Raw genomic sequence first — 215206 nt, forward strand, 5'->3', positions numbered from 1 at the left:
AAATATGTGAAGGCCTGGATTTCCTGTCCAAGACCGTTACTGAGATGGAACATGTAAACATGTCGACACAGACACACACACACACACACACACTGAAACCCACATTTCACATGCGGTATGACATTCTTCCGTTATGCAAATTGGGTTTGTGTGGTTGTAGCCAGGTCTATGTCGTGATATCTCCCCACATCCCGCTTCCCTCTTTTCCTGAGAGCCGGTTGAGCTCTGACATCCACGCACGTCCACACATTCTGTCTGACATCGGGCCCTGTGGTAAGATGCTCCTTGACCGGCCTTGATCCACACAGGAGGGAGTAAGTGGAGGGGAAGTAAGATAGACAGGAGCAAAGACAGCCCGTCAGAGTTAAAGGCAAACAGACATTAGGCTTTCCAGAGCTGCAGTTGCTCTCTCTGACTCTCCTCTGCTCCACACTATAAAATTTACATGACGCATCAGAAAGGCCACAAGAGCCTCTTTGATTGTGGAACTATGCCTGAAAAATACATCAGTTGCCATCTTTTCTTTCGGGAAAGCTGGGAGACAGAATGAAAGTACACTTGGCGCGTTCACATACCCTCTGATTCGCAAACAACGTGGTGCACACAGAGGAGAAAGACAGAGACATACTCATAGACACAACACAGAGACACATTGACTTGCATGCAGGCTTCACCCTGTGTGTCTGTGAAACAGTGGGATGTAGCTCCTCAGTGTCATCTCCAATCGCTGTGATCTAAATGTATAAGAATTGATGGTGCCTTCCACCAAATGCTGTTATGGGGGACCTGGTTTGTTTATTTAATGAAGCCAGTGTCACAGTGGATCTGCGTCCTTGCCTTTGGAAATGGTGGCAGGTGTTGGTGGCAGATTTCCCTCAAACAGGGCCACTGAATTAACAAATCGAATTAACATAACACTGGCGTCAGATCTGGGGGCCTCTTTCTCTGGCACGGCTGTCCCTGTAGTTCGCCTGTACGGACGCTCCCCTCTTGTGTCCAGATGTCCCCACAGTGCCAGCTTCCTCTGCCCAGAAACCACTGAACTGGGCCCAGGCTGGAACCGAAACAAAATCACGGGGCAAGGACAGAGCAGTTCCTCACAACTTGAATGAAACTTTTTCCTGTGTAATATCATCACGGCAACACATCTCATCATTACACTATTAAGGTTTACAATGTAGTTACTGTCTGTGTTTGTTAATGACACATAGATGATGAGTGCTAGTCTTTATGGTTATAATGCTGTGTGCTGAGATTATAAGACACTGGAGCTACTGGTGAATTGTAGCTGGATAAAACTAAGGTCAGTGGAATTTAAGTAAATTTGGACACACACGCATCGATAAGACTAGACTGCGATGGGCAGTAGTGGTCTGTAGATATCTGTCCTCCTTGATTATCTTAAGTAGGACTCATTTGCAATGATTTCTGGGTAGATTAAGACTTTTTTTTCCAAAATAAAAAACAACTGCATCAAACTGCATCAAACTGCTCAGCACCGTTCAATCCAGCAGAAAATATTTGCCCTCTGGAAAAATTGAACAGTGTAATTTCTAGGATAAAAGTAACAGAAGCATGTAAAAAGAGAGAAAACTTCAGTACGAGGCGCACTTGAGCGTCTGTTTGAATTCACAACTTTGGACATGTGTTCCACAGCTTTAAAACAGTGATTGCAGTGGATAGTCACAGTATTCATGTGCAGGGCTAAACAGTGCATTGACAAGTAACGCCCAGCAGTCCAGACAAAGCGTCCAGATGTGACGAGTTGGGATGAAAACAGGTTAGTTTCCTCACAGGAATGAAAAACCGCCCTCCCTTCTATATTTCCAACAGGTTACAACACTCTCTGAAAACGGTTTCCCATCTTATTACTCTCTACTACAATTGTTAGCAAACCACAAATGATGAGGATTCCTTTTTTGTTGTCGTTTTGTGCCACTGGTCAGCAGGTGTGAAGTAAGTCAGTCTTTATTTTAATAAAACTGCATAACTGCATTAGACCAGAGTGAAACATTTCCATGAAACAGGACCTCGTTGACATTTAAACAACTAATATGCCGCCCAGTTTCCCTATAAATTCAATCATATCGATCGATTCTGCAGCCTCACAATATATGTCCATAACTAATGTTCATAAAAATAGAATGACAGAGGAACGGACATTCCCATTCAAATCAGCATGGCAGGATGGTCAGAGATGCGGCACTTTATATTTGTACCTTTATTATTGCAAAGAACTGTGAGGGCTGTAGTGCACCAACTCATTTTATTTCTATGATCAATGCACGGTGCTGAGCACCATTTTGTTTTGAACCAGTGAAATGACCACAGCAAACAGGTCAATGTCCACTCTGCTCTATTCTATTTCTATGTTGCCAACACAGAACATTGTGTATCCTATAAGCAGCGAGTACTATAAGAGTGAGGGGATCGAAGTGATGGAGTCTGTATCCCATCACACAACTGTGAATAATGTTTGTCTTTTTCATCAGCGCGACCACAAATATTGAAGTTTCTGTGTGCATATACTGCTTGGAAACCTCAATTCATCAAAGGTTGAATATGTAGAATCTTTAATAAAAGCTATATTTAAAAAAGAATAATACACCCATGGGGCATTTTGAGGGGTACAGTATTGCTTTGTGACAGGTTTGACAGTGACTTTCTGTCTTGTTCTGTTTACATTGTACCAGCCAATAGCGGCCGGCATTGCGGATTGCCAGGGTTGTATGTTGTTCGGTGCATCTACTGTAGGCTGGCGCTGGGTGAAATGGAGTTTGCCAATCCTGCAGCAGCTTATTTGCAGCTGAGTGATCGGCAGAAACGATAGTCAATATAGGCCAAGCATTCACTCGATGGACTGAGATAAAGGAGTTCAACAGCATTAAAACGCATGCCAAAATGGCTACGTTTCTCCTTGAATGGTAAGCTAACTTTCATGTTTATGGTAACAGTCAAACTCCTCTGCAATACTTGTTTTTATGGTGTGATTTTCTGGAGGGGATGGGTTCAAACAGGCTCAAACAGACTCCGGTCTCCTGTAGGCTACTGAACCAGGGTCTGACAAATCTGGCAACCTGACTGCCGGGATTATTTTTTGTTGTTGCGACTCTGTTCTTGAGACACTAGATGGCAGTGTTCTGCTCATTCTCCATATTCAACCTTTAACGTTCATTTGGAGTTGTGTTTCTGACCAACTGATGCATTAAAGTCCACTATTCACTCAACTTTTAGCTTTGTTTTGGTCCCTACCAACTCCTGAGAAAACTCCCCAGCTCTTAGCCGCTAAATGCTCACCAGCTATTTGATAACAGGTATTGTGCAGTTGATTCATTGGCTCTTTTTTAATGAGGATAGCTTCCTGCTGAAAATGGGGATGATAGGAGCAATGAGAGTCAAACCATTGGTCAGCTGAAATGTTAAGTATAGTCTAGTCTCTTAGGGAAGGGGAACTGCAGAATCAGGTGATAACACATGGATAATGCGTAGTTCAAGCCTACATCAGTAATAGTGGAAAAATGTACATAATTATTAAGACTAAAGGCAACAGCTTGTACATTAACTGATATTTTCTATACTGTTTGGTAGTTAAATCTGTAGTAATCTATCATATTTTATGAGCCATTTGTATTTTCACTGCATAAAATGGTAATCCTTTGACATAACTGAGCTTAACAGGAGTGTGCAGCTCAGTGAATATGAATCCTACTACTTGCAGACGTAATGTAGCTACGGAAAAGCAGAAGTGTCTAAACTGACTGTAAACTGACTCATAGTCAGTTATGGCCTTCCCATCCATCGACCTGATGTTGTGGATGTGCTGGCAGCACAAACAGAGACAGCCCAGAGACTGTCTCCTAGTGTTAAAAACAGTTAGCAGCATTTAACCGTATTAAACAGAATATTAATGGATTTGGAATGAGTCTACCGAGCACCATTAAAACCTCAAAGTGAGTTGATATGCAGATATAGATTCCATTACCTCCATTTACCTTGCCTTTTATTCACTCGTTGACAGTGGTAAACAAAAAGCAAAGGGCTTAAAATGAACGATTCTCTCCTCATATAGAACATTTACCATTACAGGTAAAACTGATTGTGACGTTACATTTTCTAATCACCTAATCTCGCGGCAGACTGAATCTGCGAACAACACTTCAATGACTCTACCTGTCCTGAGGAAAACATTGAGAGTGAAGGCACACGTCCAACTGACTCAGTGTCACATCGCAAAATGAAGCTGGACACAGGAGCGTAAGTCAGCTATGGTATAAATGACATGAGTTCTGATAGAATGCAGCTTTTTTTTATTCACAATCTTTGGTTTCAATCTTCTGCATAACATGCCTTTGCAGAACGTGGATAAACAGCGACGGCTTGGAGAGTTATGGTAATGGGTGTGTACAGTGACAGCGGATGGCTCAGTCAATCACAAATACCTCTCATCTCCTAATCACAAGCCAGAAGCAGGCCAGGGATGCCTGCTAGATACACTCCGGCACAAAACTGACAAATATAATGATCAACAGCCACTGACAATCCGCAACAAACACTAGCACACAAGCAAGCACACACATCGTATCCACAGACGTGACAGAAGATCCAAACTCTGAAATACATCGTCACCGCCGACATGCCCGCATCTTATTTTAGAAGTAAGCAAATAGGGAAAATTGACAGCATTTAATGACAAAAGAAATCCCAAATCAGGTGCAGAATGAAAGTTTGCTGATCGCCTTTAACAAAGGAATACCAAATCTGTCAGAGTATTCTCTAATTCCCCGCTATTGGGAGTTTGGGGGGAAAACACAGCAGCAGCCACAGTGCCTCCCTCAGCTCTGTCCATTTCCATAAATGCTGCTGGCTGTCTCACCTACACCAGAAACACTGCTAGGCTAAATGCCCTGGCATATAATTTCCCTCTTTCTCCCTCTCACCTATTCCGAACCAAATGTTCATTACCATGCAGCCTGCCTCGGAGAAAGAGAAGGAGAAAACGACTCAGAGTACAGAGCTGAGATCATTGACAGCTTGATGTGACGAAGGTCAATTGAAATAACAGGTTTTTGTGTGTTTATATTTAAAATGGGCCACTTGTGTCAGGCTGTTCTTGGCTCTCTGCGGAAGGGGAAGCTGGGGAGCACTGTGGCTATAGGGCTGTGTTGAAAGTGTGAGGCCGACACACACACACACACACACACACACACACACGCACACACACTGTAATGAGCAGGTTATGCTAAGGCACAGGCTGCTAAAATCTGTAATTATAATCAACCTCTCTCTCCACCTCTCCCTCTCTCCCTCATCTCCATTTCCCTTCCCTCTCTCTTTCTTTTTTTCTGTCTACATCAGTGTGCAGGCATCAGGGAATCCTTCACTAAGCACCAGAGGTAATGAGTTTATTGATTAACATGCAGAGATGAAGCGGCTCTCTCAAATTAGTGTTGTTTTACATTATTAGATGGACTCAGGGCACTTCAGAGCGCTACAAGACCATTACCTCATCGCAGTCCCAAAACTCACATATGCACCAACTCTATTACTTAACATTAAGTAGAAAAACATTTTCCAAACCGTGTGCAAGGTGTTTTTCCCGAGATGCTTTTTAACGGCTGACTAGTCGCTACTAAATAAATTGTTCTGTGGTCATTTTTGATGAATGCCGCTCTCTGTTTTTAATGTGTTTGTTTTTGTATGCAGGTAGGGTGTGTGCTCTGTCAGATGACTGGCAGCTCTGCATCTGGTAAACCATCTGGATGAGGAAGATCACATGTGACCCACATAACTGGTGTGTGACCCCACTCTGTGACACGTCTCAGAGTCCTACAGTAACTGCACCCAAAGATGTAAGAAGTGGTAGATAATGGTTGGGATTTATCTGGATGGAAAGATGGAAAGATGGATGGATGGATGGATGGCGATGTAAAGGTGTCAACCCTGACTGAAGTAATTAGGTATTAAATAAATTCCTAAGAGAAATGTGTATAGGCACATAGGTTCTCAAAACTATGTTTTCCTGACACTAGGGGTTTAGTTTTATTCCTTTATATTAATTTATGCATATAGGTATTAGCAAATGTGTTTTTTGTTTTGCATTACTATATGAAGGTAATTTATAACAGGCGTTATAAATTACCTTCATATAGCAAAGTTCAACCTGTAAAGAATCTCGGCAAGAAGTAATGAACCTTTACAACGGATTGCAACAACTTCAACAGCTTTATTTTTTTTACCTTCAAATGCTTTAAGTGTGTTTAATATAGGGGGTGAAATGAGACTTTAATTTTCACTTTACAGACGTCTGTCAACTTATTATGCATCTCAAAAAGCTCCAGGCTCATGAGAATGACAGGCATCCTTGTGACCAAGAGGTCACCTGTTCAATCCCTGGACCAGAAGTATAAATTTGGGACGGGAAAGTCAGAACCAGAATGAGCATGTGAATATTCTCCTTTTCTCATCGTTATCCCCCACAGAAATTTAAGTCAAAAACAACTGGACTTGGTTGTTTGTATTTCACCTCTTATCCAAGAGGCTTCATCAGTTCATTTATGCAACTGACCAGGCTGGGACTGGTCCAAATGTCTGGTGTGGAGACTAAATCAAATCCAAAGAGGTGCAAACCTTTACCGAACTCAGCGGACCGAAACAAGATGAGAAGAGAAGATGTCAAGGACAATAGTTTGTCTTTCTTAGACTGTGACGTCCATATAGAGAATGACAGAAGCACCACATTGGGCTATACACAAAACCCACTCACACAGATCAATATCTACTGTTTGACTCCCACCACCCTGAACACAAACTTGGAGTTATCAGAACCCTGCAACACAGAGCTGATAACGTACCCACCAGCTCACAGGCCCAAGGGGAAGAACACAAGCACCTGAGAAGCGCCCTCAAAACTTGTGGTTACCCCAGCTGGACTTTTGTGAAAATGGTAGCTGCTTCCAGAAAATAAACCAAAGTGGTTGAGAAAGAAAAAGAAAACAAGAGAAACAACATAGTCATCCCGTATGTGGCTGGGGTATCAGAGAAACTCAGGAGGATCTTGAACAAACACTACACCCCTGTGTATTTCAAACACAGTAACACACTCAGACAGAGACTAGTACATCCCAAGGACAGAACACCACACACCCAAAAAAGCAATCTGGTTCATGCTGTCCAATGCAACGAGGAATGCAAAAATCTCTACATTGGAGAAACAAAACGACCACTGCATAAACGCATGGCCCAACACGGGAGAGCTAACTCTTCAGGCCTGGACTCTGCTGTCCACTTACACCTCAAGGAGAAAGCCCACTCCTTTGATGACACCAATGTCTACATCCTGGACAGAGAGGACAGATGGTTTGAAAGAGGAGCAAAAGAAGCATCTATGCAAAAGTAGAAAAACCATTGCTTAACAGAGGAGGAGGTCTGAGACACCACTTATTTCAATTTACAATGCTGCCAATTCATCCCTTCCCAGGAGATTCAACAATCTAACCTCAAAGAACAACTGTTCACAAATGGCCTCCTGTGACTCCAATGACTGTCGTCGTAACCCAGTAGAGCACTAACAAAGGCGAAACCAACTTCCCACCAATGACTGTCACTCCAACGGCGGTCATTGGCACTTGGAGCACATAGGGTTCCAGTGACATCATCAGCCTTGTGTACGCCCTCACTAGAGGTTAAATACCTGGATCTCCACACAAGACATTTGGGCCAGTCCCAGCCTGGTCAAATGCGTAAATGAACTGATGAAGCCTCTTGGATGAGAGGCGAAATGTCTTCCTAGACAAACAACCAAGTCCAGTTGCTTTTGACTTACATTTCAAATAGGAGGATAACCAGAATGAGGTTTATATAGAAATGTGCCTTGGTGTTTGGAGCATACAATAAACATATTAAGAGGACATAAATTAAAGCAAAGTAGTGCAACATCAAGAACATACATAAAAATGGAAAAATTATGATAAAAATATGAAAAAGATAGTAGAAAATATACTAGAAACTGCGCTTGTATGAACAGGGCCTTCCAGCAATAGAGAGCACTGCTCTCAGTAAACCTGAATAAGTGAAGCACTGTGACTCTTTTCAACTGGAATTGATGACGGGTAATCCAACCAAATGGATCTAGTAATGTCTCTTCCTTCACAGTGGAAGCCATACACAGTCACACTGCTGTATGACCCCCACCCCTCTTGAAAACCGCCCCCAACCGCATCGACAACACAAACACATAAACACAAATCCATTTAAACAGCCTGTCATGTACTCTCAGTGCATCACACACTCATCCTTCAGGAAGGTTACCTACACTCACCACTCAGCCAGAGGGGAGTCCCTCAACTCAGGCTTCCCCCTTTGCCACCTGGATCCTTCCTCTGAAGGTTCCTGGTGTGCAGCATGTCAGAGGCGCTATGAAGATACCAGCGAAAATGGCAGAGCAAAGGAGTGGCGTCAATCTCTCACCGCCGGTGCCTCTCTCGCGCCACTTTGATGTGATGGCTGCTCTTTGCTTTGTGATGTGGAGGAGCTGTCAGATTAGTGGGCCTGTCACGGCTCTGTCTGCTTGTCTGTTGGGCTTGACACAGCCTGTGATGGAGCTCAGCCTAAACAAAAGGGCTATCACCTTCCCTGTGCTCGACCGCACTGCTCTTTCATATACGGGAGGAAGGGAGGAGAAGGCTGCCATCCTCCATGCGGAGAGAGGAGGAGGAGGAGAGCATGTCACCCTTCAGCCACCATCAAAAAAGATGTAAGCGGGAAGAAAAACGCAAGTGATTACTAAACCTATGTGTATGTATTTGTATATCCACTGTATCAACATCTATGTGCATATATACAGCACACCCATACACATAAAGAGTATGTACAGAATCACAAGAAGTAAGACAGAGTATGTGAAATTGTACAGTAACCCCCATGCATCCTTCTACAGGAAGTCCCTGCTGTATGGACTTCCTTTTAAACACAGCTGTTACTTGAAATGAGGCATAGAAAAAGTGATCCATTCTCCGGACACCTGGCATCCACAGTCTACAGGTGCAGTGTGTGTGTGTGTATGTGTGTGTGTGTGTGTGTTTGTGTGTGTGTGTGTGTGTGTGTGTGTGTGTGTGTGTGTGTGTGTGTGTGTGTGTGTGTGTGTGAATGTTTCAATGAGGTGAAATAATACACTAACGAGGAGAGAGTGATCACTGCTGACACAGCCAGGCTCACACAGTAATATGAACTTCCTGTTTCAAGTAATTTTTATTTCCTGTTTGACTTGTACTGTAATTAAGAGGCCGGGGTCTCAGCTGCAGTTACTGCACCCTGCATTACTGTGCGCCTCAGTGGACAAGTTCAGGGAAAAAAAATGCCCAGTCCAGATTCAACACATCACCAGCTATAGATCAAAACAAATGATTAGAGAGATTGCCTCCAGCAACAGATAAATATGTGTCATCTAGGTACTTGTGAAGCAGACTCGTTAGAAATGGTTCTATATTCAGTGTTGGCAATGCAAAGTAATTAATTTGTACCCTTGGTGTTGACATGGACACGGACACATTTTCCAATATGAGTAACAACATGACAAGCTCAGAGAAATGCATCATATATTTGGTTTCAGCACTCTGATGCATAGCTAACAGTGTGTAAACTTGTCACTTCCTTAGTTTTCCCAGTTTAACAAATCAAATCTGTGTCTTCAAACTGAGACCAGTGTGAAGGGCCCTTCCTTCTAGGATGCACAACATCACATGGTCTGCCACTGCATGAGAGGCAGGTGGGGTTTATGAAGATCAATAAAGCCAGACACTGAAGAGGTCTACTTCACCTGACAAATTATGAAGGGATTTAGCTGTTTCTTCTCTTGTCCTCCACTGGACTGTTATTTAAATAATGGTTTCAAGAGAAGGAAGAAATTGTTACCCAACACTGTCTCAGCAGCTGATGACAGGCAGAGCAGAGTGAGAAAGAGAGACAGACAGAGTAAGGAAGAGAGAGAGTGCATATTGAGTAGGTTAATAGTAAAAAAAAAAAAAAAGAATTCCAATGACAGAGGAGGAGATAATGAGCTGTTTTGATGTGACACGAAAGACAGAGGGATCTGACAAAGGTAGTCAGCTTGTGCTGCACGGCTGAACTACAGGTCAACTCGCTCTCCCTTACACACACACACACACACACACACACACACACACACACACACACACACACACACACACACACACACACACACACACACACACACACATTAATGCACAAACACAGCCACTACAAACTAGTTGCACACACTTAATATAAAGCATGTGCAGAGACGCACACACAATACAGGACTCTGGCCCTGTCTGTCACATGTTTCTGTCTCTAGTTTCTAGCTTGACCCATTGATCTGTAAAAACACAATCATTGATACCAGTTTCTGTGCATCTCTGCAGACTGCTGAGTGTGTATATGCTAAGAACATACATACATACATTATACAGTACATGTGTGGGTGTTTGTGTGTGTAAGCCTGTGCATCTACATTTGCAACATTTCCATTTAGGCGTCCATCTTGGCAGAGATAATAAGGAGCGGTGTGCGAGTGTCTCCCAAGAGGAGTGAGTGACAGTCTGAGGAAGCGTGGCGATACACTTATTCACACTGATGGAGAGATCAGAGTGAAACATGGCAGACGTTGTCATTGCAGCCTTTCACCAGAGAAAGGAACGTTTCCTAACATTGATGTTACAGTCCTGTCTGGCAGACAGCAACGCTGTGAAGACAAACAATCGCTCAGGACAGCTTGAAAGTGGTGGGAAGAGAGGAGGAGGACAGATGGGCAGGAGAGAGGAGCAGGAGAGAGATGCTCTTCCTTCTCTACCAGTGTATTACAGCTCTTTCTTTCACCTCCTCGTTTTTATATTTCATCCGTCTATCTTCATGGCACTCTGTTGCAACCCAGTCTATATGTGTACGGGTGTTATCATCCCCTGGCACTAGTCCATGCAAACTCACTTTTCACAACAAATCAATAGTGATGGGCGAAAATGGACAAACAAATGTTTTTGAATGACTCTTTTTAGTGTCCAGAATGTACTGGATCTGCTTGTCAAACATACAGAATGTTATTGAATACCTGACTTTTCCCACTCATTCTGTCCGCAAACTCACTGTTATTCTACGGTGGTGCAGTCGGTAAATGGTAATGGTAAATTGACTTGTACTTATATAGCGCCTTTCTAGTCATCTGACTACTCAAGGCGCTTCACAGTGTCTGTCACATTCACCCATTCACACAGACATTCACACTGATGGCAGTGGACATCTACATACCATCTAATCTGATCTAACCATGCACACCACATTTACACACCCATGCGCAGCACGGGGAGCAATTCGGGGTTCAGTGTCTTGCCCAAGGATACTTCGACATGTGGACCAGGGGGAGATGGGGATATACCACCAATCTCTCACACAGAGGACGACCCACTCTGCCACCAAGCCACAGCCGCCCCCCAGTCGGTCTAATCATAGGAAGTGGGACAACGAATGAATCTGCCGTTATAAGTCATGTTAAGTTATGGGGTAATGGCAGGGCATGAACGAGCAAGGATTCAAGACAAGAATGAGCAGGTTAAAATGAATGATACTGAACAAACCACTCTATCAAACTAGGACATCTGCTAATTGCCTCTCAAAAACAACGGCAGATTGTTGGTCTGTAACATCGAACTGAGCTCACAGAGCCTACGTACGTACAAGTAGAATGCTTAATCAAAGCATTAAAATTTATATTTAAATTTAATTCATGTAAACTTGTATACGTGACTGACAATCCATAGAAAATAAGTTTTATGGGGCAGGTAGCACTAACTATAATGGAGTGTCAAGGGAAAACTGATGCCATATTTTGTAAAAAATATCAAAACGTGTCTGAACTAGATATCAGACGGACGTGAACTCCCCTAGCAGACATCAATAGGCCATAATTAATTAACTAGTCAATGCGTTTTTATAGTGCATCTTCACAGGCCAGCAGTGGGGAGGGGCAGCAATAGAAAACTATTGAGAGCTGGCAATAATAGTAACTTGAAAATTCAGAGAATCCGACCTACTTGTTAAGACAAATGGGGAAAATAAAAAGTAGATTTGCCTAAGGCCTTCAAAACACTAAGTCCTCCCCAGGGTATTTTCATCATTAAACAAGTAGGCTGACCAACAGGCCAATCTCCTCTCACCGCTTCTCTCTCCCTTCTGTTTCTCCCTCCATCTCTGCTTTGGCCATGTGATTAGCGTTGACATTCTTCACCAAGGATACCGTGCTGGGTCCATGACTGGGTTTAGACAGGATCTAATAGGGGTCTAATGGGGTCAGGCTCCCAATCGACAGTCTATTCATGAGAATCAATAAATGCACCATGCATGGGATCTTGAGGACGGTGAGGTGGGCATATACACAGATACCTGTTAGGTAAAAAAAAAAAAAAAAAGTAAAGTAAGAAGGAAGACAGAGGGAGGAAGGAAGGAAGGAGGGCAGGGGATTTAGGCTTTAGGGGATGCAGGTCCTTGGCATGGTAACAAAGGCACCGGCGCTCTAGCTGTGTAAGCATTGTGAGCATTATTGTCTCATGATAATGAACTGTTTGATCTTTGGGATTTAAAGTCTCTTTGGTAGGCTACTTGAGATGTTTTGTCTGTGCAACATTCTGCAACCGACAAATTGTATTCCTCTCAGTAAGCAAATAATTGCTACAATACCAGTATAACACGCACATATCTGTGCAGAGAGTGTGTGTGTGTGTGTGTGTTTGTGTGTGTGTGTATGTGTGAGTGTGTGAGAGCATGCATGCCTTAATTCCAGGCTGCTGTGGGACAGTGAAATAAATCAGGCCCAGCTGATGTGTGTTTACCTTCCCTAAGCCCCAAGAGACTTAGGGTAATTGAGCATGAGCAGATCAGCAACAGAAAACCCATTGAACACGGAGATAGACACATGCCTCCAAAATGCTCCACTGCCCTGGCTAGCAATGAGACACACACACACACACTCACACCTACACACACCCTTGTTGTTCATTGACGGATGCAGTGAACCTTGGAGGTAACGGTACAAGTGTTTTTAGATTTGTTCATGTGGATGTGTTGTGGTGATATTCCCCCCCATGGGACGACAGGTAATTTGACACCAGTAAGTGTATGAAGGCAAGTGAGGCCATATTCTTGTTGTGAAGTGTGGTGTTAAATACACAAGCAACACTGCATACCTGCCAACGCTCACGACTATCGTGGGTTCAACCGACTTTTAACCCTTTCTCCCACTGTTCCCCAGATGGGTCATTTCTCCCTCTAATCTCCTGGTTTCATAGTGATATACAAATCAAATGGGTGTTTGTCATGTGTTTCTGCGTGGGATATGTGTTTCCAGATTAAATTGACAGTATAATCATTTTCACAGATTACCATGCACATTATGCATCATTTCATGGAACCTGCAGCATGTATTGTCAAACCAGCCTGCCTGACTGCATTCACTCAGCCTCTGTCCTCCGCTCCAACACTGGATGAAACTAAACAGTTACAATGCAACACTCACTTGTGTTTTATTATAGGCGATATCAGCAGCACCGAGATCCAAATCTCTCTCTCTCTTTTTTTTACAGCCTAATGTTAGCAGGTATGACAGAGCATTAATTACATACACCTATAGCAACAGTTCAACATTTTGGGAAATAGTGTAATTTATTACAACAGTTAGAAGAGAAGAACGATACCATATTTGTCTTAGCTTAGATTATACTTAGCTAAAACGGGTAGCCAGTTAGCCTAGCAGAAAGACTGGAAACGGGGGAAAGAGCAACGCGTTAAATCACCTTTGTTTAATCCATACGAAAAATGTAGAAACAGCACATTGTGGTTTTACGAGGGGGTGAATGTCTGAATATTTATTTGGGCGGGCACACACTGCCTGGCATTCTCATGGTGAAGACTCCTGGAAGTCACTGCACCAAGTCCATAAGTAATCTGGCGCATAACTCACTTAAAAACCACAACTTGTAGTTTTTACACTTTTGCTTTTATACAAAGTACACAAACAAGATATAAAGTGTCAATTAGCAAGCTTTAAAGGTGCTGCTAGGTGGATTTTGTAACTGCTTGGACAGAACCAGGCTAGCTGCTATGCTAGAAGAATGCTTTATGCTAAGCTAAGCTAACTGGCTGCTGTCCGTAGCTCCAAAATTAATGGACATATATGAGTTTGGTATCTAAATCTTGCCATGAAAGTGTAGAACTATTCCTTCAACCACACACTGTGGCGTCATTAATAATGTAAGACAGCAGTGTTTTAAAAAGCTACATACATATATCACACATTTTGCAAAGCAGAGTAACGCAGAATCTCTCGATATTCATTCGTTAATCTGAATAAATACATTGGTTTATGTGCGTCTGAGATTTCTGTGTCTGTGTGTTTCTGTCAGTGTGTGCATGATGATGGCATCCCTGTAGTCGCAGCTCCACTGCTCTTGTAATGTACCCATGTAATGGTGTAATGAAAATTCATGATGAGAGCATGTTAACTGCATTAGCCAGTCTCCCGAGTTCCAGCACATGAATAAAACGAACAAGGGGAGGAAAAAAAAACAGGGAAACTCATTTTGATGCCTAATTATTTTTGGACTTGACAGCCTGGCAGTGGCCTGGCCTGTGTATGTATATGTGTGAGGGTGTGTGTGTGTGAGTGTGTGTAGGTCGTCAGTGTTGCTGAGTAGATGCACAGCGGTAAGCAGGGCCCTTCATTATGGGCCATAATGAGTACATCCACCCCAGATATAACAGCCTGGGAACCTTTGTTGCATTGTTTTGTTCCAACACATTGGGCAACAAATCAACACATTTTACATGGCTCAAGTACCTGCAGGTTTCTTTCTCAAAATATGTAACAGGGACGGATCTTGCCATGGTGTATGTTTTTCCTTTCATTATGTTTGCATACACGTTTTGACGTGCAGAAATCATTATCATCATTTGTATAACGCTGTAAAACCATTATATTGCTGTAAGGAATGCATGTTTTATAATAATTGCGCTATTATAAACATGTATGGATTCCAGCTGGCTGCAGTTAAAGATACATCGTTTTGATTGCACAAATTACAATATGTAATAAACAAAACAAATTCCAATTTGCTGAGCTAGTTGTGTGCTATTTTACAACTTCTAAACATTTTCTGGTTTCACTGTTTGCATTTTTATTGCTGCCACAGGTTTTCTTCCTCTAACATCATCACTTAAATGGGAGACTGTTGACTTTAAGGGTTGAGCTTCATTCAACCGTATCAGGTGTTTCTTTGTGGTTACTGACACAGAGCTCTGTAATCCTTACACAGTCGTTGTTAGTTTAGTGAAGTCAGATGTTGTCCTCAACTTGTTTCACTCATACCAAAAATAGATTCTCCTGGAGACTGTGGTTTGTTTGATTTCGAGAACGATGTCTCAGGGAGAGAACCAAAAAGGCAAACTGCTTTATATGATCGCTCTGCGAGGAATGGGAGACCGTGACTGAGAGTGATTTTTTTTTTTTTGTCTCTTCTCTTTTTTCGCTCTCTAAACTCTTAGAAAAGCAAATGCCCTTCATATGGCTAATAGTCAGCTGACCAAAGGTTTCCTACCTTAGATAATCAGAAGCACCTGTCTGGCACAAATGACTGTGTGTCTGTGTAATCAACCCCAGGGGACTGACTGAATCCTTCCTGCCCATGATGGAGACGCGCTCCAGTGCAACGGATGCAGCACAGTATTCCCGAAATCACAATCTCCCAGGATTAGACGTGGAATGAAAGAGAAACGGGGCATCCGGATGGCCTTTATTGGTTTATGATTGCCCATATCCTAACCACATTAACCTCCGGATTGCTTTAACAGACATTATTAGATGCTTCCATTGGAACAAAAAGCAAAGAGGAGAATTTAGAGGCTAAACGGCAATCATGCCCACTGGCCCATGTAAGGAATTTAAGGCCAAGGACACAAAGAGGCAGACACAGAGAGAGAGAGAGAGAGAGAAAGAAAGAGAGAGAGAGAAATGAAAAGGAGGGGAGAAAGAGGAGGTGGGGGGAGGGGGAGGGGAAGAGGGTGTTCGATCGTCGATTAAATTGCAATTGTGCAATTTCATTCCTGTTCCAGCACAATGAGGAATGAGATTAAGCTCAATTTGGACCTGTTCAACAGATCTCCTCACCTCTGTCTGAGGTGCACTGTGCAATACACACACACACACACACTAGCAAGGACACATGCACGCACATGCATACACACACCTACACACCCCTGGAGCCCCTCACCATGTCAGCACCCCTCCAGGGAAATCAGGCGTCTGGAGACAGGTCAGCCCTGGCCCATGTATATATTCATGGGCTTAATCTGGCATCATTTCTCTCTGCTGCCGGAAAAAGAAATGTATTTAATTTACACAATCCCCATTTGGCCTGCTCACCAAGGAGAAATACGTAGGGAAAGTAGACCCATAGTCGGAGCTTCACCCCTTCAGCATAAACTATTTTGCAAGACTGTGTGCATATACAAGTTTGCTCATGCATGTCTATATACTGTATGTCAGCATGCACCGCAGTATTCTGCCTGTGTATTGCAAAGAAAAGAAAAAAAACATCTTATCATATTCCAGGCCTGTACAGTACACCCAAACAGTGGCAGCTGTGTTAGTCAGTTTGAATGGGAGGATGGGAGTTGTACCCAGCAGATGCTGTGTGTGTATTAAACAGATTAATTATTAAAACATGCTTGACAGATGAAAAGTGGGTCCTCAGGCTATAAAGGAAAATGTTTATTCTTCTGCCATAGACTGTAGTACACTTAGCTTGTGCTCTCAACTTATCCAGTGCCTCAATGAAGAGAGTAAACACTTTCTGTGCTCTGCGGTTGGAATCACATACATAATAATTTGAAATGGCCGCCTGGGATAAACCTTCAAATATGAATATGTGTTTAGTGATTGGGGTGAAATATGATTAGCATGCAGTACCAGCATGTGTGTGTGTGTGTGTGTGTGTGTGTGTGTGTGTGTGTGTGTGTGTGTGTGTGTGTGTGTGTGTGTGTGTGTGTGTGTGTGTGTGTGTGTGTGTGTGTGTGTGTGTGTGTGTGTGTGTGTGTGTGTGTGTGTGTGTGTGTGTGTGAATGTGGAGTTAGGTAGCCTGAGGACAGACCCAATCACCTTTTTTTCCAACTGTGCACCTAATCAAGTAATGTAACCCCTGTTCTCTCCGCCTCTTAACTTTCTTTCTCTCCATCATTTCCCCTCGAACATGTGGAATCTTTCTTACCGCTCCCACTGTAAATATGTGACTCTAATACACTGCAACAGGAATGAGGAGTGGCTGTTACGATTATGAATTATGTTCAGTAAAGTCAGTTCAGATCATGAGCTAAGTTAGAGGTAAAATGGTTGATACATCAAAATAACTGCGATTTCCAAACATGTTGTCAAGTCTAAACTTAAGCCTGTCAGTCATTTTTAGGTACCTGTTATTGTGATCTGTTGGATTAGTTGAATATTTTTAATGCTTGTTATTATCACCTACATCTTGTTCACTTTTCTCTAATAAATGAATGGAGATGCCTGGAAATGTCTCTCCATCTTCATGCTATGTGTTGCTACAATATAGTGGTGCGACACAAAGCTACTATCTCTATCTGTTTATAAATTTTTGGATTGAAAGTGGGTGTGGCCAAGGACTGGAAACATCGAAATCAGCAAATGCAATCTCAGATTTGCGAATGTGTACGCCAATTCTCTATATGTGCAAAGTATTTTCCGTGTGTAAAATAATCTCTTCTCAAAAATCTGTCTGTAACTTCCAAGTTTTCTTCACCCTATTTGTTCATTAACGAGCCTAACCTGACTTTATGCATTATAGTTCAGGATGGGGCTCAAGAACCGGTTCCACTTAAAAACCGGTAACACATTGGAATTGAAATCGGGGTTGTGTGCTTCTGAATTCAATTCCTTTTATCAATGCAAAACAATGACGTCAACCTCATGCATCTACACTGCTTAAAACTTGCAAAAAGTCAAGTCATTACAGAGAGGAAGACAGGAAGACACAGTCCAAAGCGCCAGACAGACAAGCTTAACAGATTTTATCTTTGACTAAGAAAACCTAAAAAAAAATAAGAAAATAGCTAAAACAGTTGCGTTGACAGTGAAAACCTGTGTTTGCAATCTTTTTTATCCACACAATTGATCAGGAATCAATAAGAGAATCGATAAAGAATCAAATCAATAAGCAAAATCTTGTCAATTTCCATCCGTAATTACAAGAGCACATTTGTCAGGACTGAGAACTGAGGCATGGACAGAGACGGACTGACGCAGGGGCAGTCGTGTGTGTGTGTGTGTGTGTGTGTGTGTGTGTGTGTGTGTGTGTGTGTGTGTGTGTGTGTGTGTGTGTGTGTGTGTGTGTGTGTGTGTGTGTGTGTATGTGTGTGTGTGTGTGTGTGTGTGTGTGTGTGTGTGTGTGTGTGTGTGTGTGTGTGCGTGTGTGTTTGAGAGAGATCGAGGGGAAGAAAAGGGCGGAAGGTGACATAAATAGAGAAACAAAATTTCCGTCCCTTCTTATGTTCCAGCAGCATTGTCGCAGTATTTCCTCTGAAACTCAAACTATAAAAATGTATATGTGACCCTTATCTGTTTTTTTTATTGCTGGAGGTTTGCTAGCATTAGCGTTTAGCCTGTTTCTATGAAACTACAGTATACAGTATATTCAGGGGGCAGCCAGCACCAGACTAATCCTCGCTGACTGCATGCAGTGATAGAATAGCATTTTTATTTTTTTAAGGGTAAAACTTACACCAGTATATGCCACAGCAAATGAATACTTTAGATATGGTTGAATTTAGGACCTGGGACATTCAGTGAATTGCTCACTAAATGTCTTCTATGTTCCGAAATCTTCTCCCATCTGCACTGGATTTTTATCTTCAAGTTAACATTGAAAATAATTCAATATTGGTTTAAACAGAATAATTCATTAATAAGCTCTCTCTATATATGTAATTTTTTTATTATAATATATGATTTTGTACTCTGGAGTTTGTTCGACAAAGCCTAGGCAGTGATTATGTTCCATCTTATTTTAGACAACGAGAATGCAAAGCATTGAAAGAGAGCCCCAGGAGAAGGCAAGATGATGGGGGGATGTTTGTAGCCAGACACATCTGTCTATGGTACAAGGAAGAGGGAGAGAAAGAGAGATGCCACCTGCTCATGCCATTTCTCCAGTTCTTGGCTACATGTAAATAGGTGACAAATTATTCAGTCCAGGATCTGAGCATCCAAGCCCCTTCTGAAGGTGGAGGCCAAGAAAAACGGACCAGTTACCCTCCCAGCATCCCTTAAAGATAGCTCCACCCTCGCTTGCACTCACATATATGCACATAAACACTCACACACAAAATGAAATAATTTATCCCATCCCCCATACTACACACACACACACACACACAGACACGGGTTGCTGGGCCCCCTGTTGCCTCATCTGTCAGCCCCGACAACCAACACAAACACACACACACACACACATCAGGCACACTGACACACACACACACCAGACCCCAGGGGAGAGGGTCTCTGATGCAGATCATCAGTATTAGTGGGCGGCTGAGGGATTAGCATCCCCCTGCAGTGACCTACAGGTGTAGCCCTGGGTTAGAGCAGACACTTGTCTCCCAGAGCATCGCTGGGCCCTGACCCCCCGGCCTTCACCAAACACACCTCACAGGAAAAACAGCACAGACAGGCAGATGGGGGGATGTGTTGCAGGGTAAGGGGTAAGGAGCTATAGGGAATGTGGGGAGATAAAGACTGGCAGGTAAATACAGAAAGCAGACTGATAAAAATGGCGGCGTCATCCTGATGTGAGGAGAGTTATGAGGTAAAATGTGAAATAGCTTCATTAATATTAGTATGGATGGATGGATGGATGAAAAATAATGGTTAATAAATAACCGTTATTTGCTGTGCTTTAATCGACATATATTCTATATGCGATTGAATGATGCAGTTATAAATGCTAGCAATCCATTTGTCTTCAGCTGTAAATCTAAATTAAATGTTAATGTAATGTAAGTAATTGGATTTTGGTTGAGATTATCTCCAGCCCTTCAGATTATCTTTAGAAATAAGTGCTCAAACACTCCGATATGTGAAAAGAGGTTTTCACAACCTGGCAACCCAAACATGAGCCCTAAATATTGGGTTATGATCATGTCCTGATATAAAGATGGACAATTTGTCTCCACTTCTGCAAAAACAAACCCAGATAAGGGCGTGACCAGTGTCTCGCAGAAGGGATTGGACGGAGAGGACACGTTTGGCCCATGTCCCATCCTCTAACCTGCAGGGGGCGGGATTTATGATCTATACTGCAGCCAGCCACTAGGTGGCGATCGAGATGTTTTGGCTTCACTTTCAGGGAGCTGTCAAGCCGTCCATCTTGATATACAGTCTACTGCTGTGATCCATTAAGCATTAGCACATGATGTACGTATACCATAAATAAAGATTTTGGTTTAAAATTATTTAAAAAGTGTTGGCATAATATAACTTTATTAACTACTTGAGTAGTGCAAAAAAAAGCCCTTTGAGAAATAACAAGTTAGATTGTGTCTTAATGGACGACATTTTAATATAATGATATCCTCCGGATTGAGCCTTAACAGCGTAACTGATCTGAGTACACTTCATAAAAACAGGTGAGGGATTGAAAAAAAACAAATAGACAGATTTCTTTTACAGATTAATGAGGATTTTTCATCATTGTGTTGGCTAAAATGTTTGCTTATCTTTCTTTCTTTCATCTTTGTATGTGCCGGCTTTGTCGTGTTCCTATAAGTTTTCACATTCTTGATTGAATGCAGGAGAAAAGTATGGCTTGATAAGGAGACAAAGTCAAAACAATGTGAAGATCAGGGTAGACAAGCAAAGGGCCTTTGGTGGTTGACGCTCATGTTTTGTTCGTTGTAATATCATCTGAACCTGGCTCGTGTTGTTGCCTCCCGTTGGACTCGCCTCGTTCTGTTGACATTTTGCTGTTATTTGTACACTGCAAAGCGGTCCATTTTCCCCGCATCAAAAGTGCTTTTACTTGTGTGTGTCAGGATGTCTTTGGTGCTTACCTTCAGCTCCTGTCAGAGAGCGAGAGCAGGGCCTGTGCTCAGGAGCAGAGGGGGGAAGGCTGCTTTGTGCCCTAAGCGTTTTTAGTGAAGGCGAGAACTGGCTCAAAGGCTGTCAACGCACATGGAAATACACATCAATACACACATACACACACACACACACACACCAACAAGCAGTGTTTTCGCTCTCAGCTGCACTCCCAGTAAGAACCAAGTGTTTGAAATAAACTCGGATTCATAAAGCGCACATACACACACACAAGCACGCACACTATGCTCATTACACAGGTTTCTTGCCTGCGTTTGTCTTTCTCAAAGGCTATAGAAACATGAGGGTGGTGAACGCAGCCCTGATCAAAGAATATAGAGTTAGGACTTAGGACCTGAAAAAGGAAAACAAACCACAGTGTGAAACAATGTGTGTGCAGCGGTAGCAGCGCAACAAACGACACCGCCGTGCTCTTTATGAAACCGCAATTACGAAAAGATGTTCACACGTCTTCCTGTGTCGCGCGGCAAATCCACCAGATGGAAACTGCAATCTGGTGCTCCGAATGGTCTTTTTAGTTTTAGCCGTTACTGCAGAGAGGACAACAGGGTCAAACTTGCACTGTGAACTCTGTAGACATTGGGAATTCATTTCATTAGCGGGCTTTCTGAAAGACTTTACCCTTGTGCTACTCATAACAATTACTTATTTGCTTTTTGTGTTGCAAGAAATTTCCATTTTATATGTTTAAGAGCTTAAGGGATATATGTGGATCGTGTTGTTTTTCCAAATCCTGCACACTATGCTCACTTTATTAACAACACTGTGGTCCTCAGACCTTCCTCAGGTAAAATATATACAAACTATATGGAAACATAGTCGGAGTTTTGGAATTGATGCTTCTGTCTTTCTGGTGTAAAAACGTTCTAGACATTGTTTGCTGACATCAGTTTGTACTTGCTTATCATGTCCAGTGCTGATGTCTTCTCTTTGTGTCTTCAGTCATAACCTGTGTAAGTTGTGTCTCACATCAGGGGGCTTGAAGGTGGTCCTTTCGAGGACTTGATGGTCCAGCTGTTCAGGCACTTCCTCCCCAAAATAATGTTCAATTTGGAAGGTCCTAGTCAGAAAGGACTGAGGGAAGCGGCACTCCCGCAGCTCTCCGCCTTGCTCCTTGATACAGAAAAAGTTTGTGTAATATTATACAGAGCCTAGCCAGTCAACCAGAGAATTCACACCGAGCAAGTCAGCGGGCAATCATGCAGGTGGTGTGAAACCAAAAGAATAACATCTAAGGGTGAAGAAGAAGGGTTATTTAGGCCAATGAAATGTCTTACTGGAGACTACAAGATTCAGAAACTACTGTCGGTAAGGACTGATGCCGAAAATCGTCAGACAAATTGAAGTGACGCCAGAGACTTGGTTGTTTATGACCGAATCACCAGCCAGCTACATGACCACGGTGTGACCAGGTTCTCAGAGTAGCAGGGGTTGAGGTTCTGAAACTTTTAAAAGAACAATATACACAGGTTTGCTCGGGTAAATACTTCCAGCTGCTCTCAGCTAGCCTCTCCAGAATCAACTCCAGGATTTCAAATTCATTTTGAGATTTCAGCCATGAAGCGAGTACCTGCGGACTAACATCATACGAGCACAACATTATGTATGCAAGCTGGGAAAGTGATTTATCCTCTTCATTCCAAGTAACATGTGCCCTGTCTGTGGAATTTGGGATCTCAAACATTTCTTCCCAGCGAATGACAGCAGTGTACCCCTGGTGTGTTGGAGCCTGCCAACCACTAAGCAGTCCTGGCATTCTGCAGACAGGCCAGACTTGTGGTTGTTGTTTTGCTCGCTCCTCCTCAGTCTTTGGCTGCAGGCTATATGCAGAACACAGACAGCTAGCCTGTTCCCACACCAGAGCTCAACGCTGAAGGTGCTCAACCCCATACTCCACTCTGGGTAACTTAGAGGGAAAGAGCTGGTGGGCAATGTGAGGGAAAGAAACTAAACGGAGGAGTTGAGGAAGAGGAGAGGGACTAACAGAAAGACAAAGATGTATGTGCTTATTCGGAAACATTAAGTTGAATACAAAAGGAATCTGTCATCTTACAGAATAAAGGTCTGTAGAATCAGGCTGCTTCCTACAGTTCATGTTCTCTTCTTCTGCATTTTTCTTTTTCCTCTGCTTCATTCCGTGCTTTGGTTCCTCCCGTCCAAAAAATGGCTGACCACAAACTCACATTGTCTCATGTCATTCTCCACAAAAGGAACGTTCAAGACTATGTTTGGGTTCCTCGGTGAGCCACGGGCAATTGTGACTTAAGCTAACCATCCCTTGTCATATTCATTCAATTATAAATGACAGACACAGACAATGTCTGCAAAGAAGTATTTTTCAGTCGCGGCCCGCTAACGTACAGTCCAAACATGGCATTTAAGACGAATAATAAAACATCAAACCGAGAATTACAGCCATGTCATTCAACCCACGTCCATTAGGCATCAAAGCATAATCACAAAGAAGATGATGTTACTTTTCTCCACATATTACAAGCACAAAATAACCCTTAATATCTTGCTAATATCTTTTTATCATTTATCAGAACTCCAGCTGGTATATTATGTCTCCCCGTGTCACAATCATACACCTTTCTGATAACTAAGTGTAATATAACCCCTGTTCGTCATGATCAGTCGATGTTTTTATGTCCCACTGTGGCCTCTCTCCCTCCTGGCTTGACTGTTCGGTCACTAAGCTCAGACAGTCTGAGGCCTCTCCAGCCCAGGCCTGTTCAAATATGCAGTTTTAATTGAGTGATAATGAAGAGAGCATGTCTGAGATGAGGTTAACAGGAGTGTATTAATTTGAATAGGGCCCTCTGGATTATCCCTTTCTCCTCAGCCTCTCTGAGCTCTGAAATCAGGCCCCTGTGCCGTCCACATGGGGAACCAGGAGTGCACTGCATTTCTTAATGGACCACAGCGCAACATAAGGGTCATTAGCATGAGATTCAGACCATTTTTTATGTGCGTATGTGTCATGGATCCGGCACAGGTTTATCCACCTTGACACAAACTTCAACAGACAAAAGTGCCAGAGGTGACCAATAAGGAGGAGAGCTAATAACCAGAGGGCAAAGATAAAAATCTATATCTCTCAATCACAATGTGGAATTTTATCTTTCTTCCTATATCTCTCCCCGTCTGTCCCTCTCCCTTTCTCTCTCTATCCACCATTGTTGTTATCAAATGATACAGTTGCTCAAGCGCAGCGTTTGAATCCTAAGGACCTCTGGGAGCGGATTTGTCTCCACCAAGCCCCTTCTAACGGGGATTAAGAGGATTAAAAACCATAAAATGACCCCAGCTCCATGTCCCCAGAGCCAGGCCCAGCTTGCTTCAGCCTGGCCCAGCCAGGAATGGAGCGCAGGCCGCAGGCCTTCTTTACCAACGGCCCCTTAAAGCTCCCTGTTAGCATGACAAAGGAGAGAGCAGTCCCCTGATTTGCCAAGGAGGCAGTACAATGGAGTGGCTGCTTTCTCCCCTGCTCATTTTCATGGAGACAAACAGCATTACACTTGGCAGTGACATTGTTCTAAACTCCAACATGGAGCCCCTCTTTCTCTGCAGAGCTCAAGGTGTCATATTAATTATTTAAATCTGATGTGGATTTTCAGCAAGGGATCCCTCCAAGGCCTTACCCGCAGCCAGAAGGTCTGGGATCTGCATTCGTTTGGTTAATTAGACCTGAAACCACGCTTTGATCCCAACCAAAATCGGAAAAAAGGGAAACTTCCAGAATGAATTATTTTAGCCCTAACCTATTTTTTCATTATAGATCTTTCTTTCCCATTTTTATCCCCTTTATACTGTTGTGAACACAAATGTGTGTTTGTCGCCCCTTGAGTGTAACACTGAATTAGAGTGTACAATGACATAGTTTAGGGTTAAGGATTTTGCAGTTAACCAGCTTCATAAGGTCAATGATGAAGGTAATTGAAGGCCACTTTAATCCACTCAGGAGGCCTGACAGAACCATTTACTCATGTAGTCTCACCGAGAACGTACAGTTGGACTCTGATGAAAGGAAAAAAAATAGGGAGATAGAGAGAACAAGACAGCAGAGGCCAGGGTGGTCTCTCTCTCACAATCTAATTTAGACATGCAAGACTTGGAGATGGAAAGATGTTAATGTTATAAAGCTTGAAGCCAAACATATTGATTCAAACATTTTCACCACAATAATAAAATAACAACAAAGCTTTGATCAGCATGGGGTACACCGCAGCTTCAGATAATGTTGATTTCAAAAGGCTGGTGGAAATCTGGGGTCAAGAAAAGTCCTGCAGGCAGCTTCATTCAAGCCCGACTAACGATGGAGCCCAGCAGCAGCAGAGCTGGCAGATGTAAAAATATATCATGGGGGTGTATTGTGGCATTTCACTTGCTGGCAGGGTTTAAGTTCTATCAAATATATTTAACAATGTGATTGCGAGGATGGGTCACACGGGAGTGGGTGTGAGAGACAGGACAGTCACTAAGACATGCATTAAGCTTCCCGTTGTCACCGACTGAGATATATCTTCAGACAGCCCTCTCCACTGGATTCCATGTCATTCCTCTTTGAACGGCCAAATTGACGAGTTTATGCATAATTGAGGCTTGTATTACGAAAAGAAGAATGAGGAGAGCGTCTCTTCTGACTGTGAAAGGATGATTGGGGGATGAAGGAAGCTTGAAGGGGGAGGTAAAGTGAGGCAGCTTCTCCCCTGGTCCAGAGAACGAGATGGGGGAGAAGATGGGGGATGTCAGAGAGAGATGTTTGATGCACGGAGGTGGAGAGTGAAGGCTCACCTAACGGGTGCTGGATCTCGTCAAATCAGTCCAACGACACAATGAGCCCCCTCGCCGTCTCCTCTGAGGCCGGGCTGCGATGAGCTCCGGGGACTGTAAGTGAATTAAGCCTTCTGGTCTACGTGGAAAATTAATTACTCGCTCAGTAGCGCTCACAGCTCAGAGAGACACTCCAGAGTGCTACGTAACTCTGGTGAGGGATGGGAAAAGACATTTGGAGTTGTGGGAAGAGGATGGCAAAGGAGAACATGTGGCTGTGACTTTAATTAGGAAAGACTGAAATTCCTCTGCTATTGCATTGTGACCGTTAAATACCACGTTATCAAGCATAAGATGAAAAAAAAAAAGATAACCACCGAACATAGTTCAACATGTTACATGAGTCTGCTAGTTTTCTCTGGCTGCATTTTGCCACTAAAAGTTAAATTATCCCCAGTTTTTAGTTTGGCCGCACTCCGCCGCAGAATCAAACAGCTGCAGCTCGGAGCAGGCATGGCGTGTTTTTGGTGTTATTGCTGCAAGAGTGATTAGAGCGATTCATCCACATCGATCGACAAAACGTTATTTTGTAATTATTTTAATAATTTAGCTGCTTATGTCGATTTTCAAGAAATTATCAGGAGATTTATCCCTTATCAAAATAATCATTAGTAGCAGCCCTGGTCACGATGTCTGATGAGGTTGCATCTTGATGTCTTAAAGAGTCAGTTTACTCGAATAATATATATATATATATATATCGGGGGTTTTAAAAAGTTCAACAGTAACATATCTTCCTCCAAAGACCATGTTGTGAACAGTTTTTATAACTTTTTGCTAAAACAAATAGTCACTATTATAAAGTTTATAGACATCCGGAGTAACAGAGAAATTGTTTCTAAGAATTTTCAATTTACCTTCACTGTATTAGGTTGGAGGCAATTAAAACAAAAATGATCTGCATGGCTCGATACTACAGGTAAGAGGGAAAATAGCTGTTTTGTAATTTTGCTGATTCAAACATTTTCATTCCTGCCAGGATCAGGAAAGTCCCCTAATGTTAAAGGTACAAACTATATAACTAAATCGTCCACAGTTCGATGGGCCATTACTGTCATAGCTCTCTCCCCTATGTTTCCTGTGTATGTTTACACTACTGACTGCCGTGATCAGACAATCTTTTCCTCAGCGTGGACACTGCATGAATCTATCAAATACATGCAAGTGCACATTCCTGGTAAATTGCAAAACAAACACAATACTTCTACTATTTAGCTCGCTCTTGCTGTGATGAAAGATGCAATAGTTTCAACAGTGACGACTTGCCAGAGATTTAAAAGGCATCTGATAAGCATCTGATAAGCCTTTAAACGCATTAATCTATTACTCCGACTGGACTTCTTGGAAAAACATACTACCACCACCACAGGGCTGTAGCTGCAGAATGCGTCCCCCTCTAAACGGGATAAAACAACAAATTGCCATAACCTATTTTCATTTTTGTTCCTGATGATATTCAGGATTAGGGTGATTATGTGTAGTCTAATGCCTAACATAATTCGATTTCTATGTAAAATATCTTGTTAGATAATACATAGGGGCCGCCCATCACATGCAATAACATTCGCCTGCAGTAACAAATCCATAAAATTCCATTTGAAAGTCCAAACTCGGTCTCTGTGGGCCTCTTCTTGCCATCATTCTATCCTCTCCTGTACGTGGCCAATTTAACTTGCTCCTCTTTGCTCTGTTTCTCAGATGTAGATCAAACCCACACAACAAATATGTCTCACTCTAATCTCCCATTTATTTACAAGGGATACCCCCTAACCCAAGCATGTGCACACACACGCACACGTGCACACCACCACACACACTGACACGAACGCAGCCTTAATGACAGTGAGTGAAATAATCATCCGCCTCGCCTGTAGCACTGTGGGCTTGAAGTTGACCCCCTGCCCTCAAACACACACACAAATACTCGTCCACACGTACACACAAACAGCGGGGCCCTCTCCTCAGGCCCATATGACCAGCCCTCGATGAATACAAAGGATTGTGGGGATTAGCCAGACATTTGGTCGGGTATTGTTCTGGCTTACTAAATGAGGTTTGGCCGGTGGCAGCCGGCACGGGGGCCGGGTCCTGCGTGAAACTGAGGCAGAGGTAGCGGCCGCCCCTCGGAGGAAGAGTGATAATTACCTCTTCCTGAGAGAGATGACAGCTTTGGCCTCTGCGTCCCTGAATCTTGGACATTAGCAACTGAATAGAAAGCTTTCATACTGTATATCATTTTAATCTTTCATGTTCAGATCCAGCAGATGGCTTATTACTGGCCTGGGTGAGGAGGCAGCTAGGGAGACAAATGGCCCATGTCTCTTTTAAGGAGGGATGCTGGGGAAATGGCATTCATATAGGGCAAGAGCAGCGGATAATTGTATATCTGGCTGTTTGGAGGTGCAGCTCTGCTCACACACTGCCAGCCTATAAATCATAAAACTATTAATCTTAGACAAATCCCGCTCGGGAGGCTTGACGGAGGGCAGTGAGTTTGGAAAAATGAGATCCGTCCAAAATATGAAGGATTCTTGTATGACATGCATGTTAAGTCTTCATGCATGCTCATGCAGCTGAATACATTTTTAATTTGTTTACATTTGCATTTAACCTTCCTCCATATAAAAAAAACTAAATCTGATAAATCTGATATATCCCACAATGCACTGATTGAAGGATTATTTATACTGTAGTCATCTTATTATTCACTTCATATATAAAGAATCCACTTTTGAGTTACTTTCATCACTTTTTATTTAGTCTTTCATGTATTCAGATCAGACAATTGACTTATTCATGTTTCTTGAGTTATTCATTATCTTAGAATGAATATTAACTGTATACACTGCAGGACACAACTTCTGATCTGATCACCAGAACAAGTCAGTGGTATAAAGCCTCATATACTGCACAGAGGAAATGCACAGAATCCATAAAGTAATCAAAGTCTTGAACTTCCCAATTTTCAATTATTTGGGAAGGTGTGCGTCCAAAAGATGTTGAACAGCTGATTCCTATTATATCGCATATACTTTGCATTTAGAGAACATACATCACCTCTCTTCCTCTTCCTCAATCCCTCACTCTCTGTCTCTCTCTCTCCCTCTCTCCCTCTCTCTCTCTCTCTCTCTCTCTCTCTCTCTCTCTCCCTCTCTCTCTCCCTCTCTCTCTCTCTCTCTCTCCCTCTCTCTCTCTCTCTCACTCTCTCTCTCTCTCTCTCTCTCTCTCTCTCTCTCTCTCTCTCTCTCTCTCTCTCTCTCTCTCTTCCGCCTGCTGTCTCCCCATTGACATCACCCATCCAAAGAGAAACAATACGGTTTCATCTCCTGCGCTGACAATGATGCATGAGCCCGAAGGAAAACACTTTTCAGGTGTTGTCATTATAAAGCCATTTTTTTTCCATAGGCCCCATGTGAAAGAAATACAAAGACAGGGTCCAAAGTGTAATACTCTAATATCTCTGAAGCTTTTCATTGGCATCTGTGGAGCCTCGGCTGCTGGATTGTCTCCTTTTCAATTACCTGATCTTTTCAACTCGGTGGGAAATGAAAAATGTGCAGCGCAGTTGGAGCTCTGGAGCAAAAAAAGCCTTCACGCCACTCGCTCTCATTCTCTCCCTCTCCAATCACCTCTCTCACACGTGTTAGACGTGTTTCAGTGAGCGCTAGCACCCTCGCTAGAGAGTTAGTACAGTATGTTCAAAATTAACCCCAACTTCTGACTACAAACAGTTAAAAACCACCACAATGCCACATTAATTTACCGTTGATACTAACCACTGATCACAGTTACCGCTATGAGCATCCAAATGTTATGATGAATGGTTTCATTCATTCACTGAGACTTTTCCTGGTTTGAACATCGACTGGGGCACCTCCAGTTCTGACTTCACTCTTGAGTCCAGCTGCATTGCAAAAGACATTGTGCAGTACTATATTTATCAAGACAAGATGTTAGAATGATTTTCAGTGACACAGAGCTGAGAAGGAGGAGGAGAAGCTGGTTATTAATAAAACTATTTGCCAAATGAGTCATGTTCGAGAGACGGTTTGACGAGGGCCAAAACAACATCTGCTTTGAGCTCATCCTGATATCCTGATTAGATCAGTTACATCATGTGAAGTCATACTCAACACAGCGATAAAAAAAAAAAAATCCTGGTTCAACATGCCATTATTTTATCAAAATGATTAAATTAAATTTGCTACAAATGATTCACTTAGCCTATAGTTACCACATTCAGCAACAATTACACATCTCCACCTGCAGCTCCGCCTTCTGCCTTAATATTTTACAGGTGTACGGGAAGTAAGGGATGCATAAAAGCTATATCATGCAGGTTATACCAGACATATGAAGCACAGTGGTTTACCAACATCACAGCTTGGTAAATGCTTGACAAATATTTGGTCTCAGATGAAGAAAAAAAAAAATCCATATAGGTATGTGGTCGTCTTGTAAAAGTTGCACTCTCCTTTTTTCTTTTTTTGAAAGATGTACAGCACAAACATCTTTTGTGAAACATGTGCAGCGCCATAAAGAAAAAGAGCATGGTTTACACCTTTGCATTCCACCACAAAAGCAGCTGCATGCTGATTAGGGGCAAATAAAGGGAGCTACGCCTTTTGATTTTTAACTCAAAAACAAAACTGCAAGAAAGAAAAGCTCGCTCTCTTGTCTTGTCAGTGCTCCCGTCAGAAGCAGAAAAAGATTTGAGATTTCAAAGTCACATGCAACCGCAACTGCATTGTCTTTTAACTGCGGTTGGAGTTCAAAACCTTGCAGCTCCTTTCGATCGCGGCAAAGTGATTTCACTACACAGGGTGTGCACAGGCAGATGTGAGGGGAGAGCAGCCTGGCCTACTCTCCGTGGATCTGCCAGAGTGGAATGAAAAAAAAAAGAAATACAGCTTGCTCGCAATAAATAGCAACATCTGATAAATATGGTACAATCATTATTTTGTTTGTGAATTTCTAATGACTATCCCAATAGCCGTGTTGTATCTAACACAAATAAACAAAAAACAGTGAGTTCGACTTTCAACAAAACAGGCCTGAAATAAACACATCAGTCAATTTTGCATATCGATAACACTTTTTGCTTTTGTTGTTTGTCTACTGCTGCTCCTGCCTTCACGTGGCATCGTTCATGTTGATCCAATACAAAACAAGGTATTTTATTTTTACGATGGACTCTCCCTTGTGACTTATTACTACTTGACTTTAAGCGATGTTTCACCCCTAGACAATAAAGACGGACATGCAGCTTTCACACAATGAACTAATAAATTTAGCTTGTATCCCAGAAAAATGCTCCTATTGGAGTGATTTGGCCCACAAATCAGTGAGCATGTGAGCCAGTTATTCAGATCACAGTGTGTGAAGGTTACCTCCTACTGTGGAGCTTTAAGGAGATCTGAGGGACAAGAAAGCATGGAGCCGGCTGGCTGCGTGGCCAGCGAGCAGGCCGAGCTACAGGCTGAGTTTTCAGTCTCCTGTGAGCGAGTCATTAGAGAGATGCAGCAGCAGGAGCTGTAGGGTGTCTCTGGTCTACGGGGGGAATCCAGCAATGTCTCTGAAACAGAGCAGGGCCATGGAAGTACAGCAGATGGAAACAGAACGAGACAGAGAGGAAGAGAGAGAGAGCTAGGCACGGCATGCCTCATTAGCACTATCCCAGAAGTGAGGGGAAGGGGCAGGGCGGGCTTCCCACTGGCCTCTCTGTGACTGGTGATGTCATCAAACTGTTCCCATTTGTGACTGGGACCGTAGGTGGATTGAAGGGGAACAGCTGGAGCGGGGTTTGAGCCAGTGACCCTCTAATCATGAAGCGGCAGGCCTACCACCTAAAGGTCATAGTGGACTGCTCGATCACACTCAAACAGGAAGAACACAGATAGCATGCTAGCATGAATCATGTGTGCAGGTCCAATCATACTTTCAAAATATACGGCGCTCTGCAACACACTGCCTCGCACAAACCCCTAATCACACACACATACGCACACACACCTTGCTCTGATCTGTCATCACCATCACACATCAGAATCAATGGAGCTACAGGCTCAGGACAAAATCAAAGGCTGAGGTTGGAGCATTGGTATGACCCCCTGTCACTGTGGAAACTATGTAACTACATAAAGAAAGGACAATATCTAAAAGACGAAAAACGTATATATGAAAAAGACTGTGTAAAAGCAAAGCGAGGGTGTGTGTGTGGGCATGTGTGTGAGCGAGTGTGAGAGTGTATGTAATACAAGTCTGTACAGGCTTTTGAGAGTGATCATGAGACAGAGAGGGGCCACGTGTTACCAAAAACATCGAGCAGGTGTTCTAATTGCCCTCTCAGATCAGTTGACAACTGTTGCTCTAAAAGCACCGGGGCACGTGAAATAAATGCTATGTGTCCTTTTAGGTATTCCAGCCGTCATGGCTGCTAGTCTCTCACAGCCTCTGCAGCTGACACTCGCCACTGATAGAAGACTGTGAGTAACATTATAACAGCCATCTAAAAAACACAACCCCTTCCCACAGGTGTGGAGCGATCAGGGTCAAGAGCGGCTACATGTTTGAAGGCTGCTGCTCTCCGGTGAGCAGCCAACTCCTCCATTATTCACATCGCTCGCATCTAACCGTGGCCTCGCTTCATGCACTGACAGCACTAATCACAGCCGCCGTAATTGCATTTGATTGAGACGTGCCAACTGTCCCGTTTGATACGAGCCCATACTGAGACCTCTCACTCAGCTCCCCGGAGGTCAAGGGGTCGACTGACGCAGACAGACACACACAAACCGTCCCCGGAGCACAGGCAGGTGACGGAGAGATGATGTCAGATGAGAAAATGGACATAGACATTCAGTCAAGACGAGAAGGAGAGTTTCAGAGAGGGATTGAGAGAGGATGGGTCAACAAGGTCGAAGAGGGTGATAGTGATTGATTGGATACATCACCAGGAAGCTATTTTAGGTTTTAATCAACCCTCCAAACACCACACACATGCACAAGATATATGCACACACTCAAGCAAGGCATGCACGGCATAGCAGAGGACCAAGAATTTCTTTAAGCTATGTTTGTATCAGAGAGTGTTAGTGCAGACAATGCCAAACTGCAAAACAAAAACCTTCTACAAACAAAAATATTGTGTAAGGGAAAGACTTCCAAGTTTCAAACCAAACATCTGCAAATAGGTTTCTCGCAACTAGCCCTGAAACGGACACTAACACATAGCTAACACCCTATCTGACCTTAAAGTCGCATTAATTGATTTTTATTTGGCCACTTGGGGGAAGCAGAAAGAAGTTACAATAATTTGTAAACTTTTTATTCCTTTTTACTTTAAAGATTATTTTATTTGGCCTTTCCATGCCTTTATTTTGATAGGACAGCTGGAGGTTGACAGGAAATGGGAGCGAGAGAGGTGGCGACATGTAGAAAAGGTCAGCGTCGAACCCAGGGCCCCTGTGTCAAAGAGCTTTAGTGCCTTCTCTAACCACTGAGTGGCCCAAACTTATAATTTTTTGAGTGGACATGGTGAACATGTTAGCAAACAGATGGTTACTAACATTCTGGAGTCATGTTTCTGGCCTTCTTGCAAATTTAAGTCCAACTTTGACTCCCTATACCTCGGTTTTGGTCTCTACCAACTCCTGACACAAATATCTGGCTCTTCAGCTGCTAAAATGCTCCCCTAGTTCATCGTTCAGTGCTGCGTAGGTAGCATAGAGCTGCTTTATACAGAAACAATGCTTGAGAGATCTGTGAGAGTAAACCAAAACTGTAAAGACAAAGTCTCTAAAACAGAAACAAGCAGCTGAATAATGCAAAAACAGAACTGCAGTAGTAAAAATGTCCCTTTCATATTACACATAGTTATTTGATTCATTCTTAATGTGAGAATATTGTAATACATATACAGGACAAGGTTGTAACACACACTAGAAAAGAGGTGGTTCTGGAAAATCTGGAAAACTATGTAGTTTTACTTCATAATGATGTAACAAACGATCACAACCATGTAGTACACTTTTCCGATGTGTTTCCTGTCAGCTCCAGCTAAAAACAATATCAAATGTCTAACAATGTATTAACCAGAAGTTTATTAGTGACCATTTTGCAATGCATTCGACACTCTAATCCCAGTAGCACCAGAAGAAGGAATATCAAAGCACATTCACGGTTACAAGAGGTCATTGTGTTAGCCTTTAGTCAAATGGCTTCCTGCATTACGTGATGAGGCCAACTGTCCCGTTTGATAAATGAATTTAAGCTTTTGAGCTTTGACTGTCAGCCAATTAAGATTCAGATAATGTGTTTGTTTTATGGTTATGAGATGTAAATATAATCAGGAGCATCTGTGTTGTCTATAAATCAACACAGTTAATATACAGAAGGCTTTTGTTGTAGCTCTTTCACACACACATGCATACACACACTTCACCCAGTATTGCATTGTTTCAGGAGGCAGGTTGGACACATCTTACTGTATATCTTTATCAAAAGTGAGCTGCATTATCATAATTGTCAGCTTTTACTGTATCTTGTCTCTTTAACATCATTTTGGTTGTATTTTTAGATCTGCAGCCTGCTTGAGATTCAGAGCCGCTAATTAAATAGACAGAGGCGCTCACCATGCCAAATAAACTGATGTCTTTTCCCAGGAACTCTACGAAAGACTGTCAGATGAACCTAAATACACTCACACAAACACACATACACACACACACACACTTCAAAACAAATGATCCTGCCAGCGAGAGATTCAGGATCCATCCTGATTACTGCCATTGTCGCGGGCTGACCAGCGAAGTTGTGAGGAAGCTTAAAGGGATGATTACTGAAACGATAAAAAAAAGTTTGCCTGTCTGATAAAGACAGAGAGGGGAAGTGAGGGGTAAGGAATGTGTTTGTAATTGAGTGTGTTGCTGTGTGTGTGTGTGTGTGTGTGTGTGTGTGTGTGTGTGTGTGTGTGTGTGTGTGTGTGTGTGTGTGTGTGTGTGTGTGTGTGTGTGTGTGTGTGTGTGTGTATGTGTGTGAGAAAGAGTCAGCGAGATAATGACCTGCATGATTGATAATCGATGGCCTCCCTCTCCTTTTGTCTCGTGTTTCTGTTCCAGGGTTGTGTTTTAATGTCGCCCCTTTGCTCGCTGACCTCATTAAAGGATCTGGTTACCCTCAAACAGCTTTTTAATTTAGCCTAATGATTTTTTGCATAATAGATCAGATACTTGGTAAGCCCCAGGGAGCAACCCTCCTCTTCAAGGTGCCTTTATAGTGAGTGGAGCAGAGGTTTAGGAGGTTGTTATTGTGCTATACGTGTTTTTGTTTAATTCTGCATTTTTTTCTCTAGCTGGTTTTGCTTCTTTTTAAATATATGTGGTATTTGATTGTGTCTGTGAAAACCCAAACCCCTCCCTAACTCTTATTTCCCTTCAACCACACTGAACTATTCTATAAGAAATAGATAATTTAATGGCATTAACCTGTCATCATCTGCATCCACATTTGTTATTAAATGACATTCTTTTTCTTGCATTACATACATTTAACTTTCTTCCAAAGCATCTTACAATATGTGCATTCACTCTCAAAAGGATCTACAGTTAGATATCACCATGAATTGAAAGTTTTTTTTATAAGAAGTGAAATTTGGGATGGAAGCAATAGCGCGGGTCAGAAAACACCCCGATTTTTTTGTTATTCTGATATACTTACCACTGCAGGTTAAAATCAGCACTTTTGCATCATGCACAGCTCAGGCATTGTTGTTGGGAAGAAGGGAGTCTGGTGATTTTCTATTTCTGACATTTAGTCAAAGAATTCCATGAAAACACCAAAACCAACGAGGAAATGATCATCCACACAACTGTTGCCTGTGTAGCCAAAGCTTGATACATCTCATTCCTTTGCGACATAGAGCTCTACTGTTGTCAAAAAATTAGAAATAAAAACACCTCCGTGAGCAACAAAGCTGCATTTGGTGACATCTTCTTTCTTTATGATGAAAATGGGCACTGTAATTTGAGTTGATTACATATAATGTCTTGGTGGCGGAAATATCAACTCCTTGCTTCTGCTTAGTAAGCAAGGAGTCCCTGCAGTGACGAAAGTACCTGGTGTTTTAGAAAATTACAACTACATACACCTTTTTATAAAAGGTGTACACCTACAGTAGAAACAAATGGGCCTGAGTGCCACAGAAGTCAGAAATGAAAGTTTGACTAAACACGCCACTAGTTTTGGTCTTTTCATGGGATTTGTTAACAATAAAACTATAGAGCATCATTAACCACATCCTCAAAATAAATGTTAAAAAAGTCATAAGCCCTAACTTTAAACAACAGTTAGTTTAAGGACTAGTAAGCAGGCGTGGTAAACAATAGTTAGAGTGAGCACTGTCTGTTTGCATAAGTGGTGATGTAGCTCAAGAGCAGAAACCTCTGTCATAAACAACCATCTCATCAGAGATAAAATTATGCAGAGCACTCAATCTAAGGTTCATATGCATTTCTCAGTGAAATGTCTTGGGAGCTTAAAGTATGCAGAGCTCATAGCTTCCTTGAATACACAGTGAATGAACTGTCACACACAAAACCCAAGTGATGAATGGAACTCAAAATCAATTTTCTACAAATGTCTTGGGAGGGATCCATCCCCTCCATATATAGCAGAGTGAACTGTAATCTGTGCAGCTTCCTGCAGTACACCAACACAAACATATTCCCTTCCCACACCCGCGCATAGCCAAATCCACAGCCTCTCGCGCGCACACACACACGCGCACACACACACACACACACACACACACACACACACACACACACACACACACACACGCACAAACATAACCAGAGTGTGAGGGGAAGAGACAAGCTTTGTCCCTGATCAGCAGTCACCCAGGCCCCTTCGTCTCGACATGATCACTGCCTGTCATTAGTCAGTTACTCTGTAAATTATTTAACCATGCACATGTTTGGAACCGTCTAAACACACCAGACACAACGCTACGCAAAGTGCTTTCATGCGCCGAGCGACGCACTGACACACTCGCAGAAAATCGGACTCTTGGAATGAATGAATAAGTAAGGCGGGAAATAAATAAATAAGCGAAACAAACAAAAAACAAGCTTGGATGGGGTGGGGGAGTCGGAGCAGGGGGATGACGGCGTAATTTAGTGCTCGACTTCAATCCCAGTCAAATTAAAAGGGAATCTTAATGCATGTGTCTCTCCCAGCATTGATGTGTTCTCTCTCTGTGATATGGCGTTGAGATGGTAGATGCAATATGCCTGACAATCTATTCCCAGACTGGCCTCGCTGCCACTCAAACTAAGCACAGCGCTACTGTAGCTATTAGACAGGCTCTTTTGGGAAACTGATGGCTTTTCAGTGGAAAGAAAACTATCAGGGCCCTTTTGTGTATATTTTTGTGAGTGTGTATTTGTGCATATGGGCTTGTGTGTGCATGCATTCCTAATCATATATGTAGCCATGTTTCTGTGGGTGCATTAGTACGTTAGCATGGTTAACCGTGTGTGTATGCATGTATGCATGTTCAGTATGAGTGTCAGAACTCAAGGGCCTTGTAATAAGCACTGAGTGAGTGCTTGACAAGGCCATTCCCCACCGCTGTGCATTATGAGGCCTCGGCAGCCGGAACTTAAGACAACATTGCGCACAAAGTGGGTAAACAGTGTTTGACATGTTTTCAATATGGTTACATTAGAACAAGCTGCGTTTGATTGAAAAGCTAATATTCAAGCCATGCAAATCATCAATCATGGGAAAAGGCCTATTAATTATTCAATAAAACAGTCTAATTCAAGAATCAATGTAGGGAAGCGGAGAGAGGGATAAGGGGGCTCCCAGCAGAGAGGGAGAGAGAGAGAGAGTGGGTAATATAAAGGAATAGGGAATTACCCCTCTCTCTCTGAGCTGGGGCCCATCTCGTCCCAAACTGTCAAAAACAACTGCCGCTCCCGCGTTTCATCTCGCCAAGTTTAAAGACGACTTTGGAAACACTTCATTTTCCTCACGAAACTCGTTAGGTCTTTGTTCCTCATTAGTTCCTCTTCTTTTCGCCGTCTCTGTCTCTGTTACTCCTGCTCTGTTGTCCCCCCCTTTCCTATATCAGTCCTTTCTTTTTTCTTCGAAGTCATCGTTATGGCTCTTACGACCGCCTGGCTTGGGCGTTTTGAAGTTTGGTATTGTGCCGTCTGATCTCCGGCAATTACAACTGGGCCAAATCTCTTCCTTGGGAATTCATTATTTACGTTCAATTAAACAAATTCATCAGTGGTCTCCTCAGTAGAATTCGGGGTGTATAAGTGGTTGGCTGTAACGAAGCTGGGGCGCAGACCAGCTCAATCAGCTCTAATACAAAGACTTGTAGTGTATCCTCCAGCCAGGCCCCTCGGCCCTCAGCACCTCAAAGGTGTTTTCACAGGGTTCATTAGTCACTGGGGACTTCTAAAGACCAACAGTGCACCCACTTCAAAGCTCATTAGTATCTATTATTAATGAATTAATATCCAATATCGTTGATAGACCTAGGCTATCGTTAAAAGTTCTGCACTGAGCGTTAACTTCATTCGAACCCTCATTTGGGTGGCAGCGTCTGAACTTCCACAAGTGACTTTTTGCAGATAATTTGAACTATACCAGGCCTTAGCAGCTCCCTCGGTTGCTGCGCTGTGAACTCTCTATCCTCTCATGCTCAGAAAACTCATGAGGTCTCTATGAAGCGTTTAAAGCCCAGCAACCACACAGCCACAGCTGGCCTATCTGATAACAACTGTGCGGTTCAGGAACATAGAAAAAGTCAATAGAAAGTGGTTGTGGGGGTTTCAGGGAAATGCTGGTTGGAACAATAAGTTGAAGAGGACTTCTGTGTGACCACAGTCCAACAAGATGTAAACCAATTTACACACAAGCTGGAAGTCAGTAAGTTTACACATCTCCCGCATTGATTGAACTGTTTTAATGATACTGAATAATAAATATTCCATTCCTATTCCTTTAATTCTGTTGATTACTTAAATTATGGTCGAAAAATTAAAGGATAAGGCTGACGACATTTTATATTTCTCTTGTTGGAGAAAAAATCCTATTTCATCCTATCCTATTTCCTTCTATTTGAGTAACATTTGCTGAAAAGTACAGCACAAAGCTGTTTAGGAAGCCACGGAGATTATGATGACGATCCCAGCTGACAGCGGGCGTGAGGCAGAGTACACGCTGGACAGGATTCCAGTCTATCACAGGGCATGGCCTGAATCATCACAACTAAAGGCTTAACCCAACCCCTACTATAACCTCCTTGCCTGGGTCCAACCCAGAGAGTTTACTGATTTGTCTGGCATCACAACATGGATGAAAATCAAATCAACCTACCATCTGGAAAACAGTGTAGGCAATATCCAACTGAAGATGGAAAGAGAGTGTAGCAAGTTGACAATTCTGTCTGATATCGAGCAAATAACCTCCTCAAGCTAAAGCTTATTCTAACCATAACAGATGCAACAAACAAAAAGGTAACAATGCGGGAAACCACAGAATGCTCAAAGTGAAAAGTGAGTTTTGTGAATTACTACTGTAAAAGCTATCAGTAAATGAAGGTAGTTATTTAACCAGCAGGGTCACAGACGAAGAGAAGAGTAGGAGGACAATCTGAGTAAACAAGGATGACACACACACACACACACACACACACACACACACACACACACAAACACACACACACATACCACGTACAAGGAGGATCATGAAACCACACACCAAGGGCCCTCTCTGTGCATGTTAAACAATACTATGACTGTCAACAATCAGGCATAAATTAGCAGCCGTGGCCTCTACTGTATTTATTCTGGTAATTACCTCCCAGGAGGGCACACATACACACACACTGGCAGACACCACAGTGTGGCACGACGCACTCGCAGTGCACCAGCCCGTCGCCTCAGAGTGTGTGAGGGAGGGGTCTGTAGACATCCCATCAATACTCTGTGTGTGTGTGTGTGTGTGTGTGTGTGTGTGTGTGTGTGTGTGTGTGTGTGTGTGTGTGTGTGTGTGTGTGTGTGTGTGTGTGTGTGTGTGTGTGTGTGTGTGTGTGTGTGTGTGTGCGTGTGCACAGAAACATATGCGTGCAAGAAGAAGACTTTTTCGTCCCTTTGATTGTGCGCGAGAGCTTTAAACCATATAAATCAGTGAGCTGATAAAAGCTCATCATTCTCTTCCATTAGGGGACAGCAACCTCTGAGACAGATAGTGACTGATTGATAGACAGTTCTGAAAACATTACAGATTGGGATATCAGAGTTCAATAAAAAACTGACAAGGAAGAGTGAAAACAGCGAGACAGACAGAGAGGGGTGGAGAGAGACAGGAAGGAGAAGGATAAGAGACACGAGAGCAAGAGAGGGAGACAGAGAGAGACAGGGACACAGGCAGTGACAGCCACATGAAATCTCATCTCCATTTTTGACAATGGGGGAACCATCTGAAGAGCAGAGAACAGAGGGAGGAATTTAACTGCTTTCATCTTGTCATAATTATCTCCAAGAAGCCACATGAAAGGGAAAATCTGTGTTTTTTGTTTATAAATTAGAGAACAAGGACATTTTCTGTGTCAACTTTGATGGCATTTTTCCTCTGTGCATGGTTGAACAGTCCTGGGCTAATGATCCCTTCTCTTCTTAAAGCGAAGAAAAAAAGCACTGATGAAAATTGCAATAAAAACGACACTAAACACAATTTAGCAAATGAACGGAGAGCTGAAGTGTCATAATTCAGAGAGTATCGTTAATCAAAATTGCCACAGTTGTTGTGCACTCATACGTCTGTGAATACGTATTTCCCCATTTCTTTGCCTCACTCCCCACCGGCGTCCACTGAAACTCACAGAAAGCAAACATAAGACAGAAAATACGGCGAGGCTGACCTGACTGTTAGTGGGTGAAGCAGGTTTTTTCTCTGAGGCTCAAACATCATTAAAAAGAGCCGAGGTCATTTCTATGATCCATGCAGTTGCGCTTTCATGGGCAGATCAACAAATGGAGGCTGAAACCGACGGCAACAGCGATCAATAGTTTCCTTCAAGACACACAGGAGCACTCTGGGTATCCATCAATCTCCACCCTCAGACAGGAAGTTAACCACAAACTGGAAATAATAACTCCATGGGTTAGTTGGCGCCTTGTTGCCACTACGCTCTTCCTGGTGACACTGTATAATATATTGTATCTGTCCTTAATGCTTATTTACTCTACTGTAGGGGCACTGCTTACACATACGACAAACAGTACATTAAAGGGTCAGTTCACCCAATTTATTTTGTGCTTTTTAATTTGTAACAACCAGGACCTTGTTTCAGGGAAGAGACATTGTGTTTGATGTTATTTAGCAATGCTTTAAGCTCCACAAACAAAATAAACGAATTAACTATCTTTGTAAGTTCTAGCGAAATGTTAAGGTTGAATTTTTTATCTTGGTGTTATTGGTTGTTGAGGTTGTGTGGCTTTTCCAAACTAATGAGACATGCCATCCATCCTATCCTGATGTACACTGTTTCTGGTGTCACGTGTTTTCTCCATGCTGGGGACCCAAGGGATCCAACAGGGGAGGCGGGTTTGAGCCTGGAGCACTGCAGCTAGTCCCTTTTTGGGAGTTAGACGGATGTCAGGCACTGCCAATATGGCGACGGTCGAGGCTAACCACACTGAGCTTCACAATGGCTCAGAAAACTATGTTTTATACAATCTGTGTATGTGTAGTCTGCTAGTGCTGGGATAAAGCCTGACATCTGGCATGTCAGTCACATGCCCCACAAGATCCACTATCTATGTTTCAAGGGCACAATTGCTTATTTTTGATTTGGGTGAACTGGTCCTTTAAAGTCATGCACATCTACCAACACAAACATTCAACCCTACAACCCTACATTGCAATGTTGTGCTATACAACTGTTCTCTTAGAAATAATATGTAATGGGGGCTAGAGCAGGCGTCCCATATACAGGGGCTAAAAGTCCTCACTGCAGCGGCCTGGGTTAGACCTGTGGCTCTTTGCTTCATGTCATCCCCTCTCACTCTCTGTCCCTCTCTATCATGTAAATCAAACACAAACAGTCCTGCTTTTTGACTGCTTTTCAATGCTAACGCTGTGAAGTGTATGTGTTTTTTTCTCATACAGCTGACGCGTTGTGAGAGCTGTAATCAATACAGTCAAATGGAGCCGAAGAGAGTTTGAAGCTGAGCCAAAACATGCACAAGGCGGACCGAATCTAATTAATGTTCATTAAAAGTTAAAGCAGGGAAAACAGCCAGGTTAATTTCTGCTACTGTGATCTTAAAGCCCGATGACTCACATAAAACCACGCGGGCCTCTATTTTGAGGCAGTTGTGGTTCTGCTACGTGCAGTGCTGTGCTCATGTTTAAAGAGAGCAAGGACAAGGACAGACCAAACTGGGCCATATGTCCATTCACTCTGCACATTAGGCAGCAGAATCTGTGGTCATCCATCACTGCCTTGTTATAGAGGAGAGAAACCAGTGTTGGGAAACATATTGCAGGAACATATTGTAGGAATACCCTCACATAGACTGAGGCCAAATGTATATTTTTACAGATATATGTTACAGACTCATATAACCTCCAGTCTCCCCTATTGTGAGATTGTGAAATATCTGCACCCTGTCCCTCTGTCCTGGCTAACTGTCTCTGGCCATCTGTGGCCCCTCTCACCTTTGACCTTTAGCAGAGGTCAACACAGGTCAGGCGTCTCAGGTTTGGCTATTGTTTCAGATAAGACAGCGTCTGTCTCATTATGAAGAACTCAGACACGTGCACAGCTTTATCCTCAACTCCACACCATGTTGAGAAATCCACACTGAATAAACTTCTATAAAATGGCTCCACAAAAAACTAGACAACTGCTAAAATCCTGTTCTATACTGACCAAAGTAAACATAAAGTGAGGAAGAAAGGAATACACAGTGCAAGGGGAACTATCCAGAGACATCATGCAATATGTTAATCACTCTACAAGAGGGAGGGCGAGGGGCCACGGAATCTGTGGATGTTATACAATCATGCAGAAACCAAAACAACTCAGCAAAACACCACAGAGAAGTTGTCTGTGGAAATTAGACAAACAAGCAGCCGTAAACTAGCGAGGGGAAAGGCTCAAGGTTTTCCTCTTCACTTGGCAGCCATACACGTTTTGTTTCTCCATCACCTCTTTGCTGCTTTTCTTTTTTAGCCTTAATTGTAGTTTACAGGGAAAGGGTAATCACTTGTGAAACAGGGCGTGTTATTTTCTTGCCCAGAGTGTGAATCCTAAGCAGGCCAATCGCCAGCTCTATCGCTCCATCTCTCCGCTGGCTGAATCCTAATGGCTGGATGGAGAAAAGGAGCGCATGGAGCAGGGAGAGAGAGAGAGGCTGACAGCGGGGCTTGACATGGGCATTAAATCATGCCCCGAGGAATCCTCCATCCACAGGCTCCTGACAGCCGCGCTGTCATCACGGCCAGGCCACTTCCTATGCCTCTTGACAACACTGGAGCTGAATTAGTCAGAGCATCAGATGTAAATTGGCGCTGTTCAAGGATGATAATGAGCACCAAGATACATGTCGGTGTCACTGACGGGACGCCATCATGATTGGCTGTCCCTCACACCGCGCTCCATTAGGTCTAATGGTATTCAGGCCAGGTATGGGCAGAAGGCGGCAGCAGGGGGGGAGCGGGGATGGACAGGGAGAAAGTTTTTTTTTGTTGTGATCAGTTTGTTCCATTTGTGCGTGTTGTGTTTCTGTAGGACCCTGTGGCCAAAGAGTAGACATTTTCCCAGAGTCCAAAAAGCCCCCACACACAGCTGTCCAGTTACTGACATGCTGTCTGTCTCCCTGTCTCACACACACCACTCTTGTATTATCTGTCAAACTTACTCAAAGGTGGTGTACCTTTTACTCTAAATTCTACCTCATCCAGTATTGTATTTATATATATACTGTATATATATATATATATATATATATATATATATATATATATATATATATATATATATATATATATATATATATAACATGGAGCCACATGCAATAAACCTCCTGTCCAAGAATGGCACCGGTCTTATTCCAGTCTGAACTCATATGAGAAATCCACACATACACCAAGTCACTTCCAAAATTTTCCAGCCCATTCAGTAAAAGTCTTGGCTTGCTAGTTTCCCCTCTCTCTCAGTGCAGTATGTATGCATGCAGTGTGTACAGCTTGCTAACATAATGCAGTAATAGTTGCCAGCGTGCCATTTTCCCTGCCCATGCTGAGGATGAGCCAGCCAGAGCCTGCCCCAGATGCATACATTTCCCATAATGAGGCAGGTGGCCTCGACAGACGGCTCGGTCGTGTGGGTGACACCGTGTACACCGCAGCTCTGGGCATCTGAATGACAGACAGTGCCAGTCCCTTCCCTCCTCTGCTCGCTCTCTTTTCTCTCTCGCTACATCTCTTTCTTGCTCTTCCCCCTTTCTCTTTCACTTTCCCCTGTTCAGTTTCTCATCCTGAGCGTGTGTGTGTGTGTGTGTGTGTGTGTGTTAATGTGTGTGTTTCAGCTGCTTTGTTTCACTATGGGGCTCGGGTAAATTCCTCCGCTCCACGGCAATTTCACATGAAGATAGCTGAAGGTCATTAATTGAACTGCCGCTGCTGTAACAGGGGTAAAACTCACTGTAATTAAGAGTGGATAAATAATTGATTATGTATATTTTCTTGTAATTGGCTCCTCGTTACCCTTCTACATGGCTGAATGCTAATTGATGCTGGGAGTTAATTATCATTTCACTATGAAGTTAGCAGTATATCCAGAGAGATGTTGAAGATGAAGTGCCAAGGTCCTATCATGGCCGTATTTATAGACCCAAGGTCAAGCCAAAAGAATATCTGAAAAAAAGGAGGAGTGGTCAGAATGGGGAGTGATACAAAATGCCCCGCCAGCCACCTAATTGAGAGTATTTAGCAAACTAGCACAGGAAGTGATAAATGGCAAGGATTAAGCCAGAGGCCCTAAGCAAGAGGATCCATTAACAAGGATTCCCCAAGGCCTAACTAAAGACTGAAGATTAAGACTCAAATCTGAATTTAGGTCTAGCAACAGAAGCCGCTAGCTGATTACATTTTTTTTTTTCAAATCACATGTTCATCTTAAGATAAAATGATTTGCTGCAAAACACAACAAGTTATATTGAACAATAGTCAGTTTAAAGAATGTGGTAAGAATTTGGTGCCTGTTCAGTCAGTCATATAAAAGTAGAATTAGAGTACTGATCCTCTGAGAAATTAAATCTGAAGTTTCTTTTTGTGTTTTACAATAACAGCAGTAATCATACAGATTTTTTACATTTTTCAAAAGAGGATGAAATCTTTTTGGACATACTGTATTCGCAAAAACAGCATCTATTATTGTGTTTCCACTGTATGCTACGGCTCCACTCCACTCCTTTTTTACCAGTACTTTCTCTTTTTGTGTTCCACTGTGTACCCCCTTAGTGTAGGTGGGATTCACAGCCGATCGCCATAGCGACACTGCGTGAAAGGGCCATGACATCATCCTCAACGTGAAAAACCAAAAGGAGGAACGTCTATGCTTCTTCAATTGTACAGCGATGTTTTGCGGGCTGTCATTTTTTTTTTTTTTAATTGGGTCAAGTGACAAAAAAAAAAATGAAAATCACTATTTGCTTATCCGTATAGTTTTGTGCAGGTTTCTCTCTGACCAAACATTGGTCTGCAGTGTTTTAACTCCACCTTCTAGTATTGAGCTCGCTTGGAAGAGTGGAAACAGTGTTTAAGATTCATCTGCTGGGTGGCCTTTGCTGTTGACATTTGAGGGTCATTGTTGGCAGGAGACTTGCTGTTAATGTCCTGGATGTGCTACTGACTGAAGCACATCATAACCCTGAAAAGCCTACAAATATCATTATTATTATTAATATCATAGACATACCTTTTCCCTTTGTCAACAAACACAGATAGCATTTTTAAAATTTTAGCAGTTACCTTAGCTTGATAATGTTATCAACGATTCCCAATCATGTCGTTTCAACACCTGTTCCTGCACAATCTGTTGCACTCATGCCACGGTCTAGCTAGCATTAGCTGTCTGTCTTTCATGGATCTGGTTTTGATGACACCGAATGACCAGACTGTCAGAATTCACAGCAAGGGGGATAGTCTTGTAACCACATCACCCCGCTCGTTACTCTGTGATTCAAATCCTGACAGTCATGACTAATGCACAGAGTCAGAGCTCAACGTAGGCAGTGCTGATATTACGCAATAGCTGGTCAACTGATTGAAGTGATATCACAAACAAATCAAATTACCAGTACAAAAATGCCAGAGTCCCTGTGAGAACACTAATGTAGAGATGCTGTCACTGAAGACAATGAATAAAACTAACATTTCTTCTTTTTGGTAAGTACAATTCTGACCAAATAAACACACAAGTCAAAACAAACAGTAAGAATTTTACTGATTTTCTAATAAAAATGTCAGTTTGACTTTAAATATAGCTGAGTGTTTCTATGGAAGTGTGAGAGACAGAGAGTAAGAGAGAGGGTAGGAAAAGAGCAGAATTTCCAGTCTTGTGATAAGTTTCTTGCTCAGTCAGAACAGAGACAGTCGCCGTCTTGTGTCAGGCTTCCTTAATGGAGTCTTAACGTGTCCAGCAGCGAACAAAGACCCCAGACTGCTCTTCGCACTGTCACTTCAATGTCTGTCTGTCTGTCCGTCTGTCTGTCTCATTGACTGAGGTGTCCGCTGACTTGCCTGAATTAATTTTCTACAACAGGGCCAGGCCTAGGGCAGCTGTGTCAGCATTTCATGAGCATGGTGAGGACTGCGGATTTTTAGCACGTCTGGTCTATAGGCCTGCATGTACTCTGACAGTCCTGTCAGAGAACTAGAAGGCAGAGATGCTCCTCAGCTCTGCTTACAAAAGCCTGTGTGATCAGCTGCCTCTCTGGAATAGCTTTCAGAGGCGAGGAAATGCTCACTTTTGCAATGTCAAACATTGCTGGAATATTACAGAGATCCAGAAATAGATTCATGAGGCAGCCAGAACATAACTGAGACTATCTGGGAATTTGTGGACCATTTAAATTGTCATTTAAAGTCTGCATTTATTTTGGCTCATTCTTCTATTATTGCTGTACAGTAAACTTCTCTCTCTTTTCCTGGAAATACTAGTTTGCAGCACCAGACAGCTGCATTGTACTGTACTGCACTGTACTGTAGCAAGCACCATATTTTTCTTTTTTTTTGTTTTTGGATGCGTTGTTTTTGTCTTTGAACGCTCCTTCCCTAGTGTCCTCCCGCTGCTTTCTGCATGTTTAATGTATCAGTCATTCAGGTGGGGAGTGACTGGTATGGCATTGTCTTTTAGAAGCGAATAACTCTCTGTTTTCCAACTGCTGCGCCAGGTGTAACTGAAATTGACACGTCTTTCAATACATGCAGGAAATATGTTATTGGAAGAGACATCTTTTATTCTCCAGAACTTTACATCACACACGATCTTGGCCGAGCGCTCTGATCTGGATCCCTCAGTGGATAAAGGGGAGGGGAGGGCTGCACATGTACATGTGCAATTGTGTGTATTAAATAAATAAGTGCAGAGACAAATCGATTAGCAAAGAAGTGTAGAAGTTTTCTGGGGGAAACTAGACAAGAAAAAAGAAAAAATTTAGATAGAACTACCACAATATAAACACAATATTAAATGTAGGAATATGATTGTACGCTCCTCTGCTGTACGCATCAAATATACTGAGTTCAAAGTTCAAACTGTAGGAGGGAGTAAGCTTTGTATAATTCAATTTTAGCTTTCAATTTTGAGAAAGATTTGCAGGAATAAAGCAGAAAAAGAAAAACATTAAACATGAACAGAATGTAAGGAATGGTGGATTAAGGACAAAGGCCATAAAAGGTAAAAAGGCAGCAAGAGAAAGTATCGAGCAATCATTAATGATGCATAAAAATTTTCTACACCCCTGTATGTTGTACATAATATATGGTAAATGGTCATATTCATCATCATCTTCTGAGTGAATGTTATGAAAGGAGAATAACCAGAAACCACACATCCATGTGCAGCAGCCCTGTGGCCACATTCTGGTCCCGTTCTTTGGATATTGAAAGTGTTAGCACCCTGGGCTCTGGACCCAGCCTGGCTAACACCTGGACCAGGGCCTGAGCTGCTGTAGGGTAGATAGGTGAACAAGGCAGGAAATGAGAGGATGCTGATCCTGGAAGGGTGACACTAACCTTGGATCCACACACAGGGTTTCAGCCCAGCATGTTTGAACATAATGTCATTCAGTAGACACTGGCTTTTATTACGAGCATGTCTCTGTTGGAATGTGTCAAAGCTCTTCTGGATGTTTTCTGGCCCTGATCATCTTGCTTAGATGTGTTCTTTCTGGCCTGCTGAGTGTGAATTTATCTTGGACTGGCTTAATACATTTGAACGCAGGCCGGGGTGTTTGAACCTGAGTGCTGTTTGGCTCTGTCCAAGGCCTCAGCTCACCATCACACACACACAAACACACACACATTTCTCTCTCTCTCTCTCTCTCTCTCTCTCTCTCTCTCTCTCTCTCTCTCTCTCTCTCTCCTGGACTTTCTCTCGCTCCCTTGCGACCCTTCATCCCTTTGTTGGAGTATGCATAACTGTTGAGGGAGTGCCAAACTGGGCTGAGCCTGAGATGCTGATACAGTAGAAACCTGCGCTATCCCTTTAATGAGTGTACACACACACACACACACACACACACACACACACACACACACACACACACACACACACACACACACACACACACACACACACACACACACACACACACACTTTCCACTGCTTGGCTATTAGGCACCAAGAACGGGGGGAAAACTATTTGAAAGTGAATTTTAGATTTCCGGTCGTGGAGCTTTGCCTAGGAGTGGCAGCCGAGCAGAGGTGCAAGCAGTGCTTACACACACACTCTCTCTTGCAGACACACACCTCATACACCTCACTGTTTCAGCTCCAGTTGCTCTCGCACACAGCATGGATGATCAAAAGAGGCCAACGGCTGCCGACCATTATGCCAATGACACTTTGAGTAAGAGTCCAGAGAGCGCAGCGACATGACAGCCATTAGGGATTGAAAGTGGGACTTTAAAGGAGGGCTGAAGGACAACTGTCAGCGCAGAATCAAAGGCAGAAAGTGAAATCTTCATAATGTATTGCACTGGAAAATTCCTGCTCTAGCTGTCTCTCTCAACCATACGCTCAAAAGTATCCCATACACAGCTATGCCATTCAACTCCCCCCAAAAAAACATGAAACAGCCAGGAACAAAGGGTTGATGAGGAGAGTTCAGAGACTGGCACTCTGTAAATGAAAGCGAACAGCAGTGTGGGCCATTGTGCGGGTGGTAGATAGATAGATCATTAAGGACTGGACTAGGTTACAGTCAGAGCAGAGGACTACTAGCTAGCAACTACAGCGCTGTACCTCTGTTTCCCCCCAGCTTAGATCCAGCTGACAAATGTGAGTGAACCAGTATGGCAGCACAATTAGAGCTAATGGATCACACTCTCCGACAGTTACAAAGAGGACTCAAACTTTTTTTAAAAGCCCCAGCAGACCCTTTTGTCACTACAGGTCCAAAATATAGCTTCATGTGTTTACAATTGCTACAATACTTGAAAATCAATAAACTGGGACCAGACAAACTCCCTGTCTTCCAACTTTGATTTGTCCACTCATCGTTAAAATTGACAAAACAGAGGGCGGCTTTGTGTGTTGCTTTAGTGTTTTTTATTGCTAAAATCAAGGCTTGCTGCTGGCACTGACCAAACACTCTGCTACTCTCGCAGCTTGGCAGAAAACTGCCTCTAATGTGTCTCTCTGTCGCATAATCAAGGATTTCACACTCTAAATCTTTGATCTGAGAGAACCCTCTCTGATGGGAGAACCCTCCAACCGCTACCACACACACACTGTACACACACCCCTCTCGGATCTCTGATCTCTCTCCAATTAATGATGTCAAATGAGTGTGTTTACAGGCTCATTAGATTACTGCTGCAGAAGTAGAGCACCGCCCTGCATCGCCAACACACACACATGCATGTATGCACACCCAGACCAAGACTCTCTGTCTTGACACGGCCCTTGGAGGGAAGCCTGATGGCAAAGCACCAAAGTACTACTGCCACCACAGTCATAGCTGTGGCTCTCTGTGGTAACTGAGCCATGATGGCACAGGTCCACACACACACGCACACACACACACACACACACACACACACACACACACACACACACACACACACACACATACACACACACACACACACACACACACACACACACACACACACACACACACACACACACACACACACACACACACACACACTCACACAAACACTAGATGTCCAACCCAGCTGGACCAGTTTGGAGGCTGTTCAGGGCCGGTTAGGCCGCAGCCAAGCAAATCCCCTGAAGAGCTCCAAGAGCTCAGAGACACAGGCTGAGACCAAGGCCTGGGGACAGACTGACAGGTGTGACAAGAGGCACATACATGGATGGATAGATAATAGCGGAAGTAGAAAATATCAGGAAAAAGCAGCCAAGCTCATCAATTCCATCCAGCATTTCTTCATGTTTCATTCAACAACCATTTTTTCTTTTACAACAGCTTGTTACCATGCAAATCAGCATGTAGCCTTTAAAAAGACCTCATGTGCCGAGCTGTGGACATCACGCAGGCTGGGTTCAGTGCATCTTCCCTGCCCCAACTGGGTTGGAGGTCATCCTCAACCCCCAACTGAGAGTGCCACGGGCCCACGCACTCACCTTAGCGCTCGCCAAGGGGCTCACTCAGGCCTTCGCTTTTCAACCAGCGGTAATTATGACACTAATGAGAAGAGCGTGAATCAGAGGGTTACACGCGGACAGGAAGACGGCTTTGACACACTGCTTCAATTACAGAACAGTCTGTCTTTGTAGAGCCAAAAGACGAAAGGGTTTGAGAGGAGTTAAGAGGATGAGAGAGCAAGGGGAGGAGGAGGGGGCAGATACGGCCTCTGTAATTCATATTTAATATCTGCATCTGTGTTTCACAGCACCTAACAGACCACTGGTGACGTAATCACCTCCTTAATTGGGTAGTAGTAATTGTTAATGCATGAATCATGTGCAGCAACATTTCCCATTAGAAAAAAAAAGCACAAGTGCACCAAATGCACAAACTAGATGAGAATAACAATCAAAATTATGTTGTTAAACACTGGATATGAGCATTATTTATGGATGCAGTTGACATGTTCCACTAAGCACTGTGAGTCTGCTAGTTTTCTTCTTGATGAATTCAGCATTTCCTGACAGTTTGTGTGACACTGTGACCTCAGCTGGAGTGACATAACCTGTGGCGAGAGAGAGTGCTGGCTCAGCAAACCGCTCTAAACAGTCACTCAAAACATCACAACACTCACACGCCCTGAGGAAAACACACAGGCATACATTCACAGACCAGGAAGTGACACTGACAGTGACAAATACCCTTTTTTCAGGTATCACACTCAGCCGGTCTGCACACACACACACACACACACACACACACACACACACACACACACACACACACTCGAACACACACACCAGGAGGAAGTACACAAATGAGAAAAGTGGCACATACACAACAGCCGGGCTGGCACATTACTATTCTATTGAGGTTTAGCAGCACTACCTTTTCCTCCCACTGGGAATTCAATAAGCTGGAAAATCACTGCATTTTTCACACACACACACACACACACACACACACACACACACACACACACACACGCATCTTTCCATCTTCCAAACCTCTTCCCAAATTGTCCCCATGCTGGTAAGAAAGAAATTACTGGTGGCAAGAGTCCTTTCAGGCGTGCTCATATTAGAGCCATTACAGCTGAGGCTTTTTTTTTTCTCTTCTTTCTTTATTTTTTTGGGGCCTGTATGTTTTAGCCGGGGTATCTTTTCTATCCTCTGGTCCTCTCTTATCTCGTTACACACTCTTCAGGCTTTGTGGTTAAATTATGTATTAAGGTCAATGTCAAAACACGGAAGATGTGTAATCTGCAGGGAGTTTCCTTTTATTCATTATTACAGTGAAGGCTGAGCACAACTGTCAGCCAGCTACGGTTGTGCTCAGCATGGAAGCTTATGTGCTCAGCGGGGCCCCACCAAGCCTCTCTCCCTCACTCTCCTCTCCCCTTCTCCACCTATCCCTTGGCTCTCCCCCCTCCACAACCCCCCCTTCATCCTTCTCCCCCTCCTCCTCCCGGACGGACCCCTGATAGATTTACTCAGCTAACCCGACTCACTTTGGGATCTCCCTCTTCTACAGCGCCAATCTGAGAGCTGTCAAGTGCACCTATATGCCGATGTCATAAATCTGAAAGAGAAAAATGTGCACGCTGAAGACCGAGGGGAGAGAGGAAGTTAATCAGGGGAAGAGGAGGGTGTCATGTAGTCCGCTTGTAGTTTAGGGAATTTGTCTAATCTGGAATCATGTCAGGATACAGCGAGGCTATGCAATGCACTTCCTCACCCCCTCCCATGTGTATCCACACTTGTACATGAGCGAACCGGAGGAAGAAAAACCATGACACAGAATGAAAGAGAGAGCAGCAGAGAGAGAGGTTGCCAATGTCTTATGTTCTTTGTTTTAATACAAGGTAAACTGACATTATGTGTTGACAGGACAAACTATCATCTCCTTGGATTCTGCTGGCCTCCACAGGGATTTGGATCTGGGGTTTTCGCGCCATCCTTTCTCCTGTCTCCAAACAGCTCAACACTTGACCCCTTGTTTTCTCAATTGCTGTCAGTCAACGTCAAAGTCCCTTTTCTGTGTCAGATATGTACTGACAGCTGTAACACAGCCAGCTTTGAGGTGCGCCGGACACCTTTAACCTCACCAGGCTTGCAGATATCTTCCTTTAATGGCTCACAGGGGCAGGAAACAGTTTGATAAATCTGGTCCAGCTTTGTTCCAGCCAGTGTAATTATCTTCCGATTAGATTAATTCAGTTAGGCCTCAGTCGCATTTACAATACTAACAGCATTCCTCGGAGGCGTCCACTCTGTCATGTTAAGCATTACACAATTATGTCCGTAAGTGATAATAACTGCTGTTATTATCAACCATGCGACATGCAAAGACCCATAAATAAACATACGCAACAAAGGCAGTCATATAAGAATGAAATAAACAAGCACATATATGCGTAATGGGGAGAGGAGAGGAGAGGAGAGGAGAGGAGAGGAGAGGAGAGGAGAGGAGCTTAATTTTGAATAAGGGGAAAGAACAACAGAAAGGGCACAACTAGACAAACACAGCAGACAACCAAGGCTATCGCAAATTTTTACCTCTGAAAGACTGAATGATAGAGAGAGGTCAAGGTATTCAACGGCATCCAGACAGTGAAACAAGGAGGCCAGGGTTGGCTTTCTTTTGAAAATCTCTCTCTCTCTCTCTCTCTCTCTCTCTCTCCTGGTGGTTGCATCTTCTCTCTCTCAACCTCACGTGTTGTGCTTAGGAAAATGCCTCCTGACTGGTGGGCCTAATTACTGGCTCTTCGCTGACCCGCGCCGGGCCGAGGCCTCGTCAAAACACTGATTCAACATGAGCCCCGCACCGGCCAGCACCTCACACTAATGAATACTAATGAATGGCTTGCTGGCGTGCTGGCCCACTGCAGGGACACATGTTAACACACCCACTTGTAGAGTGGTAGGAGAGGCGTAGAGGCCCTTATGCAGAAAACAGGCTACTCAGCCTATGCACAAGGCTATGTAGAAATATGCAACTATCCCTGAAGGGATGCAGAGGAAGCATAGAAGCCCTCAAGGTTAAACAAAAGTAACACTGAGCGGATGGAGTGCGCTGAACCCTGTGAGGACTGTTTTGATTGTCATGACCTGTGTAAGGCTTAATGTATATCGGGGCATGCTGTGGCAGTTGATATAGGTTAACCTGCTGCAGAGACTGCGAGCAGCGGCTATGATGGAGCATGTCAGCTCAATTGTGGTGTCAACGATCTGAGCAACGTAAACCTCCAGCTGTACTGTAGGAAAGCTATACTTCAATATGACTGTGAAGGTTATTGGATTTCAGCCGGCGACAAAGTGGTGAATAAAAAGGTTGGCCACCTATGACCTCAAGTCTAATATCATCATAAAACATCACAACATCTTGTCTGGGGAAAAGTGTGCTTTTTTTTTACAGTGCTGGCATGTTGAATAATAATTTGAGCAATTGATAAATGTGGATAAAAATGTAAATAAATATTAATAGTGTTATATTAAAAACAGTGTAAGTATTTAACAGACTATTTGTACGGTATATCCTGTATATTCCTGATGTGGAATCACTACAGTGTGATCGTGCTGAGCAACGATGGAAAGCAACAATTGACATTTACTCAAGTACTGTACTTAAGCACAGCTTTAAAGCACTTGTCATGCTACTTAGTACTTTGACTCTGCTACATTTTATAATGAGATATTGTGCGATTTTACCTGAGAGAGTTAGTTCAAAGTTACACTGCATATTCAGGTGTTTCATATACAACATATGATGTTATGAAATGATGCAATGTTATACATTAAAATACCCAGCAGCATATAAAGTAGTAAAAATTAGCTCCAGCCTCGGCCGGCTGCAACATTAAAAAATCTGCATTATGAGCACCTCTACTTTTGATACGTTAAGTACATTTTTATTGATAATCATTCTGTACTTTTACCAAAGTACATTTTTGAAAGCAGCTTATAACACAGTATTTTCAAATGATGGTGTTGCTACTTTTACTCAAGTAAAGAATCTGAGTTCCTCAACCACTGGTCCTGAGATACATGTATCATTACACAAAACTACCGCTCATACCAACAGTTAATGTATATATGTCCCACAATGACATAGCGACTTAGTCACTAAGTACAGGTTCCTCTTGAAGTGCTTTAATAAGAAATGTGTTTGCAGAGTGTTAAATATTTAGAACATTTACATCAATTAACATCACAAAGAACGACTCATATAAGCCCAACATTTTGTCCACACTCTGTTGTGTAAAAAAAGGCAGTAAAGTAAGTCTTCCCCTTCATTACTACCCTTGTATTAACTCATTGTCAAAGCAGTGATATTTGTATCTGGCACATTTATTTGATTAAATTACACCAAAGCACCTACACTAACAGAGTGTGAGTGCATGTGTGCTCTTCATGTTCGTGAGTGTGTGGGTGCAGGAGCGTGCACACTCTGCTTTTCCCCCTTGTGAGGAAATGTAAAACTTCTTGGTGTGTTATTTTTCTCCCCACCGTTTGTTCTTTTGATCTGTGTGTACATTATCTCCAGCTCTTTGAATTTCAATTTCACTGTCATGTAAGCTCTTTTCATCACAGCCGACGGTTGCAGCTCTAATAATATTCAACTTTTAGGTCACAGTGGAATGTTAATTAGATTGCTATTTTAATTAATATGTCCCTGCAGGTTTCCATATCAAATCAGTTTTAACACTGTATGGTGCACTTTGAGCCAATAAATTACAATGAAACCCCAAAATAAAACTACTTCAAAAAAGGAGGATTTTAAGGTGCGCAGGAGCGGCGCTCGTTTGAACTTTACATAAATTGCTCATTGTTGCTTAATAAACTGCATCATTTCAACAACATTTGGGGGTACGTTTGAAACACTTTCAATAAGCCATAAAGGATTTTTCTGTTTCCAACTAATAAATCCATACATGAACCTGCTCACTAGATAAAAGCCTCAGCTTAGATGGTTATTTTCAAGGGCAGTGTTAAATGTGCTTTAAACACAAGGAGATAAGTGTAGCAGTATGTGTGATACTACAGACTCTGTGTGTGTGCTGCTAGTGGCATTTAAGGCCTTAAAAGCGCTTCACTTTCCATCAGAGTGTCATTTGTCTGTCAGCATTTCTGTGTGTGTGTGTGCACGTGCATTTACGTGTGTGTGTGTGCGTGCGTGTGTGTGTGTGTGTGTGTGTGTGTGTGTGTGTGTGTGTGTGTGTGTGTGTGTGTCACCCTGGATCCTCGAATGGTTGTTTTGTCCTGGAGCTGAGGGTGTCCCATTCATCATGTTGAGAGGGAACCGAGAGGCCTGGGATATGAGCACCGCTGTATTCCTCTCATAATCAAAGGTCATACTGGGGCTCAGTGTTCAAATTGCTTTACTTCACTGCAAAGCACACACGTGCACACACACACACACACACACACACACACACACACACACACACACACACAAATTAGTTGTCATGCCAAAATTCTGCCATGCCAAATACTTTGCTCTGAAACAGGTATCAATCCAAACCTGCTTTAGTTTAGTCTTTAAACAGGTTGTGTATGTACCATAACAATGTGCTGTTACACCTGCACACAAACAAATAGCAAATACAGCATCTTTCAGTGACCTTTGACTATATTATGTATCTTTAATCCTCCATTTTCATGCATTTTCGTTTAACTTTCTATTCTGAAAAATTATGATTTAAGTTTTTGTTGAAGGTTCACTTAGTTATGCTCTTACTAAATCTCAATTGCTGTAAAAAATCTTTCTGGACCACATTCACAACCCACTACTTTCTGCATAACCTCCTCAAGAACAGCAGAGCCAGGCTTTTGCACACTAACAAAAATTGATATTCATGGATAGGGAGGGGGGGAGAAACTATTTGGATGTTTATTATACTTTAAAATGAAGTGATCCGCACTTCGCCGCCTGCGAGGTAATTAATGTGGGGAAATCTTGAATTAAAGATGTAAATCCTGACACTTTGGCAGGGGGGCCGGTAAGGGACAGTGGTCTCCAAGGTCTAGATTATTCTTAGCGTATACCAATTAACACCATGTATCTTCTTTTATGTTCACTTCAATTAAGAGCCTTTACAATTTTTAAGTTCTTTTCTTCTCAGTAGTTAGAGAATGTCAGAGAGACTGATCAAAGGCATTAGCTGCCGTCCGCGCACCATAGGTAATGCTGCTTTGCATACAGAAATTTACATATTGCTAAGAAGGTTTTCATTTCATTTTGCATGAATTACAGAGCCAGTGATGCAGCAGCAGCAGATCGAGAAGTGGAGGTGTGAGCGCGCACATGTGCACAAACACAGCAGACAAAGCACTCAGCACTGAATTATCAAACTTTTTTAAATCTTTGAGGATTTGGATTTCAACACGACGGTATCAATATCAAGACGAAACAGGCCCACACCAGTTGAATGAATGAATCGGATTTTTTTTTCTGTTCAGCTGTTGAGATTGTAAAATAGAAACTGTGTGTAATGCGAGGCTTCTGTTATAAGCTGCCGCTCACTATTAAGAGTGTTAATACTGTTAAAGAGTGTGCACGCCAATGTTAGCACCCAATAACTCCAGCTCCTGAAGTAATCACACCCTGATTTATGTGGGTGATTTTAGTAAAACTGTCTCACAAATCTTTGCTTGTTTTCTAGATCACCGTCTTTTAATAGGCCTGCAAATCAGACCGGGCCTAATAGCGTTTTCCTCTCCTCCACTGCTTTACTCATTTGTTTTTCTGCTCCTTCTCTCCTCCTTTAGTTTTTTGCCTCAGGACCTGCTGTCTCCATTTGAGGGTCAAATGAGAAATCACATAACACACCCAGCAGTTTGGGTATTTTTTCATTTGCCTCAAATAATACAGAAGGATTTATTTTATGCACTTGTGTGATTTTATTTAAACAGATTTGAATAAATGCGCGTGTATGTGTATTTGTCCACCTCTACACTGCGAGTGTTGAAACCCTCAACAGATGCAGGAAAACAAACAAACAACCTGTTCAGTTGTGATAATCACTGCTACTTAATTCCATTACACTGTCAGCTACCAATAAATCAATGAGCAAATGAACTGACTGGCTATGAGGAATAGTCGTCCAGTTTGTGTCTGTATTATTCTATTGATGTTCCACCAACGGTCGTCCCGGAGATATTGAATGCTCTTTAAGCAAAGTGCTGACATCATAATAAAAGGCCACCGTGAACTGGCCGGCTGTGCGGTTTGGGAGCTTCAGGCTAAAGAGACGGATGGCCTCTGAAGGAGAAGAAGAAGAAAGGCAATCTTCAAAGTCAATACTGCAACCAAGTGCTCTATGTGGTCGCATTTACTGCACATAATGAAACTACAAATAGCCTCTCACACAAGGCACAAACGGTGGATACACTAATATAAAAGAAAGGCATGGAAATGGAGCTATAGTCTGAATAATTATATGATAACTAGGATGATAAATAATGTGTTCAGTGGTTTCTTTTGACACTAATAGCACCCTTGACTTGTTTTGAAATCTGTCAGTTTAATTGAAGTCTTTCCTAATCCACCAAAAAAAATCTAGATTTGTGAAATATATATTAAAATTGACGTTGCATAGAGTTTATTTTTAAATCCGCTCAAATGCACTTTCACCTCAGTGAGTGTGCATCTGTACCTGACTTCTGTGATGACAGTATATTTAATCCATTGTTCATGACTTCATAAAAAAAATGAAGGGTTGGCGAATTCAAACATCAAAACATTAAGTTGGGTGCTGTGTCTGTGTAGCTGTGTGTTTTCATAACCCAAGTGTCTCAAAGCATTATGAACAAAAATCTTTTGCTCAGCCTTGCATTTCCAGGGCAAATAAGAGCAGCATGAAGAGGCTGCACTGGTGCTGATACAAAGCACACGCAGCACAGACAGCCATCTAGTGTCGGAAAGGAGCAGACACACGAATCCGGTGCAGGAGAAAAGCACTTCATAATAGCCTGTGCACTGTTTATATCTTCATTTGGTTTTAAGGACCACAAATGAGGGATTTTAGTCAGGAGCAGATAAACAGAAAAACATCACATAAAGTAACAAAGCCTGTATTAAGCACCGGGTTATTTGTTGTGTGTCATCATTACACCTTTAAATTGGAAGAAAAAACTCTCATGCGCTTTTGTACTCTGGAACCAGGCACAGAAGGTACGCTAATGGTCAGAACTTGTCTTTTCAGCCCACACAGAACACAGCGCACCCTGGTTTAGCCTAATAGCTAGCCTGCTGCGAGAGCTTAACCTCTCGCATGGATACTACTGAAATAACAAGGCATCGGCTCCTGGAGACTATGTCCACCTCTTTCACGAGACACCTTTCTTTGCCATTACCTTGTGCTCCTGTTTGCATCGCAACTGCAAGGGAAAAAAAATGTGTTTTTGTTAATGTATGCAACCCAAGTAAACAAAGATTATAAACAAATGTGTGCTATATTGTGCATATTGGGAGCATGAATATGTATTTGCTGAGCGTTCAAACAAAGACACAAAGGGAGGCCCAACCTGTTGTTGGCTCAGCCCCTTTTTTTCCCTGCTGTGAAAACCCTACTCCCTTAATAATCACACATCATTATGACAATAGATGTTAGGCAAAACACATAAGCCACGTGCAAATCACACAAGGAGACATCAGCACAAGCCGACAAACACACATAAATACTGTACACCGTGCATATCATCACAGCTTCATAGATTCCTTCCCCGGGCGTGTGAAGATGTAATTCTACCCTGTTTAATATCTAAAAAATATCTGACAGATTTTTACAGTTCATCCCCTCGTTCGCCCAGCTGCTGTAAAGGTCTCAGCCCCTGTAGTCGAGCACTGCTCCCATAGACTTATCATTTAATTGCTTTTCATTGATCCTGTCCGATCAGGTGCTTAATGTTCATCCTTTTCTGGCTGTCTCCCGAGCACTTCTGCCAGTCCTAATCTGAGAAGTGTGCCTCCTTTTTTCGCTGCTTATAAATCACCCAGACACAAAAAGAGCGAGACAGCAGAGGATTGTTTTCATACTGTGTGAAAAAGGTTCCATCGGAAGAAGAAGAAAAAAAACCAATACACAGGGGAACATTTGCTTGTTTCTTTATGTGCTCACATGTGTACTTGCATGAAACAAGATATCTCCTGGCCCGTTGTCAGTTCCCATGCACACCAGATGAGGACAATTGCATTTAAATATTTTGAATGCATCGTGGACAGGTTGCACCAGTGAGAGGCTTCATTACCTAAAGACTGGAGGACAGTCTGTGTGAGTTGGACAAAACAAAAAGTACAATAATGAGCCTGTTTATTTTGGAAGACAGACAATAAGGCTCATCCTGTAGGGTGAAACAGATCAAGGATTTGGGACAGAAACCTTTAAGCTCCTCCTGAAGATTAAATGATGTCAGCATCAGAAGTGAAGGCCAATGTGTGTTGGCAGGCGCTGAGGTGGACTTCTGAGGGATATTACAGTTTGTGTGACTATCAATGGACAGCTCATAACTCTGAATACATTTTTTTTTTACCCTGAACCTGGACTACAGCCATGAGCCAATACACGGACGGACACACACACACACACACACACACACACACACACACACACACACACACACACACACACACACACACACACACACACACACACACACACGCACACACACAAAATTCATTCGTCTCCAAGGAGCTGTATCACAGCGTCAGTTTAATATGCAGGCCAGTTCTTGGTGGTATCAGATCAATGGAGAGTTTCAAATCAGACACAGCCGCTGAGACAGACAGAGGAGACCATCTTTGGCGCACATTAAGAGAACACTTTCCTTCCCCTCAAGATCACAGTTATTCATTTTTTTCGAGCCATTGAGTAAGACTTAACTGTCTTGTGATGCTCATTAAAAATATCAACGTAGAGCTTCGTTGCTTTTTTTTTTTGCTCCAAATTGTGAGTTTGGGTTACTTTGAAAGTAATGGGCTAATTGCAGTGACTTAATGCATTGTTTTACATATTCTTATCTGAGAAGATGTAAAATAGTCTTTTACAAAACAAAATGTCCTCTTAGTACTTCGCATTGTTCTAGGAGTAACTTTACAAAATAGTGAGCAACTCCAGTAATTTTGCTCACATTTCGTTTGTATTATTTTCTTCTTGGTCTATAAATTGTTTTGCTGTGGATGTAAGGCGACAGAACATGACTCTGTCAATCAAAGATTTCACAACTATTCAATCATTTCAATGGATTTTATAAAAGACAATCTCAGTCATGGAACAGTTGTCCCACAGTCCGGCTGAAAAACAACTCATCCACATTCTGTACCTTGTAGTCTACCAATGCCGATTCCAAGAAGCTCTATGATCTATTTATCTAACTCCATGTATACTCTAACAGTTTCATATATACGGTATGAAGAGATGATCATCAGCGCTGTTGCCAACTCCCTTCGAGCCTTCCCCTGCCTTTTCCCGTGCATTATTCAGTCTTTTCCTGAAGTAACAGCCGCCCTCTATATGCAGGCACGCCGACCACTAACACGCCAGACTAATGTGATGTAAAAATGAATGATGAAATTCAAGGAGGCCAAATGAAAGAGAAACCGATGTGTGTTTGTGTGTGTGTATGTGTGTGTGTGTCTATATATGAGCAAATTCTGGCCCTGTGTGTGTGTGTGTGTGTGTGTGTGTGTGTGTGTGTGTGTGTGTGTGTGTGTGTGTGTGTGTGTGTGTGTGTGTGTGTGTGTATGTGTGTGTGTGTGTGTGTGTTCAAAGGTGAGGCCTTGGGTGATGGAGAATAGGATTCCCTTACCTCCTATAAGTACAGAGGAGGATAAAAGCCAGCTGTAATGACCTTGGTATAATGAAGGCCTTGCTGATTTCCATGATTTTCTTGCTTTCATGCCACGAATCCGCTGTTCCATAGGAGGGGCAAAAGTGAAAAGAGGTAGATTTGTCTGGCCAAACATCAGCAGCCAACAACATTTGACCAGAATCGAACACAAACTCTTGTTCCCATGTTCAAGTCATTATGTAAACGATTATTATCTGGAGGGAAATTAATAGATGAAACACATTTTTCTTAATGGGCTGGTCCTTTTTTTTTAGGTGACCAATTTATGTGCAATTTCCTCAGTTCATGAAGTTATTTAGAAAGTGATGTAATGCTTGTTTCTTTTTATCTTGAAAGCAAAGGCAGCATTTTGTCTAGGGCTGCTCAGTGCAGCTAATATGGCACAACAAAATGAAAGGCTTCAAAAGAGCTTTTCCACTTGGAGCTGATGTAGTGCTGTGGCCGACCTCCAAATATGATTAGACTGCAGTAAACACAACAATAGCAAACAATAAACAACTGGTAATTGGTGTGATCCTCTGTTCCAACAAAATCCTTCTTGATTTGCTATGAATTATGAGCGTTAATGTTTCTGCGCGACATGCCCCTCCGAGGATATCAAAAAGCTCCCGCTCCGTCTTGATGGGCCTGTCTCATTAAAGGAGAAATGGAGGCCAATGTGGGAAAGTGATGTACGGTACACTCATCAGAATAACTGGCATGAACTCACCTCTAATTCTTACCGTCTCAGCGCCTGATATAAGATGATTATAGTCTAATGAATATTGCTTGTGTGTGTGTGTGTGTGTGTGTGTGTGTGTGTGTGTGTGTGTGTGTGTGTGTGTGTGTGTCTGTGTGTGCGTGCGTGTGTGTGTGTGTGTGTGTGTGTGTGTGTGGAGAAAGAGTGAGAGATTGGGAAAGGTGTAGCCCTGAAGCATCCCAGGTGAAGTGTGCCCTCTACAGGCAGATGTTATACAAACTTGTATATCTACTGTACGTGTACCAATACGGGTGAGAGGAAAATGTGCAGATTTTGCAAAGTCGGAGTAAAGATTTCAAACACCACGTCACATACAAAAGGTATGAGTTTGTCATTTATGTGTGTACTTAAATGCAGCTGCTCCCAAACAGGTTTTCCTGCTCATAAGCTCTCCAACTCCATACAAGCCACCTCTTTCATTAATATGTGATGAGAGAGAAAATCTCCAAAGACCCCAATAGGCAGAGGCATTGTTTCTCTTTTAAAGTCATCTCAGATGGAAGGAGCAAACTTCAGAGCGTTAGTGAAGTGTCTAATGAAAGAAGTCTCCTCCTCTGCGGCTCCATTTCGCACGTCGTATTAGGAATCTAAATGTTGACTGAAGACAGTTTGATTCTCCGTCTGTGATTTTCTTAAGGAATGAAAACAGTGTAGCGTGTTTACAGTGTAGCCATGAAAGAGCTATGAGAAGGCTCATCACTACACGATGCCATTTTGGGAGGCGGAAAAAGTGAGGTTCACACCACAGTTCATTTGAAAGCCATATCAAACAGGGAATGTTTAAGACCAAGCATCAAAGCAATTTCTGGTCCAAAATATCACTAGACCAGCTACATTCTTGTAAAATTGTTACTTTATGCTAGCGGTTATTTCAACAATGGCTGGCTATTATTGGAAACCAAAGAGTAAGAGAGATATCTACTTATCTATCCTGCTTCTCAACTTTGCCGTAGCGGTGTGTGTACTGAGTTTAAGAAGGGTTGGGGCAAAAAACCTAATGTGACATTATGGACCATTGTGGTAACTCAGGTGTATAACATGCAAATAAAGTTCTTAATAATCCTTTTGTTAGGGCTAGGGAAGTTGTTGTATATACAATAGTTTTACATGGTGGAATGTGTATACCTATTTAATGTAGAAAATATTCAACATTTACTTTTGGGGCATTTCAAACTTCTGTATGATGCATTTTACAAATTGTGAAGAATGTACATTAAATAAAAGCTGGGTTCCTTTGTAGTTTCTTTTTGTCTAATTAGCTTCTATTTCCATTTTTCAGAGAGAAAATGTACTGGAAATAAGCAAAATGTTATCTTTAAGAGCCGGACAATACGAAATAGTAATTAAAACAATCACTTTTACCCAAATTTGCACCACTTTTGTTGATAACATTTAATGGGGAAGTCTGTTAGTGGTCTAGGTCAATATAATTTCCAGGAAAAATTGTTTCAGGATGTTTAAAGTAAAGTGCGATATGCTATTCAAACCTCAAATTTGCTCTGTTAGTTAATTTAACAGCATGAAAAAAAATATAAAAATATATAATTCAAAAGAATAAACAGCTAGGTTTAAATTTGTTTTCTGGTCCTTATACTGGATGTCATGCAGTGCTGTGTCTTATAGTGGGTTGTTTTCTTCATTCAAATGAGCTACAGACATTTTTTTTCTGCACAGATGAGAGAAGGAGACGGCTGGGAAAGATGAAAACATGCATGCGGCCCTAAATGCTCACTGGTAACTGTAAGCTGTTTCAAAAGAGGTGAGGCACTGTCTACACCAATATCACTTTAACATACGTTCACAGTTTCCTCTGATATACGGTCCAATACATATGATCTAAAAAACAACAGTAAATGTGATTTGATGAGGTAGGTTTCTCTGTTTTCTGCAACACAATGCTGAACTTGTATTGGGAAGGACATTTGATTTCAATTCAAACTTTATTTCAAACTCACTAGAGGGTCCACAGCATAACAAAGGATAAGACAAACTTTTGGGGTTGGCGAGGAGAACAGTTTGAATATTTAACAAACAGTTAAAATGATGCGGTTTAAAGGGGCATTAATATAACAGTAAACAACAATTTGCTATGTAAAGATATAAGGGATATAATAGCATCTTTCCCCTTGTGTGTGCTGTAATTTGAGTTTCTCGGTTTGTTTTGATAGCCGGTCCGGCTGTGTGTGCATGTGAGTGCCTTGTGCATCAGTATCAGCCGTCGAGAGCCATCCCAAAACATCGGTAATTGACAAGCTGGGGAATGGTTGGTGAGAACCGTGCGTGGAAGCAACCATTTTGAGTACAGCACCTTTAAATACATCTCAGACTACTACTACTACTACTACTACTACCCATTTTGTATGTAGTTCCTTTCTCTGTCTTTGTATTTCAATTAAAGAGGAATAATGTCTCCCAATGTATCAAAAAGAGTCAATTTTTTCTTAATAAAATTTATTCTGAGCCTTTTCCCAACCACCACGAATTGCATAGTGTCACATGCAAATATATATTCAGTACAAATAAATGAGTCCCATAATCATGCAATGAAAACTAAAACTGAATTTTACATTGATGGTACCTTTTATTCCAGAGTAGATGTCAAAACCTAAAACGTGTGCTTTTAATCTTTATTTTGTATGTATTTTAAATGTCTTTCAAACCTTCCATTTTTAACAAAATCATAACATTTTATAAAAAATATTTGGAAGAGATGGAATTCTTTTGTTTATATGACTGTCCATTGTCTCATCTCTTGCTCACACAAAATGGTTGAAAACGGCTGAATTCAGTTCAGAATAAAGTGGCAATAAAGTGAGCTCAAACGTACGTCACTGTCTGATCTTTATGTCCGATTTAAACGGGAGAAGGTGAGTAGAAAAGGACCTACTGCAGGAAAACCAAAATCGCAGACAGGCTATTTGTAGCATTAAGGTTATCAGTGCCAGAATCCCCAGGATCACTCGAAGATATAAAGGCTTGGATTGGAATCAAAGGATCTGCAGCCTTTGCAATGGCAACCATCTGGGATTCAAGTGCATTTTGCTTGAATGTAAGAGTGTCATGAGTAATGAGGTAAAAGTATTTACCTGTTAAAACTATTACAATTGAATCCATCCATCTACTGTATGTATGAATCCATTTTGTTACTACAGTTGGATAAGATGTGTAAATTAGGTGTCTTCTTGGATTATGTTGTTCAATTGATGCAATTTAATTGAAATTTTAAACCTTAAAATATTTTTTTTTTTTTAAAAAGAAAGAGGACAAAGTTGTATCCAACTTACATGACATGAAACAAACTTAAACCTTAAAATAATCATGGCCTGTTGCCTATTCTATTATGTGCATACACTAAAATACAGTCCAAATAACCCTCTACAGAGCATAGCTACAACACAACACTTTCAACTTTATTCACTCTCCTTATTAGAGCAGATTGCTTATCGCCTACTTCACAGAGCGCCCATATAGCATAGCTGACAGCAGTAAGGGAGAGCTGCACATATGAACTCCTCACTAACACTTTCCTACACTAACCAGCTGTCCCCCTGTGGTTTCAGCTTCGGCCAAACCTTTGAAATGTCCTTCAAGGCGTGAAAAAACAACATGCACACTGCTTTGGGTAAAATCCTATTTGTACACTGTAATTACACTTTGAAAAGTTGCAAAGTTTAAAGTTTCAAGACCTTCACTTTTTCTCTTCTCATTTCTGATATTGATCAGGCTCTAAAACACATGTAAGGCGCGCTGTTCTAAAGAACAAAGAGGTTTCTCATTACGCGCTCTGCCTCAGACAACTTTGAATGTTTCAGATTTGATTTACTGGCGTTATCAAGGGAAGCAATCAGGAGAATTTAGTCAATAATTTTCGCAGCTTCGCAACCACGATTTGCTCTAAACAAAACGGCCAAAGGCACTCTGAATGTGGTTATTAACGAGAGGTTTCGGATGATAGGTGTCTCTAATGTGATTCATGCTGTAAATGCAGAGATGTATAACATGAAAATAAAGTCCATGTCAGGTCACAAGTCAGCATTCAGTTGTGTGATCATTAATTCATGTTTTCATTTTTTTGCATCTCAGTAATAATGCTCATGTAAATCTAAATGGAAACATTTGCAACAAATAATTACAAAATAAATCAAACATACAAAAAAAACTTGACTGGAGAAGAAAAAGTCAAATGTTTTGTTTGCCGTTATATTTTTTTATTGCCAAAAGGGACAGAATAATCTAGAGATCATGTGTTATGTTAAGTATAATTACCCAGCAACACTGCATTCACAGAGACATAGAGTAATCAAGTTGTTGTTTTTGGTTGCAATGCTTGTGTAAGTGAAAATAATTCCGAGTGAAATTGTTTTTGTACCATTAATTCGTGACCCTGTGATCATGAGATCTGTTACATGTTAGCCACTCAAGCGTAACCAGACTCTGTTTCTTCATCTCTTCAATGTGCATTCGATGAATATGATTGCTGGTTGGATTTTTGCATGAGATACAGAATTGGGAAAAGTCCCATCCTGCTGAAAACAAATATGCTGTCCATTATTTAAACTGACCTCTCCGTGTGTTGCTTGCTTTCTACGCTGGGGATGCACGACACGATGTCTGGGACATCTCGTCCCTACAGTAATCGATAAGGATGTCCAGCTCCAGAGTACACACCAGGTGCTCGACCCGACTGCTTCAAGGAGTGAGGGGAGAAAAGAGAGTGGAATCAGGCACAGATGTATTGTTATTCATGCAAATAGAGTAACAATCAAGTTCATAAGAGGCTAAATTGAACAAATAGGACTAGTTTTCTAAAAATGAGTACTGCAATTATAACCAGTTCAAATCTAACGTGTCAATTTCTAGAAAAAAAACATAAACGGGCAAAAAGAATGTGAATGGTAATTATTATAAATGTGATAAACACTGTATGAATAGCCTGTTATTGTTAAACAAGTATGTCTCAGCGTGTAAAAATCACAGAACGCCATTTTTATTACTGCCTCATGGACCGTGTTTTATGCTAAATGCAGAATTAAGTAAATGAAGTGTGCTATAGTTGACTACAACTTTGAGGTTTTACTACTTCTTAAAATATGGAACTTTTTGCTGCACTAAATTCATTCAAAAGCAATAACGTTACTTACTTAATTTGTAGCTTAAGTTTTACTTATAATATATGTTAACTTGTAAAATTGTGTGTTAAACTTCTCTACAACATTAAAAGTTGTAGTAGTAGTGGCCTAACTTAATAGTAGTAGGCCTCTACTCATAGATTAATGGTAGTAGTAGCTTAATTTCATTCTTAATTTCATTGTATATACTTTAAAAACATTTTACGGATAATTCTTACCTACTTTTACTTGAGGAAGATTTCGGATGCAGGACTTGAAATGGAGTAAAGTAACAGTTAGTTTAGCAAAGACACACCACTGAGTGCTGGGGCTTATAATGAGGGAAAAACTGCAGCAGTAGAAATAATGATGGGGTGGGAAAATATATTTCTACAGAACAACAAGCAATGAAGTAGTATAGACTTTGGCTTTTTAACCTGTTTTTAACAGGTGGGTGGCAGTTGAAGGCGGATGAAAGTACCCTTTTTAAGGAGAAACGATTGGGGTGAACCAGGGTGAACTCTCACCCTGTTTTAAGATCCCGCGTTGAAAGCGGGTTTGTTTTTTTGTTTTAGATTCAATTTACATGTCCCAGAGTTTTACATAATACCAAAAATACATATATAAATGTAGAAATAATATTAACATAAATTAAAATATTCAAGGACAGCTAAACATAAAAAGGGAATAAAGAATAACAAAAACAAGAACGTATGCGGTCTGCTAAACAAAGGGAGTAAATTTGAAATGCCTAAATAATCTAATAAGTCTTGAAAATGTATTATTTTTGCGTTTTAAGTTTTCCATAATGGTCCGTTGAAAGCGGAAAAACGGCTGGGTGAACTCTCACCCTTCTTTTAAGATCTCGCGATAGATCTTTGTGGTTACCAGGGGAACGAGAGCCTGAGTAGTAGCGCTTGTGCTCTGCGTTTGCTCAGCGAAATGAAAACCGGATATACTGCGTTTATTTTTGTATTTCACAGGTAAACAGACACGCGTGCAACAGCTTGGCTTATGAAGGAGGTCATGTAGAGCCATAAAAACGCGTTTGGACCTTAACCGTGCATTCTCTCCAAGGTTGGTACCGCTAACGTTAGCTTGCTAAAGCTACCGTAGCTTGTTGTTGCCTTGCTGCTGCTGCTTCTTCTATCAACTTTACTAACTCTGTCGACCCTGGCTTCTCTTGCCTGAGTAGTGTGGCAGCTTTAAGTGACGTTAGCTAAATAAATACTGACTTTAAGCCGCTGTGGTTCCTTCTAACTAAGTCAAACTATAGCTATAACAGTATCGGGGTCAGTAGGGGTCCACGTTCACTTTTGCCTGTGGGCTTTAGCATAAAAACCATAGAAGGCATTGATTGTTCGCGCTAAAATTCAATAACGTTAGTGAGCGAGCAAGGGCGGTTGACACCAAGCTATTGTAAGCTTTATATTGTGTCACTCACTGCATTTATACTAATGTGGACAGCTCCTCAGTTATACAGTGTTGCCGTGACGTTATTTATTAAAGGTGCTGGAAATATAGAACCAGTATGGCAAGCGGTTTTAACATACAATAGCTAAACTGGATATCTGAAATTCAATTCGTCCTGATCAAAAAGAACATTTCAGATATCCACAACACCATTGTTATTAGTACAAATGACGTCACTTTTGCTATTCATGTGTATTGGGCTTTCAATTCTAGATATCCACCATTACATTTTCGATATCTAGAAGAATTACGTTGTTGATATCTGAAATGTTATTTTTGACTACGGAGATTTGAATTACAGATATCTGCAACACTTATCCAGTCTTTCTATTACATTTTAAGACTGTTTGCCATGGGACCAGAGTGAAGTACTGTGATGTTAACGTTACTCCTATTTCTACACAGATTTGTCAGAGCCAAAAAGTAACATCCTGCAAAATGCCTTCACCGCAAGTCCTCCAGCCAGTTCTTAAGATGAAGGTGGATGAGCTATTTCTCAACTGGTTGAGTGATACAGCAACCCAGTCACTACTCAAAGATTATCTTGACCTTATCAAAAGTGGACAACACATCGATTTGAGTAGTCAGGACACCCAGGACAAAAGGTCGTTGACCTTCAATGAGAACAACAATGTGGCATCCCAAAGGAACTTGGCAGAGAAGAAGCCCACTCCTCTAGGTACTCCTTCCAGCCCACCGTCTGCCAGTACACTACCCTCTGGCAGTAGCAGTAATACCAGACTGACTGGACCCAATGGCAGAGTACTAAGGAGGTCTGTCAGCACAAAAAAGGCAAGTAATAGATTAAATAAGTAAATGAAAAGATTAGAACATTTAAACTGTTGTCATTAGATGTCTGTTAGGAGGCATCCCATAATCATAATCGTATCCAAAATGTTTCTGAAACAGTTTTACAGGTTTAAACAAGAATAAGAAGTTCTTAAATGACCATGCCATGGGGCTTTCATGTAAGGTTGCTTTCATTATGTCAAAAACAAGGTGTGTCCTGTAGTTTGTGTCACCTGAGGTTCGTGTGACGAAGGGTGTGTTGCAAAATCTTAGTCTCTGTAAGCTCTGTCTGTTTGGCATCAGGTATCAGCAGCAGTGTTTCCCACAGGTTTACACGCCCAAAAAAATTAAAAGAATCATGGTTTTCATGTGTTTCAAATGCACTGTAGCACGTTGCCTGAATGTACTTTTTTTAGCGTGCCAGTCGTGGATAATCAGACAATTTAAGGATTAGGTTCTTATTGAAAGGTCAATCCCCGCGTGGATAAATTAATCAGTGTTAAAAAGCGTTAAAAATCACCAGACAGAAGTATCACAATTATACAGCAATAATCAGAGCCACAATGCAAACTCAGTTAAATCAGTGTATCACACAATGAGCTACACTCGGCATCAGAAAATGTATTTTAAATAATTGTCCAAAAGGTCCAAATAATATTCTTTAACAGAAACAGTCCAAAGTTAAATCAAAAATCACTTTATGGTTCAAGCACAACAAAATAAAGAAATATTTCCAGTTTGTTTAATTCTGTTTTAGTTGTCTTTTGTAAGAGTGAACCCTCTTCTCAAACTAAATAATAAAGGACTGGAGTGGAGCATCTTCCCAAACCCTGTCGTGTAAATAAGTATCAGGTATTAACTGTAAAGTCTAAGGTACAGGAAAATAGAAATACAAGTAAAGAAATAGTAAAGAAAAATGTTGGTATTGTCGGAGACATTTCCAATACTGGTATCGGTATCTAAACAGTTTTAATAGACCGTAGTACACACATGTACAACTGGAACATTCCAATACAATAGCCTGTCATTGCATGAGGTTCATGTTTATTAAGCTAAGTTAATAACCACCATAAAAACAAGTGTGTTAACTTGCTTGTTAACTTTACTTAAACCAAATAAATGAGGCCTTGTTACACTTGCAGAAAGAAGCTGTCTGAGTGTTTAGAGGTTGAGTTTCTTGAAAATGCTTCACTGTTAACCGTAAAATTTATACCTGTATTATACATGCACAAGGCTAAACAAAAACCTTGCCAGTAGGCCCTTCTCTTATAAGATATTTTAAGATGTTGCAGTGTAAATGCACAAGTTCTGGTCTAAATAACAACATGCCCACAGTGTTGGTAGAGAAATAGTCCCTGGTCGGTTCGTTGGTGGAGAGAATGCTGCAAAAGCCACAGGTTGAGGATCAGATGATTTTCTTCCTAGTTGTCATCGGTGCAGCCTTTGGTCTAAAATCTGATGTTAAATCTTTTATTTATATATATATATATATATATATATATATATTTGGTTCAATACTATCAAATTTAAAACTAACAGATAGTATTCTTTAAAACATGGGGTATTGAAAAGGTATTGATACTTTTGACAACCTTAGTAAATGCCGGCACACCGTCATGGCTTACAGGGATATTAGAATAAAATGACACCAACATTAATGTGATTAGTAACACCTGTGCTTTTCCTGTTCTGACACATCAAAAAGTCTGCTGTGAACAGGACCTTAAACGTAACCACTGTTTCAGATTATGCCTTCATGGGTTTGCTAACAAGTCCACCTGCAGTACAGCCAAAAGTTGCACCTCATCAGACATAGCATAAAATCCAGTTGTAAATGGACTTGGTTATGGAGTTTACGGTTGATATTTTATCCATGGGATTATAGCATCTTTGGTAGCAACCGCTGTAGAGTTCAAATCCTACACATTTAATCCGTCCTAACTGTTGACGGATTTCTAGTTTCTCAAACATGACCCTAATGTATTCTCTGAGGTCTTGACTTCCCAGGCTGGCCACGAGAGGCTGCTGAGTAGCCTACAGGATCAAAGGCATTGAAGGGCTGTCCACTCTTCACTATCATAGTGGAGCCTCCATGTCTGTAGGCATATGTAGTGATTATTAGTCAAATACTTTCCAAATGTTCAGGCCTCGCCCACGAATTAGTGTGGTATGAGAGGTGGGAGTGTCTGAACCTAGCCTATCCCTGGCACTCTGGTTACTCCTTTAAGCCTGTGTGGTGCAGATCTTAATATCACTCCAGAGGTGAAAAGGATTTGCTTTGGGCTGCTACAATTATAGAAGAAATCAAGCCTCAAAAAGATGTCCAAAGGCTCAAAAAGTTTTGTATGTCTGTCAAGATTAGAAGTTGGCAGTGTGGTGAAAGCTAGACAACTGGAGGTGCGTGCTCTTAGAGACTCCGCCTTCTACATGCTGTTGACATGCTAAAGAGAGGAATGAGGAGGAGTTCAAGTGGTCACTGGTGAGACATCTGTTCTCTCTCTGACTGGAACACTAAGGCTGGATAGCTAAACCTAATGTTAGACTCAGCGAGGCAATTGTGTCTTGAAGATCATGTGTTTTTTTTGGTGTGTTTTTTTTATGTGTAATGCATATAAGTACAGCCTGCATGGGTTTACAAGTCACCACAATGCATTCAATTCAACTTCAACCTTAAAAAATGGAAGTAAAGCCTGATTTAAAAAAGTCCATCATGCATAATTTGTCATTCTTTTCAGACAACTGTAGCAAACTATAATGCATCAAAATTAAACATGCCCTGTGTGGTCTTTTGTACACCTCAGGTCTAGGTGAAGATACAAACATAGTCCTAACGAGGCCCTTTTGTGTCCCAATGAGAAATTATTAATTGTAAGAACAGTGACGACAAGAAGCATTGCAGCAGCGATCTGAGTGAGCAGCTGGATCCTTACAAAGAACAATCTCTCTTACTGTCTTGTCGGTTTAACATGAGCCCTTATAATTGAAGGTGTGACAGATCTGAACTTTTGGATTTTCACATTCACGTCTTTTTCCTCCCAGTGACCTTTGAGCCTTAATGCCACCCTCTAACCCCAGATTAATAAAAAACAACTGCTGGACATTTTGTATACTCTGCTGTGATGTGTCATGGCATGTGGCCACACTGTGTCACTCAATATTAAAGGGATTGTGAGGTTGTATAAAGTAATACTTCTATTTTAAGACAACAAAATGAATTCCTGCATACAGATGCATTCTTCAAAGGATTACTCAAAAATTCAATTTATGTCACACCGATGAAGCCTGGAACAGCTGGTCTGACTTTGACATCAGACACTGATATAGATAGCCTTGGTTCCCTTGTGGTGGTATTATATACCCAGAACTCTGCCAGTGAGATGAGGTGTGGCAGCACATTCATCCTCTCTGTAATTTACTCTGAAACAACGTCTATTAGATGCTGCTCGTTGTCGTAATATGTGGTCATAGATTATTTACACCATGTACAGTAAATATCTGCTTCCTTCGAAGGCTCAGCTTGCAGTTCTGCTGTGTAGCTCGACACCTAAAATGTCCTCTGTGTGATGACAAGTGCAATATGCATACACATAGACCCTCAGTAGTTTTAATAATACAGAATAATATAAATATACTTACTTTGAGGGGCTCTGTTCTCATCGTCTGCATTAAGGATCATAGGCTATTTCGCAAGATGTATTTTTATAACAAGCTTGGTTTGGCTCAGCAACATTGACGCTATTTGAAGCAGAGGTCTAGGGTCACGTTATCAGTTGCCTGACCTGTCAGAGAGAACCAGGTGTCAAACTGTTTCCCGTAAGTCCTTTTATTTTGGAGTCCCAAGTGTTCGATTGCAAACTTTGGGTTTCAGCCTCATGTGATATAGTAAATACTATATGGTCTCTCAAGCTGTTGTCTCTAACACTTAACCGCTATATGAGGCATGGCGATAATTCAATATGATAATTTATCGTATTTCAATGCAATCGTATTATTACGAAATCATACATAGAGATATCATGATACTAAATTACATTGTCTAAACTGATAATAATAATAAGCGCATACTAATTCAAATTTTTCAGAAAATCTGATGCTATATTGTGATCTATATCGTTATCATATGAACTGACCTAAATCGGGACCGAAGATTTTGGCCACATCACCCAGCCCTACCGCCATGAACTATAAACTTTAAATGCTCATACAGTAGTTCCTTTAATAGTGTTGTGTAAGTGAGGGGGGGCCCACTGTCACTCCTTATCTGTGGCTTCTTTCTGTAGTGTTCTGACCCTTTGCTCCACTTCTGGAGCCATTCAGACTACATAGATTCTCCAACAAACCTGCATGATAGCTGTCCAACCCTGCTTTTACATTATTACTCTTATGCAAGCCAGCTGATCTGCTCACATCATGTTCTACTTGTTGGCCTTCCCTGAGCCCACCATGTTGTTAGTCAATCAGGCCTATTTTTGGCCCACATTCACATGTATCCCAAATCCCTGTCTCAGACATCCGATTGTGATGGATTGAGCTGGAGCTTTCTGGATTTCACCGCAGCATAGGTTCTGTGAACCAGTGAGATGGTGTGAGTCACCTCTGTGTGGATGTCCTGTGGAACCTGTCACTGGTTCAATCATGCTAGAAACGTAGATACTGAAGCCACACTGTGTATGCTTGTATTGACTTGTGTTGTCTGGGAAAGCCCTCCGGGGAGTTTTGATCGGTTTTCCCCACCCTTCTATAATATTTCCCTCGGCTGTGGTTGTCTGTCTTTCCTGCATGTTGTCTCTTGAATAACAGTTTTAGAACAACTGCGAACAACCACAACAACTTGTGAATAGTCATCTGACTGCTGGGAGTTCTAACATCTAGACCTGCCAATGACAGACAGTGCGTTTCATAATCTCATCTGTTATGTAATGAAGAGAACATGACTGGACACATGTTTCTGTACAAATCAGATTTAACAGTTTACGGATTAGACATATTGTGAGGTCAATCTGGGTTCTCGTGTTTTTTCTGTTTGTCACAGTGACCCATTAGAGTGTGTGGACGTAGTACTATAGCAGACTGTCCGACTAATAGTTGCCTCAGAGGGTGATGTTGTTGTTTTGACAACCTTTGGTTAGAGATGATGCCTGCTATAACTATTCCATTCTGTGTTTTTTAAAAGGCACATGCTTCATTGCACCCTCAGAACCTGTGTGTTTGTGTTTTTTTTTTTGTCTGTGTTGGTTCCCCAGTCCACATTGCTGTTCACACCTTGTGTTTGCTCATATGTAAAGTAAGACATCATTATCCCTGCTGTGTTTTGAAACCGCTGTTTGTAAAACACACTTTCTGTTTGCTCAAACACAACAATAGTATTCCGTGTGAGTTTACAGTTTTGTGTTATCTACCAGGTTGTTTTTTGGCCTTGGTGCTTTCCTTTCCATATTTGGTTTGAATTGATGAGCATGAACAAAAGACAGCCAGTGTGCTTATCAAGCATGTGCAGGGCCCTGTTAGGACGATAACAGGAACTGGGTTTGAGTAGAAACCAGTGGAAAACTGTGGACTTGGTGATCCTGTCATTTAAAAATAATGTGGGTGTGCTTTCACTTTCAGTGGGAAATAACATTAACAAATATAGGTTTATTTATGTTTTCTACTGTTGGGTACCATTTCTCTTTAATTAACATTTACATCAGCAGGCTTATACAGGTATGTCGGTGTTGCGTTTTCCCTGTGTACAGTCAGTGCAGTGAAGGCAACCCCGCAGCTGTTAGATCAGCATATTTGTAGAGAATTGATGTAATTGCCATCACTCCATGACAGCAGCAACCGGAAGTGGATGTTTGTTTGAGGACTAAAGATACACCCTTGTTTTCCAGATCTAGTTTCTTGGATTGCCCAAACTGTGCTTACTGGTGCTTTTAATAGGCGCAGACTGGTTCGGTCATCATTCTTTGAATTTGACATGTTTCTCCCCCCTCTATTGCCCATCAACTATAATAAGACGTGGAATGGCTGGCAGCCCAAGCTTGCAGGGGGAAGGAAAACAAAGACCACCATTAGATAAAATGCAGCATAGTTGAATACATAGGTCTCTTATAGTTGTGTATTTATCATCCAGTTATTTGACCTACGCTCTTGTCACCTCTTATGAAGTAGTTATACCATGGTTGTGTTCTTTATTTGCCAATGCCTCATTAAGTTTATTTTGTCTGCCTGTTCTTCTTGTGATTTATACTTTCAGGCAGATTTAGTGACAGGTGTAGGCAGATTTAGTACTAGCATGTGGCTTTCGTTATGTTTCATCACTTCTGGGGCTTTATTTTGAATTTCCCCATTAGTGTCTGTGTATACTGTCCAAAGGAAGGAGGGGGATCCAGTTTGCAAGCCTCAGAGCACATGCAATATTTCTCTGAAGTATGTGGTCGTGTGGGAGATTTTCAAAAGGGAAGTCGGTGAACATGAGCCGTGTGCTGTTGCGTTATTAAGGTGCATCCTTCAATTGGCTTCCGATGCTGCTGCAAGCTGCAACAACAGGTCTGTCTCTTTACATAACCTTCCATGAGCACTGAGGAATGCAAACTGGAAAGGGCAGATCCATTGCACACACCCCTCCCATCCCACACATACACTAAGTGACTCCTACACACAAACACCCCGCCACTTCTTATCTCCCCACCAGCTTTGAGGCAAGGGCTTCCTGACCCTGTGCCGTGTTGGTGTGTGCGTATGTGCATGTTATGTAGAGACTGGGACAGAGCGGCAGGCAGAGCTGTGATTGTGCGACCAGATCTGGAATGGGAGAGTCACAGTAGCAGCTGCTCCCTTGCATTAAGAGGCTCTCACTCTGACAGAGGACAATCACAGGGACACAGACACAGAAGACTTGCACCACTGCCACTGCCTTTTGCTCACAGTGCTCACTGGTACTGAGTGATTTGTACAGTCAAGGGGATAACGCTGGATTGAGTGTTGTGTTTGTGTATATGTCTTCCCCGTCCTGTCTGGAGCGAGGATGAGGATGAGGGAGCTATCTCTGCGTCAGGATCCTGACCTTAGGAAGGAGTTGGCTCTGCTGGCACGCGGCTGTGACTTTGTTCTGCCCTCTCGGTTCAAGAAGAGGCTCAGAGCCTTCCAGCAAGGACAGGCAGGTGTTTGTATGAGTGTACCCTCTACCAAGCAGGCTTTTCTGGCCTGTCAGACAAGTCTATTAATGGGGAATGGTATTTGTGGGCTTGTCTTGGTATTCAGCTTGCATTAGTACAAATATTGTGTATTACAGTTTGAATCACAGTAATTGTATCTATTCCTCACTGTTACCATCTATTCTTTATAAAGTGGAACTATAGGTGTTGTTGAAGCCAACTTTCACATCAAATAGCTTCCACACACTACTATGCCATATCAAATGTGATTGTTGTGCAATCATATTCACTTTTTGTGGGTTGTTTAGGGGCAAGGTATTCTTCACTTGTACAGAGAAATATGAGCTGTGAGCCATAGTTTGTGGACGATGTTTCATCTTGTGTGGTATGTTCTGCTCAGCTGCTTCACTGTGCTCTTTCAGACCACATCATTGTGAATGTGCAAAATGTCATGGGGCGTAGCAGTTGTGCTCAAGAGCTCTGCTAGCGGTTAGCATAAAGCAAAAGGGAGAGAGAGGGAGAGAGAGGGGACAGTGCTGGGCAGGGCAACATGAGATGTTTATGTCCTTTTATAGCCATGGCTGACACCAACACACAGGACAGAGAAGAGCAGAGGACTAGCAGCATTTATCATTTATGAGGTTGAAAAGAGCCGATTACCCCTGACAGAATACAGCAACACAATTTCATCTAATGTTGACACATATACATGTAGAAACTGATATGGCTAGATTTAGTCGCTTTTGTTTTCTATAATTTTAAGGTTTTAAATCATATTGTGCAACATTTTATTGTTGCAGACAATGTAGGCCCTGTCAAATCTAGCTAGAGTGGAAAACAATTGATTAGACAGATACTAAAAGATGGTACTTTTCTCTCTTAGCCAGTGTAGGTCTGTTTATGCTATTATTAAAGGCCATAGAGACCGATCCTGTTAGCAAATTCTTGAGTTATGTAAATAGTCTTTGGGTAAGAGATGACGATTGCTTGCTCTGCTCAAGCAGTTTTTAGTAAGTGGCTTATGTGTGCAACATAATACATTTTGATCATAATGCATTCTGGCTTTTTATGTGGCTTTGCTGGTTCATGCCCTCTACAGCATGGTCCTCAGCAAGACACTCAGTGGAGATTTTATCAAAGCATATGATCTCACAGTATGCCAGCTGTGCTTAGTCAAATTTATCATTACATAAAGACATGGCTCCATTGTTGCATTATGCCGTTGTCATTAGACATAAAAGGATACCCTGATTTACATCACGATGTAGAGCTTAATAGCATATGCTAAGCACACTGTACCTCTGCAGTTCAAACCCAAAACACACACACACACACACACACACACATGCATCACATGCAGGTCCTGCTTCTATCTCCAGCAATGTCATTGACAACTGTGATTGTTGTTTCCCTGTGATTAGGTACTCTGTTTAAACCTAGCCAAAGATGTCTTGCTCAATCTTTCTTCTAAAGGGAACACACATTTATGCATCATGACAGTGCGTTCATCTAGTCCTTTTCTTTTTAATGAATTGGCCCTTTCACACTAAAGCACAGGTGTAATTAATAACATCAATAATTGCCAGTATTCAATTCAGGTGTGTCAGTTGTAAGGCCATGGTATTTGAGCCATGTTGGCTCGCAGTCATGTCTTACTGTGACACTTAAGTGTTATGTATAATGTAATGATAATGTTTATAATTTGTATTGTTTGTGTCCTTCTGTGTTTTCAAAACAGCTGCTGTGAAATGGCTAATTTATTGATTTATTTAATAGTATTGTCTCTTTGAATAGCATCAGTAAATAGCATGAGTAATGTCTTGTGTTATCAAATCTCATTACAGTTAGATCACAGATTATGCTGTTAAAGACCAAAATATACCTGTAAACATTCAGTCATTTTCCAGTAAGGACTGATGACTACTTAGTCACCGTTAAGATACGAAACACCTCAGATCAATTATTTCTTTATACAAAAGCAAACATCAGGTTGTTGTAGATGTTATTTATAAATGAGGTCCTCAGCGTTATCTAGTATTTTATTGTTATCTTGTTCTGATAGCCCTTTAAATTCCTGACTCTTTGAAACATACAGTAATCTGTTAGTGAAATGACCTTAGCAAGTTGCAAACATTGCAAGGTCAATTTTGGTTTTCAGCAACAGATTAAAAGGACTGTCAGTCTTTTGCTTCTACACATATTAATGTCGCTTGACACATCTTAATTTAAATCTATTACAGGTGAAAATCCATCACAGGGATATCTTTTACAGATAAGTGGATAACAACTAGTACCTGCATAGTCACAACTCTTCCATGATGCTCTTTGGGGCTGTTGAGAGGTGTGGGTGTAGTGCTAGCAATGTAGAGTTTGTGTTGAGGCGAGCCTTAGCACATGTTGGAATGTTTGAGCTGTGTGGTGTTAGCCTTTGCTAGCATCAGTGGCTAACAACTTATTTCTGTGTGTCTGTCTCAGGCCCAGGTGAGGACTGCGGAGCCTGTCACCACAGCGCTAAGTGAAAGCATTCCAAAGTTTTACTTCCCACTGGGCCGGCCCCAAGCCAACGTCAACATCGACAGCCTCATTTCCAAAATTGAGAAAATATTTTCCCAATTCCCAAATGAAAGGGCCACCATTGAGGACATGGGGCAGGTCGCCAAGGTGAGAATGTGATTTGTAGCATGGAGGTTTAGGTGCCACCCAGCAAATTATTTTCATTAGGGGCATTTAGCTCCTGACTTAACGAATGTTTGCTGATTTTAAATCTCCTCGAAAAATATTATCTCCGTCTCCCTGAGGAATGTGAGCAATGGCGGAAGGGGAACCTGAGTGAAGAGACAATTGGCAGCTAGGTTTCCTTGGGGTCTTTAAGTGATGCAACACTGCTCGTCATTGTGCTGTTCATTTCTACATTAAAGATCACATGTGTATGTGGGAATGCAAGTTTTTTTTCCCATCTCTCCTCTTTATATCCACACCACACTGCCCATCTCTTCTGCTTACTTGTCTCCCTAGGCTTGTGAGTGTCCTCTCTACTGGAAAATGCCATTGTTCTGCTCGGCTGGAGGCGACAGGACCGGCTTCGTGTCCGTTCACAAGTTCGTGGCTATGTGGAGAAAGTAAGACAATGGCTCTTCTTGTTCTCCTTGGACTACTGGTATACCCACAGCGTAATGCCTCATACAGTCTACTTTGAACAATGATGACCGCTCATTGAGATGACAGATGCTGCATGCATCTCTCTGCTATCATGACATTTTTCTTTTCATTTCTAAACCTTAATCATTGATCACAAAGACCTCACAAATGCTCACAGGGGAATAGTCGCTGGGCATTGACAGTATTTGAAAACATCTATTGAGTGTGAAATTGTAAGGAATACCATAAGGCTTTTGTAATGGCGGCTGTGCTCTTAGCTATGTGTTGAATGCTGTTGCATGCAATTGGCGTGCTCTTGTATTAATGCACGAGCCTCCAGAGAACTGGATAGACCTAGCCTTTGACTTGAGCTCATGTTGGAGCCATTCTTAGAGGAGAGGCCACAATCGCTACCATAACACTCAACACTTATAATGACCAGGCAGCAATTCAGAATCCTAATTTCAGAATGTATTATACCTGCACTTGCATTTTTGAGGGGAACAATTTCAAACGTGTGCTCTTGAAAGAATGATAAAAAAAAAAAGAATAGAGAGAACATAAGAGCGAAATAGTGAGTAACCTTGCAACCATCTGTTCTCTCTTTTCTTCTCCAGGACTCTGCAGACCTGTCACGACGACTCTTCTAAATTTGTGCACCTCTTGGCCAAGCCTGGCTGTAATTACCTGGAACAAGACGACTTTATTCCATTCCTGCAGGTAATGGCTGCAGCACACCCAGGGAGAGGGCTGGACTTGGCAGGGTGGCAAAATTGCATTGGCTTAGGTTGTCCAAAATGGACTTAATTTAAGGACTGCCCTGCTGAAGCAATGCTTTTTCATGTGGCGGAGGACTAATTCAGGGACGTTACTGTAAGCCGGTAATATAGTGGAGGGGAGTAGACTGAATGAAGGTTAAATCGGTACAGAACTCAAGCTCAGCAGAAATTAACCAAGGAGGGTCTCGTGTAAAATACACATTATAGCACCAAAATAGTTCTAGAAATCACAGATGCAGATTGATCAAATTGTTTAATAAGAATAGTCTGTTTTGTCAGTCTTACCATGTGGATCTGCTGTGCTGGCTGTTTGTATTCTCATTCCCCCTGACAAGCTGTTGGTGCGCCACACTGGTCCCACCCTACACCTTATTCATTTTCATGCTGGCGGGAGCGGCTGGGCTTTACTGAACACCCGTTAGAATACCAGCAGAGATGCCTTGTGGCACACGGTGTTTAATTTGTATGGTTCCGCTCAGTGAATCGCCTTTGACTGTTTTGATGAATGAAAGGCGGATTGCAGTGGAGTAGATTTGACTGTCCCCGCCTGTTTCCTGTGCCCTGTGATTTATGTGTTTCTCTATGATTTAATTCCTCACACTAAGAGTCAAAGAGGCACGACGGCTGCCCTGAAATAAGGCCTTTTAATTTCATTGCCGCCTGCGCATTTATGTCAACAATTCTTTCGCCTAGCAGAAAGAGAAGGGTGTAGAATAAAGAAAAAGATGGGGGAAGTTTCATGGCAGAAATATAGCTACAGTTCATTTGAAATACAGCACAACCCCTTTGACTTAATGGCATGAGGAGGGAGAGAAGGTTAAGAGCAGTCGCTAGCAAATGTCTTTCTTCTGGCCTTCTCACCACTTTGCTGTCAAATCAGAAAGACTTGAGCTCATCCTCAAATCAGTTGACCCAGTGTTCTCTGACTTCAAAGAAACATTTGAATTTTATGGCCTCTCTCAACGAGGCCTGGAGCCTTTTTTTTTATGTAGCACAATTTATAAAGTATATGGCATAACAGGGTGATGTAAATAGGCACTGACAACTTTGAATGTTTTAATAAGCATGCATTTATACGTCTACTCTAATTACGACAAGTTCCGTCTAGCAAAAAAGAAAGACATGTGGTTTGCCATTTGACTCGTCTCTAAAAGTAACTGCAGAATTTGACTGAACTTGTGTATTTGTTATTTGAACTTATGTATTTGTTATTTGTGTGACACAGCATGTCATTGAGTTGTTCTCTTGCATTTGTGTTTGTTAGTTCTGAGGGGTTTGTTATGGAAATGAGACAGTGGAGACAAAATGAGCTGACTTTGCTTTATGTTTTCAGGATGTGGTGAACTCACATGCAGGCCTGGCCTTCCTAAAGGAGGCACCAGACTTTCACTCACGATACATCACCACGGTATGCTACCGTAACAAAAGTGACAGCACGTTACCGTTGCAAAATTGCCAGTTGTGACACAATAAACTGGCACAGCATCAGTTACGTTTAGCTCATGAATTAATTAGTTGATAACGCTGTAAACTGTTTTTCAGGTGATTCAGAGGATATTCTACAATGTGAACCGTTCATGGACTGGAAAAATAACGTGTTCTGAGCTCAGGAAAAGTAACTTTCTCCAGGTACAATTCCAAAAGTTGTCTGCTGGTCCTGTTTTACATACACAAGACTTTAAACGTTGTTAATTGTCATAAAATGAATGTATGTGGTAAATATAATATCTTCAATTGCACAGTTCACATGCTTTAATAGAAATGTTAATTTTTTTTCCCTGAAGAGAAAATGTGTTAAAACTTATTTTTGTAGTTTCGGCCATCATTTCTATCTGTTATGATAACACTGTGCTTACCAAAGTAATACGCAAATTCATTTTTATTAATTAAACCACCTAATTTGGAGGTAAAACTAAGAGTGAGGACATCTGCTGGAAACTGTAGAATTACACTAGTTAGGTAAAAAATTAACAAGGAAGTCTGTCTGTAAACTCTAATGGACAGTTTGTCTGATACTAAAAGTATACTGATAAGTATTAATACAAAAACTTTTACAGTGAAATTTTACCATAACCTTTTGTTCTTTTGCCCCAGAATTTGGCGTTGCTGGAGCAGGAAGATGACGTGAACCAGCTCACAGAGTTTTTCTCCTATGAACATTTCTATGTTATCTACTGCAAGTTCTGGGAGTTGGACACTGACCATGACCTCTACATAGACCAGAAGGACCTGGCACAGCACAGTGACCAAGGTGCACAAGCACACATCACATTTTTTTTCAAGAAAACACAACAAACAAGAATCTGCACAATTGTCTTATCTTATAATTATTCAGAGTTCAAATGAAAAAGTGCTGATACCTTGTCAGAACTCAGCTTTCCTTTAAAGATCCTGTTTGTAAAGTTTTACATGTGTTAATCGTTTTATTACCAATGATTAAACGGTTCATTATGCAACTTAAGGGCTTTAAACACTCGCTCAGGTGTTTTCAGTTAATCTGGTTGATTAGACCTCTCCTCAGGACTGTGTGAGTGACTGTGACGGATTCTGATTCTGAGTCTCCTGTTAGCTTTGTTGCACCTAAGGCAGGACAAATCACACCTATAACATTCTTACTGGTAGATGGAGATTTGTGACCTTGTAGACTCCCACCAAAGCTCCGCCCACCAACCCAACTAGAGGTCTAATAAACCAGAATAACTGAAAACACTTGTGTGGGTATTCAGAGGCTTTAAAAATCGAGACATTCACGACTTTCTAGATTGCTTATAACAGCTGGCTAATGTGAGCTTGCTTGCCAATGCAGATGAATTGCTAGCATAGACATAGCAAAATGCTACCTTGAGTGGATAACGTCAGCTAATTCATTCAGACTCTCAGGGCTAATCTGGCTGGCTTACCGCTCGCAAATTACCTTATCAGCAAAGGTTATGAGGCAAGCACAGCAGATTGATGCAGCGTATCAAGTTACAGCTAGCTGGCTAGCGTTTGCGTGCTTGTTAATGTAAGCTCACCCTAAGCTGGCTGTGGCTCAGTTGGTTACTTCGTGGCACTGGTTGATGGAGTGATTTGCAAACAGCAAGCTAGAATATTTGTAGATATGATTGTGATTCATTTCACAGCATTATACAAACATGATGCCCGTTGATTATGTTTATGCCCATGCTGTAAAATGTGCGAGCAACAGGATGTTGGCTGCATCTCACTAACGGCCACTGGTGTCGCTAATACGGGTTTTCTGGAACTTACACAGAGTACCTTTAACCTTCCTGGCATTCGTTGGCACAGTCAGTAGGCTGAAACTACATGTAACAATAAAAAGCGTTTACAAATATTATTTGGTCTAGGTCTAAAGCTCACACACACACACACACGCTCAGGAAAAATACTTTTGTCTTCCTCCCCACACACTCCACGCCACATGTTCTTGGTTGATGGTCTGAGAGTGAGGCAGGGGAAATGAGACACAAGATCAATAAGAGAGCAGCATATATACTCTGCTCGAATGACGCCATGTCTGGAACAATTTCTACCACTATATTGCCGAAATGATGACCAGAGGATTTATAGCACTGTCAAGATAAAAAAAAGAGCCTACCCTAGCCAGTCTGGATTTACAGTCTGTGAGAATGGATTACATGTGTTGTGAATAAGTTGTACATTAACTGAGAAAGCTGTTGTATGAGAGCAAACTTTTTATTTCAAACAGTCTGGATTATAAATTACCTCTTCTTTTTTTCCCCAGCCATTTCCCATAAGATGATTGAGAGAATATTCTCAGGAACAGTAACAAGGTAAGTGAAGAATGTAATAGAGTTTAAAAGGTGTTTATCAAAAGTAATGAGCAGTTTAGAAAAGACACATTCTAGGTTTCAGTAGTAGCAACTGTGTGGTTTATTCCGTCAGAGACAGAAAGGTGTACAAGGAGGGGCGGCTGAGTTATGCCGATTTTGTCTGGTTCCTCATCTCTGAGGAAGACAAGAAGACTGACACCAGGTATGTAGATTCACAGCCACACTGACTGCATCTTCAATTACTTTGAAGTATTTGTCTTTCCTCACATGCACCTCCGCTTGCTGTTCTTGTCCCTTACCCGTGTCCAGTATAGAGTACTGGTTCCGCTGTATGGACCTGGATGGAGACGGGGTGCTCAGCATGTACGAGCTGGAGTACTTCTACGAGGATCAGTGCCAGAAGCTGGAGACCATGGCTATTGAGCCCCTTCCCTTCGAGGACTGCCTGTGCCAAATGCTGGACCTTGTCAAGCCTGAGGTCGAAGGTCAGACCATATTTTCATTCATACAACTCAGAAGTTCACACACTGGAGAGTCATTGTTTATTCAGTGGCAGTCTAAGATGCACGTACGCATCTTCGAACTAGCTCATTGATCATTAGCTGAGGGAACAGTTATAGATAAGAGACTGACTGATCTGCTGCCTGATGTCAGCTGTTGGTGTCATCCACACTGTCAACAAATTCTCTCCAGCACTTAGCTTTTCCACTATGCCATTTCGAAGACACTAGTCCATGGTGAGGGTATGCATGTTTAGTATTGATAGCCACAGCAAGAATGTGACCCTTAGTCGGCCTGGCGGTATGCTGTACCAGCGGGGCTAAGTAATATAACGTGTAATACGAGATCTAACAACCTCTTATTCGAGGCTGGTGTTTCCCTGAACAGTTTTATTCCTCCTCCCAGCAGCACAACTTTTACCATTTTAAAACATATAAAATGAAAGTTGTCGCATTAAATACAATATTCTTCAGGAGATCTCTGGTCTGTGGTAATGGCATATGAGCTTGAGCCCCAGCTGTATATAGAGATGTTACATTTGATGACAACTTAATATGTAGATCTGGTGGAGTTTTCGTAAACATCCCAGAGAATCTAAAAAGCCACTGTTGAGCGATGCAGAACTTTATTCTCTTATCAACCAAAAGTCTCTTTCCAGCTCTTTCAAAAGCAGAAACTTGGACTTTTGATTTCTACAAAATTTTGAGTTGGTTTTAAGATTTCGTGCATAACTCTGAAAGCACTTTTATGTCTTATCGTAAAAATCGGAAGTCTTTAACTTTGAATGAGCGGCGGCCTCCAAACATCAGGCTGGGCTCCCTCACTGGAAGATCTATTTGAAGGCTTAAAACCGAAGGTGATTGGGCTTTTGCTGTCAGTACCCCTGAGCTTTAAAAGCAGCTGTATGAGAAGGTTAGGCTGGATCTAAAAGATGTTTAAAATCAGCTCTATTTATCCACATTTGACACGTATATTCAGGATAGATTCAATGGATTTTTTTTAATATGCAAACAATTACCTGATTGATTTGAGCTAACCCACTGAAAAAGGGGTAGGCGTTATAAACTTTAGCTTCTGCCTATTCCCTTTTACCTTATTTCAGATACATGTTTTTGTGTTTGTCATGAAATGTCTTTGTCTGAAATGTCTGAAAATAAACTGAACTGAACTGAAAAAGAAATTATTATTCACATAAAAGACAAAAGAAAATTACAATTAAATAAAAAAATCGAAAAAGCTTTCCTATATGAAAAGAAAAGTATCTAGTTGCAATTATTTTTGACCGGTATTGCAAGTGTGTTATAATTCACAACATTGGAGGGAATCATCATTTTTATATAATTATTCTCATTTTCTTATATATATATATATATATATATATATATATATATATATATATATAAATGATCATGCCGTTATTTTCTGTTAGGATCTGTGTCAAACAAAGATTTTTTTCTTACGTCTATAGAACGAGTTTTAAGCCAGACTAAAGATCAAATCCATAACCTCTAATGCACTGTACCATGAGGTAGGACGACACTCAGTGCCAAAACTCAACATTTATGCAGTCCGCTAAGTCTCAGGCCAATTTTGAAAGCTAGGTTGGATGGCAAAATCAGGCCAGAAACCTTAAAGTGGGTCCTCCTAAATAGTTTAATATCACCTATGCCATAAATCATCTGTCACCGTCTAAAGTGCCTCTTTCATCCTGTTCAGGTAAGATCACTCTGCGGGACCTTAAAAGGTGCAAGATGTCCCACATCTTCTTTGACACTTTCTTCAACATCGAGAAGTATCTGGACCATGAGCAGAGGGACCCGTTCTCTGTGATAAGGGTAAGCTTTAACTGCCACAGAGAGAGAGAACATGATGACTTGTTTTCCTGTCAGACGTCAAGTGGATCATATTACTTGTCCTGGTTTTTAAGGAGATGGAGACAGACGGCCAGGAGGTCTCAGACTGGGAGAAATATGCTGCAGAGGAGTACGACATCCTCGTGGCTGAGGAGGCCGCCAACGATCAGTGCAACGATGTGTAAGTCTGACGTTTATCATTGGTCGGTGAGATGTCACAGTCCTGGGCCCAAATTTATCAAACTGCTAAAAGTATCACTTTGACGCTTAAGAAAATCGATTCATCATATTTCAAAATATTGACTTAACACTAAACCTAAATTAAAAGACAATTGCAGGACTTAAAAGAGGATGTGATGGATGAAGTATTTCTGGTGTACCTCGTCTCCACTTTAGTTTTGGGTTTTTTTGTATCAGTTTCGGAGATTTTCCTGTAATTTCATTCCTATTTGTATACTATAAGTATACTAGATTGTTGTTTTGTTAACTTTGCGTTGATTGCTTCTGCAGATAAAAAGGATTTCACTCAAATAAAAGTAACTTGTTTGATTGCAATCACATGTTTTTGCAGATCCTTGTTTTTGATTTGCTATTTCTGCTTCTAGTCATTAATCATGTTATCACTTAAATGTGTTTTTAAAGACTATTCCTACATTTTTGCAGTCAGTAGGAGTGTGTTGTTGGCTTTCTACAGCATTCCTAAGTGTAATTATTCAAAGTTTGATAAATATGGGCCCTGATTATTGTGTTAGCTATTATAATTACTATATATTATCATGATTATGAGTGCTGAATTGGCAAAACTGTTCTCAATTGTAGAAACGTATAAATGGACTATTTTGTAGGGCAGATATTTCAGCATCACGGCAGGAAAAGCACAGTTGTAAAATGTCTATTTTGCAGTCAGACGGTTACAGTTTGGTACAGAGTTCATGTGTTATGTCCAGCAGCAGAGCCCCCCGGAGAGTGAGTCAGTGATAGACAAGGCTGTTGACAGGTGTGTTGTGTGGCGGTTTTTAGGAACACCACCGACTTCTAAAGACAGGCTGCTAACCAGAGCAGGTAAGACACTCAGGGTACCAGCAGGGACTTAAGTGTTCTCCTCCTCCTCTCTGGACCAGTCTAGTCCTAAACCCACTCCTGGCTCCTACCCTCAACCCACCAATCTGAGCCAACTGTTGACAGCAGATAGATGTTTTGTCAGACAGCACAGTATCAGGTCTATGTGGCCGTGTCCTCGAGCTGGGAGTCTGTTTTTGAACAAGACAGTCTCTGTTTTTATCCTTCCTCTTCCAAGAAAGAAAAAAAGCTCAACCCCTGCACCATCTCTGTCCATGCCTTTTATGTGTTGCGCCTTTGTCCTCTCCAGTTTAAAATCCTGTCTGTTTTTGAAAACCACAAATATTCAGTTTCTTGCCAAGAGTTAGAAGAAAAGATCAACACTTTCATACGTGAATGATAAAAATTAAGCTACTGTCAAGAGCCAGTTAGCTTAGCTTAGCAGAAAGACGCCTGTAAAGCTCACTAATTAACACGTATATTGTTCATTTATTCCGCACAAAAAACAAAGTGTAAAGTTGTTTCGGGGTTATGTTCCAAACTATTTCTTGGCTGGGCACAGTAACGTCCTGTGGTCTTGTTGTTTGCCAAGCAACCACCGGAGACTTGTTTTGACACTTTGGTTTTGTACGGATTAAAAAAAACACAAACATTTGAATCAGTGAGCTTTAAAGGTGCAAGTTTACAGTCTTTATGCTAAGCTAACCTGCATCTGGTGGTTTCATAGTTGTATTGATCTTCTGTAACTCTTAACAAGAAAGCAAATAAGTATTTCTATAACATGGTTACCCTTTAGCACATACTTTGAATTACCACATTACTGATCTTCTTTTCCTCCATGTGTCTGTTTAGGTATGATAATCCTTTGAGCCCTTTAGGGCAGCACATCTCCAGTGAGCTGGGTCTGACAAAGAGACACTTCTTTGAGATCCCCACTCCACACTGCAACCTGGACCTGGATGAATATGAATATGAAGATGACTTTGAATGACCCTCGATCCTGTAGCGTTATCTCACACGCCTGCCGAGCGCCGTGCGCTCCCAGGAACAGAGCTTAACCAGCAGTGTCAGTGGACAAATCGCATCAAGCCAGAGAGGCGCAGGTTCAGGCCCGGTTCTCAGAACAGGACACACTTCAATAAACAGGGAGTGAACACAACAGATGTGTGGAGAAATGGACACAGTATCACACACTTGGCTGACAGGAAATGTGACATGGTCTGAGCTGAAGGTGGTTCTTCAGAATACTGTACTTTACCAGATGTTTTAATATTTTCACCTTTACATGTAAAGAAGTCACCACAGCTGACTTAATGATATCTCAAGCAGCGAGTTCAGGCCTTTGCTCCGTCCCCACATGGTCACACAGGAAAACTTGTGTATGTGCACGTAATGCGTCGTATAAATAATGTTTGGGGGCGAGTGTTATTTCATCCGAACATCAGTGCTGCGTAATCACGTTCACTCGAGCTAAATCACATTCTTCTGGATTGTCGGACAGAAACCACGTTGATTCAGGTTTTTAACTAATTATCATCTGAAGTCATTGGCTAATGTTACATTCCAGTGATCATAACGGAAAGTTTTCTACAAGACTGTAAATTCATTCATGGTTGTTCGATGAAATGAGAAGTTAACGTAAATGCCAAACAAGCCACCGTTGAGCCTGCTGCACACACGCGAGCACACAGCTCAGACTGCCACACACACACACACACACACACACACACTGTATATTGTACATTATGACACAGATTTACTGTTTGTGTGAGATGGGATTGTTATTAAATTATTAGAGATGGATTTATACATAACTGTAAATATTTATTTGGTGCTTGCCGTGTTGTAAATGATTTGGAAAAAGTGTTTTAGACAAATTCTTTTTTCTATGTTATCAAGTACTTGACTGTAATGTACTTTGACAGAACAAAAGGAACCAATTTTCAAATGTTTTGCTTTTCTTTAAATTAATAATAAAGCTTTGGTTAATAGAGTAAAGAAAACAGACTGTGCCGTTTAATGTGATCCATACAATAAAAAAGGGAACACTGATATTTATCCGTCACCATATAGCTGCAGTTGGACATGAACATGTTAAAAATAGATTACATCTTGGGAAAATGTACCCGTTTTGACTTTTCTTTTAAAAACAAACAAATTTACAGCAATACATAAGAAGCTCTCTGCAAGCTAACTCGACCTTTTCCTGTAAGGAGCAATAGTAAAGTGGCAGGCAGGACAATAAAGCAAAATTCTTCATTCACCCTAGAAGACAGTTAATGAGACAAACCTTGGACCAGGGGTGTATGCATAGTGATCCACTTCGTGCTTTGTAAATATAATACACTTTACTTTAGTCTGAAATTATCTTTTTAGAACATAACTAGTGGTGTTCTATATATTTATGTTAACAAATCCCATAAAAAGACACATTTCCATTGGTTTCTACTGAAATGATTTCAGATAAATACTTTACTATTTTTAAAATTGACTCTGTAGTTTATTAAAACAGCTGACCATTCTCATTTCAAGCAAATGTCACTCAAACGGGAGTTAAAGTGCATTTGTTTTCAGGTGTGATTCATACATTTGGTGCTCTAGTCCGGACAGTAAATGTGGGATTGCGTTCTGTGTAACGTCAGAAAACGTCATTTAGTGCAACAGTGTGTCTGTTTGAGGTCAGTAATTTTTGGACAACAGTAAAGATTTATGGCACAGGAATATGGTGCTTTGGCTGCACGATTAATACTCATATGTTCCTGTTGGTTTTGGTCTTTTCGTAGGATTTGTTGTCAATAAAAATACGTATCCTTTAAACTATGTCCTAAGATAAACCTGTATTAACAGAATAACAAAAAAGATGCTAAGATGCCACATCGGTGATGGTGGCAGTTTGATGAACATCATCAACTTCCACAGTGTCGTCGTCTGCCTCGTTGCCGGTGCTGAGGACAGATCCCTCGATGTTGGACCTTTTTGCAGGAGGTTCCACGGGGACAGAAAACGGATCCGTGTCATGCGTCTTGTCCTGATTGCTGAGGAGTTGAGATGAGGTTACAGTTATCACAGTGAGTGAGGTCAAGAAGATCTGCTATGAAACATGTTTATAAAATAAATGAATAAGTATCATTCACCTCGAACTGAGGCTGGACCTGTGAGCTTTACTAGCTTTGGAGTCTGCGGGGCTCAGCGGGCAGGGGGACTTGCTTCCTAAAAAAGGATACACCAGTGAAAAAAGACAATAAGGAGATACTGTAACATGTCTGTGTTTGTTGTTGATGTTTAGTTGAAGCACCTTCTGGTTTTTGTTTGGAGAAGGGAGAGCGATTAGGCAGCTGCGCCTTCCTGCTTGAGCTAACGTAGGACGCGGCATCTTCGCCTTCAGTTATGGACAACAGTGAAGCACGATAGTAGATGAGTGGCTGCCAGCAATCCTCCCTGAGGTCAATAACGTGCTCTGAGGTGTGCTTCTGCAGGTGGGAGAACCTGCACAGACGACAACGAGACAAAGTAGGAGATTATTACAACAACAAAAAGCCTGTTTGTAACCGTTCATGTGTCTTGCAGCACTTACACCATTTTCTTGTCCGGTTTGAGAAGTTTGCAGGAGAACTCAGCAACGATGGTCAGGTAGGAGAGGTACGGCGGCGAAGGTGTTTCTGGGCTCGGACTAAACTCTTGGAACACAAACTCTATGCTGTTCCTGCACATGTTAACACACATTAGATGCAAAAATCTGAAAAAAAATAAGTCAACGAAATGCAAAACAGGAGCCCGCGCTGACCTGTGGATCGTGACGATGCACTCGCGGAACTTTACGAGGTCCCCGAATGTGAGGGCGAACCGCCTGGCGAGCTCTTTGATGCACGTGAAGGTCTGGACTCCTGGGTGAGCTCTACCGCCGCTCTTCTGCTCTTGTTTCAGACGAACAAACAGCTGAGGAAAAAGAGGAGAGAAGCCCGTTCAGCATCTTTCCAATATCAGTGTGTAGTTGAGGCTTTTTTTTATTTTTTCAAAGTGTACAGAGAAACTATACCTGCTGCAGACAGAGCACCAGTGTATGAGCACTCTCGATCTTATCGATCTGTCGGGTCCTGAACATCGTCTCCTTGATGATGTCTCCAAAGTCGTTATAGTACTGGGGACAGACAGGGAGGAATTAGCTTCGGTAGCACATAGCATTAAAGGAATTATTTGAAATTTTGGAAAATACACTTCCTCACTGAGATTCACACGTACGTTAAATACAAAGAATAAGCCAGGTAGCTTAGCTTAGCAGAAAGACTGGAAACAGGAGGAAACCACTATCCTGGCTCAGTCCAAAGGTAACAAAATCCATCTGCCAGCACCTCACTAAGACCAAGAAAGTGGACTGCATCACTCCAATCCTGAGGTCTTTACACTGGCTTTCCTGTCTGTTAAAGAACTGATTTCAAAATACGACTGCTGGTTTACAAAAGCACTGAATGGTTTAGGGCCAGAGTACATTTCTGATTTACTGCTACATTATGAACCATCCAGACTCTCCGGTCGTCTGAGACAGGTCTGATTTCCGTCCCCGGAGTCAGAATAAACCTGGAGAAGCAGCGTTTAGTTTTTCTGCAACACACAACTGCAAGTCCAGCTGCAACTCCCAGGAGGGGTGTATGTGTTTGGGTGTTGAGTTCAAAAGTCAGTAATCTTTCTCCAGAACTGCAGACTCCATCTTTAAAGGGGTCGACCTTCACCTTCTTATAGTACATGAAGACCTCAGCTGCCATGCTCATCTCCAGCACTCCGTGCACGATCAGCTTGCAGAAGGCCGCCAGCAGATTTCTTCGTTTGTGAAGTTCCTCCAGCCTCTCCACTTGAGAGTCTTCACTGACTGAGGGAGCCAGATGGAGTCCAAGCGTGTGGTTGGATGTGAAGTGGTCGAGAGTGGGAGAAAAGGGGGAACGGAGTGATTAATCATGAGAAATCATATAACAGAAAAGGAAAAAGAACAAAGCGGAGTGTTTTAGTTAGTTTGAGGACAATGGCTTTAGCAGGTGGAAATCAAAGATAACATAAGACTAGAGTTATGGTTGTGACACCATGTGGCTTCAATCTTTCACAAGGCTAATAAAATAGGCTCAGAGGTGAGCCAGAGTTAATGGAATTTTCTCACGGAAAGAGATTGCCCTGATTTTATGATTTAACTCAGTGCCCTTGCCCTCCGAGTGATCTCTGATCCAGCAGCTAATAGAAAACACTGTCTATATAACAGAACCGTTACCAGGCAAATCCAATAAAACAATAGCTTTTTATTACATGTTCAAAAACCAATAATCCTGTATCGTATTTGGTTGAACATTTAAGGGATTCCCACCAGGACCTCTATTGACTTCTCTGGACTATCCCATATTTGGATGCAATATGTCTCTCAAAGTAGAAGCTATTGTAAAGATAATAAAAAAATCTGTTTTAGTTACAGTCACCCATGAATGGATTCATAAGTTTACCTGCAGGACTTTACAAAGGAAACACTTTGTACTTCCAACATGCCGGTCTAGCTTTTCTCATTTTACAACAAACGGGAAAACACTGCGGTCATTCATTTACACACTGCAGCGCTTTGCATAACAAAGTTGAACACCCTTTCATACAAATAAGTCCGGTTTCAGTCTGACGGTATTAACACGGCTTCCTTCGTAATTGAGGGTCAATTGTCAGGTCGGGTTGGGAATCAGAGCCCATTTACAGTCAGCTGGCAGCCCTGCAGTCTGCAATGAGTTAGAAAGCCAAATGTGTGGCCATGCATTTAAGATCTGCATGTTTTTACCACAGCGAGCCGCTACACTGGATCAGAGCTTCACTGTGGCGCTCCGACAGAGTGAGAGTGCCCTCTACTGTGTGAGTGCTACACTGGGTTTACTCCTGGGTGCCCCGCACACTGCTTTGGTAACACTTTTGTCAAACACACACCATTGTGAGGCATGAAGACATGCGGGTGGACACATTTACATGAACAGTCTTGAGCTTGTACGTTCCTTCTCATATTTTCATTTTATGCTACTTTGTACTTCTACTCTACTATGTTTCAAAGGGATATATTATACATTTTACTCCACTCACTAAGCAGCTGCAGTTATGCAGATTGAGAAGTTGCACGAATAATCTTATAAAATAAAAAGTATTCTTGAAAATTAAACCAGTAGTTTCCAAACTTTTGGGTCTGTTGTGGCCCTCAACAGTAAGTAGTATGAAGTTTCAGACGTCTATAAGTTGTGGCAATTTCAAAGAGACTTATGTATGGAAAATGATGGCCGCCAGCTCGAAACGGAGCCCAGGCTGCACGCCGTCTGGCGATCTGCAACTATAGTTTCAGCGTCCTGAGGAGTCTGTTGTGCACTAAAAACTAGCGGACGTATCAGAATAATAGCAATAGCATTTGTTTCTGTTTGTTAGCTTGTAACTGTCAGTGATGGCAGTGTGTTTTCTCTCTGTACTGACAGTCCACTCTGAGTTGGAGGTTTCAGGTTTCTTTGCCGGTGTTGTGTCAAAGTTGTGCCCCCGTCTAATAGTGTTTCCCGTATAAGGCAAGGATTGGTTTATGAATTAGCGACGATATGTTTGAATCTCAAATTTCAGAGAGGAGAAAATTATTTTTGAGTGTAGGGGGGGCTTTAAATAACTGTTGAAGCCAAGAGAGGTCAAATTATTCATTGGTTTTTCCACAAAAAAGTTCAATAAGCTTGTTAAAATTTTACATCTTCTCGTACAGCTCTTGAGATTTAAGGTGAGCACAGAGAAACTTCAGCAGACGAATGTGTAAACAGCCTTCTGGTGTCAAACTCTGCACAGACATCATTCTGCACAATGAAGCTCAAACATCTAAGTGAAGTAACAAAAAGCAAAACATATATTTGCACACAGGCTAAGAAAAAACTATTTATGTAAACAGGCTGAGGTCTCACCACTGCTCTGGCTCTGGCTCTGGCTCTGACTCAGGCTCTGGCTCTGACTCTGACTCTGGCTCTGGCTGTCCAAGTCCCATTCAACAAAGGTGTGCATGCATACAAAGGTCGACAGCGCCCTCTGCAGTTTGGGACTGGGTGTGTAGAGCAGTGGCCCGAAGCAGCTGGGATCCCACACCTGGAGCTGATAGGAATGAGCCGTCAGAACGTCACAGACACCCAGAAAAGCCTAACGAGGAAAAAAGAGAGGAAGGAAGTTAGAGAAGGCAAGGAAAAAGATTCAATAGTGCCTGATTGATCAAAACATCAGTTCACCTGCTGCTGCAAACTGTGGTCAGAGTGGGAGAGACAGCAAAGACTCCTCTCACAGAAGAGACGCAGCTGGAGTATCTGGGCCACAGCTTTCTCCTACAACACACAAACATATGCACACACACGCGGACGCAGGGCTTCAGAATGAGGTACACTGACAGGAGACAGCATTTTACTTGCAAATATTTTTATCTGCTTCATGTACGAGCTTTTAGAGGGGAAGGGGAGGCTAAAAGTGCACAGAAGTGCTTCAAAAATAATGTCTCTCTAGAAGTACAGTCCCACTTAAAAGAAAGAAAAGAAAGCATTCCTCTTATCAACACACATTATACTTCTTTTTCATCCATTATCTGTAGGACTGTGACTACAGATTCATATCATCATTTTATTGATTAGTCGTAATTGTTTGGATTATACAATGTCAGGAATTTTGCTCAAAAATGCCCATCACACATGTCCAGAGTGACATCTCCGTCCGACCAACAGTCTAAAAACTCAAAGATGTTCATTTTACTATCAGAGGACAAATAAGATTCAACCATATTCCCATTTGAAAAGCTGAAAACTAAACGTTTCACCATTTTTACATTGTTTGCTTTAAGATTAATTGATTATCAAAATAGTTTCTAATTCATTTCTGCCAAGCAACTAATCGATTAAGCTTATTCTACCACTGCAATAACTGAAGGGCTGACGCTACGTATCAGAAATGCAATAAAATAAATCAGAAACAGATACATTTTTATGCATTAATATGGATGCTGCTCCAGTAACGACTCAAAACAATTTCATTGTTCCCAAGCATTAAGCTCCTCTCACCATAACATTTTATCTCTTTTCTAAATTATTTATATTTGCTCAAATAACCCAGCTGTACATGGTATTAGTTTTCATTAAGTTTAATATATTATAATAATTCTGCTGAAGAGGATGTGAAAGGTTTCTTCTATTTTCCTAAGATATTAAGTTTGGATTAATGCCTCGCCCACCGGTGGTGCAAACAAAAAACACAACCGATATATAGATATTATTATATATCCCCAGATAAATCTTGATATTCACACGAGTTCAAAGTTAAAGCAGATGTGACTCACTCTGGAGGTTAAAGTGTCAGTGCTGGTGTTGAGAGACCAGAGCATGCAGTAACACAGGCACTGCAGCACCTCCAGCAGCACCTGCAGGCAAAAACAAAGAAAGAGACTGAGGACACTTCTAAAAAAGATAACAAATAAAAAACTTGTACAAACTTGGTTTTTAAGAAGCCTTGTTAGTACCTCAGGCGGCGCCCCTGCCTCGCTGCTCTCCAGTGACAGGAGAGGAGACAACAGCTCAAACAGGTTCCACTCAAGCAGGTTGTGACAGCTAATAAAACACCGGGAGAAACAGATACATGAAGCCAATAAAAACACGTCACTGGCAGGATATTGCGGGCTCAAACGGCTCTGAGATCGTACTTGTGGAAAGCTCGGAGTTTCTTCAGTGTGGCTAGAATTTCTTCGGTTTTCTCCTCGTCAGCAGAGAAACTCGGAGTCTCCCCCTACAAGAGAGAAACAGGGTAAGGGTGTTTTAATATTTACATAGATGAGTGTTTTGCATCTCTTAGAAAAGAGTCATCTCTAATAGTGACTCCTCATCACGGGTTATGGCTTTGGTGTGGACATAAGTTTTTTTTCTTTGAGTTTGTGGATTTTTGGAGGTGAAAGTATGCAGTTTTTCATACAGAGCTAGAATTACTGCCTTGCGGTTGTATGCCTCCGCCAACCAGTCACTGAAGTTTACATCCAAGCTGTCCAGACTTCCATAATATATGTAGTGAAGACTTGGAAGGAATTTAATAAAAAGGTATTAAGTGTATTTTTGGGTGAAACGTTGATGCTTCACACACACATATCTTGAACCAGACAGCGCATAAGATTTACAGTTTCAAGATTAGTGTCACCAATTCTGTATCCGCCCAAATGTCTCCACTTCTGTTCCTGAGTTATGGACGTTATGAAACGTTATGATGTCACAGTGAAATTAGTGAAATTGACCTTTGACCTTTTTAGACATTTGTGTGAAATGTCATATTAAGCAAAGGAATTCTTAAATTATGGAAAAAAATGTGTTTTGTGAGGTCACAGCGACCTTGACCTTTGACCTCCAAAATCTAATGAGTTCACCCTTGAATCCAATTGGACATTTGTGCCGCATTTGAAGATGAGAACCTAAGCTATCGCTTACAGAAGAATGGGATGCACAACCTGAAAATGAGCGAACAACTAAGAGAAAGTGAGACCAAAACGCACATAATCATCAACATAACTGTTCCCTTCACCTTCAGTGGGTCCCCCAGTAATGCCGTCAGCTGATCCACCCAGCGCTGGACCAGAGAGTCTCTTGCGGCCCGGGCCACGGAGCACCAGGCTGTCTCCTCCCCACACAGACTGAGGAACGAGCGAGCTGCAGCTTCCAGAACAACGGATCCCGAGTGGCGGTCCAAAACAGCTCCCATCTCTGCCGTCAGCACGGATACTAACTGAGAAGGACGACAACAAACAGACAGAGCCGAAAAAATAAGTTGATGACACAATTAATCTGTTACATTTTTAATGACAACTGATGATTTTAAGGAACTTATTCATTAAAAATTCCAGGCACGCAGATGTGAGGATTTGCTGCTTCTTTCTGTTGTCATTAGAAATGAATTATGTAACATTTGGTTCATTTGGCATTTAATATTGTTTTCTGACATTTACTACATGATGAATAATCTAATGAAAAAAAATCATTAAAACTATCCAAAATAATTCACCTTGTTAGAGAAATTGTAAAACTTTCTCTGTCCAACTTTATCTCATATTTGTCTAATTTAATTCATTTCTTTTTCCATTAAAATGTTCCTCATGAGAAATTAATTTTGCATAATTATTAACCATTCAGTTTAACTATTGGTAACTGCAGCACAGTTATGATTTCTAAATTAAAATATCCCACTTGAGTTTTATTTCATGGCTCCGGTAGTCTGGTCAAAAACTACAGTTTGTGTATCACTCCATTCATATCTCATTTCAGTGCAGACCTGTGTGTTGTCGACGTCTGGACACTCGGGGAGGAAGAACTGAGGAATCTTCATCAGGGAGGCAACAATGTCACAACTCTCTGAAAACTGAACAAACAGAATCAAAGAGGAGACATCATCCTAAATATAAATGTTCTTAATACAGAATCAATTTTACTAACATATGGCCAGTTACATGCAGCATAAATACCTTGGACAGTAACTTAGGAAGCACCACGAGGAGATGATCAGTGAGCTTAGTACAGTCATCACTCTGAACTTTCTTTTCTTTGGCACTCATCACCTGAAACATTAAGACACACACACCTGTTTATTCAAATATAATTCGATATGTTCAACATGTTTCAGTGCTTCTGTCACATCAGATTATGATGCTATAGTTATTAGTGTCAATTACAGTTTTGGGAGTTTTCTGTTGCTGTATGCTTCTGCTACACTCCACCTCAGGCTCAGCAAATATAGACAATTTTACTCCAATGCAACTATTGACAGCTTTAGTTACTCGTTTCTTCTCAGATTATAATTTTACATTAAAAACATGTCATACAATTAGAAAATACGATACAATTAAATAAAAAACAAGTGGTTTCTAACCTTTTGGTTTGTGACCAAAGAAAAAAAGGAGAATACAAATCTATAAAGCAGAACTGTGTTTTTTCCTCTTTTCTACCCCATTAATCCTCTCATGACCCCTCAGGTTTACCTTGTGACCCTCGAGGAGGAGCAGAGAGAGAGAGAGAGAGAGAGAGAGAGAGAGAGAGAGAGAGAGAGAGAGAGAGAGAGAGAGAGAGAGAGAGAGAGAGAGAGAGAGAGAGAGAGAGAGAGAGAGAGAGAGAGAGAGAGAGAGAGAGAGAGAGAGAGAGAGAGAGAGAGAGAGAGAGAGAGAGAGAGAGAGAGAGAGAGAGAGAGAGAGAGAGAGAGAGAGAGAGAGAGAGAGAGAGAGAGAGAGAGAGAGAGAGAGAACTGTATTTTTACATTGGTCCTAAATTCTGAACACGTCACTGCCCGTAACTGTGGACGGATCTCCCACTGACCTTCTTTGCTCCACTCCTTCCTGCCAGCACTGGTCCCTCTGCGGCCAGATGCACAGACGCTACCAGGATCTCCACGAGTATCGTCGTTTCTTCAAGAGTAAGACCTGTGCGCATGAAAAAAATGAATTATTAAAAAATGTATTGATGTTCTAATAGCTACATCTGAGGCATCACAATAATGTTTTACTCATCAGTAAGCACAATATTTAATGACTATTCACCTAAAATCCAACTATTTCATTCAAATCAACGGAAATTACTGGTCAAATGAATCTCCTGGTGAATTTAAAGGACGCTTATGCCTACAAATACACAAACACACACATATCAGTTACCTGAACCGTGTGAGGGGGAGTCCTGCAGCAGTATAGATGTGAGTGTGGGCCAGTCCTTCAGCAGAGCTCCCCCGCAGTCCCACAGACTGTCCACCAAGTACACCACATGCTCGTGCAGCTGAAAGTGTACACAGACGGACATGTTAGTCCTTTAATGGTAATTTCTTAGCTAAAACAGCATTGAATTGAAACGGCCAGAGTGTTTTCACCTCAGACTCCTGGTAGAACTGCAGCAGAGCCTTCAGTCTGGCAGCTGTTTGTCGTTTATGTGCCTCCTCCTCATTTGTTTCTTCCGGTGTATCAGATGCCGGAGCTACAGTGTTGAGAAGCCTGAAAGAGACCAACAACGTCCAGGCAAACTTAAATAAAACAGTTTTTTTGACCATTTGTTTGTTTTTTAAGTGATGAAGGTGAACGTACCGTGAGAAGAGCAGCTCCCCTGCAGTGGCTGCAAGAGGCCGCTGCGAAGAGTAAACTAACTGGAGCAGCAGCTTGTATTCCCCGGGACTAAGCACATCATCAGAGGTTCTGGAAGGGACAGAAAAAGTTTGACGTGAAGAAAAAGTAGCAGTAGAACGTTAAGGAAAATCATGAGAACAACAAACTCACTTGGAGAGGAGAAGCAGCAGTTTCATGGACTGCACCGCCACTTCATTGTCCTTATCCAGAGTCATGGAGATCATCCGGTCCTGGACCAGTAAACGTCAAACATGAGCAAACATGTGCAACTGAACGTGCATTAATCATATTTTGGATAATAAGATTGAACATATTATTATTTGTAAGGTCAAACACACTGACTTGTCACCAAACGCTGCATATCTACAAAGCTTTTTATGTTGTTTTAGCTCATTTTGGGTTTGGATCAGTCGTGCCACTTACAGAGGAACATTATCATTCATACGGAGTCATGCATGTGTCCAATTCATGAATGTATGTTTAATATTCACTCTCTTTTAGCTGTTTTTGGTCTCCACCAACTTCTGAGGGAGATACCTCTGTAGTAGCTAATTGCTCCTCTATGTTCAGCAGATAGTCTAAGTGTTTCTGTCTGCTGGTTGGTCGTGTACACTGGGTTTTTAGAGCTTTTTCTGCAGAAAACAGCTGCCTGCTGCGGCTGGAAACAACACTATGAGAGCGGTGCGAGTGAACCAGAACAGTACAGTTTCAGGCCGGACAGCTACATAATCAGCTGAAACCACAGATTGTATATAAAGATGAACGACACAGATCCACTGTACAAACGTGCAGCCACAATATTACGGATACGGGCACAGGTGTCAATCATTCATCCCATTTATGTAGCATTAAATCACTGATTAAATACAAACATACATCAGAACATACATCAGCATGAAGAAAAAATTCCAACGCCATCTTTTCCCATCCTCTAACATGGAGAGGACTTGTGACCTATACTGCAGTTAGCCATCAGACGTCGATTGAGATGTTTGGCTTCACTTTTGGGGAGCGTCATGTCGTCCATTATACACATACTCTATTGCTGAAACCTCGTAACTGTTAGTATAAAAATATTGGTCATACACGGCTTAAAAAAAACTTTAAGAAAGTCAAACATCTAGCAGCTCGAACCAGATATTTTCATCAGGAATTGTTGGAGACCAAAACCGAGCTGAAAGAGGGAAACTAGATATCCAGAAACACGCCTCAAAATGAGCTGAATATGTGGATGGGACCTTTTTGCTAATATTCACCACACAACTCTATAAACTGTTGATATGTGATGACTTAGTTTTATATTTTTCTGCCCCCTGGTTGCATAAAGTTATTAATGCAGCTTTAAGCAGATTTGTTTACCTTGAAACGGCTGGTGAACAGGTCCAGTTTAGGAAGGAGCGTATGATCTCCATACAAACCCTGTAGACTTAACACACACTTGAGACGAACATCAGGTATCTGAAACATGATACGCATCCCAGGGAAGAGACAATCACAGTCATAACGGTCTGTCTTCATTGGAAAGGATTTATCATTCACAAAAATATCAAAACTATCCATGTGTTACGTCACATTTCACTGCATTATATGTTCGCCGTCATTTACCTTGTCGTACATCATCCAGCCTATGTATTTGAGGTAGCTATCATTGAGAAACACAGAACTGTAGTTCTTCATCCACAAACCCAACTCCTCCATACAGATAGCGCGGATTTCTGGAAGCACATCGCTGCACAGAAACACACAGAAAAGAAATCAGCTCCACTCTCAATAGGATAATGCTCTAATGCACAACAGTGACAGAGAAACACTTACCAATATCTCTTCAGAAATACGCCTTTGAAGATGACGTCCATCATGCTCTCCATCTCTGCCCTCTTCTCCTGCAGCTTGAAGAGCACGAGGAAAGGCACAGTGAGTCCTACATCACTTATAGAGATAAAGACAAAATCTTCAGGTACCAAGTGACACCGCTCTTACCTCTGTGATCTTATTCTGTGTTCTCTCTTGTTGCTGGGTGCTTTTCGGTCTCACCGTCTTCGTCTTCTGCACATCGTACAGCTTATGACCGTTTTCAATGGCGACGCTCAGGCTCAGAGCCACGGCCGCCAGAGAGCTCAGCAGCTTCAACGCTTATCGCGCATCAAAACCAGAAAGATTCAGTTTAGCGGATGTGTTTGAGTGTTTGTGCGAGAGTCTGTGTTTTCTGTTATTTACCTGCTAGTGTGCAGGTGTGTCTGAAAGCCCGCACATACGAGTCCGACAGCTCGGTGAGCAGTGAGATGAGGGTGTTCATTAGGTAGCTGTCAAATATGACGCTGTGCTGACACTGAGCCACCAGCACCGACACAAAGTCGCAGAAGTCAGAGTGGAACCAGCGGCCGCACGGTCCTGATTGTATCAGAGGATACTCCACGCTATCCTACAGTGACAGGAGGGAGGACATGAAACAGACTTTGAAGGGCAGGTTTGAAAACAGGCACGAATGTTTTACTTTCCTGATGTGACGGAGTTTGTTTGGACAGGTGAGCTATCAGATCAGTCTGGAGCTTACACCAATTGGATATCAGTTCAGTTAGAAGGAAAAAAGAAAGAAGTTGTTCATCCTCTTAGGTCAAGGGAAAGTTTATCTCGGTATGAAGTACTGAACAGGGGAGAGAAATCTTGTTCCTTGAGTTCTCCAGTTAACACAATAAAGAAACAAAAACAGTTGCAAAAGACAGTAAAATACAGTAACACGGTTAACGACGGTGTGTTTAACCCTGAAAACAGAGTAAAAGTAAATTAAGCCTGGAGGTTCTACTGACCGTGTCCATGGGCCACGTGACTGTGAGGATCCACGGGAAGGCCAGGAACTTCTTATACTGCAGACCTGCCACCTGAAACACACACAGTCAAAGAGTTTCAGCTCAAAACTGTGTTAAAAACTGATGAAGAAACACAGATTAAAGAGGCGTCTTACCTCATCCATCTCCTCCACCATCTTACTCAGGACTTCACTGTCCTCTTTGCTCTGACACATCTCTGCTGTGACCACACCTGAGAGACAAGAGGGACACATCATACACCTGTGTCTGTGTGTGTGAGTGTATGAGTGTGCGTGTGCGTGTGCGTTTGCGTTTGCGTGTGCGTGCCTTTGCAGCCGGAGCATTGGATGAAGAAGCTGATGAGATCCAGGAGAGAAGAGTCTCTGTCCGTCACGTAAGCTTCAATCCAATCATCAATCACCGCCTGTGGAAAAATCCACATAGAAAAGCTCCATTTTCAACACAAAAACTCACTATATATCAACCAACATATCTGAAATTGGTGATTTCTTTCCTCCCAGATTCAGAATTGGTATAAATCTCAATAATCCCATACTGGTCGTGCCCTAGAAAGAAAACTATCAGACGGAAAATGAATCACCAGAATTTTCTTTTTCTAACTTGCCTCTTAGGGCTTCCGTACACGTTACTTCTGAGAAAAACAACTGCGTTGGCTTTTGAAATCACATAAAATCGGACAATCTAGAGAAGAAGCAAGTGCATCACAGCTGGGGGTGAGCTAGTCTTACCTGCATGGCGCTCCTGCCCATGGTGACCACCTCGAACAGGGTGACGGCCTCCACGTGTCTCCGTTTACGGGGGCGGCCTCCTGCCCTGCCAACACTGCTGCGGCTGGCCCCCGCACTTTCGCGCTTGACATTCTCTGAGCCCTCCTGTGGTCTCTTCCTTCGTCTCTGTGGATTTTGACAAAAGAGGCAGATAAGACAGTAAATATGTGAGGACAAACACATTTCTTCACCTTGATGATTAATTACTAAAGGGAGATTGGAGATTAGGTTAGTTGTACTAATGAGAAAATTACATTATTGATATAAATATCTGGGGCTGCGACAGTTTACTTCCACTTTCTTTATTGGTTAGTGTCGTTGATTATGTATGAAGACGATGAGCATTGTTCTTTAGTTGGGGATTGACTCTGGGTTTATGTAATTGTTTTTGTAACTGATGGATGATTGATGGATTAGATCATGGGTGTCAAAGTGATCCAGTAAAGGGCCGTGTGGCTGCAGGTTTCATTCCAACGAAGCAAGAACACACCTGACTCGACTTCCTCAATCACCTGAACTGTCTTCACACAGTTGAATTGTTGGACCATGTGTGTTTTTGATTGGTTGGAATGAAAACCTGCAGCCACACGGCCCTTTACTGGATCAGTTTGACACCAATGGATTAGATTAATATAGGGGTAGAAATAGACAAGCATTTTGCTTCTTCCTACTCCCCTCTGTACAGGAAATGTTATATTTTTGTTGCCTATTGTTGTACATATGCACTGTTATTATTGGTAATTTTTTCAGCTTTTATTCAGTTAAAATTTGCATTTTTGTCAGTAAATTGAAAGAAAAAAACTTCACTTTAATTTCCCAACTTTTCCAAATGACCCAAACTCAAACACATTCAGTTTACTCTCCTATAAGACAAGCAACACCCCATATTTAGTGTTTTTTACTCATCGATTTTCAAATGTTTGCAAAGGTTCTCAACTTTTCTTACGGCCGAGGACCTCTTGCAAAATAGAGAAAACACCTCCACACGTGTGTCCCTTAAAATGATTTGACGTAGGTTATTGTTTTTTCCACTTCAGGTGTAAAAACATTAACGATGACTCTGTTGTGTTTAACCCAGGACACTGAAACTGAAGCAGCTAAATGGGATTCAGCCATCATTCATTTTTTTATTTACACCTGTGCTTTTTGTACTGTGACATGTCAAAATACCGTCTGTGAAATAAGCCAATTGTAATACGAAAATATTAAATATCACAAAATAACGCGTCATGGGGCTGTAAATTATGCAGGCTTTAAATAATGTGTACATCCCTCATATCGTCATACTGCTGTCACATACCTGTAATTAAAAATGCACCTTTCTCTCTTTATCTTGCACCTTAGGGCGCACTCACACTGTCCGCCCGTACCGTGCCCCGGGCTTTAGGGTACTTGTCCCCCCTTCCGTCTCCCCCCGCTGGCCTGCCCGTTTGTTCTCACACTGCCTGGGCCATTCTGCCCAGTAATTAGTATTCAATATTATTTAATATTTATCTGGAACTGCTAAGCATCTTATTGTATATTGTATATAGTGTTTTAAATTGTGATACTGTAATCTTATTGTATTTTATATTTTTTATTTCTCATTGTATTGTACCGCTGCTACGATGACCTAATTTCCCCTCGGGTATAAATAAAGTTATCTATCTATCCATCCATCCATCCATCCATCTATCTATCTACATGATGAACAGAGAAAAAACACCTACCAAGCTCCTTTGTCTGTTCTCATTCCCCGACTCATCCTCTGAATGATGGACAGCCCTGGAGGAGTTCGCATCATCATGGGAGTTCTTACTGGGAAGTGAAAAACATGAATTACATGAATAAAATAAAATCTTATTAGGATTCAAGGACCAGTGGTGGTAACTAAGTACTCAAGCGCTACACTTTTGAGGGACTTTACTAAAAGTGTAATTTCAGCACAAAATGGTCTAATAGTTTAATAAACACATCAAAGAGTATTTTGATTATTTTCTTTCAAGTAGTGTCAAAGAAAAACATGTTTTAGAGAAAAAATAGGTGGAAATCTGCAAAAGGACACATTCACTTACTTCTGTGAGGTCCTGGATGCAGCTGTGGGCTCTGGTATCATCTCCTCCTCAGATCGTTACACAGGACTCAGGTGTGTGCGAGTGTGTGTGTGTGTGCATCTGGAAACACAGTATGATGATTTTATTTTATGTAACCTTTATTTAACCAGAAAAACACTCAGAGATTATAGTTGTTTTTTATTTATTATAAACAATTTTTCTAATTTACTTTCACTTGTCAAAATGTCGGCACAAGAAGCAACAGGATTCACAAAAAAGTTTACAATAATACAAAACCATGAAATATGATATACACACAAGGATGTATCTAATTTGTTAACTATCTAACGTTCTAAGAATTGCATACATTTATCATTTTGATTAGTTTTTCATTACATAGTTTTATATTTGATATTGTTACAAAAATATGTATTTAGATCTGATATTTTGTGAATATGAAGTTACGCTAAAATAATCTAATAATCTAATAATTCATTAAATACTGTTTGTTGTTTGACAGATATGAATGTTTGAATATTAGTAACAGGTCAGTTTCTCTAAATGTAATATTCTTGTTAAAATATTTTTCAACACACAACCATGAGATTAAAGTAATGTACAAAGAGAAGATATTTTTAAACATCTGTACATACTGCGTATATATATTAATTTTCACATTTTTTTATTTAATGTACAATAAACTATTTCATTTACAGTTATAATTATATTTTTATGTATTTCATGTACAGTATTCTATTTAATTTAGTTATTATAATATTTTTATTTTATTTTAAGTATTTTATGTACAGTATACTATTTCATTTAATTATTATTATATTTTTATTTTATCTTAAGTGTTTTATGTACAGTATACTATTTCATTTAATTATTATTATATTTTTATTTTTAATTATTTCATGTACAGTGTACTATTTAATTTACAGTTATAATTATTTTCTATTTCAATTGTTTCATCTACAGTATTTTATTTATTTTACAGTTATTATTATATTTTGTTTTAATTTAATTATTTCATGTTGAGTATTCTATGTTGTTTAAAATTAATATATTTTGATTTTATTTTAATTATTTCATGTCTTCAGTTATTATAAGTATGATGTTTTTATTATTTAATGTACAGTACTCTATTTCATCTTCAGTTATTATTATATTTTAATGTTATTATTTCATGTACAGTATTCTATTCATCTATCCATCTATTTCTTTAATCTGCACTGTGTCTCTGCACCACTCCTGGCTTTATTTAGGTCACAGGTTGCTCTCTCACACTGTTTCTTTCTATGTTGCATTCAAGAGCCTGAGACTCGTGCTTTGCATTACCATTGACTGCTGCTGTAATTATTGTGCATATGGCAAATAAACCATGCTGACTCTACGGAGACAGGGAGGACCTGAGGGATTTAAAGGGTTGCTCAAGGAAACTCCGGCAGAGTAGATGCTTTTGGCCCCACGAGGCTTTAAGAGACAACCAAAGACAACGCCATACTTTCCGCTTTCTACTGCTAACTAACACAAATCTTTTAAAAACACTAAAACATGAGTGAAATTCCCTGAAGTAGCTCCTGCGGTGTAAACAAACATGACTGACAGGTAGACAAACAGGTCGGTCTCCTGTCCCGACCTTCTCAAACTCACCCTCTTTGCGTTCATTCAGCCTTCCTCTGATGTCTCATTGATGCTTTATTTCCAGGTTGATACATTGAAACATTTCCGCCATAAAAAATCTCCCTTCTTCCTCAAACACAACTCTCATAGTCAAGTTGCCCCGGACAGCCTAGTTTTTGAGCATTCTGATTGGCTGGCGAACAAACTCGAACGCCTGTGATTGGTTGTTCCAAAACGTCACTCGCACGTTAAGTCCCTCCCCCTCTTGTGTTTGTTCAGCATACCTCTGCAGCGCTGTAAACATCTGTACACAGCAGATATTATAACGTATTAGTTTGTTTGCTTATTTTAACTAACTACACCAGCATTTGTTTTATTCTGAAGGGAGCTGTTGTGGTATTTTCTGATTTAATATGTCGCAGGAATTAAACAGCAGGAGGCGCCATTCACTCATCATAGGCAAACAATAAAAGTCCTCTTAAAAACAGCAGTACAAGTATCCGGTGACTGGGTAAAAGTAGTAAAAGTCATACATTAACTTAAGTAAAAGTACAGAAGTATTAGCATAAAGTTATACTTTTGTTATATACTTGCTGATATTCTATGTTACATTTAATATTACTACATTTCGCCTTGTACTACAGCTTATATTCCATGCTATATTACACTGAACTATCTCATACTAGTTAATATGTTATACTGTCTTATTTACATAATGAAATATTAACATAACACATACTATTTTGTGTTACTATGTTATACTGTCTTATTAACATAATAACATTTTAATATAACATATTATACTATATTGTGTTAATAAGTTATACTGTCTTATTAACATAATGAAATATTGACATAGCATATACTATATTGTGTTAATATGTTATACTGTCTTATTAACATGATAACATAACATATACTATATTGTGTTAATGTTATACTGTCTTATTAACATATTAACATAACATATACTATATTGTGTTAATGTTATACTGTCTTATTAACATTATGAAATATTAACATAACATATACTATATTGTGTTGATTTATTATACTGTCTTATTAACATATTAACATAACATATACTATATAGTGTTAATATGTTATACTGTCTTATTAACATATTAACATAACATATACTATATTGTGTTAATATGTTATACTGTCTTATTAACATATTAACATAACATATACTATATTGTGTTACTATGTTGTACTGTCTTATTAACGTAATAACATATTAACCTAAAATATTATACTACAGTACATATTTCAGTATTTCATACAGACAGATTTCCAGCGGCTCGACATTGTACGGACCAATCACAACTGTTTATCTCATGTGAGGCGGGTTTAAGACAACGACTGACAGCCTCACCGTCCAGTCTACAGATCCACTCAGCTGCGTTTTTCAGGCTCACAAAACACAGATCAAATATGACTCCAAATTCTGTTACTGTATTGCCTATTTTTTGCAGAAAATGTTTTCATAAATGCATTTTAGTGTACTGTTTAGCTGTTATTTGGGGGAGTTTGTGACCCAGCCACCATTGTTTTCCACTTACCAAGCTTCGCCGTTTCATGGTTCTGTTTAATTTTAGGTCCAATTCAATATCCAACAGCGCCCGGAGGCGTTTTTCTCTGCACTGTTGATAAAGACCCTTGGAAAATGAACTAAGAGGACCCAGACTAATACGCCCAAATGACATAAAATAAAATAAACCTTACATCATTAACTGATCCGACAGCTAATCTTTACTTCTGTGAATCCAGATTTCTTGTTACTTTAAGAATTTGTTTTTACAAAAGCCATCCATCTTTATTGGAAGTGGGTTTGGCTGCTGTGCATCTACACACACAGCGAGGGGAGAAACTATGATGGTATTTCCACCTGTGCTTTACCTGCCAATGAACAAGTCAAAATGTCTGCCCTTCAGATATGATCACATTCACAGCAAATACATTTCCCTATTGCATTCATTTTTATTATTCCACTTTGGGTAAAAAAAAAAAAAAAAGCAAGAAAGAAAGAAATTATAACAGTAGTGCAAGGAAGGATTCGGAAAGCTTACATTCATTTCCAAACAACTGACTCACCGTATAGGACTAGTATGGGCCACATTCAGGAGGACGGTATAAAAACCTACATGATTTGTGAATGAAGAAGGCTATCCAATCCCACCATCAATCAGTCGAATCAAATTGTGTAGCACCTTTTCACAGTCATAACAACATGAGTTCATTTAGAAGAGAGAACGCCGGGGTTCATAGATTTAAGAGGCGTCGGTCGGGGTGAGTCAGGACAGGAACTGTGACACGAAGGTCACGGCCTGGTGAAGGTCGTCTGTCAGCTCCTCCGGTAGCGCCAACACCACTGATGTTAAGCTTTGAGTTAGTTCCAATATCCTACACAGAGAGAAATGTCATCAGATTGTCTCTGCATTACAGTGTCATTATGGCGCATAGTCATCCCATAGTCTTTTTTGGCGCTTTCGTACATCAAATAAGCCATCGAGACGTTTTTTTCTTGTGTAACAACTATTAACGGAGAAATCAGGGAGAGTCGCTATTACAGTCGGGACATGCTAACACTGATAATCTCTGGGACAGTACGGTCAAGGCATTAAAACGGCGTTTTAAACACTAATACTGCTCAAAATAACACCAAAACCGCTGCAGTAGCATGAGAAGAGTCCCTACTGGATTGAAAACTGAATGGCTACCAGAGCAATGTAATTAGAGAACTCAGAGTTTATAAAAGTCTTTCAAAATACTCTTTTTATAAACTCTGAGTTCTCTAATTACATTGTTGGTGCTTTGTTTTATGTGTAGGGACTCTTATCATGCTACTGCAGAGGTTTGGTGTTATTTTGAGCTGTATTAGTGGTTAAAAAGACGTTTTAATGCCTTCACCGTACTGTCCCGAGCTTATCAGTGTTAGCAACGTCTGTCTGTTAGAGACTCTACCGGATTTCTCCGTTAATAGTTTATACACGAAAAGAACTGTCTCGATGCCTTATTTGATGTAAGTAAGTGCCGAAAAAGAATATGGGATGAAAATGTGCCGGAGTTGCACTTTAGTCATCATCAACTTCCCATCTGGATTTGAACTCACCAGTTGATGTAGTGAGCAGCCAGCTGAGGTTCGTGCCTGGAGCCTTCCTCCGACACCAGAGACTGTTTCATCTGTTTGAAATTGGCCTCAATGTCTTTCTTCATTTCAGAGAAAGCCTGAATCCCTCTGAAAGAGCTGACGACTTGCTGTGAGAAAAGCAACGTCAAATATCACACGACTTACAGTGGATTGAAAACATGAGAGGTCGATGCATGATGGAAAAGTGTTCTCCTTACATATATAACCGAGAGCTGGTGGGCAATGTACTTGTGACTTCCAAGGTGCCTGATATCTTCTTCTAGCTGTTGACTCAGCACCAGGAGCTGGTTCAGTTTGGCAATGTGGAAGAAGTATTCTACAGAAAGAGCGTCAGATTTATTTATAGAGCACAGAACAGTCAAGGTTTATGCCAAAGTGCTTTATAACAACATAAATGAGCAAGACACAGGTACTTAAAATTCATGCATAAATACAAAATAACCACACATATGTATAGGTAGTCCAGGACGGGAGGAGGCAGGTCTACTCCTGACTCTGCTGCAGTTTTAAATGGTTTATATTACATGTGCATTTTATAGACGTTTGTAATCATGTGTTATTTCTTAATAAATGGGAAGACCCAGGACTAGTTGGAGAGATTAGATCTCCACACTGGCCTGGGAACAGCTCAGGATCCCCCAGTTAGAGCTGGTTGATGTGGCCCGGGAAAGGGAAGTTTGGGGTCCCCCGCTAAAGCTGTTACCCCCGCGACCTGACCCCGGATAAGCAGTTGAAGATAAGATGATATGAGATGTTGCCCCTATTGGCTTTTAATCTGGTGTTTTATGTTTTTATGGCACGATGAAACAAAGACAAGACAACATTTCCCCAAAAAACTATAACAGACTGAAAAATGTTTCTTCCATTTACCGTCCATCGGCGGCCTCTCCAGCATTTCCACTGGGCTTCCTTGAATGAGGAACACCTCTACACGAGGAAACATTACTGACAGGCCGAGCATGTCCAGGTAGTCCTGAGGAAGCAAATTAAACCACTTATTTCTGGTACAACATGTAACAGTTACCCTGAAGCTCACTTCTTTTGGAAGCCTGTGAGGTGAATGTTCTTATATTTTTAATGGCATACCATAAAAGTCCAGTTGGACGATAGCATTTTAGTATTACCTCCAGCTGGGGCATAGGCTTTGGTAGATGTTCAAGGCACTGCAGCATCTGGTCAAGAATGTCTGATCCTTGAGCCTGGAAAGTGTCTGACTCTTCTGGGCTACACCCTTGTCCTAACTGCTCCTGGAACTGGAATATAGAAACTATCGATAATAAATTGTTATTGGATAAAAAGAGGAAATATGCAGAATAATGAGAAATGCTTATGAAAAGTGGACCAGATTATAAGCCTTGGCATGTTGGGCCATATCATGATTTAACTGTCAATAACTTCCTCAAGTCTAATGCTGCGTTTGAGTGCTGTTGTAAATGTCAACGCCATCTGGTACATACAGAAATGTCAACGGTGTAAATAGATCCAGAAAAATGTGAATCTGACAGAGCCCAGAACGTGTGGGTGCAGAGGATTACTGTTCACAAGTTAATAAAGAGTAAATCTATATGAAGAACAGTTGTTAGTGCCCGGCCTAAATTAAAGATAAAGCTTGCAGATTAATTTAAATCAATCTAAATGTCAAATGAATGATGTGTGTCCATCATTAGCTTGTATAATTAACATACTGCACACCCAGTGCTAATTGACTTTCATTTAATGAGTGTGTAGTGTGCATTTGTTATTACATTATGCTTGTTTATCTGATTTGGTTCAGCCGATGAATATACATTTTATTTGATAGTCGGAAAAACTTTAGAAGCCCATTTCTGCCCATGTGGGAAAAAGCTTCCTCGAGTTAGTATCTCAAAATAATGAGTTAGTATTTAAAAATAATGAGTTAGTATTTAAAAATAATGAGTTAGTATTTAAAAATAAAAAGTTAGTATCTCAAAATAATGAGTTAGTATTTAAAAATAAAAAGTTAGTATCTCAAAATAATGAGTTAGTAACTCAAAAATAAAGTTAATATGTCAAAATAATGATTTATCTCAAAATAATGAGTTAGTATCTCAAAAATAGTTTGTTTCTTTATTTACACATATAAACAATAAATAAGATACCGTATATAATTTAGAAGAGAAGAATTGCCTAAAAACCCTCCAGGAGCTTGAAGAGTGGCATTCTCCACACAGCATATTACAGGAAATATTATTTTACAAGGTAATATAAACAATTCATATGAATCTATTAATACATATAAAAAAAAACTCAAACATAACACTCATCTTCTCATAATAACTTAGTTTCTTAAAATAATAGGAAACTTTCCCAAAGTAAGTCATTATTTTGACACACTAAGAGATTATGGGTTTTTTACCACTTTGGCAAAGAAGGACTTCCATACAAAACTGATGAAAACTAAAAAGAAAGTGGAGGCAACAAATGTGATTTTTGTCAGCAGTGGTGAAAGTAATTTAATGCATTTAGTACTCAGGCCGCCCTACCTGCTGCATCTGTGCCCTGATGAGGAGGTCCAGCTGCCCACAGAGACACAGCATCTCCAGGCCCACCTGCTCTGGACTCAGCTGGACGGGCATCAGAGGTCTCTTCACCTGTAGCTCCACTGACCACACAGCAACCAAGATCAGTAGGCCTGTCTGTGACAGCTAAGCCCCTTTTTTCCCCTCCCTCCTTTAAGAACAAACAAACTCATGGGGGACCACATCTGAAACAAGTGCATGTGTGATCTTCCCTACAGGTCCCAGGTAGGATGGAGATGGAGATGGAGAAGGAGATGGAGATGGAGATGGAGATGGAGATGGAGATGGGAGATGTATAAGGACTGAAGGGGAGTGGTCAGTGTGTTGAAATGAGACTGGGGGGGAGCACCCCTCCAAGATGCAGTACAAACACTAGAAATATGTCACCATAACACTGCCACAACCCCAAATACAAAGTGTTTTTTAATGCTGGGACTTACCTTTGAACGCTTCATGGTAAACGCACGGCTGACAGAGCGGCTCAGATGCGCTCCCTGCCATGTCTGACTTTATCACACTATTCCCCTGAAGCTGCGGCGCTGAGAAAAGCCATACATGAGCTCATTCAAAGCAAAGTCAACAGCCCTGCCGAGGCTATGGAGGCAAAAAAGATATATGTATTTATCTTTTTTTGCAGTTGCTCGGAAGTATCAGTCGCAAAGTGGCGCGTTCGCGTGTGAAACGCTCAGCCGGGGTGAATAAAAGCCGACACAGTGTTTCTCTGCGTCCGTAATTCGTCGTTTTCTTTGCCGGTGTCGATGCTCACAAGCAGCCGCGAAGAGAAGAATGCATCCTCTTACAGCCAGAGCATCCATATAGCGATGTTATATAAATATATATTGGGAGAGATAATAAAAATAAACAATGCCCACGCCCTTTGCAACAGCAGCCGTGCAGTGAGCGGCTGTGATTTGCAGTTTTGAACGCCCCCTCCCAACACAGACGGAGCCTTTCTGAATGATGTCATGATTTAAGGATGAGGATCTCAGCATCACTTGGTGAAGATGCTGATTTCTACAGGTTTAATAACAAAACACCTGCTTTCACTAAAGTCTAGACTCATCTGTATTGACTAAAGTCATTGATTACTGCTAAAATTGGTTTTAGCAGCATCAATTCCTTGTTTTAATTTGTATTCAAATGTATTTTCATGTGTTTATTTCCAATGTTTTTTTGTTTTATGTAAATCACTTTGAATGACCTTGCTTTTGAACTCGCCTTGCCTTCATTCAACTCACTAAAGTACATTTACTCAAGAACTTTTGTGATGGTATTTTCATTTATTACGACTCTATACCTGTATTCCACTGCATTCAAATGGAAATATTGTACCTTTTATAACATTACTTACTACACTCTTAGAGTTGCTAAGGGTTATTCAGGGTTATTACTTTGGCCTATATCATGTCAAAGACTATTCAGTTTTCTAAGAAGCAAATCCTCACAACGGAGAAGCTGGAAGCAGGAAATTGGCTTTTGTGATTTGTGAAAAAAATATTTAATTGGATATTTAAATAATAAGATGATTAGTCTTGAAAAGCCACACCATACTCCAGCGCTGGGGTAATAGTTGCTGATTACTTGACCATTGATAGACTAATCGTTTTAATTCCTGCAGCTGGATTCATTACAGACAGTATTATTATTCTAGTTACTGTAAGTGTGTCTGTCTCTGTCTTTGTCTCTCTCTGTCCATCTGTCCGTCTTTTCTCTCTCCTTTTCTTCCTCCCCAACCGGTGCAGACAGATGTCAGTCCTCCACAGAGCTGGGTCTGTCTGACGTTCTTGACTGTAATAGGGAAGGTTTTTGCGTTGCCGCTGGGTACTCAAGGGGGAATTGTTGGGTCTATGTAAATCATAAATAAGTCATAGAGTGTGGTCTTTACCTATTCTGTAAAGTGACCATAGCTAACTTTTGTTATGATTTGGCACAATAAATCAAATTGAATAGCTATATAGTGAAATTACAGACTGAGATCAATTCATAAAACATGATGCATTGTTACAGATATTACTTTGTTACAGAAAAAATAAACAACCTAAAATTATGTTAAATAAAATGTGCTCCCCTCAAATTAGCACTGGCAAATGCATCAATAATAATCATTAATATAACTTTTAAAAAAGGCTGCATTTCCAAAAGTAAATGTACATGTGCTTACTGCTAATAAACTTTATTTTTATCTTTTAGAAAAACAGCCCTAATCCTGCTCACCCAGAATGTTAGCTGGAGCGACACACTATAGAACAAAACGGGGTAAAAGCATCCGCACACTCAAGTCTGTGCAAAAATTTGTATAATTAACTTGCAGTTGAAATGGTTTGAAACACTAAAGAAGTTGAAGTGGCGTTTAATTAAAATGGAAGGGCTCAAAGAAGTTAAAACTTTCATTTTAAATGGAAACAGTGAAGAAAGTTAATTTAAGTGGAGCTGCGTATTATTGAAGTCCAAGTGCCTAAAGGATTTGAAGAGTAACATAAGAAAGAATTTGCTATGTCAGTGTATAATAGTAATGGTGAACATATTTACTCGTGATACCTTTTACATTGACATGCCAATACTTCTGTAATTACCTAAGTCAAAATTGTAAAGCATTACATTTACGTGTAGGAGGATTTTTAGTGTATTGCTACTTTTTACTTCAGTAAATGACCCCGTTGTTTGAGCACTGCCAGTGGAAGATCCTCAAAGCACAAACCAACTCTGGGCTTGGTTTATTAAATAGCAAAGTCAGGACAGGAAGTCTCAAATCCTTCAATCAGGACTCAAAATAGGTCTTAATAAAATACAACTGGCGTATAAAGTTTGTCACAGTTTTACAGTATCCAAAGTGAAAGTCTGAAATAAAAATGCAGAGGTGTTGACAAAGTAAAGGCAGGAAAGACAATTAAATAGTGTGCTAAGGAGTATATCTCCTGATATTATAATAATACCAGTCTGGCGTTATATATAAAAAAAAAAAACTGAAGACAATTCTCTAGCAAAAATCTAACTCACATGAATCTTTTCAACACTCAAATATACAATAATATACATATTTTCGTAAACAACCTTAATTTCAATAGATAATCTTGTTTACAAGTGCACCTGGAGGAAAAAATATCATTTATATCCTTTTTCATCAAATGATCCCCTCGTCCACGATTTACCTTGACGGCAAATCTTGTTTGTGAGCTTCTATCAAGAATAAAGACTGTGGTCCACAACTGTACATATTCATCTCCCTTTCACAACAGCAATTATACATCAGATCGACAGTCCAGTGGCTGAAGCAGAGAGGACACATGCTGGGTTTTGACATCTTGGGACCACAGTTGTTACTCTTGTTCTTCTTAGCTCAGAGATGGACCCATCCTCTGTCTCAAAGGGTATCCAGTTGAGTTCCAGTACTCTGAATTTGTTGTTTCTACTGACGAGTGCCAGGGGGTAGAACGAGGTTGGCCATCAGCTCGTGAACAGAAGCAAATATCGTACACTCACCTGAAAGAAAAGTATAGACGCATGAGCAATTTGATACCTCGTTTTCAGTATAATAAATAATTTAGTGTTCATCGTGTGGACGTGTGTGCGAGTCTCACCCTGTCTGGCGGGATGCAGTTCATTGAACCTCTTAAGGATATTAGAAACCATTAGCGCTGCGGCCCCAGAGGAGCTGTGCTGTCTGGGGATGTCGGCCTGCTGAGTGAGGCCTGTGGCCATGTCGTACACGATGGGAACGATAATGCTCACTGGCTCCTGGGGCACCGGGATACGCTGGGTCAGCTGCAACTGTGAGGCAAAAACACACGCACGCACGCACGCACGCACGCACGCACGCACGCACGCACACACACACACACACACACACACACACACACACACACACACACACACACACACACACACACACACACACACACACACACACACACACACACACACACACACACACACACACACACACACACACACACACACACACACACACACACACACACACACACACACACACACACACACACACACACACACACACACACACACACACACACACACACACACACACACACACACACACACACACACACACACACACACACACACACACACACACACACACACACACACACACACACACACACACACACACACACACACACACACACACACACACACACACACACACACACACACACACACACACACACACACACACACACACACACACACACACACACACACACACACACACACACACACACACACACACACACACACACACACACACACACACACACACACACAGTCAGGCTGTTTCAAATTATACTACATAGGTATTACAACTTGTGTCCTGGATGTGGAGGGCTCATGGTGGCGCTCTGCTGAGACTTACAAAGAAGAGCATCTTGGACTTCAGCACCACAGCGATGGTTCCAGGAGGGGCGATGGGGGGAGCACTGGGAGGGATGGTGAGACAGAACTGGACATTCCACTTCAGCTGTGCAGCCTGGTCAGGGAACTGCAGAGAAAGACACAATTATCAAGATATTAGATGGATGTTTAAACTTCCATGTGTAATGTGGGGAACACTTTCATACAAGTCACACAGCAGTGCAAAACACAGATTATCAGAGCATTGGTGTTCTGTAATGTTGTTGTAATGTTTCAACTTTTATTTGACAGCTTGCACAAGAAAAGAAGTGGAGGGAGTCGTATTCCATTTCTTTGTTATGACAACTGTGTAGAGATGAGGCTAAGCATTTTTTTTTTTAAGTTATTTTCTACGTTTACCTAAAAATAAATACCTAAAAAAAAACAACAACAAATAAACTGACTCAATACATGTAACTCTTCTTATAAACAGAAACGGCTACGCACCAGTTCCAGCTTCATGATGCGCACACAGTCCCGAAGGATGTTAGTGGGCGCCCCCAGCAGCTTTGTAAAGGCATTCAGAGTGTTGTATTTGAAGGGAGGACCAGCAACCTAAAAAGAGAACAACAGGAGATGGATTTATGAAATAATAATAATATGAGTGCAGGCATGTGCTCCTACAAGAGGCCTTAAAATCTACCCCTATTAAATTAATAGAGGTATTTTAATTGAAGCACTAAACATCAACTAAGTTTCAAATACGATATTTTTGATACGATATAATAATATAATATATATAAAACGTGTATAAATATATAATATAATAGGATGTATTATCATCAACAAACTCTTTTTCATGTACGAGTCAAACTCTTCAACTATGCATGTACTGTATACAGTATAAGTATTATGAAATAAGATTCAAATGGCTGCTGCTTGTACTTACCCGCGTCTCAAAGAACTTCTCCAGCACCTGAAGCTCCTCCTGGGACCAGGGACCTGTATTTTCTGGAGTGACTTTGAGCTGCAGCGTCTGGTAGTTCTTTGGGTTGAGAGCCACGCGGCACTTGAGGACGTCAGTCTTGAACATGATTACGCCCGGCTCATTAGAGTTCACAATAGATAACTGGAGGAAAGTTGACAGAGTAATGGAGCTTAGTGGAGAGCAGAACACATAATGCAATGTGAGGGGGAAAAAAACACACCAAGGAATTATCTCTCCAAATTATTGCAGTACTTACGTTGGCCTCCTGCTGGATGATCCTCTGTAGGTGTCGTCTCATGATAACTGAACCCAGAAAACGCTCAAGTGGCGAGCAGAGGTAGCTTCCTGCCAGGCCTGGCACCAGGCAGGGAGTAGGCGAAGGGAGCAGAAGCACATGCAAGGCATTGTGGGTGAGGATGGTAGGAATGGAGGCAGCCCAGGGGCGCTGAGGTAGCTTGCGGGGTGGAGGCATACTGGTAGGCATGACCTGTGAACCTAAACCACAGACAGAGAGGGAGACAGAAGTTGTAGTACCGACAGACATAAACACCTGACAAAATACTCAAAACTGGCTCTGTGTTAGTTCCCTGTTTCCTGTTACAGTAGTTGTGTCCCAACATTTTGTCGTGAAGACACACATACACAGTCTCCCAAGGGGGAAACAATACTGACCTTGCTGGTAAAAACACATGAAGGTATCACTGTCAGGATTGTTTGCTAATGTTAAAAACAACACTGAGAAAGCAGTACTTACTGGACCCGGCACGTGGAGAATGAGGGTCGGGAATAGGCGAGTGCAGTGAGGGGTTACCGGGGGACATGCCATGGATCCTTGCCCCAGGAGAAGGCCCTGAGACCTGGGGTGAGCCTGGCCACTGGCCCCTATTGCTGGGTGACACCATGGCATATGGAGAGCTGGGGTCCAGAGCACCTAGGGTCAAGTAGAGATAGCCATCAGCAATAAAACAACACTTGATGAGCAACAATAAACTCAGTCAAATCAATTCACCACTGTGTGCCCACTAACAACAGGCTATATTGTATGTCATATGCTTGTTAATGTCTGCAGCCTAAAAGTGCCAAGTAAAGATGTTCAGTTCAGCCCATTCCAGCCCTTGTCCAGCAGAGCAGAATTACCACCAGGCCAGACTTTACGGCCACCCTGCTGCTTACCGTGGGGACTGGCAAAGCTGGTCTGGCCCATGGCTATGCCCAGAGAAGACGGAGACGGGGTGGGCCCGAAAGGAGAAGGTGCCCTCAGAGCTCCACTAGGGGAGCCAGAGGCATGGATGTTCCCTGCACGCACACACGCACACACATATCAAAAGGACTCGTCAGACTCTGAGGTTGACAAGTTGTCCTTACACACTCATGTACACACATGCTAAAGCAGGGCGGAAGGGCTGTAGTCTCTGGCTGGCGGGCTGAGATGGAAAGGAATGGTAGGAGCAGGTCTAAATGCATGCTTTGTTTCCTCTTGGCTGTGAGGTGTTTGTATGTTGCACGAGAAACAACAGATCTCATGGTTTCACAAAATCAAAATGGGCACACATGGTTGCTCTTCATGTTCACATTCACACATTCTCATCTTACAACACACATAAGTCAGCAGCAGGGAGGTTGATGAAAGCAATGTGATTCAAAAACAGTGATTCATCGGTCATAATCCTGTATGGCAGCTTGACAATCACATCACACAAACAATACAGGATATCATTCACTCACGCATTCTAAACCAAACACCAAGCTTGCTTTTACCTGGCGACTGGGTGGGCATCATGGATGGTGAAGGAGTTACGTTAGCGTGGTAATTTGGTGGCGGTGACGTGAGAGGAGGATAGACACCGCCTGCACCCCCTCTCATTGTTTGTGGCTGCTGTTGAGCTTGCAACTGGTTCATCAGACTGTCCATCACGTCTACACCAACCGGCGAGGGTGGGTTATCGTCTTCAGTGACAGAGCGCCGGCGAGCATCCTGATTACTGTCTACAAACATATTCAGGAACGTCTAGACCGGAGAAAGATAAGAAGGACAGAAGAAGTTGCTATCATAAAACTGTATATATGCATTACATATACTTTTGGAGTCAAGCTGTATTTCTTTTTTTTTAGTTGTGTTGATTAGAAAAACACCCTTTCAGTACTCAACACACAGAATTGAAGGGCTCTTTACACTGGAGTGATGAAAAGGGAACTATACAGGTATCTTTGCTTAGAGGGGAAAGTGCTGGCCTCGCAGCCCCAAGATGGCAACTAGAACATCAAAAGCTAACTAATTAATACTTTATTGTTTGAGGGGTTATGTTCCAGAATACTTATTGGTCAGGTACAGTGACTTTGTCATCTCTGTAACAAGACTCCAGGGCGAATGACTTTAAAAGGTGCTGGTAGACACACTGTATGTATTAACTCTGGATGGAGCCAGGCTATCCGTTTCCCATTTCCAATCTTTATGATAAGCTACGTAAACCAGTTGCTGGCAGAACATTCATATTTACTGATTTATTTATCAGGAAAGCAAATAAGAGTATTTCTATTATTTTAACTTGTGTCCACAGGTTACATATTTTATAAGTATTAGAACTAAAAATGGCAAGATTTTTGGTCAGGTGTTTCTGTCTTCTTGGTCAGATAGCTTAGACAGAAACCCATTCCCATAAAAACTGTTAGTTGACACCACTACCATGCCTGAGTCTGGTATACCTTGAGTCCAGGAGCAGGGTAGAAGCCCTCCACAATCTTAGTGTTGTCAAAAAGACTGTAGGCTCCATCTCTGATGGCTACCACACCGCGGCTGCGGCAGTAGATGTCGATGCAGTACATGTTTCTGAACGCCAGGCGGATGTGTGTGGGGGACTGGGGTAAGATGGAGAAGCACTGGTAGGCAGTGTTGGTGCGCTGGGTCAGGCCCAGCATGGGCACTGTTGGTAGCTTGTTGATTGCATTCAGAGGGGCCTGTGTGTCAGAGAGTACCTGAGGAGGTTGAAAAAAAGAGAAACGTTACCCAGGAAATTACACAGAACACTAAAGTAAAAGAAGATGTGTGATTAGATAGAGAACCTAGCAAAGAGGAGGAAGTAATGTGAACACATTTAGGTCAAGCCTTAAAAGTCATTTTGATCATCATTTGATCCAGATATAACAAGTGCACATATACATGTTGTGGCTGCATTTTCACAACTGCACTACTGTGTACCTGCAGCAACTGCATCACGTTTGGACTCTTGTTGAACATCTCTTGTAGTTGATGAAGGATGATGTTGTGGCAGTTGGAGCAGCCAGAGTTGGGCCCCACAGTGCCCAGAGCGAGGTGGAAACGCTGACTGTTGGAGTTCCACTGGATAGTGACAGAGCTGCCCTTGGTGGTACCATAGCACAGCACCAGCTTACGGTAGTTGTACAGCCGCACCTCTGAAAACAGGCTCAGGTAAGAGGGCATCTCTGGAGGGAAGCAGTCACAATGTGCAGCTGTATTAGATCCATGTGTTTCTTTGACACTGATGAGTGTAAGCCTTAACTAACTGTAACTAAATGTGCCGATTTTAACACATGGAAATTCAAAAGTAGATCTGATTACTCTGGTTTTTATTTTATTGTTTTCAGCACAGAAGTTACATTCGCTGTTATCCCATACACCTGCAGCAAAATGACCTTTAACATACTGACTGATTTAAGATGAACTGACTTTTATCAGCTATTCATGTAAGTGCAATTATTGCTTTACAGATGACTGTGCACGTACCTGGCAGAGCTCGAGAGAAGTTGAGGACACACTGGTAGAGCTGACTGATGGCGTTCCAGTCATTAAGGAACATCTCGACCACCTTCCGCCCGCCCACTGGCTCCGACAGAGGGTTTTCATAGGTCAGATATACATGCCGCGTAGATGCTAAAAAAGAGGAGAGATGGGTTTGTTTAGACACAAGGCCATGTTGTTACCTTTTTAGAGATGAACTTGGAACACTTGATATGTGGTGTGTACCTTGCTCCTTGCTGTGTGTGCTGTTGAGGGGGCAGTTGGCCAGCATGAGTTCAGCCACCCAGGTTCGGTTGTTCCTGCCCTGAAGTCGGAAGGTACAGTCCAGCAGAGACCGCTCTAAAGCTCTCCTTGTTTCGTCTCCTACACCTTTACAGGGAGGAATCCTGCAAAACAAAACAATTGCACTGTTTAGTCACAATGGTTTTGGCAAAGTATCATACTTGGCAGAAAACATAGATTTCATTGTATGTGCTTAAAGGGTCTGGTGTGGAACATTTTACATTTAATAATAGATTTGTTTTACTGCCAATTGGCAAACGGTTGTTAAGCAACTTACAAATTGAGACTTTCACCAACTTTCTCAGTTGTCTGTAACAGCCTGTGGATTGACTTCCTACTCTGTAAAGGAATCGGGACGTTTTTTCTGGGAAACTTCAAAGAATGTGCCTGAGTCCCTTGCCTCTCTTCAGCTTGCGTAAAGCTAACAGTGTTAGCTAAACGGAGTCCGCTAAGGTCAACAAATGAACCAGCAGAGTCCACACATGCTGTTTTTCTGTTATAAATTCAGCAGCCGCAGTCTGGAGATGGACCTAGGGTTGGCGGCTGTCCTGCGTAACGGCAACAGTTAGTGTTCCAGTGGGGATCAGACCCCCGGTGAAAGGGTTTCTGCTGGCTGAGCGTCAGCAGGCTGCTGGGCGCTGCAGAGTGTGTGTATAGCGGAGGCACAGCATGTGTGGACTCTGTGTTATGGTGATAGAAAAAGATCTTTTTTCCCCTTGGTGCTGATAAAAATCCTAGAGAAAACACTGAAATGGGAAAAATATTGTGGTTTCAGCTGGCTTATATTAGCTAATGTTAGCTTGCTTGCTAACACAGCAGAATTGCCAGCTAGCAGACGTAGCTAATATTCGCTGACTGCAGTTCACTAACAGCCACCTGCGTCGCTAATAACAGGTGTTTTCAAAAAAGTTACACAGAGAACCTTTAAATTCATGCATGTGTGCCTTACTTTAGTAGACGTATCGCATGACTGCTGCCATCTCCCTCCACTTGGACACCCTGGTTTGGGATCTCCATGTTGGACAGCTACTCAAAGACAGACAGACATGCATTATTAGCAAGGAAACACAAGACTGACATTGCCATGCTTAGTGTTCTTAATGGCACATCTATGACTGGTATGAATGATTCAAAGTGTCTGAGCACTGTGACATACCTCTGTTCTGAGGCCAATGAAAGGCATGTTGGTGTCACACATCGCTACTAGGTGAGCCAGCTCTTTGTTGAAGGCACACATTTCTCCAGACCGCTTAGGCTTCTTTGGCTCTGGGTCCCCCTGGTCCCCAGATACCTGCAGGGCAACAGAGACAAAACAATGATCATTTGAGTACATCTATTTAGTTTGATTTAACCATCTGGGCACACATGCCTTTTCTGAGCAATGGCTTATCTTACATTCACAAAAGTTACGCATGTTCACAAGGGGAAGCTGACCAGTACAAGCCAAAAGCTGAATTTACACTTATATATCAGGAGGTATAGAACGTAATCTATGTATGACATGCATTTGTAATGTCTACTGTCTTTAAGGGTGGACAGAGCGTTCATTGTTACTGCATAGTTCTAACCTTTAGGCCATCACATCCATTATAAAAAATAATCAATTCATGTATGATAAAAAATGCTGTATTTCAGCGTACACAAATGAAGGTTTGGTGTACAACTACTCTAGCAATGACTACCTTTCTCTTAGTCCCAGGTCGGGCCCCTCTACCCGTTGTATCCTGGACGAGGTGTTCTAGGTTGGGTTTGAAATGCTGCAGGAGCTGTGCGCACAAGGGTCCTTCATCTCCTTCCAACTGAGACACAGACAGGAAAGAGTACTTGTACTGCAACGCTGTGGGACTGCTAGGCACTTCAAGCATTTCCACCACCTACAAAAAAAAGAGGAGTAGGAGAGAAAGGAATTGGAAAGATCCCCGGCAGAGAATTAGAGGGAGGGTGTCATAATTAGAGCAGATTATCATATTAACAGAATTTTAACAGAGGTTTAGCACTCTTCAGAAATATATTGGTTGTGGAACTCACAATGTAGTACTGCGGAAGACGTGTGAGCTTGATGAAGAGTTTGTGTTTGGACAGGTTGCCAACGGGGTGAGAAGCCGTGTTGGATAGGTGAAGGACATCAGTACACACAGTGGGAAGGTGTTTCACAGACTGTCGACAGCGCTGCTCCCCCAACCAGAATCTTGCCAGAGAGAAAAAAAAGATTTGGTGTCTCAGTGAAAAGTTGCAAAAAGTTCTGGATTCATAGCTCATACTGTTATAGCATTTCTATTTTTCACTAGTGCAAGACTCTGGCAATCCATCTTCCCACCTGCTTAGCCAAGTGTTGCTACTGACAGCAATTAGTCAATTTTGACATGCCAGAAGCAGGCGTCAGACTCTGGCTTCTACTTTTTGACTCTGAACAACCTCTGCCATCTTTCACCAGTGCCAAAATATACTTTATACTGTCAGGTGTGAATATACATTTCATGTTGACCGCTATTTAAATAGAGGAGGTGGACTCACTTCAGTTGTTGAAGCCAAGATATGATGCGCTTCATATCATCATTAATGTTTTTTTCAATGTCATCCAGCATGGACTGATCTAAAGAGAAAACACACCAGAGTTGCATTCTCACCAAACTGAGCATACAAAACAATAAAAGTAAAATCACAGAACATAATTGTGGACCTCTTTATTGTTACACAAACCAGAACACCGAGGGCCAACACAAGGAACAAACAAAAAATAGTCATGAGTAATGTTTGCTATTACTCACCTAATCCATACAGCATGGGTTGGAACATGCCAGAGTGCAGGTCTACAAAAATGTGTAAGCACTCTGAACGACCACAGGGCTCAAGTATTGGAATAACGAGTGTGGGTAAAGCAGTCTCGATGAATGCTGAAATGAACAAAGAAATGCCTAAGTGATTATTTTGAGAATGATTCAAAACAGGTACATGTATTGATAGAAGAATCCTGATTCACATTGTTCACATTCTTTTTTTGTCCAGAAAAAACTCCAGTAGACGCATTAACAGTAGCTGTAGTGAGGAGCACAGTTAATGGGGGATGCATGAGGGAGCACATCTTTCTGAGCTAATGGGAATTTCGGACAATCAATTTATCATAATTAAGACCAAGATAATCCTCCTCTTGGATTATTTTCAGGGTTAAAATTCGGCATACTGCATCCCAAACAATGCCTCTTTAATGATTAGCACATGACTGCAGCTACTGTAGGCACACTTTGCATTTGCTGAATATATATCTCAACATGTATTCATGACAAGAAAGTAGGGTGAATACATACAGTTGTCACTGGGATTGCTGGTCTTTAGAATGGCCTTCAGTTCCTGTAGCTTCTGATGGGACCGGGCATGCACACTGTCGATCAAAAGTTTCTCCACAGACAGATGGTCAATCTAAAGAATGAGTGCGAGAATACAAACATTGTTAGAAATTGTAAGATATTTGTACAATAAGCCAAAATGAATAACACTTAAAGCAATTCTTACCTTTCTGACATTTTTACACTTTTATTTTGTGATCATTAAATTCTCCTAATAAGGCTATGGTAAACTAAAATGTAAAAGAAATTCACCAGGTGTTAAAACTCCAAAATATCAAATTCATATATATTTTTGATAAAAGTCTGACCAATAATTTTATTCGGGCAGAATAGAATAATTTATCTGAGCTTCCTGCTTGTCATCCTTCACTTCATTTCAATTGCGCTGCTCATTCTGCGTTCAAGTGCCTTGGGAAATCCGAAGTTTCGGACCTCCAACTAGGCAAAGTGCACTGGAATGCATGTCAAAGTGGAACCTTCTTCTAGCAAATTTGGGGTCGGTCGATCTCCCTTGAATACGATGGCAGGAGGTTTTCCTTTGACAGGCATTCAAGTGCACGTTCCTAGTTAGACGCCCAAAACTTCGGACTTCCCATGGCACTGGAACGCAGCATTTCTCTCACTGCACTCGTCGGGGGAGGAGGGAGCTTCACAGGTCAGGCAGAGGGAAAAGGGTGGGAGATGCGCTTTGAGACACTACACATTAAGAATTGCTTTAATGTTACACAGAAAAACATGTCCACCTTACCTTCATGGCTCTCTCCATTAATTTGGAGTCACAGGCTGGGAGAGGAGGCTCATGAGATATTTGCAATGGCTTAGATCCATCTGATTCATCAATCTTGATAGTGACTTTATGTACTGAGGCTGTACCCGTTTTCCTACCCAAAACCAATTGGCTGGATAAACAAAGAAAAAGACAAGACGAGTAGGAATGAAAATTATATAAATGCATCCTGACAGTTTGAGCTTCCTCTTAACATTCAATTTAGGTTGTTTTCTAAGAACACACTGTTCTTGTCAATACATATGAGAGCAATATAAAATAAGTCTTACTTCCAGACAGTGAGCGTGAGGTATTTTGCTGGCACATATCTCTCCTCCTGCACCAGGTCTCCCCATCGCTCTCTAATCAGCATCAGAGTCTGAGAGTGGAGCACCTCCAGCTGCAGTGACAGACAGAAAGAGTCTGGAAAGAAATGTGGTTAAAGAAAACAGTGTGGGAAAATACCAGGTGAATAGAGATAAAAAGTACTATACACACACCTTTCAATTAACATTCAAAACACACACATCCTCAAGACACATACACTTTGTTGATAAAAGGGGTATTTGTGCCCGACACAGACTGCTCTTTGACACGGTGAGCTGCACTGCTGGCGTCAGTGGGGGGAAAGGCAAACCAGAGATGTACTGATTAGCATTGTGATTAGCACAGCCTCAGTCGCGCTCATCTCGCATGCATGATTAGGGTCTTTGATATTAGCGTGAATGCTAACAAGCGGTCGTTTCTCTCCACATTTTATCACAAACTGAGGAGTAATAGGCCTGTGACTGTTTGATCAGAACAAATCCTCTCCTTCCTATAATTGTGTTACAACAGAAGGATGAATGGCACGCTTATCACTGCCTGAAAATTCATGCGTTAGGTGATTGGTTTTGATGTAGACATGATGGTACACTCTCATTTAGTAGATCATTCAAATGAGCTGTAACTTTCCAAAAGCGTGAACATGTAAAATGTTTTATCTGTTGTTGGTTTTTTTTTTATAGTATGAACAGGTGTTGGAAACACATCTCCATAAGGAATAAAATACACCTCTCTAGCTGACTGGGTGACAGATTGTGGTAACAACAAAAATTTCATTAACAAAACGTGGTTGATTTGAGAATTACTGAAAAAAGACAGGGTTAAAAGGGATGCAATTCTGCAGCTGTGTTTCTCATTGGAATGCTGCAAGCGTCTGCTTGACCAGTCAATACTCTATATGCTCTGACACACTCCCGCCCTACTGCAGCAGTTCACATCAGACTGGGACTTAAGCCAGAAGGGGTTTTGTGCAGGACACACAAAAAATGCAAAGACGAAGAAAGGATACGCAAGCAGTTGTACATGTCCTGCAGGGGCTTTTCATCTGCACATAGACGTGCCTGGACCAACTCGTGGATGAAGTTCACTTGCAAACTGTGGACCAAGGCTCGGCCATCTTTCAGTGTGGAGAAGGTGGTTGGAAACCAGTTGAAAGCAAATGGGAAGGGGAAAACATTATTAATGAAGTGTATTGAAAACCAGCATGTCAAGGTGATGTGCAGCAGAGCTGGAGGAGTGAATGCATTACCTCCAGTTTCTTTGTCCTCCACCAGAATCTCCAACTTCAGCAGCCTCCAGGGAATATCGGGGTCATCTCCCATTACCGTCAAAGTGGCCTCAAACTCTCCTTCCACACGAAACTTTACACGCCCATTAGCTATACAAATATACAAAGAAGGAAACATGCCCATAAGCTCTTCTCATAACCAAGATGACTTAAAACAAACTGCAAAAGTCGTTTTAAGAGTGGATATCAGTTAAAGTATACCATAGTGGATATACACAAGCTGCTTACCAACTGTGAGGTTTGCTAGCTGGGGTGGTAGGTCTGTGGTGACAAGGCGGTGTCGTAAAATCTGATTAAGTTGACTCAGGGTGGTCTGCTTCTCTACCTTGGTGATGGGGTCTGGTGGAATGATCTTATCCTACAGAAATGGACACAGAAACAATTGTGGCAAAACAAAACTTAGCAGTCTTAGCAAACGGAGAAGGAGGTTTGACATACTTACTCGTATACATGTGGGCAGGCGTGGGTATGACCCTGTGGTGAGAACATCAATGGCAAAGGGGATGGCAAAGCTGGGCAAACGCGCATGTACCAGGGCATCTCTGGCCAGCGATGCAAGCCTATCAGCTGTATCCACAAAAAGGATGGTCTGCTGATCCAAGAAGCTGGAAATCATCTGTAACCATGGATACCACAGAGAGGTCTAAGAGTAAGCTGAATTGGTTTAGGTTGGACACAAGTCAATTTGCAGTCTATTATCAAAAATACACCAAAACAGGGAGTCAAGTTACACACAACATACCGCACACTTCTCAACTTTCCCTGCATTGCTTGCCCACTTCACCAGGGCTAACAGGCGCACAAATAGCTGCCTGGTACGACTGGCAAACTGGACAATTTCAATTTTCCTGTAAAGAAGAAACAGTAGTTAAATATTTAAACAAAACCAAATAAAAACAGCTTAACAGAAAGAGGGGCTGAAGGAGTGAAGAGATTAATAAGAAACAAACCTTTCCATGTCCGTTTTTCTGGGAAGTCTAAAAAACAAAAACATTGAAAAAAGTTTAATAATTACAGCCAGTGTAGTCAAAGTAAAGCAAAAACACAACACATAACCTTAATTTATTCTGTGTATCTTGGTATTGTTTTTTGTTTGCTTTGAGATATATATATATATATATATATATATATCAAGGCAGGCTGTATAAAAAAACATCTTACATAAACATAAACCGTCTCCTCTCAAGAACATACGATAGTGTGTTAACGTATTGACTGTTTGTAAATTGTCTTCTTCCTTTAGGTTCTTTAGAAAACGTTCATCTGCATGTATTTTGATTCTGCATTGTGTTTTTTGCCGATTTTTTTAATCTTCAAGCACTCAGGGGTTTATTTTCTCCCACTGATGCATTTATGTATGTATATGTTTATTTATGGGTTATTTTAATCTTGTTTATTGTGCACAAATAACTAAATGAAAAACTGAAACACTGATATTGCACAACAAACCACTGGCTAACTTTTAGATGTCAAGATGATGTGTTGTTTACCTGCACGCCCCCACTAAAACCAGTATTTAATCTGTGCTAGCTACTTTGTTAAAGCTGGAAATATGAAAACGCATATGCTAACAGCTCCATTAGTCCCAACTTGAGCTTTTATTTTGATAGCTGGTAGAAGAAGAAGAAAAGCATCCCCTGAGTGTACTCATGTTAGCTGATTAGCTTTGAGGCCTGCTAAATGCTAACATGTTACTTACAGTTCTGCCAGCAGGGTGATTTCATGGTAGGTCCTCTGGAGAAGAAACTCAATCAGCAGGCTCAGTCGGACCCCCTGTGTGGCCGGTGCCCCCGGTGGTGGTGGCTGCGGACCCGATACAACCGGACCTCCGAGTGGGACGAGCTGCCCATCTGACCCAATCTGCACCGGAGCCATTTTACAACGACGATAACGGGGCTAACGTCGGTTAGCAACACCCAGCGCTACACAGGGAAACCTATCGAGCTGTAGTAGATAACTCCTTGTGAAAAGATTTTCTTCCGCAGTCTCACAACATTTCTTTCACGAGACGAGTTTCTCGACATGGACTTGGTGTCCTTGTTCGGTAGAAAACTGAACAAATGCACCGAATTTGGTAACTCATTACGGAGAAGACTCAGCGCCGCTCAGCCGCCATCTTTGTCCGGTGGAAAAGAATACCCGGACAAGAGCCTTGAGGAGCGAGAGTAATCCTGAGTGTACGGAGGACTGAACATGACTTCTTAACATTGACGTCTCAATAAATAAATACAGAAATTAATACATGAATAAATAAATAACTGCATGAATAAATGCTACCTCTTGCCTCATTTAAGGTTGAATATGTAGAATATTCATTAAAAGTGATATATATATTTTTTTTTTTATTATTATTATTATTATTTTAAATACACCCACAATGCTTTTTGAGGGGTACAGAATGAAAAAATTTCTTTTCCATAAAAAATTTAGTCTCATCTCATCTCATCTTCAACCGCTTATCTGGGGTCAGGTCGCGGGGGCAGCAGCTTTAGCAGGGGACCCCAAACTTCCCTTTCCCGGGCCACATTAACCAGCTCTAACTGGGGGATCCTGAGGCGTTCCCAGGCCAGTGTGGAGATATAATCTCTCCACCTAGTCCTGGGTCTTCCCCGAGGCCTCCTCGCAGCTGGACGTGCCTGGAACCCCTCTCTAGGGAGGCGCCCAGGGGGCATCCTTACTAGATGCCCAAACCACCTCAACTGGCTCCTTTCAACACAATGGAGCAGCAGCTCTACTCCGAGTTCCTCACGGGTGGCTGAACTTCTCACCCTATCTCTAAGGGAGACTCCAGCCACCCTCCTAAGAAAACCCATTTCGGCCGCTTGTACCCGCGACCTCATTCTTTTGGTCATGACCCAGCTATCATGAACATAGGTGAGGGTAGGAACGAAGATTGACCGGTAGATCGAGAGCTTTGCCTTCCGGCCTTAGAGCAACTGCAACACCACCCCCACTGCTCCGATTCTCCGGCCAAACTCACGCTTCATCGTCCCCTCACTCATGATCCCGAGGTACTTGTACTCCTTCACTTGGGGTAAGGAAAAAGATTTAGTCTGAATTAATATTAAAAAAAATTCTACGGGTTTGACAATGACTTTCTGTCACGTTCTGTTTGCATAGTACCAGCCAATAGAGGCTGGCATTGCGGGTGGCCAGGGTTGTCTGTTGTTAGGTGCAGCTACTTAAGGCTGGCACTGGGTGTAATGGAGTTTGCCAATCCTGCACCTGCATTATTTGTCCCAGCAGCTGAGTGACCTGAGATGGGAAAAAAGAGAGTCAATATAGGCCAAGCATTCACTCGATCGGCATTAAAATGTTTCTCCTTGAGCTGTAAGCTAACTTTCATGTTTACTTAGCTGTAACGGCTAACGGTAACTGCCAGTCAAACTCCTCTGCAATACTTGTTTTAAAGGTTCGATTTGCCGGAGGGGATGGGTTCAAACAGGGTCAAACAGACTCCGGTCTCCTGCAGGCTACTGGGCCGAGTCTGACCAACCTGGCAACCTGATAGGTGGAATTTATTTCTGTTGTTGCGACTACGATCTTGAGACAATAAACTGCGGTGTTCTGCTCATTCTCCATATTCAACCGTTAACATATGGACACAGAAATACAGAAATAAATAAATAAATGTAGATGAACAAAAATGTAGCAATAAATGTAAATGTATTTATTATTTTATTTATACGTACCTGGTAATAATGCATTCATTCATGTATTTATTAATAATTCATTTACGCATTAATTTATTCTTTTATTCATTCATTTATTCCTTTATTTATTTACTTATTTATACATTTATGTATGCATTTATTGATTTATTGACACTTAAGTCATGTTTAGTCCACAATATGATGTATCCTCATTGTGTTGTTTTACACCAGGTTACTGGTTCATGGACTGGATTAACTGGGACCAAACTATTTGTTTAATGATAGCTGGTTTACAATATCAGAGAAGTGCTTGTGTGTTTGTATCAGCCCATCTTATTCATTAACTATTCTCTAATATGTTGCCCTAGTAACAGATGGCGGTTGATGTGAGGAATTAGCATATTCAGATAATTTACAAGTGGCAATACTTTGACATAATCTGTTACAAGTAGCTATACGTTGCCACAATGTGCACACTGTATACATTATTATTATTATTATAGATTATATTATAGTATAGATAGATAGATAGATTATAGTATTTTAATAGATGTTTATATGTTTGTCTGTCTGTTGACAGATTTTATCACCTTGGTAGCGCCCCAGCCCAAAACTTAACAGGTGTGTTAGATCATAAATGAAGATCGACTTAGAAAATGGCGGAAATCTACTGAAATCTGAAGGTATATTACTGATTCTTCATCCACTTTACACTCGGCTGCAAACTGCTCTAGTGCATCACAGTCTGGTGCAACCAACAGAACCACATCATCTGCAAATGCGGCTGCCCACAAACTCAACTAAAACCAAACATTTCACATTAGATTATGTTTATTGCAGGGCAATTGTATTTGATTGCATTGACTGCACTGCACAGGTGTTTCTTTTCTTTATTTCTTCTTTAACCATGTCACCCCGTGCATTTTCAATAATAAGGTGTCCTTGTCGCAACTGAGTGGAGTGTATACAGTAGGACAAGTAAGTGATAAGTCCTTTATATTTGAAGCACTTGGCTGACTCTCATCCACAGCTATTGACTATGCTTTGATTAAAAACCCCAGGGTCAATGTCTGGCAACTGATGATTTGAGTTTTATAACTGGAATATGGAATATGTCTATGGATGCAGTCACCAAATGTTTTATTATTTACATTAATTTGTGTTTTATAATGGGTTTTTCAAAATTCACACTTCTGTGCAAGACTACATCACAAAGTCTATATTTGCAGCTTATATGAGGTCTGTCTGCTCGCAAATTAAGTGGATATATTCCAACCTTACAGACCTTTTAGTATGAAGTCCCTGTTGTTCAGCTGAAAGTGTTTCCCTCCTGATCTATGGAGGAAGAATAATAACAAATTCAGGGAATTGTGTACTAAAAAAACATTGTAACTTACATTAAGATATGAGATCTAACTCATATATAATGTATTTTTGCACAGAGAAATGTGCTTTTGGACATCGTACAAACAAGATTGAATGACTGCAGCAAGACAAACCGGTTTCAGTGTTCAAAGCGAAAGTGATCGTAGTTTATTTGCAATGAACACATGATGCTTTTATAAAGTTTGTCCCATTGTCTGCATTTCTTCCAACCATAACTTTACCCTCTCTAATATGAAACGTCAGTTTTAGAATTCCTTTATTGTCATTGTTTTTAGGACAACGAAACACAGTTTAGCAGTTTTTAAGAAATGGCAATGTTATAAAAAATATAAAACGGTAAAATAGTAAAATAAAATATAAGAATCAAGATAAATATATACACATATACTAAATACTAAAGGAGGTGTTAATGTACAAAGGTGCAAAAGTAAGTGGAGCGTAGGAGGGTCATTGCACCCATTTATCATTGCATGCATTTATTTCAGTTTTTAGAGAGGGGTGGGATGGAGGGGAGAAGGGTTTGTGCACTTTACTGCCTGTTGGAAGAAGCTGTTTCGTAATCTGTTGGTTTAGTTCATGTGTAAAAGTCTACGTTTGAATTTGCATGCGTTCAGTTATCTTAGATTTTCATGAAAACATTAACCCATTCATGTGTGACCAGCCCGTGCGACAGGAGGCGATGTAGTCAAAGTGCGTCAGGTCGCTCAGTTTTTTTTCCTCTCCTGGTTTTAAACAAGGCCATAGAAGAAGGCTGGGTCACCAACAAACAAATGGGGGTGAGACGCATGCGCAATCAAACTGGAGAGTTCCAGCAGGTGGCGCTAGAAATAAAGTGATGGTTTCCGCTCAGGACAGGTGCTCTTATATATATAAATATATATTTATATATTCATTTATGTAGAAATAATAATAACATAAATTCAAATGTAAAAATATGGTTTTCACTGCGCACTCAAAAAGGTATACATCATATTCAGGATAATACAAGTTATGTACAATATAAACCACCGGGCACGAGACAGCAATAACAGATAAAGAAAATGAAAAAGGAAATACTAGACATAGCGAAATATGGCGATGATAAGAAAAAAACATAACTAAAAATGAGTCAAAAGAGGTCAGTCAGGAAATAATGTACATATATATTCACACAGATGTAGGACTTTTTGCAATTTTTACAGCATTTTACATGTTGGTTCATCTCGTTTATTAATCAGAATCAAACAGATTAAATACCAATAATTTAACCTGTGATTTTGTGATTAGTGCATACAAATTACACATAAAATACAGAAAGAGTACACAGAATGTAGCAATAACAACTAAATAAAAAGAAGACATTAAAAGGTTATAGATAAAGAATATAACATATAAACGCATAAAATAAAATATGCAGTTGTGCAGGTTAACGTCATGAAAAATATGAATAGTTTTCAAGAAATGACATTTGTGCATAAAGTTATAAATGTCTGTGTATGTCTCCATAGTATATCTACTTACTTTTATTTTTTATATTGTTTCTATTCTGTTCTGTAGCACTTTGAGTTTGGTGAACGTAAAGTGCAATAAAAATAAAATGTACATTATTATTATTGTCATCATTATTATTATTATTGACCTGTGTGTAAATCATAAATAAGTCATAGAGTGTGGTCTATACCTACGCTGTAAAGTGTCCTGAGATAACTTTTGTTATGATTTGGCACTATAAATAAAATTGAATTGAATTGAATTGAATTAAGTATTTGCCAAAATAAATGAATGATATTTTTTGTGTGACCCAGCCTCCTTCCATTAGCCTTGGTATTACACAAACTACGGATAGTCGTATGAGTTCACTGGAGCCGGAGTCACTTATCGGAATTGAGAAGGGTTTTTTATGCCCTTTTTCATTCAGCTGGTGTTGTGTTTGCTGCGCCGTTCTTTGGTCGGTTTGTGGTGCAAAAACTTAGCTCACAGACAAACGCTGATGACTGTTTGGACCTCACACATTAACGTCTGGGCCTTTTTCTTTTCCTTTTTTTTTTTTACGGAGCGGCATTTGTTGTCCGACTGCGCTTCCGCCATGTTGAACTGATTCAAGTTGTGAGTGACTGCTTGGTTGGGACCGAAGTGACAAGCCCGAGTAGATAGAGAGTTAGGGGGGCTGTTACCGCGCCGGTGACGCAGGAAAAACACCCAGAAGCAGAAGGGAAAAAACGTAGGAATTAGATCTTTCTAGTAACAGGGAAACTGTCACCGATATAGGCCCACGTTTTATGTAATATATAACGACGACACCATCACCATCGTACAAGGCTTGGACGTAAAGCCCGTGAATAGAGAGAGAGGAGGGAAGTCATATCAAATTCCTGGTGAGTTGTTGGCTAAACTAGCTCTGGTGATTGTTAGCCGCTAAGTGTTAGCGTCAGCTGGTGGTGGATGCAAAAGGTAACATTGCTGCTGCATTTTTTTAGGGGGTAACGTTAGGTTTCTAAAAGAGAATCTGTGTTAGCTACTGCTTATTTAATCGTTGACAGTGTCAATGCGATTAAACTGCAATTCATGGTCTTTAACAGTAGACTTGGTTAGCTTTACCTCCGCTAGCAGGTAGCAACTCGACACTGTCTACAGACTGGACAAGGAAACATTTCCCTTTTTAAAACATCTTAATGTTAATACGGTATTTGGTTATCCTCCCAATCACAGTTTTATATATTTAATTATTAGATGTTTCAAAGAATAATTCGCCGTTATAACCTTTTTGTATCACTTTGGGGCTCACAAAGATCTCATTTTCAGTTTGTTTTAGTCAAGTTATAACTTAGACAGATATACATCTAGATTTCAGGAAATAGACGGCACCCCCCTGTCACTATCATATTTTAACGTTACCTCAGACAGCCTAGCTTAAGGTTAACTTATTTAAAACGCTAGAATTGCTACAACCAAGCTTTAATTTGTGTATTTTTTCTAGATGGGGGGAAACTAAAGTGAGTTAGCTGTCGAGTCACGTATATATTTATATATATCAGTCAAAAATTGGGACGTTAACGAAAGCTAACGGCTAGTTAACGTCAACTGTTTATGCTCGTGAGCATACTAGCTAGCACAGGCGATACTCATTGTAAATGGCGTTCAGTTAAGAGGAACATTTATTTAAACAACAACGAAGCTGATGAAAGTGGAGTTAGATTTGATAGGGATTATATTATCTTAACTGTATGTGTTTGTGTTTAAGATCGGCCGTTATTTAGCATCGGTTAGTTTAATGTCAGGCCCGGTCGAATAATGAGGCCTGTGTGTCTGAGTGCAATGGACGACAAGGCCGTCACTGCTCTGCTGCTGCTGTCTGGGCGGATCGCCTTCTTCTTGCAGGCTGTAACCTAAACGTTAGTTGCCGCAGCTAACTAACTAAAACCACCAGCTGTTAACGGTTGTTGACGGCGCTAATTTTGTATTGATAGTTACGTAATGTCACCGCGTACTTTATATGCACATGGGCTGTCTTAATGTTGAAGATAATACAAGGTAACACACATTATATGGCCGATTTCCCGGTCTATAAAATATGTTTTCTTAAAATAACACTATCGTTAACGTTTTGAAGCCGGTTTAGTCCAAAAGGCCGCAGTTTTAAAGCGCTTGTTTTAATGGTGGCTTAATGGTAACCGTGTGTGTGCCACTTTGTTTGATTCTGTCGATAACATAATATAAGATGGATAAGATGTAACTTTATTAATCCATAATTCTTCTTCCAGATTGCTCCAAAGTCGGAGTATTACTCACAAAAACAATGCAATATAATAATATATTCAGTTAACTTCTATTTCAATTCAATTGCATTAATATTGCCAAATCATAATACAAAATATCTCAAGACACTTTACATATAGAGTAGGTCTAGACCACACTGACTTATTCATGATTTACAGAGACCCAACAATTCCTCCATGAGCAGCAACAAGTCTATCAATAATAATATTAATATGAATAATAATGACGATGATGATTGTATACAGTATTTATCCAGCAATCAAAACCTTCCCTTTTAACAGGCAGGGATGGTAAGACAACAATAACACAATATAACATAACAAGAGCATCAAATAGGTGAAATATAAAAATGTAGTTGTACGGTTTGATGGCCACAGATAGAAAAGTGCTCCTTGGTGGTCTCAGTCTACGGTTGAAGGTGCTATTGCGGAAGGTGCTCTGATAGCATTATGTTTTTTGTGCATCATAACGTAACCGACCCCATCTATTCCCCCATTTGTAGATAGGAAGCTACTGAATGGTTTCACTTATAGTAGTTTTCAATACACGATATGACATTTTGTTCTCAGCAAGCCAAATACATCCTGCCTATAATAATGACTGTAATGTAATGTACTGTGTGTAATGAAAGCTGCAACCTAAATTGCTGATGCTGAAACAGATTTCACGGGCCACCTGTAAAATTGGAAATAATCTAGTTTCACTACCTCAAACTGAGAAAACACTGTACAGTAGATAGACGGACCATAAGCTTTAAGCGTTTCATCCCGTTCATATCCATTAAGACATGAATGGCTTCTCACTCAATAGATTCATGGTCACCAAAAGTCAAATCAGTCACTTCATTACACCCATGTTAACTTGTCAGCTACATGCTTGTGAGACAGACTGTTGGTTTTAGCTGAAACAACCAGTCTTTCCTCTTCCAGAGGGCAGATGAGCAGCGGGTTGCACATTATTTTTTAATGTTTATATTCTCACGTTTCGGGTCTTAATTTTTTTGCATCAAACATTCTGCTTGAATGCTATTCTTATTTCCAGTCAGTTGTTGGTTCGGTTAACTATTGATGTTTCTGGCCTGAAGATTCAGTAGACGTGGGCTTTTAGTAAGTAAGTGAAATTGAGATCATTATGACTCATAGACTCATAGTGTTCGGGAGATTACAAAGGGTCAGGCTTAGACAAATGTGTGGTTGTGAACTTTACAAGAACACTAACGCTTTAGCTGGTTAAACAGCACGAAGGATGTTTTGATTTTATTTTATCTTTCCGACTAAAAACCATCAAGTAATTAGCCCTGTACCTTATTGATTTCGTTCACAGGAATTGCTGTGGAAGAGGGTTCTGGCTTCATTGCAAGTCTGTAAAACGGATATAACCCTTTCCCACCTCAGATTGCAAAATAAATAAGAAACAGCATTGAGTCTTGAACAGCCCATGGCCATAGTGTTAATTGTAATGTCAGGAAGACTGAAAGGTGTGGTCATGTATTGCACTTATTTGTGTAGTTGAACACCACAGTTGTGGTTTGATGGTATTGGTATTGTCAAATGAGATGCTTTGGACATTGAAAGAAAAGGTACCTAATAAATAACCCCGTATTGCTTATTTTATAATGTTAATATTATGCTTCAGTGTTCCTGCTGCTGATATAAAAGCATGTGTGCAATTGTATGGTCACAGCAGTTCATTCATAGTGCTATGATTGTACAGTTACTCTAGACACAAACGTATCTTATACACGTAGCTTATTTTAAAACATTAACAGGCTCTGTTGTAAATGGGTGGGGGGGGGGGGGGCTCATTGTATTTGAAAGTTAACTAATGAAAGAAGAGGTTTGAAACTTTTAGATCTAAATGCAGCATGAAGCTTCTCTTTCAAATTGATGTATTTATCTTTATGACTTGTTGTTGATCAGACAGTCAAGTGCCACTGCCAAGTACTAAATTGGCAGGCTGCGTCATGTTTTACTTGTTGTCATACTGACATTAAAGGGAAATTCCAGCGTCATGTAAGCTGCGACTTCTTGTGCTTGTTTCATCCATCATTCCTATTAGTAATAGTTGCTCGCTCAAGTTAATTCCTGAGATCTAGGAAGTCTGTGACATTGGCAAAAAGAAGTCCAACAGGACAAGGAACATATGCAATCAGACAATCATGCAAGGTACAAATTTCACCGTGTCCTGAGATCTAGGCAATTAAATAAGTGAGCACAACTTTATTATAAAAGATAAAAACTAATGGCCCAAACATTACCAATAACTAGGTCAGTAGCATTTAAATATGCCAGTCAGAAAACTGTTACAATAAATGTAGAATGGTGGTATCCTTCACGATGCATCACGGCTACCCTATCGCCACCATACACACCTGAGCCTGTATGTTAATGCTCTTGTACACATCTGCGATGCTGCTGTCGACTGTGGGACCTGAGGTGGATTCAGGCAGGCTGTGTCCTCTGGCTGCTTGTTCATAGCGTGTGTTAAGGGACCTGTGTTGCAACAGAATTTGAGTTAAAATGATTAGTATTACTTTTGAGGTCTGTCTGAGTTGGATATTTGTTTTGCTGTTTATTATTATTGTTGTAAGGCTAGATGGGCTGACAGTGACACTGCTGTATTGTCTCCTGGTTAGCAAATCCACTTGGTGTCTGAAAGAGATGTAAACATGGCTGTAAGTAATTGACCTTTGAAGCATCTTCATGGTAATTTATGCCGTTGCTCACTTTGTTCGGTGTTATGAAGATATAATGAGTCAGGAACAAATCTTTAATGACTGGCGCTGGATATTCTGAATCTATTTTAAATCATTGATCTGTGTCAACCCTCCAAGGCCTGCCTGGAGCATCTTCATTCATAACACACAACTGAACCCAGAACTTTTTTGAGGTAGCTTGCGAGAAAAAAAGTTTAACTACCAAGCACAGCCCAATTCAGAGCAAGGTGATGTAGATGGTCATGTTTGCAGTGCGAGATTATAACCACCTTGTGTATTTTGCTTGTGTATTACAAGTAATTTAACCAGCTTTCTGATAATTCTGACCTTTACCCCTCTTCTCTGTTCCAGGTTATGCAATGGTCTCAGCGGCACATCCAGATCTCCAGGTGCTTGTGTCCCTCTCTCGTGTGTTCGGGCTCTCTTCCCTCTGCTCTACAGCTGAGGTGGCTGTGATTTCCCTCCTGGCTAGCGCTCCCTAAGAGGCCAAGATTGCCAAGATCTGCCCGGTGGCGAGCATGACAGCCACCACGCGTGGCTCTCCGGTGGGGGGCAATGACAGTCAGGGCCAGGGCCAGGCACCTGATGCTCAGAGCCAACCCCCACTGCCACAGAACCAGGTCAGCATCATCTTTCAAACTATTACTCAACGTTTGAACTTCCTCACTGTCTTTTACTACACCCACCATATTTTGTCCTATATGTTGAATATTTTTGTTCTTGTCCCCCCTCAGTTGGTTACTGCTTTCGTCTTAATCTGTCTTCTTGCATTTGTTTTTAATGATGACAGTAGACCCATGTATTTAAATTAACCTGTGAAGGGAGATTGAATAAAGTGTGTTTTGATATCTTTCTTTGTGACAGTCCAGACACTGCAGCACAGTTTTTTTTAACAGATATTGCTCGTACCTAAACCACACACAGATGCCCATGGGGACGAAAAGGGAGGGGAGGAGGGAACGGAAAAGAGGGAGAAAGAGAGTGAAGGCGAGGCATCAATGAACAGAGCCTCCTGAGTGATGGATAAAGGATGTGTGTGTGTGTGCGTCTTTGTGCGTGTGCATTTGCAGGCCTGTGTTGGTTAGAGATGAGCCGTGGTGAGACGTGAGAGGCAAGCTGCCTATGTAGGTCAGCCAAGCAGAAGGAGCCTCACCACACACCCCCACATTTCATATTTCTCAGTTATACATCTCCCTCCACTATGTGTATCCCTCTTTTACTCTCTCATACACAGCTGCTCACACCACCACCGATGTTCATACACATTCGTTAGATAAGGATAGAAGGCAAGATGGGAATGGTCATATTGGTCTTAAATATACATCAATGGATGCCACACATGGCTGCCTTTTTTCTTTAACCCCTCTCCTTCCAAAACATTTGTATTTGACAGCAACGTAACACAGAAACACCCACATACTTACACATTTATACTTCTAACACAACCAATGTCAGCCCTCAGTTTTTGTCTCCTCTGGGTAGATAAGGATGAAAAGAGAATTGCTCTGTATGCCGAATACTATGAGTGTAATGACTTGAATGGCTGTTGTTTAAAGGCCTTTCAGGAGAGACACCTGCTTCTTTATGCCTACATGCACGTGCACTTGGTGACCAGGACAATAGAAACCCTACCTCCATACAAGAAGTGGGCTTTGCCTTTCCATTCATATATGGCGCTATAGAAACAGGTGTACATAACAGCAATTAAAGTTCTCTTCCTTTGGAGGTCAAGTTCCCTCCGGATCTTATACTGGTACTATAAAGAAGTAGTTCAACCAAAAATGACTGAATTTGTAGCAGCTTTACTGAAAATTGAAATGTGTTTTACAGTCTGTTTTGATGTTTTGCCTGATACATTAATTTAATCATACAATGTAGTTATCAGTGAAATACAATCATTTGTAGTGAGCTAGACTGGTGCATTGATCTTGGGGCCCAGTCAGGCTTTTTTTTTTTTTTTTTGGATGGAGGGATTGGTATCAGCTACGTAAAGCCAGGGGGGTGCCCCCCCCCCCCTCATTTCTGATCCTTTGTTTGTTTGCTCCGGATACGCCAATGATCAAAAATGCCCCACTGTGTCTGTGCTCCATTAAAACGCCACAATTGCAAAGCCTTGTTAGTGAGTGACCAGACACACAAATTAGATAAACGGCATCCTGCTGTTTGAGTAAATTATATGACAGAGTGTCAGTGAACTAACAGGCGAAACTGCTGTCTTAAACAAGGGTACTTTACCGCTATTTCAGCATTTCTTTACACTTTTAAAATTATGTTGTTTGCTCTTCATGGCTAAGTAATAATTCATCATCCATAGGTTAATAGACACAAAATCAAAACGCATCACCTCAAATCATCCTGTTGGTTAAATACACATTCCCTGTTAATGCGACATCCAGCCAGGAACCTGTCATCACCCCGTATCTCGCCTTGTGTTTACGGTCACTGTCATAATATCAAAATATAAACAAAAACAACAAACCATAGAACCAGTAAATTAAACATCGGAGGATAAAAAATTAGATTTTTATAACGACACGGTTGTTGCGTATCTCCACCCTCAAACTAAACTTGAAATTTCTCACCTCCTAAGTGGTAGAAAACGAACTGTAACAAAGATGTCTCTCTGTTTTTGTCCCTCCAACAATTTAGTTTTCTGGTGTGTAATGAGCGTTACAGCTAATTGGGTATCTACCATCACCATATACTTATAGTCTTGTTTATGAATATTGACAAATGAATATCCGTGTTTCACACAGGATTTTGTACGTCTGTGGTGGGTGAACCTCGGACCTTCTAGGGGAGTTCCCCTTGAAGAACATTTGTACATTTTAACGTTAAATGCATCAATCTGGTACACTTTGAGAGTAAAATGAAGAGGCTAGATCTATGACGAACTTTGTTTTCTAGTAAACAATTTAATCGTAAATACATCGGTTGTATAGATATGCATGGTGATGACACAGCAAAAATTTCAAAACCAGGAAGCATGTTAAACGATACAGACTTTAGTACATTTCGCAAATGGTGAAAACACAAAATTGACAAGCAGCTGGATATGCGAGTTGACATTAGCGAGATTTAGCACAAAAAAATCTTTTTATGTTCTTATGAGAAGTGTAAAACATTATTTCATTATGAAACTCCAGGGGCCTTATTTATAAAACTGTGCGTAGAATCCTTCCCAAAACATTGCGTTCCCACAAAACCTTGAATGTGCTGTGCAATTTTTTTTTTGGAGATTCATAAAACTGTGCACTTTTGCATGCAATCCTTCCTTTATAAATACCGATAAATTTCCACCTGCGGTGAATTGTGCCTGGGTGATCTCCTCCCAGTGTCATCCCACTTTTCCTCCCACTATCTTCCATAAATGGCATATGCTAAATAGCTTATGAATATAGACCCTGTTTTATAAAGTCTATGATTTGGACGTCGTCTTAATGAGGACGTTGGATTGACTGACATGAGGAAAATGACACGGAAAAGGGCGGAAAAAGCGAGGTTCTCCGAGAAGAAAATGGAGGTTCTTAACAGAGGTTTAGCACCGCATGTGTTTTTTTGGAAGCCTCAGTAGAGGCATTTCAAATTTAAACCGAGCGAGTGGCAACATAACCGCAGCTGGTTAACTCGACTGTTATTCTTTGTAAGGAAGTTTAGCATATTCATATAAAATATCGGGGGGTATTTAGAAAATGGGAATATCATGGCAGGTCTTAATATGTTTATATGTATGAAGTGAGAAAAGAAATTATTTGCGACTAATGAGATTGACACATCAATACTTTCTATCTCATCAAGGTCGAATTTAACTGAAAAGAGATGAATGTAATCATTTACTTAATTCATAAAGAAAAATTGCTTCTAACAAAATACCTTTTCAATGCATAATTGTTGGCCATGACTTTTCACAAAACGTTTTCACAACTTCTGCCAAACGGACGATGTATGCAGTTATAAAATTCAATTAAACATTATTTAAAAATAAAAAATAAAAACTGTAAACGTTATTAAATACATGTAGACTTGATAATTAATTCAAACTGCGCCTTAACTGCATACCAACAGTATAGTCCTATATTAGTATAGTCTATACACAACTTTATACAGTGTGAAATTAATTTGCTGCCAATTACTTTATTGTTAATGTGTGTTTTTTTCTGTTGACTGAGCTGCATTTCATGGTGTTTCCAGAGTGTCCCTGATTCCTGAGTTGAAAAAAAACTTTGTGGGAGCTCTACTCACGGGTGATAGTTGGCGTAGGAATAATCTTTCTATTAAATCAGATGCTTACCGCCGCACATTTTATTTTATAAATGAGGCTCAGGTGATTAATGGGAAACACTGAACCATACAAGGCAATCTGGAATGTATTGCTTTTCTATTACATTGTGCATATATTGAAATTAAATTACATTTTGCTGGTGTTTTTCTGATAATTTCTCTTGCGTAAAGGAGAAACAAAAGCTTTATTTGACATCTGTGTAAGAATTCTGACGGATTCAATCCAGTGTGCTGTGACATTATTTCTTGGAATTAGCTTTTTTGTAAAGCTTTTTTTTGGTATCGGGGTCTTGCATAGTATTACTGTCAGACTTTGGTTATATGATACATCTACAGAGATCAATAGGCATTGTATAATTTTGATTGTCTGTGATTTCTCTAGACATCATCTCCTAACTCATCTAATGAGAACTCTCCAGTGAGCCCACCAGATGAGCAGGGCCAGGGGGATGGCCCCCCTCAGCTGGAAGAGGAGGAGCCCGCCTTCCCTCACACTGACCTAGCCAAGCTGGATGATATGATCAACAGGTATTTACTCACGTGCCGACACAGGCAGCATCCTTGGCCACCCTTAATTCAGCATGAGAAACAGACAGAGCGTGGCCTCGCTCATAGAAAGGTATTACTCTTCAGCCATATTAGTGCACAAAAACTCTACAGTGTTAAAGTGAGATGCATTGCAGATTTGCCTTTAAAGTGACACGTTACACCCCTGTATTTTATCGGCACTAACAAACAATATACCAATTATGTGATCGTACAAAGTAGATGCAATCAAGCTCCTTTCATTGGGCCGTGAACCTGCATCTACTCGTGTCTTTCCATTGACTTGTACGCCCCCTTTTAAAATTAGCTTCACATTCAGTCTGAAACAAATAACAGTCACACTTAAACACGAAAGCAAGGTAAATTGAGCTCTTTGGGGTCCAGGTAGATATTACCACGCAAAGTCGATGCCTTTTTATTCACATATTGTGGTTTCTCACTCTTTTTTGTTTTTCTTCCCAGGCCTCGTTGGGTCGTTCCAGTTTTGCCAAAAGGAGAGTTAGAAGTCCTATTGGAAGCTGCTATTGACTTGAGTAAAAAAGGTAAGAATATACAGAACATGCTTATGTGTTTAAAGACTGAATCCCCGTGAAGTCGCACAAGCAAAAAATCCCTTCTGCGTAGACGACTGGCAGTTAAATTTCAGTGCAGAGATACGTAAAATCGGCAAAATTCTAAATTTCTATTAAAATTTTCAGCCTTAACTGAAGCTGTGTTTTTCTAGCTTCTGTGATAAACGATATCTAGTGTTATAAACGGTGACATCTCACTTCCGGTCAGACTTACTGCTGTTGGGTCTTGCCATTTTCTTTAGTCTGCACTGCATTTAAAAATATGCATTTTTGATTTGGGGGGAACTATCCCTTTTTAAGTTCTCTCTGAATTTGACTCAATGATCAAACTTTTCTTATCAATATTGTCAATATTTTGTGGTGAGGTTGAGGTTGTATTCCAGATATTCCTATGTTGTGCTGTCCGATCAGTGCTCAAAAAGTAGCCCCAGTTTGAAACCACAGCAGGATAGCACCTACCTAGGACATGTGCTAACTGAAGCCGTTACAAATTAAACTCTTGTCATTAACTTTAGTCTTGAAAATATAGAAAAGACAATTGAATATAACGAACCGACATTAGGCTTTGTTCCTCCTTCATGGTGAGTTACTCTTCATGTTCATTGGTGTCTTTCATTTCACTTTGCACATCTATTTAAATGGTATGGTATTTAATGAGGGATGTCTTTCTTTGCAGGACTGGATGTGAAGTGTGAGGCATGTCAGAGGTTTTTCCGAGATGGTCTGACCATCTCCTTCACAAAGATCCTGACAGATGAGGCAGTCAGTGGCTGGAAGTTTGAGATTCATGTGAGTTTTCATTGTTGCTTGTATTATCTTCTTTAAGCCCAAAGGCAGGGTTTAACATTCTGAATCGGCCGACAAGTGCCAACGGGGAAGGACACACCACAAAAACTAGTTTGAAGATCGCTCACCTTCAGCCTGACTTAAAACAGACTACTGACCCTTGGTCCGTCCCTGCCTAAACGTCAACGTTAACAGTCCAGAGTAGAGATGATAATTTGGACTTTTAGATAGCTGACCCCTGTTAACCGATTGTTAACCGTTAACACACAACAGTGTCCCACTACACCCCTCCGGGAGCTCTGACATACTTTCAGCATTCCGCGGATAACTGTGAGCTTGTACCACCTCGCACAGCCACGATGTTGCGTGCATGTCGTGGACACATGCAGCCACTTTCCTGAAACTGCTCACACGTACGTGTGACCGGTGAAAGTCCGCAATCGTCTGCGGAGCATATGTTCAAGCCTGTCTCCACCAAATCCACCTGCGACGTTGTCAGCTGTGTGTCTATGTCTGGCGTACTCCATGTAGGACTGACTGCTGGACGACGCTCATGGCGGAGAGTAACGGAGAAATGCACCATGTCAAACAGACTCACAGCTAAAATACAATTTTGTTTGTGCTTAAGCTTTAATAGAGTGCTTCAGTAAAGCGCACGTGTGGTTGCATGTGTCCCCTCCATGAGTTTTAGGGCGTGATCACACTGTCCTCCCGGACCGAGACCCGGGCTTTAGGGTACTTGTCCCCCCTCCCTCTCCCCCCCCAGCCCCGTTTGTACTCACACTGCCTGGGCCTCGGCCAATGCTTCTTGCTGTCCATATGTCATCACGCCGTAACACGTCACACGCATTGATCGCGTGTGTGGCTTTCTTTACAAATGTTTCCGTAGACCTCTGAGTTTTTGTGCGTCTTGTCGACTGTTTTTGAATATTTTCATCCGACCAAATCTGCAGTAAACACTCCACCTCCGCATCACACCAACATGAACCTTTCACCGCCATTGTTGTTGTTGTTAAATGTCCGCGCATGGTCCGTCCTTCTATTTACATGTCCGAAAAGGCGGACATAACGCTACTGCCGTAGGGCTCGTGCTCGTGCGCGTACACGTGCGCACGCTCGTGCTCGTACATGTGCAAACGGCTCCGCTAAAGCCCACCTATTTCAAGCGGGCCGTGGAGGGCCAGCTGGCCCCAGTTGAGCGCGGAGCGGGTGCGCTCACACTACTTAAAGGTACTAGACTTTAGCTGAAAAAACGGTTTTGGCCGCGGCCAAAAGCACAGTGTGATCACGCTCTTATTTCAATTTCAATTTCTTTTTTTAATAATGTATATTTTCAACTGATGGTATTAATTGGTCAAAATTCTTATTGTCGGTAAAGGTTAATCATTAACATTCCAGTCCAGAGTTTACCTTTTTTTCAATTAAAATAACCAACCTATAATAAACTGCACTTATCAGTTTAAACACTGATAAAAGCTCAATTTTAGAGGTAAAGGATAACCATCGGAATTTGACCGTGCTTTTGGTTCCGACAAAACACGACGACTTTGTACTAGTTTCAATGGCAGGGATCAAAGGTGTTATGAAAGGTCGATGGAATCTATATTATTGGCAGGTGGCATGACTTGGCATAATCACCTTAGCTTTACTTATTCTTTGACATCTTTGCCCTTATCTCATTGGATGCACACATTGTTCGGACCTTGGTCTTGCCAGTAAATTGAGTTTTCTGTTTGGTTTCCTTGGAGCTGAGAGAACGCCAGCAGTGATCAATGGTCTTTTTGTTAGAAGTGTCTGAGGCTAGCTGTTGTGTTGTATTAAGGAGATTGATCTCTGGAAACTTTTCATGATAAACCACTGAGACAGAGGAGGATGTAAAGGAGAAAAAATGTATTTTTGCCCTGTCAACCTTAGATAAATTTCCATTTCCTACATTTTTTTAATCCAACCTTATTTTAGCACATTACACAGCAACATTTTTTCATGATCCACAGCTGCTCTGATTATTCTCATTTCATTTAAAAATGTTTCAGATGCAACCAAATTCTTGTGCACCACACGACTTTACTGATCTCCGAGGGCTTCTTTGGAATGCCCTGACGAATCAGTACTGCATTGATTACTGATGACTGGCTCCTTCAGATGTGAATCTGTCTGGATGGAACCATGCCGAAGGGGCATTTGATTTACATTATATTGTTGACGATGGGAGATGTCAGTTATTGCACCAAAATATGAATAAAACATTAAAATTAACAAGTAGTCTATTTTAGGAGTCTGTGATAATCTCTGAATCCATCAGCTATCAGTCTGAAGACGGTTTAGCCTCTGGGGCCAGCTGATATCCAGGCCAAGACTTCCTTTTCATTGTTTACAGTCTGATTAGCAACGTGAGCTGGGAGAATGAAATTGGGGTTGCGAGGCGGCGTCTCTATAAACCGATGACTGCATATGAATGAATAAAAAGTTGTCAGGCGATGTTGTTGTCGGGTTTCAAGATTGCATTTCGGCCAATGCTTTACGCCTCTTTTGCTCTCCACACAGACGGTTTACCTGCATACAATCGAAGCACGCTTAAACGTGATTGGTCAAAACTACTCCGGCTAGCTAATAGAAACCAGACTTCCAGTCCTACTTGAAATTGTCTTCCTCACATAAGCTTGCTTTCTTTCTCTACCTCTTGTAGTTTAATTTTTAATACGCCACAATCCATGCTTCACAGAGATGTATCATCAACAACACACACCGGTTGGTGGAGCTGTGTGTGGCCAAGCTCTCTCAGGACTGGTTTCCTCTACTGGAGCTGTTGGCCATGGCCACTAACCCTCACTGCAAGTTCCACATCTACAATGGCACACGGCCCTCTGAGACTGTCCCCGCTGGAGCACAGCTGGCTGACGATGAGCTCTTCGCCCGACCACCAGACCCACGCTCTCCTAAGGTAAATCAATACTGCAACAGTTGACTAAACATAAAATTGTAGCTTTTTAAATATAATGTCTAATGCTCATTAAAGACTCGTTTGTCCTTGTAATTTCAGTTGGTCAGGTTTTTATTTTTCTTGAAACTGACCCTTTTCCCCTACCGTCTGTGATCAGATACATGAATACAATTTTAAAATAACTTAATCAGGAACTGTTGTGCAGGAAACAGGCTGTTTACTTCCTCCAGAGGACAGTCGGCCTGTCAATCTCTGATAGAATCCATAGAGAGGCATTTTAGTCTTACCCTATGGGCCCTTTTGAAACAAAGAGAATCCATCTCTGGAGTAGCGTCATAATGAAAAATATAGAACTCACAGCCTATAAGACACTTGTTGTGAGATTGTTTAAACAAGAAGGTGGATACACCAGAGAATATGAATTTTACAGTGAAAAGTGATGAATACAGCGTGGGCATTGGGTCAGTATGAACAGTACTGCAGCACTGCTTGCCTGTCTGCCTCTGCTGGCAGGGGGCCCAGTCCTACTTAGTGCTTCACTGTGCAACTATTAAGTCAGATTTTGCTACTGTTTTTAGCTTAAAGTTGTTTATTATAACACATTATAAATGCAGCAGGTAAAGCTGTTTGGAGTCTCTCTCAGTCCCTAAAAGTAAGATCACACGTGCAAATGCATACGAGGGCCAATCGCCTGCCCAGGTAATTCTGGCTGGTTAGACAGCGACAGCGACGTCTGGCCTCACTCAAAACTACAGCCATGCAGGGTCAACCACACACTGCTCTCTTATAGATTGAGGCTGCGACTTTGCTGGTCAAAGTTCACCAAAGTTGAACTCCACTACCTTTCTATGAGTGTGAAGGAAAAAATAAAACATTCCCTTCTAATGGAAAGTAAATCTGCGTGAACAGGAGGCGGGTCATTTTATTTTTGTGCATGTGTGACTGTGCCTTATACTGTGTCTCTTCCTCAGTGCTTTGGATCTCCTTCTCAAATGACTTCAGGAGAAAAAATGCACAGAAATATATTGTGAACTTGGTTGTAGGAAATATATTAATTTTATATAGGAAATTGATCTCAGTTATTATCCCAACAGGAAATCTCTTTTAGTGGTAATTGAGGACAAGTTGGGGAACCGTCTCTCAGTCAACAGATTAAAGGCAGCTTCTTCAATTTGTTTTCTCTTGTTTGTTTGTTTTTATTCACAGGGCTGGTTGGTGGACTTAATAAACAAATTTGGCACGTTAAACGGGTTTCAAATGTTGCACGATCGCTTCATGAGCGGCCAAGCACTGAACGTCCAGATCATCGCTGCACTTATCAAGTGAGGCTGATGTTCAATGAAAACAATATTCTACAACATATCGATGAGCTTTCCTTAACATTTTATGTGGTCTGCGTACTATTGATGTTCTTACCAGATTGTGTGAGCCTGATTTTGTGTCCTTTTGTGTTACAGGCCTTTTGGCCAGTGTTACGAGTTTCTCACATTGCACACGGTAAAGAAGTACTTCCTTCCAGTCATCGAGATGGTTCCCCAGTTTCTAGAGAATCTCACAGATGAGGAGCTGAAGAAAGAGGCAAAGAATGAAGCCAAAAACGACGCACTGTCCATGATAATCAAGTCTCTGAAGAATCTGGCTTCTCGTGTACCGGGGCAGGAGGAGACCGTGAAGAATTTAGAGATTTTTAGATTAAAAATGATTCTTAGGTGAGTATTAAAAGATTATGTTGGGAACTTTTCATTAGACTAAGCATTTTATCAAAATTTGAGTGCAGTTATCACATAACAGTTGATGTTTCCATTTTATCACCAGGTTATTGCAAATTTCTTCTTTTAACGGCAAAATGAATGCACTAAATGAAGTTAACAAGGTGATCTCCAGCGTGTCCTACTACACTCATCGGCATAACCCTGAAGAGGAGGAGTGGCTGACTGCTGAGCGCATGGCGGTACGCTCAGATCTTTACTTTTGAACTGTGTATCAAACATTTCTCTGTATCTAAAATCCACTTTTCTGTGTCTGCTTGTGCTGCGTCAGGAGTGGATCCAGCAGAACCACATCCTGTCCATTGTGCTCAGGGACAGTTTGCACCAGCCGCAGTACGTCGAGAAACTGGAGAAGATCCTTCGCTTTGTTATCAAAGAAAAAGCTCTTACAATGCAGGATCTGGACAACATCTGGGCGGCACAGGTACACTGCAACTAACTTTTAAAAATGTTTAGTATTCTTCTCATGTAGGTCTGCAACCAACGATTACTTTCATTATTGATTAACCTGTCAGTTATTTTCTAGATTAATGAAAATTGCTTGGAACTATTAATATATATATATATATATATATATATATATTATAATTAATAGTGTATGTTTTGTGCTGGCATGAGAAGACCTGTTGAGACGGTTGACTGGTCAGATTTTTCCAATATTGTCACATTTCTTTTACAGTGGTGAGCCACATTTTCTTGCCCAGTCATGTTTTTATAGTGGAAATCATCCTGAACGTCAGCTTTGCACTCTCCCAGGCACTGGGTTAATAACATTGGCGTTTGTGCTAATGGTCTATACCAGTACAGGTTGAGCCTGCATGGCGTGATCACGACTAGGGATGCTAATTTAGATTTTTTGGATTTTTTCAAACCAAGAGCAGACCCTCGTCAACTGATCTTTAACCGTTAACCGACAGCAGGCAACTGAGTCCCAAGTTCAGCCTTTCTGGAGGCTCAGACATGCTTTCCGTGGTCCTAGCCTGTAGATAGTTGCGGTCTTGACCGGTACAAGTTTGCAGCGGTCTATTGACACAGTATGTCCGAGTCTGTCTCCGCAACATCAATTCGTTTTGCTGGGAGGTTGTCAGCTGCGTGTCTGCCCTGGCATACATTGTGTAGGAAGGCGGATTTTACCATCCAATTCTCATCGATGAGGGGCACGTGTAACATAGCTGGTCATTTGTTAGAACCCCCATAGCACCATTTGTGAGAACCACCATCTAATCGAGACATACACAGCTGTAGATCTGACTCTGGTCTCACCTGAAGTAGAAGCACAGTAAGGCTTTCTGGCACAATTTAACCTATTTCCAGGGTGCGGAGAAAGGAAAGTAGTATCCACTTGTAGTATGAAGAACTTTTTCATTTTAATTGTGACATGACACTGCTGAGACGTCTGGTGGTGGAAGTTAGAAGTATTTTGTTAAACCAACAGTTGGGTTGTTGTCTGTCTGCAGGCTGGAAAGCATGAGGCCATTGTGAAGAACGTCCATGACCTCCTGGCCAAGCTGGCATGGGACTTCTCACCTGAGCAGCTTGATCACCTTTTTGACTGTTTCAAGGTGAGTAAGAGTTATATTAATCAGTCACTCAATCACAAATTATAAAGGAAGTTTTTAAACAATTTGCTGTATATTTGAATTCGGTTAAATCATATTATAGTTGAATTGTTGCATCATAGCAACATACTGTTCTGAGTGCTGCCTTAACCTCTGGAACCTTGGTTGTTCCTCTTGTGCAGGCAAGCTGGACCAATGCCAGCAAGAAGCAGCGTGAAAAACTGCTCGAGCTTATCCGGCGCTTGGCTGAGGATGATAAGGATGGGGTGATGGCCCACAAGGTCCTCAACCTGCTGTGGAACCTGGCACACAGCGATGATGTGCCTGTAGACATCATGGACCAGGCTCTTAGTGCTCACATCAAAATATTAGATTACAGTTGCTCGCAGGTACATGTTGGTGAATATGTTTAAAGGTGAATAGCATATAACAGATAGAGGGTTTATTCAACTGAAAATACTGAGGATGTTTAATTTTCACTCACAGGACAGAGACACGCAGAAGATTCAGTGGATAGATCGCTTCATAGAGGAGCTACGAACCAATGACAAATGGGTGATCCCTGCCTTGAAGCAAATCAGAGAAATCTGTAGCCTCTTTGGAGAAGCCCCTCAAAACCTTAGGTAAGGTCATAGTAAAAATATTTTTTTACATTACAGGAATATGTACAGGAAGATTCTAATGTCAGCAACTATGAAGTGTTTAATATATTCTTTAAAGTGTTTTATTCTGAATTATTAATGTTTTTTTTTTGCATGTAATGCATGAACACCCACAAGGAAGCAACAAGCCTCTTAATTTTCACATTCACTTAATTTTGACCAGCTGACATTCTTGGCATTTTCATCACATTTGCACAAGGGCTGAGGCACGTCAACTCTTCTGCTTAGTGCTCAAGAGAGTAGATGACCCTGCAGTTTAGTGTCCTATCATTGCAGGATAGCATCTGAATTATTCTCTGACCAACAGGGCTGGGCAATACATCCAAAATGCACTACTTTTATTGTAATCTTGAAACAAAATTGTGCTCCCAACCTCCTGATTTTGACGGTATGTTCTTAAAACATGTCCCACTGCGTGTGGCCCATTAAATCAAGCATTACAGGTATTTGGACATGTTTTTTTAGTTAGGGGCAAGGAACGCTCACTTATATTCCTAGTACATTGAAAGGAACTGAAAGGTACTCTTACTTTCTAGTTTGCTTTGTTATACTGTAACAAAGTCAACTCTGTAACTGCAGTTGAAAGATGGCGTTGGAGACTTAACCACTCCAGTGCCTAATCAGTCACATCCAACCAGTCAAAATGCCCGCTTCTGTCTACAGAAGATAAGCTAGTTATCTGTCTAGTCTCGTAGCTAGCTTGTCAAGTAAATGCTCAGTAAATATTAAAAGTTAGTTTGTGTTTACATTGTTTTTTTAACCATAGGCCTTTTTCACAATAGACATTTTTACTTGCCGTAGTAGGGAAAGCACTGCTGTTACTAATCAATGCTAAAATGTCTTCAATGAAAGGCCCATTTGTCCTACATGCTGATAAGAAGTGTAGGTTTATCATAATTCCAAACATTTCTGAATCATGTTATAAGGACTTTAAGTTGTCAGGCAGCTGTCGTAGTTTAAAAATAGGGAGATTTTACATTAATTTAATATTACCATGGTACATTTGTGACAGAATTTGTTAGATTGATATGAAGTCATTGTTTACCTTTGATCATAAATTATTTGGATTTGAAGTAGTGATTTTTCTAGTCGATGTAGAAAAACATGTAGTATACATGCCTGTTGTTTTTCAGAAAGAAAATGCCAATTAACATACAAACGAACTTAGCGGGGTAAGTTGAGAGCTAATTCCAGGGTTCTACCTATTTCTGTTTCACGTCAAGTCTAACTTTCTCTTTGAAATGTTTATGATACATAAATATATATATACATGATGTAAAAATGTAAATCTCTGTCATGAATCCGCTTAAGCAATTCTTTCTTGGGTTTCATCTCAAATGACTGATTCCTCATCTATTCCCCTGCCCTGCACATGTGTAGTTCACTCAAACAATAGACAGGATACTTGTATTTTGACTAGAGTCTATGCAATGAGCTCTAGGTTTTATTATAATATACCCTCTCTGCTTTTGCTACTAGTACAACTAATAATAAAAAAATAAATTATATATATTAGTTATTGAGTGCTATGTGAAAATCATAATGACATTTGTATTTGTATGTTCTTAGATGATTAGTTTTATGTTTATTTTCCTTTTTAAACCTGGGGTTGGCAGTTTATTTGTGCCGATATTGAGCAGTTGTAAGGTGTTCTGAGAGAAAACTAGACTTCTGCACCTCTTCTTGCCTCTGCAGGAAAAGGTCTCACTCTGTTTCAAGTTCTGGCGGGGTTTTTTCTTTCTTTCTTTTTTAAACATACTGCAGCTTGAGGTTATAATTTTAAAAATAGCTTGAGACACAATCAAGTCAGTATCATGTAGGGCTGGTTGAGATGATATATATCCCCAAAACAATATAAAAACGCCTATCATATATATATTTTTCTATTCCGATGTGGAAAAACATGAGCCGTACTGCTTTAAGCGTTACCATGTGACTATTTCATATAGAATATTTATTTTTTGGATTACCAGGAAACGTGCTATATTTTACATGTGTATTGAATTAACCTATATCGTGATAGAGATTTAGAAGATTTTGAACATATCGCCCAGCCCTAGTTTCAGGTTGGATAAGAAAATCAAGGTGTGGTAACTGAATGCAAGCCAATTACAAAAAAATGTATGACGTGTACTTACTTTGAATCCATAAATCTGACATCTTTTGGGAGAAGTCTATCTGATGTATGTAAGTTCTCTAGAGCCTTTTGTTGGGGGGGGGGGTTCTGTGCAGTTTCTCAGTACTGAACACAAGCCATAGTGCACACACAGAATAGTCATTTTATCCAGACAGTTACAGAACTGAATGAAAGGTCCTTTGAGATGGAGCCCCGTTCTTTCTGATGCCAGCTCCTTTCAGCACAAATCACTCAATGCGTAATATCAGGGGTATTTCATGCCTTGAACACACTCAAATGTATGCTAATATTGTTTTCCTGCATTTGATATATATATATATTTTACTTAAGAAATGTAGTAATCATGGATTTCAGACTCATTTGGTTCTTGAGTTTAGTTTTCAAGCCAAAAATATGATTTAATGTGGGAAACAAGGCAGGAAATGTCCATTGATATGACTTCTTCTGCTGGTTATTCTATGAGACACACAAACACAAATACACCGAAAGCTGCTTTCTTTATGTCCCTAATAGAAACAAATGAGAAATCAGTCATGCTATGTTTTTGTTTTTAATCCGAAATTGTGTTACTAAAAGTAGGTAAAGTCAGCTTAATTCTCAATTTGTTTTTTAGTCTTCCTTGCTTCCTCAGTGAATTTTCTGTTTTTGTCTCTCTTACAACCTCTACTCCTCCTGCTGTTCTCTTTTTAGTCAAACCCAGAGAAGTCCTCATGTGTTTTACCGCCACGACCTGATCAATCAGCTGCAGCATAACCACGCTCTGGTCACCCTGGTGGCTGAGAACCTCTCAGCCTACATGGAAACCATGAGGCAGTTCTCCAAAGGTACATTTTCGGGGCAAGACATGGCACCGTGTGTCAGTCGGACATTTCATTTTCATAGGTACAGCAATTGCATTTGGCATGTGCATTTCCTTCAGTCTGATCAGTCCTTTGTGTGCTTTTACAGAAGAACAAGCTGAGTTTGACCCCCAGACTGTCAGACCAGGAAGCCGCTACAGCCATGTACAGGAAGTGCAGGAACGACTCAACTTTCTGAGGTAGAACATCACATCTTATATTCAAATACATCAAATGAATGTCAATTTTAGTTCAAGCTGAGACTACAGACTGAGACTAGGAATGGAAAAAGACTAAATATATAAATCTTAATTATCAACATATTCTGCCTTAGAAATCGCTGTACTTTGTGTTAAGTGGGGTAAAATCTCTCAAACTGTGGCTCAGATCAGGCGCATTGATAATAGATTCATTCAATTACTGGCATGGTCATTTTTATAATAGTAGCTTTTACTCAAAAATAGCACGCAGAATGTTGAATATCGTTGTTAGATGATTAAATATTAAATATTTCCTGGTTGGTTTCTACTCTCTTTTACATCTTTGTGAAGATCCCAGCTTTTTTATTTAGGCATATAAAAGCTCAAATCATAACAAATATATGCTGTTTAATGTCGTCTTAATATCTCACACTCGCACACGACCCGTGGGAGCTACATAGTAAATCCACAGTTCTAGCGAGTCAGCCACTCAATTGAAGTACCTTGTTCAAGGACAACAGTGGGTAATTAGGGAGGAGCGAGTGGTACCCAGTGACTTCAGCCCCACCAGCAATTATGATGCAAGTCTGGGATGAACTACATGACCTTCACAAGCACGTTTCTCTAACCTTCTCGCCACCAGTGTCCACTATTGATTTTCTCTTTTTTTCCGTCAGATTCCTGCTAAAAGATGGCCAGCTGTGGCTGTGTGCCCCTCAGGCCAAGCAGATCTGGAAGTGTCTGGCCGAGAATGCAGTGTTTCTCTGTGACCGTGAGGCCTGCTTCAAATGGTACCATTTGATTTGATCTCTTCCTGCCTGCAGTTTGGATGAATTCCCTTACATTTGTCAATCGGCAAACGTCTGTTTTGAATACTGTGTTACTTTCCTGCCACCCAATAGGTACTCCAAGCTGATGGGTGATGAGCCAGACCTGGACCCAGACATCAATAAGGACTTCTTTGAAAATAACGTTCTGCAGTTGGACCCATCTTTGCTGACGGAGAATGGCATGAAATGTTTTGAGAGGTTCTTCAAGGCTGTCAACTGCAGGGAGGGCAAGCTGGTGGCAAAACGCAGGGCCTACATGATGGATGACCTGGAACTTATAGGCTTGGACTACCTCTGGAGGGTGAGGAGATTTGTTGCATCTGGCACACATAGGGAGATGTCTTTGTTTATTGGGTAGATAGTTAAGTGCTTTTAAACTCCTTTGGCTATTTTCTTTACTTTTTATGCTTAATAGTTTTTATTATAGCTTTAGTTGTTTTGAAGGAACAAAATTGGATACGTTGAAACTGAAAAAGAGGTCTGCGTTTAGTCACCTTGAGCACCACTTATATCTTGGATGTCTGGTTTTAAAGGTTTCTGGTTGGTTCATTTTCAAATTGAGGCATACGTTTTGTTTGGAAACACATGGTGATATGTGTAGGCTTTGGTTCTATATATACAGTATATCTCTTTCTCTCATAAAATATCTGTCATTCTATATGTTGCTTTATGATTCTGAAAGCCATGGGGCACTCCTGAAACTGAGTGTTGAGACGCTTCCTCTCAAAGGCTTTTCCTTGATCTACCGTGACTTGGATCTTACATTTGTATGTTGCTGTGGACAATAGCCCCAATTTGATAAATGTAACTGTAATTGGTTAGGCTCACGTTACAATCACACTCTCGGTTCCGAGATAACTTAAATTTTGATAATAATTTTATTTGTATTGCACTTTTCAAACTGAGAAAACAGTGTTTTCCATAGACAGCATACAAAAAGTAAAGAAATCACAAATATATTAAGAAAAAACTCAAAAGAAAAACTCAAACACAGTTAAAAGACTGTGTAAAGGAAATTTACAAATAAATCTTCTTAAATAGAATAAGGGAAATTCCTGTGGTTGCACAAAGGCAGGTCTGAAAAATTTGTCTTCAGACAATTTAAAAGCCAAACAAATACTAACCGTGATGATGTTCCAAAGCTGAGGTGCCAGTACAGCAAACATACTGGATCATCCTTTGTCCTAACTTGGTGCAAAGATGCTCTGCAGTTTGTCTCTACTGTCCACTTGTCATTGTAGCCCTGAGGTAGAAATTGCATCAACAAACAAAAAGTTGAAAGTGGACACAGGTATGACTGGCGCTATGTATGTGTTTTTGAGATCTTCTCTTCTGCTAGAGGCAATTCTGCTAGGTTTTGTCTGTTTGCCACTATATTACAAGAGGCAAACGGCTGTCTCTTGTGTTCTGAGTGGTCAGTAATGATGCTCCTCATTACTTTAGTGCTTTGTATGCATGAAAGGCAGACTCTCAGCTCCGACTCACTTTTTCCCATATTTTCCTCTCTCCCAGGTGGTAATTCAAGGAAGCGATGACATTGCCAGTCGAGCCATAGACCTGCTGAAAGAGATCTACACCAACCTCGGACCAAAACTACAAGTCAATCAGGTACAATGACTGTTCTATTAGAGTTAGAGCATAAGTTTAATCTGCTCATGTCTGTTTTTTTCTTTTTTCTAGTTTGTCTGCTTCAACAAATATTGTCCTGTGAAACCATTCTAAATAATTTGTTTGTAATGACAAGTTGCCAGTCTTCATCGTTGTACTTTTTTACTCTCTTTAGGTTGAAATTCATGAAGATTTCATCCAGTCATGTTTTGACCGTCTGAAGGCGTCCTACGACACCCTGTGTGTCTTAGATGGAGACAAAGACAGCATCAACTGCGCCCGTCAGGAGGCTATTCGCATGGTGCGAGTTCTCACTGTGCTCAAAGAGTACATCAATGAGTGTGACAGTGACTACCACGAGGAAAGAACTATACTGCCTATGTCCAGGTACAGTTACAATGACAATGACATAGATTTTAACATTACTGAGATTTAGCATGAAAATAGATTCAAAAATGCACAATCATTCAAAGGATGCTTTGCAGTGATGTTGTTTCAGTGTCACAAGAATAGTAAGTCTATGTACAGGTCAAACATTTAAATTCATGAACATTACACTCAAAATAAGATAAATTGTTGCCCAACATGATATAATAAACCTCTGTCTTCCCTGAGTGTGTATACTCCAGAAGAAGAAAAGTTGATTTGCTTTATTCACATTTATGCCATGGCTTCACTGTTTCACTTGAACCTCTGTCTTCCGTTTCTCTTGCAGAGCTTTCCGTGGGAAGCATATCACATTGATCGTCCGTTTCCCCAACCAGGGGCGTCAGGTAGATGACTTGGATATCTGGTCACACACCAACGATACAATTGGCTCGGTTCGGCGTGGCATCCTCAACAGGATCAAAGCTAATGCTGCGCATACCAAGATTGAGCTCTTCATTGGTGGGGAAGTTGTTGATCCAGCTGATGACAGGAAGCTGATTGGACAGCTTAATTTGAAGGACAAAACGGTAAGAATGAAAGAAATATTTTCATTAAAGGTGCTGTGTTGCCTCTTCTGTGCCTTTTGTATGTGCACATATTATAGGCACGTTTATTTTAACTGTTCATTAAAATGAATGATCCTAACCATTGTGTCTGCGTCAAAAGTAACACTTATAATGAAGCAGAAATGACAGTTGAACTGATGTAAGGGCTGGGGTTTCATCTATTACATCAACATTAAATCACTGCAATTTGTTTTTTATAGCTGATCACGGCCAAGCTGACCCAGGTGAGTGCCAACATGCCTTCAAGCCCAGACAGCTCCTCCGACTCATCCACTGGCTCTCCTGGTAACCACGGCAACCACTACAGCGATGGGCCCAATCCTGAGGTGGAGAGCTGTCTTCCTGGTGTGGTGAGTTCACAGCACAGATACTTTAGTAACCGTTAAAACGGAGCAGATTTCCATATTACCTCAAAATACGGCAGATGAGTTAGGGCTGGGCTATCTTTATATTTAATTTAGGCTTCCAAAGATTATAAAAACAAGATAAATAAATTATTGTGCCACATCCAGTTTAACAATGATGTGTTATAAAGCAGCACACCTTTCCTTTGACCAAAATAATCGGGTTTATGATTGCAGTTCTGTGACAGATGTTGTGTATAGGAATGTATTTTTTTGGGACAGTTGTGTTATTTGAAAATATTATTTTACCTTTTTATCAGATGGCATATTCATTTATATTGCTGCTATTGCTATTCGGGACTATTTTATTGTAAATTGCATTATTTTGCAAAGTCAAAAACACAATTATGAAAATGTCACTCGGCCCTAATGTCGACCACAGTGTTTTGTTTGTGTCATTGTGTGTTGATGTGTACATCTAGTACTCCTAACACACCCTGTCCAATTTCACAGATTATGTCGCTGCATCTGCGCTACATCTCCTTCCTGTGGCAGGTGGCTGACCTGGGCTGCAACCTCAACATGCCACTGCTTCGAGATGGAGCTCGAGTTCTCATGAAACTCATGCCCCCAGGTATACCTGCACCTGTGCTCTCAATATTATCCAGCCAATTTACTTGATGAAGATATAATATATATAACACACAGGTAATGTAAGCTCAAATGTACCTGTTCATTCATGTTTGTGCTGTTGTCTCCTTAGATAACACTACCGTTGAGAATCTGCGAGCTGTGTGTCTGGACCACGCCAAGCTCGGTGAGAACAGCCTCAGTCCTTCGCTGGACTCGCGTTTCTTCGGCCCCTCACCCTCACAAGTGCTCTACCTCATTGAGGTGGGTTTCAGTGTACTTTTATAATATTTTTTTGTATTCTCAGCTTGACTGGCCTGTGATGTTGGTGTGCCATTGTGTGTTTATTGTTGTGTGAACAGTGGGGCTACAACTCCATTAGCAATCATAAAATGGTATATAAATAATAGGCCTGTCTCACAAGGCAAAATGATTAAATTATCTGGATAACTGCAGAATAGAACGTGTAAACCATGAGAGTTAACATTTGAGAGTTCCTGCTGTTACTCAGCAAAGATACACCACTAATCTGCTGTGTGAGACAGGCCTAGTCCCATGTCTGTCGGTCTTTAAGAATGTTCACACTATTCTTGCCCATCTTCCAGGTTGTTTATGCTTTGTTGATGCCAGCCAGTGCCACTCTGGGTGAGGATGCCAGCGACTTCCAGTACAACTTCTTGAAGAGTGGTGGGCTTCCCCTGGTGCTGAGCATGCTCACCAGGAACAACTTCCTCCCATCAGCAGACATGGAGACACGGCGTGGGGCTTACCTCAATGCACTTAAGATCGCCAAGCTCCTCCTTACTGCTGTAGGCTTTGGGCATGTGAAGGCTGTAGCTGAGGCCTGCCAGCCCAACGCTGAGGGAAATATTCCTGTCTCACCGGTTAGGCCATGCACACAATTCCCACAGAGACATACCTGTATGACTGGTTCCTTAGTAGGTGACTGCCATCGCTAACATGTTTTATCTTTCTCCGCACCCCCATCACCTGCCCTACATTTTCTACAGATTAATCAGGCCACTCATGACCAGGCACTGGTCCTCCAGAGTGCCCTACAAAACATACCTAACCCTGCCTCAGAATGCATGCTGCGTAATGTAGCCATCCGCCTGGCCCAGCAGATCTCTGATGAAGTTACAGAAAATGTAAGTGAATGGATAGAGCTTGGTGAGATTAAAATACAATAGTAAGGGATTTTAATTTTATTTTTTTTATAGGAGGAATAGATTTTTTGCTCTCTGTAGTAATGTTTTTTTATGGGACTACTTTTTTCACCAGAATTTCTTCCAGGCATCAAAGTACATCCCAGACATCTGTGTGATCCGAGCGGTACAGAAAATAGTGTGGGCATCAGGCTGTGGTACAGTGCAGCTCGTCTTCAGTTCAAATGAAGAAATCAGCAAGATATATGAAAAGGTAAGTTGCCTTAGAAAGTTGCTCTTCGTGAGATTTTTTTTTGTTAAAAGTTAAGTTCAATGCATTTAAATAATTTTAGAAAACAGTATAATAAAAGTATTATGAGCGGAATAGGAAGCAGGAGAACATTAGAGGGAAAGTTGTGCATCACAGACTTCCATAATAGATGCAGACTGTTGTTACACCTAGGAGGAAGGGCAGTGAAAGCTCGGTCCCCAAAGATCCTAAGCTTTGAGCAAGGTTGATGGACTTATTGGACTTTCAAGGGATTAGCAATACAAGCAACAGTTGCCATCGGCAACCAATTACTCAACCACTTTTTAACATGTACAAAAAAAGGGAGAGCAGTTCCGCAATAGTGTCAGCAATCAGTGAAATGTTCACTGATAAAAAATACTTATTGCATTAGTGATATTTAAGTATTGCTGTTAGAACAGGAAACAGAGAACTCTGCATGTGCATTAGTGTATTTTTTAAACATGACAGTGAAGCAAATTAAATGGAAACAACTTTAAGAAAATAATTTTGTTTGTATACTGTAATAAAGCTTATTATTCTATGTTACATTGACATTATTAAGCTGACATAGAACTGCATAGTGTCTTAATTACTCAAAATATAAGGTTTAACATATAAACATATTTTAGATTTTGGCAACCAAGCGCCTGGTTTCCAGCCTAGCAACTACTCGTAAAAGTCAGTGTTGTGCCATGCAATTTGAAAATTGCAGCGCTGTCTGCATAATGTCTTTCATTGTTCCTTTTCCTTGTTAGACAAATGCAGCTAAGGAGCCAGATGGGGAAGATGAGCAGGTGTGTTGCGAGGCCCTGGAGGTGATGACACTGTGTTTTGCCCTCATGCCCACGGCTCTGGACACACTCAGTAAGGAGAAGGCTTGGCAAACCTTCATCATAGACTTGCTGCTACACTGCCACAGCAAGTAAGTACACCAGAACAGAGGATTTCAGGCGTCCTCATCATGTACAGCCTTTCGTAGTTCTGACAGGATATGGTGATGTTGTCGTTTGTGTTAAACAGATCTGTGCGTCAAATGGCCCAAGAGCAGTTTTTCCTGATGGCAACCAGGTGCTGTATGGGCCATCGACCCCTCCTCTTCTTTATCACCCTCCTTTTCACCGTGCTGGGGGTGAGTGGCGATTGCCTTGTGTTGTTAAAGACATCTCATTTGTCTGTGTGCATTGTAATGCACCCCACAGTACCAGACGTTTTAACAGCTGCTTACAAGATCCTAATATCAAATTGTCCATGTCCAGAGTACAGCCAAGGAGCGAGCCAAACATGCTGGAGACTACTTCACTTTACTCAGACATCTTCTGAACTATGCCTATAACAGCAACATCAACCTGCCAAATGCTGAAGTGCTGCTCAACAATGAGATTGACTGGCTGAAACGGATAAGGGTAAAACAGCCTGTTAGTCATATTTGCACCCATACATTGTATTATTCTCTCTATAAAAGCCGATGAGCATTTCCAGTTTAGTGTGGGGCAGAGTTGATGGTACACAATCAATATGTTTCATTTACCAGGATGAGGTTAAGAGGACAGGGGAGACCGGTGTAGAGGAGACCATCCTGGAGGGCCACCTTGGGGTTACCAAAGAGCTTTTAGCCTTCCAGACACCAGAGAAGAAGTATTACATCGGCTGCGAGAAAGGAGGAGCGAACCTCATTAAGGTGAAACAAACAGACCACACCTAAAAGTGTTAAGAAAGTCTTGTTTTATTTCCTTTGTCAAAACAATGCTAAGATATTATTTTGCCCTCTCTCCCTGATTAGGAGTTGATCGACGACTTCATCTTCCCAGCATCTAATGTGTACCTGCAGTACATGAAGAGTGGGGAGTTCCCCACAGAGCAAGCCATCCCAGTGTGCAGCACCCCTGCTTCCATCAACGCTGGCTTTGAGCTCCTGGTAGCACTGGCTGTTGGATGTGTTCGCAACCTCAAGCAAATAGTCGACACCTTGACTGACATGTACTACTTAGGTATGTACACACACCAATGTGGCATTTCACTCGATGATTTGTAAATTACATCATGCATGAGAGTGTTGTTCCTTCCCTTCCAGGTTGCGAGACACTGACAGAGTGGGAGTACTTGCCTCCGGTGGGGCCCCGGCCCAACAAAGGCTTTGTAGGTTTGAAGAATGCTGGAGCCACCTGTTATATGAACTCAGTCATTCAGCAGCTGTACATGATCCCTCCAATCCGCAATGGCATCCTGGCCATTGAGGGCACAGGCACTGATGTGGACGATGATATGTCAGGGGATGAGAAGCAGGAGAATGAGGTACAGTGGGAGTTAGTGATGCTTTAAGGCCTCATCATTTCGCCATTACTCACTTATGACAATGACATACAGTAGCTAAAAGTTATTAATTTGTGGAGACATGTTGTAATATTTCATCTGTACGTTTTGTCTCCACAGAGTAATGTGGATCCTCGTGATGAGGTGTTCAGCTACCACCATCAGTTTGATGATAAACCCTCCAGTAAGTCAGAGGACAGGAAAGAGTACAATATTGGGGTACTACGTCACCTACAGGTCATTTTTGGACATCTGGCTGCATCCAGACTTCAGTACTACGTCCCCAGGGGATTCTGGAAACAGTTCAGGTATTTCAAAGACTCAAAGTGATTTTTAACGGGTTTGCGTTTTGGCTGTTTAGCAGTTGCTGATGTCTAATTGTCTTATCTCTGTTCTACTCCTATTCTTAGATTGTGGGGTGAACCGGTTAACTTGCGGGAGCAGCATGATGCTCTGGAGTTTTTCAACTCTTTGGTGGACAGTCTGGATGAAGCTCTGAAAGCCCTGGGCCACCCCGCCATGCTGAGCAAGGTGCTAGGAGGGTCCTTCGCTGACCAGAAGATCTGTCAGGGATGCCCCCACAGGTGAGTGCAGTCCTTTTCCCTAAGCTTAGATACTGGAAATCATTTCAGAAATAATAACTTCAGACTGCGCTGGCTTCTTATTACCGAATATTGTTTTGTGTTGCCAGGTATGAGTGCGAAGAGTCGTTCACAACACTCAATGTCGACATCAGAAACCACCAGAACCTGTTGGACTCCATGGAACAGTATGTTAAAGGAGATCTGCTCGAGGGAGCCAACGCCTACCACTGTGAGAAGTGTAATAAGAAGGTGAGAATGGCACCCATCTGGTCGCCAGCCAATGTTAGAATGTGATAAGTGCTATGAAAAAAATAGATGAGGTTTTAACGGCTGTCCCATGGTTCTTCTTGACAGGTGGACACAGTGAAGCGCCTGCTGATTAAGAAGCTGCCACCTGTCCTGGCCATCCAACTGAAGCGCTTCGACTATGACTGGGAAAGGGAGTGTGCCATCAAGTTCAATGACTACTTTGAGTTCCCCAGGGAGCTGGACATGGAGCCATACACGGTAGCTGGTGTGGCCAAGCTAGAGGGCGATGACGTCAACCCGGAGAACCAGGTGATCCAACAGAACGAGCCCTCTGAACCCACACCCCCCGGCAGCTCCAAGTATCGTCTGGTGGGAGTGCTGGTCCACTCAGGCCAGGCCAGTGGCGGACATTATTATTCCTACATAATCCAGAGGAATGGGGGTGATGGCGAGAAGAACCGCTGGTATAAGTTTGATGATGGTGATGTGACTGAGTGCAAGATGGACGATGAGGAGGAGATGAAGAACCAGTGCTTTGGAGGGGAATACATGGGCGAGGTGTTCGATCATATGATGAAAAGGATGTCGTACCGGAGGCAGAAGCGCTGGTGGAATGCCTACATCCTATTCTATGAGCGTATGGACTCACTGGACAAGGACAGTGAGCTTGTCAAATACATCTCGGAGTTGACCATCTCCTCCACCAAGCCGCATCAGGTCAAGATGCCTGGTGTCATCGAGTGCAGCGTCCGCAAGCAGAACGTCCAATTCATGCACAACCGAATGCAATACAGCCTGGAATATTTCCAGTTCATTAAGAAACTTCTGACCTGTAACAGTGTCTATTTAAACCCTCCTCCAGGTATGCATCTTTCTTGTGTGTGCTGCTAAATGGGTTTTTTAAATGCAAAACCTTTTCAGTGGATCTAATGTATTATTATATGTTGAAAGATTCACACTACATGATTCTAGGTAGCCAGGTAAACTCAAGTCAAAGTTTGGTGTTGTTTGAGAAGCACACTTGATCCATAAACTGCAACAAAAGCTGACCGTCGAACATATATTGTGCTGGTAAATGATGGTTATGCGGGTCATTTTCCCACACTGTGTAGTTGTTATTACTTATTTTTACCCAGGTAAGGCCCATTGAAGTTGAAACATCTAATTACAGTTGCAGACAAAATTATAACATGTTACATGTGCATATTTCTGTCATTGCTATGATGCACAGTTTTACGTCGCTCCTCCAATCATGACTCTGCATATCCAATACCTCCAGAGCGCTTCTTTGATCCTTTGCACAGTGATAAAGTCCTCATTGTTTCGGCACTGTAGAATTTGACACTTTTCTCTTAAATATTTAACAGCTACCATTATACTTTTCTCAGTATTCTCTGGCTTGCTTGTCTAAAAAAATATAGATATTAAAAGTGATGCTAATACACAGCATCCCCGAGGAAAGAACTGGTGGTCAGTAGTGTTTAGCATGGGCTGCCGAGAAATGCACTGCCTCTGCAATGCATTATTAATGGAGCCAGAGCCCTGTAATGTTGCACAGGAACGTTTTGAGGGCACTCATCAGTAGGCTTTCTTTGTATCCAGTTGAAATGTATTGTTTTTCTTTCAAATCTCAACAGCGAAGTGATTTTTAAAAACAAACGTCCTCTTGTACGCTACAGTTTTAGACAATCCACCTACTGCTCCAACACATCGGCCAAATATGTTGGTGTGAATGTATGATTTGATACATTATTGTTTGGCCTTACTCGGAGATCAGTGGACATTTTTTGTAGCTTCATCTAAGCCTCTACTCTTGCTGTTACCAACTTCATTTTGGATTTCATTTTAGTTTATGCCAGATTGAAGAGGAACTGGATGAGATGTTCTGGAATTTGCTGTCTTTTCTTCCCTCACTGTTCATAATATGATGTATATGTAGCACAGTCACGCATTCATTGTGTTGACTCTGTACTCCTGTGCTTTTGATTTGAAGTGAAACGCACAAAGGGTTAAGGTGTAGACTGTCTGCGATCTGATGATGTTTACATCTGTATAGCCACTGTAACACATTTTATGTATAGTTCCCAACATAGGGAAAGAAATGTATGAAACAAATCAGTCTCGACTACATTAGAATGAACGCCCTTAAAGCCGAAAGTCTGCTCCATCACCTCATAATTATTATTTTGTCTCAAATCCTGTGTTCTCGAGTACCGAGCCAAAACAAATAGAAGTGTCAATGTCTTATCACTTGCAGACTGCAGTGTACGTTAATGTATGTTGCAGCGTAGAATGCACATTTCCATGGTTAAGTAATTTGCGTATGTCAGGGTCATCTCTATTGATTCTCTAACAATTCACTCGTTTCATCAACAATTAGTAAAATGTAGCTTTTAACGTTGGTGTCTGGATGTAGCTTTGTAGGTTGTTGTCTACCTAGTAGGGACGACTCTCACGGTTTTATTCATTGTTGCTCTATTTTTATCAGGACAAGACCATCTTCTGCCAGAGGCAGAGGAGATTGCTATGATAAGTGCTCAGCTGGCTGCTAGGTTCCTCTTCAGCACAGGTTTTCACACCAAGAAAGTAGTACGGGGTCCTGCCAGTGACTGGTAAGCTCTGTCTGTGTCTTGTGTTTTTAGATTTTCTCTCTGTTTTATTGATCTTCATAGCTATTCTCCTTGTCCTTCCCTCCAGGTATGACGCCCTCTGCATCCTGCTGAGACACAGTAAGAATGTACGCTATTGGTTTGCACACAAAGTCCTGTTTGCTTACCCTAACCGGTTCTCAGAGTACCTGCTTGAGTGCCCGAGCGCTGAGGTCCGTGGTGCATTTGCCAAGCTCATCGTCTTCATCGCTCACTTCTCCCTGCAAGACGGCCCATGTCCCTCGCCCACTGCCTCGCCTGGACCCTCTACTCAGGTTAGTGCCAGACTTCAGCTGAGATCTGTGCAAAATGGTCTTTTTATTCGGAAGAAAGTGTCCTGGAAGACAAGCAAAGCTGTTTGTATCGCAGGTTATTACTGAGAGATGTCTTATCCTGTACATTTGATTGATGTAACCCTGCCGTGGTTTGTCTGTTGCTTCCATGTTTGTGTATCAGGGTTGTGATAACCTCAGTCTAAGTGACCACCTGTTGAGAGCTGTACTCAACTTGCTCAGAAGAGAGGTTTCTGAACACGGCCGTCACCTGCAGCAGTACTTCAACCTCTTTGTCATGTATGCCAATCTGGGTAAGGAGCACACAGCAATCACACTCCTGCCATGTACATCTGTTCCTCTGTGAATTGTTCAACCAAGTTTTTATGCGAAATGTCATTAATAATTTGTTTAGGATTTAAAATGCTGCTTTCTTTCCTTGCCCTTCTCAGGCCTGGCAGAAAAGACCCAGCTGTTGAAGCTGAATGTCCCTGCCACCTTCATGTTGGTCGCTCTGGACGAGGGTCCAGGCCCTCCCATTAAGTACCAGTACGCTGAGCTGGGCAAGCTCTACACTGTGGTCTCCCAGCTGGTCCGTTGCTGTGACGTCTCCTCACGCATGCAGTCCTCCATCAATGGTGAGCTTTTTACTCTTCAGCCCAGTCAGAGTTGCAGCCCAATGAGGATTTCCATCCTTGCTCAGAATCTTTTGACTGACAATACAGCCACTCTGAGCCTCTGCTTGTGTAGGCAGAGCTTGGAGCTGAGGGCTTTCATAGAAGCAGAGACAGTCTTAAGTTTTGTTTTTTTTGCATTTGCCTCATATTCAGATGAGTTTTTCTGAATTCCTCCCCCTCTGCAGGTAACCCTCCTCTTCCCAACCCGTACGGTGACACCAACCTGACGGCCCCAGTGATGCCTGTGCAGCAGCTGGTGGCAGAGATCCTGTTTGTGAGGACCAGCTACGTAAAAAAGATCATCGAGGACTGCAGCAACTCTGAGGAGACTGTGAAGCTGCTCCGCTTCAGCTGCTGGGAGAACCCTCAGTTCTCCTCCACTGTGCTCAGTGAGCTGCTCTGGCAGGTAAACCTTTGGACCAACAGGACATCTGTAATTCTGTAGGTGGCTTACGTGTATGTGTCCACAAGCCTTCAGATTATGTGTGTTGTGTGTGTGCAGGTGGCGTACTCCTACACCTATGAGCTGAGGCCTTACCTGGACTTGCTGCTACAGATCCTGCTCATCGAGGATTCCTGGCAGACACACAGGTCTGACTGAGTACTCAATATTTAAATTATGAGTGCTGCTGTTTTGAATGTGATCAGAGTTTAAATTTCTCTTTTCCCCATTTTGGTTTAGGATCCACAATGTGCTGAAGGGCATTCCCGATGACAGAGATGGGCTCTTTGACACCATCCAGCGCTCCAAGAACCACTACCAGAAACGAGCCTACCAGTGCATCAAGTGCATGGTGGCCCTCTTTAGCAACTGCTCTGTGGCTTACCAGATCCTACAGGTAAACTAAAACGCCGGAACAAAATCGTATCCTAGATGCAGTTCACCTGTTGTCAGGCCCAGTTACTTTTCATACTCACTAACATGGACTGTAAAAAGTAATGGACGTAGCCACCGTGACGTCACCTATAGGTGCATAGACTACTGTTTTGAAACCATCTTGGTATTTTTGAGTCAGAAGTGACCATATTTGGACAAGAGGGCGGACCAAGGCTGGTACATTTTTTTAATGGCCCTGCACTTAGCTTAACTCTAAAGAGGGAAACTTTTACTTATCATTATCAAGATACAACAACTGAATGCTGATCAAAAAATTACAATCAACGATGAAGTGAAAAACACTGAGTGGGTCAAAGTTCTTAAATGAAAACTGACAAATCTAATAAATCAAGTGAGAAGTAGGGTCATTTTCCTGTTGACTTATATACAATCACACTTCTTTTTCAAGCCAGTGGAGCCGCTCCCTGCTTAAAATGAGAGTGTATGCAGGTTTAATGCACTCCCGCACAGGCCCTGAAGCTACGTCCACTGTTTTTTACTTTCTCTGCTTATAACACAGTTCATGCATCTCTACCAGTTTCTGTCCCTAACTCAAACACTAGCAAACATATACTCAAGATTGATTGATTGGATATGGGCCAATGCTCTTTGTGTCTCGTTCCTGTCCAAGCAAAACACTAATCTTAGTTACATGTTAATAGATAAAGGGTGCAACATGTGGAGCCATATATTCTAACCAGCATGTTTTTCTTGTACCTACAGAGTAATGGTGACCTGAAACGAAAGTGGACTTGGGCAGTGGAGTGGTTAGGGGACGAGCTGGAGAGGAGGCCATACACAGGGAACCCCCAGTACACATACAACAACTGGTCCCCTCCAGTTCAGAGCAACGAGACCTCCAATGGCTATTTCCTGGAGCGTTCGCACAGCGCACGTATGACACTTGCCAAGGCCTGTGAACTTTGTCCTGAGGAGGTAAAGGCATTGACATTGTACCCTTTACACATACACGCGCACACACACGTACATTAAAATTGTCCTCCAGTCTGAGGGACTGTGCTGTGGGAGCCAAAACATCAGTGTATGTAGGTATTCATGTGATGTACAGTGGAAAACATCTGAACAGCTGTTTAAGATCTCTGTCGGACTTTTCTGATTAAGTCAAACATCAGTATGGAGGGGGTCTTTCTGTTACATGCAAATGAACTAAAGAAAAATGTACAGTAAAACAAATGTGAATGGACGATGTTTCCATTGGAACAAGTTAAAGGAATACTTCATCAAACGGACAATTTGTATATCAGTTACTCACAGCGTTGCCTTGAATTCTTGACAAACTGTTTTGTTTGCATGCCTCCACAGTAAATCAAAAAACTGAAAAGTCTTCATGCATTGAAGTGAACAGCTGCCAAGTTTAATGACAGCAAAACTACATCAAAATATCCGTTTACAAACTCTCACACGAATCTTAGTATTATCTAAGTCTCATTTATCCAGTTGTATGCTCAGTACTTTTGCTAAAACCTCATGAACCTATGAAGTAGTTTTGCTGTTGTTAAACTTGGTCGTCGTTTACTTCAATGCGTGTTCTGATTGAAATCGTTCTTTGTGAATTCAAGGCAGCACTCGTCGAGAATTTAATACACAAATGGTCATCATGGTCATGGTGATGCAGTCCTTTAACGATGGTGTACAGTGGTGACGGTAACAGAAAAATCCCACAGAAATACTGTCTGACTGAGCCAGAGGATTTCTAACAATCCTCTTAATGGCATAACATGACCAGCTTTTAACTGGACCTACTGTATATACATATATATGTAATCATGCTAAAGAGATACATTTAGTACTGGATTGACCAGGAAATTTATTATCAACAATTTGAATGATTAATTTATCGTTTTCTATCGCATGTCATTATACATTGAATGTGTTTCATTTTTTAACTTGTTGCTCATTTCTGACGTTTTGATAGAATACATTATTTGATAGATAATAAGTTTTAAATCTGACATTTAATAGATGCTTAGTTATTTGGACCCATTAATTAAATGTTTCCAGCAAGTCATTAAATGTTAAATGTCCACCCTGAGCTACAGCTATGACCATGTTTGCTATGCTGAATATGTTTTGTCTTGATTCATGGTTGCCGTTCACAATGCATACAAATATCATTTTTTGTTCTCACTTAAAATAAGTTGCGTGTATTTTTATGTTGACAAATCCAGTCAAATGACACACTTTTCCTGTAATATTCCATACACAGCTCAAGTGTACTCAGGGAAGCCCAGGGAAGGTCAGTATTCCAGGCACCACAACATTAAGGAAGGAAAACAAAATTTGTATTAAACGAATCAGCAGAGAAACAAACAGTTGGCCAACGCATAGCTCACAAACACACAGTTCACACTTTGTTTAGTTAGAGCTGCACAATTTTACGTTTCCTGTAGCATGAATAGACATCAGTGGCAGAGGCTAGAAGCATTGTGTCATGTTGAGTCCTCATAGATTTTCCCATTTTGTCAACTTTGCTCCATTTTCTTTTTGTACTTTTGATATGCATTCATGTGATACACATGTTACATAGATGATTAAGCCCAGGAGGTTAAAGTAATGCTATAAAAAACTTCCAGAATCATACATTTATTAGCACTTTGAGTTGTCAACAGTTTGATATACAGTATACCTGAGATGTGTATTATTGTTTTTCTGTTAACTTCTCAAATGATGTACACATGTTCATGCTGTGCTTGTAACACAGATTGTGACCGTAGATAAATGACCAAAAAATTGCCATCCTCCATCCTGTCATCCACACGTGTCGTAAAAGAACAGGTGGACCTGTGAGATGCCCTATAGTGTAACTGGCATAAGAAATCATGTTAGGCAGCTGCACACAGTGAACAGATCTTTGTCCTGTTGCCAAGTCCCAGTGATTCGCCAAAGCAACATCACTGACAAAGCCAGTCCTCCATCTCAATCTAGTGCTCGTTTTTGCCCATTTTTGCTTCCTCCCCAACTCAAACTGTGATGCCGCCAGCCACCTGCATCTGATTAAAAAAACTCTTAGCCTCATCTTTACTTCAGTATTCAGTACAGTACTAAAACTTTAAGGCCAAGACTGTGCTGTACTTGTAATGATGTATAAATAACTACATATTCATAGGCTTTTTATAGGCTCCAAACATAAATTTAAAAACTGAATAGTCTCCCCTGTTAGTGCGGAGAACCATTCTTTAGAAAATCAGGACAGTGTTTGACAAAACAGCCTCTAACCCAAGGTTGTCATCACCTGTCAATAGTTTAAAATCTAGTAGTCAGTAAAGAGCCACACATTGTTTTTATGGATGGCCTTTGTGATGGCATCTATTAACACATAAGCTGCACATATTACACATTTGTGTTTCATAGCCTGACAGGTTCTGTTGTTTTTCCTCTTAACATCACGTTGTGATATATATAAATGACACACACATATATAGATATATGATAAACATTTAAATAAGGCTGGTGTTTGTTTGCAGTGAGGAAAACATTTAATAAGAAAGATCACCAGCCTTGTCCTTTGAAAGTGGCTCACTGAAATAACCTCCAATAAAGAGGTTCATGTGCTCCTCTTGTTAGCAGCAGCTCTCCTGATGAGAGGACACTCTCAGGTGTAGCATCCACCCACACACATAATCAAATCCCATTTAAACCTCATTTACTCGATAACATAACACAGTTGGAAATCCGACTCTCCCACACAACCCCACGCTAATAGACTGAAACACAGAAGCTGAATATCCACTGTTTTGTTCAAATAAACTAGCATTTCCTGCTGTGCATATTTTATAATAAACATAAGTCTATTTTACTTTTGAAGGTGGAAATTAATTTGTGATAACGTTTATCTCGTGTCTGCTAGGAGCCAGATGAACAGGAAGCACCTGATGATCAAGACTCTTCCCCACCCGAGGACACGTCTCTCTACCCGCACTCTCCTGGAACCACACAGTTTCAGCAGGTAGCGTCTCAACGGTCCCGTTTACCTGTTAACGACCTTGAGACAGTTGGTGACGTATAAAACACACTCTGGTTTTTCTTTCACGGGATTATCATATTTATACGCATTTGATCGTGTCATACCTGTTTTAGCAGAGCAGAGGTTACAGACACGGAAGGTGATGTCGATTCCTCGTAGCCAGTCTCACATTAGCAATGAATAATGCCAGTAACCATGGCAACAGAGACTTTTGACCTCAGCATCCCAAGTTTTATTTCAAGCTCACACAAACGGACGCTCACGTTTAGTTGGTTTGCGATAATTTAACGCTGGAAGCAACTACCTATACTTTTTTTTTACCCTGACAGAGGACCAAGCAAATTCTTACAATGGAGATTCGCTGGGTTTTGAAAATAAAACAAAGATAGTGGGCAGATTGTATAGGATTGGTGGTTTGCGTTGTGTAAGATGTGCCATTAAGGCCACAGCATCTGAGCATCCTTTAAGTCCTTTGAGATTGGACTCATTAAGGGATAAGACTGGCACTGTTCTGTGTTTCTGTTATCCTCCACTAATCCTGTTAAAAGACCAACGAAAATAATGCGTTAGTCCGTCTCTCAGGAAGCCAAGGACCGACTCAAGATCACAAATCGGTGTTCTGGTTTTGTTACAACAATCGTAACAGAACCACCAAGGAAGCCGTCGTTACAAACTGTTTGGAAAAGGGCAGGCACTTTTAAAAAGGACCTGCAGATTAATTAATTCATTAACCATCTATCAAAGTCACTTGTGAGCAGAGGGAAACTACTTGGACTACAAACAGAAACCAGACTGCTTACGTTACCCAAATCTTGTCCCTTTGCCTACAGATTCTACATTCCTATGCAGAATCGGTTTATAGAGATTAGTTTTGACGTAAGATATGCTATTGCAGCATCCGCGCTAACCTCTTCAGGAGCCGCCATTGTTCATTTGACCTCTCTGTGTCATCACACACACCTAAACCACACCTGTAGCTGTCAGTTAGTAGGATCAGTTTTATTGTTAGTGGTCTTTTCATGGAATTTCTCAACAAAACAAAGCTAGAACATTACCGTATTTATCATTAAACTGTGCACAACCTCCATCCAGAACTATTTCAGCCTTCGACATGCCCAAATCATGGCTGTGGTTGTTCGGAGAGATTCATTACATTTAATTAATTAAAGCAGTTAGTTAAACAGTTTAGTTGTAACAATCCACTGATTTTTATCTGCTTTCTCCTGAATAGAACAACCACCCCCATGGGCAGCCGTACACCGGGCCTGCTGCTCAGCACATGAACAACCCCCAGCGTCCTGGTCCTGCCTCCGCCCCGACTCCAGGCCCTGCCCAGACCGCCCCCTCCCCAGGACCTGGTCCCACTCCCGGCCCAGGCCCCCGAGCACAAGAGAACTGGGAGAGCACCGAGGAGGTCGCCCCGGCCCCGGCCCCGGCCCCAGCCCCAGCTCCAGCTCCCGCCCCCACCACCTCTACTACCCCAGCGCCTGCCCCGCCTAAGGAGTAACGTCCCCTTCCCCTCTGCTGTGCCTCGAGCCTACATCGTCCCGCTCTCCTTCTTCTCATCCTTCGGTCAACAGAGCTCCTCGTCGGGCTTCTCTCTCTCTCTCTCTTTCACTCTCTCTCTCTGGCCCCAGGGCAGGGCAGAGCCAGGCCTCCCATCCCCTCTCCAGGCCACTTCTCTCCCGTCGCCTGAGGAGGCGCTCTTCCCTGGCCTGGGGCTGCCTGACCGTGTGACAGGGGCCTGCTGGCAGCTGCAGAAGCGAGGGAGTGGACAAGAGTTCTAATAAAGAAAAACAAATTTACCCAGAGCTGACGATGCTGATGCGCTTGTCTACATGACGAAAAGGTGTACATAGTATGTTAATGTTTTTGACTGTTCAGATCCCCCAGTAGCATAACTCGGTGTGGTTTGCTGTTGGGAGATGTTGCAGATATTATGAAAAACAAAAATGGATATTATAAATAAGAAAAATGCCCAAAAAAAACTGTAAGAAGAAAACAACTCCTCTTTGTTTAATCACCCATGCTCAGCAGTAAAGTTTGTTCTACCATCGGACGGTTACTGGTCATTCAACTGTAGAAGGACGCATTGTTATTATCATAATTATATTATTATTCTGAAGCTCCTTGGCAACCTTATGACCCATGCCAAATCAACTCACGAGCCGTGGTTGGTTTTAGTGTGAGATATGGAATGGTTGGGTGGACTTTTACGGTGTTTGGTTGATGTGAAAAAGCAGTGATGCAACATTGTTCTGAAACTCATTGCCTTTCTTTTTTCTTTTTCTTTTTTTTTTTGTTTTTGTTTGTTCTGGTAATTAATTCAATCCTTTTCGAAGCTCTAGTTAATGCTGTAACATTTAGCATGGCTTCTCACCAGAATAGTGTAGCCCAAGGGAAGACTTGTGATCATAACAACCTAAAGCTGTTCTTAATCCACATCTCCAGAGGGGTGTTGTTACCCTAAGGTTTTTTTTTTGGTTTTCTTTTGTTTTTTTTCTTTGGTCTTTTTCTACTCATCAACCCTATCTACAATGAGGGCGATATTTTGAACCAATGTATGAATAAGTGGCTTTTCAATTGCACATTATAATCCTCCAACTTCAACATTTGGCAGTCCGTTTTGGTGGGATAGACAGCTTAGCTTTCATCTTTAGGAATTCTGAAAAATGAAACACATATGCAACAGAATCGCTGCACTGGGGTTATCTGGTGTATAATAGACTGTGTGGTTTGCTTCTGTCTCTTCAATAGAGCCTAGTCGTAGACAGACTTGTTGCCCATCGGCTTCCATTCTCCCGTGGAGCTGGTCAGGTTTGGCGTCTCGGGCGGTGTTTCGCGACCAAACGACTGATCCTGACGCTCGCCCCGCCGCTCCGCGGAGAATAGGTTCCACAGCAGGGTTGTACCGTAAGAATAGCGGCTGGTTAGTCATGTTGCAACTTGAGCTAACTTGTAATTCTGTAGGAGTAAAAGGTAAACATCAGTAAATACTGTATTTAATTGGTAACTTGAATGCATGTATTTTTTGAATTTTTTTTTTTTTTTTGTCTAAAACATACCAAATACTCCTGCAAATGAAAATATTCTGCCCATCGTATTATATTTAAATATGTTGCTCTTATTTTATAGAATTTATTTTGTTGTATTTCACTAAAAAATAGAATTTGATTTAAGAGGAACATTTTTGTCCTTGTGTTATTTTTAAAGAAGATATTGACTGTACAGAGTTCTGCGCCCTGTTTTTTGCCGACTTTTGTTTTGGCCATGGTGTGACGTTGAATTCTGGAGCTACAGTCGCGATGTGGACTTTCACTTTGTGAGGTTTTTTGTGCACAGAAATATAACAAAAAAAGCATTGCGCCCTTAGCAAATAAAGAACATGGAATCTTGCCTGTGTCTCATTTTTACTCGTGGACAGTGATAGAAGTAAACGTCTGCCAAGCAACACCAAAGTTCATCCAGCAAGTATCTAGTTATACGTTACAAAAGCAGCTGATGTTTTGTTTTGTTTGTTTGTGCGTCTGACTCCAGAGGGATGATTTGGGATGAGGTCACAGGGATGTTTTTGGTGTTCAAGGGGCACGCCATCATTTTGAGTTCAGTTCACTTGTCCTGCACTACTTCACAGGCTGGCTTACACTGGCACACTAACACAAAATGCTAATTAATGTGCTTTTCCTTCATAAAATGACTGAACACTTACTAGTTCAATAGGTACAGGTAGCTCAAACTAATGCAGTCTACAACGGTCCTGCAATAAATCCTTTCTGAAGGTGTTTTTGTTTGTTGTTGATTCAACTGTATGATCATTGCGGAGGACGTAGTTTATGGGGCTGCTGAACCTAAATGTGTTATACTGCCGGGTGTTTTGATTATTGTGTTAACCCCATTTCTATGAATGAGAGTACAGGCTAGATAAAAACAGCAGCACAAACTACATCCTCCAACACGTCCATACAGTCGAATCAACACCTCCATAACAGTGTCAATAAAACTGAAGATTATAACCTTCATGAAGGATGTATTCTATCAGACTGCATTAGTTTGAGCTCGGTGTACCTAATAAACTGGCAACAGAGTGTAATGTCATGTTTTCTAATGCTTTTGAACTCGGGCAACAGCTCTGTAAGACAAGTTATGTGAAAGGTGTACAGGTGCATTATGGGAAATGTAGTATCAAGTGTTTCTGGGGTTTGAGTCTAGCCTCTGGTGCTTCAGCTTTGATTTTTCTTTTTGAAATCTGTCTCTTTGGAGTTCCCCGGCTTTATGGAAACATACTAAACCATTAAAACATTAGGGATTTTTTTTCAACTGTAAATGACTCACACACATCATCAATTTGGGAATATTTTCTGTAGAGAATGCTCCAAAAATGTGTTTTTTTTCCCATAAAGAACAGCATATAGAGAGCCCTCCTGCACTTCCTAAAGCCCCCTCTGTATTTTATGAAATGGTTCGGTCCTGTTCCACAAACTGGAGGGATCAACACTTGCTGCCAGTGAGTGACAAGTGCCGGTGGAGCATCGAGCTGCACCTTCCAAAGTTAAGTCAGGCTTTCAAAAAATGTAAAGAAATGCAAGAAAAACAAAGAGCAGCAATATTTCACCTATTTTTTCCCAAAGAAAGGTGGGTGGAGTTTAAATGAAGTATGCCGTAGTATAAACTGTACTTCAGCAGACAGGTCAACTGGAGTTATCCACACAGACTCAGTTGCCTCCCAGCTCGTCGCGATAGCATTTCCAAAAAGACAAAACACCTGCTAACGTTAGATTAACAGAAACCAGTCGTATTTATTAAAAAACTGCTTCTAAATTGCTCCGGCGTCTGTGTGTTTGTGCGCAGCAGCACCACAGACCCGTGCGTTTGAGTCTGTGCCGCGCCGGAGCGCATTGGTTTTACGCACGGCCGCGCTCATTCAATCACCTGGAAACGGCACCACGCTGCAACAGAACACAACTCTACACATACAGGTATGAGTCGATATCCTGCTTTTGTGTGAAGATGTCCGGCTACCAACGGTTACCAGCGCTCGTCAGAGCTTCTTTTCTAACTTTCTATTTAGTAAAAAGTATGTTTCATCCTTGAGGCATATTACTGAACTATGGGGCCATGTACGAGGTGAGATACATTAGAATTATTGCAGAAGTAGCATCGATCCATTTACCAAATGTCTATCGTTATTATACTAACCACCTGCTGATTAATCACACTATAGTTATCACTTTCATTGGCACAGCTGTTTCATGTGCCGAAGCAAGAACTTGAATGACTGACTGAATAACTTCAGCTACTGGAGGATTATTCTGGCAGTGTCTGCTATCACTGATTATGGCTATATGTTAAAAGAATCAACTGCATTTGGACAGGACGCCAGTCTATCGCAGGGCACAGAGACAGACAACCATTCACACCTACGGGCAGTTTTAGAGTCATCAATTAACCCAACACGTGCATGTCTTTGGACTGTGGGAGGAAACCGGAGAAAACCCACGCAGATAAGGGGAGAATGTGCAAACTCCACACAGAAGGGCCCCAGCCGGGATTCGAACCAGAAACCCTCGTGTTGTGAGGCGACAGTGCTGACCACCACAATATGTTTTGAAAGGAAAACAAAAACAAGATAGCCAACAATAATTGAGAACATAAGTACGTAAAATAAATGTTCTAAAATGAGTAGAATATGCTTTTTTAGTCCGACCAGCTCCATACCATGACAAATCTTTAACACATCAATTACACAAACCATCTCTCCGCCCGTGTCCGTTCTGACTAAACCACTTTACTTCTCCTTTATACATAATTTAACGACCCAAGATTGTGAAAAGAAAAACAAATACAATCATTTCTGCTTTACATTCCCCTTCCTCTACCTTGTGGAAATGATCTGATATTTTTGCTTGATTGATTTCTTCCTAACATTTCAGAGCATGTCCCGTTTGAGTAGATTTGGTGTCCTATTTGACCTCATTTCAAACCTTGTAAACACTTAGTCTCCAGGGTATTCAGCACCTGCACAAACCCTAAAATCAGGCATTATTAAGGAGCATTTAAGCACACTCCGAACCTTGAAATTAGAATTTTCCAAACTTTAAAGACTTTATACAAACTCTTTGAACCAGCATACAGAGTTCAGCGATCATTCATTTCTTCATTTATACCTGAGCTTTACCTGTGACATGCCAAAACATTTCTGCCAAAAAGGGCCTATTGTTCATCAGTACAGTATCAAATCTAAGCATCCATCCTTCATTTTACCTGTGTGTGTGTGTGGACCCAGAAATGATCACAAGAACAGATTCTTTTGGAACACGTTTTTTATTATCAAGAAAGTCAGATTTAGTTCTCCTTCTCCTGTACGGTCTTTGTTCCACGCAGTCTGCCTGTACGACGGGCAGCGATAAGACCGACCTTGCGACCAGCAGGTGCGTCCCTCCTGATTGTTGAGGGTTTGCCAATATGCTGATGGTTACCACCACCGAAGGGATGCTCAACGGGCTGCACAGAGAGAAAAGAAAAAAAGAGGATATCAGTCTGAGGAACCTTTTGTTAGTGAAGCTGTATGCTTCCAATGAGTCAAGAACAAACAACTTCCTCCTCTCCCTTGTAGCTACGTGCTGAACACTCTGCCTTATTTCCAGAGACGGGCACAAACAAGCTTCCGAGTACTTCAGCTCCAGATACTCAACACCAAAAAAGCTTCTATGTAATAAGCCGTGGTCGTGTTTGAACGGTCAAAGTGCTTCACATTGAGACAAATATGGACTTTCTTAATGTGAAGGTAAGGAAAAGTTAAACGACCCTATCAGGAAAGTGTTAAGTGGTCTGTCCCTCAAAAAATGCTTCTACATCTAAGACCAGATCCTCATGTCTGTGCAGACTTTTAGGACAAAGTGCAAGATATTAAAAAAAGTTAACATAACTTAATGACAAATACGCTGTCGACAGATAAACTTGACCGTAAAGCTCCTCCTTTGTCAGCCCTTTAACATACTCCCTTATGATTCATTAGCCAGTTAACTATTCTCATTATTAAACCTTTGATCCAGATTCTTCAAAACCTTACAAGTAAAGCTGTTAGACTGAAAAATGCATTGTTTACTTTTCACAATGTAATAGAATCTTTTTGGTGATTCATACATGTATCCTCTCAAAACGGTCCCAATCTCATCTTTCAATGCCTTTTGCTGTTCCTCAGCCTGTGTCGACTTAGTTTTTACCTCGTTTGCGTCACAGATAAAACAGCGCGTTCACTTACGTTCATAGCCACACCACGGACACGTGGCCAGCAGTTTCTCTTGGCCTTGTACTTGTGGTAGGCACGACCAGCCTTCAGGATGGGCTTGTCAATACGACCACCTCCAGCAACAACACCTTCAAACAAAAACACACCAGAGCTGGTCAGAAAATGCACTGCTACAATCATATTCAGTTCACCCAACACCAAATAACCAAAGATCCTCTAAAATATGAATATTCTCTATTTTATTTTACTCCTTTGACAGTAAACGTAATCTCAGCTGTGGACGTCAGCTTTAGGAAACACTTCTTACCCTTTTATAGACCAAACTAACATAAAATCTGTGAAATAATCATCAGCTGCCGCTCTACAGATGTTAAGCTTCCAAAGTAACGTCAAACATCAGCTCCAACGGACAAGTTAGGACTTCTTACCGACAACAGCTCTGTTGGCAGAGGAGATAACTTTCTTGGAGCCTGAAGGCAGCTTGACTCTGGACTTCTTGGTCTCAGGGTTGTGGGAGATGACTGTGGCGTAGTTTCCTGATGCGCGGGCCAGTTTGCCTCTGTCACCGGGCTTCTCCTCCAGACAGCAGATGATGGTTCCCTCGGGCATTGTGCCAACGGGCAGGACATTGCCAATGTTCAGCTGAGCTGTGGGATGAAACATGGTCAGGCAAGGGCTTCACACTGACACCTAACAATGTGAACCAAATGTCCCCCGATTACAAGCACTGCATTGTAATAGAACCTGCTGTCATTTCACTACTTTGCAACATCTTGGAAGCTGACAAATGTAAACATGTAAACATGAACGCAATAATAGATTCAGACAGCATAAATGCAAACAAAGCCAATAAAAAGATTCCAAACATGCCGTGAAAGTGGGCCAAAACGCATTTAAATAAGCTTGAAATGTCTCTACTTCAAATCCTGGTGGGACTGGGACATAAACCTCAAGTCATTACTCGACCCGTGTTGGCAGTTACATGTCAATTCTGTGTCCGGATAAAACACTTTCCCTCGTGACGCACTGGCTGCAAAAGACTCACTAGAGCGGATGCAAAAACATAAAATCTGAATCTAAAAATCACTGGTGATGGTGTCCTTTTCCAGATTTTGATTAAGAAAAATATCCAGCTAGAAAATAAGAAGTTATCCTTTCTCTAAACTGAAAACATTACATCATATAATAGTGACTGACCTTATAATGTTACTGCAAAATACATTTTAACATCCATTACTTGACCTCATGTGCAAGCAATACAACAGCATATGTAACATTTGTTACTTTTAAACCATCATTCACATAGAGACCTAGATTTAAGTCCAAAAGCAATGATTTGACAATACAACATGTATATGAAGGGCTTTATGTTAGTGATCAGTTGTGGGTAGAGCTAGGACAACAGACCCTAATCAAAACAGTGATGTTATGTTAGTCTGCTCTATGCTGAATGAAAGTCTACGTTAAGCCTTTTACCCTTCTTGCCGCAGTAGATGAACTGTCCGGTGTGGATGCCCTCAGCAGCGATGAAGAGCTCTGTCCTCTTCTTGAAGCGGTATGGGTCACGGAAGGCTACTTTGGCCAGGGGAGCTCCACGGCCGGGGTCATGGATAATATCCTAAGAGGGGGGCAGACCACCAGAGGAAAACAATTAGAGTTCATTCCTTCATCAATCAGTGAGATGGCATCAGTCTGCTGCTGAAAAACAAGTGTCACAAGTCCTCACTTACCTTCACAATCCCCTTGATGTAACCATGGCGTTCAGCGAAGTCAATGTGACGGAGTTTAGCAGCACCTTTCCTGTGCTTGACGTGGGCTTTGAACACGGAGCCCGCACCTTTTCTCTGTCCCCTAATCACACGTCCCATCGTGTACTGAAACAAAAACACAACAGAGTTATTGAGTGATATCATGGATATTAAGTATTCATCATAGAGACGTCAGGAACAATCCCAATAAAGCAACCTGGAGCATCAATAATCCCACATTTATAACATCACCCCTGCACTTTGATCATGTTTACAATTTCATTCCCCTATTTTTTTTTATATAAACTTATCTTTTCAAAATCTTATCTAGTCAAAATGTATGTTTACCCTTTTTACCCTTCATTTCTGTTATCCTCGTTTATAGATGCATGTCTATTTCTATGTATGCATGTCTATTTCTATGTAAGCATGTCTATTTCTATGTAAGCATGTATGTATATCAAGTCAAATTCCTCGTTTGTGTTCGCACTTAAAACTGATTATTTACTTGACATGTGAGTACTAACTTTATCAGGCCTGTTGCTAACGCTATGGGCTAATTACTGACTTTATTAAAACATTAACCACCTTAATTAAGATGTAACATAAGCAGCCATGTTATAAGGGACTTAAAACGCATTTCAAAGCAACTTTTACATCCCATGTAAAACACTCAACTTGTCGTTAGCATAGCAACCTAGCCGTCAGTGTATGCTAATGTAACGGTACGTGGTGACCAGTGGTTTTGACAGTACCAGAGAAACTTATTCACATTAAACTGACAATTATAAACAAGTTGACCTCTCTCTAGCTTCTCCCAATGGTTCACATAAGAGGTAAAACACACATATCCGTCCTGCGCTTAGCGGCTGCCGGCCTTTCAGCCGTTACACACCGCCAGTTACTGCACCATGTCGTCACACAAACTACAACAAAACGCTTCAAATCAGAAGTCTACCGATAAAATATCCACTACGACACATTCGTATATATGTTGTACACATTTAGAAATGATTGTTTAAAGCGGATGACCAAAGAAAAACAGGATTTAGAGCAGATTTAACGAAGGGAATGAGACGGTTGATGTCATACCTAAACTCCGTTGACGGAAAGAGGAAGTGGAAGGGAAAATCAAACGTTTTCTTCCGGAGAATCCACCGCGGGGCATTATGGGAGTTGGAGGCAAATACGCATATCCGTGTAGGAAGTACTCATAGTTTTTTTTCTTTACATATTTTTATTAATAACAAAATCTATATACAAACAATATGGCTCAACATTCTTCACAGTATTATAAACTTTAATATTACCATGATTAAGGTATGGAAATTAATATTACCTTTGTGCTTACAAATTTATAATAAAATAGGATAAAGAAATAAAAATAAAACAAAAACATAGACTCCAAATAACATAAATAATTATATGAGAATAAAGAATAAAGATAGGGCTTTTTTGTAATTAATATTCTCCAATAATGTTGAAAAGTTTCACTGATAAGGGCTTTGAAATACAAAATAAATTCATGATGAAATATATTAAAAGAAGGTTTTTGCTTTCACATACTTGCATATGTGTAGTTGGAGGCAGATATACATATCGGTGTAGGAAGTACTAATAGTGAATAAAGTAACCTATCTTTTGTGTGCTTTGCCTGCAGCTTTCTCATGTCACATAATTGTAAACGCATAAAGATGATAGAATGCTATTATTGGATTTGTTTTGTTATTATATTTGATGTATTAATAATATATTAATAGAAGATTCAAGATGTTTACTGGCACTCAAGGAGAAACATGTACGATACTTTTGCTGGGGTCTCCATTAAAGAAAAACAGTTTTTTAAAAAGTAGTAAATGTAAGGAACATATATAATAAAACAATATATTATAACAAATAAAAGAGGGAATGACAAGAAAAAATTTAAATATAGAACATACATATAAGAAAATAGTTATATATAAAAGCAATAATTGGAGATTAGATTAAGAATAATTTGGAGATTGAACCTGCTGTATTTTTACACACCCTACCCTCTTAAACATTGCACAACGCGTTTATTTTCATAATTCATTCGAGGCATTCTGAGCTTTATTGACAGTTTGAGAGACAGACAGGAAATGCAGGGGAGAGAGGGGACGACATGCAGCAAAGAGGTGAGGTGAGACTCAAACCCGAGCCGCTGCAGGAAGGACTCAGCCCTATGGTATGTGTATTTTATCTAAGATCATCAATTTACAGTACTTTAACTATGTTTATTGTGACTGTTATGCACCAAAAAAAGGAAAAGGACTTAGCAATAAACCCGATTCTGATGAGGAGAGGTGGAGGAACCAGTCCGCTGTCAGACAGGAACTGCAGAACAGGCTTGTTGGCTGCAGGGAATATTGAAAAAAACACCCAAAAACGAAAACAAGAGGTAGAAAAAGACATTACTTATGCAGAAAACAATAATACTACACCAATTAAATTCTATGTGCACATTAAGCTTAGTTAATGCTCAGGGAACAAAAGAGTTTTTACTCCTATTGCTCTTGAACTCTTGAGTTACAAACATTGCTGACCCTTTTTACAGACTCCCCCAGAATTGACATCAAACTTGAGGTTTTAATCAATAACCGTACCAAGATACCCAGACTGGAGTGAGCAGTGGACAAGTCAGAAGAGGTTTGGTGAGTTATTTTAGAATAACAGGATACTGTCCAGCGCTGACACAGTGCTGTGGAGTTCGGTCTGGCAATGTGAGACGATGTAGGAGTAAACTCACTCCAGAAGATGGCAGTAACGCAACACAAATGATGCCGAATAAGAAGAAAGTGGACCAAGTCTCTCAGGTTGAGGACAAAGACAGGTCTCAGGAAGGCTGGGATTCAGAATCTTATGTTTATTTATTTATTTAAGACGGAATAACACACGTTAAATAACACAAGCATTTGATTCCAACATACAAATGTGCCAGATCTTGCCATACAGGCCCATTTTATTCTGCGGTCCCTGGCAGGTTGATGGCATTAAAAGAAAAAACATACAAGAGCACACAGCGCATATAAGCACAAATAAATACAAATTACATGAGCTTTTTTTCAGGCTTAGTGCTATATTTAATTTTCATCTAAGTCATACCAACTTATCTTACATCTTATTGTTATTTTATTTGATCTTATCTTTAAATGACTGGTGCTTTTATTGTTGAGCTGACCCTGTATTAACCTACATATGACTAATGCAGTTCAGCCCAATTTGACTTCTTTTCAGCTGCAACCTGATGAACAAAAGGAAGAGTCTGCAGCAATGCTATAGTAGCTCTGAGAGGCTGTATTCAGGCACACAAATGTATATGAATACTTACCTTTCTGGCACGTCGCACATGTTCAGTTAACATTTGTAGAACAGTTAAAAGATGCTTGACATCTGCATCGCTCTGCCTAAAGAAACTGCTTTTATCAAAGCTTTCCTAAAGTATTTTGCATAGTATTTGTTCTGTTATCTACAGAGAGTGGTGTGCTAATGTTTTGTCTCCTAAAAGTGTAAATTCAGTGATGAAATCAACCTGCTCGTAGCTCTTTAAGATGATATTTCTTTCCTCCAGCAGTCAGCGTGAGAACAGGTTTCAGTGTTTTATCAACACTGATGTTTAATGAGTTCGGCTCAGACTGGGTGTCTCCTCTCACCACAGAAGAAGAAAAGGTGTCGAGCAACAGATGGTTGCCCTCCTGAGATCAGAGCGTCCCGCTGGAGGAACAACACCACTGTGATTAATGAGCTTGCACACACACACACACACAAACACACGCACACACACACACACACACACACACACACACACACACACACACACACACACACACACACACACACACACACACACAGCTGACACTGCAGGTGATAAATATGCGGTTCACTTATTATGATGCTGCATTGTTTTATACACTCCCAATGGTACAACATGCATGAATACTGCACACAAACACACACACACACACACACACACACACACACACACACACACACACACACACACACACACACACACACACGCGCACACACACACACACACACACACACACACACACACACCTTATCCTTTATTCAAACACACACCTCAGTCTGATAAAGATGGTCCTATTGATCAAAATCACTGAACATTTGTTTAATGACTTAATTGGAGTTCTTACATTAAGTAATAATCAGCTTCGTAGTCTTACAAAGTTGTAGGTTATCACAGCAAAGCACTGACTTTGAGAATAAGTTCAATCCTAATGGACCAGTTTCACAGCCCCCTTTCTTTTCCATAAAATACAACGATGTGTTGGTCAGACGTGGTTCAGATACGCCATCCACCAAAACAGAGACATGAGTTTAAAAACACACTTTCGCAGTCCGGTTTTCACACGTTCATGTGAAGATGTGAGACCTGTGTAAGGACAGAAGACAGTAAACAGTAAAGCTAAATGTTGCAGGAGAGGCTTTTATTTATTCTATTTTACCTGGACAGCACGGTGAGGAAGGTCCTTTTTGATCTGTGATAAGAAAATGTAGATTATGTACATCAACAAACTTAATTCCCTGAGGCCATTTCAATTTATATTTATGAAAAAATGAGTTAGTTTAGTTTTTTATGTCATAATTTCTTGTATGATTTGATCAGAAACCAGAAATTGAGAATATTAATATAATCTTACACTCTCATTTTAGCAAAAACAAACTTGTGCTTCAAACGGGTTCTCGATGGCGCTGTTGTGGAGCTCTGCAGGACTCCTAATGGTGCTGTCGGTGTTAGTGGGACGCCTGGAGATGTTGGCGATGTTGGCGGGACGCCTGATGGTGCTGTGGGGTTTTGTTGTGCTGTCATGCGCAGTGAGACTTCTGATCTTCCAGATGACGCTGATGATCACATTGGGACTCCAAATGATGGTGGCGAGGACGATGGGACCCCAAACACAGGCAGGCGAACAGCTACCAACACAAAATAAGTTCTGAGTGCGTGTGTTGGGATGCAACAGAGCATTTCTTTAAAAATCCAAAAACACTTTAACTTTCAAATTTATTTTTTTGGGATAAATCATAGTTCTGAGTATGTGAATGAACAGCAGAAGCATCAGACACAAAGCTTCTCATCCAGTTTATTGACAACAGAAACACACTGACAGCAGAAAAACACATTGCGGTGACTACACGGACGATTCCAGCGTCTTCTTTGAATGTGACAGTTTTCATCTGCATGCATAAGCCTAAGCCTGTCTTATTGGTCGACTGAGTAGAGACATCTGGGTCAGTGAGAATGAGTAAGAGATACTGTGATCAGATGGATAAAATGAGTAATGTGAAGGGGGACGCCCATATAGCGACAAACCTACAGGGAATTATCACCCAAATGTGGAGTTCCCCTCAGCTGTTTATGGCTTTTTAACTTGTTTCAGATGATTGTTGAGTCTTTGCAGCCCACAACTTTTCCACTGTGCTCTACCTGCTCTGCACCAAACAGTTAGCGATTAGCTTAGTGTAATATAAGAGGCAGCCAATAAGGCACTTCCTCTTGTTTTCACCGCTCTATAGAGGGCACTACACTTTTCAACCATGGAGGCACCAGACAGGCAGAAGGGTACTAGAGGGGCACTCATTAAAGCACATTATCAAATTTTCTTCTAGATGGCACCCAATCATTTTTTGCACATGTAAATGGCAGCCAAAGAGACACTCCCTTTCGTTTTCGCCACTATTGAGGGCACTTAAGCACGCCTTTTCAACCATGGAGGAACAAGGGGGGCGGTCCACCCTGACTGCCCCCCTGAGTACGCCACTGATTGTTAGGCTTTTTATTTTTAACAGGATAGTTGAATTGGCCCATAATATTATCACACAGGAACTAATACCTTGTCCCTTCTCTTTGTAAAGATGGGATATTTCAGGTAAGTGACTCGACTTGGCTTGACATAAAATGTGACGTGAGTTGTCCAAGATAAAAATGACTCTGGACTTACTTGAGACTGGCTACAACTTAACTACAGCATATCCCATGTCAGCTAAGTAAAGTGAACAAATAGCAATATAAAATCACGCAGAGACTTAAGTTTCAGCTTTCAGACATCAGAGAGGGAGGAGCAGCTGTGGCGACCTTTGACCTCTGATCCTCTCCCAACGGTGGAATCACCTTTAAACTCGGTAAGAAGGAAACTGCAGAGAGCTGCAGATGTGACAACAGGGCTCTATTCTGCTGTCCAACAACTAAACACTGTACCTGTGTGTGTGTGTGTGTGTGCGTGTGTGTGTGTGTGTGTGTGTGTGTGTGTGTGTGTGTGTGTGTGTGTGTGTGTGTGTGTGTGTGTGTGTGTGTGTGTGTGTGTGTGTGCGTGCGTGTGTGTGTGCGTGTGTGCGTGTGTTTTAGCCTCCTTATCATTAATACAGTTAGCTTTGTCAGATCTGGGACAAAAACAGAACAATAGAGGTGAAACACCAACAAAACACACACACACACACACACACACACACACACACACACACACACACACACACACACACACACACACACACACACACACACACACACACTTCTGTATATTTTACTGTTTCTCTTTCCTGTCCCGTTTCTCTCAGATGTATCCAGGGTATGCACCTTATGCAACATTATTAATGGTAAATTTAGTGCAAATGTAAGCATATATGTCTAATTTATTAATTAATTAATTAATAAAAGAAGAAAAACTGCATTTATATTTCACAGACTCGAAGACGAGACCAAATATGTGAGTGTTAAAACACTGCAGACTGAAAAATGCAGTGATGGAAGAAGTCTTCAGACTTTACTTAATTAGGAGAAAGTTTTAATACCACTTTGAGGTCAATTAGATAAATCCAGCAGAAGAAGTAAAGTTAAAGTACCAAAAGTACTCATTCTGCAGAATGACTTATTCCAGAATTATATATATATACAGGATATATTATATATTATAATATTATGTTCATAACTTTAATGTTGCAGTTTGTAAAGGCGGGGGTCATTTTAACCACTGTTTTTTGATAATAACTGATGATAACTGATTCATATTTTAATAATCTGCAAAGTGTCCAGTTTATAGTTTTTTAATATAAAGTGTTGCATGTGAGCACAAAACAATTGTAGATTGTAGATTGAATGCATGTATATATGATATGTGTGTGTGTGTGTGCGTCAATAACTATGAGTTGATTTGTTTATGAATTCTTTGTATGCTCATATGTTTTCAATATGGACTCTTGGAAGATTAGCAATGAGCTAAAAAAAGATACAAATAAATAAAAAATGACTGTAAAGTTGTCAGATAAAGGTAGGGGAGTAAAAAAAATACAATATTTGCCTCTGAAAATAGTAGAAATAGTAGAATTATAGTTGATCGAAGATAAAGTGGGATAAAATATAAAAGTATATGAGAGGAAGATGTCTTCTCAGGTAAATGTGATCAGTTATATTCGACCACTGCAAACCAGAAATAGAAACCCGTTAAATGCACCAAGTACCAAGAGTAAAATTACTCATTATGCAGCAAAATGGTCCATTTATAGTTTTGTGTAATTATATCAATTATTAAATGATCGGATTATTTTAAATAATATAAAATGAAGGCAGCGTTGTAACGTAGCTTGTTGAGATGAAGCTAATTTTAACTATTTAAGCTATTTTAATCGATAATGTATCATTATTAATCAATCTTATTGTTCTGTATGAAAAACATTAATATTCAAAGTAAATGTCAGTTAAAGTAAAATGAACTTTTGTGCACTTTTATTTTCTGCTGATTCTCAACGGCTAAATATTACAGAAGTAAATCATAAGTACAAAAAGGCTTATTGTTTATCTCATTGTGTGAATGTACAGTGTGTGTGTGTGTGTGTGTGAGTGCGTGTGCGTGTGTGCGTGCGTGTGCGTGTGTGCGTGTGTGCGTGTGTGTGTGATGATTAAACACCCCTCAGTCTCTCCCACGGTCACCATGGGAACAGTGGACAGGAAGGACAGATTTAAACATCAATTAGACGTGGTATTTATACGCACAGAACGTCTTGATTCATATTTCACATCCGACCTCAGTGTGTGTCTGTTTTACTCTTTCAGGTCTCATGACTTTTTCTTATTCGATGCGTTCCTGCAGGCAGTGAGGAGGACATGCATCTGTTGAATGTGAAAACTGAGTTTAATGTGTCTTTTTTCATATTTGCCTTTTCCCTTAAATGTTCATTTGTCAGTATTTTCTTTACATTTTTGTTTTATTATCTCTATGCGTTTCTTTAATTGATGCTTTAAAACCTTATCAGTCTTTCACCTTTACATGTTTATGTAGATATATTTGTTTATATTTTCCACTAATTTACTTTTTCATGGTCTTATATTGTGTGTATCTCACCTGTACCGGGACCTGAGATCTGCATTTCGTTCCCTTTCACGTATAAATGTTTTGGTACGACAATAAAAATATCTTAATAAAAAGTATTACATCTAATAAATATGTAAAGCAACTGACATGTGTCTCTTAAGTTCCATGAATGTAAAGTGATATGATCGTCCAAATATTTGTATTATTTCTAAAATAAAGTTTTTAAAGGTGAAGTCAGTTGATTCACCTGGTCACCTAACCCCCCTCTGATTGGCCCGTTTAAAAAAACAGTGGTCCAATCACAAGGCCCCAAACCTTATATAGAGAGGTCAGCTGCAGCAGGCCGAGCTGTTCTGTCAGTGTTTGTTTGTGTTTGTGTCTGAACTCTGCATCAGCGTCTCATCAAGACATGAAATTCAAACTTCAGTCAGTCAGAGCTCCTCCTCTGGTGTCCGGTAGGTTTCTTTAAACCACCGTTCACCAAAAAACAACATTAACAACACTTTTCAAACGGTCAGGCCTGTTGTGGTACCATATCCTGGTTTATAGTTATTATTCCTTCCATAAGAAATCAGCTTTGCAAAGTATTTTTTTTACAAGGAAATTTAGATTCAGATTAGTTTTTGATTTGGCTTTTATGAATATTTTACCCAATAGAATAAAGTACCGTGTCTACAATGATTTGTGTGTGTGTTTAACAATATAAAAGCTGTTTTTACAGAACATACAATCCAGGAACGATACTCGGGGTGATTTAGAAATGATGACATCCAACTACTTTTTAATGCATTTGAATGTTAAGCAGTTGACTGATACTGATCATTCAGTGCTATCTAGCTTTTTCTTTCTTTCATTTAATACTTTATTTTCTCAGTGTTCATTTGGAATTCATTGACAATTGTGTATAATGTTAAATATTCTTTGATAAAGTTATTTGTTTTGGAAAGCAGCCTTCTGCATACCTTTTGTAAAGTCATATTGTTGCAAAATCCACATAGAAAAGGTCTATTTTCATGCCAGCTGCAACAGTTTTACTATATCGGACGCCATATTGGTAATAGGTGACTCGTTCCATCAGTCGGCCCTTCTCGGGGGCTGCCCCCTCCTAATTAAACTTGATTATATACTGTATACATATCGAAACACATATGCATTGTTGTTCTTTCTCCCATATAGACCATAATCTCATGATGCATTCAGAGACCAATGAACCCCAGAGTTTTTTAGGATTCTGCCCTGTCAATATTGTATCCTGTATCTAATATCTTAATGTTACATTGTGATCGCCATCTTGTGGTGTCTTTGTGTTTTCCCTGCTGTCTACTGAGGGTGACAGTGATTTGATCCTCCACGAGAGATCTTGTAGATTGAAATGTTGCCTTTTAGAATAAAAAAAGTCATCCAATTTATATTGGAGTCTAACAGTGTGCAGACCTTCTTGTTCCCTGCAGTGTTTATTGTCTGGCGCCTGAGTATTTTGCCTGGATTCGTGCACCCTTGGTCCCATCACCTGAGCAGACACCCAGGGCCCGACAGCCCCAGGTGCACTGCACGTCAGCTAAATCCTGACTTTGTTTTTGCAAAAAACATGAAAGAACAATCACAAAAGACAGATTGTCTTGTTATCGTATTTACAACAGCTCCTGGGGGAAATATCTGGCTCTTTAGCTGCTTGTTTGGTGCTGAGTATAGGGTACAGACGGTTTATTAAAGCTTTCCTCTTTGCTGCTGCTGCTGCTGCTGCATGTTGGGAACCAAAAAATTAAAAAGTGAACTGAAAGATGCTATAAAGCTTTGTAGAACTGAGGGGAACTGCAGAAAAAAGTTAATTGTCCGTAGGTTCATCACTTTGACTCACTCTACACGCAAACAGTCCATTGTTCCATTGTTTTGAATCAGCTTTATTTGCCAAGTATGTGTACACATACATGGAATTTGAATTAGCTTTTTAACTGCTCTCAATATACAACTTAGATTAAGATATTGTATGAATACAACTAGGTGGAAAAATAGATGTGTGTAAATATATATAAAAGAAACAATGAACATCTATATTTAAGTTAAACTGTTTCTGTAAATTGTAAACAAGAATACGAGAGTGTCAAAAAGTGCAGGAATAGATACTGAGTGATTAGTGTAATGGGTTCAATAGGGAATCAAACGGACTTAATTGACATCCACAGAGATCTGAGACCCAGCAGTACGACAGTGTAGGAGGAAGTACGTGCTGCACTGCTGTGTGTGTGTGTGTGTGATTGATTGGTACTTAAAGGGGTCAGCAACTCATTTTGTCTCAGTTTCAGCCGTCATGTTACTACAAGAGACTCTCTCACTCTTTTTCTAGGTCTCTCGCCCCTGGTCAGAACATCTGCTTTGCTCCAGAGGCGTTGTGTGTCTGTGTTGCTGTGGCGATGCCTCCAGTTACAACAGCTGTTCTGCTTCCTGATGTCAACATCGCTACTGGCAACCAGGATCAAAACAACATCGTTTTCATCAACACAGTCTCAAAAATGGTAAAGAGTAAATCCTTCATTAAATAGTGTGTGTGTGTGTGTGTGTGTGTGTGTGTGTGTGTGTGTGTGTGTGTGTGTGTGTGTGTGTGTGTGTGTGTGTGTGTGTGTGTGTGTGTGTGTGTGTGTGTGTGTGTGTGTGTGTGTGTGTGTGTGTGTGTGTGTGTGTGTGTGTGTGTGTGTGTGTGTGTGTGTGTGTGTGTGTGTGTGTGTGTCAGAAGCGTCTCTTTGTCTTCTTCGTTCGCTGTTTTGTTCTGAACAGAAACCAGCTGCAGTTTTCAAAGTTTCCTTCTGATGGCGCTGAGCTGACAGGAAGTGACCTCACTGCAGCCCTAGTCTCTGATTGGCCGGAGGTCATTACCGCGGCTCTCCGCTTACAGGAAGTCCCATTCCTGCCATTCTGTCTTACTTCCTGTTTATTTATTTTAACCAGGAAAATAAACATTGCAATGGGAACTTCTGGAAACTGGTTATGATAGTAATTCAACACACACACACACACACACGCACACAAGGACACACACACACATACACACACACAGAGTGCAGCTGTCAGCTGGTTGAGAAGACTTCCTTGTTGTTTGGGACGGAGATCAATGAAGAGTAGCTTTGTTGTCGGAACATTCAGCAAAATGCGTATTTTTAATGTTTGAGATGATCCGCTCCGATCTGTGGGGTTTTAAAAATAACACACACACTGCTAAGTGTGTAAACAAAAGTCCCCATAAATCAAACCAAAGTCAACATTTAGCTGTTGCTGTAACATTTTATATTGCGGTTCAACAGTGTGGAATTTATACAACTAAAAACAAATAATACTTTTAAAGGACTTTTTAGGCGAGGGACAGATTAAACAAAGTGTTAAGTGCAATCATGACCATCTCAGGTTGATACATAAAGTACTAATTAGGGGCCCATCCACACGAAGATTCGTTTTCCTGGAGCAGCATAACTTTAGTATTGTTTTGGCCGACCATCCACACGCAACCCGGCATTATCGGAGCCTGAAAACGATATCTTTTGAGTGACAGTCGTTGGTGGGAACAGGAGGCCATATGTGAACAGTTGTTCTCTGAGGTAGAACAACTGTTCAGATATGTCCTTCCCACCAACGACTGTCACTCCAACAGCGGTCGTTGGCACTTGGAGCACAAAGGGTTCCAGGGACATCATCGGCCTTGTGAGAGGCGAAATACCTGGATCTCCACACCAGATAGTTGGACCAGTCCCAGCCTGGTCATCTGTGTACATGAACTGATGAAGCCTCTTGGATGAGAGGTGAAACGTCTTCCTAGACAAAAAGGGTTTTGGATTATTCCAGATAATGAACACCACTTTTATCATTTTCGAAGCGTAAATTAAAATAAAGCACTTGAAGCCATTTTCCCTGTTTGATAGATTTTTGTATTCTTGATGATTCTTGCACTTTTTGTTTAACACCTTCATGGTTGAATGTACTTATTGTTAGTGTCTTTGGATAAAACTGTCAGCTAAATAACTGTAATGTAAATTTATCGCCAGAAATAAAAAGATATTGATGAACTACACTACGGTGGCATGACTGTCACCATGACTATGGTAACTTCCAAATTCCATGTGATGATGCTTTAAATGTGATGTTTAATGTCCCCAACAACCTCTGTAGTCGTTAAGCCACTTGTTAACAACCACCCTTTTGAAGAGACTTAAGAGCTTCAGAATTCATAAGTGGGGTCGTTACTGACTTATTTTAACTTGTTAAACTAAACGTTAAAATCTCTGAGGCTTGTTTTAACCACAGCCCTGATTTAAGGCATCGAACTAAAAACCCACTAAGTTCCTGCAGCGCTCTATTTCATTAGTTAACCTCGTTATTATATTAGACCCAAGAAATAGTCCATCATACAACCCCTGGATTGAGAAACAGTTGGTGGCTGCTGCACAAGAAAGATGGTTGGAGTCAGGAAGAGAGAGCTGTAGGGGTGTGTGTGTGTGTGTGTGTGTGTGTGTGTGTGTGTGTGTGTGTGTGTGTGTGTGTGTGTGTGTGTGTGTGTGTGTGTGTGTGTGTGTGTGTGTGTGTGTGTGTGTGTGTGTGTGTGTGTGTGTGTGTGTGTGTGTGTGTGTGTGTGTGTGTGTGTGTGTGTGTGTGTGTGTGTGTGTGTGTGTGTGTGTGTGTGTGTGTGTGTGTGTGTGTGTGTGTGTCCAGGATGTTATTTTCTATCTGACAGAGGTGAAGGACTGAAACTCTTATTCTGACAGAAGGTCAGCATTCACTGCTTTTATTTTGACTTCCTTTTAACAGGAGAGGCCTTGACAGGGGTGAACCTCCTCTGACGACAGGAAGAGGGAGAGATGGAAACAGAGGATGAGCCAACATCTGTCGCCGGGGCAACGGGTGCCAAAACCTCCCCAACAACGCCCAGTCAAAAGTGGAGAGCATCGCTGAGCAAAAAGCAAAGAGGAAGTTTGGCGCAGTTGGCATGGTTAATGAGGTATTTACAACCAAAACCAGCTGAGAGGAAGTGGTAGTCATCGTGGTGACCTTTGACCTCTGACTAATACACTTTTTTCCCCCGAACCACAGACACATTTCCTCTAACTTTCTGAGGAAAACTTTCTCAGCAGTTGTCCAATCACAGTGTAAAAATGGGTGTGAATGTCAGATGGTGACATCATAAAGTTAAACTTGAGCTGAAGGCGAACATGCACGCAGTGACTTTGCTACCACGCTGATGCATAGCGGACATAAACGACGGCGACCAGTGGCTGAGTGGTTAGAGCAATTGGCCCATGTAAAGAGGCTGAAGGTCCTCAAGCTTTTCTGCTTGTCTCCCCCTTTCTCCCTCACCCTATTTCATGTCTGTCCTATTTAACAAAGGCTTAGAAAACTGCCAAAAATAGAAAAAGTAATGGTTGAGCCACTGTGACGGCACCTATTGGTTTGGGGACTACTGTTTTGAAGTCAGGATACCAAGATGCCATCGTATTTAGGAGCCAGAAGAGACATATTTGCCCTCTTGTCCATATTTGGACGAGAGAGCGGAGCTGGAGAGGAGCGCAGAGTCGCTCTTGTTTCAATGGCGTTACACTAAAAGGCTACTTACTGATTTTTAACCAGGTGACAGGACTTATCCGTTCATGAGAGTCCTCTGAAAAGCTCAAATGTACTCTGTGAATTTAATGACAACCCTGTCAGTAGATGCTCCGGGCCAATGTTTTTGTTTTTTTCCAAATTTATTTATTGAATTTTTGCAGACAGGGGACTGGGCTCAGAGGAGCAATCTTATTATAAATGACAGACATCAGTCGCTTGTGTTGTACGCTGAGAGACAGGAATTGGTCCATCTCAGCTTCAGGGGGGGCGGTTCGGAAAGTGTGGTATCTGCTTTTGGATAAAATGTCTCATTTGAAGGTACCGAAAAAGTTGCTATTAGGAAGGCTGTATTTGTCCGGCATGGATGCAAAGGACGCAAAAACACCTTCGTCATAGGGCCGATGAACTTTGGTGCACTGACATCACCATTGTGTGCGTGTGTGCCCGTGTGCGTGTATGCGCGTGTGCATGTGTGTGCGTGTGTGTGTGTGTCACCATGTTACCATGTGATTCCTGATGGATAAACAGTAGAAAAGGGTCATGTCACTGTTTAACACTCTGTGAAGTACTGTCAGTCATGGGTCTAAAATCCTGAAGGTAAATAGGTCATATGACAGGAAGACATGTACAGAAAGACACGACACACACACACACACACACACACACACACACACACACACACACACAATCGGACTGATTTGTTCCCTGATTTAGACGTCAATCATCAAACGTCTGGTCTGATTCAGCCTCTGTTCAGGATTCAATACGAGATGTTTTAAGGACTCAAATGAATCCATCAGTCGAATATTATTTATTTTATGATTATGTTATTATTATAATAAAGTCTTTCATACAGAACATACATGCTAGTAAGAATCAGACGTCCCAGTTTGCGAGGCTGGTGTAGAGATGCATGCCCAAAAGAAAACACATTTCTGGTCGTATACAGAAACACATCTACTTTTACACATTGTGAAATACTTGGATATGTGGAAACATCACATTGCCAACTGTTTCATGATAGTGGTTGAAGGAATTAAAGAGGCTGTGTTCGCAAAATCAGCCATTGAAGGAAAACTTGGACATATACATATGAAAGCAATTGCACTGTAATTCGTGTGTGATCTACGTATTTATTACAGCAGAAATTACATCTGGAGAAAAGAAGGAGACAAGGTGACATAGTATAAAACCGATAAACTCTGCGTAGGGAGGCAATTCTGGGTGATGGATGGATCCCAAAACACAGGACTTTCACCCAGGAGGGCTGGTGTGTGTGTGTGTGTGCGTGCGTGTGCGTGTGCGTGTGCGTGTGCGTGTGCGTGTGCGTGTGCGTGTGCGTGTGTGTGTGCGTGTGTGTGTGTGTCAGAAGAACTAAGTCAAACCACAACACATTTTATAATCTAATAAAGTGGCTTTGGTGGCTAAATCGAACCATCACCTTTTATTCCATTCACTGTTTCACAGAATTCATAGAATGTAATATATCAAAAGATATCATATGAACCCGGTTCATAGGGTTAAATAGAATATCATATTTTGTAAGATATCGTGCAAACCTGTTCAGTAGGATAATTGTGTAATTCAGAATAATGGCAAACATTTTAATATGTTGTGCATGTAAACGTAGTCACTGAGGATCAGAGAGTTTAAGACGTTTGTTCTTCTGGAGCGCATTTAGATACAAATGAGGTGTTTTTTTTAATCGTTTTAAGGAGGACTCCTTGATGTGGAGTGGAGTTTCAAACTTCACAGCACAAACAGACTCACAACAGTTCAACCGGACCGTGGTGGCACGCACCAGAAACATCCCCAATCATGTCACTTCCTCTTGAGTAGATCAGTTTCCCTGATGAACCACAGCTGTGTACGTCGGATGACACTAAAGTGTGACGAGACAGCGTTTAGGGGACGGACATGAGGTTAGCAACAGTCTTAACACAAAGCGTCCCGTGGAAAGAGAGAAGCTTCCAACAGAGTCTGTTAATGAATCATCAACAGTTGGAAACCAGTCAGAGAGCTGTGGGAGACAACACAGCTGGTAAGACAGAGCAGCAGTGTGATGTCTTTTAACTGCAAATCACACACAGACACACACACACACACACACACACACACGCTCACATTAATGCTGACATCACCATTTTCCATAAGGGTTCAGGATGAATGAATAAAAGAGGCGCCCAGTCGAAAGAAGAAACGTCTGATTCGTCAAGTCAAATTGTTTTAATCGTTCCTTCATTCGTTTTTCACAGTATGTCATTTCATGCACCTTCTTTGCTTCATACTGACACTGTGAACTACATACTGTGTAATGACGCTGACTGTGCATTATTCTCTTAGTTAATTAAAACATCCTGTACGCCTCGGTTTTAAAAGATTGTGTAAGGTGTCGATCAAACTGTGCAGGTCTAAAGGTGTGTTCTGAGTGCATACAAAGTCAATGGAAATAAAGTTTATTTTAAGGAAAGGATGATTTAGAATGGACTCATAGCGGTTGAATAGCCGGCAGAGAAGTAGTTTCATGAATGCACCAAAAAGATACTTTATACGATAAGTATAGTGGAAGAAAACAAGACTACGGGAACAATGGAGTAACAATTGGCAAGGAAAGGAGAAATAAATTAAACTCCTTGCTGGGTACCTTTTGGCTAACAGTACTGAGAAGTAAAGTAGCAAATACAAACATTATGCTTCTGCCTGTCAGTAATTACTTAACTCTTAATTCTTTGTTTATACTGTCTAGATTATTTTGTAGTTTGTAGTTTGTTTGTTTATAGTTCAGTGCATTTACTTGACCATCAGTAACCCGAAACTGCTCTTTCAACGGTTAAGGGAATAATCAGATTATTGAAGTTCCCCTCGTATACATGAAAGGGGTTGAATTGGAAAATGATGGAGTAACTTGAAGTCCGGTACAGAAGGTGGCGCTCCACCAAAATAAAGCTGGTCTGAATACGGCTTTCTTTCCGGTTCCCCTTTCTCAAACTCACAAGCGGGGGGACAACGTCCGACTTTTGGACAGAATAATGACAGAAACAGGCCTTCTTGGTAGTGATGTTACTTGCCATGGTGAAGTCATCCCACGGCTTCCTGGTTTATTCTATTTCCGGGTCAAAAAGCCACTGCCGTGGAGTGGGAAGCATGCGCAGACAAGAAACACGATATTAATCCGAGAACGCTGTTTACACGCATAAATAATCAGGCAACTGAAGGAGTTCTCAAGGTCTGTTAACCAAGGTATGAAAACTCTGATTTTACCCGGTGTTATGGTGTTTACATGGTGTTTACATGGTGTTTGAGACACCAGAGTATGCCCTTAACCCGAATATACAGTAATCTGGTTTTTCAACTGCATGTAAACTCACTGAATGTCTCTGGCTTTGATGGTTTCAAATGTACAGAACCCCTCGACACAAATCTTCATGCACACACACACACACACACACACACACACACACACACACACACACACACACACACCCAGGAGTTTCATTAGGGATGATATTAGTGTGAACCCATTATAGCTTCCTTCCCCCCCAACACACCCACACACCACCCACAGGAGGTCACATATATGAAGCCAACAGCTGGATCCAACACACACGCATACGCACACACGCACGCACACACACACACACACACACACATAGTCATATTTTTTCCTCTGTGGCAGGAGGCCAGAGTGTGTACTTGTCAGAGATAAGCATGTCAGGGCCACAGAGAGATAAGGATGAAGCCCCCCTACACACACACACACACACACACACACACACACACACACACACACACACACACACACACACACACACACACACACACACACACACACACACACACACACACACACACACACACACACACACACACACACACACACACACACACACACACACACAGGCTCTAACGGCCATTTGAGCCAATCAGATTGTCTCTCATCCTTCATCTCGTTAACAGACTATCAGTTTCCCTCCAGGAAAGACTTTGACTGCAGCTCATTAACAAAATTAATTGATGCTCGTTAGCTTAATGAAGCTGCAGGTTCACACCTAGAACAAAGTCCTCGATGTTCATTTAAGAGTCTGACGCAGCAGAAGACTTTATTTAACACTTTGATTTCATGCCAGCTCTTCTGAATAAACAACCAAACGTGTAAACGAGTCAGTGAGAAATTAACTCTCATTAGTGGTGGGACAGGGTTCAAAACAATTTAACAACAGGACCTGACAGCATATGAGTGTGAGAAAGGGAACAACATGTTATTGATAATAAAAATAAAAAGTAGGCTACACACAGATACGACAAATACTAGTGGTGTAACTGTGGAGTTTTAAGAGGTTGCAAGCTTAACAGACGTTTATAATGGGATTTCTACCCAGGCTGTAGACAGTTTTCATTTAACTGATTTAATGTGAAGGCTAATAATAGTCTGGGGAATGTTTTGCCTGTTCGACGGCGGGCGACGTCCGCCACTCCCTCTATTGTTTTGAATCTAAATAACGGCAGGAGAAAGCTGCTAATTTAATGCTGCAGATGATTTGAAGTTTGTTTTAACGTGAATGTGGCAAACATTATACCCTTTTACACATCAGCATTGTCAGTACCGGATCCGCACCTGAAACCCAATCTCGAGATCAAAATGAGAGGACAAATTATAAATACTGGATTTATTCTGAAATATCGTGATTCTTTATTGTCCAGAATTTGATAGAATATCAGCTGTGGCTATATCACCCTAGCATGTTTTATAAATAACCAAGACACTTCAACAAAAACCTTTATTTTGTGAAAAAAGCAGAGAGCAAAATTAGAGTACCGTAACTATTAGGCGTGTTTCCATTAGGCTAAAATGTGGCTGCTCGGAAAGTTGCAGGGCACGCCCACTCAAATGGCCTTTCACTCGTCGTGTTTCCATTACAAAAAAAGCCGAAGAGAGCGATTCACGAGACTATGGAGGTGACATATCTCTCTGAGTGGGTTTCGATCGCCGATCAGTGATCAGCCGATTAGTGATCAGCCGATCAGTGATCAGCCGATTAGTGATCAGTGGCGCGTTCTTCCTCAAGAGAAATACAGAAAAGTTGTAGTTTGATTTAAGGTGGGTCGAATGATTCACAACGTCAACTTATGTAAATCTAATCAGCAGCCAGGCTTCTCTCAGGGGCTTGAACGAATTAATGAATTAATTAATTTAAAAAAAAAACAGTATTTCAGAATAATTCAACTATTTATAATTTGTTCTCTAATTTTGATCTCCAGTGTAGGAGCTGCGTTTAGCATCGATACAAACATGACTGCATCATGGAGGGAGAAAACACACGTCTCTACTCTCATATGACCCGTGCTGGTGTGAACATACAGCAACTCAACACTGTCACTGTCATGCTGATGGATCCATTATGACTCTTCCTGTTGAACAGCAGTTATCAGTGTCAGACTGCACTGACTCAGAGGGAGAGAGAACGAACCGTGTAAGCGGGAAGTTAACTTCCTGGGGAAAAACAATGGCCGTTGTTCCAGACAGGATGTGACATCATCGTGAAGGACTTTGGGACGGGAAGGAGCTGATGTGCGTGAAACTCGGCGTCTCCTCTTGTCAGAGTGGAGGACGGAGCAATCGTATCTGTCCGTCCATCTTCTGATCAACGACATTATCAGGTCATATGCGTATTCACAGTTATCCTGTTTACATTAATTCACTGTGCGGATAAGAGAAACAATCACAATGAGAGAAAGGTTTAAGGACACTTTCTAGGGCACCAAAACGGCCATAATTAAATAAATATATGACATTTAGAAATAAGGAATCATTTAAATAACCAAAAACTGGAGAGCAATTTCATAAATTACCAAAACAAATCTCATTATTATGAGATGTTTTTGTCAAGTTCATTTTAATTTCATGATTAAAAAATTGGATATTTCTCATTTTTGGCTTTTGTTTCTTTTGTCCACATTTGAATTTATTCCCTTTTGATCAATCTGGAATACCAGGAACCACACGAGCGGTCCCAGCTGACCATTCGCAGCTCTCCTCCTCTCCATGTGGCGTCTCTGCAGCTCTGATGTGTTGTTACAGGTTTGAGCTGCAGAGTCTCCGCCGTCTGACACAGGAGGATGAATCCAGCTGTGTTTAGTTAAGTGTGAAGGCTCAGATATCACTGTCTGCTCGTCCTAACAATAAAAGACTGAATACAAACGTGAGACCAGAAACATACCAGACTCCACAGTCATCATACTTTAGCTGTTTAGTTAGTTCATATTTTCACTTTAAAAAGGAGATTTCAATGTCTTTTTTTATTATAAAGCAAGTTGAGGTTTTATACAAACACAGAAAGTACCAAAATACCTTTACAGTTATTCCCCGTGTGCAATTAGGGTGCAGAGATGAGAGCAGATACGGAAGTCCCATAAACACTGACCAATCAGAGCAGACTGGGCTTTTTCGGAGGGGGGCTTAAAATAACAGGTGCTAAAATGGAGCATTTCAAACAGAGGGTGAATACAGGTATATAAAGAAAGACACTATGATATAAATAATGTTTTTTGAACATAAAAGCATGAAAACTGTAGTAAAAAACAAGTATGGGCCTGAAAATCTACATAATGTGGCCTCTTTAACGGATAGATGAAATTAGCAATGTTCGGTATTCCTTGTTTGAATGTGTCTGAGGTGTTTATTCAGACATGAGACCAAATTGTAAAGTGGTGCATGTCTGAAGTCTTTACGATTATAAAGTGATAGCGATACAATAATGATAAATGATATTATCGTACAGAAGTCCTGACGGCTCATTTAAAGGCACTGTTTCTGAATACGGCCTGTGTGCATTTTGATACTTTCACAGTGTTGTTGTAGCACCTCACCTGCCTTAGAATTTAAAAAGAAGACATTGAACAATCACTTTACAATATAGGACCTTTTAAAGTGATGGCATTTTGTCGTACATACATAGGTGACTTAAAAGTTAATGTACATTTGCAGTAAGAGCTATCGCTAACACAATTTTTGGCACCTGCGCATGAGACAAAGTAGACAGAAGACAAAGCAGCGTGGGGTAAAAATGTTAGCAAGAAGAAAGAGAGTTTAATACATTCACAATAGACTTTATAAAGTATTTTGTGTGTTTCGGTCTTAATCAATTACCATTATTATTGATCATCGGGGACACTGGCCCTTGCTCCTTACAGTGAATCCACTGATTCATTTTTTGCATCAGGTTCATCATTTAATGTTATTAGAAAGTTTATTCCGCAGCCTGTTTTATAATATCCCATGTTTGTCGTTTTGGTGATGGAGGCATCAGATCAGAAAATGCTTGCGTGTCATTTTGGATGGGCGTTAAAAATGTATGTTGTAAACTTTTCAACTCACACCGTTTTCCCCGATTTTTCTCGTGCACCAGGTGCCAAATAATCACTCAGGCACTTTATTTTCTGTAAATGTCCTCATGTCTGAATAGAGCTGTAGCGAACATTAACCTACACTCATGTCTGAGCGCCAACAATCCATCGCTTTAACAGATGAATAAAGCCAGCAATGTTACAGAAAAGCATCATTAGTTGAGCTCCTCAGATGTTTTCCTTTTAGAACAAAGTAAATGACGTCCTAAAATCTTTTTTTTTTAATACATGGAGGTATGTTTGGATCTCATTTTATCTCAGGAGACATTTGACAGTGTACAGAAAAGACTGAGAGTTGCTCAAGAGTCTCTGAGTGTGTGTAGAGTAATTTCCTCAGTCAGCAGCAGTGTGTGTGTTTGTGTGAGTGTGTCCAAAGGCATCTTCTTCAGTAACAGCTTGTGTTGCCTGTGGGACAACACACACACACACACACACACACACACACACACACACACACACACACACACACACCCCTGTCTAACTGCTGCAGGCCTGTAGCTCATTACTGATTCAACATATGGCCGCGCACACACACACAAACACACAGAGTAAACAGTCTCCTGATTCTGTCATTAATTACTGTTGTATTTGAAATAAGACAGACTGACGATATGAACTCTGACCCAGTTTACTGTTGAGTTTCACAGTTGGGCCTCCTCTGTCATTCTGTGATCAGTTTTCTGTCTCCGGGAAACAGAAGACGTTTTTTCACTCATCTTATTCGGGGTTATAGAAAGAGTATTGAGTCGGAAGGAAGCTGGGTTTGGAGATGTTTGTCTTTTGAATCTGAGAGGCTCCTCCAGCTCTCATGACTGGTGAGAAGTCTCAGACATTTTAACCTTCTTTTTTATATTCTATCTATTTTTGGCATTTTTTCCATGCTTCCGCTTCAACATCCAGTCCTCTCACACTGCAGCCCTTGTCTCTCTGAAGGCCCTGGTAGCCTACTCTGTTTATGCTGCTGCACAGGCAGGCGTGTTCGCATGTGCTGTCGGTGTGTACAGTCTGCACGGTCATAAAATTTACAGACGTCAGCAAATCATCCATGTAGACCCTTGCGGACATGGGCAGATGACAGAATAAAGTCTGGACCCTCATGGCTCTGCGGACATATAACTTGTGCTTAAAGTAGTAGTTTGACGCTTTGGTAAATCTACTTATTTTCTTTCTCGACGAGAGTTAGATGAGAATAATACAGTAGTATATGAAGCGACGGCCACTTAGCTTAGCATAAGGACTAGTTGGTAGTATCAGGTATGTAATGGCATTACATAATTCAATTACAAAGTAAATGTTATTGCAATGCCTTAGTGAGAAACAAATATTAAATTTAATTAAATTACAGTTACTTATGTTATGTGGGCAATTGCAAATGTACATGAATGAATATAACACTCTTTTGCTTTACATCTCATTTGCTGTGCAAGAGAGCTTTCTTTTGCCATCAAAGTTGTGTCTCTTGTGTTCAAATTTATTTATTTGGATAAGCCCCTTGAGATGCACCATCTTGTTTTCAAGGGGGTCCGGACATATTTTGCATAATACACCGCAAAGAATCCACCAACACAAGCAAGCAAGCAAACAAACAAAAATAAAGCAAAACCTGAAGCAAAACAAAGAAAACACATAAAAAAAAGGTTATAAGGAACTGTCTCTCAACCAGGCAGGCCCACTTCTTTTCTATAATCAAATGTAATAAGTTAAATGACTTTGAATTCAAATAGATACATTACTTAATAGATTACATTTTAACAGGGTAACTAGTAATCTGTGAACTATTATTAACTGTAGAATAGTAACTGAATGTTAACGGACTGAATCCTTGTGACGTTGCACTAACGACAAATCACTTCCAGGTACGCAGTTGACAGATGATTTATATTAATTTATTTGAGTAAAATCGGCTAACTTATTGACTTCTGTTGTCATTTTCAGCCATAAGTGTAACATGTATAGTTAAACACGGTGGTCCGAACTATGTGACGTTCTTATTCTCTTGTACATTGTTGTTTTGCTGTAGTGCTCCCACTCAGACAAATGAATCAAGGTGTGAATTGGTGTGACGGCACCCGTGAAGGATGTCGGGACACGGTGTCAGACATCTCTTCTCTTCTGTGAGCACGTGCAAAATTGATTGTAACAGTTGCTCTGCTGCACTTTAGTTGCATGTTGTTGTCTTTTACGTCCTCGCTTTTCTTGTCTCGGAAAAAATGGCGGCTTACTCCTTGGAATAAATGTAAAACGTACAAGAAACTTACTTACTTACTTGTATGCTGTGAGATAGTCCAACTAACTATTTCATTGACAACAGAGCTGACACACACAAACACACACACACACACACACACACACACACACACACACACACACACACACACACACACACACACACACACACACACACACACACACACACACACTGAGGCCTGATGGAACCAATTAGCGGACGTTATCATGGCCTGGAGACGTCACAAGCTGTTCAGACAACCCCTCCTCCCTCCCGTCCTCCCCCCAGGGGGTCTGTGTGGGTGTGTGTCACTGCACATCATCGCTAAAATATTTACAGTCCTCTGTGTTTTACAGTTTATATTACTGACCTACATTCGCGTGTGTGTGTGTGTGTGTGTGTGTGTGTGTGTGTGTGTGTGTGTGTGTGTGTGTGTGTGTGTGTGTGTGTGTGTGTGTGTGTGTGTGTGTGTGTGTGTGTGTGTGTGTGTGTGTGTGTGTGTGTGTGTGTGTGTGTGTGTGTGTGTGTGTGTGTGTGTGTGTGTGTGATGTCATGGCTAACTGTCAGTGACCTCAGCCACAGGAACATCTCCATATAAGGCCGTAGACACACCAAGCTTCATAGTCCTGTATGTGTGTGTCCTCATGTTTCAAATCAGACGGTTCCCTCTCTGAGTTCAGATCTGTGCGTCTGTTTATCGCCGTTGCTAGGAGACAACGTCGCCATCAATTTGGCCGTATGCAGGTAAATTTATATAGAATTACTGGACATGGGGCTCGTGGAGCCGCATGAGCACAATCGTTGAAGAACTTACAACGAAAATGACCGTCTGCCATTCAAGACGGTTGGAGGAAAACATCAAGTGACATCAAGTTGGATTTAAAGGATAATTCCAGTAGTTTCATATCTTTTTCCATAATTTCTATCTGTAATAATCCTGTACGATCCAAGTTAACAAGTCATCTTAAAACATGGCAACAACCCTTAAAAGGAGGCGCAAAGGTTGAGAACACAGGTCAGACGATCAGTAAGCAAACCTCCAGCTCAGACAAACTTATTTCTTTTTATACATCCATTGGTCATACCCATAGACTGTATAAAGCATGGACGTAGTCTTATTGATGTCACCCATGGGTTACTGAAGAGCCAAAACTAATATAGGCAGGCCGAATGAAGCCTACAGTCTGCTCCTGGCCTTCATCTAAGGAAGTACAGTATGCTAGTAAATAAAATTAAATCAGATTTATCGTGACAAAAGTGATCTCAAGACATTTTTCATATAGAGCAGGTCTAGACCACACTCTGACCATTTCCCTATGAGCAGCAGCAAGTTGCAATATCTAAAATAATAATAATATTAATAAGAATATCTATATACAGTACTGTATTTAACAAGCAATCACGCACACAGTGGCAACAAAAACCTTTCTTTTTAAAAGAGAGGAACATCGAACAGACCCAGTTCTGTGGTGGAAGGACATCCGTCTTGACCGGTATCCACCTGTCACTCAAAGCTGCAATCCTATAAATATGAATTACTTTAGCCTTTACTAAAAATCTCAACCCCCGTATAGTTGTCATGAATGGGGAAATTGGAGACCAAAACCATTTCACTTCATATTTCAGTGCGATTGGTCGCCACTTGGTGGCACGGTGACGTGGCGGTTGGCCTCACAGCAAGAGGGTTCTTGGTTGTGTGGAGTTTGCACGTTCTCCCCGTGTCTGCATCGGTTCTCTCCGGGTTCTCCGGCTTCCTCCCACAGTCCAAAGACGTGCACGTGTTCAGTTAATTGATGACTCTAAATTCCCCCTAGGTGTGAATGTGAGTGCAAATGGTTGTCCGTCTCTGTCTGTCTCTGTGATACTCTTTTGACGCTCCATGTTTGTAGTTTTAAACACGTTAATGTTGTAAACCCAAACTAAAACTATGACTTAGGTTTGGGAAGCAAAACTACATGGTTAGGTTTAGGAAAAGATTGTGGTTTGGGTTAAAATAATTGACCCAACCATCCGTCCAGACCTCCTCTCAAAGCAGAGTTTGGGGCTCATTATATTATGTTACCTGATGTGTGGAGCACTTGCTCTGAGCGTGTAATACTGACACGGATGGTTTTACATTGGAGTCAGTTCAAAGCCTGGTTCATCGCATACAGATGCTGAATGGTGCCAAATGTGTTTCAGAGATGAACTTTTCTGGTGACAGGGCTGTGAAGTCAGATGATGCATTTGATCAGTCATTCTTTGTCTGGTCACATCTGTAAACTGCTCTTTTTATGTTTACAATTTCCTGTGTGTCATGGTTTAAATGACCATGTAACTTTCTCAATACTGCAGCCCAAGATTTATCCTCTGTTAGCAGCTAGCATTTATGAGCCTCCTATGAAGTCATTTCACAATGTCCGTGCAGTCGTCATGACTACGGAAACACACAAACACCCCATGTGTAAGCGACAACATCTGTGTGATGTGAAACTGAAACACCAATCCAGAGAAACAGAACAGAGATAATCTAAAAACAAACAAACATGCACAATTTAAGTTTCTAAGTTCAGTTTTGGCAGAAGCAAAAAGCAAGTCATGGAAACTTTTTGTTTTTATTTGAGATGTTTAGTTTTTTAAAGTTTATTTTAGTATAATTCCTCCAAAAGAGTTTAGTTCACTTTTGTTTAGATGTTCAACTTACTTTATTTGTTTTGGATCTTTGGTTTATTTAAATTTTCTTTACTTAGCCGTTTCCATGTTTAGTCTTTTCATTTGCTTTAGTTTTAGTTTTATGGTCGATTATATTGCATTAGTAGAGGTTAGATGTTTACTTTTTACGCTTTAATTTAAAGCTTTAGCCAATTTTTTAGTTGGATGTTGTGTTTTTTAGTTTATTTTAGTTTTCCCGGGTTGAGTTGTCAAAATTTCTTTATGGGAGTTTGGATGTTTCCTTTACTTGAGGAAGTTTACATCAGTAAAAAAGAGTTCAGATGTTCAGTTTACTTTCTTTACAGCTGCTTTGTTGAGTCTAGTTCAGTTTGGTTTAGGTTAGTTAAGTGGTTGCTAATCTGCCTGGGGCAACACAATAAACAAATTCACAACCACGTATAACTGAAGAATATTAAATGAAATGAAGCGTAATCAAAACTTAAATAAAAATGCATCACTTTGGTAAAATGACAAAAAACATGAACACATAAACAACAGATCACAGGTCTGTAACTGCGTGTTTGTCTGCTGATGGAGCTTCATGATAACAAACACATTCACAGACCGAAGAGCTGAACTCACTTCATGGCTTATCTGTGGTATGTTAATGGACAGCTGATCCCTGCTGTGTTCACATCTGCTGATCACAGATCGATCTGATCAGATACAGGGCTTTGATCCCAGAGTGGGGTGTGTGTCTCTATGTGTGTGTGTGTGCGTGTGTGTTTGCGTGTGTTTAGGCTCTACGGGTCAGGAGCGGGAGAGTCAGATGTGGGAGGGAGAGGATGGAGGAGGTGGGTGTGGCTGCTGACATTACTGAAAGTGGAAGGAAATGACTGTTTATTGCACGTGCACACGCAATGACCTACTGAACACATCTGATACAAACCTTTCTTAAATTTCCCTTTGTGTTTCACTGAAGCTGTTCTTCTATGCTCTCTTCAAAGCCACCAGACTCCATTGACAAAAACATTCATTTAACCTTACAGAGCCTGCTCACCTCCATTGGTTAGTTTGTGCTATTGTGTGATTTTGGTGTTTTGAATGGGTTAGGAACTAACAAAACTAAAGCCATTCTCACTTATGAACCCCGGAGAGTCAGTCTCACGAAAATGGTCTTTCCACGGTTAAAGGAATAATCGGATTATTGAAGTTCCCTCCGTATACATGAGCATGGGTTGAATGAGGAAAATACGGAGTTACTGGGCCTCCAGTACAGTAGGTGGTGCTCCCCCAACATACAGCGGGTCGGATACAGCTTTTTTCACTTTTGTCAAAATCAGAAACGGACGACTTTTGGACAGAATTACGACAGAAACAGGTTTTCTTAGTAGCGATGTTACTTGCCATGGCGATGTCCTCCCTCGGTTTAAAGGTAATGCTCTATTGTTGTTGTTTTTTCACATTGTTTTCGTCTGTGTTGCTTCCTGGTTTATTCTATTTCCGGGTCAAAAGCCACTGCCGTGTAGTGGGGAAGGGGAAGCTTTAACCCATGCAGCATGCGCAGACGAGAAACACGATAATACTCCGGTTAAGCTGTTTACAAGTCATAGAGTGTGGTCTTTACCTAGTTTGTAAAGTGTCCTGAGCTAACTTTTGTTATGATTTGGCACAATAAATAAAATTGAATTGAATTGAAATTGAATTGAATAATCAGGTTAGTGAAGGAGTTCTACCCAGTGTATGGTGTTTACATGGTGTTTGAGAAACCGGAGTACTCCCCCTTTTTTAAACTGCATGTAAACGCACTGAATGTCAGGAGAGTCAGGGTCCAGAGACTTTCGGGCATTTCTCTTTCACACCTGCAGCTCACAACCCGAAATTCTCCTTCTCAGATGCGTTTACCCCTAACTGGAAATACTCCGTTAGGTTTAAGCAAGGCATGCAGGGGGTAGAACATGATATGGATAACAGTGTGCCAACGGTGCCGCTTCTGAGTTTGCTCACAAACAACCGAGTCTCTTACCGCTCCTTGAACTTGTCTGATGATTTTGGTGTTAGTCCTCACTGACAGAAGTTCCTGAACCTCCTCGTCTTTCCAGTTAGACATTTTCGTTGCAGCCTTTGGGTAAATCCCATAACTTATTCACCATCTTGCAGTTTGGAACGCATTACATAAACATCATCAACACATCCATTCAATCGCGACAAAACATCAGAGAATGGCCAGCTCTGTTTACATGGATCACTCTGAGATTCAATGGTCTTGAGCTAGACGGGTAAGCTTAATTTGATGCCCGGTCCAACTGAATCTCACATACAGCCCCGTCAGGTAATGTCTTGATAATTTCAGATTGATAGTGCATGCGGAAAAGTGGTTTAACTAACCGATCGAGGCAGCGGGAGACCAGCAACTCCCGTGTTCTGCAAGGTAAAATGACTGTTTAGTTAATGGTGTCTGGTGGCTTAGATGAGAGCATAGATGGTTGCTTCAGTTGTAAACTTAAACAGAGCTGACTAACAGCAAAATATAGCTTCACTTAAACGATAACGGATAACCAAACTGTCTCTTTAAAAGCCACAGTCACATTGGAAAGTTTACATCATCTATTTAGAAACGCTCACTATTCCCTTATACTATACATAATGAAACACCAAGCCAGAGTTTTAAGATGTATACTCTCTGGAAACAATTTAAGAAGCTCTGACTCGTGGGGAGAAAATGTTGATTTAGCCTCAATGTTGGTTTAGTGTGGATGAACTACTGGGGTACATTTGAGAGAAAAGAGAAGTAAATGAAAGAAAATAGAGGAAGTTTCAAAGCTTTTCACTGTCAGTGGTTACAAATAGTCATTCAATTAGCACATGATGACTGTATGACTGACTGCTGCTTCCTGTGTGTGTAATTAAGAGAGACTGACACAGGGGTGTGGTGGTTAGCACTGTCGCCTCACAGCGAGAAGGTTTCCGGTTCCCGGTTCGTGCCCTGGCTGGGGCCTTTCTGTGTGGTGTTTGCACATTCTCCCCGTGTCTGCGTGGGTTTTCTCCGGGTTCTCCGGTTTCCTCCCACAGTCCTAAGACATGCACGTGTTCGGTTAATTGATGACCCTAAAAATTGCCCATAGGTGTGAGTTGTTTTCTGTCTCTGTTTGTCTCTATGTGCCCTGTGATAGACTGGCGTCCTGTCCAGGGTGTACCCCGCCTCACGCCCGATGTCAGCTGGGATCGGCTCCAGCCCCCCGTGACCCCGACAGGGACGAGCGGTTGAAGATGAATGAATGAATGAATGAATGAATGATTATGACCTTGTCTCCTTCCTGGCAGCAGTGTGCTTTCAATCCTTTTAGAGTGTAAAAAAAAAAGTAAAAGCACAGAAAGATGAGTGGGAGTTCACACGTCTCTATCTGCTTCAAATCTTCTTATTCTGTCTTCCTGTTCGTCTACTGTCTGCCGTGACCTCTGACCTCCTGACTGCAGGGTTGGTCTGTACCCAAAATCAGTATCAGTGTAAAAGAAAACAGACATTTTATTGCGCATGAGCTGCCATGTTTGATCCAACAGATATCTGCTATATATGAATGAAGAATCTATAGACAGCGTTGTAAACAGTCCACATGGAGAGCAAAAGAGTTGCACACATTGGCTCAAATGTGATCTTGTCTGACTTCGCTTTTTATTAACTCTTTTAATTTATCTGCATTTAATTGTGTTGTACTGTACCTTGTGCAATGACAATAAAGGCTATCTTATCTTATCTTTTTACATAACTCAGCTAAATTGTCATCCAGATAGAGGTAGACAGATTAATCCACCCCGGTTTTTGCAATTTTTAACTGCTAACACCTGTAAGTTAAGCTGATCCAAGATTGTATCATCATTGTCTCCATTCGCCTTCTTATATCTTATTTTTAAAAAGTTTATACCAGTCTCATTAATATTTAGAATATATAATACCACAACCAAGGAAAATCCTGGTCTCTGATTGGTTGGCAGGTGTCTGTCAGTATCTTTGTTAAACATAATAAAAGTACTAATGCTTCAGACTCTCACAGCAGTTAACACTGAAGCCCTACCATCACTACAAACACACTTTATAACATGTTTTTTCCTTTATTCTCTACAACATAAGGACCCTCAGAGTGTGTGGGAGGGTGGGAACAGTAGCTTGTCAGATTCCAGCATAATAACTGCAGGGTCATTAACAGGAAATACCAACAAACACACTGAGTGGATGTGTATATGTGTGCGTGCAGGACAGAGTTCCTGTCAGCCGTTCACCCAAACAGTCTGTCTGCTGCAAGACTCTCTTTCTGTCTGGAGCTATTTAAAGGCCATATAATGTATAATATATATATATATATATATATATATATATATATATATATATATATATATATAGATAGAATGTAGATCAAAATTAGAAAAAAAAGTTCTTAGCATGTTGTTTTTTTAACCAAGGCACCTCAACAAAAACCTTTATTTTGTGAAAAAAGCAAAATAAGAGAACATTAACCATTGATTCAGAAGGGAAGATTTCAACAATGTTTTCTTAAGGCTATAGGATTCAAAAATGAACAGGAAGTGTAGAGGCCCTTGCTTTGAATGACTTCAGCACGTCTGTGCCCACAGGACATCACTAGTTTCTCTCACTGCTCTGGTTTGATCTCGGCCCGTTCTTCTTGCAGTCTCTTCCACAGTCGGTAACTGTAGTGGGTTTTTTTCTCTAACTTTTCTGGGAAAATATTTGCAGATACTCTAAATAGACTTAAAAAAAACTGCTCTCCCACTCTTCTTCTCTTACATTTTCTTTTCTTTGTGTCGCTCTGGTTTATTTACCAACGGCTGGTTGAAGGTCTGGAAAGAATCACAGAGCTGTTTGAGTACTTCACTGACTCGTTTAGGATAAATATCTTTCCCCTGAACTTCATCTGAACACGAGCTGTTCATCGCTTCAAACTACTTATAAAGGCATTGTTTACTGAGCCCGGTAACACTGTTTCAATCACGCACGGTAGTTTTGTGTAAATATTCACCAAAAATACATTCCAACAGGAGAACGAGTGGATCGGTTGACTAATCCAACACCGAAGAACTGATACGAATGATGTGCAACACGTCCGTTTATCTTTTTATCCTATAATCACATCTCATCTCCTTTTACTGCTCAGCTTTCTGGGGAGTTTTATGTCGTTCGGGTAACAAAAGAGACATAATAGCGTGCTAGCAGCTCTGTGAGGTTGCACCATACACAGTCTCTGAGGCTATAAGTTAAACTGAATTTCTATAAGAGCAATAAGTGATGAATGAATGAATGAGCATTGGTTTGAACACAGCCTCAATTATACGTTACACACTGTTAAAAGTTCAGCTGAACAGGATTTCAGTCCACATGACAGCTGTGACGTCTTTAAGTACACTTTGAAAAACACACACACACACACACACACACACACACACACACACACACACACACACACACACACACACACACACACACACACACACACACACACACACACACACACATCCTCTTAGTCATATTCTTTAAGTAAAAGTAGCAACAGTGTTGAGATAGTTTGTTACAGGTTTAATAATTTGTGCATATACTTTAGAGTACAACAAGAAAAATAAGCTATACTAATTTTGCAAAGTTACTTATTTTAAAATCATAGATTACTGGATTATATTATTGATGCTTTAATGTGTACATTCTCTATTTGGATCCTCATGAGCTTCCACAAGTGGTTTCTATAGTCTTCCTGGTGTCCAAATAAAAACAAACAGCGATTTAAAAAGACACAGTATGGAGGACAAAACAAGCTAAATATAATAATCTGAAAATAAATGAAATGGCTGAATCATAAACAATAGTTGCTTATAACAGAACCTGTCAGAAATCCATAGCAATAATGAACATTAATAAATAAATAATCATTCTGATCTTATTCAGGACCTTTAAAATATCATGATTCATTTTTTTTATTTTAGCCATCTTTGTTTAATTAACATGCAAACTGAACCTAATAGCCTGGTATTTACCTCCTAAAATGTAGTGGAGAGAATTAACCAGTGGTCCAGTGGTAATGTAAGCCCCTTTTGTTTTCATCCAAGTGTCCCCAGACAGCAAAGAACATTTTTTTAGAGAAACAATACAGAGCATCAGTGTCTGATTTACTAAAGAACTGAAAAACACTTCACTGTTTAGTTTCAAATGTTTCAAATCCATCAGTAAGTTCATGGCAAACCAATGTTCTGTCATCATGCAACAACACTAAGACACCATTGTAGTTGCATTGAACTGTGTCTTTTTGATACGCTGCACTTACAGTTTAAATGGAAACACATATTAAGCAGGGGATTTTGCTACTGAACACTCACTCACTTAGTTTCCTGCATCTGGGCTGGGCTTC

General features: G+C 41.1%; 6 protein-coding genes across 10 annotated transcripts; 2 read left to right on the plus strand and 4 right to left on the minus strand.

Moving 5' to 3' along the window:
- The first annotated feature begins 68550 nt into the window (after window positions 1–68550).
- Window positions 68551–90995, plus strand: ppp2r3b (protein phosphatase 2, regulatory subunit B'', beta). 3 transcript variants are annotated; one of them, XM_083921600.1, is made up of 15 exons: window positions 68551–68729; window positions 69531–69917; window positions 79529–79714; window positions 80069–80172; window positions 80809–80911; window positions 82304–82378; window positions 82513–82599; window positions 83065–83221; window positions 84716–84764; window positions 84877–84966; window positions 85074–85249; window positions 86982–87100; window positions 87193–87299; window positions 88139–88180; window positions 89030–89136. In XM_083921600.1, exons 2-14 carry the CDS (start codon window positions 69564–69566, stop codon window positions 88155–88157), a joined length of 1626 nt encoding a protein of 541 aa, XP_083777726.1. In that variant the 5' UTR covers window positions 68551–68729; window positions 69531–69563; the 3' UTR covers window positions 88158–88180; window positions 89030–89136. The 3 variants fall into 3 exon arrangements, with proteins under 3 accessions (XP_083777726.1, XP_083777725.1, XP_083777727.1); XM_083921599.1 differs by lacking the exon at window positions 88139–88180 and having other exon boundaries at window positions 89030–90995; XM_083921601.1 differs by lacking the exons at window positions 68551–68729; window positions 69531–69917; window positions 88139–88180 and adding an exon at window positions 76597–77055 and having other exon boundaries at window positions 89030–90179.
- A 39-nt stretch (window positions 90996–91034) lies between these two features.
- Window positions 91035–107704, minus strand: LOC310952845 (cohesin subunit SA-2). The gene is made up of 32 exons (XM_083921608.1): window positions 107598–107704; window positions 105963–106061; window positions 105618–105705; window positions 103870–104034; window positions 103448–103544; window positions 103276–103352; window positions 103121–103192; window positions 102531–102735; window positions 102294–102445; window positions 102129–102202; window positions 101919–102042; window positions 101673–101771; window positions 100464–100543; window positions 100275–100382; window positions 100064–100184; window positions 99855–99972; window positions 99520–99623; window positions 98676–98768; window positions 98486–98572; window positions 97742–97942; window positions 96879–96961; window positions 96699–96786; window positions 96519–96599; window positions 95428–95520; window positions 95113–95341; window positions 92905–93041; window positions 92214–92315; window positions 91962–92113; window positions 91752–91880; window positions 91473–91663; window positions 91312–91387; window positions 91035–91212 (listed from the first exon to the last, which is right to left on the minus strand). Exons 2-32 carry the CDS (start codon window positions 106001–106003, stop codon window positions 91041–91043), a joined length of 3639 nt encoding a protein of 1212 aa, XP_083777734.1. The 5' UTR covers window positions 106004–106061; window positions 107598–107704; the 3' UTR covers window positions 91035–91040.
- A 2160-nt stretch (window positions 107705–109864) lies between these two features.
- LOC310952457 (uncharacterized protein) lies at window positions 109865–111893 on the minus strand (the record flags this gene model as incomplete). The annotated part of the gene is made up of 5 exons (XM_083921073.1): window positions 109865–109973; window positions 110683–110828; window positions 110919–111037; window positions 111592–111694; window positions 111846–111893. 5 exons carry the CDS (start codon window positions 111891–111893, stop codon window positions 109865–109867), a joined length of 525 nt encoding a protein of 174 aa, XP_083777199.1.
- Window positions 111894–115927: 4034 nt separating this feature from the next.
- med14 (mediator complex subunit 14) lies at window positions 115928–130469 on the minus strand. Of its 3 annotated transcripts, none has more exons than XM_083921161.1 (29): window positions 130060–130469; window positions 129311–129337; window positions 129103–129208; window positions 128803–128976; window positions 128589–128718; window positions 128322–128450; window positions 128082–128189; window positions 127039–127171; window positions 126731–126881; window positions 125944–126055; window positions 125407–125532; window positions 125153–125231; window positions 124667–124826; window positions 124321–124512; window positions 123795–123929; window positions 123588–123664; window positions 122582–122742; window positions 122342–122488; window positions 121796–122010; window positions 121303–121572; window positions 120358–120607; window positions 119773–119895; window positions 119354–119530; window positions 118856–119094; window positions 118561–118740; window positions 118119–118226; window positions 117634–117759; window positions 116840–117029; window positions 115928–116741 (listed from the first exon to the last, which is right to left on the minus strand). In XM_083921161.1, the coding sequence occupies exons 1-29, from the start codon at window positions 130233–130235 to the stop codon at window positions 116668–116670; spliced, it is 4275 nt and encodes a 1424-aa protein (XP_083777287.1). In that variant the 5' UTR covers window positions 130236–130469; the 3' UTR covers window positions 115928–116667. The 3 variants fall into 3 exon arrangements, with proteins under 3 accessions (XP_083777287.1, XP_083777286.1, XP_083777288.1); XM_083921160.1 differs by having other exon boundaries at window positions 121796–122040; XM_083921162.1 differs by lacking the exon at window positions 119773–119895 and having other exon boundaries at window positions 121796–122040.
- Window positions 130470–135343: 4874 nt separating this feature from the next.
- Window positions 135344–176974, plus strand: usp9 (ubiquitin specific peptidase 9). The gene is made up of 47 exons (XM_083921819.1): window positions 135344–135753; window positions 140223–140491; window positions 144535–144680; window positions 145161–145240; window positions 145947–146059; window positions 148779–148997; window positions 150204–150319; window positions 150455–150706; window positions 150813–150948; window positions 151038–151190; window positions 152224–152328; window positions 152508–152714; window positions 152812–152948; window positions 155815–155948; window positions 156073–156163; window positions 156841–156954; window positions 157066–157294; window positions 158506–158601; window positions 158777–158988; window positions 159317–159557; window positions 159797–159946; window positions 160454–160574; window positions 160704–160834; window positions 161176–161454; window positions 161581–161718; window positions 161852–161989; window positions 162763–162929; window positions 163028–163136; window positions 163264–163410; window positions 163539–163685; window positions 163788–163995; window positions 164079–164299; window positions 164438–164625; window positions 164728–164901; window positions 165009–165150; window positions 165256–166012; window positions 167639–167762; window positions 167848–168073; window positions 168255–168384; window positions 168523–168708; window positions 168933–169153; window positions 169250–169338; window positions 169430–169586; window positions 170348–170560; window positions 171852–171881; window positions 173493–173591; window positions 174841–176974. Exons 2-47 carry the CDS (start codon window positions 140390–140392, stop codon window positions 175114–175116), a joined length of 7851 nt encoding a protein of 2616 aa, XP_083777945.1. The 5' UTR covers window positions 135344–135753; window positions 140223–140389; the 3' UTR covers window positions 175117–176974.
- A 2937-nt stretch (window positions 176975–179911) lies between these two features.
- Window positions 179912–183733, minus strand: rpl8 (ribosomal protein L8). The gene is made up of 6 exons (XM_083921305.1): window positions 183699–183733; window positions 182589–182732; window positions 182335–182476; window positions 181287–181505; window positions 180871–180986; window positions 179912–180110 (listed from the first exon to the last, which is right to left on the minus strand). The coding sequence occupies exons 2-6, from the start codon at window positions 182724–182726 to the stop codon at window positions 179952–179954; spliced, it is 774 nt and encodes a 257-aa protein (XP_083777431.1). The 5' UTR covers window positions 182727–182732; window positions 183699–183733; the 3' UTR covers window positions 179912–179951.
- Between the last annotated feature and the right edge of the window lie 31473 nt (window positions 183734–215206).

Source organism: Echiichthys vipera, assembly GCF_963691815.1.
Source record: "Echiichthys vipera genome assembly, chromosome: 10".
Classification (NCBI taxonomy): Eukaryota; Metazoa; Chordata; class Actinopteri; order Perciformes; family Trachinidae; genus Echiichthys; species Echiichthys vipera.

Coding starts and splice junctions, on each gene's coding strand:
- ppp2r3b (XM_083921599.1), top strand. CDS start 69,564: ATGCCTTCACCGCAAGTCCTCCAGCCAGTTCTTAAGATGAAGGTGGAT. Junction 83,222..84,715: donor GGCACAGCACAGTGACCAAG/GTGCACAAGCAC, acceptor TTTTTTCCCCAG/CCATTTCCCATAAGATGATT. Junction 87,101..87,192: donor ACCCGTTCTCTGTGATAAGG/GTAAGCTTTAAC, acceptor CTGGTTTTTAAG/GAGATGGAGACAGACGGCCA.
- med14 (XM_083921160.1), bottom strand. CDS start 130,235: ATGGCTCCGGTGCAGATTGGGTCAGATGGGCAGCTCGTCCCACTCGGA. Junction 119,531..119,772: donor CAGCTTTGCCAGTCCCCACG/GTAAGCAGCAGG, acceptor ACTTGACCCTAG/GTGCTCTGGACCCCAGCTCT. Junction 117,030..117,633: donor AGTCCAAGATGCTCTTCTTT/GTAAGTCTCAGC, acceptor TTTGCCTCACAG/TTGCAGCTGACCCAGCGTAT.
- rpl8 (XM_083921305.1), bottom strand. CDS start 182,726: ATGGGACGTGTGATTAGGGGACAGAGAAAAGGTGCGGGCTCCGTGTTC. Junction 182,477..182,588: donor ACATCAAGGGGATTGTGAAG/GTAAGTGAGGAC, acceptor CCCCCCTCTTAG/GATATTATCCATGACCCCGG. Junction 180,987..181,286: donor TGCCAACAGAGCTGTTGTCG/GTAAGAAGTCCT, acceptor TTTTGTTTGAAG/GTGTTGTTGCTGGAGGTGGT.
- usp9 (XM_083921819.1), top strand. CDS start 140,390: ATGACAGCCACCACGCGTGGCTCTCCGGTGGGGGGCAATGACAGTCAG. Junction 152,949..155,814: donor GAAGCCCCTCAAAACCTTAG/GTAAGGTCATAG, acceptor TTCTCTTTTTAG/TCAAACCCAGAGAAGTCCTC. Junction 156,955..157,065: donor CGTGAGGCCTGCTTCAAATG/GTACCATTTGAT, acceptor GCCACCCAATAG/GTACTCCAAGCTGATGGGTG.
- LOC310952845 (XM_083921608.1), bottom strand. CDS start 106,003: ATGATACCAGAGCCCACAGCTGCATCCAGGACCTCACAGAA. Junction 99,973..100,063: donor AGTTCTACCAGGAGTCTGAG/GTGAAAACACTC, acceptor GTACACTTTCAG/CTGCACGAGCATGTGGTGTA. Junction 95,342..95,427: donor ACCACAGTTTGCAGCAGCAG/GTGAACTGATGT, acceptor TTTCCTCGTTAG/GCTTTTCTGGGTGTCTGTGA.